At 46.8% G+C, this 288358-nt stretch overlaps 1 protein-coding gene across 1 annotated transcript; it reads left to right on the forward strand.

Annotated features, from left to right (window-relative positions):
- The first annotated feature begins 1302 nt into the window (after window positions 1-1302).
- Window positions 1303-240799, forward strand: LOC134911248 (pinopsin-like). The gene is made up of 2 exons (XM_063919546.1): window positions 1303-1528; window positions 238701-240799. Exons 1-2 carry the CDS (start codon window positions 1349-1351, stop codon window positions 238986-238988), a joined length of 468 nt encoding a protein of 155 aa, XP_063775616.1. The 5' UTR covers window positions 1303-1348; the 3' UTR covers window positions 238989-240799.
- The last annotated feature ends 47559 nt before the right edge of the window (window positions 240800-288358 follow it).

The following is a 288358-nucleotide window of genomic DNA, read 5'->3' on the forward strand; positions in this document are numbered from 1 at the left end:
GACTGAAATAGTTTACTTCTGCATATCTAGCAGGTGCTATCATTAACTTACACACAAAAGCTAGCAGTACATGTTAAGAAGTACTGTAATAGCTTTTATATATTTGGACACAAGGGCGTAGTTACTATAGGTACAGGTAGTGCAGTTGCTAAGGGGCCCAGAGCTGAGAGGAGCCCATCTTCCCGGTCAAGGTTACGTGTTCTATACATTTTTCACCATTTGGTGGTACATAGGGGTCCCTACAAACAGAGGTGTCACTGTCAGTGGTGACACCAGGAGCCGGGGGTGGGAAAAGGGAATGTGCCGGTGAAAACGGGGCATGGCCTTGTAAACAGGGGGCATGTCCACGCAGGCCGGGGGCATGGCCTCACACCCTGAACCCCGTTTCATCACTCTAGGGTCCCCGAAATGCGGGCTGCACCCAGAGACCAGTGTGTCTACGGTGCTGGATCCCACAGTCGCAGAAGCTGGGTGCTTCATTTAATGTCACAGAGCAGCACCCTGTTCCTGTCACTTAAGAGTAGACGGTACTTATATGTCACCCCTTCACAGGTGACACTGGGTACAGGCCATAACCCTCGCACACCCATTGTGACGTTACTGCTTACAAACTTTCCTTGTGGTCTACAATATATCTAGTTACGCCCCTGGACCTACTCATTGTAATGTGGTGTAAAATTAACTGAAGGGCATTATAATGTTACATAATATGAAATGGAGGTATTGTATGTCATAATGTGAGCTGGGGGTACTGTATTGTATAATGTGTACTGGCAACCCTACAATGTGACATTACATGAAGTAGGGCACTACTAGGGTTCATAAAATAAACTAGGACCTTATTATGGGGCAAAAAATTAACAACTTGCGGAGAGGTGTGTCTCTCGAAGCATTGGGACAGAGGCCCCTGCAAAATGTCGCTACAGTATGAGGCTCCCAAAGTTCTGGCTACACCCCTGTTCTGACATATTGAGCACCAGTGGTGATAAATGAATGAAGTTCGCCCTTGTACAAGGGGGCAGAGTTGGCAAAGCTGCAACATTCTTGCTAGAGTGATTTCTGGACTCCTGGAACCATGAACTCATGGGAATTTTTCTGGGGGTTTTGTCCCTATGTTCTTTGTGTTGTAAGCACTGACAATGCTGTGAAAAGTAACAACATAAAAAAAAAATCAGGATTATATATTGTTGCTACTGTAGTAGGACTGTTTATCAAGCAGGGATGTGCCATGAATGGACAACCATTAAATACTGTTAAGTATGAGGAACTTAGACTGTTGCTTTGTGTCCTACAGATCAGTGGTGTCACTACAGTAACAGCCCGTTCACGGGAGCAGAAGGTCCTTATCATGGTCATTGTGATGGTTATCTGCTTTCTTCTCTGCTGGTTGCCGTATGGGATAATGGCACTGATTGCTACATTTGGGCCGCCTGGTTTCATCACCCCTGCCGCTAGCATCATACCTTCTGTACTTGCAAAGAGCAGCACCGTGTACAACCCCATTATCTACATCTTCCTGAACAAGCAGGTATGTACGTACAATTTAACCTTCCCTTGCCATATACAGTAATGAAACAAACTAGGACATACAGTACAGCATACAGTAAGTGAATATATGATAAAGTAACACATTCACCCAGTGTTGCCTAAACCTTTATGTGTACAGTATACTGTAGTCACACTATTATGCATTTACATATGTATAGACTAATACATAAAGATTACTATATGGACATGTAACTACCGCAGTACATTGCATACAATTGAATCCTCTCCAATGACTTTTCCCCTAAACCAACCAATGACAAAGTATTCAGTAACATTCCGGGTGTGGATACAATGCTCTGTAGTAGAAAAGGTGTGAGTTCTATTACAAATAATAATGTGGGCAATATATGAACATTTCAAATTGGGTACTATCAGAATGGTCATTCCTGAGTCCTAATAGTCTGCCTAAAGCTGCTTGTTGTGGCAGTAATATACATGGACATGGAAGTTACATCTATTATCTAAGTGTGTCACACTGGGGATGTGTAACCCTAAGTGTCACACTGGTGCTGAGCATTGACCCTTGGTACAATAGCAAACTGGTGTTGTATTTTTTTGTCACTGCCCGCAGTGCAGCTGCAACCTAGAGCTCCATATAGGCAGTGCCATTTGTACCAGCGGGCGAGCCATACAATTGCACAGGGCACATTCCCCTGGCCCGAATGCTCCCTGTCCTCCATGTTAAGAGATTCGCGGAATGACACATTTGCATCATAACGTCACAATGCAACACGTTATTTTACGAAACTCCACCCCCAGAGTGAGGTACTATTGACAGGGAGGACAGTGAGAGGGGGCAGCGCAAGAGGGAGGAAGACACAGCCGCAGGGAAGCTGGCGGGAGCATGCTGGGGCTAGCTGGCTAGCTGGCTGGGGCTGGCAGGCTGGCTGTACATACCCCTGACAAAGCGCATTCCCCCTGGCAACTAGCAATACACATCTCTGGCAACGAGTATTACCCCTGGCAACAAGTAGGACACCCGTCCCAAAGCATGAAACCCCTGGCAACGAGCATAGATCCCAGACCATGAAACCCCTGACAATGAGCAAGTCACCCATCCCATGAATCCTCTGGTAATGAGCATGACACCCAGCGCATGAAAACTCTGGCAATGAACATGTCACCCAGCAAGTGAAACCCTTGGCAATGAGCAGGTAATTTAAAAGTAATTAGAAGCTTTACTGTAGGGCATAATGTTTCATGGACACTGCGGTGTGTGGCATAGTATGGTGCAAGGGGCATTACTGTTGGGGGTTTCAATATGGTGGAATTTATTTTTTCCCTGTGGTGGCCGAGGTCTGTTGGTGCAGGGTCAAAAACGGGGGTGTAAGGTCTTTCCCTGCAAGACCACACCCATTTTAGTAAGACCATGCCCATTTTAGTGAGGCCAGGCCCCCTCATTGGGAGCGCAAATTTGTATTTTTTATATGTATGGGGGGACGCATTTTTAAATCTCACACTGGGAGCCAGATGATCTACAAACAGTGCTGCATATACATAGTAACATAGTTGTTAAGGTTGAAAAAAGACTATTGTCCATCGAGTTCAACTTATAGTGCTATTCCACCGAGTTATCTTTATTTACAGATGATATGCTTGGATGCTATTTTCGGCTAAAAATGTATCTAAACCTTTTTGGAACATCTCGATAGATTCAGACATTACCACTTTCTCCGGCAGTGTGTTCCATAATCTTACCGCACATACGGTAAAAAAAATCTTCCTTCGTTTGGTGTTGAACTCCCTCTCTGCCAACTTTAAAGGATGACCTTGTGTCCTGTGCACAGATCTCTTGATAAGTAAATTTCCCGAAAGATCCCTATAAGGTCCCTTCATGTACTTGAAGATATTGATCATATTCCCTCTCAGATGCCTTTTCTCTAGTGTAAACATTCACAACTTAACTAACCTTTCCTCATATTCCAAGGACTCTAAACCTTTAATTAATTTAGTAGCTCTTCTCTGCACCTTTCCTAGTTCTACTATGTCTTTTTTATAATGAGGAGCCCAGAATTGTACACAGTATTCCAGATGGGACTGTACCAATGATTTATACAATGGCAGGATCCTGTTCGTTTCTTATCCCGAAATGCATTACTTTGCACTTCTTTATATTAAACCTCATACTCCACTTGGCTGCCCAAACACCCAGTTTAGTTAAGTCACTTTGAAGAGAGACAATATCCTGATCTGATCTAATTATCCTACAGAGCTTAGTATCATCTGCAAAAAATGATACGTTACTCTCGATACCATTTACTATGTCATTTATAAATATGTTAAACAGTAAAGGTCCCAACACAGATCCTTGTGGTACACCATTTAATACCTCAGTCCAACCTGAAAATGTTCCATTGACTACCACTCGCTGTCCCCTATTAGCCAACCAATTTTTGATCCAAGTACAAATATTATCACCATGCCCAAGTTCCCTTAATGTAAGATACAACCTCATGTGAGGAACTGTGATGAAGGCTTTCACAAAATGTAGAAAGACCACATCCACCGCATTACCCATGTCTAAGTTTGCACTTACTTCCTCGTAGAAACTAATTAAGTTAGTTTGACATTACCTATTTTTTACAAAGCCATGCTGGTTCTTACACATTATGTTTGAGCATCTCAGATACTCCTGAATGCTATCCCTTAATATACCTTCCAATATTTTACCTACTACAGAAGTCAGGCTTACCGGTCTATAATTTCCAGGATTAGACATCATTCCATTTTTAAATAGTGTACAACAGCTGCAATGCACCAGTCCCTGGGAACTATGCCAGTTGCAATTGAAGCATTAAAGATTAAATATAATGGCCTAGCTAACTCTGAACTTAGCTCCATAAGAACCCTTGGGTGCAATCCATCCGGTCCGGGAGATTTATTAATCTTAATATTTTGTAATCGCTTTATGATTTCTGCTTCACTTAAACACATTAAATAATCTTGGTAATTATACTTTGCGCTAACTTGTTCAATTTCCTCCATATTTACTTCTCTACTGAAACTGACAAGAAAGTTGTGTTCAATATCTCTGCTTTTTCATTGTCACTAGTTAACAAGACTCCTAGGTCATTTTTAAGTGGTCCTATGGTGTCTTTTTTATCCTTTTACCATTGATATACAGGTTGAGTATCCCTTATCCAAAATGCTTGGGACCAGAGGTATTTTGGATAACGGATTTTTCTGTATTTTGGAATAATTAGATACCATAATGAGATATCATGGTGATGGGACCTAAATCTAAGCACAGAATGCATTTATGTTTCATATACACCTTATACACACAGCCTGAAGGTAATTTTTGCCAATATTTTTTATAACTTTGTGCATTAAACAAAGTGTGTATACATACACACAATTCATTTATGTTTCATATACACCTTGTATACACAGCCTGAAGGTCATTTAATACAATATTATTAATAACTTTGTGTATTAAACAAAGTTTGTGTAAACTGAGCCATCAAAAAACAAAGATTTCACTATCTCACTCTCACTCAAAAAAGTCCGTATTTCGGAATATTCCGTATTTCGGAATATATGGATATGGGATACTCAACCTGTACTTGAAAAAAAAATTGGGGTTAGTCTTACTTTCCTTCGCAATTAGTTTTTCATTTTCTATTTTAGCTGCTCTAATTTCATTTTTGCACAATTTATTTCATTCTTTGTAGCGGCGGAAGCTCTCCTTACTCCCACCAGATTTAAAAGCTTTAAATGCTTGCCTTTTACTGTCAATTAATAACTTGACCTTGTTATTTAGCCACATCGGTTTAAACTTGCTCCTCTTGGTTTTGCTGGCCAAGGGAATGTACTCGTGCATGAGCTTGTGCAGCAATATTTTAAAGGAATCCCACATTTCTGCAGTGTTCTTACCATTAAAGATTTGATCCCAATCTACACCCTTTATAGATTACCTGAGCATAATAAAATTTGCTTTCCTAAAATTAAGAACCCCATATAACGCTGTTTATGGTAACATAGTTCGAATGTGACCATATTATGATCACTATTTGTCAACGGCTCCCTTACTTTAATGTTAGATATTGCCTCCACATTATTTGTTATCACCAGGTCCAGTGTGTTGTTATTCCTAGTAGGTTCCTTTATCATTTGGGACAGATAATTATCTTTCAGTATGTTTAAAAACCTATTACCCCTGGCTGTACCACATGACTCCAATGACCAATTTATGTTAGGATACTTAATTCCCCCATAACCAACATATCACCATTTGCTGCTGCCTTTACAATTTGCTGGGGGAGTTGCGTTTCCACATCCACACTTATATCTGGCGGTTTATAGCATGCCCCTATTAGTAGTTTCTTTGTAGTTTCTTTGTATGTTTACCCCCAAGTTTTATTTCCACCCTTAATGACTCAATGTGATCTTTACTACCCTCGCAATCAATTTCCCTTTGATATGGTTTAAGGATGGAGTTAACATAAACACAGACTCCTCCTCCCCTTTTGTTTTCCCTTTCTTTTCTAAAAAGTGTGTAGCATTCCAAATTTACTGCCCAATCATGGGACTCATCCCACCATGTTTCCGTGATACCTATGATTTGCTTAAGATTACAACCTAATTCCCTATAATCTTTTCTAAAGACATCCCATCTACCACTGACTTTGTCTTTCCCAGCCCCTCCCAATAATCTGCTACCCGGTCCTCGATGTGTCGTACCCGAGCACCCGGAAGACAACATACTTTACGACGGTCGCGGTCCTGGTAACAGATTGCCCTATCTGTTTTTCTAATAATTGAGTCACCTACCACCACAATCTGACTAGGTACCTCGCTAACAGTTTTCCCCTCCTTGCCGGGGGGATTGTTCCTCTGGTTGCTAGAGGAAACAGCCACTGACTGGTCATCCAAATCTGCACTGCACTGTTGTAATTAACACCCACCCAAACAAATAAAGCACTTCAGCCACAAAAGTGGCAGTCCCTGTCACTAAAGTGCTTGGTTGGTTAAATTGTGCTAATTTAAAAAAAAAAAAGACTTTTGCAGCAACTGAGGAGAGAAAATGCCATAACAGAACACCAGGATAATTGATTGATTGAATGATTGATTGATTGATTAAAATTAACATGTGTGAGGCCTAAAAGAATTTCGGTACAGTCCACAATGCCTTTTGATTTTAATTTTCGGACTCAAAGAATTACATCAATTTACAAATCGCTCCTTCCTTCTGATCTATTTATTGATGAATGAAAACACTCTTGGTTACTTTATATTAGTGATGAGTGGGTTCGGTTCCTCGGAATCCAAACCCCCCCGAACTTCACCCATTTTACACGGTTCCGAGGCAGCCTCAGATCTTCCCACCTTGCTCGGTTAACCTGAGCGCGCCTGAACGTCATCATCCCGCTGTCGTATTCTTGCGAGATTCATATTCTATATAAGGAGCCATGCGTCGCCGCCATTTTCACTGTGCTGAAAATATCTGTGCTCAGTGTGCTTGCAAATATCTGTACTCAGTGTGCTTAAAATATCTATGTTCTCTGCCTGAAAAACGCTCCATATCTGTGCTGCATTGTAGTATATAGTAGGAGGACATTACAGAATTTTGCTGTGACCACCAGTATATATATATATATATATATATATATAGCAGTACGGTACAGTAGTCCACTGCTTTACTTCTGTGTCATCAAGTATACTATGCATCCATACCTGTGCTGCATTTTAGTTGTGCGCAGTATATAGTAGGAGGACAGTGCAGAATTTTGCTGACCACCAGTATATATATATAGCAGTACGGTACAGTAGTCCACTGCTCTACCTCTGTGTCGTCAAGCATACTATGCATCCATACCTGTGCTGCATTTTAGTTGTGCGCAGTATATAGTAGGAGGACAGTGCAGAATTTTGCTGACCACCAGTATATATATAGCAGTACGGTATAGTAGTCCACTGCTCTACCTCTGTGTCGTCAAGTATACTATCCATCCATACCTGTGCTGCATTTTAGTTGTGCGCAGTATATAGTAGGAGGACAGTGCAGAATTTTGCTGACCACCAGTATATATATATAGCAGTACGGTACAGGAGTCCACTGCTCTACCTCTGTGTCATCAAGTATACTGCAAAAGTTCAGTAAAATGACCCAAAAATCAAAATTAAAAGCGTCTGATGAGAAGCGTAAACTTGCCAATATGCCATTTACGACACGGAGTGGCAAGGAACGGCTGAGGCCCTGGCCTATGTTCATTGCTAGTGGTTCAGATTCACACGAGGATGAAAGCACTCATCCTCTCGCTAGAAAACTGCATTGCCACTCATAGATGGGCCAGGTGTTTGTGTCGGCTACTTGGGTCGCTTAGCTTAGCCATCCAGCGACCTTGGTGCACCTCTTTTTTTCTTTGCATCATGTGCTGTTTGGGTACTATTTTTTAAATCTGCCATCCTGTCTGACACTGCAGTGCCACTCCTAGATGGGCCAGGTGTTTGTGTCGACCACTTGGGTCGCTTAGCTTAGCCATCCAGCGACCTTGGTGCACCTCTTTTTTTCTTTGCATCATGTGCTGTTTGGGGACTATTTTTTTAAAATCTGCCATCCTGTCTGACACTGCAGTGCCACTCCTAGATGGGCCAGGTGTTTGTGTCGGCCACTTGGGTCGCTTAGCTTAGTCACACAGTTACCTCATTGCACCTCTTTTTTTCTTTGCATCATGTGCTGTTTGGGGACTATTTTTTAAATCTGCCATCCTGTCTGACACTGCAGTGCCACTCCTAGATGGGCCAGGTGTTTGTGTCGGCCACTTGGGTCGCTTAGCTTAGCCATCCAGTGACCTTGATGCACCTCTTTTTTTCTTTGCATCATGTGCTGTTTGCGGACTATTTTTTAAAAATCTGCCATCCTGTCTGACACTGCAGTGCCACTCCTAGATGGGCCAGGTGTTTGTGTCGGCCACTTGGGTCGCTTAGCTTAGCCATCCAGCGACCTTGGTGCACCTCTTTTTTCTTTGCATCATGTGCTGTTTGGGGACTATTTTTTAAATATGCCATCCTGTCTGACACTGCAGTGCCACTACTAGATGGGCCAGGTGTTTGTGTCGGCCACTTGGGTCGCTTAGCTTAGTCACACAGCTACCACATTGCACCTCTTTTTTCTTTGCATCGTGTGCTGTTTGGGGACTATTTTTTAAATCTGCCATCCTGTCTGACACTGCAGTGCCACTCCTAGATGGGCAAGGTGTTTGTGTCGGCCACTTGGGTCGCTTAGCTTAGCCATCCAGCGACCTTGGTGCACCTCTTTTTTTCTTTGCATCGTGTGCTGTTTGGGGACTATTTTTTAAATCTGCCATCCTGTCTGACACTGCAGTGCCACTCCTAGATGGGCCAGGTGTTTGTGTCGGCCACTTGGGTCGCTTAGCTTAGCCTTCCAGCGACCTCGGTGCAAATTTTAGGACTAAAAATAATATTGTGAGGTGTGAGGTGTTCAGAATAGACTGGAAATGAGTGGAAATTATAGTTATTAAGGTTAATAATACTATGGGATCAAAATGACCCCCAAATTCTATGATTTAAGCTGTTTTTGAGGGTTTTTTGTAAAAAAAACAAACACCCGAATCTAAAACACACCCGAATTCGACAAAAAAATTTCAGGGAGGTTTTGCCAAAACGCGTCCGAATCCAAAACACGGGCGCGGAACAGAATCCAAAACCAAAACACAAAACCTGAAAAATTTCCTGTGCACATCACTACTTTTTATGTGGTTGTATAGTTTATTAAACTGCCATACTATCTGCCACTGCTGTGCTGTCGCTTAGCTTAGTCAAACAGCTAGCTCGGTGCAACCTTTTGGCCTAAACTGGATGAAAACAATATTGTGAGCTGTGAAGTGGTCAAAATTGACTGGAAATGACTGGAAAATAATGTTTATGTGGTTAATAATTCTGTAGGAACAAAAAAAGGCTCCCACTATGTGATTTTAGCTTATTTTTTTAGCAATTTTTGCAAAAAATGCAGATCCATAAACAGTGAGGGCGTTTTTGGCAAAACCAAATCCTGACAACAAATTAGAACCAAATTCAAAACACAGGGGCCAGTATTTACTAAAAATCCGAGTTTTGCCGATTTGTGTTTTTTTTTCTAAGTCCCAATCCGGGAATTCACTAAGCAGAAAACTCGGCAGTGTCTGGTCTATTTGTAATGGTTTGATTGGCAAAGTTCAGAAATACGAATGAATAGACCATTGGTCAAACGCGGCTGTTATTTCATACAATATGGGCATTCACTATTCATTCGTATTTGGGTGTTAGTCTCTGAGTGCTCAAGTGCGGGTCTGTTTTTTTTCGATTCGTTAAAAAAAGCAGCAAAAAAATAGACCTGCTTTTTTCAGTCGAGTTTGGATAACCATGCACGGATCAGTGAGATCCGTGCATGGTTATCTATGGAAAAGGGTCTGTTTAGTGTAAAAACAGAAAAAAAATTGCATGGGGTCCCCCCTCCTAAGCATAACCAGCCTCGGGCTCTTTGAGCCAGTCCTGGTTGAAAAAATATGGGGGGAAAAATGACAGGGGTTCCTCCATATTTAATCAACCAGCACCGGGCTCTGCGCCTGGTCCTGGTCCTGGTTCCAAAAATACGGGGGGCAAAAAGCGAAGGGGTCCCCCGTATTTTTTAAACCAGCACCGGGCTCCACTAGCCAGGTACATAATGCCACAGCCGGGGGACACTTTTATACTGGTCCCTGCGGCCCTGGCATTACATACCCAACTAGTCACCCCTGGCCGGGGTACCCTGGAGGAGTGGGAACCCCTTAAATCAAGGGGTCCCCCCCTCCAGCCACCCAAGGGCCAGGGGTGAAGCCCGAGGCTGTCCCCCCCATCCAAGGGCGGCGGATGGGGGGCTGATAGCCATGTGTAAAAAATGTGAATATTGTTTTTAGTAGCAGTACTACAAGTCCCAGCAAGCCTCCCCCGCAAGCTGGTACTTGGAGAACCACAAGTACCAGCATGCGGTGGAAAACCTGGCCCGCTGGTACCTGTAGTAGTAGTACTACTACTAAAAAAAATACCCCCAAAAAAACAGGACACACACACCGTGAAAGTATAAGTTTATTATATACATATACACATCCATACATACATACTTACCTATGTTCCCACGAAGCTCGGCCCTCTTCTCCATGTAGAATCCTTGGGGGACCTGTGAAAAAAATTATACTCACATAATCCAGTGTAGATTGTGTCCAATGTATAATCCACTTGGCAAAACAAAAAAACAGAAACCCGACCACGCACTGAAAGGGGTCCCATGTTTACACATGGGACCCCTTTCCCCGACTGCCAGGAAACCCCCTGACTCCTGTCAAAGAGGGTCCCTTCAGCCAATCAGGGAGCGCCACGTCGTGGCACTCTCCTGATTGGCTGTGTGCTCTTGTAGTGTCTGTGAGGCAGCACACGGCAGAGATACAATGTAGCGCCTATGCGCTCCATTGTAGCCAATGGTGGGAACTTTGCGGTCAGCGGTTGACTGAAAGTAACCTCACAGCTGACCGCAAAGTTCCCACCATTGGCTACAATGGAGCGCATAGGCGCTACATTGTATCTCTGCCGTGTGCTGCCTCACAGACACTACAGGAGCACACAGCCAATCAGGAGAATGCCACGACGTGGCGCTCCCTGATTGGCTGAAGGGACCCTCCTTGACAGGAGTCAGGGGGGGTCCTGTCAGTCGGGGAAAGGGGTCCCATGTGTAAACATGGGACCCCTTTCAGTGCGTGGTCGGGTTTCCGTTTTTTTGTTTTGCCAAATACGTGGATTATACATTGGACACAATCTACACTGGATTATGTGAGTATAATTTTTTTCACAGGTCCCCCAAGGATTCTACATGGAGAAGAGGACCGAGCCTCGTGGGAACATAGGTAAGTATGTATGTATGGAGGTGTGCATGTATGTAATAAACTTATACTTTCACGGTGTGTGTGTCCTGTTTTTTGGGGGGTATTTTTTTAGTAGTAGTACTACAGGTACCAGTGGGCCAGGTTTTCCACCGCATGCTGGTACTTGTGGTTCTCCAAGTACCAGCTTGCGGGGGAGGCTTGCTGGGACTTGTAGCACTGCTACTAAAAACAATATTCACATTTCTCTAACGTCCTAAGTTGATGCTGGGGACTCCGTAAGGACCATGGGGAATAGCGGCTCCGCAGGAGACTGGGCACAAAAGTAAAGCTTTAGAACTACCTGGTGTGCACTGGCTCCTCCCCCTATGACCCTCCTCCAAGCCTCAGTTAGATTTTTGTGCCCGAACGAGAAGGGTGCACACTAGGTGGCTCTCCTGAGCTGCTTAGTGAAAAGTTTAGTTTTAGGTTTTTTATGTTCAGTGAGACCTGCTGGCAACAGGCTCACTGCATCGAGGGACTAAGGGGAGAAGAAGCGAACTCACCTGCGTGCAGAGTGGATTGGGCTTCTTAGGCTACTGGACATTAGCTCCAGAGGGACCGATCACAGGCCCAGCCATGGATAGGTCCCAGAGCCGCGCCGCTGGCCCCCTTACAGAGCCAGAAGACAGAAGAGGTCCGGAAAATCGGCGGCAGAAGACGTCCTGTCTTCAACAAGGTAGCGCACAGCACTGCAGCTGTGCGCCATTGCTCTCAGCACACTTCACACTCCGGTCACTGAGGGTGCAGGGCGCTGGGGGGGGGCGCCCTGAGACGCAATAAAAACACCTTGGATGGCAAAAAAAATGCATCACATATAGCTCCTGGGCTATATGGATGAATTTAACCCCTGCCAGAATACACAGAAAAACGAGAGATAAGGCCGCCGAGAAGGGGGCGGAGCCTATCTCCTCAGCACACTGGCGCCATTTTCCCTCACAGCTCCGTTGGAGGGAAGCTCCCTGGCTCTCCCCTGCAGTCACTACACTACAGAAAGGGTTAAAAAAGAGAGGGGGGGGCACTAATTACGCGCAGTATTAAAAATACAGCAGCTATAAGGGGAAAAACACTTATATAAGGTTATCCCTGTATATATATAGCGCTCTGGTGTGTGCTGGCAAACTCTCCCTCTGTCTCCCCAAAGGGCTAGTGGGGTCCTGTCCTCTATCAGAGCATTCCCTGTGTGTGTGCTGTGTGTCGGTACGTTTGTGTTGACATGTATGAGGAGAAAAATGATGTGGAGACGGAGCAGATTGCCTGTAATAGTGATGTCACCCCCTAGGGGGTCGACACCTGAGTGGATGAACTGTTGGAAGGCATTACGTAACAGTGTCAGCTCTGTATAAAAGACAGTGGTTGACATGAGACAGCCGGCTACTCAGCTTGTGCCTGTCCAGACGTCTCATAGGCCGTCAGGGGCTCTAAAGCGCCCGTTACCTCAGATGGCAGATATAGACGCCGACACGGATACTGACTCCAGTGTCGACGGTGAAGAGACAAATGTGACTTCCAGTAGGGCCACACGTTACATGATTGAGGCAATGAAAAATGTTTTACACATTTCTGATAATACGAGTACCACCAAAAAGGGGTATTATGTTCGGTGAGGAAAAAACTACCTGTAGTTTTCCTGAATCTGAGAAATTAAATGAGGTGTGTGATGATGCGTGGGTTTCCCCCGATAACAACTGATAATTTCTAAAATGTTATTAGCATTATATCCTTTCCCGCCAGAGGTTAGGGTGCGTTGGGAAACACCCCCTAGGGTGGATAAAGCGCTCACACGCTTGTAAGAACAAGGGCTCTACCCTCTCCTGAGATGGCCGCCCTTAAGGATCCTGCTGATAGAAAGCAGGAGGGTATCCTAAAATGTATTTACACACATACTGGTGTTATACTGCGACCAGCAATCGCCTCAGCCTGGATGTGCAGTGCTGGGTTGGCGTGGTCGGATTCCCTGACTAAAAATATTGATACCCTAGATAGGGACAGTATATTATTGCCTATAGAGCATTTAAAAGATGCATTTCTATATAGGCGTGATGCACAGCGGAATATTTGCCGACTGGCATCAAGTCTAAGTGCGTTGTCCATTTCTGCCAGTAGAGGGTTATGGACACGACAGTGGTCAGGTGATGCGGATTCCAAACGGCATTTGGAAGTATTGCCTTATTAAGGGGAGGAGTTATTTGGGGTCGGTCTTTCAGACCTGGTGGCCACGGCAACAGCTGGGAAATCCACGTTTGTACCCCAGGTCGCCTCTCAACATAAGAAGACGCCGTATTATCAGGCGCAGTCTTTTCGTGGGCAAGCGGGCAAAAGGTTCCTCATTTCTGCCCCGTGACAGAGGGAGAGGAAAAAGGCTGCAGAAATCAGCCAGTTCCCAGGAACAGAAACCCTCTCCCGCCTCTGCCAAGCCCTCAGTGTGACGCTGGGGCTTTACAAGCAGAATCAGGCACGGTGGGGGCCCGTCTCAATGAATTTCAGCGCGCAGTGGGCTCACTCGCAAGTAGACCCCTGGATCCTTCAGGTGATATCTCAGGGGTACAAATTGGAATTCGAGACGTCTCCCCCTCGCCGTTTCCTAAAGTCGGCTTTAACGATGTCTCCTTCTGACAGGGAGGCAGTTTTGGAAGCCATTCACAAGCTGTATTCCCAGCAGGTGATAATCAAGGTACCCCTCCTGCAACAGGGAACGGGGTATTATTCCACACTGTTGTGGTACCGAAGCCGGACGGTTCGGTGAGACCGATTCTAAATCTAAACTCTTGAACACTTACATATGGAGGTTCAAATTCAAGATTGAGTCACTCAGAGCAGTGATTGCGAACCTGGAAGAAGGGGACTACATGATGTCTCGGGACATCAAGGATGCTTACCTTCATGTCCCAATTTACCCTTCTCACCAAGGGTACCTCAGGTTTATGGTACAGAACTGTCACTATCAGTTTCAGACGCTGCCGTATGGATGGTCCACGGCACCCCGGGTCTTTACCAAGGTAATGGCCGAAATGATGATACTCCTTCGAAGGAAGGGAATTTTAGTTATCCCTTACTTGGACGATTCCCTGATAAGGGTAAGATCCAGGGAACAGTTGGAGGTCGGTGTAGCACTATCTCAGGTAGTGTTGCGGCAGCACGATTGGATTCTCAATATTCCAAAATCGCAGCTGATTCCGACGACTCGTCTTCTGTTCTTAGGGATGATCCTGGACACAGTCCAGAAAAAGGTGTTTCTCCCGGAGGAGAAAGTCAGGGAGTTATCCGAGCTAGTCGGGAACCTCCTATAACCGAGCCAAGTCTCAGTACATCAATGAAATGGTTCTGGGAAAAATGGTGGCTTCCTACGAAGCAATCCCATTCGGCAGATTCCACGCAAGAACTTTCCAGTGGGACCTGCTGGACAAATGGTCCGGGTCGCATCTTAAGATGCATCAGCGGATAACCCTGTCACCAAGCACAAGGGTGTCTCTCCTGTGGTGGTTGCAGAGTACTCATCTTCTAGAGGGCCGCACATTCAGGACTGGGTCCTGGTGACCACGGATGCCAGCCTGCGAGGCTGGGGAGCAGTCACACAGGGAAGGAATTTCCAGAGCTTATGGTCAAGCCTGGAGACATCACTTCACATAAATATCCTGAAGCTAAGGGCCATTTACAATGCTCTAAGCTCAGCAAGACCTCTGCTTCAAGGTCACCCGGAGTTGATCCATTCGGACAACATCACGGCAGTCACCCACGTAAACAGACAGGGTGACACAAGAAGCAGGAGGGCAATGGCAGAAGCTGCAAGGATTCTTCGCTGGGCGGAAAATCATGTGATAGCACTGTCAGCAGTATTCATTCCGGGAGTGGACAACTGGGAAGCAGACTTCCTCAGCAGACACGACCTCCACCCGGGAGAGTGGGGACTTCACCCAGAAGTCTTCCACATGTTTATAAAACTCGACAAGTATTGCGCCAGGTCAAGGGACCCTCAGGCAATAGCTGTAGACGCTCTGGTAACACAGTGGGTGTACCAGTCAGTGTATGTGTTTTCTCCTCTGCCTCTCATACCCAAGGTACTGAGAATTATAAGATGGAGAGGAGTAAGCACTATATTCGTGGCTCCGGATTGGCCAAGAAGGACTTGGTAACCGGAACTTCAAGAGATGCTCACGGAGGATCCGTGGCCTCTACCTCTAAGAAGGGACCTGCTCCAGCAAGGACCCTGTCTGTTCCAAGACTTACCGCGGCTGCGTTTGACGGCATGGCGGTTGAACGCCGGATCCTGAAGGAGAAAGGCATTCCGAATGAAGTCATTCCTATCCTGATCAAAGCCAGGAAAGATATAACCGCAAACATTATCACCGCATTTGGCGAAAATATGTTGCGTGGTGCGAGGCCAGTAAGGCCCCGACGGAGGAATTTTCAACTAGGTCGATTCCTACATTTCCTGCAAACAGGAGTGTCTATGGGCCTGAAATGGGGGTCCATTAAGGTTCAAATTTCGGCCCTGTCAATTTTCTTCCAAAAAGAACTAGCTTCAGTCCCTGAAGTTCAGACGTTTGTGAAAGGGGTACTGTATATACAGCCTCCTTTTGTGCCTCCAGTGGCACCTTGGGATCTAAATGTAGTTTTTGGGTTCCAAAAGTCACATTGGTTTGAACCACTTAAATATGTGGAGTTAAAATATCTCACATGGAAAGTGGTCATGCTGTTGGCCCTGGCCTGGGCCAGGTGCGTGTCAGAATTGGCGGCTTTATCCTGTAAAAGCCCTCATCTGATTTTCCATTCGGACAGGGCGGAATTGAGGACTTGTCCTCAGTTTCTCCCTAAGGTGGTTTTCAGCGTTTCACCTGAATCAACCTATTGTGGTGCCTGCGGCTACTAGGGACTTGGAGGACTCAAAGTTGCTAGACGTTGTCAGAGCCCTGGAAATATATGTTTCCAGGACGGCTGGAGTCAGAAAATCTGACTCGTTGTTTATTCTGTATGCACCCAACAAGCTGGGTGCTCCTGCTTCTAAGCAGACTATTGCTCGTTGGATTTGTAGTACAATTCATCTTGCACATTCTGTGGCAGGCCTGCCACAGCCAAAATCTGTAAAAGCCCATTCCACAAGGAAGGTGGGCTCATCTTGGGCGGCTGCCGGAGGGGTCTCGGCTTTACAACTTTGCCGAGCAGCTACTTGGTCAGGAGCAAATACGTTTGTAAAATTCTACAAATTTGATACCCTGGCTGAGGAGGACCTGGAGTTCTCTCATTTGGTGCTGCAGAGTCATCCGCACTCTCCCGCCCGTTTGGGAGCTTTGGTATAATCCCCATGGTCCTTACGGAGTCCCCAGCATCCACTTAGGACGTTAGAGAAAATAAGAATTTACTTACCGATAATTCTATTTCTCGTAGTCCGTAGTGGATGCTGGGCGCCCATCCCAAGTGCGGATTGTCTGCAATACTGGTACATAGTTATTGTTACCAAAAAATTGGGTTATTGCTGTAGTGAGCCATCTTTTCTAGAAGCTCCTCTGTTATCATGCTGTTAACTGGGTTTAGATCACAAGTTATATTGTGTGATTGGTGTGGCTGGTATGAGTCTTACCCGGGATTCAAAATCCTTCCTTATTGTGTACGCTCGTCCGGGCACAGTATCCTAACTGAGGCTTGGAGGAGGGTCATAGGGGGAGGAGCCAGTGCACACCAGGTAGTTCTAAAGCTTTACTTTTGTGCCCAGTCTCCTGCGGAGCCGCTATTCCCCATGGTCCTTACGGAGTCCCCAGCATCCACTACGGACTACGAGAAATAGAATTATCGGTAAGTAAATTCTTATTTTTTTACACATGGCTATCAGACCCCCATCCGCCGCCCTTGGATGGGGGGGACAGCCTTGAGCTTCACCCCTGGCCCTTGGGTGGCTGGAGGGGGGGACCCCTTGATTTAAGGGGTTCCCACTCCTCCAGGGTACCCCGGCCAGGGGTGACTAGTTGGGTATGTAATGCCAGGGCCGCAGGGACCAGTATAAAAGTGTCCCCCGGCTGTGGCATTATGTACCTGGCTAGTGGAGCCCGGTGCTCATTTCAAAAATATGGGGGACCCCTACGCTTTTTGTCCCCCGTATTTTTGGAACCAGGACCAGGCATAGAGCCCGGTGCTGGTTGATGAAATATGGGGGAACCCTGTCATTTTTTTCCCCATATTTTGTCAACCAGGACCGGCTCAAAGAGCCCGAGGCTAGTTGTGCTTAGGAGGTGATTGCTGAAACCTGTTACAGATACATTCACACTGCATATTGGGGGTCATTCCGAGTTGATCGCTAGCTGCCGTTGTTCAGCGATCAGACTAAAAATCGGCATCTCTGCGCATGCATATGCACCGCAATGCGCACACACGTCGTACAGGTACAAAGCCCGTTGTGGTTGTGCACAGGTTCTAGCGAAGTTTTCAGTCACACTGATGGCCGCAAGAAGATTGACAGGAAGGGGGCGTTTCTGGGTGTCAACTGACCGTTTTCAGGGAGGGTTTGCAAAAACGCAGGCGAGTCTGAAAAAAAAGCAGGCGGGGCTGGGTGTTCCCTGGGCGGGTGTATGACGTCAAATCCGGACACGAATAGGCTGAAATGATCGCAAGCGCTGAGTAGGTTCAGAGCTACTCTGAAACTGCACAAACTGTTTTTGCAGAGCTCGGCTGCACATGCGTTCATGTTTCTGCTAAGCTAAAATACACTCCCCAGTGGGTGTCGGCATAGCGTTTGCATGGCTGCTAACACTAACTAGCGAGCAATCAACTCTGAATGACCCCCATTGCCAAGACCTATTTGTAGCACATAGAACTGTACTGTTGTTCTTCTCAGGCTTATTCCTCAAATACTCAGTTGAACTCTCATTGCGATTCTAAACATTATACTCCTGCGCTAGGATTTTTTCCCATCAGGAATGACATTTGGGCTTCCCCAAAAGAAGATTCCACTACTTTCCTTTTCAGTCTCAGATGAGATATCTAGTACACCCTCTAACTATCTGTGTTTACTGCAAAACTGCACACACAGGAGCAGAACAGTAGAAGCTGAATGATCTACTCTAGCCATGTATACTATAAATGCTTACAACCATTTCTAAATTGCTCCACTAATTTGATGCATCATATTGTTTTTTTATCCATTTACCTGCAAATGAATGGGATAATTGATACATGGTATATCGATTTATATTGCCTTGGTATTGCATTCTCTGTTGGGGTTGCCCATAGCAAGAACTGGGGCTAGGGAGCACAATATGCACTTGGGTTAGAAATTGGTAACGGAGCAGCGAGTTGTGGTAAATGGAACTTTCTCTTACATCCTAGAGGATACTATGGTCCACATTAGTACCATGGGTATAGACGGGTCCACTAGGAGCCTTGGGCATGTTGTGAAATCAATAGTGTGCACTGGCTCTTCCCAGTTTAGAAAATGTGCCCGGAGGAGCCGGTCACGTTTGCGAAGCTCCTGAAGAGTTTTCTGCACTTATTTTCTATTTTTTGTTTTTAGGCAGGTCTGGTTGGCACCAGACTGCCTGCTTCGTGGAACTTAGGGAAGGGAACAGCCCAACCTCCTTAGGGTTAATGGTCCTATTCCCCGCTGACAGGACACTGAGCTCCTGAGGGTCCTATTCGTAAGCCTCACCGCGGCGAGCGTACAGACCCGCAGCACGCCGCCTCCCCTTACAGAGCCAGAAGTAAGAAGAGTGGTGAGTAGGTGGTTGGCGTCCTGGTTAGCGGGTCGCCGATTGTAATGGCATCACAAGGGTAGGAGCGCAACGCTGACAAGCAGGCTGCGGCTCCAGGCTTCAGAAACATGCAGGGTGCTGCGTGGTCCGCTGTGAGGGGCAAGCTGAAGCCATAACTATTAATACCCACACTGGCAGTACATCTTACAGGGGTTTTAACCCACTGTAGAGCAGAAATATTACCTCAGCCAGTATAAAAAACCGGGAAGACCGCGCGCCATTAAGGGGGTGGGGTTTCACCATGAGCGGATCCAGCAGCTCACCAGCGCCATTTTCCCTCTGCAGCTATACACAGACGGGCTGGCAGGAAAGCGCTGCTCCTCCTCAAAGACTCCAGATCACCTCAGCGGTACCAGGGGGTCATAGCAAGGGGGGTGGGAAATAATAGTATACTACGCCCCTATTAAGGGTGCTTAGTTTGCGACCCAGCTAAACTTGGAAATTAGCTATAGGGGCGTGGTGTGGTTGGCTCCATCATACTCTGTGTCTCCATAGGGGGCGCTGTGTGGGTTAACTGTGCTTTTAACCTATTGTCTTGTGTGTGGGTTTATTTTCACAGGAGTGTGTCTCATGCACGGCAGAGTGTTTTTCTCACTCAGGGGGATCACTGCAGCGTACTCAGGATAGTACACATTCTCAGGCTAGTGGATCTGAACCTGTGTGGTTAGATTCATTGAAAGGTATGATCTCGAATATTTCCCTTAAATTATCCCAAAATGAGAAGGAGATGCAATACTTAAGATTGTCGGTAGATGACCTGATGAATAGAGATTCAGTGGCCATTCTGGCATCTCAGACCCCTACCATTTGTCCACAAAAGCATACACTGGCCCAAATCCTGCAGACTGATACTAATGATGATGTATCAGATGTTGAGGAGGATGAGGTGGACTCGGGAGGGGGGGATGCAGCTTTGTCACAGGGAATACAGGCCCTGATAGAAGCTAATAGAGATGTCCTGCACATTCCTGACAAAGCGACAGAGGATGAGGAGGACTCTTATTTTAATGTAAAAAATAAATCCTCTGCTACTTTCCCTGCATCTAAGGAATTAAATTCCCTATTTGAAGAAACTTGGGTTAATCCTGACAAGAAGTTTCAGATCCCTAAAAGGTTACTGACATCCTTCCCTTTTCCTTAGGATGATAGGAAAAAATGGGAAAAGTTAAACCCACCGATTGTTGACGCATCGGTATCCATCGGTATCCAGATTGTCCCGTAAGATAGTCTTATCGGTCCTGGGGGCAGCCTCCTTAAAGGATGCGGCTGACCGCAAGATTGAGACCACTCTCAAGTCTGTATACACAGCTGTGGTGGTGGCCCAGAGACCCACTATAGGTTGTGCTTGGATGACTAGGGCCATTGCAAAATGGTCAGGTAACCTAATTGAGGGGTTAGATTCCTTACCAAGAGGTGAGATACTTTTACTCCCACACTATATACAGGTGGAAGACATAAAAGAAAATGGATTGCTCAATGCACGCACTACGGCCATAGCAGTGTCTGCACGCAAGGGGCCCATGGCTACGTCAGTGGATAACGGATGCGGATTCCGGAAAGGGGGTGGAAAGCCTACCTTTCAGAGGCAAGGTAATGTTTGGCGACAAACTGGTTACGTGGATATCCAAGGCTATGGCAGGTAAGTCTACATATCTTCCTTACGCAGCCCCCCCAGCTAGGAAGGCCTATTCTTGGGGGTCATTCCGTGTTGATCGCTAGCTGCCGTTGTTCACAGCGCAGCGATCAGACTAAAAATCGGCATCTCTGCGCATGCATATGCACCGCAATAAAGCCAAGGGTTTTTCTACAGCCTTCAAAGGCAATAGAGGTAACCCAGAAAACAAGCAACTGCAGGTTCACAGGAACAGAACTCCGGTTCTGCTTCCTCAAAGCCTTCAGCATGACGGTGGACCTCTTTGCCTGGAAGACGGGAAGGCGGGAGCCCAGTTAAAAGATTTCAGTTATGTATGGGCGACATCATGCCAGGATCCCTGGGTCAAAGAGCTCATCATCCAGGGATACAGACTGGAGTTTCAGGACCTCCCACCTCACAGATTCTTCAAGTCAGGCTTACTAGCTTCTCAGGAGGCAAGTATAAATTTACAGGATGCAATTCAAAAACTGATACGGACTCAGGTCATTGTTCCAGTTCCACCTCAGCTACGGAACAGAGGGTATTATTCCAACCTGGTTGTGGTACCGAAACCGGATGGTTAGGTGAGACCCATTTTAAACCTCAAGTCGTTGAACCCGTATTTACGGGTGTTCAAATTCAAGATGGAGTCTCTGAGAGCAGTGATCTTGAGTCTGGAGGAAGGGGAATCCTTGGTGTCTCTGGATATCAAGAATGCATACCTTCATATCCCGATCTGGCCGCCTCATCAGGCTTATCTCAGGTGAGCCTTACAGGACTGTCACCACCAGTTCCAGGCTCCACGGCTCCGAGGGTGTTCACCAAGGTAATGGTGGGGATGATGTTCCTCCTCCGCAAATGGGGAGTGAACATAATTCCATACCTGGATGATCTGCTGATAAAGGCACCATCCAGGGAGCGATTATTGGACAGCATTGCCCTCTCAACTCAGCTTCTCCGGGTGGATTCTGAATCTACCGAAATCTCACCTGGAACCAATACGGAGGCTTCCGTTCCTGGGGATGATACTGGATACGCAAGTACAGAAGGTATTCCTTCCATTGGAGAAGGCAGTGGTGATCCAGTCGATGGTGCGGGATGTTCTCAAGCCAACCCGGATATCAGTGCATATCTGCATTCACCTTCTGGGAAAGATGGTAGTCGCTTACGAGGCACTGCAGTACAGAAGGTTTCACACCAGACCCTTCGAGCTGGACCTGTTGGACAAATGGTCCAGATTGCATCTCAACATGCACCAGAGAATTCGCCTGTCGCCAAAAGCCAGGATTTCTCTGCTGTGGTGGCTCCAGATTTCTCACCTAACCGAGGGCTGGAGGTTCGGGATTAAAAATTGGATTCTGTTAACCATAGACGCAATCCTCAGAGGTTGGGGAGCAATCACCCAGGGGGAACACTTCCAAGGAAAATGGTCTAGTCAGGAAACCATTCTTCCAATCAACATTCTGGAACTAAGAGATATATACAAAGCACTTCAACAGGCAGCACATCTTCTTCAAGATCAGGCGATCCAGGTTCAGTTGGACAATGTGATGGCAGTAACGTACATAAACCAACAGGGCGGAACAAAGAGCAGAACAGCAATGTCAGAGGTAACACGGATTCTCCTCTGGGCAAAAAGACATGCTGTGGCATTGTCTGCGATCTTCATTCTGGGAGTACACAACTGGGAAGCAGATTTTCTCAGCAGACACGACCTCCACCCAGGAGCGTGGGGCCTTCACCTGGAGGTGTTCGGGTGCGTGACACGTCAGTGGGGAACTCCACAAATCAACATGATGGCCTCTCGTCTCAACAAGAAATTCAGGCGGTATTGTTCCAGACCGAGAGACCCTCAGGCAGTGGCGGTGAACGCTCTGGTGGCTCCATGGGCCTACCAGATGGTGTATGTGTTTCCGCCACTGATCCCAAGGATTCTCAAAAGAATAAAAAGGGAAAAGGTTCAGGCAATTCTCCTTTCTCTGGATTGGCCAAGAAGGGCTTGGTACGCGGATATACTGGACATGCTTCTGGAGGATCCGTGGCCTCTACCTCTCCGAGAGGATCTTATGCAACAGGGGCCATTCGTCTATCAAGACTTACCGCGGCTACGTTTTACAGCATGGAGGTTGAGCATCAAATTTTAGCCCAGAAAGGAATTCCGGAAAGGGTAATTCCTACCCTGATCCAAGCCAGGAAAGGGGTAACTTCTAAAGATTACCACCGGATTTGGAGAAAATCTGTGTCTTGGTGTGAAAACAGGAATATTCCTGCGGTGGAATTTCAAACTGGGTTGGTTTCTGCTTTTTCTGCAGTCTGGTGTGGATGTGGGCCTACGCCTGGGCTCCATAAAAGTCCAGATTTCGGCCTTGTCCATTTTCTTCCATAAACAGTTGACTTCCCTCCATGAAGTTCAGACATTCTTGAAAGGTGTTCTGCACATCCAGCCGACCTTTTTTTGCCTCCCATGACACCTTGGGATCTCAATGTGGTGTTGCAGTTTCTACAGTCTGAATGGTTTGAGCCTTTACAGGAGGTTGATGCAAAGTTTCTTACGTGGAAGACCATCACATTGCTGGCCTTTACTTCAGCAAGACATGTGTCGGAATTGGGGGCGTGGTCTCACAAGAGCCCCTATTTGATTTTTCATGAAGATAGAGCTGAACTCAGAACTCGTCAGCAATTTCTTCCAAAGGTGGTGTCTGCGTTTCACATCAACCAGCCTATTGTGGTTCTGGTGCTTACTGACACCTCTTCCCCTTCAAAGTCCCTGGATGTTGTGCGGGCTTTGAAAATTTATGTCAAACGGACAGCTCATCACAGAAAATTGGACTCGCTGTTTGTACTCTATGATCCCAATAAAATTGGGTGTCCTGCTTCAAAGCAGTCTATTGCTCGCTGGATCAAGCTTACTAACCAGCATGCTTACTCTACAGCAAGTTTGCCGGTTCCTAGAGCAGTACATGCCCACTCTACTAGGTAGGTGGGTTCTTCCTGGGCAGCTACCTGGGGTGTCTCGGCCTTACAGATCTGCCTAGCAGCTACTTGGTCTGGTTCGAACACATTTGCTAAGTTCTACAAGTTCAATACTTTGGCATCTGAGGACCTTCAGTTTGGTCATTCGGTTCTGCAGGGACCTCAGCATTCTCCCACCCGGTTTGGGAGCTTTGGTACATCCCCATGGTACTAATGTGGACCCCAGTATCCTCTAGGACGTAAGAGAAAATAGGATTTTAATTACCTACCAGTAAATCCTTTTCTCGTAGTCCATAGAGGATACCGGGTGCCTGCCCAGTGCTTCGTTCTTCCTGCACTGTTACTTGGTTAAGTAATGTTGGTTTGGCCGTTGCTGTTCCTGTTTCAAGTTTGGTTAGCTTGGCTTTCCTCTTGTTGTGTGTGCTGGTTCGGAATCTCACCACTATTCTTAACTAACCTTCTCTCAAGGTATGTCCGTCTCCTCGGGCAGAGTTTCTAGACTGAGTCTGGTAGGAGGGGCATAGAGGGCGGAGCCAGTGAACACTATTTATTTCTTAAAGTGCCCAAGGCTCCTAGTGGACCCGTCTATACCCATGGTACTAATGTGGACCCCAGTATCCTCTACGGACTACGAGAAAAAGATTTACCGGTAGGTAATTAAAATCATATTTTTTCAAATTGGACTGAAGTACTTAGTGGTGTGCCACAAGGGTCTGTACTTGGACCACTATTGTTCAACATTTTCAGAAATGAACTAGCAGAAGGTCTAGAGAGCATGGTGTCAATTTTTGCAGACGATACCAAACTGTGTAAGGTTATAAATTCAGTGGGGGATGCTGAGTCTCTTCAGAACAATTTATTTAAACTGGAAGCATGGGCAGCAAAATGCAGAATGAGCTTCAATACAGACAAATGTAAGGTAATGCACTTTGGTAGCAAGGAGAAAAATACCACCTACATACTAAATGGGGAAAAAGTAGGCAATTCTGTAATGGAAAAAGACTTAGGTGTTCACATACTGTAGATAACAAACTTAGCAGCAGTACCCAAAGTAGGATTGCAGCTAAAATGGCAAACAAGGTATTAGCATGCATAAAGCGGGGAATTGATGCAAGGGATGAGAGTTTATACTCCAATAATATAAATCACTAGTGAGGCCACATATTGAATACTGTGCACCATAATACAAAAAGGATGTCCTGGAACTAGAAAAGGTACAGAGGCGGGCGACCAAACTGATTAAGGGGGTGGAGACACTGGAATACGAGGAAGGGCTTGCTAGGCTAGGCATGTTCACACTGGAAAAGAGGAGATTAAGAGGGGACATGATTAACATTTACAAATATATAAAGGGACAATATACAGAGCTTGTGGAGGATCGGTTTTTGTTAAGATCGACACAGAGGACATGTGGACACCTGCTTACTTTAGAGGAGAGGCGACTTCGCACACAGAGGCGGAAAGGTTTCTTCACAGTAAGGACAATACGTGTTTGGAATTGCCTGCCTGAGAGAGTAGTAATGGCAGACTCGGTCAATACTTTTAAGAATGGGCTAGATACATTCCTAATGGATAAGGATATACAGGGTTATGGTGGGTAGATCACGCATTATAGTTAACAATAGAGGAATAAACACAACGGCCGACATTTACAACAGATAAAACTAGTCCTAAAAATAAAACAGCACAGGAGACCACAAATACAGTAGGTTGAACTCGATGGACAAATTGTCTTTTTTCAACTTCAGAAACTATGTTACTAAATGCAGCCCCACTTTGGTTTGAATTCTAACAAGATATGCTGTTTTTACCGACTACAATATTATCTGCAGTTGCCCATGACAACCAGCAACTAAATGTGTTTGAGAAATAGGTGTTGGAGAATAGAGCACTCAGTGATCTGTCCCCGTCCCAGCACTAGAGGCAGCTTCCCTGCTCTAGTATTTTCCCTTCTAGTGTTAGCTCATGCGGGAGGAGGTGCCTGATGATACTGTCTGGGCGGGACTGCACACTTCTTCCGAGTTCTTCCTGGGAGAGTCTGACTGCATGGACATGCAGCTTATAGTCTCCTACGTAGTGAGACCTTGTCAGACCGCAGCCGCACCCTACATATGTATAGCCGCTGTTTCACCGCTGTTTCACCCTGTCACCTTGATGTAAGATCCTGCTGCTGCAGAACCTCCTATGTGTATAACGGACTGTTATCTTCTGTTCTCTGAATAAACCAACAATCTGGTTAAGTGCTGTTGTGTGGACTAACATCCCTATCCAACACCACAACACTCTGCCAACAATAGGCACTAATTCTCATATGCTGGGCTTCTCTGCAGATAATATGTGATGGTGGATCCTTCGCTTGCATACAAATATGTCAACTAAGATATTCTACGATCTTTGTTAATTAATCTGTGTGAATTGGTATTTGCACAATTAACATAACACACGGGAAGGAATGTAATATGGTGCAAGAATCAGGAAGTGAGAGATTTTGTGAGAGTTCTGTTTTTTTTAAATAGGCAATCATTTACATGGCAAAATTGGGTGTACTACGATAAACCAGCACTCGGGATCCCGGCGCCTGCATACCGCCGGGATCCCGACCGCCAAAATGCCGGCAACGGGGTAATTGCAAAAGAGCCCCTTGTAGGCTCACTGCGCTCTCCACATTGCGGCCACAGTAGCACGCTACGTGCGCCATGCTATTTATTCTCCCACCAGGGGTGTTGTGGATAGCACAAGAGGGAGAATAGTTGTCGGTATCCTGGCAGTCAGGATCCCAGCGCCGGTATGCAGAGCGCCGGGATCTCGACAGCCGGGATATCAAGTACCTCACGTCAAAATCAACCTGGTTTTGCCATGTAAATGATTGCCACTTCAAAAAAAACAGGAGAATTCTCACAAAATCTCTCACTTCCTGATTCTCACACCCTATTACATTCCCCCCACAGGTTTTCTTTCAACAATGTGACACTTCGGGAGGCAGTGATGTCAAGAGGGGGGGTGCGGGGGGTGCGGCCCGCACCCGGGTGTCACCCTTTAAAGGCTAAACAATACTATAAAAAAGCATTTCTACAACCTGTCATGAAATAAAATACATGTCACTCTTTTTTAAGGTATGAAAAAAGATCTTTTTATTGATTTCACAGATTCTAAATTCGGTGCAATATCTCTTTCATACCCTGTCTTGTCATTGTTATGATTCTCTGCAGTATTCATTCCCCGCCACCAGGGGTCACCTGGCCTCTTGTGAAATATGAGCTGCAGTTCTGGAAGCTTCCAGAGGTGCTGATTTTATGAGTCTGTTCTGTGGATAGATGTCAGGTAATTGCCTAATCATTACCCTCACGGATTACACCTGACACCTGGCTATTTAAATCTGCCTAATCCAGCATTCATTACTGGGTCATCGCATCTGTATTTCTTGTGTCTACCGGCGGAGAATCTATTAACTGCCCATTAGATTACCTTGCTTATGCAATTGTTACCACTCTAAAAGTTGATTTTATTCATGATTTATTATTCATGTTTCCAGGACTTAATTTCCCTCTCCCATTGTGGCCACTCTAAATTCTGAATTAATTCATGCAGTTATCGGCATGTGTTTTTTTTAATATTCTGGACAGTATTTCACTTGTGTGTATATATATATATATATATATATATATATATATTTATACATGTGCATTCTGCTACTACTACAAGAATACTGTGTAAACCTGTATTGACAATCTCAAGAGCATTCCGCTATTAGTCTCTAGACACCAGTTTATACCTGCATTGCCATTTGCAAGTACATTCTGCTGTTACTAAATCCTTCTTGAACCTGCATTGCCTCATTATATTACCTACCTATTACCTGTTCGCAATCTAATTATACCATCATCTGAAAGTATATCCTGCATTACAAATGTACACCTGCATCTCAAAGTGTACTTGAATTCCTCTTCACTGTTTCTTCCCTTAATAACAGCCATCTACTTGTGATGGTGTTAGTGGTGGTGAGATTGACGGTCATTTTGGATATGAATTGGGAAAAAGTTCTTCTGTGTTCTATGAAACTAGTCTGAGCTTTTGATTCCCTGCTATAGATGATGAGCAGGCATACTCAAAAGGTGGAACATAAGTGCAATGCAGTATCCTTAGCCTCTTCTTGTACAGAGGTGCAATAGTTCAAATGTTTCAGTATGACAAAGGGTAGAGCAGCAGTATCTGGTACAGATGCCGGCTCAAAACAAAGGTATAATTGCACTGTAGCTTACATTGGTACACTTTGCACATTCTACTCATTTATATTCTTGTTATCATATTGTTTTTGTTATTAATCTATACTGTTTACTTCATTATTTCCATTTTTAATTATTTATCCATTATTCCGATCTATTTCATGTACATTCCTATTTGTTAGTCGCTAAATATTTTGATTTTAAGTTGTAGAAATGTGATTGGAGTGTACTGGATGGAGAAAAATAAATGATCCCAACAGATCAAGTAGATGTGTTTAATTTTAATAAAGAAATAGAGAACAGGCACAATTTGTAGAAAAGTGTCTAACATTAGAGTATTTAAGGCTGCTATTTACTGCATCAGAGCAAAGTCATGCTCGATCAGGAACACCGGTTCCCAGCTATGCGTTCTGAGAATAACAAGCTGCTCCAAAGGCTTACAGGAAACATACTTTATTCCATAATTCATACTGTGGGATTTAACACACTATAGGATTCTAATATAGTATTCCATTCAACAGTTAGAATTTTATTTCTCAGCCACTATATTGAATAACTTAATTTTTATTCATATTGTAGTCACATTCATTAATATTTATTTACCACCGCTAATTCCATGTGACATTTCGTAATTAAAGCTTTGTAGCTTGTCATCGCTGTAAGTTTGTGTCCTTCCACTCTAATTCCAATTCTTTGTTTTCCCTAACTTGTTACACCCTACTGAATGTTAATTTATTATTATTTATTTATTTATTAACAGTTTCTTATATAGCACAGCAAATTCCGTTGTGCTTTACAATTGGAAATAACAATGATATAACAAAACTGGGTAATAACAAACAGTCATAGAGGTAGGAAGGCCCTGCTCGCAAGCTTACAATCTATAGGGAAATAGGCATGGATACACAAGGATAGATTGCATAGTTGTCCACCAGATTGCAAAGGTTCTTGGTGGGCTGTATGATATGGTCACACAGCAATGATGAACCGGGGACTAAAGGAAGGGTGAGAAGACATGTGTGGACTGTGCAGAGTGGATGCAATTTGATAGGAAAGTTTATGAAAGTTATGTGGGTGGTTCTGGAATTTGATACACTTGCCTGAAGAGCTGAGTTTTCAGGGACCACTTGAAAGTTTGTAGACTAGAGGAGAGTCTTATGGTGCGTGGCAGGGCATTCCACAGAGTGGGTGCAGCCCAATGAAAGTCCTACAATCGTGAGTGGGAGCGAGTAATGAGTGTGGATGAGAGATGCAGATCTTGTGAAGAGCGAAGAGGTCAGGTTGGGAGATATTTTGAGATAAGCGAGTGATGTACTTTGATGTAGTTTGGTTAATGGCCTTGTGTGTAAGTAAAAGTATTTTATACTGAATACAATAGAATACAGGTAACCAATGGAGGGACTGACAGAGTGGATCTGCAGACGATGAATATCTAGCGAGGAAGATTAGCCTCGCAGCTGCATTCAAAATGGATTGTAATGGTGAGAGTCTCATTTTGGGAAGACCAGTTAGGAGACTATTGCAATAATCAATGCGGGAGATGATGAGAGCGTGGATTAGAGTTTTAGCAGTGTCTTGTGTAAGGTATGGTCATATTTTGGATATGTTTTTTAGATGCATGTAACATGATTTTGAGACAGATTGAATGTGGGGAACAAAGGACAGATCAAAGTCAAGGATGACACCTAGGCAGCGAGCTTATGGGGTAGGGTAGATTGTTGAGTTTTCAACAGTGATAGAGATATCAGGTTGGTACCTACTATTGGCCCATGGAAATATAATTAACTCTGGTTATGAAATATTAAGTTTGAGGTGGTGAAATGTCATCCAAGATGAAATGGCAGAAAGGCATTCAGTGACACCGCATAGTACAGATAGGGACAAATCAGGGGAGGATAAGTAGATTTGAGTATCATCTGCGTACAGATGATACTGAAATCCAAAAGAGTTGATTAGTTTACTAAGAGATTAGGTATAGATAGAGAAAAGCAGAGGTCCCAAGACTGAGCCTTGCAGTACTCCAACTGAAAGAGGTAGCGAAGAGGAGGTAGATTCAGAGAAGCGAACACTGAAGGAGTGATTAGATAAGTAGGATAGGAACCAAGAAAGGGCTGTGTCTTTAAGACCTAGGGATTGTAGTGTTTGTATGAGAAGAGGGTGGTCCTCAGTGTCAAAGGCAGCAGATAGATCTAGAAGAATAAGTAGTGAAAAATGGCCTTTAGACTTCGTAGTGACCAAATCATTAACCACTTTAGTCAGTGCTGTCTCTGTGGAGTGTTGGGAACGGAAGCCTGACTGAAGTGGGTCCAATAAATTGTGAGTTAAGAAAGTATGTGAGTCGAGTGTAGGCAAGTCTCTCAAGTAGCTTAGAGAGACAAGGGAGCTGAGAGATAGGGCGGTAGTTTGAGAGAGAGTTAGGGTCATCATTTTGTTTTTTCAAAATGGGAGTAATCACTGCATGCTTGAACAGTGAAGGAAAAATACCAGTAGGGAGAGAGAGATTACAGATGTCTTGTTAATTTACAGTGCCATGGTTGACATCTAGGCCTACGTGGAATGTGATGGGTAGCTGGAGCAACTTCATCAAGGGCTAGTTCTAAAGTCTCGTTCAGGTGTGATACAGCTATCTCAGGAGAGGTGAATGCAGAAATAGGTGAAAGCAGTTGTTGGAGTGAGGTGAAAAGTTTTTGAAGATTAATTGTGTTAATATTTCTGCTGGTTTGAGGAGGATTGGAGGACATGAGCAACATAGAGTTTGAATTAATGGAGGAGAGCATGCAGGAGATAAGGTTGTGATCTGAGAGGGGGAAAGGAGTGTTAGTGAGTTCAGAAACAGAGCATAGTCTGATGAACACTAGATCAAGGCAGTGGCCCTCCTGATGAGTAGAGGAGTCCATCCATTGGGAGAGGCCAGAGAGGAGGTTAGAGAGAGTAGTTTGGAGGCGTGAGCAGCAGCTTTTGGACAATCAATAGCAATATTGAAATCACCCATGATAATGGTGGAGTTGTCAGAGGATAGGAGATGAGGGAGCCAGGCAGAAAAATCTTCCATAAATTGTTTGGGATGCCCAGGTGGGTGATAAATAGATGCAACATTCAGAGAGAAAGGAGAGTAAACCCTGATGGAATGTACTTCAAATTATGTAAATGTGAGTGATGGAACCTGTGGTAGAACAGTGTATGCGAAAGATTGGGAAATTAATAGTCCAACTCCACCTCCATTATGGTTACCAGGCCTGGAGGTGTGTGTAAAGTGGAGACCACCATGTGACAGTGCCGCAGGGGAGGCTGTGTCTGATTGTGTGAGCCAGGTTTCTGTTATAGCCAGCAGACTGATGTTTTTGGATATTAAGAGGTCATGGATGGATGTTAATTTGTTACAAACAGAGTGCATTCCATAAGGCACATTTTAGTGATCTGGAGGGTGATGAAAGACGTGATGTTCATGAGGTTAGCTGGATTTCTATGTTGCTGTGAATCACGTGAATGTGAGTGATGCAAGTGGTTGGGTCCTGGATTTTTAATCTATCATCTCTTTTAGTTTCACAATATATATGTTATGAGCCACGGCAGTGGCTCATTCCTGTTTTGCATTTTGGTTATGTATTTTATGTTTTACTTCTGTTTCTGTTCCCTTGGCTTTTGTGGGGTGTCCGGTGTCCACCCTTAAGGAGAGGGTACTGTTATGAACCACAAGCAGTGGTTCATTCCTGTTCACTTTCTGTTCATGTATTTTATGTTATAGTTCTCTCGCAGGCCAGGATTTCCTTTGCTCTGGTTTAAAAGACTCTTGTTGGCCGCCGGTGGTGAGTCTGTGTAATTGCAGCCTGTTTCCATATGTTTAGCCTCGCCTGTCTGTTAATTGCACCTGTCAGTTTGGAGTCATGCTGCAAGACATAATTAATTAGGGTCCTTGCTGTGATTGGAGGAATTCCTTGTTATATTCTCCCTCACTGCCTGACACAGACGCCGGTGATAGCTTCTGTCTAGCTGCTTCCTGCCTTGAAGCATTCTTGTCCAGGAGTCCTGTGGCTTTGCCTGTGTCTGATCCAGTATCCTGCCTTGAAGCATTCCTGTCCAGGAGTCCTGTGGCTTTGCCTGTGTCTGATCCAGTATCCTGCCTTGAAGCATTCCTGTCCAGGAGTCCTGTGGCTTTGCCTGTGCCTGATCCAGTATCCTGCTTCTTGGTGTCCACTGGTCTGTCGTTTGGAATTCTGCCTGTCCTCCGGTTCTGAGAGCCTGTGTCAGCTACTTTAGGGGTTCCTGTCCTTTTTGCCGGTATTCGTACCGGTTTCGTGAGTAGCGGCTTTGCCGCGTCCCTTGGCCTAGGCCATAGCTACCTGTTGCTTTTGCTTTGGATTTTCTGCAGAGGGTTCTGCGTGTGCTGTCCTCACCAGAACACAGCGGTGTTGTGTCGGCGTATGGACAGTACTGCCTTTGTTCTAGTTGTTGTCTTGGCGGCTGTGCCGCACATGCTTTATTTAAGTTCTGTAGCACCCCTAACTGGGTACTTCCTTCTCTAGTTAGAGGTTCCCCTTGTCATCGCCCAGTCTCAGTCTACGCCTTGTCTCCAACTAAGACCGGGGGGCATCGGAGTTAGGCAGATATAATCCGCCCTTCAAACGCGGCTGCCGTGGGCCCAAGAAACCATAGCCACGCAGGAGTAGGCTGACAACGAGGGTGAGACAATGGAGTTAGGGATCCTTGCGGGTGCTGCCGAGCTCCATATCTATTGCAGCATTACGTTCCTGTGCTTGGGGCTCATCCGCCCAGTTCCAGGAGTACCAAGTACAGTGAACGTAACAATATCTTTGCATCATTCTTGTTGCTTTGTTATCCTCCTTTTCCTAACGAATGGCAGTACATAATATCTTGTTTCTCTACTAATTCATTTTATTTGCCATGCATTTATTAATTGTTATTATGTACTAATTAATTTTTATCACTCCCATATTTACTGTACCCACAAGCAACCCTAAACCCTGGACATCCATTCCTAGGCATGTGATACAATACACCCTCTACTCTATGGCAAGAAACAGGTAGTTATAGCTAATTTTGTAGTCTGACTAGGTAGAGTATACAGGGTTTGTAACTTCCAACACTTTCACACTGGCTAAGGGGGTGTGGAATGTCTTTAGAGTGGGGAAGAGGCTCTGGAGCCATCCACTTAATCAAGAACTAGCCTGTTATAAACATGAGCATTTAGATATCTTATTACAAAGAATAAATGTGTATGCCATAAAAAACTAGCATTTGTGCCATGGGGACACTTTTTTGCTGTTTTATATATGACCCTAAAGATGGAATCTCCACACCTTATTACTTATCAAGAGTCTAGGTAGCAGTGGGGTACACTTGGGCAAAAAGAGCTTTACATGAGTGTGTATAATCAGCTGACATGCACTTATGTGACAACCTCTCTGGTTAACCTTACCCAGACTACCAGACAAGTGTATTAAACAATGACATTCATCCAATTGTATCAATCTGCTTTGATGTGTCTATTACTATTACAAATCACAAATCCAGAGGGACCTAATGCTGTTCATTACCCAAATCATTTGTGCACAAAATGTGGCCCACTATGCAATTACAGTAGGTCCAGGCAGTTGCTTCTTTCCTCTCCACATCTTGTATGTGTATGCAAAATAATTACATCTAGCCATTCCAAACGACTCTGTGGTAAGGGTTATTACTCCAGATGAGCTGGTTCAGTTCCCTGAGAACCAAACCATACTGAACTTTGCGATCCGAGCCAGGATCCGAAACTGGCTCGGGTTTTCCAGCCCACCTTGATGACATCATCAATGCAAAATGTAATCAATCCGCTGTCGGATTCTCGCAGGTTTTGGATTCTATATAAGTCCCCGGTGATTGGCGCCATCTTCCTCTGGCATTGGAGAGTGTACTGGACAGACATGTCTGTCTCAGTACTGTGTCTGCCTTGCGTGAGGCGGGTGTTCTGTCTGCTGTATCTAAAAGGGTTACTCTCTCTGCTGTATTTGAAAGGGGTGCTCTGCAATATCAATCCAGGAGTGCCCTGTCTGCCATATCAGTCCAGGGGTGCCATGTCTGCCGTATAAGTCCAGGGGTACCCTGTCTGCTGTGGGGTGCCCTGTCTGCCATATCAGTCCTGGAGTGCCCTGTCTGCCATATCAGTCCAGGGATACCCTGTCTTCTGTATAAGTCCAGGGGTGCCCTGTGCCATATCAGTTAAGGAGTGCCATGTCTGCCATATCAGTCCAGGGGTGCACTGTCTGCCATATCAGTCCAGGGGAGCCCTGTCTGCCATATCAGTCCAGGGGTGCCCAGTCTGCCATATCAGTTCAGGGGTGCCCTATCTGCCATATCAGTCCATGGGTGCTGCTAAGTCTGCTGTATCAGTCCCAGGGTGCCCTGTCTGCTGTATCTGAATGGGGGGATCTGTCCATCCATCCAGGGGCTCTCCCCCAGTGTAAAATTAAAATAATAAAAGCTAAAAACAAAAAGCCTAAAATAATAATGATTTTTTTTTTTTTTTTGGTGCTCTACCCCAGTGTACTATACAATTTTTATTTTATATTCATAAATACTGTGACACTGCCGGTCAGACTGTAGTATAATATTTCCTACTCATACACGTATTTTGTGATGCTGTCGGTGAATTCAACCGCAGTGTGTAATTATTATTATTAAATACATTTCTGACTCATTTGTGCAACCCTGTCGGTGAAGTCAACAGCAGTGTGTAATTATTTTTAATTTCTGACTCATTTTTGCTACACTGTCGAATTCAACCGCATTGTGTAATTATTTATTATATATATTTATGACTCATTTGTGCAATGCTGTCTGTGAAGGTCAACACCACTTTGTGTTGATAATGGAGGCTACTACCAGTGCTGAAGCTGCTGCCACTAGTCATGACGTTGACAATGCAAGTCCGTCAATCTCATCTGCTAAGGCAAATGCTCAGGGGCATAGAGGGCTTTGTTAACTGTGCATGTCCTGTTTAAAGTATACAGCATAAGGGTGGGAAGGAGGTCCCAAGGACAATTCCACCTTGCAGTTTATTTCTTTGCTTTATGTGCTCTTTGAAGCATTTTTTGGGCATAGTTTATAACACTGCCATCCTGTCTGCCACTGCAGTGCCACTCCTAGATGTGCCAGGTGTTTGTGTCACCCACTTCTGTCGCTTAGCTTAGTCATCCAGCTACCTCGGTGCAACCTTTTGGCCTAAACTGGATAAAGACAATATTGTGAGCTGTGAGGTGTTCAAAATAGACTGGAAATAAGTGGAAATGAATGTTGTTGAGGTTAATAATACTGTAGGAACAAAAAAAGGCCCACATTCTGTGATTTTACCTGTTTTTTGCGATTTAAAAAAAATTAGAACCAAAACCGAAACACACAAGGGTGGTTTCAGTAAAACCAATCCAAAACAAAACACGAAAGAAAGAAAAACCAAACCAAAACACAAAAAATGGCCAGGTGCACATCTCTATTTATTACCAACTATGGTTTCTATGACAAACTCTGTCCTGCCATTTTGCTGCACAAGAGTACTGGAAGCTAGTGTGTGAGAGAGAGTTGCAGAGACCAGTGGCTGAGGGGCTCATACTCTGAGGGGCAGTTGTTAAAGTGCATGTACCCATTGAAGTGATTTCTAGCCCCCTCGTTCCTGGGCACTGGGCCCTGAGTGTCAGATAATGATGACCTGAATGGCAGAGATTTTTTTCCTTTTATTCCTTCACCCCAAGAGACAAAGGCCACTACTACTCGATAATTGCCACACACATTTTTTTTTTTAATTATATATATTTCTGACTCATTTGTGCTATGCTGTCGGTGAAGGTCAACACCACTTTTTTTGATAATGGAGGCTACTACCAGTGCTGAAGCTTCTGCCACTAGTCATGATGTTGACAATGCAAGTCCGTCAATGTCATCTGCTAAGGCAAATGCCCAGGGGCATAGAGGGCTTAGGCAAGGGTATGTAAAATGATTTAATTATAGAGTGGTAAAGAAAAAAAAACTAAATGAAAGTGAGCTGCAGAAGCAGTAAGCCAAACTGCGCATTCAGAATCAGAACCATCAGACAGTCTTGAGGAACATTTAGGGATGTCCACGTCAGCTGACATTTCATACATTGTCCTCATACAGAAAGCCTGTTTCACCTCCTTCCATTTCTGAACCATCTGAACATGTGGGGAGCAGTACAAGTAAAGATGGTGATGAATCTGATGAGGAGGGTGATGAATCTGATGAGGAGGACATTATACAAATTGAGGATTTGTGTGTGGAAGTGGGACAGGATGAGTGGAATATGTGTGTACTATCTGACAGAGAGGATGTTGATGATGATGTTGTTTGTCAACAGTGGCTGCAGTTGTTGACCGTGATTAAAAAAAGCCATTGCGATGCCTGGACATAAGACAAAAAAAGCCACGTCTTGGGTGTGGGATTATTTTTACCCCAATCCTGACAATGTTTATGAAATCATCTGCTCCATTTGTGAGGCCAATTTTAGTAGAAGTAGGAACATTAGACATCTAGGTACCTCCTCCATGTTATGTCATTTGCGGTGAAGACATTAAATTTATTGTACAAGATTATAATGTAATTAACACCTCATCATCACATCCTCAGAATAATTACTTAATGGAGGAAGTTCTCCTAAAAAATTGATTTGTGGGGCCCAAACAAACCAATCATTTCAGCCACAAGTGACGGTCCCTGTCGCTGAAATGATTGGTTTGTCAAACTGTGCATGTCCTGTTTAAAATATACAACATAAGGGTGGGAAGGAGGGCCCAAGGACAATTCCACCTTGCAGCTTATTTCTTTGCTTTATGTGCTCTTTGAAGCCTTTTTTGGGCATAGTTTATAACACTGCTGTTACGTTCCTGGTGCTCAGAACAAGAGAGATGTTGCTTAGTGAGCCCAGAGCACCAGAACGTGACGCTGAAATAAGGTGTGGTATGGAAATAGCCCCTAGCAACCTACCTCCATTGTTTCACCCGTGTGGTCAGTTCACGCCTGCGTGACTATGGTTTCTTGGGCCCACGGCAGCCGCGTTTGAAGGGCGGATTAGGTCTGCCCAACTCCGATGCCCCCAGGTCTTAGAGTGAGACAAGGCGTGAACCGAGACAGGATAATAACAAGGGGACCTCTAACTAAAGCAAACAGAAGGCTAGGGGCTACTAACAACCCTAAAACTAAATACATGTGCGGCACGCCGCCAAAGGAAAAGAACAACAAAGGAAATGCTGTCCACACGTCGACACTATACTGTTGTGTACCGGCGGTGACAGCATATGCAGAACCCTCTGCAAAACACCAGTAACAGATATAACCAAGGAATACAGAGTCCTAGGCCGACAGACGCGGCAAAGCCGCTACTCACAGAACCGGTACAAATACTGGCAAACGGACAGGAACCCCCAATGTAGCCGACACAGGCTCATAGAACTGGAGGACAGGCAGAATACCAAACGACAGACCGGTGGACACCAAGAAGCCAGATACTCGACCAGGAACAGACAAAGCCACAGGACTTCTGGACAGGAACGCTTCACGGCAGGACATGGGATCAGACACTGGATCAGACACTGGAACCGACACTGGAACCGACACTGGAACCGACACTCAGGAACTGGCAGGAACTAGCTCAGAACTCAAGAACTATCACCGGCGTCTGTGTATTGCACTGAGACAGAATATAACAGAGAGCCCTAATTAATTATGTCGTGCAGCTGCCCTGTTGCATGACTCCAAACTGACAAGATGCAATAGCAGACAGGTGAGGCCAAACACATGGAAACAGGCTGCAATTACACAGACTCACCACCGGCAGCAAACAAGAATCTTCTAAACCAGAGAAAAGGGAAATCCTGGCCTGCAAGAGAACTATAAACATAAAATAGGAATGAACCACTACCTGTGGTTCATAATAGTACCCTCTCCTTAAGGGTGGGCTCCGAACACCCCATGACACCCACGGGAACAGAAACAGAAGTATAACATAAAATGCATAACCAAAATGCAAAACAGGAAGGAGCCACAGCCGTGGCTCATAACAGTACCCCCCCCCCCCTTGAGGAGGGGTCAACGGACCCCAAAATTCAGACTTTCCAAAACAAGGGATACAAAAGAAAAACCTGACACACTGGTCTAACAGGCAAGAAAACAGAAACAAGCTGTGGCAACAGCTTGTAACAGTGCCCCCCCCCCCTTCCCCTTGACGGTGGCCACTGGACACAAGACAAGGAGACATTTTTTTATTTTATTTTTATAACAAGGCAAGAGTCAATAATTATTTCTTTTTCTTCTTATTATTATTTTTACCAAGTTCTTGAGGTCTGACCAAGGTAATTCCCCAAACATTGTCTGAACTGATGGTACCTCCCAGCAAGGCTGGGTTCAAAACAGAGATTGGTTTCTTAACCTTGGGAGCTGAACTTTCAGGCAGAGTACTACTATTAGAAGAAGACAGAAAAGCACATCCTGCAGTCAAAACAACGGGCTGAGACTCTTGTGCCGAGTTTACAGTATACGGTGGACTCTCAGCAGATAAGACGGGTGACCTAGAGGAACCTGAACCAATTTCTTTGGAACCATATCTCTTAATAACTGCATCACTGAATGCTGGGGGATCCTGAAGAATGGGATCTTCAGTTTTCATTAAATTGGATGCCCACTCAAAAGGCTCCCCTCTAAAGGAATATATCAGATAGAGCACAAGGTTCTCTGAAGTGATGCCCAGAAATGGTCTAGACAACATAATGATGTAATAGTGTTTGTAAAGCGCCAGAAATTGGACTAAGTCCCCATCAAAGATTCTAGATGTTGAGATATCAACAGAGTCAGGATCTGCTTCTTTCCCATCTGACTGACTAGAGTGCTTTGCTAGGACCTGGTCACTACTGACCTTACTCAAGGCTGAGACTTTCTGAACCCCACCTGGGGCAGTGACTTTCTGAACCCCACCCGGGGCAGTGGCCCTCGGAACCCCACCCGGGGTATTGACTTTCTGAACCCTACCCGGGGCAGTGGCCCTCAGAACCCCCTCTGGGGCAGTGGCCTTCGGGAACCCCGCTGGGGCAGTAGCCTTCGGGAACCCTGCTGGGGCAGTGGCCTTCGGGAACCCCGCTGGGGGCAGCACCTCGGATTCTTTTACTGGGACCAGGCCGTCAGCCTCCCTCTCTGGGACTGGGCCATCAGCCTCCCTCTCTGGGACCGGGCCGTCAGCCTCCCTCTCTGGGACCGGGCCGTCAGCCTCCCTCTCTGGGACCGGGCCGTCAGCCTCCCTCTCTGGGACCGGGCCGTCAGCTTCCCTCTCTGGGACCGGGCTGTCAGCCTCCCTCTCTGGGACCGGGCCGTCAGCCTCCCTCTCTGAGTCGATAATTATCGAAACTTCTCCCGGGACTATGACTTCCGGGACTTTTGCTGAAGCTATAACCTTCAGAACCTCCACTAACGCTATGCCTCTTGAGTCCTTTCCTGGGGAAGCGACTTCTAGACCCTTCTCTGGGGCTGTGTCTCTCGAGACCCCACTTGGGGATATTACTTCAAAGATCCCTTCTGGGGTTTTGCTTCTCGAGTTCCCTTCTAGAACCATGGTTTTAGACACCTTCTCTGGAGTTGCGCTTTTCAAGTCCCTACCTGGGGTAACAGCTTCTGAGACCCCTTCTGGTATTGACACCTGAGCTATAATATTCGATGTCCCTCTATGACCCAGGGCATCGGGTACCGCTCCAGGACTCTGGGCATCGGGTACCGCTCCAGGACTCTGGGCATCGGGTACTGCTCCAGGACTCTGGGCATCGGGTACTGCTCCAGGACTCTGGGCATCGGGCACCACTCCAGGACCCTGGGCATCGGGCACCTCTCCAGGACCCTGGGCATCGGGCACCGCTCCAGGGGTTTGCAACTCTGCTTCAACAGGAAAATCAAGAGAGGAGAGAAACATTCTCCTTTGGTTCCTGAATCTATAATGGGGCTCCCTAGCCCAAGGACCCCAATTATAGGACAGAGTGCTTTTTAGTGTGGGTTGTGTGACAAGTACCTCTGCCACAGTAGAGACAGGAGTAGGTCTTGTATCCTGACTCAACTTGGCCAGAGGGCAGGACTTGTCGCCACACTTTGGCTTATGCAACTCACAGGTCTGCAGATAGTGGCCTAAACCCCCACAATATAGGCATAAATTTAAGTTTCTGCGACGCAGACGCTCCTCTTCTGAGAGCCTGGGCCGCAGAAAACTTTTAAACTTTTTCTCTCCAACTGAACCTGAGGATTCTCTTGTCACCATATTGTGAGCAAGAGTCTCTTTAGAGGTAGATGAACTCTCAACGACTTCTGGCAAGATAAGCAAAATTTTAGTCAGAAGGTTTTGCAGTTGCTTTAAGGATTGCTGCAAAACTTCCAGTCGCTCAGGTTTCAAAGCACTGAAAGCAGAGTTCAGGGCTGAGAGAGACGCCTGCAGGGCTTGCATAGTTGGCATAGGATGATTTTAAACTAGACAAGACAAGACTAAACTAGACTAGAAAAGACAAGACAGGACTGGATCCTAAACACCGGACTGGATTCTGCACACTGAATTCTAGACACCGGACTGGATTCTGCACACTGAGTTCTAGACAGGACTGGATTCTAGACAAGACACTGGACCAAAAAAGAAAAAACTGCTATTTAGCTTTATTTCTTTTTTGTTGTATGGCCGGTGATAATGTTACGTTCCTGGTGCTCAGAACAAGAGAGATGTTGCATAGTGAGCCCAGAGCACCAGAACGTGACACTGAAATAAGGTGTGGTATGGAAATAGCCCCTAGCAGCCTACCTCCATTGTTTCACCCATGTGGTCAGTTCACGCCTGCGTGACTATGGTTTCTTGGGCCCACGGCAGCCGCGTTTGAAGGGCGGATTAGGTCTGCCCAACTCCGATGCCCCCAGGTCTTAGAGTGAGACAAGGCGTGAACCGAGACAGGATAATAACAAGGGGACCTCTAACTAAAGCAAACAGAAGGCTAGGGGCAACTAACAACCCTAAAACTAAATACATGTGCGGCACGCCGCCAAAGGAAAAGAACAACAAAGGAAATGCTGTACACACGTCGACACTATACTGTTGTGTACCGGCGGTGACAGCATATGCAGAACCCTCTGCAAAACACCAGTAACAGATATAACCAAGGAATACAGAGTCCTAGGCCGACAGACGCGGCAAAGCCGCTACTCACGGAACCGGTACAAATACTGGCAAACGGACAGGAACCCCCAATGTAGCCGACACAGGCTCATAGAACTGGAGGACAGGCAGAATACCAAACGACAGACCGGTGGACACCAAGAAGCCAGATACTCGACCAGGAACAGACAAAGCCACAGGACTTCTGGACAGGAACGCTTCACGGCAGGACATGGGATCAGACACTGGATCAGACACTGGAACAGACACTGGAACCGACACTGGAACCGACACTCAGGAACTGGCAGGAACTAGCTCAGAACTCAAGAACTATCACCGGCGTCTGTGTATTGCACTGAGACAGAATATAACAGAGAGCCCTAATTAATTATGTCGTGCAGCTGCCCTGTTGCATGACTCCAAACTGACAAGATGCAATAGCAGACAGGTGAGGCCAAACACATGGAAACAGGCTGCAATTACACAGACTCACCACCGGCAGCAAACAAGAATCTTCTAAGCCAGAGAAAAGGGAAATCCTGGCCTGCAAGAGTACTAAAAACATAAAATAGGAATGAACCACTACCTGTGGTTCATAACAACTGCCATCCTGTCTGCCACTGTTGGCAATATTGTGAGCTATGAGGTGTTCAAAATAGACTGGAAATTAGTGGAAATGAATGTTATTGAGGTTAATAATACTGTAGGAACAAACACAGGCCCACATTCTGTGATTTTACCTGTTTTTAAGATTTAAAAAAAAAATATTAGAACCAAAACCGTAACACACAAGGGCGGTTTTGGTAAAACCAATCCAAAACCAAAACACGAAAGATAGAAAAACCAAACCAAAACACAAGAAATGGCAAGGTGCACATCTCTATTTATTACCAACTGTGGTTTCTATGACAAACTCTGTCTTGCCATTTTGCTGCACAAGAGTACTGGAAGCTAGTGTATGAGAGTTGCAGAGTCCAGTGGCTGAGGGGCTCATCCTCTGAGGGGTAGTTGGTAAATGCATGTACCCATTGAAGTGATTTCTAGCCTCCTCGTTCCTGGGCACTGGGCCCCGAGTGTCAGATAATGATGACATGAATGGCCGAGCTTTTTTTCCCTTTTATTCCTTCACCCCGAGAGACAAAGGCTACTACTACTCGATAATTGCCACACACAGCACTAACCAGGGATAACAGCAGTGATACATGACTCTGGGTATTCATTAATTACTTCACATTTTACTTTACATTGACAAATCTGTTTGAAGTATTTTATGTTCCCCTTTTTACTTCTTGAGACTGATGAGTAGTTTTCTAAAAATGTCAGACATAGCATGTTGTATTTTACTTTTTATAATCATAATAATGCGCACATGGTCGTAAGTAAAAAATATTGTACGTGTGGCCCAGGACAATTAGCTAAAACGTATTTAGTAATCTTCCTTATATTTTAGTCATGGTTATAGTTTTTAGAGCTGATGGTTTTAGAGAAACAGAGTCACTCATATATTTTAAATACTATAAGTCATTATTTTGATGAAGTAATATTATACAGATTGATGGTAATTATCTTTAATTTTCATAATTAGCTTTAACAGACTGGCAGGATGGTCACAGGTGAATTTGTGCTGGTTGGCTTGTCTGAAATGGAACTTACTTTGAAGAATTTTTTTTCCTCCCTATAGGGAATTATTTCTTCTTTATGAAATCTCTATTCTTGTTTTGGAGAAACATTGGAGAAGAGAAACAAAAGCTGCATTATAATTTAATTAGTGATTAATTTATACAAAACTTCTCTCATAATTAGTAGAGCTTTGCGCCTAGCCATTTTTTTGTGTTTTGTTTTTTACTTTTTGTTTTGGTTTTGGATTGGTTTTGCCAAAACCGCCCTTGTGTATTTTGGTTATAACTAAAAAAAAAACACATAAAAACAGGTAAATATCACAGTATTTGGGGGTGTTTTTGTTCCTACAGTATTATGAACCTCAATAACATTAATTTTCACTCATTTCCAGTCTATTTTGAACACCTCACAGCTCACATTATTGTCTTTATCCAGTTTAGGCCAAAAGGTTGCACCAAGGTAGCTGGATGACTAAGTTAAGCGACAGAAGTGGTTGGCGCAAACATCTGGCACATCTAGGAGTGGCACTGCAGTGACAGACAGGATGGCAGTTTTATAAACTATGACAAAAAAAATTATCCAAAGAGCACATAACGCAAAGAAATAAGGTGCAGATGGAATTGTCCTTGGGCCCTCCTTCCCACCCTTATGTTTTATATATTAAACAGGACATGCACAATTTAACAAACCATTCATTTCAGCGACAAGGACCGTTGCTTGTGGCTGAAATGAATGGTTTGTTTGGACCCCACAAATCAATTTTTTAAGAGGACTTCCTTTGTTAAGTAATTACTCTGAGGATGTGATGATGAGGTGTTAATTACATTATAATCTTGTACAATAAATTTCATGTCTTCGACGAAAATGACGTAACATGGAGGAGGTACCTATATGGCTAACGTTCCTACCTCTACTAAATTTGGCCTCACAAATGGAGCAGATGATTTCATAAACATTGTCAGGATTGGGGTAAAAATAATCCCACACCCAAGAGGTGGCTTTTTTGGTCTTATGCCCAGGTATCGCAATGGCTTTCTTTTTATCACGGTCAACAACTGCAGCCATCGGTAGCTGACTTACAACAACAACAACAACAACAACAACAACATCATCATCATCATCCACATTCTCACTGTCAGATAGTACACACATATCCCCCTCATCCTGTCCCACTTCCACACACAAATCCTCAATTTGCATTATGTTCTCCTCATCAAATTCATCACCCTCCTCATCAGATTCATCACCATCTTTACTTGTACTGCTCCCCACATGTGCAGATGGTTTAGAAATGGTGAAAGGAGGTAAAAGAGACTTTTATATGAGGACAGTATGAGAAATGTCAGCTGACGTGGACACTCCTAAATGTTCCTCAAGAATGTCTGATGGTTCTGATTCTGAATGCGCAGTTTGGCTCACTGCTTCTGCAGCTCACTTTCCTTTTGGGTTTTTTTCTTTACCACTCTATAATTAAATGATTTCACATACCCTTGCCTAAGCCCTCTATGTCCCTGGGCATCTGCCTTAGCAGATGACGGTGATAGACTTGCATTGTCAATGTCATGACTAGTGGCAGAAGCTTCAGCACTGGTTGTAGCCTCCATTTCTATCAACACAAAGTGGTGTTATATACTAATGAATTAAATTTATCAATTTTAGTTCCATCAAAAACCTCTATATGGTCTATCCCTACTATTTCCTAGGATTCGAACAGAATTAATTATAAAGTATATACGATATAATACCAGTATAATAGTGCCAATTGTGTGTTTCTTTGTCACGTTTCTACTACACCTGTTTGCAGTTTGGCTATCAGTCTCATATAAATACTCTTAATTCATATATGTTTCCTATGTTAATTTTGCATTGCAGTTATTTCTAACTGAGTTATTTTTTATTCTTTATTATTTTCTATTTTTATATATAAAAATTTATTTTCTTATTATTAATTCTTATAAGTCTAAGGATTTAACTCTGTGCATATCTTATGGAGAACTGACCTTTTTTCGTCTATGTACTTATTGTGTATTAGTTTCACCTGATCTGATTTACTCTTATGCTATAAATACGGTTACATTTTGTAGAGGAGGCATTCCTTTGAAAAAGTCACGTGATTCGTGACGAAACGCGTTAGGCTCCTCCCCTAACTCTGATTACCGATCATTGAACTCTATCCATTGGTATCGATCATACGAGGACACGTCCCGTTACTCTACAGAAGATCCCTCTCCACTTTCAAGAGGCTGCTCCGGCTAACGTTATCACCCAGCACTTCAATTTATATTTCCAGCAGCTGCCTTCTCCCTGCTGAAATCCCTGCAACAAACGGCGGCTTCGGCCAGCGCCATTGCACGGCGCCTACAGCCAGCAGAGGTTTCTCCCTGCAATTAAGGACGACCACGGCCAGAGCTATGTTACGGTGCTCACAGCTACCAGAGGTCTCTCCGTGCAAGTAGCCAACTTACGGCGTCCCTGGCCACAGCTATTGCACGGCGTATCCAGCTAGTCAGTAGCATCTCTGACTACCAATACTGGTCATTTCATCTAAGTGGGCACTAAAGGATTTCCCCTAGTCCTTGGGAGACTACTTGAAGATTCTGGATAAATCATTTCAAAGACGCCGGTAAATATACAGCAGCCCTTGCTAGAGCAATTTTGCTCATTTTTTTTCTTTGGTCAAATAATTCAGTGGGCCTTAGTGGACTACACCGAGGACGCTCGGTGTATATAGCCCCAGGACCGATCAAATATACATTATTATTAATGGTTATCATTTTTCTGTTGGGATCTCTATGTTTTTACTAGCTAGAGTGTGCATGTTGCCTCTGCACCTGTAGCTAGATTTGCTATTAAGTTATTTCTCTCAAGCGATACAATTTTAATAAGCATGTAACATTAATGATACAATTTATAAACAGTGTTACAAATTTATATCTACACTGAGTTAACATTCAATACATCGCTTTAACCATTTTAATCTGTGGATATCGTTCATTAGACATATTTACGGTTTTTCAGAGTATATACAAACTTACAAGTTTTTTTATATTTGTGTAATAGTCTTTCATTGGTGTGTTACTATTATTATTATTTTAATAAATATATCTTTTTTATATATTTTGGTTGTCAGCTCTCCATAATTTTGGTATACTAACAACACTGTAGGCGCAGCCAATCTTTTTTCTTTCTTTTTTGCATAAAATACCAGAGGCACATACACAGTGCCTTTTTGGCTGCGCCCCACTGTTGTTTGAACCACTTATCAATATTTTTAGGCGCTTTAAGCAGATTTGTTTCTGACAAAGTGGTGTTGACCTTCACCAACAGTATCACACAAATGAGTCAGAAATATATATAATAAATAATTACACACTGCGGTTGACTTCACCGACAGCGTTGCACAAATGAGTCAGAAATGTATATAATAATTACATACTGCGGTTGACTTCACCGACAGGATTGCACAAATGAGTCAGAAATGTATATTATAATAATTACACACTTGCGGTTGACTTCACCGACAGCGTTGCACAATACGTGTATGAGTGGGAAAATATATACTGCAGGTCTGACTGGCAGTGTCACAGTACTAATGGATATAAAATAAAAATTGTATAGTACACTGGGGTAGAACACAAACAATTTTACACTGGGGCAGATCTCCTGGATGGACAGACAGATCACCCCTTTCAGATACAGCAGACCGAACACCCGCTTTTCAGATACAGCTGAGAGAGAGAGAGAGAGAGACACAGCACCCCTTTCAGATACAGCTGACAAAGAGAGCACCCCTTTTTCAGATACAGCTGACAGAGAGAGCACCCCTTTTTCAGATACAGTTGACAGAGAGAGCACCTCTTTTTCAGATACAGCTGACAGAGAGAGCACCCCTTTCAAATACAGCAGACACTAGAGAGCACCCCTTTTTCAGATACAGCTGACAAAGAGAGAGCACCCCTTTCAAATACAGCAGACAGAGCACCCCTTTTTCAGATACAGCACACAGGGCACCCTCACCCGCCGCACGCCATGACACGCAGTACTGAGACGGACACGTTCGTCCAGTACACTCTACAATGTCGGAGTGAAGACATCGCTGATGCACGGATACTTATATAGAATCCAAAACCCGCAAAAATCTGACAGCGGGATGATGTTTTGCCTCGATGATATAATCAAGGCGGGTGGGAAAACCTCAGCCGGGCTCGGATGGCAAAGTTTGGGGGGGTTGGGTTCCCGGGGAACCGAACCCGCTCATCTCTAATAATTAGTGAGACATGTCGGTTCCCTGTATAAATATAATAACCAGTTTAAATGTATAATTGTTATTTATATGCATCTCATAAGGAATTTCTTTTAAAATATATATTTCTATATACATTTAAAAAATGATGTCACTGTGAAATGCATTTCATTTTTCTTTCTGGTATAATAGGGCCCATAAATCAAACGGGCAATTCCTTCCTCAATTCCCCCATCCGATACACTGATTCACGATCACTGCTCCTCCAACATGCTAGAAATCTCTGACTTACCTATTCCAATTGCTTTTGGGTTGCAATCAGTGAGTAGAAGTTTTCCAACATTTTGGATTTTGCTGATCATCTGATACAAACATCGGCATAACAATGGATTGGTCATATGTGGACCTCTTCAGTTTTGTTGATTTGTCTAACACATTTCCCATAAGTTGCTGTGAACTGTGCAACCTGTTAAAGTTATCTTGCTGAAATATAATGTTCTTCAAATAGGATATCTACTTACTGTATGGAAAAAAAAATAGCTTTCTTATTCTAAATCCATCAAATATTCTTTCCATTAGCATTCTGGACTAGAGATGTGCGGTTCAGTTTTCCTGAAATCTGAAAACACCAGGATTTAGGGGTTCTGAGTCGAATCGAGCTCCAGTTCAGAATCACTTTTAGGTTCTGAGTGGAACATAGTCTCAGGTCTGTTGTCAGTTTGAAACTTGGATTTAAAAACTAAACTCAGGTCTTGGATTGCAAGTAAACAGGTCAAGATTATATCATTTTATCTGTTTCTATTGATTTTAAAGAAACCCAAAACCAAACCACACTTGAGAGTGGTTTTGCCAAAACCAAAAGCAAAACATGATGATGAATCGCACATCTCTTTTCTAGAATATGCAGGAGGGTTTTAACAAACCTGAGTTTTGGACCTGAGACTGTTATTTTCGTTGCACACTGTTTTTGGTAGCCTCTCATACCGACCCAGAAAGCTTATTTGGAGTTTTTCATTTCATGCTTATAACATGGACATCAGACAAAACAAGAAGGCTAGTAGATAAGACAGTAACTTAGCATGTTGTTTATCTTGCTGTCAAAGTTACATTTGTGTGATGATGAGAAGAGTAACTATAATGAACAGTTCTATCCATATATATGCCCTCTCCCTGACCATCTGTCTTGGCTGGTCACCCTATAACAAGGAACAGCTCAAGCTGGGGTCCACCTGTTATAGTGTTACATAGATGTAGACTTTTCAGCACAGGAACAAATTCAGAAGGGGATTAGGGTTTGCTAACAAAATTAGGATTTCTCTGTTATAAAGTGACCATCCCAGCCTGTCTTCATCTGGTGCTGGTTTTCAGTTTTTGTAGGAGGTAACAAGTTGCCCACGTGTATTAGTGGTATCCAGCCCAAGCTAGGAGCTTTTCTACTTGGTTCACTTTGGGTGGAATGTGATGCATATTTGAACACTGCAAAGGTACATCATGATGATGATGATGATGATGATGATGATGATGATGATCATCAGCAGCAGCAGGAATATATGCCCCAGGGATTGAGCCCTGCAAGAGATACTGTATTGCTCCTGAGTATGTGTTGCAATTATGGGAACACGTCCTCAGGGGTGAAGCTAGGCTTTCTGTCACCTGGGGCAAAGACTGAGTTGGGGCCCCTCCACCTCCAACATACAGTATGGGCAAGTTAACAGATTCAGAATCGCTAAAGGGGATGAGGAGACAAGCAGTTGGAGGACAGGCAATATCAATATTGCTAGTGGGAGAACAAGGAGGAAATTAGCCCCATCTGACCTTCCATACAGTACTAAAAGGAAGGGATAAATAGTTGGAGAATGTATTGGAAGAGAGAGAGAAAGACAGAGACTGGCTGCGAATGCTGCACACGTGCCCGCCAGTGACTCCCTTTTTCACGGCATACAATGTGCCACTGCATAAGCAGAGATTTACAAGGACACATCTGTACCTCAGCATAGAAATACTGCTATGGATGTGACACCCCGTCCCCCTTATTATTATATTACTGTTTTCATTATAAGGGAGATACAGTGCTAACCAGCTGTGGTTTCATGTGAGCTAATTAGAAAGTGTTATTCAGTGACAGGTGTTGTTAATAGAATTGCATGTGAGGGTTATTTATGAATGTGACAAACTTTTTTTTAATTCATTAAGAACTACAGTATCTGAAGCTAATACATATTCAGTAGCTTTGTCACTTGAGCCTGTTCTCTGGGATTCTGGACAAAAAGTAGTAATTGCAATGAATGGAAGAACTTATCTCACCAGAGTTAAGCATACATTTTAATACTGCTGGCAAATTACATTATTTATTACCCTGTATACGTTATAGCACATACATATTACACAGCCTTTACAGAGAATGTCTAATCACACCAGTCCTCCATGGAGCTTGCAGTCTAATTCTCTACCACAAAAACACTAACATTAACCTACCAACACAATACATATAACTCAGCGGGAGACGCCAGACACAAGTGAGCTGACAGATCCTGTGCAACTCCACTAGTGTCAGGCATCTTTTTTGCTGAAAATACCAGGAAGCTGTGCTGATTAATTTGATATGTAACACTTGTATATCAGTGTGTGACTGAGGGGGACATTTACTAAGCAGTGATAAGAGCGGAGAAGAGAGTCAGTGGAGAAGTTGCCCCATCAACCAATCAGCACTGAAGTAACATCTATAATTTGCATACTATAAAATGATACAGAGCTGCTGATTGGTTGATGGGGAAATATCTCCACTGGCTCATTTCTCCGCTCTTATCACTGCTTAGTAAATGTACCCCTGAGTCTGTAACCATAGAACAGCGGAACTTGGTATGGAAAAACCATGGCTGATGCATCGCAGCACTTCGTATGCATATTCAAAGCCTCAAAGACGCATTTTCAGCAAAAAAGGCACCAAAAAAGTCACATGCTAGCAGAGTCACACATGACCTGGCAAGCCAAGAGGGGCTATGTGGTGCGACTGCACCAAAGATGTATGAGGACACATCTGCGGGGCTGTAGAGAGCTGGGCCCAGGTACAGGTTCTGGGCTATGGCTTAATCACAGGGAGGCGTGGTCATGCCCCTTTATGCAAATGATGGGTGGGATCTTTTTGTAGAGCTGCAGCAGATTTGGGGGGCGCTATTGTGCCCCTCAGTCAAATCCAGATGGGGGTGTATGATCACTCCCCCCTGCTCCCCCCTTCTCCCGCACAGAAGAGACTGCTGCTGTTAAGTAGCCACAGCCTCCCTGCACCCACCTCAGCTCAGCCGGTACATAGAAGCAGCAGCATGTGCTGGCTGGGGAACAAAGATGCTGCTACTGCTGCTGACAGGTAAGGGGGTGGGGGGCTTCAGTGGTGGACCCGGGCTCTCCTTCGAGTCCCCCATCAGGCCCGGGTAATTATTACCCACTCACCCCTCTCGGCTGCAGTGCGCAACTGTATGCAGATGGGGCAGATTTAAAATGTGCAGAGAGATTTAGATTTGAGAAAGCGTGCCCAAATTAAATCTGAATTGCTGTATAAAAATAAAGCTGCTCAGTATTTGTGGGCTACAAAAAATAAAATGTACCTGGACCCCTTGCAGTGTGACAGGATATGTCCAGGTGTACAGTTACCCGCTCTATTTTTACTTAACTTACACCTCAGAAACAGGGGGGAAATTCAGACCTGATCACTAAGTTGCGTTTTCACACAGCCTGCGGTCAGATCAGAACTGCGCATGCATATGCACCGCAATGCGCCGGCGTGTCGGACGACTGCATTGAGATGGTGTGAAAAAAGAGATCGCACGGGCGATTGCAAGGAGATTGACAGGAAGAGGCCATTTGTGGGTGGCAACTGACCGTTTTGTATGAGTGTCCTGGAAAACGCAGGCGGGACCAGGCATCAGGGCCGGATTAACAATGGGGCAGATGGAGCTGCAGCTCCAGGCCCCCCATTGACAATAGGCCCACAGGAATCCTTGCAGCTCAGAGAGTGTTGACAGAAAGAACATTTTCTCCTGTCATCACCAATAGCACTGTTCCATTCGAGTCCAGCCAGCCAAAGTTCCGCCTATCCCAAGCTGCCAGCAGCTGCGCACAATCGCCATCCATGCTGTCAGCCAAAGCTTCAAGCTAGTACCCAGGTTTGAAATAAGCTCCACCTGAAGATCATGATAAGCCTCACCCCCTGGTCCGCCTGCAGTTGTGTCTCCGATTGCCAAAAGTTCCTCTCATTTGCCAGCGCCACCCGAATCTGTGTCTCTAAACCATTATAAGGTCTGCTCCTTCCACTGCAGTGCTGAGCACCTATCGCCCAAAGCTCCACCCCCAGCCATGCTAAGCTCCGCCCACTGGACAGTGTGCCGTCATGGTCGTGTCCTCCCCCCTTCCCGGGTCATATGAAGTCTTGCTGATTCAGCCGCTAAATAGTGGCATGAAGGCCCTCATTCCGAGTTGTTCGCTCGTTATTTTTCATCGCATCGCAGCGATTTTCCGCAAACTGCGCATGCGCAATGTTCGCACTTCGGCTGCACCAAGTAAATTTGCTAAGAAGTTTGGTATTTTACTCACGGCATTACGAGGTTTTTTCTTCGTTCTGGTGATCGGAGTGTGATTGACAGGAAGTGGGTGTTTCTGGGCGGAAACTGGCCGTTTTCTGGGAGTGTGTGAAAAAACGCTGCCGTTTCTGGGAAAAACGCGGGAGTGGCTGGAGAAACGGGGGAGTGTCTGGGCGAACGCTGGGTGTGATTGTGACGTCAAACCAGGAACAAAACTGAGTGAACTGATCGCAGTGGCAGAGTAAGTGTCGAGCTACTCAGAAACTGCTAAGAAATGTCTATTCGCAATTTTGAGAATCTTTCGTTCGCAATTCTGCTATGCTAAGATACACTCCCAGAGGGCGGCGGCTTAGCGTGTGCAATGCTGCTAAAAGCAGCTAGCGAGCGAACAACTCGGAATGAGGGCCGAAGTGTCCTGCTGCTGATGTTTCCAGGTACAAAGGAGCACTACGTTGTATAATTGTAACAAAGGCGCCGAGCCCGTGATGGCGCCGGAGAGGGGTAAGGGGGAGGGGCGGCAGGTGGCCCGCGGGCCAGCGGCACGATGGAAAGGAGGGGCGGGCAGGTGTGCCCGTCCCCTCTTTCACACCTACAGGCGCTGGTAGCCTGTAGGAGGCGAGGGGGCCGGCAGGATAGCGGGCGGGTTAAATAGGAAGGCGGGGGGGAGGAGGCGGCCACTGAGAAAGGTGAGCACAGAGAGTTGGGCACGCCCCCAGGAAATCAGGAGGGGTCAGGGACCCATGGGCGCCTTGCCCACCACTTCTATCCGTGCCCCGCAACCTTGTAAGGTAACATGTAAGGTAATGGAAATAAACTGTGGCCGGTAATTCGATCCAAAGGAAATGTGTCAGACTCTTTATTTCAAGGGGAGCTTATTAGCTTATGTGAGCGGTAACAAAGGGGGCCGCCGTAGGTCGACCTCTCCCCCTTATGAGGGGTAAAGAGCCAGCAGTGCAGCTAGGCATGTTTTCCTATGCCCAGGAAGCAATTGTAGAAGCCTATGTATGTAGTGAAGTGTGGGCAGTAGATCTGCTGTTACTGTGCACGGCTTGGATTGTGTGCCTTTGCCACGGAAGATCCTGTGTGTACTCAGGTTACTTCCAATGGTTATAAAGGAGCCTGATGATTTACAGTATCTTCATTCCAGTCTCCCGTCATTACGGAGCCTCTTCCAGGGGTCAGAACCTGCTGCACCCTAGCTGAGATATTAAAGTGCAGGAATTAGTCCTGCCCGACTTAAAGAAAAATGCTTCTCCAGGACAAAGAATCAGGTATCACCATTCAGTGCATGTGGTGGTAATATACTACAGTAGTCTCTCCAATGTGGAAGTTCCACAGAATGAAAGAATAGGTAATGTACTATACACAGAATCCACTGTAATGGTGCTGTGACTGCCTGCAATGATTATGGCTACAGTACTGTGACTGATCGAACTGCAGCCCTGTTTAGTTTTATTTCTACAGTAATTCACCAGTCAGACCAGACAGAGTAAAACCATCTCAGTGTGTTACAATTTGTCATTTACCCATTTAGCTATTTTTAATGGGTGCTGTAAAGTCTTACTGTAGTTAGAAGGGGAAAGGGGTTTTAGCAGGTAAACAAAATGCCTAATACAAGAACAATCAGTACATGTATTTGCATCACATATTGGTAACTACAAAATCAGAGTATATACTGAGGGGATGCGGTCAAGATCCCGCCGGACGGAATCCCGGTGGTCGGAATACCGACACCCGACCGGCACAATCCCGACATATGTCCATGACACCTATAGAGGGAGAATAAATTATGCCCGCAGCGTGGTGAGCGCAGCGAGCCCGCAAGGATTTGCGTTGCGTTCGCCCCCCTGTCAGGATTGTGCCGGTCGGGATCCCGGTGTCGGTATTCCGACCGCTGGGATTCCGTCCAGTGGTATTGTGGTATTGCGTACTGATTTCTTACTGAAGTAGATGCATGAAACTGTACCCTAACATTCCTTATGTGCACTTTGCACTTTACCGCATTATCGCGGTGTTTAGAACTCACCCTTCTCCCTAATGTATGATTGGTGCTCTGACCCCTTTAAGAATTCGTTGTGGCCAGGGGTGGCGATGCAGTCACACCCTTCTCTTCGGTGTTCGTCGTGGACTTGCACATGCGCAGTGTGCTCACTTCCCAGTGTCCACCGTGCCTGTCACCCTGCACATGCGTGAATCCTTTGTAAGGACTCCAGGGACCTGAGGCGAGCGTGGCAGCGCGCATGCGCCTTCTCCCCAGCGAGCCGTGCTGTGTGACCCGGCGCATGCGCGGAAGAGCCCTCAGACACTGTGGCCAGACAATAAAGTTATATTTAAAAAAAAAAAAACACAACAAAGAACTAGTGTGGCAGCGCCAGCCCCGACCTGCCGAACTCACAGAGGGGGAGTAATGAGCGACAAGGCGCGGCCACCCACATCATACATCAGGTTTCCGCCGCCAACACACAGCACAGCGCACCAGACGAAGCGGCCCCATGGGCATTGCATTTGCCTTAAACTCCCGCTGTGAGCCGCATCATACATAACTGTGATGCGGTAACAGCGAGAGTTACCGTGCGCTATATGCAAAAAGCAAATAGCACATGTTCTTACATCTACCCCACTATGTGGTTGTCTATTCTGCGTATTAGAAATCTGCCCCCTGCATTAAGCCCTTAGCAGTGACATGGGTGGCAGAGATACTGCATGATTTCACTAGATAGCTCCTTTGTTTAGCCACTACTGCCAATACAAGTCTCAGGTAAGCTCTCTCAGCATGCACAGGCAGGTTACTTTCCATAACATGGCCAAAGACGCCAAACGGAATGGTATTGGTATCCTGGCGCTTGGGATGCCAGCAGTCAGAAGACTGACAGTGGAATCCCAACGCACAGAATCCCAACACCTGCTAGTTAAGTATTCTAACCATCCTCTTTTACCCCCCTAACCCCCCTCCCTGCAGCATAACCCTCCCCCCTTAATGCTTAATCCTAACTCTGCCTGTTTTGTGCTTAACCATAACCATCCCTCCCGCAGATTAACCCTATACTCCCCCCCCCCCCCCCCACTCCCCCTGCAGCCTAACCCTAACTCTCCCTCTAGTGCTTAAACCTAACCAGCACTGGCATACTTACGTTTGGGATGCCAACAGTCGGGATTCCAGAGCCAGTATTGTAATTGGTCAAGCTCTGAACATCGGTTTTCTAACCAGTGTTGGGATTTTGGCATCAGAGTCCTCATACCTGCTAGCTCACAATCGTACCGATTGCTGTTGTAACCAGACGTCTCTATCTATACTAGTGATGAGCGGGTTCGGTTTCTCGGAAACCGAACCCCCGCGAACTTCACCCATTTTACACGGGTCCAAGGCATACTCGGATTCTCCCGTATGGCTCGGGCAACCCGAGCGCGCCTGAACGTCATCATCCCGCTGTCGGATTCTCGCGAGATTCGGATTCTATATAAGCAGCCGCGCGTCGCCGCCATTTTCACTCGTGCATTGGAAATGTTAGGGAGAGGACGTGGCTGGCGTCCTCTCCGTTATTGTTGAACTTGATTGTGCTGTGCACTATTGCTTAATTGTGGGGAGGGCTAGGGAGCAGCTGTATATAGGAGGAGTACAGTGCAGAGTTTTGCTGATCAGTGACCACTAGTTATCCGTTCTCTGCCTGAAAAAAACGCTCCATATCTGTGCTCACAGTGTGCTGCATATATCTGTGCTCACACTGCTTAATTGTGGGGACTGGGGAACAGCTGTATTATATAGCAGGAGTACAGTGCAGAGTTTTGCTGACAGTGACCACCAATATACGTTGTCTGCCTGAAAAACACTAAATATCTGTGCTCAGTGTGCTGCTTTATTGTGGGGACTGGGGATCACCAGTATAATATTATATAGGAGGAGTACAGTGCAGAGTTTTGCTGACCAGTGACCACCAGTATATAATATATAGCATTACGGTACAGTAGGCCACTGCTGTACCTACCTCTGTGTCGTCATTCATTAAGTATACTATCCATCTACATTCTATACCTGTGGTGCATTTTAGTTTTGCAGTTTGCTGACACAGTGACCACCAGTATACTATATATAGCAGTACGGAAGGCCACTGCTGTACCTACCTCTGTGTCGTCATTCATTAAGTAAACTATCCATCTACATTCTATACCTGTGGTGCATTTTAGTTTTGCAGTTTGCTGACACAGTGACCACCAGTATACTATATATAGCAGTACGGTACGGAAGGCCACTGCTGTACCTACCTCTGTGTCGTCATTCATTAAGTATACTATCCATCTACATTCTATACCTGTGGTGCATTTTAGTTTTGCAGTTTGCTGACACAGTGACCACCAGTATACTATATATAGCAGTACGGTACGGAAGGCCACTGCTGTACCTACCTCTGTGTCGTCATTCATTAAGTATACTATCCATCTACATTCTATACCTGTGGTGCATTTTAGTTTTGCAGTTTGCTGACACAGTGACCACCAGTATACTATATATAGCAGTACGGAAGGCCACTGCTGTACCTACCTCTGTGTCGTCATTCATTAAGTATACTATCCATCTACATTCTATACCTGTGGTGCATTTTAGTTTTGCAGTTTGCTGACACAGTGACCACCAGTATACTATTTATAGCAGTACGGTAGGCCACTGCTGTACCTACCTCTGTGTCATCATTTATTAAGTATACTATCCATCTACATTCTATACCTGTGGTGCATTTTAGTTTTGCAGTTTGCTGACACAGTGACCACCAGTATACTATATATAGCAGTACGGAAGGCCACTGCTGTACCTACCTCTGTGTCGTCATTCATTAAGTATACTATCCATCTACATTCTATACCTGTGGTGCATTTTAGTTTTGCAGTTTGCTGACCAGTGACCACCAGTATATAATATATAGCATTACGGTACAGTAGGCCACTGCTGTACCTACCTCTGTGTCGTCATTAAGTATACTATCCATCTACATTCTATACCTGTGGTGCATTTTAGTTTTGCAGTTTGCTGACACTGTGACCACCAGTATACTATATATAGCAGTACGGAAGGCCACTGCTGTACCTACCTCTGTGTCGTCATTCATTAAGTATACTATCCATCTACATTCTATACCTGTGGTGCATTTTAGTTTTGCAGTTTGCTGACACAGTGACCACCAGTATACTATATGTAGCAGTACGGAAGGCCACTGCTGTACCTACCTCTGTGTCGTCATTCATTAAGTATACTATCCATCTACATTCTATACCTGTGGTGCATTTTAGTTTTGCAGTTTGCTGACACAGTGACCACCAGTATACTATATATAGCAGTACGGAAGGCCACTGCTGTACCTACCTCTGTGTCGTCAAGTATACTATCCATCCATACCTGTGGTGCATTTCAGTTGTGCGCAGTAAATATAGTAGTAGGCCATTGCTATTGATACTAGTGATGTGCACCGGAAATTTTTCGGGTTTTGTGTTTTGGTTTTGGGTTCGGTTCCGCGGCCGTGTTTTGGGTTCGAACGCGTTTTGGCAAAACCTCACCGAATTTTTTTTGTCGGATTCGGGTGTGTTTTGGATTCGGGTGTTTTTTTCAAAAAACAGCTTAAATCATTGAATTTGGGGGTCATTTTGATCCCATAGTATTATTAACCTCAATAACCATAATTTACACTCATTTCCAGTCTATTCTGAACACCTCACACCTGACAATATTATTTTTAGTCCTAAAATTTGCACCGAGGTCGCTGGATGGCTAAGCTAAGCGACACAAGTGGCCGACACAAACACCTGGCCCATCTAGGAGTGGCACTGCAGTGTCAGGCAGGATGGCCCTTCCAAAAAATACTCCCCAAACAGCACATGACGCAAAGAAAAAAAGAGGCGCAATGAGGTAGCTGTGTGACTAAGCTAAGTGACCCTAGTGGCCGGCAAAAACACCTGGCCCATCTCACGCAGGATGGCCCTTCCAAAAAATACTCCCCAAACAGCACATGACGTAAAGAAAAAAAGAGGCGCAAGCTCTTCCCGTCCAGTGTTGGGAAGGTCAGGCATCGCAACCGACACAATTGGACTCTCCTTTGGGATTTGTGATTTCGAAGAACGCACAGTTCTTTGCTGTGCTTTTGCCGCAAGTCTTTTCTTTTTTCTAGCGAGAGGATGAGTGCTTCCATCCTCATGTGAAGCTGAACCACTGGCCATGAACATAGGCCAGGGCCTCAGCCGTTCCTTGCCACTCCGTGTCGTAAATGGCATATTGGCAAGTTTACGCTTCTCCTCAGACGCTTTGAATTTTGATTTTTGGGTCATTTTTTTACTGATCTTTTGTGTTTTGGATTTTACATGCTCTGTACTATGACATTGGGCATCGGCCTTGGCAGACGACGTTGATGGCATTTCATCGTCTCGGCCATGACTAGTGGCAGCAGCTTCAGCACGAGGTGGAAGTGGATCTTGATCTTTCCCTATTTTTTTAACCTCCACATTTTTGTTCTCCATTTTTTAATGTGTGGAATTATATGCCAGTATCAATTAGTGATGAGCGGGTTCGGATCCTCGGAATCCGACCCGCCCGAACTTCACCTTTTGCGCCATTGCTCCCACATTAAACCCACATACTCCGGTCACGGTAGGGTGCAGGGGGGGGGACGCCCTGGGGGGCTCCCTGGGCAGCAATTAGAGACCTCTTGGCAAAAGTTGGGCATATATACAGTTGGGCACTGTATATATGCATGAGCCCCCACCATAATTTTACACAGAAACGCGGGACAGAAGCCCGCCGCTGAGGGGGCGGGGCTTCTTCCTCAGCACTCACCAGCGCCATTTTCTCTCCACAGCTCCGCTGAGAGGAAGCTCCCCAGGCTCTCCCCTGCAGAAACACAGTAGAAGAGGGTAAAAAGAGAGGGGGGGCACATAAATTAGGCGCAAAAACATTATATACAGCAGCTACTGGGTTAACACTAAGTTACTGTGTGATTCCTGGGACATATAGCGCTGGGGTGTGTGCTGGCATACTCTCTCTCTGTCTCTCCAAAAGGCCTTGTGGGGGAACTGTCTTTAAAAAGAGCATCCCCTGTGTGTGTGTGGTGGGTCGGTACGCTTGTGTCGACATGTTTGACGAGGAAGGCTATGTGGAAGCAGAGCGGGAGCAAATGAATGTGGGGTCGCCGCCGACGGCGCCGACACCTGATTGGATGGATATGTGGAAGGTTTTAAATGATAATGTTAATTCCTTGCATAAAAGGTTGGATAAAGCTGAAACCTTAGGACAGTCGGGGTCTCAGCCCATGCCTGATCCTATGTCGCAGAGGCCATCAGGGTCTCAGAAGCGCCCACTATCCCAAATTGTTGACACAGATATCGACACGGATTCTGACTCCAGTGTCGATGGCGATGATGCAAAGTTACAGCCTAAATTGGCTAAAGCCATCCGTTATATGATTATAGCAATAAAGGATGTGTTGCACATCACAGAGGAAACCCCAGTCCCTGACAAGAGGGTTCATATGTATGGGGAAAAAAGGCAGGTGGTGACCTTTCCCCCTTCACATGAGCTAAATGAGTTATGTGAAAAGGCTTGGGAATCTCCAGATAAAAAACTGCAGATTTCCAAACGGATGCTTATGGCGTATCCTTTCCCGCCAACGGACAGGTTACGCTGGGAATCCTCCCCTAGGGTGGACAAAGCTCTCACACGCTTATCCAAAAGGGTAGCCCTGCCGTCACAGGATACGGCCACCCTAAAAGATGCTGAGGATAGAAAGCAAGAGGGTACCCTGAAGTCCATTTATATACATTCAGGTACCTTACTAAGGCCGGCAATTGCGTCGGCATGGGTGTGTAGTGCTGTAGCAGCATGGACGGATACCTTATCTGAGGAACTTGATACCTTGGACAAGAATACTATATTAATGACCCTGGGGCATATAAAAGACGCTGTACTATATATATGAGAGATGCTCAAAGAGACATTAGCCTTCTGGGCTCTAGAATAAATGCAATGTCGATTTCTGCCAGAAGGGTCCTGTGGACTCTGCAATGGACAGGCGATGCCGACTCAAAAAGGCTTGTCTTCACATCAACATCCTGGAACTAAGGGCAATATACAACGCCCTACGTCAAGCGGAGACCCTGCTTCGCGACCGACCGGTACTGATTCAGTCAGACAACATCACCGCAGTGGCTCATGTAAACCGCCAAGGCGGCACAAGGAGCAGGGTGGCGATGGCGGAAGCCACCAGAATTCTTCGCTGGGCGGAGAATCACGTAAGTGCACTGTCAGCAGTGTTCATTCCGGGAGTGGACAACTGGGAAGCAGACTTCCTCAGCAGGCACGACCTCCACCCGGGAGAATGGGGACTTCATCAAGAAGTCTTCACGCAGATTGCAAGTCGGTGGGAACTGCCACAAGTAGACATGATGGCATCCCGCCTCAACAAAAAGCTACAGAGGTATTGCGCAAGGTCAAGAGACCCTCAGGCGATAGCTGTAGACGCTCTAGTGACACCGTGGGTGTTTCAGTCGGTCTATGTATTTCCTCCTCTTCCTCTCATACCCAAGGTACTGAGAATCATAAGAAGAAGAGGAGTGAGAACAATACTCATTGTTCCGGATTGGCCAAGAAGGACTTGGTATCCGGATCTGCAAGAAATGCTCACAGAGGACCCATGGCCTCTGCCTCTAAGACAGGATTTGTTGCAACAGGGGCCCTGTCTGTTCCAAGACTTACCGCGGCTGCGTTTGACGGCATGGCGGTTGAACGCCGGATCCTAGCAGAAAAAGGCATTCCGGATGAGGTTATTCCTACGCTGATAAAGGCTAGGAAGGACGTGACGGCTAAACATTATCACCGTATATGGCGAAAATATGTTGCTTGGTGTGAGGCCAGGAATGCCCCTATGGAGGAATTCCAGCTGGGCCGTTTCCTTCACTTCCTACAGTCGGGAGTGACTTTGGGCCTGAAATTGGGTTCCATTAAGGTCCAGATTTCGGCTCTATCCATTTTCTTTCAAAAAGAACGGGCTTCTCTTCCTGAAGTCCAGACGTTTGTAAAGGGAGTGCTGCATATTCATCCCCCTTTTGTGCCTCCAGTGGCACCTTGGGATCTTACCGTGGTGTTGAGTTTCCTGAAGTCACACTGGTTTGAGCCACTCAAAACCGTGGAGTTAAAATTTCTCACGTGGAAGGTGGTCATGCTATTGGCCTTGGCTTCAGCTAGGCGTGTGTCAGAATTAGCGGCTTTGTCACATAAAAGCCCCTATCTGGTTTTCCATATGGACAGGGCAGAATTGCGGACCCGTCCACAATTTCTGCCAAAAGTGGTGTCATCCTTTCATATGAACCAACCTATTGTGGTGCCTGTGGCTACTCGTGACTTGGAGGATTCCGAGTTACTAGATGTGATCAGGGCTTTGAAGGTTTATGTAGCCAGAACGGCTAAAGTCAGGAAAACTGAGTCGCTGTTTATCCTGTATGCATCCAACAAGCTGGGTGCTCCTGCTTCAAAGCAAAGGAGAGCGAAATGACTGCATGGGAATGGAGAGAGTTAAACATCCTGTGAGGGGTGGACCTAGCTGTGAGGAAAGTACAGCCCATGGAAAAAGGGGAGGGTTAATATATATAGGGAATGCTAGGCCAGCTCGGTCTCTCTTGCTGCTGAATTGCCTTGGTGAGTGCTGCATAGCAGAGTCTCCCCATTGTTTGGCCTTTGTAATACTTTAGCTCATTTAATTACAAGCCACTTCCCTTCATTATTTTCAATTGTTTTGTGATGGCTGCATCTCGCCCTCGCCGTGCCGCCGGGACCCCAGCCCGTTACCGCTCATCAGGCGGTGGGTCTGGGCCCGAGGACGGGCTGGCTGGCCCTGTGGACGGCTTCCCGTCCTCTGGGGCCTACGCGGGCGCTGGTGTGGACGGGGCGCGGCGGACCCGGTCATCCTGGCCGCTTGGTTCCGGGCCGGTCTTGCCGGCCGGGCGCGGGCGGCGGGGAGGGCTGGGGGTGCAGGCAGGACGCCCGGAGGTGGACGGGCATCGGCCCTCACCTCCGGGTGCAGCTTTGGAAGCCTCAGTGCCGCGTTTGGGCGCCCGCGCGCCGCGGTGGGCGGCCGTCGGTGGATGCAGGGTCGTCCCCAGTCTTCTCCCCATCGTCGCGGCCGCGAGGCGGTGCCAGGCGAGGGGGGCTGAGCGGATGGGAGGCGACGGCAAGTCGGACGAGGCCCGTCGCGGGGTCTCGTCCGTCAGCTCCACAGGAAGGCGCGGACGAAGGCTCAGTGGCGGGAAGAGGCGGGCCACGCGCACGGGGTGCGCGCACGCCCGTGCTCTCCACAGGTGGCGCCGTTCGCGCACGTGTGCGCGCAGCGGCGCCGCTGGTCTCCTTGTCTCCCCGGCTCACTCCCTTGCAGCCGGAGTCCGGCGGGGAGCGGCGGAGGGGGGAAAACAGTGTGAGGGGCAGAAGCAGCAGTAATGAGCAGGGCAGCGGGGAGTCACGGCCTGCGGGGGGAGGGTGCGCGCGGGGGATCTGACAGAGCGGCAGCGCTGGCACCATAAGGCAGACACTAGGGGGGAGCAGTGACTGGTGGGGGACCGGGCCGCTGGTGGTCAGGGGCGCTGCCGGTTCCCCACCGGGCCAGTCTGGGCTCCGGGCGCCGGGCCCCCTGTTGGCACCTGTCGGGCGTCGGGCAGGGAGGCGCGCGCCGGCATCTGCGGGGGAGCCCGCGGGGGACGGCGATGAGTTTTGGGGTGGTCAGGACCCCTCCGGAGAGCTGGCGTCGGCCCTGTCAACGGTGGTGGCGGCATTGGGTCCGCTGGCCGCTGCCGCATCCCCGGGGGTGGCAAGGCGTTCCAGCATGCATGCAGTAGCAAGCGGGTCCGGTACGCGGGCGGTGTCGGCGGCGCAGAAAGTTACTCGCGCTTGCCGCGAGCTGGGGGCGGCCGCGGCGCAGCTGGGTCTTCGTTCTGTGCGGGACGAGCAGGGGCGCTAAGCAGGGACGCCTGCGCCCCGGGGTGCTAGGCATGCGCCGCGATTGTTTTCTGGGTCCTTTGCTCCGTCTTCTTCTTCAGGTGATCGCGGAGAAGTTGAGATGGTGGGGAGCGAGGATGAGGATGTCGCATTTGCCACACCGGAGGATTCCCTGTCCGAGCAGTCGACGGCATCAGGTGAGGTTGAGCAGTCGGGGTAGGGCTCCAGCACGCGCTCTAGTTCTCGCAGCTCTTCCTCTTCTTCTTCTCTGTCGTCACCGGCGTCCGAAGTCAGTAGCACGACTAGGGCAAAAAAGCGCGCGACGAAATACGCCAAGAGGGCGCCGGGTCAGCAGGAGAGGCGGAAGAGGCGGAAGCGGCTTAGCGAGGACGCTCGCAGGGCCAAGAAGCGCCGCGATTTGCCTGGGGTAGTCCACTGCGAATACACTGCCGTGATGCAGGGACTGAGGGATAGCTGCCGTAGAAAAATCTGCAGGGGGGATTACGTTGATATGTTCGTCTTGACGAAGGACGCAAAGAAGGACTATAAGTCGGCGCCAGCAAAGAAGGGCATCGGGGCCGAGGCTTTCCGTACCTTCGACAACTGGCTGGTCGGTTTTTGTGTCTTCGGGGCTTGTTACCTAGAAGATAGGCCTGACGAACATATGAACGTCATTAGATACCTGCATTTAATACACGATATGCAGCGCACATCGTCGGGCATCGAATGGCGGATGTATGACGAGAAATTCCGGGAAGAACAGGACTGCTTGCAGGTGATTGACTTTGGTTGCAAGGACGTGGAAGTCTGGCTCCAAGTCACCCGGGCTCCTCAAAAGGCTAGGGAGCCCCGGAATCCGGGGGCGGACGGGCACCGCGCAAGGTCGTCCGCGCCGGTCCCTTGGGCGGATGGCGGATCGGGCAAGACAGGTAGGTTGGCCGTCCGTGGGGGGGGGGGGGGGGGGGCAGGCCGCCCCAAAAGGGAAGTGCTTCGCGTTTATGATAAGAACCATAAAGGATCCTGTCTGGAGGAAGAGGAGAAAATCATAAGAACACTAAAGATACCTTTATGCAAGGGGTACATCACGTCTCTCACGTGAGTACGGTACGCAACCAGCAGTTGCTACTTTTTTTAAGATCTCCCTAAAAGACACCCTTACTAGTTTAAGACGTCATTTTCAACACGCTTACTACACTATCAGCGGCTATCTCTGTCTCTCTGTCTCCAACTGTTGAGGATAAGAACCATCCTGGTACCCTGGTCGGAAGTACAGGAGAAAATCCGGAGAACGAATACCAAAGATACCTTTATAGGAGAAATACACCACGGTCCAACGACACAAATCTATTCAAGATCCGACTCGGAGATGTGGAAATAAAGACACATAAAGATATCGTCACAAGAGAGGCCTAACACGTATCAACGACATCACGGGACATATTAAGCCAACAAACATAATTTAAGAACTTTCCATCCATCAGAGACTGTGCATCATTCTGCGGCTGGTTTGCCGCTTCCAAAATCAGTAAAAGCCAACTCCACAAGGAAGGTGGGCTCTTCTTGGGCGGCTGCCCGAGGGGTCTCGGCATTACAGCTCTGCCGAGCAGCTACTTGGTCAGGGTCGAACACTTTTGCAAAGTTTTACAAGTTTGATACCCTGGCTGAGGAGGACCTTGTGTTTGCTCATTCGGTGCTGCAGAGTCATCCGCACTCTCCCGCCCGTTTGGGAGCTTTGGTATAATCCCCATGGTCCTTACGGAGTCCCCAGCATCCACTAGGACGTTAGAGAAAATAAGATTTTACTTACCGGTAAATCTATTTCTCGTAGTCCGTAGTGGATGCTGGGCGCCCGTCCCAAGTGCGGACTTCTTCTGCAATACTTGTATATAGTTATTGCTTAAATAAGGGTTATGTTTTGTTGCATCAGGGTTGATCTGATGCTCCGTTGTTGTTCATACTGTTAACTGGGTAGGTTTATCACGAGTTACACGGTGTGATTGGTGTGACTGGTAAGAGCAGAGCCGGATTAAGGCTATGGGGGGCCCGGGGCGCTTCAAACAAGGGGGCCCCTAACAGAGGCAGGGAGATCAAATAAATATATATATATATATATATATATATATATATATATATATAATATGGGATGTAGTTATGTGACCGGCGATCAGGAGACCGTCGGTTTCAAAACCGACGGCTACATTTCACTCCCTTCACAATTCCTAGAGTCGGTATGTCGACTAGAAGGGACTATTCCCACTCGTGGGTGTCCACGACACCCATAGAGTGGGAATAGAACCTGTGGCGAGCGCAGAGCAGCTTGCCACTTAGCCTGCCGGGCATCTAAATGCTGAGATCCCACCTTCGGTATGGTGACCGGCGGTCTCCAAACCGCTGGTCACATAATACCAACATATATATATATATATATATATATATATATATATATATATATATCAAAGGCATGATGTCTGGCTTTCCCCCTGCATGAACAATGCTGCAGCGGTTGCCCACCGGGTGTTGCGCTGGGTGGCCTCACAAATAAATCCACAATTGTCCCAATGGTGCAGCACTCCTTGCGTCTAAGTAATACCACTGTTTTAGGCATAAGTTTGGCAACGTTTCAGTGCCCTTTATTAGTGTGGCACTTTCATCAATAGTGGTATTACTTGGACGCCAGGAGTGCTGCACCATTGGGTCACTGAGGGGTAAATTTACTAAGATTCGTGTTTTCCCGTTTGAGGTCAAAGTTCAATCACGAATGACATCGAAAGTGTAAATATGCAACTTTTTGAATTGATTACGACTAATTTACTAAGCTGCCGTATTCTGCATTTTCGGGTTTTCCGATGTCGATGTCATTCGTTTTTTTAGGCAGTGTTTTACGTGAGTGACTTGTAAAACACTGCCGACTTTAATACAATGAATCTCGGCAGGATCTGAGAGATCCGTGCTGGGCTTCATTGTGCACTTTGTTAAACAAAAAAAAGAAAGTTTAAATGTAAAAAAAAAATTGCGTGGGGTCCCCCCTAAGGCAAACCAGCCTCGGGCTCTTTGAGCCGATCCTGGTTGCAGAAATATGGGAAAAAAATGGACAGGGGTTCCCCCATATTTAAGCAACCAGCATCAGGCTCTGCGCCTGGTCCTGGTTCCAAAAATACGGGGGACAAAAAGAGTAGGGGTCCCCCGTATTTTTGAAACCAGCACCGGGCTCCAATAGCTGGACAGATAATGCCACAGCCGGGGGTCACTTTTATACAGTGCCTTGCGGCCGTGGCATCAAATATCCAACTAGTCACCCCTGGCCGGGGTACCCTGGGGGAGTGGGGACCCCTTCAATCAAGGGGTCCCCCCCCCAGCCACCCAAGGGCCAGGGGTGAAGCCCGAGGCTGTCCCCCCCATCCAATAGGCTGCAGATGGGGGGCTGATAGCCTTTGTGAAAAGTGATTGATATTGTTTTTAGTAGCAGTACTACAAGGCCCAGCAAGCCTCCCCCGCAAGCTGGTACTTGGAGAACCACAAGTACCAGCATGCGGCGGAAAAACGGGCCCGCTGGTACCTGTAGTACTACTACTAAAAAAATACCCCAATAAAGACAACACACACACACCTTGAAAGTATAACTTTAATACATCCATCCACACCTCCATATACACATACTTACCTTATGTTCCCACGCAGGTCGGTCCTCTTCTCCAGTAGAATCCATGGTGTACCTGTAGAAAAAAATTATACTCACATAATCCAGTGTTTTCGGCTCCTCGGTAAATCCTTTTGTAATCCACGTACTTGAAAAAATAAAAAAACGGATACCCGACCACGAACTGAAAGGGGACCCATGTTTTCACATGGGCCCCCCTTTCCCCGAATGCCAGAAACCCACTCTGACTGATGTCTAAGTGGGTTTCTTCAGCCAATCAGGGAGCGCCACGTTGTAGCACCCTCCTGATCGGCTGTGTGCTCCTGTACTGTCTGACAGGCGGCACACGGCAGTGTTACAATGTAGCGCCTATGCGCTTCATTGTAACCAATGGTGGGAACTTTCAGGTCAGCGGTGAGGTCACTTTCGGTCAACCGCTTACCTGAAAGTTCCCACCATTGGTTACAATGGAGCGCATAGGCGCTACATTGTAACACTGCCGTGTGCCGCCTGTCAGACAGTACAGGAGCACACAGCCGATCAGGAGGGTGCTACAACGTGGCGCTCCCTGATTGGCTGAAGAAACCCACTTAGACATCAGTCAGAGTGGGTTTCTGGCATTCGGGGAAAGGGGGGCCCATGTGAAAACATGGGTCCCCTTTCAGTTCGTGGTCGGGTATCCGTTTTTTTATTTTTTCAAGTACGTGGATTACAAAAGGATTTACCGAGGAGCCGAAAACACTGGATTATGTGAGTATAATTTTTTCTACAGGTACACCATGGATTCTACTGGAGAAGAGGACCGACCTGCGTGGGAACATAAGGTAAGTATGTGTATATGGAGGTGTGGATGGATGTATTAAAGTTATACTTTCAAGGTGTGTGTGTGTTGTCTTTATTGGGGTATTTTTTTAGTAGTAGTACTACAGGTACCAGCGGGCCCGTTTTTCTGCCGCATGCTGGTACTTGTGGTTCTCCAAGTACCAGCTTGCGGGGGAGGCTTGCTGGGCCTTGTAGTACTGCTACTAAAAACAATATCAATCACTTTTCACAAAGGCTACCAGCCCCCCATCCGCAGCCTATTGGATGGGGGGGACAGCCTCGGGCTTCACCCCTGGCCCTTGGGTGGCTGGGGGGGGGACCCCTTGATTGAAGGGGTCCCCACTCCCCCAGGGTACCCCGGCCAGGGGTGACTAGTTGGATATTTGATGCCACGGCCGCAAGGCACTGTATAAAAGTGACCCCCGGCTGTGGCATTATCTGTCCAGCTAGTGGAGCCCGGTGCTGGTTTAAAAAATACGGGGGACCCCTACGCTTTTTGTCCCCCGTATTTTTGGAACCAGGACCAGGCACAGAGCCCGATACTGGTTGCTTAAATATGGGGGAACCCCTGTCCATTTTTTCCCCATATTTCTGCAACCAGGATCGGCTTAAAGAGCCCGAGGCTGGTTTGCCTTAGGAGGGGGGACCCCACGCAATTTTTTTTCTGAAAATTTAGAACATTTCCCCCCCCCTTCCCACTGAAAAACATGCACGGATCTCATGGATCCGTGCATGCCTATACAAACACGGGATAAAAAAGCAGGTCTGGTTTTTTTTAGCACTTTTTCACGATTTGTATTTTATCACGGCAGTGTTTGGCTATTGTCGGCAGTGTTTGTGTTTTGCACTTTTTAGTAAATTCCCGATTTCTAGCAAATTGCAGGCGTATTTGACCGATGGTGTATTGATTCGTGATTTTTTCCTAGGACTTCCAAAATATTACGAATGCCCTCATCACTGCCGTGATTTTTGCTTAGTAAATTACCGAGATGACACTTTGAAGAAAAAACGGCATCTCGGTCCAAATCGGGATCTTAGTAAATTTACCCCTATGTACATACATACACCTGCATATACAGTATATGTTTACACATGCACATTATGTATATATATATATACATACACACACACATATATACATATATATATATATATATATATATATATATATATATATATACATATATACACCTATATACACACACACACACACACACACAATTACACACACACACACACACACACACACACACACACACACACAACACAACACAAAGCAAAAAATTACAATTAAACACAGCAGCAGGTAAATGAAAAAATAAACAACAAACAATACACCCAGCTTACTTTTTGATCTGCTGCTGGTGAGACAGGAGAGCAGCTACTGCTCGCTCCCCCACGCAACCCCTCTGGCTCCACACATCTTCCGTGCAGCCTGCGCGCCCAGCCAGTGACTGAGCCGCAGGCTGCTACTACTTCACCCATTGGACAGCTGAGCCGTCGCTCAGCTGTCCCTTGCTTCATGAAGCGCCAGCGCTGTTAGGTTGCCAGGGCAACCGACAGGGAGACGCGCGGGGTCCGGGAGGCCAGTGCTGCAGGTCGGATCGCTAACAGAGATCCGATCTGTGGCTGGCGGCGGGGGGGGCCTTTTAGAAAGGGGAGCCCGGGGTACATATCCCCTGGGACCCCCCCTTAATCCGGCTCTGGGTATGAGTCTTGCCCTGGATTCCAAAATCCTTTCCTTGTACTGTCAGCTCTTCCGGGCACAGTTTCTCTAACTGAGGTCTGGAGGAGGGGCATAGAGGGAGGAGCCAGAGCACACCAGTATTCAAATTCTTTCTTAAAGTGCCCTGTCTCCTGCGGAGCCCGTCTATTCCCCATGGTCCTTACGGAGTCCCCAGCATCCACTACGGACTACGAGAAATAGATTTACCGGTAAGTAAAATCTTATTATTACATGTGTAAGCGGCACTGGTACAGGGGGTGTTACGTGTCTAAGCATCACTGGTACAGGGGGCGTTATGTGTGTAAGTGGCACTGCTACAGGAGGCGTTACGTGTGTAAGCGGCACTGGTACAGGGGGCGTTACGTGTGTAAGCGTTACTGCTATGGTGGGCGTTACTTGTGTAAGCGGCACTGGTACAGGGGTTGTTACATATGTAAAACGGCACTGGTACAGGGGGCCGTTACATGTGTAAGTGTCACTGGTACAGGGGGTGTTACGTATCTAAGCATCACTCGTACAGGGGGCGTTACGTGTGTAAGCGTCACTGGTACAGGGGGTGTTACGTGTCTAAGCATCACTGGTACAGGAGGGTTACGTGTGTAAGCAGCACTGCTACAGGAGGCATTACGTGTGTAAGCGTCACTGGTACAGGGGGGCATTACGTGTGTAAGCGTTACTGCTATAGTGGGTGTTACTTATGTAAACGGCACTGGTACAGGGGGCGTTACATGTGTAAGCGTCACTGGTACAGGGGGTGTTATGTATCTAAGCATCACTCATACAGGGGGCGTTACATGTGTAAGCGTCACTGGTACAGGGGGTGTTACGTATCTAAACATCACTCGTACAGGGGGCGTTACGTGTGTAAGCGTCACTGGTACAGGGTGCGTTATGTGTGTAAGCGGCACTGGTACAAGGGGCATTGGTACAGGGGGGCGTTACATGTCAAAGCATCACTGGTACAGGGGGCATTACACGTGTAAGCGGCACTGGTACAGGGGGCATTACACGTGTAAGCAGCACTGGTACAGGGGGCATTATATGTGAAAGCGTTTCTGCTACAGGGGGCATTACGTGTGTAAGCATCACTGGTACAGGGGGTGTTACGTGTGTAAGCGTCACTGGTACAGGGGTTATTACATGTGTAAGCGGCACTGGTACAGGGGTTATTACATGTGTAAGCGGCACTGCTACAGGGGGCGTTACATGTGTAAGCGTCACTGGTACAGGGGGTGTTACGTGTCTAAGCATCACTGGTACAGGAGGCATTACGTGTGTAAGCGGCACTGGTACAGGGGGGCATTACGTGTGTAAGCGTTACTGCTATAGTGGGTGTTACTTATGTAAACGGCACTGGTACAGGGGGCGTTACATGTGTAAGCGTCACTGGTACAGGGGGTGTTATGTATCTAAGCATCACTCATACAGGGGGCGTTACATGTGTAAGCGTCACTGGTACAGGGTGCGTTATGTGTGTAAGCGGCACTGGTACAAGGGGCATTACGTGTGTAAGCGGCACTGGTACAGGGAGTGTTACGTGTCTAAGCATCCCTGGTACAGGGGGCGTTACGTGTGTAAGAATCACTGATACAGGGGGCGTTATGTGTGTAAGCGTTACTGCTACAGGGGGCATTACGTGTGTAAGCATCACTGGTACAGGGTGTGTTACGTGTCTAAGCGTCACTGGTACAGGGGTTATTACATGTGTAAGCGGCACTGGTACAGGGGGTGTTACATGTCTAAGCATCACTGGTACAGGAGGCGTTACGTGTATAAGCGTCACTGGCACAGGGGGCGTTATGTGTGTAAGCGGCACTGCTACAGGAGGCATTACGTGTGTAAGCGGCACTGGTACAGGGGGGTGTTACGTGTGTAAGCGTTACTGCTATGGTGGGCGTTACTTGTGTAAGCGGCACTTGTACAGGGGTTGTTAAATATGTGAACGGCACTGGTACAGGGGGCGTTACATGTGTAAGCGTCACTGGTACAGGGGGGCATTACGTGTGTAAGCGTTACTGCTATAGTGGGTGTTACTTATGTAAACGGCACTGGTACAGGGGGCGTTACATGTGTAAGCGTCACTGGTACAGGGGGTGTTACGTATCTAAACATCACTCGTACAGGGGGCGTTACGTGTGTAAGCGTCACTGGTACAGGGTGCGTTATGTGTGTAAGCGGCACTGGTACAAGGGGCATTGGTACAGGGGGGCGTTACATGTCAAAGCATCACTGGTACAGGGGGCATTACACGTGTAAGCGGCACTGGTACAGGGGGCATTACACGTGTAAGCAGCACTGGTACAGGGGGCATTATATGTGAAAGCGTTTCTGCTACAGGGGGCATTACGTGTGTAAGCATCACTGGTACAGGGGGTGTTACGTGTGTAAGCGTCACTGGTACAGGGGTTATTACATGTGTAAGCGGCACTGCTACAGGGGGCGTTACATGTGTAAGCGTCACTGGTACAGGGGGTGTTACGTGTCTAAGCATCACTGGTACAGGAGGCATTACGTGTGTAAGCGGCACTGGTACAGGGGGGCATTACGTGTGTAAGCGTTACTGCTATAGTGGGTGTTACTTATGTAAACGGCACTGGTACAGGGGGCGTTACATGTGTAAGCGTCACTGGTACAGGGGGTGTTATGTATCTAAGCATCACTCATACAGGGGGCGTTACATGTGTAAGCGTCACTGGTACAGGGTGCGTTATGTGTGTAAGCGGCACTGGTACAAGGGGCATTACGTGTGTAAGCGGCACTGGTACAGGGAGTGTTACGTGTCTAAGCATCCCTGGTACAGGGGGCGTTACGTGTGTAAGAATCACTGATACAGGGGGCGTTATGTGTGTAAGCGTTACTGCTACAGGGGGCATTACGTGTGTAAGCATCACTGGTACAGGGTGTGTTACGTGTCTAAGCGTCACTGGTACAGGGGTTATTACATGTGTAAGCGGCACTGGTACAGGGGGTGTTACATGTCTAAGCATCACTGGTACAGGAGGCGTTACGTGTATAAGCGTCACTGGCACAGGGGGCGTTATGTGTGTAAGCGGCACTGCTACAGGAGGCATTACGTGTGTAAGCGGCACTGGTACAGGGGGGTGTTACGTGTGTAAGCGTTACTGCTATGGTGGGCGTTACTTGTGTAAGCGGCACTTGTACAGGGGTTGTTAAATATGTGAACGGCACTGGTACAGGGGGCGTTACATGTGTAAGCGTCACTGGTACAGGGGGGCATTACGTGTGTAAGCGTTACTGCTATAGTGGGTGTTACTTATGTAAACGGCACTGGTACAGGGGGCGTTACATGTGTAAGCGTCACTGGTACAGGGGGTGTTACGTATCTAAACATCACTCGTACAGGGGGCGTTACGTGTGTAAGCGTCACTGGTACAGGGTGCGTTATGTGTGTAAGCGGCACTGGTACAAGGGGCATTGGTACAGGGGGGCGTTACATGTCAAAGCATCACTGGTACAGGGGGCATTACACGTGTAAGCGGCACTGGTACAGGGGGCATTACACGTGTAAGCAGCACTGGTACAGGGGGCATTATATGTGAAAGCGTTTCTGCTACAGGGGGCATTACGTGTGTAAGCATCACTGGTACAGGGGGTGTTACGTGTGTAAGCGTCACTGGTACAGGGGTTATTACATGTGTAAGCGGCACTGGTACAGGGGGCATTACGTGTGTAAGCATCACTGGTACAGGGGTTATTACATGTGTAAGCGGCACTGGTACAGGGGTTATTACATGTGTAAGCGGCACTGCTACAGGGGGCGTTACATGTGTAAGCGTCACTGGTACAGGGGGTGTTACGTGTCTAAGCATCACTGGTACAGGAGGCATTACGTGTGTAAGCGGCACTGGTACAGGGGGGCATTACGTGTGTAAGCGTTACTGCTATAGTGGGTGTTACTTATGTAAACGGCACTGGTACAGGGGGCGTTACATGTGTAAGCGTCACTGGTACAGGGGGTGTTATGTATCTAAGCATCACTCATACAGGGGGCGTTACATGTGTAAGCGTCACTGGTACAGGGTGCGTTATGTGTGTAAGCGGCACTGGTACAAGGGGCATTACGTGTGTAAGCGGCACTGGTACAGGGAGTGTTACGTGTCTAAGCATCCCTGGTACAGGGGGCGTTACGTGTGTAAGAATCACTGATACAGGGGGCGTTATGTGTGTAAGCGTTACTGCTACAGGGGGCATTACGTGTGTAAGCATCACTGGTACAGGGTGTGTTACGTGTCTAAGCGTCACTGGTACAGGGGTTATTACATGTGTAAGCGGCACTGGTACAGGGGGTGTTACATGTCTAAGCATCACTGGTACAGGAGGCGTTACGTGTATAAGCGTCACTGGCACAGGGGGCGTTATGTGTGTAAGCGGCACTGCTACAGGAGGCATTACGTGTGTAAGCGGCACTGGTACAGGGGGGTGTTACGTGTGTAAGCGTTACTGCTATGGTGGGCGTTACTTGTGTAAGCGGCACTTGTACAGGGGTTGTTAAATATGTGAACGGCACTGGTACAGGGGGCGTTACATGTGTAAGCGTCACTGGTACAGGGGGGCATTACGTGTGTAAGCGTTACTGCTATAGTGGGTGTTACTTATGTAAACGGCACTGGTACAGGGGGCGTTACATGTGTAAGTGTCACTGGTACAGGGGGTGTTATGTATCTAAGCATCACTCATACAGGGGGCGTTACATGTGTAAGCGTCACTGGTACAGGGTGCGTTATGTGTGTAAGCGGCACTGGTACAGGGGGCATTATGTGTGTAAGCGGCACTGGTACAGGGAGTGTTACGTGTCTAAGCATCCCTGGTACAGGGGGCGTTACGTGTGTAAGCGTTACTGCTATGGTGGGCGTTACTTGTGTAAGCGGCACTGGTACAGGGGTTGTTACATATGTAAAACGGCACTGGTACAGGGGGGCGTTACATGTGTAAGCGGCACTGCTACAGGAGGCATTACGTGTGTAAGCGGCACTGGTACAGGGGGGTGTTACGTGTGTAAGCGTTACTGCTATGGTGGGCGTTACTTGTGTAAGCGGCACTTGTACAGGGGTTGTTAAATATGTGAACGGCACTGGTACAGGGGGCGTTACATGTGTAAGCGTCACTGGTACAGGGGGGCATTACGTGTGTAAGCGTTACTGCTATAGTGGGTGTTACTTATGTAAACGGCACTGGTACAGGGGGCGTTACATGTGTAAGTGTCACTGGTACAGGGGGTGTTATGTATCTAAGCATCACTCATACAGGGGGCGTTACATGTGTAAGCGTCACTGGTACAGGGTGCGTTATGTGTGTAAGCGGCACTGGTACAGGGGGCATTATGTGTGTAAGCGGCACTGGTACAGGGAGTGTTACGTGTCTAAGCATCCCTGGTACAGGGGGCGTTACGTGTGTAAGCGTTACTGCTATGGTGGGCGTTACTTGTGTAAGCGGCACTGGTACAGGGGTTGTTACATATGTAAAACGGCACTGGTACAGGGGGGCGTTACATGTGTAAGTGGCACTGCTACAGGAGGCATTACGTGTGTAAGCGGCACTGGTACAGGGGGGCATTACGTGTGTAAGCGTTACTGCTATAGTGGGCGTTACTTATGTAAGCGGCACTGGTACAGGGGGCGTTATGTGTGTAAGCGGCACTGGTACAAGGGGCATTGGTACAGGGGGGCGTTACATGTCAAAGCATCACTGGTACAGGGGGCATTACACGTGTAAGCGGCACTGGTACAGGGGGCATTACACGTGTAAGCAGCACTGGTACAGGGGGCATTATATGTGAAAGCGTTTCTGCTACAGGGGGCATTACGTGTGTAAGCATCACTGGTACAGGGGGTGTTACGTGTGTAAGCGTCACTGGTACAGGGGTTATTACATGTGTAAGCGGCACTGCTACAGGGGGCGTTACATGTGTAAGCGTCACTGGTACAGGGGGTGTTACGTGTCTAAGCATCACTGGTACAGGAGGCATTACGTGTGTAAGCGGCACTGGTACAGGGGGGCATTACGTGTGTAAGCGTTACTGCTATAGTGGGTGTTACTTATGTAAACGGCACTGGTACAGGGGGCGTTACATGTGTAAGCGTCACTGGTACAGGGGGTGTTATGTATCTAAGCATCACTCATACAGGGGGCGTTACATGTGTAAGCGTCACTGGTACAGGGTGCGTTGTGTGTGTAAGCGGCACTGGTACAAGGGGCATTACGTGTGTAAGCGGCACTGGTACAGGGAGTGTTACGTGTCTAAGCATCCCTGGTACAGGGGGCGTTACGTGTGTAAGAATCACTGATACAGGGGGCGTTATGTGTGTAAGCGTTACTGCTACAGGGGGCATTACGTGTGTAAGCATCACTGGTACAGGGTGTGTTACGTGTCTAAGCGTCACTGGTACAGGGGTTATTACATGTGTAAGCGGCACTGGTACAGGGGGTGTTACATGTCTAAGCATCACTGGTACAGGAGGCGTTACGTGTATAAGCGTCACTGGCACAGGGGGCGTTATGTGTGTAAGCGGCACTGCTACAGGAGGCATTACGTGTGTAAGCGGCACTGGTACAGGGGGGTGTTACGTGTGTAAGCGTTACTGCTATGGTGGGCGTTACTTGTGTAAGCGGCACTTGTACAGGGGTTGTTAAATATGTGAACGGCACTGGTACAGGGGGCGTTACATGTGTAAGCGTCACTGGTACAGGGGGGCATTACGTGTGTAAGCGTTACTGCTATAGTGGGTGTTACTTATGTAAACGGCACTGGTACAGGGGGCGTTACATGTGTAAGCGTCACTGGTACAGGGGGTGTTACGTATCTAAACATCACTCGTACAGGGGGCGTTACGTGTGTAAGCGTCACTGGTACAGGGTGCGTTATGTGTGTAAGCGGCACTGGTACAAGGGGCATTGGTACAGGGGGGCGTTACATGTCAAAGCATCACTGGTACAGGGGGCATTACACGTGTAAGCGGCACTGGTACAGGGGGCATTACACGTGTAAGCAGCACTGGTACAGGGGGCATTATATGTGAAAGCGTTTCTGCTACAGGGGGCATTACGTGTGTAAGCATCACTGGTACAGGGGGTGTTACGTGTGTAAGCGTCACTGGTACAGGGGTTATTACATGTGTAAGCGGCACTGCTACAGGGGGCGTTACATGTGTAAGCGTCACTGGTACAGGGGGTGTTACGTGTCTAAGCATCACTGGTACAGGAGGCATTACGTGTGTAAGCGGCACTGGTACAGGGGGGCATTACGTGTGTAAGCGTTACTGCTATAGTGGGTGTTACTTATGTAAACGGCACTGGTACAGGGGGCGTTACATGTGTAAGCGTCACTGGTACAGGGGGTGTTATGTATCTAAGCATCACTCATACAGGGGGCGTTACATGTGTAAGCGTCACTGGTACAGGGTGCGTTATGTGTGTAAGCGGCACTGGTACAAGGGGCATTACGTGTGTAAGCGGCACTGGTACAGGGAGTGTTACGTGTCTAAGCATCCCTGGTACAGGGGGCGTTACGTGTGTAAGAATCACTGATACAGGGGGCGTTATGTGTGTAAGCGTTACTGCTACAGGGGGCATTACGTGTGTAAGCATCACTGGTACAGGGTGTGTTACGTGTCTAAGCGTCACTGGTACAGGGGTTATTACATGTGTAAGCGGCACTGGTACAGGGGGTGTTACATGTCTAAGCATCACTGGTACAGGAGGCGTTACGTGTATAAGCGTCACTGGCACAGGGGGCGTTATGTGTGTAAGCGGCACTGCTACAGGAGGCATTACGTGTGTAAGCGGCACTGGTACAGGGGGGTGTTACGTGTGTAAGCGTTACTGCTATGGTGGGCGTTACTTGTGTAAGCGGCACTTGTACAGGGGTTGTTAAATATGTGAACGGCACTGGTACAGGGGGCGTTACATGTGTAAGCGTCACTGGTACAGGGGGGCATTACGTGTGTAAGCGTTACTGCTATAGTGGGTGTTACTTATGTAAACGGCACTGGTACAGGGGGCGTTACATGTGTAAGTGTCACTGGTACAGGGGGTGTTATGTATCTAAGCATCACTCATACAGGGGGCGTTACATGTGTAAGCGTCACTGGTACAGGGTGCGTTATGTGTGTAAGCGGCACTGGTACAGGGGGCATTATGTGTGTAAGCGGCACTGGTACAGGGAGTGTTACGTGTCTAAGCATCCCTGGTACAGGGGGCGTTACGTGTGTAAGCGTTACTGCTATGGTGGGCGTTACTTGTGTAAGCGGCACTGGTACAGGGGTTGTTACATATGTAAAACGGCACTGGTACAGGGGGGCGTTACATGTGTAAGTGGCACTGCTACAGGAGGCATTACGTGTGTAAGCGGCACTGGTACAGGGGGGCATTACGTGTGTAAGCGTTACTGCTATAGTGGGCGTTACTTATGTAAGCGGCACTGGTACAGGGGGCGTTATGTGTGTAAGCGGCACTGGTACAAGGGGCATTGGTACAGGGGGGCGTTACATGTCAAAGCATCACTGGTACAGGGGGCATTACACGTGTAAGCGGCACTGGTACAGGGGGCATTACACGTGTAAGCAGCACTGGTACAGGGGGCATTATATGTGAAAGCGTTTCTGCTACAGGGGGCATTACGTGTGTAAGCATCACTGGTACAGGGGGTGTTACGTGTGTAAGCGTCACTGGTACAGGGGTTATTACATGTGTAAGCGGCACTGCTACAGGGGGCGTTACATGTGTAAGCGTCACTGGTACAGGGGGTGTTACGTGTCTAAGCATCACTGGTACAGGAGGCATTACGTGTGTAAGCGGCACTGGTACAGGGGGGCATTACGTGTGTAAGCGTTACTGCTATAGTGGGTGTTACTTATGTAAACGGCACTGGTACAGGGGGCGTTACATGTGTAAGCGTCACTGGTACAGGGGGTGTTATGTATCTAAGCATCACTCATACAGGGGGCGTTACATGTGTAAGCGTCACTGGTACAGGGTGCGTTATGTGTGTAAGCGGCACTGGTACAAGGGGCATTACGTGTGTAAGCGGCACTGGTACAGGGAGTGTTACGTGTCTAAGCATCCCTGGTACAGGGGGCGTTACGTGTGTAAGAATCACTGATACAGGGGGCGTTATGTGTGTAAGCGTTACTGCTACAGGGGGCATTACGTGTGTAAGCATCACTGGTACAGGGTGTGTTACGTGTCTAAGCGTCACTGGTACAGGGGTTATTACATGTGTAAGCGGCACTGGTACAGGGGGTGTTACATGTCTAAGCATCACTGGTACAGGAGGCGTTACGTGTATAAGCGTCACTGGCACAGGGGGCGTTATGTGTGTAAGCGGCACTGCTACAGGAGGCATTACGTGTGTAAGCGGCACTGGTACAGGGGGGTGTTACGTGTGTAAGCGTTACTGCTATGGTGGGCGTTACTTGTGTAAGCGGCACTTGTACAGGGGTTGTTAAATATGTGAACGGCACTGGTACAGGGGGCGTTACATGTGTAAGCGTCACTGGTACAGGGGGGCATTACGTGTGTAAGCGTTACTGCTATAGTGGGTGTTACTTATGTAAACGGCACTGGTACAGGGGGCGTTACATGTGTAAGCGTCACTGGTACAGGGGGTGTTACGTATCTAAACATCACTCGTACAGGGGGCGTTACGTGTGTAAGCGTCACTGGTACAGGGTGCGTTATGTGTGTAAGCGGCACTGGTACAAGGGGCATTGGTACAGGGGGGCGTTACATGTCAAAGCATCACTGGTACAGGGGGCATTACACGTGTAAGCGGCACTGGTACAGGGGGCATTACACGTGTAAGCAGCACTGGTACAGGGGGCATTATATGTGAAAGCGTTTCTGCTACAGGGGGCATTACGTGTGTAAGCATCACTGGTACAGGGGGTGTTACGTGTGTAAGCGTCACTGGTACAGGGGTTATTACATGTGTAAGCGGCACTGCTACAGGGGGCGTTACATGTGTAAGCGTCACTGGTACAGGGGGTGTTACGTGTCTAAGCATCACTGGTACAGGAGGCATTACGTGTGTAAGCGGCACTGGTACAGGGGGGCATTACGTGTGTAAGCGTTACTGCTATAGTGGGTGTTACTTATGTAAACGGCACTGGTACAGGGGGGCATTACGTGTGTAAGCGTTACTGCTATAGTGGGTGTTACTTATGTAAACGGCACTGGTACAGGGGGCGTTACATGTGTAAGTGTCACTGGTACAGGGGGTGTTATGTATCTAAGCATCACTCATACAGGGGGCGTTACATGTGTAAGCGTCACTGGTACAGGGTGCGTTATGTGTGTAAGCGGCACTGGTACAAGGGGCATTACGTGTGTAAGCGGCACTGGTACAGGGAGTGTTACGTGTCTAAGCATCCCTGGTACAGGGGGCGTTACGTGTGTAAGAATCACTGATACAGGGGGCGTTATGTGTGTAAGCGTTACTGCTACAGGGGGCATTACGTGTGTAAGCATCACTGGTACAGGGTGTGTTACGTGTCTAAGCGTCACTGGTACAGGGGTTATTACATGTGTAAGCGGCACTGGTACAGGGGGTGTTACATGTCTAAGCATCACTGGTACAGGAGGCGTTACGTGTATAAGCGTCACTGGCACAGGGGGCGTTATGTGTGTAAGCGGCACTGCTACAGGAGGCATTACGTGTGTAAGCGGCACTGGTACAGGGGGGTGTTACGTGTGTAAGCGTTACTGCTATGGTGGGCGTTACTTGTGTAAGCGGCACTTGTACAGGGGTTGTTAAATATGTGAACGGCACTGGTACAGGGGGCGTTACATGTGTAAGCGTCACTGGTACAGGGGGGCATTACGTGTGTAAGCGTTACTGCTATAGTGGGTGTTACTTATGTAAACGGCACTGGTACAGGGGGCGTTACATGTGTAAGTGTCACTGGTACAGGGGGTGTTATGTATCTAAGCATCACTCATACAGGGGGCGTTACATGTGTAAGCGTCACTGGTACAGGGTGCGTTATGTGTGTAAGCGGCACTGGTACAAGGGGCATTACGTGTGTAAGCGGCACTGGTACAGGGGGCATTACGTGTGTAAGCGGCACTGGTACAGGGAGTGTTACGTGTCTAAGCATCCCTGGTACAGGGGGCGTTACGTGTGTAAGCGTTACTGCTATGGTGGGCGTTACTTGTGTAAGCGGCACTGGTACAGGGGTTGTTACATATGTAAAACGGCACTGGTACAGGGGGGCGTTACATGTGTAAGTGGCACTGCTACAGGAGGCATTACGTGTGTAAGCGGCACTGGTACAGGGGGGCATTACGTGTGTAAGCGTTACTGCTATAGTGGGCGTTACTTATGTAAGCGGCACTGGTACAGGGGGCGTTATGTGTGTAAGCGGCACTGGTACAAGGGGCATTGGTACAGGGGGGCGTTACATGTCAAAGCATCACTGGTACAGGGGGCATTACACGTGTAAGCGGCACTGGTACAGGGGGCATTACACGTGTAAGCAGCACTGGTACAGGGGGCATTATATGTGAAAGCGTTTCTGCTACAGGGGGCATTACGTGTGTAAGCATCACTGGTACAGGGGGTGTTACGTGTGTAAGCGTCACTGGTACAGGGTGTGTTACGTGTCTAAGCGTCACTGGTACAGGGGTTATTACATGTGTAAGCGGCACTGGTACAGGGGGTGTTACATGTCTAAGCATCACTGGTACAGGAGGCGTTACGTGTATAAGCGTCACTGGCACAGGGGGCGTTATGTGTGTAAGCGGCACTGGCACAGGGGGCGTTACGTGTGTAAGCGGCACTGGCACAGGGGGCGTTACGTGTGTAAGCGTTATGCTATGGTGGGCGTTACTTGTGTAAGCGGCACTGGTACAGGGGTTGTTACATATGTAAGCGTCACTGGTACAGGGGGTGTTACGTATCTAAACATCACTCGTACAGGGGGCGTTACGTGTGTAAGCGTCACTGGTACAGGGGGCGTTATGTGTGTAAGCGGCACTGGTACAAGGAGCATTACGTGTGTAAGCGGCACTGGTACAGGGCGCGTTACGTGTGTAAGCGTTACTGCTACAGGGGGCGTTACATGTGTAAGCGTCACTGGTACAGGGGGCGTTACATGTCAAAGCATCACTGTTACAGGGGGCATTACGTGTGTAAGCGTCACAGGTACAGGGGGCATTAAGCGTGTAAGCAGCACTGGTACAGGGGGCATTATATGTGAAAGTGTTACTGCTACAGGGGGCATTACGTGTGTAAGCATCACTGGTACAGGGTGTGTTACGTGTGTAAGCGTCACTGGTACAGGGGTTATTACATGTGTAAGCGGCACTGCTACAGGGGGCATTACATGTGTAAGCGTCACTGGTACAGGGGGTGTTACGTGTCTAAGCATCACTGGTACACCAGGCGTTACGTGTGTAAGCGGCACTGGTACAGGGGGGCGTTACGTGTGTAAGCGTTACTGCTATAGTGGGTGTTACTTATGTAAATGGCACTGGTACAGGGGGCGTTACATGTGTAAGCGTCACTGGTTCAGGGGGTGTTACGTATCTAAGCATCACTCGTACAGGGGTTATTACATGTGTAAGCGGCACTGGTAGAGGGGGCGTTACATGTGTAAGCGTCACTGGTACAGGGAGTGTTACGTGTCTAAGCATCACTGGTACAGGGGGCGTTACGTGTGTAAGAATCACTGGTACAGGGGGCATTATGTGTGTAAGCGCACTGCCACAGGGGGCATTACGTGTGTAAGCAGCACTGGTAAAGGGGGCGTTACGTGTGTAAGCGTTACTGCTACAGGGGGCGTTACGTGTGTAAGCGTTACTGCTACAGGGGGCGTTACTTGTGTAAGTGGCACTGGTGCGTTACATGTGTAAGCGTCACTGGTACAGGGGGTGTTATGTGTCTAAGCGGCACTGGTAAAGGGGGCGTTACGTGTCTAAGCGACACTGGTACAGGGGGGCATTACGTGTCTAAGTGGCACTGGTACAGGGGGCGTTATGTGTGTAAGCGGCACTGGTACAGGGGGCGTTACGTGTGTAAGCTTCACTTCTACAGGGGGCATTATGTGTGTAAGCGTCACTGCTACAGGGGGCATTACGTGTGTAAGCGTCACTGGTACAGTGAGCGTTACGTGTGTAAGCGTCACTGGTACAGGGGGTGTTACGCGTGTAAGAGTCACTGGTACAGGGGGTGTTACGCGTGTAAGAGTCACTGGTACAGGGGGCGTTACGTGTGTAAGCGTCACTGGTACAGGGGGTGTTACGCGTGTAAGAGTCACTGGTACAGGGGGCGTTACGTGTGTATGCGGCACTGCTACAGTGGGCGTTACATGTCTAAGTGGCACTGGTATAGGGAGCGTTACATGTGTAAGCTGCACTGGTACAGGGGGCATTACGTGTGTAAGCGTCACTGATACAGGGGGCGTTACGTGTGTATGTTGCACTGCTACAGTAGGCGTTACATGTGTAAGCGTCACTGCTATAGGGGGTGTTACGTGTGTAAGCGTCACTGGTACAGGGGGCGTTATGTGTGTAAGCGTCACTGCTACAGGGGGCGTTACATGTGTAAGCGCCACCGGTACAGGGGGCGTTACGTGTGTAAGCGTCACTGGTACAGGGGGCGTTATGTGTGTGAGCGTCACTGGTACAGGGGGCGTTACGTGTGTAAGCGTCACTGGTACAGGGGGTGTTACATGCAGAGGTTAAAGTGAGCCAGAACGGGGTGGAACTGCATTCCGTCAGTTCCATTTGGAGACGGAACCAGTACCGCCTCCTCCGGCTCACCTAACCCACGATGTCAGCCAGCAGCGCAGGGAGATGCTGGGCGCTTGCTGAGATTTTATTACCAGTGGGCGCCCAGCTTCCTCTTCACAATGGCAGCCGGAGCTCACTCCTGAGCTCCGGCTTGTGCAGTGTGCACTATGGAACATCTCTTCCATAGTTCCGAGGAGGAGCGGGCTGCAAGGAATAAGGATGTCAGCAGTCAGACGCAGGAGCAGTGCATAAGGTGAGTATATTGTGGTTTTTTTTTTTTGTGTGTAAGCGGCTCTACTAAAGGGGGCATATCTACAGGAGGCAAAAGTGACGGGGGCATATCTGCAGGGGGCAAAAATAACGAGGGCTATTGTGCGGCGTAATTTGAATTGGGGATACTACTTTATGACCACGCCCCTTTCTTTTAGAAACCAAGCCACATCTTGTCGTGCCAGCTGCAGGCGCACGGGCGATGGGGGGCAGGTGAGTTCCACCACCTCCCTAGGACCACTTTACGCACTGGTTACATGTGTAAGCGTCACTGGTACAGGGGACGTTACATTTGTAAGTGTTACTACTACAGGGGGTATTATGTATGCTGTCCCTTTGTAAAGTATGGGAGGGCGCAAATTTATAGTTTGCAGGGGGGTGCCTTCAGGCTGTGTGTATAAGGTGTATAAGAATCATAAATGCATTCTGTGCTTAGACTTGGGTCCCATCACCATGATATCCCATTATGATTTGCAATTATTCCAAAATACGGAAAAATCCAATATCCAAAATACTTCTGGTCCCAAGCATTTTGGATAGGGTATACTCAACCTGTACTAGCAAGACATAGGTTGTTCGCCAACTCATTAATACTCATAGATATTTATACTTACATTGAACGCAGTACATATATGTAAAAAGTAGAGATGAGCGGGGTTGGTTCTCTGAGAACCGAACCCCCCCCCCCCCCCCAACTTCACCACCCGTGCCCGAATCCGAGCCCGACTCTGGTTTTCCCGCCTGACTCGGAAACCAGAACGAGGCAAAACGTCATTATCCCGCTGTCTGATTCTCACAGGGTTTGGATTCAATATAAGGAGCCGCATGTCGCCGCCATTTTCACTCCGGCATTGGAGAGTGTAGTGAGAGGACGTGTCTCCGTCCTCAGTGTCCTGCACCAGTACAGTGGTAGTGTCTTGTGCTGCATCAGTCCAGTCACAGCGGTGGTGTTCTCTGCTGCCGTATGTCCTGTGCTGCTGTATAAGTCCATTCCAGTTGTGCTGTCTTGTGCTGCATCAGTCCAGTGGTGCTGTCTTGTGCTGCATCAGTCCAGTCACAGCGGTGATGTACTCTGCTGTCATATGTCCTGTGCTGCTGTATAAGTCCAGTCCAGTGGTGCTGTCTTGTGCTGCATCAGTCCAGTCACAGTGGTGGTGTTCTCTGCTGCCATATGTCCTGTGCTGCGGTATAAGTCCAGTCCAGTGGTGCTGTCTTGTGCTGCATTAGTCCAGTGGTGCTGTCTTGTGCTGCATCAGTCCAGTCACAGTGGTGGTGTCCTCTGCTGTCGTATGTCCAGTATTGCTGTATATGTCCAGTCCATTGCAGTGGTGCTGTGTTGTCCTGCATCAATACAGTGGTAGTGCCTTTTGCTGCATCAGTCCAAACACAGTGGTGGTGTCCTCTGCTGCCATATGTCCAGTGCTGCTGTATAACTCCAGTCCATTGCAGTGGTGCTGTGTTATCCTGCATCAGTCCAGTGGTGGTGTCCCTGTGCTGCAGTATATGTCCAGTGGTACTGCCATATATGTCCAGTGATACTGCCGTATATGTCCAGTGATACTGCCGTATATGTCCAGCGGTACTGCCGTATAAATCCAGTGATACTGCCATATTTTTCCAGTGATACTGCCATATTAATCCAGTGGTACTGCCGTATAAATCCAGTCCAGTGATACTTCTGTATATGTCCAGTAGTACTGCCATATAATTCCAGTGATACTGCCGTATATGGCTAGTGGTCATGCCATATTAATCCAGTGGTACTGGCGTATAAATCCAGTCCAGTGATACTGCCTTATATGTCCAGTGGTACTGCCATATAAATCCAGTGAAACTGCTGTATATGTCCAGTGGTCATGCCGTATAAATCCAGTGGTACTGGCATATAAATCCAGTCCAGTGATACTGCCGTATATATTCAGTGGTACTGCCGTATAAGTCCAGTGGTACTGCCGTATAATTCCAGTGGTACTGCCGTATAATTCCAGTGATACTGCCGTATAATTCCATTGATACTGAAGTATAATTCCAGTGGTACTGGCGTATAACTCCAGTGATACTGCCGTATAAAATCCAGTCCAGTGGTACTGCCATATAATTCTAGTGATACTGCCATATAATTCCAGTGATACTGCCGAAAAATTCCAGTGATACTGCCGTATAATTCCAGTGGTACTGTCATATAAGTCCAGTGGTACTGACCTGTGCTGTATATTATTTACTCCATTTAAAGGGGTTATTAATATTTAATCCAAATAATTTTTACAGGGTTTGACCTGTGTGGTGTAGGGATACGCTGTCCTGGGCCGCATATTGTGTTATATAACTCCAGAAAAATAATGAGAAAAAATTTGGAGGATAAAATAGGGAAAAATCAAGAACCACTTCCTCCTAGTGCTGAATCTGCTGCCACTAGTCATGACATAGATGATGAAATGCCATCAACGTCGTCTGCCAAGGCCGATGCCCAATGTGATAGTAGAGGGCATGTAAAATCCAAAAAGCCAAAGTTCAGTAAAAAGACCCCCAAAAAATAAATTAAAATGGTCTGAGGAGAAACGTAAACTTGCCAATATGCCACGGAGTGGCAAGGAATGGCTAAGGCCCTGGGCTATGTTCATGACAAGTGGTTGAGCTTCACATGACGATGGAAGCCTTCATCCTCCCACTAGAAAAATTATAAGAGTTAAGCTGGCAAAAGCACCACAAAGAACTGTGCGTTCTAAGATGGTATCACAAATCCACAAGAAGAGTCCAAGTGTGTTGGCGGTTTCGATGCCTGACCTTTCCAACACTGGACGGGAAGAGGTGGCTCCTTCCACCATTTACACGTCCTCTGCAAGTGCTGGAAATAGCACCCACAGTCCAGTTTCTGATATTCAAAGTGAAGATGTGACTGTTGAAGTACACCAGGATGAGGATATGGGTGTTACCGGCGCTGAAAAGGAAGTTGACGATGAGGATTCTAATGGTGATGTGGTTTAAATCAGGCACCGGGGGGGGTTTATTTTCAGGGAGCTCTGCTGGCAACAGACTCCCTGCATCGTGGGACAGAGGGGAGATAAGCAGCCCTACTCTCTGAAGCTAGGTCCTGCTTCTCAGGCTACTGGACACCATTAGCTCCAGAGGGATCGTACGCAGGATCTCACCCTCGCCGTCCGATCCCAGAGCCGCGCCACCGTCCCCCTCGCAGAGCCGGAAGACAGAAGCCGGGTGAATATGAGAAGCAAGAAGACTTCAAATCGGCGGCAGAATGCTCCGTTCTTCACTGAGGTAACGCACAGCACTGCAGCTGTGCGCCATTGCTCCCACACACCTCACATACTCCGGTCACTGTAAGGGTGCAGGGCGCAGGGGGGGGTGGGCGCCCTGGGCAGCATTTGGACCTCTTTTTGGCAAAAGTAAACATATATACAGTTGGGCACTGTATATATGTATGAGCCCCCGCCAAGAAAATGTATATTTAAGCGGGACAGAAGCCCACCGTCGAGGGGGCGGGGCTTCTTCCTCAGCACTCACCAGCGCCATTTTTTCTCCACAGCTCCGCTGAGAGGAAGCTCCCCAGGCTCTCCCCTGCAGATACACGGTAGAAGAGGGTAAAAAGAGAAGGGGGGCACATAATTAGGCGCAAATATCAATATAAACAGCAGCTACTGGGTTAACATTAAGTTACTGTGTGATTCCTGGGACATATAGCGCTGGGGTGTGTGCTGGCATACTCTCTCTCTGTCTCTCCAAAAGGCCTTGTGGGGGAACTGTCTTCAAAAAGAGCATCCCCTGTGTGTGTGTGGTGTGTCGGTACGCTTGTGTCGACATGTTTGACGAGGAAGGCTATGTGGAAGCAGAGCAGGAGCAAATGAATGTGGTGTCTTCGCCGATGGCGCCGACAACTGATTGGATGGATATGTGGAAGGTTTTAAATGATAATGTTAATTCCTTGCATAAAAGGTTAGAAAAGGCTGAAGCCTCAGGACAGTCAGGGTCTCAACCCGTGCCTGATCCTATGTCGCTGAGGCCGTCAGGGTCTCAGAAGCGCCCACTATCCCAAATTGTTGACACAGATACCGACATGGATTCTGTCTCCAGTGTCGATTACGATGATGCAAAGTTACAGCCTAAATTGGCTAAATCCATCCGTTACATGATTATAGCAATGAAGGATGTGTTGCACATCACAGAGGAACCCCCAGTCCCTGACAAGAGGGTTCATATGTATGGGGAAAAGAAGCCGGAGGTAACCTTTCCCCCCTCACACGAACTAAATGAGGTTATGTGAAAAGGCTTGGGAATCTCCAGATAAAAAACTGCAGATCTCCAAAAGGATTCTTATGGCGTATCCTTTCCCGCCAACGGACAGGTTACGCTGGGAATCCTCCCCTAAGGTGGACAAAGCTTTAACACGCTTATCCAAGAAGGTAGCCCTGCCGTCACATGATACGGCTGCCCTAAAAGATGCTGCGGATCGCAAACAGGAGGTTACCCTGAAGTCCATTTATACGCATTTGGGTACCTTGCTGAGGCCGGCGATCGCGTCGGCCTGGGTGTGTAGTGCTGTAGCAGCATGGACGGATACCTTATCTGAGGAATATGATACCTCAGATAAGGTATCCGTCCATACCTATGAGACAAGGATACTTTATTGTTGACCTTGGGGCATATTAAAGACGCTGTCCTATATATGAGAGATGCTCAAAGAGACATTAGTCTGCTGGGTTCTAGAATAAATGCTATGTCAATTTCTGTCAGAAGGGTCCTGTGGACTCGGCAATGGACAGGTGATGCCGACTCAAAAAGGCATATGGAGGTTTTACCTTACAAGGGTGAGGAATTGTTTGGGGAGGGTCTCTCGGACCTGGTCTCCACAGCTACTGCTGGAAAGTCAAATTTTTTGCCATATGTTTCCTCACAGCCTAAGAGAGCACCGTATTATCAAATGCAGTCCTTTCAATCACAGAAAAACAAGAAAGTCCGAGGTGCGTCCTTTCTTGCCAGAGGCAGGGGCAGAGGAAAGAAGTTGCACAACACAGCTAGTTCCCAGGAACAGAAGTCCTCCCCGGCTTCCACAAAATCCACCGCATGATGCTGGGGCTCCACAGGCGGAGCTAGGCCCGGTGGGGGCACGTCTTCGAAATTTCAGCCACAAGTGGGTTCACTCCCAGTTGGATCCCTGGGCAATAGATATTGTGTCTCAGGGATACAAGCTGGAATTCGAAGAGATGCCCCTCACCGATACCTCAAATCGGCCCTGCCAGCTTCCCCCCACGAGAGGGAAATAGTGTTAACTGCAATTCACAAATTGTATCTTCAACAGGTGGTGGTCAAGGTTCCCCTCCTTCAACAAGGAAGGGGTTATCATTCGACCATGTTTGTAGTCCCGAAACCGGACGGTTCGGTCAGACCCATATTGATTTTAAAATCCCTGAACATGTACATGAAAAGGTTCAAGTTCAAGATGGAATCGCTGAGAGCGGTCATCGCAAGCCTGGAAGGGGGGGATTTTATGGTGTCTCTGGACATAAAGGATGCATACCTTCATGTCCCTATTTATCCACCTCATCAGGCGTACCTCAGATTTGTGGTACAGGATTGTCATTACCAATTTCAGACGTTGCCGTTTGGTCTCTCCACGGCTCCGAGAATATTTACCAAGGTAATGGCGGAAATGATGGTGCTCCTGCGGGAGCAAGGGGTCACAATTATCCCATACTTGGACGATCTCCTCATAAAAGCGAGATCAAGAGAGCAGTTGCTGATCAGCGTAGCATTTTCTCTGGAAGTGTTACGGCAACACGGCTGGATTCTAAATATTCCAAAGTCGCAGTTGGTTCCTACGACTCGTCTGCCTTTCCTAGGCATGATTCTAGACACAGACCAGAAAAGGGTTTATCTCCCGATAGAGAAAGCTCAGGAACTCATGACACTGATCAGGAACCTATTAAAACCAAAACAGGTGTCAGTGCATCACTGCACTCGAGTCCTGGGAAAGATGGTGGCATCATACGAGGCCATTCCCTTCGGCAGGTTCCATGCGAGGACCTTTCAATGGGACTTACTGGACAAGTGGTCCGGATCACATCTTCAGATGCATCAGTTAATCACCCTATCCCCCAAGGCCAGGGTGTCTCTCCTGTGGTGGCTGCAGAGTGCTCACCTTCTCGAGGGCCGCAGATTCGGCATTCAGGACTGGGTCCTGGTAACCATGGGTGCAAGCCTCCGAGGGTGGGGAGCAGTCACACAGGGAAGAAATTTCCAAGGTCTGTGGTCAAGTCAGGAGACTTGCCTTTACATCAACATCCTGGAACTAAGGGCCATATACAACGCCCTACGTCAAGCGGAGACCCTGCTTTGCGACCAACCGGTTCTGATTCAGTCAGACAACATCACCGCAGTGGCTCATGTAAACTGACAAGGCGGCACAAGGAGCAGGGTGGCGATGGCGGAAGCCACCAGAATTCTTCGCTGGGCGGAAAATCACGTAAGCGCACTGTCAGCAGTGTTCATCCCGGCAGTGGACAACTGGGAAGCAGACTTCCTCAGCAGACACGACCTCCACCCGGGAGAGTGGGGACTTCATCAGGAAGTCTTCGCACAGATTGCAAGTCGGTGGGAACTGCCACAGGTGGACATGATGGCATCCCGCCTCAACAAAAAACTACAGAGGTATTGCGCCAAGTCAAGAGACCCTCAGGCGATAGCTGTAGACGCCCTGGTGACACCGTGGGTGTTCCAGTCGGTCTATGTATTTCCTCCTCTTCCTCTCATACCCAAGGTGCTGAGAATAATAAGAAAAAGAGGAGTGAGAACAATACTCATTGTTCCAGATTGGCCACGAAGGACTTGGTATCCAGATCTGCAAGAAATGCTCACCAAGGACCCGTGGCCTCTTCCTCTAAGACAGGATTTGTTGCAACAGGGGCCCTGCCTGTTCCAAGACTTACCACGGCTGCGTTTGACGGCATGGCGGTTGAACGCCGGATCCTAGCAGAGAAAGGCTTTCGGAATGAGGTCATTCCTACGCTGATAAAGGCTAGGAAGGACGTGACAGCTCAACATTATCACAGTGTATGGCGAAAATATGTTGCTTGGTGTGAGGCCAGGAATGCCCCTACGGAGGAATTCCAGCTGGGCCGTTTCCTTCACTTCCTACAGTCAGGAGTGAATTTGGGCCTAAAATTGGGTTCCATTAAGGTCCAGATTTCGGCCCTATCCATTTTCTTTCAAAAGCAGTTGACTTCTCTACCTGAAGTTCAGACGTTTATAAAGGGAGTGCTGCATATTCAGCCCCCCTTTTGTGCCTCCAGTGGCACCTTGGGATCTTAACGTGGTGTTGAGTTTCCTGAAATTCCACTGGTTTGAACCACTCAAAACGGTGGAATTGAAATATCTCACGTGGAAAGTGGTCATGCTATTAGCCTTGGCTTCGGCTAGGCGTGTGTCAGAGTTGGCGGCTTTGTCACATAAAAGCCCCTATCTGGTTTTCCATGCGGATAGAGCAGAATTGCGGACCCGTCCACAATTTCTGCCGAAAGTGGTTTCATCCTTTCATATAAACCAACCTATTGTGGTGCCTGTGGCTACTACTGACTTGGAGGATTCAGAGTTACTTGATGTGGTCAGGGCTTTGAAGGTTTATGTAGCCAGAACGGCTAGGGTCAGGAAAACAGAATCTTTGTTTATCCTGTATGCTTCCAACAAGCTTGGTGCTCCTGCTTCAAAGCAAACTATTGCTCGCTGGATCTGTAACACGATTCAGCAGGCTCATTCTGCGGCTGGATTGCCGCTGCCTAAATCAGTTAAGGCCCATTCCACGAGGAAGGTGGGCTCTTCTTGGGCGGCTGCCCGAGGGGTCTCGGCATTACAGCTTTGCCGAGCGGCTACTTGGTCAGGTTCAAACACTTTTGCAAAGTTCTACAAGTTTGATACCCTGGCTGAGGAGGACCTTGTGTTTGCTCAATCGGTGCTGCAGAGTCATCCGCACTCTCCCGCCCGTTTGGGAGCTTTGGTATAATCCCCATGGTCCTTACGGAGTCCCCAGCATCCACTAGGACGTTAGAGAAAATAAGATTTTACTTACCAGTAAATCTATTTCTCGTAGTCCGTAGTGGATGCTGGGCGCCCGTCCCAAGTGCGGAATTCTGCTGCAATACTTGTATATAGTTATTGCTTCAATAAGGGTTATGTTATGGTTGCATCAGGGTTGACCTGATGCTCTGTTGTTGTTCATACTGTTAACTGGGTAAGTTTATCACAAGTTATACGGTGTGATTGGTGTGGCTGGTATGAATCTTGCCCTGGATTACCAAAATCCTTTCCTTGTACTGTCAGCTCTTCTGGGCACAGTTTCTCTAACTGAGGTCTAGAGGAGGGGCATAGAGGGAGGAGCCAGAGCACACCAGAACCTAAATTCTTTCTTAAAGTGCCCATGTCTCCTGCAGAGCCCGTCTATCCCCATGGTCCTTACAGAGTCCCCAGCATCCACTACGGACTACGAGAAATAGATTTACCGGTAAGTAAAATCTTATTTATTATCCAAATAATTTTTACAGGGTTTGCCCTGTGAGGTGTAGGGGTACGCTCGCCTGTGCTGCATATATATTATAATAGCTCCAAATAAAAGGGTTACTATTATCAAAATTAATTTTACAGGCTTTGCCGTGTGTGTGTGTGTGGTTTAGGGGTATGCTCTCCTGTGCCACTAATATTGTGCGTGTATTACATCTGAGCAAATTCCAGCACATCCCATGTTGTTTGTGCTGCACACTTGTGTCGCTTAGCTTAGTCATCTAGCTACCTCATTGCACCTCTTTTTCTTCTTTGCATTATGTGCTGTTTGGGGCCTAGTTTTTTTAAGTGCCATCCTGTCTGCCATTGCAATGCCACTCCTAGAGGGGCCAGGTGTTTGTTCCGCATACTTGTGTCGCTTAGCTTAGTCATCCAGTTACCTCATTGCACCTCTTTTTCTTCTTTGCATGATGTGCTGTTTGGTGCCTAGTTTTTTTAAGTGCCATCCTGTCTGCCATTGCAGTGCCACTCCTAGATGGGCCAGGTGTTTGTGTTGCCCACTTGTGTTGCTTAGTTTAGTCATCCAGCCACCTCAGTGCAACCTTTTGGCCTAAAAACAATATTGTGAGGTGTGAGGTGTTCAGAATAGACTGGAAATGAGTGGAAATGAATGTTATTGAGGTTAATAATACCATAGGATCAAAATTACCCCCAAATTCTGTGGCTTAAGCTGTTTTTATGTTTTTTTCAAAAATCATCTAGATCCAAAACCAAAACACGAAAGGGTGGTTTTGGCAAAACCAATACAGATCCAAAACACGTGCATGGAACCAGAACCAAAACCAAAACACGAAAAGTGCCCATCGCACATCTCTAATAAAAAGGTGACTATTAAATAGACTTTTATCTGTAGCAAAAAAATAAACAACTGGCGTGAAATGTAATAGTCTGCGAGAAGCAGGTGTCAGCGCGATTCCGGGAAGTCAGACTGTTTTTTAAAGCAGCAATAATTTAAAAGGCAAAACCAATATGGTATACATTTTTAATTATTGCCGCTTTATAGAACCCAGACAGACTCAACAGAATCATGCATGCTTCTAACAGACTATTACATTTCCCCAGGGTATTCAGCAGTAGTAGGCCTATATATGTTTATTCAGATATCTGTTAAGTGCATAGTTGACAGATCCAAAATAATTACACTCTTTCCCATTCTATTGTTTATCTTCATTTTATCTTCCTCTCGCTCCAGCTGCTTTTCCTTTTTCCTGTCGTCTCACTTTTCCATCACTTTTCTATTTTTGACAAACTATCTAATCCCCTTTCTGCTTAATCTAACCCTTCTGCAGTTCTCCTGAGCTCCCTCATTCCACCATCCCATCGTGACTCTGGTAGCAGGCCATGGAATTTCAGACCAACCACATTTTATCAACTGATTGAATATTTCCATGGACAGAGCTGAATTTGGCTCCTGACTGTTTGTGACATGCATTTTCTGTATTGTAGCCGGGGACCGTGTCTCCTTTCTCAGTAAGTGGAGCATATAATCCCTGTATTCTGCCTATGACAGATCCTCTTATTGGTCACCCATGAACTATCTGCCAGTATGCAGATCCTCCTGCATACATAAGATTGCAGGTGATCAGTTACATCCTGGCCACGACTTGCTCAAATTGCTACCATCAGGCAGGCAATATAGGGCGCTACCTGTAAAGTCACCTAGAATCTTAAAAAGTTTTTTCCTGCAAGCAATCCACCTGTTGAACAACAGCTAGGATGCTCTAACTAAATTTCCTTCTAATGTAATATTGCACTGTGTGGCTGTTGGGGATCAGTACGTAATCCCGCTGGACGGGATCCCGGCGGTCGAAAAACCGACGCCGGAATCCCGACCACACAATCCCGACAGGGGTGGCGAGCGGAACGCAGCCCCTTGCGGGCTCGCTTCGCTCAACACGCTGTGGGCATGGTGCCTCGCTACGCTCGGCACAGTATTATATTCTCCCTCTATGGGTGTCGTGGACACCCACGGAGGGAGAATATGTCGGGATTGTGGCGGTCGGGATTCCGGCGTCGGTATTTTGACCGCCGGGATCCCGTCCAGCGGGATGTTGACCGCCTCCCGGCTGTTGGATGGCAGACACTTCCATTTCATGGTATTGTAGTCTTTCGTGATTGATATTGTACTGTATTTACAGTATTACTGTATTTTACTGCACTGTGTACTACATGTATGTTGTATGTGTTTACCCTTTCGATGTGAATACCTGTCTGATGCTTTGGAAACAAATTCCTAGTATACGCTTGTATAACTGGCCAATAAGGTTGATTCTGATTGTCGTACATGATATATCTGTCTACAGCACATATTACTTTATATTATCAGAGATATAGAGTTCATACAACAATTATACAGTATTACATCTACTGAGTAAATGCTATGAGAAAGAATGGTCTGAGTACCGTAACAGCGATTGTATATTCTGTGAATTGATATACTGTGAGCAAATGGTAACGTAGAACACGGACAGGGTTCTTTACAGTGATGTGCACCGGAAATTTTTCGGGTTTTGTGTTTTGGTTTTGGGTTCGGTTCCGCGGCCGTGTTTTGGATTCGGACGCGTTTTGGCAAAACCTCACCGAAAATTTTTTGTCGGATTCGGGTGTGTTTTGGATTCGGGTGTTTTTTTAAAAAAAACCTCAAAAACAGCTTAAATCATAGAATTTGGGGGTCATTTTGATCCCAAAGTATTATTAACCTCAATAACCATAATTTCCACTCATTTTCAGTCTATTCTGAACGCCTCACATCTCACAATATTATTTTTAGTCCTAAAATTTGCACCGAGGTCGCTGGATGGCTAAGCTAAGCGACCCAAGTGGCCGACACAAACACCTGGCCCATCTAGGAGTGGCACTGCAGTGTCAGACAGGATGGCACTTCAAAAAAATACTCCCCAAACAGCACATGATGCAAAGAAAAAAAGAGGCGCACCAAGGTCGCTGTGTGACTAAGCTAAGCAACACAAGTGGCCGACACAAACACCTGGCCCATCTAGGAGTGGCACTGCAGTGTCACGCAGGATGGCCCTTCAAAAAAATACTCCCCAAACAGCACATGATGCAAAGAAAAAAAGAGGCGCAATGAGGTAGCTGTGTGACTAAGATAAGCGACCCAAGTGGCCGACACAAACATCTGGCCCATCTAGGAGTGGCACTGCAGTGTCACGCAGGATGGCCCTTCAAAAAAATACTCCCCAAGCAGCACATGATGCAAAGAAAAATGAAAGAAAAAAGAGGTGCAAGATGGAATTGTCCTTGGGCCCTCCCACCCACCCTTATGTTGTATAAACAGGACATGCACACTTTAACGAACCCATCATTTCAGTGACAGGGTCTGCCACACGACTGTGACTGAAATGACTGGTTGGTTTGGGCCCCCACCAAAAAAGAAGCAATCAATCTCTCCTTGCACAAACTGGCTCTACAGAGGCAAGATGTCCACCTCCTCCTCATCCTCCGATTCATCACCCCTTTCACTGTGTACATTCCCCTCCTCACAGATTATTAATTCGTCCCCACTGGAATCCACCATCTCAGGTCCCCGTGTACTTTCTGGAGGCAATTGCTGCTGGTGAATGTCTCCACGGAGGAATTGATTATAATTCATTTTAATGAACATCATCTTCTCCACATTTTCTGGAAGTAACCTCGTACGCCGATTGCTGACAAGGTGAGCGGCTGCACTAAACACTCTTTCGGAGTACACACTGGAGGGAGGGCAACTTAGGTAGAATAAAGCCAGTTTCTGCAAGGGCCTCCAAATTGCCTCTTTTTCCTGCCAGTATACGTACGGACTGTCTGACGTGCCTACTTGGATGCGGTCACTCATATAATCCTCCACCATTCTTTCAATGGTGAGAGAATCATATGCAGTGACAGTAGATGACATGTCAGTAATCGTTGCCAGGTCCTTCAGTCCGGACCAGATGTCAGCACTCGCTCCAGACTGCCCTGCATGACGGGTCACGTTCCGCTTGACTTGACAATTTTCTCACCAGCAGGTCTTTGAACCCCTGCAGACTTGTGTCTGCTGGAAAGAGAGATACAACGTAGGTTTTAAATCTAGGATCGAGCACGGTGGCCAAAATGTAGTGCTCTGATTTCAACAGATTGACCACCCGTGAATCCTTGTTAAGCGAATTAAGGGCTCCATCCACAAGTCCCACATGCCTAGCGGAATCGCTCCCTTTTAGCTCCTCCTTCAATGCCTCCAGCTTCTTCTGCAAAAGCCTGATGAGGGGAATGAACTGACTTCACGTGTGGCAAGTTCAAAGGGTTGCAGAACCTTGCACAACGTTGAAATCATTCTCCACTGCGCTTGAGACAGGTGCATTCCACCTCCTTTGCCTATATCGTGGCCAGATGTATAGGCTTGAATGGCATTTTGCTGCTCCTCCATCCTCTGAAGCATATAGAGGGTTGAATTCCACCTCGTTACCACCTCTTGCTTCAGATGATGGCAGGGCAGGTTCAGGTATTTTTGGTGGTGCTCCAGTCTTCTGTACGCGGTTCCTGAACGCCGAAAGTGGCCCGCAATTCTTCGGGCCACCGACAGCATCTCTTGCACGCCCCTGACGTTTTTTAAATCATTCTGCACAACCAAATTCAAGGTATGTGCAAAACATGGGACGTGCTGGAATTTGCCCAGATGTAATGCACGCACAATATTGCTGATGTCACAAATCCCCAGGAGAGTCCAATTGGGGTAAGCCATTCTGCGATGATCTTCCTCAGTTGCCGTAAGAGGTTTTCAGCTGTGTGCGTATTCTGGAAAATGGTGATACAAAGCGTAGCCTGCCTAGGAACGAGTTGGCGTTTGCGAGATGCTGCTACTGGTGCCGCCGCTGCTGTTCTTGCAGCGGGAGGCAATACATCTACCCAGTGGGCTGTCACAGTCATATAGTCCTGAGTCTGCCCTGCTCCACTTGTCCACATGTCCGTGGTTAAGTGGACATTGGGTACAACTGCATTTTTTAGGACACTGGTGAGTCTTTTTCTGAGGTCTGTGTACATTTTCGGTATCGCCTGCCTAGAGAAATGGAACCTAGATGGTATTTGGTACCGGGGACACAGTACCTCAATCAAGTCTATAGTTGGCTCTGAATTAACGATGGATACCGGAACCACGTTTCTCACCGCCCAGGCTGCCAAGGCCTCAGTTATCCGCTTTGCAGCAGGATGACTGCTGTGATATTTCATCTTCCTCGCAAAGGACTGTTGTACAGTCAATTGCTTACTGGAAGTAGTACAAGTGGTCTTCCGACTTCCCCTCTGGGATGACGATCGACTCCCAGCAGCAACAACAGCAGCGCCAGCAGCAGTAGGCGTTACACTCAAGGATGCATCGGAGGAATCCCAGGCAGGAGAGGACTCGTCAGACTTGCCAGTGACATGGCCTGCAGGACTATTGGCTTTCCTGGGTAAGGAGGAAATTGACACTGAGGGAGTTGGTGGTGTGGTTTGCAGGAGCTTGGTTACAAGAGGAAGGGATTTACTGGTCAGTGGACTGCTTCCGCTGTCGCCCAAAGTTTTTGAACTTGTCACTGACTTATGATGAATGCGCTGCAGGTGACGTATAAGGGAGGATGTTCCGAGGTGGTTAACGTCCTTACCCCTACTTATTACAGCTTGACAAAGGCAACACACGGCTTGACACCTGTTGTCCGCATTTGTGTTGAAATAATTCCACACCGAAGAGCTGATTTTTTTTGTATTTTGACCAGGCATGTCAATGGCCATATTCCTCCCACGGACAACAGGCGTCTCCCCGGGTGCCTGACTTAAACAAACCACCTCACCATCAGAATCCTCCTTGTCAATTTCCTCCCCAGCGCCAGCAACACCCATATCCTCATCCTGGTGTACTTCAACACTGACATCTTCAATTTGACTATCAGGAACTGGACTGCAGGTGCTCCTTCCAGCACTTGCAGTGGGCGTGCAAATGGTGGAAGGCGCAAGCTCTTCCCGTCCAGTGTTGGGAAGGTCAGGCATCGCAACCGACACATTTGGACTCTCCTTGGGGATTTGGGATTTCGAAGAACGCACAGTTCTTTGCTGTGCTTTTGCCAGCTTAAGTCTTTTCTTTTTTCTAGCGAGAGGATGAGTGCTTCCATCCTCATGTGAAGCTGAACCACTAGCCATGAACATAGGCCAGGGCCTCAGCCGTTCCTTGCCACTCCGTGTCGTAAATGGCATATTGGCAAGTTTACGCTTCTCCTCAGACGCTTTTAATTTTGATTTTTGGGTCATTTTACTGATCTTTTGTGTTTTGGAATTTACATGCTCTGTACTATGACATTGGGCATCGGCCTTGGCAGACGACGTTGATGGCATTTCATCGTCTCGGCCATGACTAGTGGCAGCAGCTTCAGCACGAGGTGGAAGTGGATCTTGATCTTTCCCTATTTTTTTAACCTCCACATTTTTGTTCTCCATATTTTAATGCGCACATCTAAAAGGCACCACAGGTATACAATGTAGATGGATGGATAGTATACTTATGGACGACGAGTGACGACACAGAGGTAGGTACAGCAGTGGCCTACCGTACTGCTATATACAGTATAATGGACCTGGTGGACACTGTCAGCAGACTGCTAAACTACTACTACTAGTATAAAGAAAAAAAGGCACCACAGGTATACAATGTAGATGGATGGATAGTATACTTATGGACGACGAGTGACGACACAGAGGTAGGTACAGCAGTGGCCTACCGTACTGCTATATACAATATAATGGACCTGGTGGACACTGTCAGCAGACTGCTAAACTAGTACTACTAGTATAAAAAAAAAGCCACCACAGGTATACAATGTAGATGGATGGATAGTATACTTATGGAAGACGAGTGACGACACAGAGGTAGGTACAGCAGTGGCCTACCGTACTGCTATATACAGTATAATAAATGGACCTGGTGGACACTGTCAGCAAACTGCTAAACTAGTATAAAGAAAAAAAGCCACCACAGGTATACAATGTAGATGGATAGTATACTTATTATTATTAATGGATGACGAGTGACTGACGACACAGAGGTAGGTACAGCAGTGGCCTACCGTACTGCTATATACAGTATAATGGACCTGGTGGACACTGTCAGCAGACTGCTAAACTAGTATAAAAAAAAGCCACCACAGGAGTGTTTTTCAGGCAGACAAACGTATACTGGTGGTCACTGTCAGCAAAAATGTGCACTGTACTCCTGCTATAGCTGCTCCCCAGTCCCCACAATTAAGCAGTGTGAGCACTCAGCACAGATATACCATGCAGCACACTGAGCACAGATATGGTATGGAGCGTTTTTTTCAGGCAGAGAACGGATAAAAAAAACCTGGTGGTCACTATCAGCAAAACTCTGCACTCTACTCCGAGTCCTAACAGCTGCTCCCCAATCCTCCCCACAATTAGTAATAAAACAAGCAATCAACTGTCTCTTCTACAATTATAAACGGAGAGGACGCCAGCCACGTCCTCTCCCTATCAATCTCAATGCACGTGTGAAAATGGCGGCGACGCGCGGCTGCTTATATAGAATCCGAATCTCGCGAGAATCCGACAGCGGGATGATGACGTTCGGGCGCGCTCGGGTTAACCGAGCCATACGGGAGAATCCGAGTATGGCTCGGACCCGTGTAAAAAGGGTGAAGTTCGGGGGGGTTCGGTTTCTCGGAAACCGAACCAGCTCATCACTAGTTCTTTATAATATAATCATAAGAATTAAAATTCCAACACTCTCTGGAGTTCTGTACAAATGTTATACTTCAGTTCAGGATGTTATGGCAAAATGGCCGCTGCGCATGCACAGTTTGAATTTTGTCTCCGAACATGGCGGGCACCATGTTTCCGGAGACCTATGCATGCACAGTAGGCTTCGGCACAATGTTGGAGCCTACGGTGCCATGGAGAGGAGGGGGCCCACCCGGAGTCTGCACATGGGCCCGCTCCTCACTTAAGACGCCCCTGCACCCACACCATCATTCCTGCCGCCAAGCCCGATCTCAAACCAAATACTAAGTGCAATCTCCAAAATGCATTACTGAATGCCAGGTTGCAACTTAAAACTACTACTGCTACTACTACTACTACTACTACTACTACTACTACTACTACTACTACTACTCAAATTTAAAGTATTTTTTTTTCTTCCTTCTTTGAGCTTGTTAGTGCTGTAAGTCTGTCAGACTTCAGCACTACAGCGCAGAAACTCCCAATGCCAACATGGGTACTTGCAGCAGGGGCCGCTCGATGCATCTAGCACTTCTCACTAACATATCGCTTTTACCAAGGGTAATAAGGAAATTCAAACAAGTAGGCGGAAATCTCATTCTGATAGCCCCAACGTGGCCCAGATGGCATTGGTTCCCTCACCTACAGAACCTCTCAGTAGGGCAACCCCTTCAACTTCCTTAGCAACGGGAACTTCTATTTCAAGGGCCATGTCTACATCTGGATGTTAACCATCTTTCTTTGACGGCGTGGCTCTTGAATCTTCCATTTTAAGAGCAAATGGATTTTCAACCGCTGTAATTCAAACAATGCTTAAGATACGCAAGTCTGCTTTAGCACGGAGTATGGCATACCTTTTTCACATGGGGCGCTTCTAAGCGCTACAATGGAACTAATTTTAAAGTATCAAGAATACATGCTTTTCTTCAAAGAGGTTTGAAAAAGGATTACGACTTACTTCTTTGAAAGTACATATTTTTGCTTTATCAGTATGGTTTCAGCGAAAAATTGCTGCACTACCTTTTTTTCAAGGTGTCTTACGTGTACAACCTCCATATGCTCCACTGGTAGCTACATTGGATCTTTTTGTAGTATTTGATGCCTTTCAAGAGACTCCTTTAGAACCTTTATAATCAGTGGACCTCAAATGGTTGACGGCTAAGACATTATTTTTGTTAGCTATTGCCTCTGCCAGGAGGGTGTCGGACTTAGGAGCTCTCTCCTGTCATCCACCTTTCCTGAATTTTCATCATGACAGGGCAGTTCTACGGATTAGGCCTGGTTACATTCCTAATGTGGTCTCCAGGTTCCACCTAAATCAAGAAATTGTAGTCCCATCTTTTATCTCACGAGATCTTTCAGCAAAAGAACGGTCTTTGGATGTAGCACCTGCCTCTCGTATCTACGTAAACTGAACCAGTTCTGTCAGAAGATCCGACTCTCTATTAATACCTTATGGATTTCACAAGTGTGGCTGGCCAACTAACAAACAGGCGCTGGCCAGTTGGAATAGAATGGTTGTTGCACAAGCATACAATAAAGTTGATTTGCCTGTCCCAACATCAATTTCTGCCCATTCTACTAGATCTGTAGGACCCTCAGGGGCGGTACGCTGTGGGGTGTCTCCTAAGCAATTATGTATGGGCCACTACATGGTCTTCCATTCACACGTTTCTAAAATTCTACTCATTTGATACCTTTGCATCCCAGGATGCTTCCTATGGACGCAGTATTCTGCTATCCTCTCAGGCACGTCCCCTCCTGTAAAAATACTGCTTTAGGACATTCCCGATGTTCTCCCTGTGGAACCCTATGAAACCAAAGAAGAAAACGAGAGTTTTGGTAGACTTACCTTTGTTAACACTCTTTCTTTGAGATTCAAAGGGTCAACAGGGCGCACGCCCTGACGCACCTGGCCTCTCTGGGTTTTTGTGGCATCAGTCACTGGTTTCTTTCTCCTGTATGCAAGAATGTGTTCGTATGTGTACAATATCTGTCTTCTCTCTGCTTCCTGCTTTGGGCTTGTTAACTGACCCGCCTGAGCATGGAGGCGGGGTTATAGGGGAGAGGAGCCGGGTATTCTGGGAAGCCTGAAAGCTTAACTGTTTGGTGCCCGAACTCTCATCCACCACTTACAACCCTGATGTTCTCCCTGTGGACCCTATGAACCTCGGGGAAAAACAGTTAACAAAGGTAAGACTACCATAACTCTCGTTTATAGAAAAAGTGTTTCCTTAGAACACATCAAGCCTATAGTGCTTTCAGATTAATTATTTCTGTCTTTATAAAGTTTAGTACCATGTTCAAATTCGACAATACAAGAATTCTTTTTCATCAAGAAAGTTTGTTGAATCCTGCAGAAACCTGCTGGAGATTTGAGATAAGAAGTTTCATTATAAAGAGGCTTCAGGGGACTAATCACAATATGTCATATTCCAGTAAGAAGCTTTCCTTTTCTCCCACTGGATGAGCGCTGTAATAGTCCTCTAATACACCCAGCAGGTGCTGCTAATACTTACTGTATGCCTTAACATTAGAATCACACTTTAGAGAATTACTAACTCAAGAAAAAAAACTTAATTGATTTTGATATATACATTTTCTTATGCAGGTCAGGTTTTTAAAGACATATGACTAGGGCCTGAGCAACTTTCTGTGTTCTGTCTTCATTTCATGCTTGGGCCTGTTTATTAGACAATTAGAGTGTTGTAATGCTTGGCGCTCTTAGAGGCAGTGACCAGTCAACTTCTATAATTATGTTAATGAGGATAGGATAGCAATTGACAAACTGATATTGGGAGAGGAATGGAGGCAAGCAGGAAGCACCAGCTTTAATGTTAGATAGGTGATAGAGCAGGTTTCCGTCAAAAGTATTAACATGAGTCTACTGTCAGTAATTGCGATTATGGTATCAACACACTTAAGTACAAAGTATACTCCAACTTCAGGGGCAAACGCATGATTTGGTGAGAGGGGTTTCCGTGTGTGTGTGTGTGTATGAATGTATGTATGTATATGTATGTATGTGTGCATGTACGTGTGTGTGTGTGTGTGTGTGTGTGTGTGTGTGTGTGTGTGTGTGTGTATATATGTGTATATATATATATATATATATATATATATATATATATATATAGAAAAAATTCCAAGGATAACCACCAAAGCGATTAAACCCAGAAGAACCAGCACACGGCTTGAATGCAAAAAGGTGTTTTACTTGTTCAGAAATTTCTTTAAAAAAGGCAGCAAGCATATAGCACACATGATGGTAGCAGCATGAAAAGATCAATGAATACTTAACATTCCATATATATATAAAGAAAACAATAGATACAGCGCTGGTTATTTAGCATGGAACACAAGATTTTTATATCTGGATATGTAAGTGGAATCACAAGTCACTATATAAGTGTTCAAAGCACTAGATCCACCTTGGATAATTCAGGATCGCTGCTCCCCTTAATCAATCCGAACTCCCACGAAGATAGATATCTGTCAATAAAACATATAGAGGGGGCGCTTCATAGTGCATAAACTTTTTTTATTTTAAAAACAAACACGAAGGTGCTTAAAACAAATGTAGCTATTACACTCGTACCGGAAGGCAACCAGGGTGGGCTGGTTACCACATGATTCCACAGAAAATCACCAAACATAACTGGAACAAAGATTGGACCAAATCGTAAAGGAATCCTCCACCCGCCGGCGGCGATTTCCCCTGAGGCTTACGGGCAGGATTACACACGTCCGTGACCACTCGCTCAGTCAACTGCAGGGATTTCGATACGTCACTCGACTCCGCCTTAACGCGTTTCGTCATCGACTTCGTCAGAAGGCTGGAGTCTGTGACGCTAGGATCAGTATTTATCAATCCTCATCAAGCTTGCATCAATCCTTAAATGAATACACCTCTACGGCTATTTGAAAATTCATGCCTGAAAATGCTCTATCGCAAACAGACAACGAGGATGTATATGACAAAGTTAGACATGGTTACAAAGATATATTTTAAAAAACAATTAATCTTATACCGTCGCTGCAAACCACAAATAGCCGTACAGTTTACAAACTCATAAATGCTTTGCATAAAATGCGTGTATACACTTTTTAACACGCATACAACAAATATAATGGACATGATAATCACATACATAAATAATTAAGACAGAAAAATAATGAAGACACAAAAAAAGAACAATTGACACATAAAAATCTGCAGATAAAAATGTAGATAAAAATGTAATAGACATTTTCACTCCTAAAAGAGCTGGCAATAATAGGCATAGTTGAAGCATGCTGATGGATTTTAAAGGTAACAACACTATTTCAAAAAAGGTGTAACTTCAAACCCTTCATTTAAACCATCTGGTCTTAAAGTTTTGAGGGTCAGTATCCAGAAGGTTTCCCTTCTTTCCAATTCACTGTCCCTATCACCACCTCTCTTATTCAGAACCACATGTTCTATACCTTTAAATCTTAACTTAGTAGGATCACTGCAATGATATTCCTTAAAATGACGTGGGACACTGTGATTAAGTATTTGGTTTTTAATGTTTCTTGTGTGTTCTAAGATGCGGATCTTCAACATTCTTTTGGTTTTCCCTATGTACCTATATCCACAGGGACATAGGAGCATATATACTACATAGGTAGAATTACAGTTAATAAAACTGTTGATCTTATATTTTCTCGTATCATTTTTACCCCCAAAGTCAGTTTTCTCCTTATCTAACAATTTGCAGACTTTACAACTTCCACAAACAAAGCAACCTTTAATATCATCCAGAAAATGCTTATCCTTTTCATCCCTAATTGGTTCCAACCTACTACGTGACACCATAGATTTAATGTTCCTTGATTTTCTAAAGAATACCTCGGGGTGCTTCGGTAGATGTTCTGCTAACACTGGATCTAGTTGTAATATATGCCAGTTCCTCTTAAGTATAGCTTTAATGGCTCCAGCCTCATTATTATAATCCGTAACGAGTGTGCATATTCCCTTATTCTTTTCATGTTGGTGAGTGATCTTATCTTTATAAACCAATAAATCCTTCCTTTCCCTATCCCTAGCTCGCATTTTTGACTGTTCAATAAGACCAACAGGGTAGCCTCGTTCTATGAACCTATCAGTGTATATAGTGGCTTGTTCATCAAATCTATCCATACTTGCACAATTGCGCCTCAGCCTTGTAAACTGAGAAAAAGGAATATTCCCTTTCCAGCTGGGTAAGTGACAGCTGGAGAAGTCAAGGTAACTATTACAATCAACCTTCTTAAAGAAGGTATATGTGTTGATTTTTCCTATTTCTCCCGCTTCTGAACTATCAAGAACAAGGTCCAGGTATTCTATTCTCTGTTTATCCACAATATGTGAAAAGTTTTCACATATTGTGGATAAACAGAGAATAGAATACCTGGACCTTGTTCTTGATAGTTCAGAAGCGGGAGAAATAGGAAAAATCAACACATATACCTTCTTTAAGAAGGTTGATTGTAATAGTTACCTTGACTTCTCCAGCTGTCACTTACCCAGCTGGAAAGGGAATATTCCTTTTTCTCAGTTTACAAGGCTGAGGCGCAATTGTGCAAGTATGGATAGATTTGATGAACAAGCCACTATATACACTGATAGGTTCATAGAACGAGGCTACCCTGTTGGTCTTATTGAACAGTCAAAAATGCGAGCTAGGGATAGGGAAAGGAAGGATTTATTGGTTTATAAAGATAAGATCACTCACCAACATGAAAAGAATAAGGGAATATGCCCACTCGTTACGGATTATAATAATGAGGCTGGAGCCATTAAAGCTATACTTAAGAGGAACTGGCATATATTACAACTAGATCCAGTGTTAGCAGAACATCTACCGAAGCACCCCGAGGTATTCTTTAGAAATGCAAGGAACATTAAATCTATGGTGTCACGTAGTAGGTTGGAACCAATTAGGGATAAAAAGGATAAGCATTTTCCGGATGATATTAAAGGTTGCTTTGCTTGTGGAAGTTGTAAAGTCTGCAAATTGTTAGATAAGGAGAAAACTGACTTTGGGGGGAAAAAATGATACGAGAAAATATAAGATCAACAGTTTTATTAACTGTAATTCTACCTATGTAGTATATATGCTCCTATGTCCCTGTGGATATAGGTACATAGGAAAAACCAAAAGAATGTTGAAGATTCGCATCTTAGAACACACAAGAAACATTAAAAACCAAATACTTAATCACAGTGTCCCACGTCATTTTAAGGAATATCATTGCAGTGATCCTACTAAGTTAAGATTTAAAGGTATAGAACATATGGTTCTGAATAAGAGAGCTGGTGATAGGGACAGTGAATTGGAAAGAAGGGAAACCTTCTGGATACTGACCCTCAAAACTTTAAGACCAGATGGTTTAAATGAAGGGTTTGAAGTTACACCTTTTTTGAAATAGTGTTATTACCTTTAAAATCCATCAGCATGCTTCAACTATGCCTATTATTGCCAGCTCTTTTAGGAGTGAAAATGTCTATTACATTTTTATCTACATTTTTATCTGCAGATTTTTATGTGTCAATTGTTCTTTTTTTCTGTCTTAATTATTTTTCTGTCTTAATTATTTATGTATGTGATTATCATGTCCATTATATTTGTTGTATGCGTGTTAAAAAGTGTATACACGCATTTTATGCAAAGCATTTATGAGTTTGTAAACTGTACGGCTATTTGTGGTTTGCAGCCACGGTATAATAATAAGATTAATTGTTTTTTAAAATATATCTTTGTAACCATGTCTAACTTTGTCATATACATCCTCGTTGTCTGTTTGCGATAGAGCATTTTCAGGCATGAATTTTCAAATAGCCGTAGAGGTGTATTCATTTAAGGATTGATGCAAGCTTGATGAGGATTGATAAATACTGATCCTAGCGTCACAGACTCTAACCTTCTGACGAAGTCGATGACGAAACGCGTTAAGGCGGAGTCGAGTGACGTATCGAAATCCCTGCAATTGACTGAGCGAGTGGTCACGGACGTGTGTAATCCTGCCCGTAAGCCTCAGGGGAAATCGCCGCCGGCGGGTGGAGGATTCCTTCACGATTTGGTCCAATCTTTGTTCCAGTTCTGTTTGGTGATTTTCTGTGGAATCATGTGGTAACCAGCCCACCCTGGTTGCCTTCCGGTACGAGCGTAATAGCTACATTTGTTTTAAGCACCTTCGTGTTTGTTTTTAAAATAAAAAAAGTTTATGCACTATGGAGCGCCCCCTCTATATGTTTTATTGACAGATATATATATATATATATATATACATATATATATATATATTGGAATGGGGGGGATGAGGGATAATTAGCGACCACCGGTGTCAAAGTAAAAATTGCCAATAATATATGTATAAAAGAATATTTATTTAGTATAAAAAATAAACAATAAAAGACATATATATAAAATGGGACAACAACACATTCACAACTGATCTAAAACACTTAAAATGAATATAAAAGTACAATGAATCAAGTAAGCAGATTTTTCCTTATCTGTGGTATGAGGTAAGTACAGGTCTTCCAACGCGTTTCGTCACTTGGACTTCATCACAGGAGTCCATTGCCACCCCTGTTTATTTTGAGGGACAAAGCTGACACCCCGTCTATAACATAGGGGAGTGTCACAAATACATTGCCATTTTCTAAAACATATCTGATTCATATCACATGTGGCGCAGTATTAATCCTTGTTTCTACATACATATATATATATATATATATATATATATATATATATACACACACACACACACACACACACACACACACACACACATACTACAGAAAGTAGGCACTCACTGTTGATGTTGCTCAATACCGAGGTGCCCTCCTTATAGGTAATAGGTGCAATGGTTCCCTGGGTGGAGACTGGCATGACCCCCCTCCGTGCAGTAGGAACCAGGCGGCACTTAGTAGTCTTTGTGAGTAAATTAATATATTAAAGTACAAAAGCCATAGTGTACCGATGCTTCAACCTTTTTTTTCAAGCCTACAGTAAAGCACCTTGAAAAAAACGCCCTGCACGGCATTGAAACGTCGGCACACTATGCCTTTTGTACTTTAATACATTAATTTATTCACAAAGACTACTAAGTGCTGCCTGGTTTCTACTGCACGGAGGGGGGGCATGCCAGTCTCCACCCAGGGAACCGTTGCACCATATACACACAGACACACACATATACACAAACACATACATACACAAGCACATACACACACAATCACATGCACACATACATAAATTACTACAAATACAAACACACGCACAGTTAAAGTATGTGCATACTGTTCCACCAGGCACTAGCAGCAGATGGGGAGCAGTGTGAGGGCGGAGGGAGCTGCTGTGGCTGAAGCATGCGCAGCCAGCAGCTCCCCCAACCCCCCTCCAGACAGTCTATAGTAGAGAGATATGGTAGCTCTCTGTTGCTGCAGCAGTGCAGCGGCTCCGTGGTCGCGATTGCGGCTTTTAACTGAGACAGAAACAGCAGTGTCTCCGTCTCAAGAACAGCAGATTCAGCTCATCAGGGGGGGTTTCCAGATACTTGGAAACACCTCCTGTGTGCGCCACTAGAACACTTTCTTCTTCTCTAGATTATTCGTATGAATGTCAATTTTATGTCATGACACTAGGGGTTTGTGGATTCGGTTGTGGCCCCTTGTGCTTCTGGTATGGGCTGGACTGTGATGAAGCATTGAGGCAAAATAATGCTGTCCCTCAGGCAGGTTACTACTAGCAGCATTAAACTGATGCTGTAGCAGGATGTAGGATATTTAGTAGCAGACTGCTATACACTGGAACTGGGTTCTGGGAACACAACTGAGGCTCGCCATGCTGACGGTATTCTGGCGGCCGGGATCCCGCTGTTGGTATATTGACACCCAGCATCCCATCCGCCGGTAAAACATACTGAATCCGATGTAACTGCAGTGAGATTTTGATTTGGTTTGGTTATATTGTTTCTGTGCAGGGTAAATACTGGCTGCTTAATATTAACACTGCAATTTAGATTTCAGTTTGAACACACCCCACCCAAATCTAAGGGCTTAATTCAGATCTGATCGCAGCAGCAAATTTATTAGCAGCTGAGCAAAACCATGTGCACTGCAGGGGGGTGCAGATAATATATCATGTGCAGAGAGAGTTAGATTTGGGTGGGGTGTGTTCAATCTGCAATCTAATTTGCAGTATAAAAATAAAGCAGCTAGTATTTACCCTGCACAGAAACAATATAACCCACCCAAATCTAACTCTCTCTGCAAATGTTATATCATACTTGCCTACCCTCCCGGAAAGGCCGGGAGACTCCCGAAACTCAGGTGGCTCTCCCAGCCCCCCTGGAAAGGTGGGCAAGTGTCCCGCTTTTGCTGGCAGCCCCCGCACTCCCCCTCGGCCGCCCACAGCAGAGTTCAAGTGGGCAGTCCTTGGTTGGATACAATGACGCAATTTGCGTCATCGTAACTCCGCCCTCCGCTGAACAGTGCCTGTTTTCTTGGCACTGTCTAGCGGGGGCGGCGCTACGATGACGCAACTATGGTGCAACGACCCTGGACCGCTCACTTTCCAAGTCGACCATGCCCCGGACCGCCCACATTGCTGCCAGACATGCCCCCATTAGCCTACCACTTTGCAGCCTCCCGGAGCATAGTGCAACAAGGTAAGCAACTATGTGTTATATCTGCCCCACCTGCAGTGCACATGGTTTTGCTCAACTGCTAACAAATTTGCTGCTGCGATCAACTCTGAATTACCCCCATGGTTTTGCCCAACTGCTAACAAATTTGCTGCTGCGATCAGATCTGAATAACCCCCTAAATCTGTCTGCACTTGGTACATCTGCCCCACCTGCAATGCAACATGGTTTTGCCCAATTGCTAACAAACCTGAATAAAGCCTATAGGCATTAGTGTTTTTTCTATTAAGGGTTGCCTTTAACTATGTAGTTAAAAAAAAATAAGATTTTACTTACCGGTAAATCTATTTCTCGTAGTCCGTAGTGGATGCTGGGGACTCCGTAAGGACCATGGGAATAGACGGGCTCCGCAGGAGACAGGGCACTTTAAGAAAGAATTTGGATACTGGTGTGCTCTGGCTACTCCCTCTATGTCCCTCCTCCAGACCTCAGTTAAAGAAACTGTGCCCGGAAGAGCTGACAGTACAAGGAAAGGATTTTAGAATCCAGGGCAAGACTCATACCAGCCACACCAATCACACCGTATAACTCGTGATAAACTTACCCAGTTAACAGTATCAACAACAATAGAGCATCAGATCAACCCTGATGCAACTATAACATAACCCTTATGTAAGCAATAACTAAATACAAGCATTGCAGAAATAGTCCGCACTTGGGACGGGCGCCCAGCATCCACTACGGACTACGAGAAATAGATTTACCGGTAAGTAAAATCTTATTTTCTCTAACGACCTAGTGGATGCTGGGGACTCCGTAAGGACCATGGGGATTATACCAAAGCTCCCAAACGGGCGGGAGAGTGCGGATGACTCTGCAGCACCGAATGAGCAAACACAAGGTCCTCCTCAGCCAGGGTATCAAACTTGTAGAACTTTGCAAAAGTGTTTGAACCTGACCAAGTAGCTGCTCGGCAAAGCTGTAATGCCGAGACCCCTCGGGCAGCCGCCCAAGAAGAGCCCACCTTCCTTGTGGAATGGGCTTTTACTGATTTTGGCAGCGGCAATCCCGCCGCAGAATGAGCCTGCTGAATCGTGTTACAGATCCAGCGAGCAATAGTTTGCTTTGAAGCAGGAGCACCCAGCTTGTTGGGTGCATACAGGATAAACAGTGACTCAGTTTTCCTGACTCTAGCCGTTCTGGCTACATAAACCTTCAAAGCCCTGACCACATCCAGTAACTCGGAATCCTCCAAGTCACGAGTAGCCACAGGCACCACAATAGGTTGGTTCACATGAAAAGATGACACCACTTTTGGCAGAAATTGCGGACGGGTCCGCAATTCCGCCCTGTCCATATGGAAAACCAGATAGGAGCTTTTATGTGACAAAGCCGCTAATTCTGACACACGCCTGGCTGAAGCCAAGGCTAATAGCATGACCACCTTCCACGTGAGAAATTTTAACTCTACGGTTTTAAGTGGCTCAAACCAGTGTGACTTCAGGAAACTCAACACCATGTTAAGATCCCAAGGTGCCACTGGAGGCACAAAAGGGGGCTGAATATGCAGCACTCCCTTTACAAACGTCTGAACTTCAGGAAGAGAAGCCAGTTCTTTTTGAAAGATATGGATAGGGCCGAAATCTGGACCTTAATTGAACCCAATTTTAGGCCCAAAGTCACTCCCGACTGTAGGAAGTGAAGGTAACAGCCCAGCTGGAATTCCTCTGTAGGGGCATTCCTGGCCTCACACCAAGCAACATATTTTCGCCATATACGGTGATAATGTTTAGCCGTCACGTCCTTCCTAGCCTTTATCAGCGTAGGAATAACCTCATCCGGAATGCCTTTCTCTGCTAGGATCCGTCGTTCAACCGCCATGCCGTCAAACGCAGCCGCGGTAAGTCTTGGAACAGACAGGGCCCCTGTTGCAACAAGTCCTGTCTTAGAGGCAGAGGCCATGGGTCCTCTGTGAGCATTTCTTGCAGCTCTGGATACCAAGTCCTTCTTGGCCAATCCGGAACAATGAGTATTGTTCTCACTCCTCTTCTTCTTATGATTCTCAGTACCTTGGGTATGAGAGGAAGAGGAGGAAATACATAGACCGACTGGAACACCCACGGTGTCACTAGAGCGTCTACAGCTATCGCCTGAGGGTCTCTTGACCTGGCGCAATACCTCTGTAGCTTTTTGTTGAGGCGGGATGCCATCATGTCTACTTGTGGCAGTTCCCACCGACTTGCAATCTGCGTGAAGACTTCTTGATGAAGTCCCCATTCTCCCGGGTGGAGGTCGTGCCTGCTGAGGAAGTCTGCTTCCCAGTTGTCCACTCTCGGAATGAACACTGCTGACAGTGCACTTACGTGATTCTCCGCCCAGCGAAGAATTCTGGTGGCTTCCGCCATCGCCACCCTGCTCCTTGTGCCGCCTTGGTGGTTTACATGAGCCACTGCGGTGATGTTGTCTGACTGAATCAGCACCGGTCGGTCGCGAAGCAGGGTCTCCGCTTGACGTAGGGCGTTGTATATTGCCCTTAGTTCCAGGATGTTGATGTGAAGACAAGTCTCCTGACTTGACCACAGACCTTGGAAATTTCTTCCCTGTGTGACTGCTCCCCACTCTCGGAGGCTTGCGTCCGTGGTCACCAGGACCCAGTCCTGAATGCCGAAACTGCGGCCCTTGAGAAGGTGAGCACTCTGCAGCCACCACAGGAGAGACACCCTGGCCCTGGGGGACAGGGTGATCAGCCGATGCATCTGTAGATGTGATCCGGACCACTTGTCCAACAGATCCCATTGGAAGGTCCTCGCATGGAACCTGCCGAAGGGAATGGCCTCGTATGATGCCACCATCTTTCCCAGGACTCGCGTGCAGTGATGCACCGACACCTGTTTTGGTTTTAATAGGTCTCTGACCAGTGTCATGAGCTCCTGAGCCTTCTCCATCGGGAGATAAACCCTCTTCTGGTCTGTGTCCAGAATCATGCCCAGGAAGGGCAGACGAGTCGTAGGAATCAACTGCGACTTCGGAATATTTAGAATCCAGCCGTGCTGTTGTAACACTTCCCAAGAGCGTGCTACGCTGATCAGCAACTGCTCTCTGGACCTCGCCTTTATGAGGAGATCGTCCAAGTATGGGATAATTGTGACCCCTTGCTTTCGCAGAAGCACCATCATTTCCGCCATTACCTTGGTAAATATTCTCGGTGCCGTAGAGAGACCAAACGGCAACGTCTGGAATTGGTAATGACAATCCTGTACCACAAATCTGAGGTACGCCTGATGAGGTGGATAAATGGGGACATGGAGGTAAGCATCCTTTATGTCCAGAGACACCATAAAGTCCCCCCCTTCCAGGCTTGCGATGACCGCTCTCAGCGATTCCATCTTGAACTTGAACCTTTTCAGGTATATGTTCAGGGATTTTAAATTCAATATGGGTCTGACCGAACCATCCGGTTTCGGTACCACAAACATGGTCGAATAGTAACCCCTTCCCTGTTGAAGGAGGGGAACCTTTACCACCACCTGCTGAAGATACAATTTGTGAATTGCAGCTAACACTATTTCTCTCTCTAAGGGGGAAGCTGGCATGGCCGATTTGAGGTAACGGTGAGGGGGCATCTCTTCGAATTCCAGCTTGTATCCCTGAGAAACAATCTCTATAGCCCAGGGATCCACCTGGGAGTGAACCCACTTGTGGCTGAAATTTCGGAGACGCGCCCCCACCGGGCCTAGCTCCGCCTGTGGAGCCCCAGCGTCATGCGGTGGATTTAGTGGAAGCCGGGGAGGACTTCTGTTCCTGGGAACTAGCTGTATTGTGCAGCTTCTTTCCTCTACCCCTGCCTCTGGCAAGAAAGGACGCATCTCGGACTTTCTTGCCTTTTTGTGATCGAAAGGACTGCATTTGGTAATACGGTGCTTTCTTAGGTTGTGAGGGAACATATGGCAAAAATGTTTACTTTCCAGCCATAGCTGTGGAGACCAGGTCCGAGAGACCATCTCCAAACAATTCCTCACCCTTGTAAGGTAAAACCTCCATGTGCCTTTTTGAGTCGGCATCGCCTGTCCATTGCCGAGTCCACAGGACCCTTCTGGCAGAAATCGACATTGCATTTATTCTAGAGCCCAGTAGGCTAATGTCTCTTTGAGCATCTCTCATATATAGGACAGCGTCTTTATATGCCCCAGGGTCAGTATTATAGTATCCTTGTCCAAGGTATCAAGTTCCTCAGATAAGGTATCTGTCCAAGCTGCTACAGCACTACACATCCAGGCCGACGCAATCGCCGGCCTTAGTAGGGTACCTGAATGTGTATAAATGGACTTCAGGATACCCTCCTGCTTTCTATCCGCAGCATCTTTTAGGGTGGCCGTATCCTGTTACGGTAGGGCTACCCTCCTGGATAAGCGTGTTAAAGCTTTGTCTACCCTCGGGGAGGATTCCCAGCGTAACCTGTCCGTTGGCGGGAAAGGATACGCCATGAGCATCCGTTTGGAAATCTGCAGTTTTCTATCTGGAGATTCCCAAGACTTTTCACATAACTCATTTAACTCATGTGAAGGGGGAAAGGTCGCCTCTTGCCTTTTTTCCCCATACATATAAACCCTCTTGTCAGGGACTGGGGTTTCCTCTGTGATGTGCAACACATCTTTCATTGCTATAATCATGTAACGGATTGCTTTAGCCATTTTAGGCTGTAATTTTGCATCATCGCCATCGACACTGGAGTCAGAATCCGTGTCGACATCTGTGTCAACAATTTGGGATAGTGGGCGCTTCTGAGACCCTGACGGCCTCTGCGACATAGGATCAGGCATGGGCTGAGACTAGAGATGAGCGCCTGAAATTTTTCGGGTTTTGTGTTTTGGTTTTGGGTTCGGTTCCGCGGCCGTGTTTTGGGTTCGAACGCGTTTTGGCAAAACCTCACCGAATTTTTTTTGTCGGATTCGGGTGTGTTTTGGATTCGGGTGTTTTTTTCAAAAAACCCTAAAAAACAGCTTAAATCATAGAATTTGGGGGTAATTTTGATCCCAAAGTATTATTAACCTCAAAAAACATAATTTACACTCATTTTCAGCCTATTCTGAACACATCACACCTCACAATATTATTTTTAGTCCTAAAATTTGCACCGAGGTCGCTGTGTGAGTAAGATAAGCGACCCTAGTGGCCGACACAAACACCGGGCCCATCTAGGAGTGGCACTGCAGTGTCACGCAGGATGTCCCTTCCAAAAAACCCTCCCCAAACAGCACATGACGCAAAGAAAAAAAGAGGCGCAATGAGGTAGCTGACTGTGTGAGAAAGATAAGCGACCCTAGTGGCCGACACAAACACCGGGCCCATCTAGGAGTGGCACTGCAGTGTCACGCAGGATGTCCCTTCCAAAAAACCCTCCCCAAACAGCACATGACGCAAAGAAAAAAAGAGGCGCAATGAGGTAGCTGTGTGAGAAAGATAAGCGACCCTAGTGGCCGACACAAACACCGGGCCCATCTAGGAGTGGCACTGCAGTGTCACGCAGGATGTCCCTTCCAAAAAACCCTCCCCAAACAGCACATGACGCAAAGAAAAAAAGAGGCGCAATGAGGTAGCTGTGTGAGTAAGATTAGCGACCCTAGTGGCCGACACAAACACCGGGCCCATCTAGGAGTGGCACTGCAGTGTCACGCAGGATGGCCCTTCCAAAAAACCCTCCCCAAACAGCACATGACGCAAAGAAAAAAAGAGGCGCAATGAGGTAGCTGACTGTGTGAGTAAGATTAGCGACCCTAGTGGCCGACACAAACACCGGGCACATCTAGGAGTGGCACTGCAGTGTCACGCAGGATGTCCCTTCCAAAAAACCCTCCCCAAACAGCACATGACGCAAAGAAAAAAAGAGGCGCAATGAGGTAGCTGACTGTGTGAGAAAGATAAGCGACCCTAGTGGCCGACACAAACACCGGGCCCATCTAGGAGTGGCACTGCAGTGTCACGCAGGATGTCCCTTCCAAAAAACCCTCCCCAATCAGCACATGATGCAAAGAAAAAGAAAAGAAAAAAGAGGTGCAAGATGGAATTATCCTTGGGCCCTCCCACCCACCCTTATGTTGTATAAACAAAACAGGACATGCACACTTTAACCAACCCATCATTTCAGTGACAGGGTCTGCCACACGACTGTGACTGATATGACGGGTTGGTTTGGACCCCCCCCAAAAAAGAAGCAATTAATCTCTCCTTGCACAAACTGGCTCTACAGAGGCAAGATGTCCACCTCATCTTCACCCTCCGATATATCACCGTGTACATCCCCCTCCTCACAGATTATCAATTCGTCCCCACTGGAATCCACCATCTCAGCTCCCTGTGTACTTTGTGGAGGCAATTGCTGCTGGTCAATGTCTCCGCGGAGGAATTGATTATAATTCATTTTAATGAACATCATCTTCTCCACATTTTCTGGATGTAACCTCGTACGCCGATTGCTGACAAGGTGAGCGGCGGCACTAAACACTCTTTCGGAGTACACACTTGTGGGAGGGCAACTTAGGTAGAATAAAGCCAGTTTGTGCAAGGGCCTCCAAATTGCCTCTTTTTCCTGCCAGTATAAGTACGGACTGTGTGACATGCCTACTTGGATGCGGTCACTCATATAATCCTCCACCATTCTATCAATGTTGAGAGAATCATATGCAGTGACAGTAGACGACATGTCCGTAATCGTTGTCAGGTCCTTCAGTCCGGACCAGATGTCAGCATCAGCAGTCGCTCCAGACTGCCCTGCATCACCGCCAGCGGGTGGGCTCGGAATTCTGAGCCTTTTCCTCGCACCCCCAGTTGCGGGAGAATGTGAAGGAGGAGATGTTGACAGGTCGCGTTCCGCTTGACTTGACAATTTTGTCACCAGCAGGTCTTTCAACCCCAGCAGACCTGTGTCTGCCGGAAAGAGAGATCCAAGGTAGGCTTTAAATCTAGGATCGAGCACGGTGGCCAAAATGTAGTGCTCTGATTTCAACAGATTGACCACCCGTGAATCCTTGTTAAGCGAATTAAGGGCTGCATCCACAAGTCCCACATGCCTAGCGGAATCGCTCCGTGTTAGCTCCTTCTTCAATGCCTCCAGCTTCTTCTGCAAAAGCCTGATGAGGGGAATGACCTGACTCAGGCTGGCAGTGTCTGAACTGACTTCACGTGTGGCAAGTTCAAAGGGCATCAGAACCTTGCACAACGTTGAAATCATTCTCCACTGCACTTGAGACAGGTGCATTCCATCTCCTATATCGTGCTCAATTGTATAGGCTTGAATGGCCTTTTGCTGCTCCTCCAACCTCTGAAGCATATAGAGGGTTGAATTCCACCTCGTTACCACTTCTTGCTTCAGATGATGGCAGGGCAGGTTCAGTAGTTTTTGGTGGTGCTCCAGTCTTCTGTACGTGGTGCCTGTACGCCGAAAGTGTCCCGCAATTTTTCTGGCCACCGACAGCATCTCTTGCACGCCCCTGTCGTTTTTTAAAAAATTCTGCACCACCAAATTCAAGGTATGTGCAAAACATGGGACGTGCTGGAATTTGCCCATATTTAATGCACACACAATATTGCTGGCGTTGTCCGATGCCACAAATCCACAGGAGAGTCCAATTGGGGTAAGCCATTCCGCGATGATCTTCCTCAGTTGCCGTAAGAGGTTTTCAGCTGTGTGCGTATTCTGGAAAGCGGTGATACAAAGCGTAGCCTGCCTAGGAAAGAGTTGGCGTTTGCGAGATGCTGCTACTGGTGCCGCCGCTGCTGTTCTTGCGGCGGGAGTCCATACATCTACCCAGTGGGCTGTCACAGTCATATAGTCCTGACCCTGCCCTGCTCCACTTGTCCACATGTCCGTGGTTAAGTGGACATTGGGTACAACTGCATTTTTTAGGACACTGGTGAGTCTTTTTCTGACGTCCGTGTACATTCTCGGTATCGCCTGCCTAGAGAAGTGGAACCTAGATGGTATTTGGTAACGGGGGCACACTGCCTCAATAAATTGTCTAGTTCCCTGTGAACTAACGGCGGATACCGGACGCACGTCTAACACCAACATAGTTGTCAAGGACTCAGTTATCCGCTTTGCAGTAGGATGACTGCTGTGATATTTCATCTTCCTCGCAAAGGACTGTTGAACAGTCAATTGCTTACTGGAAGTAGTACAAGTGGGCTTACGACTTCCCCTCTGGGATGACCATCGACTCCCAGCGGCAACAACAGCAGCGCCAGCAGCAGTAGGCGTTACACGCAAGGATGCATCGGAGGAATCCCAGGCAGGAGAGGACTCGTCAGACTTGCCAGTGACATGGCCTGCAGGACTATTGGCATTCCTGGGGAAGGAGGAAATTGACACTGAGGGAGTTGGTGGGGTGGTTTGCGTGAGCTTGGTTACAAGAGGAAGGGATTTACTGGTCAGTGGACTGCTTCCGCTGTCACCCAAAGTTTTTGAACTTGTCACTGACTTATTATGAATGCGCTGCAGGTGACGTATAAGGGAGGATGTTCCGAGGTGGTTAACGTCCTTACCCCTACTTATTACAGCTTGACAAAGGGAACACACGGCTTGACACCTGTTGTCCGCATTTCTGGTGAAATACCTCCACACCGAAGAGCTGATTTTTTTGGTATTTTCACCTGGCATGTCAACGGCCATATTCCTCCCACGGACAACAGGTGTCTCCCCGGGTGCCTGACTTAAACAAACCACCTCACCATCAGAATCCTCCTGGTCAATTTCCTCCCCAGCGCCAGCAACACCCATATCCTCCTCATCCTGGTGTACTTCAACACTGACATCTTCAATCTGACTATCAGGAACTGGACTGCGGGTGCTCCTTCCAGCACTTGCAGGGGGCATGCAAATAGTGGAAGGCGCATGCTCTTCACGTCCAGTGTTGGGAAGGTCAGGCATCGCAAACGACACAATTGGACTCTCCTTGTGGATTTGGGATTTCAAAGAACGCACAGTTCTTTGCGGTGCTTTTGCCAGCTTGAGTCTTTTCAGTTTTCTAGCGAGAGGCTGAGTGCTTCCATCCTCATGTGAAGCTGAACCACTAGCCATGAACATAGGCCAGGGCCTCAGCCGTTCCTTGCCACTCCGTGTGGTAAATGGCATATTGGCAAGTTTACGCTTCTCCTCCGACAATTTTATTTTAGATTTTGGAGTCCTTTTTTTTCTGATATTTGGTGTTTTGGATTTGACATGCTCTGTACTATGACATTGGGCATCGGCCTTGGCAGACGACGTTGCTGGCATTTCATCGTCTCGGCCATGACTAGTGGCAGCAGCTTCAGCACGAGGTGGAAGTGGATCTTGATCTTTCCCTAATTTTGGAACCTCAACTTTTTTGTTCTCCATATTTTATAGGCAGAACTAAAAGGCACCTCAGGTAAACAATGGAGATGGATGGATTGGATACTAGTATACAATTATGGACGGACTGCCACGGTTAGGTGGTATAAAAAAACCACGGTTAGGTGGTATATATTATAATAATAATACAATTATGGATGGACGGACTGCCTGCCGACTGCCGACACAGAGGTAGCCACAGCCGTGAACTACCGCACTGTACACTGGTTGATAAAGAGATAGTAGTATACTCGTAACAACTAGTATGACACTATGACGACTGTATAAAGAAAGAAAAAAAAATACCACAGTTAGGTGGTATATATTATAATAATAATACAATTATGGATGGACGGACTGCCTGCCGACTGCCGACACAGAGGTAGCCACAGCCGTGAACTACCGCACTGTACACTGGTTGATAAAGAGATAGTAGTATACTCGTAACAACTAGTATGACACTATGACGACGGTATAAAGAATGAAAAAAAAAACACGGTTAGGTGGTATATATTATAATAATAATACAATTATGGATGGACGGACTGCCTGCCGACTGCCGACACAGAGGTAGCCACAGCCGTGAACTACCGCACTGTACACTGGTTGATAAAGAGATAGTAGTATACTCGTAACAACTAGTATGACACTATGACGGTATAAAGAATGAAAAAAAAACCACGGTTAGGTGGTATATATTATAATAATAATACAATTATGGATGGACGGACTGCCTGCCGACTGCCGACACAGAGGTAGCCACAGCCGTGAACTACCGCACTGTACACTGGTTGATAAAGAGATAGTAGTATACTCGTAACAACTAGTATGACACTATGACGACGGTATAAAGAAAGAAAAAAAAATACCACAGTTAGGTGGTATATATTATAATAATAATACAATTATGGATGGACGGACTGCCTGCCGACTGCCGACACAGAGGTAGCCACAGCCGTGAACTACCGCACTGTACACTGGTTGATAAAGAGATAGTAGTATACTCGTAACAACTAGTATGACACTATGACGACGGTATAAAGAAAGAAAAAAAAATACCACAGTTAGGTGGTATATATTATAATAATAATACAATTATGGATGGACGGACTGCCTGCCGACTGCCGACACAGAGGTAGCCACAGCCGTGAACTACCGCACTGTACACTGGTTGATAAAGAGATAGTAGTATACTCGTAACAACTAGTATGACACTATGACGACGGTATAAAGAAAGAAAAAAAAATACCACAGTTAGGTGGTATATATTATAATAATAATACAATTATGGATGGACGGACTGCCTGCCGACTGCCGACACAGAGGTAGCCACAGCCGTGAACTACCGCACTGTACACTGGTTGATAAAGAGATAGTAGTATACTCGTAACAACTAGTATGACACTATGACGACGGTATAAAGAATGAAAAAAAAACCACGGTTAGGTGGTATATATTATAATAATAATACAATTATGGATGGACGGACTGCCTGCCGACTGCCGACACAGAGGTAGCCACAGCCGTGAACTACCGCACTGTACACTGGTTGATAAAGAGATAGTAGTATACTCGTAACAACTAGTATGACACTATGACGACGGTATAAAGAAAGAAAAAAAAATACCACGGTTAGGTGGTATATATTGTAATACAATTATGGATGGACGGACTGCCTGCCGAGTTCCGACTGCCGACACAGAGGTAGCCACAGCCGTGAACTACCGCACTGTACTGTGTCTGCTGCTAATATAGACTGGTTGATAAAGAGATAGTATACAATACATACAACAATATACTACTATACTGGTGGTCAGGCACTGGTCACCACTAGTCACACTGGCAGTGGCACTCCTGCAGCAAAAGTGTGCACTGTTTAATTTTAAATTAATATAATATTATGTACTCCGTCTCCTGGGGGCTCCTGCTATAACAACCTGCAGTGCTCCCCAGTCTCCCCCACAATTATTATAAGCTTTGCCTTTTATACATTGATGTGCAGCACACTGGGCTGAGCTGAGTGCACACAGACTGAGTCACACTGTGTGACTGGCTGCTGCTGTGTATCGTTTTTTTTCAGGCAGAGAACGGATATAGCAGAGAACGGATATATTATATTAAAATAAATAAAAGTTAACTAACAACAACTGCACTGGTCACTGTGGTAAACTCTGTCTGACTCTGCACAATCTCTCTCTCTCTTCTAATCTAATTTCTAATGGAGAGGACGCCAGCCACGTCCTCTCCCTATCAATCTCAATGCACGTGTGAAAATGGCGGCGACGCGCGGCTCCTTATATAGAATCCGAGTCTCGCGAGAATCCGACAGCGTCATGATGACGTTCGGGCGCGCTCGGGTTAACCGAGCAAGGCGGGAGGATCCGAGTCTGCTCGGACCCGTAAAAAAAACATGAAGTTCGTGCGGGTTCGGTTTCAGAGAAACCGAACCCGCTCATCTCTAGCTGAGACCCCGGCTGTTCCAAGGCTTCAGCTTTATCCAACCTTTTATGCAAGGAAGTAACATTATCATTTAAAACCTTCCACATATCCATCCAATTGGGTGTCGGCGCCGTCGGCGGCGACCCCACATTAATTTCCCCCCGCTCTGTTTCCACATAGCCTTCCTCGTCAAACATGCCGACACAAGCGTACCGACACACCACACACACAGGGGATGCTCTATTTGAAGACAGTTCCCCCACAAGGCCTTTTGGAGAGACAGAGAGAGAGTATGCCAGCACACACCCCAGCGCTATATGTCCCAGGAATCACACAGTAACTTAGTGTTAACCCAGTAGCTGCTGTATATACTGTTTTTGCGCCTAATTTATGTGCCCCCCCCCCTCTCTTTTTACCCTCTTCTACCGTGACTCTGCAGGGGAGAGCCTGGGGAGCTTCCTCTCAGCGGAGCTGTGGAGAGAAAATGGCGCTGGTGAGTGCTGAGGAAGAAGCCCCGCCCCCTCAGCGGCGGGCTTCTGTCCCGCGTTTCTGTGTAAAAATATGGCGGGGGCCCTTGCATATATACAGTGCCCAACTGTATATATGCTACTTTTGCCAAGAGGTCTCTAATTGCTGCCCAGGGCGCCCCCCCCCCTGCGCCCTGCACCCTACAGTGACCGGAGTATGTGGGTTTAGTGTGGGAGCAATGGCGCACAGCTGCAGTGCTGTGCGCTACCTCATATGAAGACTGGAGTCTTCTGCCACCGATTTGAAAGTCTTCTTGCTTCTGAAGCCGGCTTCTGTCTTCTGGCTCTGCGAGGGGGACGGCGGCGCGGCTCCGGGATCGGACGACCAAGGGTGCGATCCTGTGTATGATCCCTCTGGAGCTAATGGTGTCCAGTAGCCTAAGAAGCAGGACCTATCTTCAGTGAGTAGGGCTGCTTCTCTCCCCTCAGTTCCACGTAGCAGAGAGCCTGTTGCCAGCAGATATCTCTGAAAATAAAAAAAACTAACAAAATACTTTCTTTCTAGCAAGCTCAGGAGAGCTCACTAAGTAGCACCCAGCTCGTCCGGGCACAGATTCAAACTGAGGTCTGGAGGAGGGACATAGAGCATAGTTTCCTACCCTCCCGCATTCTGCGGAAGACTCCCGGTTCGGTAAGGAGTCTCCCGTTGCCACGGAAACATACTTAAATCTCCCGGATTCTTTAATGCCCAGTTGAGAATACGGACTGAGCCTGCATAATTGGATGTGATGGGAGCGGGGCCAGAATAGCAACCACGGAAGGAGGGTGTCCCAGGAAGACGTCATGTGGCTGAATCCCCAGGTAGTGGCAGTGATCTCTGGCTCAGCTGAGTGCCGGAGTCAGGGTGGGTAGGGTCACGGTGCATGCATCTCCTGCTGCTGGTCACTGGTGTGAAAGGTGATGGGAACCGAGGCAGCCACTGTAGTTGCAGTATGCACAGCCACAGAGATGGATCCACCCACAGCAGTGTCTGCAGTGCAGGTACAGGTTGCAGCCACATGAAGATGACACTATGGTAGTGGGCTTTCAATTCCCCCACTGTCTGTCTGTCTCTCCCCCAGCTATTCCCCTGCCTTACAGAGAGGGAGAGAGACAGCAGCATTTAGATCAGACGTCAGCACGGAGGCAGTGCAACAATGTATAATAACACAGCAGCACTGACACGCCCCCTCCCAGTCCAGACACGCCCCTCAGCTTTGTTTCTCTGACTAAACTAAGCATGTAGTGAGGAGAGAAACTGATAATTCCAGTGCAAGACCAAGGTAATGTCTTCCCAGATAAACCCTCTCCATGTCCCTCCCTACCCTCAGTAACAGGTCCCTACCTCTACATAATAATATCCACATACCTGGTCCATAGTCCACATCTTGAGTGAGAACCTCAGTTTAATGTACAGTCTCCCGCTCCCCCTGGAAAGATTATAAAGAAAAAAATCCCTGACTCTCCACTCCCCCGTCAGGAATCCGGACTGCACATGGGTAAGTCTGGATTTAATGGGTCAGGGTGTGGATGAGAGGACATCATGCAGACGTCAAGTGCTCTGTGCGCCACTGCTGCTGCTGGTGTAGTACCCACATGTGGAGGAGGGGGATTGTAGCACACACAAGATCCTCCTCCACCTTGAATCAGATAGCATTCTATAGGAACGTTATGTAAGGAGTAAACAGGTGCCTGGGAGCCCTAAAAAAGCATTTCCTGGGCCCATCACCCGAACTTATCACTCTCCAAGGCTTGATAAATCTTGTGACTTTAGATTTCACCTACCGCTATGGGACACACCCCTGAGTGGCAAAAGATATGCCAATAGGTGTAGCTAGACACGCCCATTGGGTGGAGCCAGACACGCCCCTCAATGCGCGGAACATTCTACTGCTGCCTATATTCTCCCTGAAACCGGTTTTCAAAAGTAGGCAAGTATGACATAGAGAGAGGAGCCAGAGCACACCAGAATCTAAATTCTTTCTTAAAGTGCCCTGTCTCCTGCGGAGCCCGTCTATTCCCATGGTCCTTACGGAGTCCCCAGCATCCACTAGGACGTTAGAGAAAAATACAGAAGAAAAGCATTGGCAGCTTTATTATGACAGTTGAATCTCATATTAGTTTGGGATTTGAGTATTTTCTTAATGTTCCTTGCAAAAACAGATATACGTGCGTTGAAACATTACCCTGAATAAGTTTTCCAACAGTTTTTTTCCATGATATAGGAGTTAGTGGTTTTTATTTTACTGGTGGCCTTTAATTGGTTACAAAAAATAATACAGAAGAAAATTGTTGGCAGCTTTATTATGACAGACGTAACTCATATTAGTTTGGGAGTTGGATAACATTAATATTTCTTCAGGTACAAAAGTCTGTAGAGGGATCAAGGTGAAGCTGTACAGATTGATAAAGGTAAAGAAAACATACTAATGATCCAACAAGAGACACAGCAAGCACATTAGACATGCTGCAAGTGCTGACGGGGGCAGAGAATGTGTGAGGAGAATGTGTAACGTTAGTGATGTCTGTACGAACTCTAATGATGATTTCTGCAGATTCTGAAATCCACTTTTATCATATTATTTACCTTAATGATTCTCTTTATTCTATACTGTACTGTCATTTACAAACTTACTGAAGGCACTTTCGCAGTTAGAGTATAAACCATTTCTTGCTCTCGTATATCTATACAGCAGGGGTGGCCAACCAGAGGCAAAGAGATGAAAAATATCTGTAGTCAAGCCAAAGAATCAGTATCATGCGTCCACCGAAGGGGCGTGCGCCCAAAAATGGGGTGTGGCCTAACTAGCACAAGGCCACGCCGCATTTTTGGACGCCCGCCTTCAGTATGACGTTCGTAGTAGCATGACCATGTGTCACACCCCCATTTTTTGTTACACTGGGGGCGAGAAACACTGAAACATTTTACACATTACAAGACAGGAAAAGGTTACCAATGGTGTCTGGGGCGCTAGATTCACTGGTCGTGCCTAGCAGGATTGTAAGCTGAACACGCGATTCTTAAAGAAAATAAAAGGTGGAGGTATTGGGCGGTGACTGGAACGACTTACCTGCTTGTTTGATGACGATTCCTGGGGACGCCTGGCCATCTTCTGTTAAACTTGCCTTTGAAACATCTTTTGTATGGTGAGAGTCCATTACCAGCCCTTTTTTATGGTTTTATTTGTGTTTTAAATAAACGGTGTTACACTATTTGGAGCCCTCTTTTTTCCCCCATATATTTTCGTGGAACTTATTGCGGAGAAACCTGATCCTTAGGATGATGAGGATTTTAGGCCATTGAAGGTGTCCATTATTCCACATTCAAGAGACCCCCTTTGTGCCTTAAAACTTCCACTGGATGGTAAGAGTCTCCATAACATCCATTCCATTTGATATATTTGTGTTGCGTTATCACACTATATGGAGCTTCTTTTTCCACATATACATCCATTTTGAGATACCGGGGAGGTTCCGGACTATCTGGGTGAAGTGTGAACAACAAATGGGGGATCGGTTATCACAGTGATTGACTTCATATCAAAAGCACTATTTATTCATCTTTTGGTACGGGTCCAATTTGATTGTGTCAATAACAATAGAAATCTGTTATACAGTATTGTGCTATGTATACTTTTTATTTTCTTTAAGAATCGCGTGTTCAGCTTACAATCCTGCTAGGCACGACCAGTGAATCTAGCGCCCCAGACACCATTGGTAACCTTTTCCTGTCTTGTATGTGCAAAAGTGTGGGTGACACTCTTTTACCTTGGGGACAAGGGCAGCTATAGGCGCACGCTATTAATCACCAGCTTCTTTTTCATTTTACACATTACGGCAGGCAGAGTCCCCATTTTACACATTACGGCAGGCAGAATCCACATTTACACATTACGGCAGGCAAGAGTCCCCATTTTACACATTACGGCAGGCAAGAGTCTTCATTTTACACACAGCGGCAGGCAAGAGTACCCATTTTACACATTACGGCAGGAAAGAGTCCCTTTTTTACACATTATAGCAGGCAGAGTCCACTTCTACAAAGAGAGAGAAAGAGTGTGTTATACTTACGATTACAGCAGCTTCCACCGGCCAGCTGTCCTCTTCCATCCCGCTTCGCTTCCCGCCCTACGCTGCGTTATCTCTCCCAGTCAGAAGCGGAGAAGGGGGAGCAGGGAGGCTGCCCTGCTCACGGATGGCTGCAGCGGCCATCCTCTGTAGGTGCAGAGACGGAGATAATATCTCCATCAGGGGGGTACTGCTGCCACGCGACCAGTGTCAGGGAGCGGGTGGCAGGAGCCGCAGCTCAATAAGGAAAGAGCCACATGCGGCTCGAGAGCTGCAGGTTGGCCACTGCTGCTATACAGCATACTTGCCTACTCTCCCAGGTCAGTGGGAGGCTCACAAAAATCGGGTGTCCCCCAGAATGGTAGGCAAGTCTCCCGACATCTCTGAACAACTCTGAACCAGCCGCCCACTTTGCGAGAAAAGTTGGTGGTCCAGGCTGCCGATAAAGCGATTCTTGCTGAATCGCGTCATCCTAGCCATGCCCCTGGCTGTATGATGCTATTAATCGTGGCATTATATAGCAGGGACATGGCTACTATGACGTGTCCCGGCCACCACGCCCCCGTACCGCCTCCTGTGACTCATCACCCCCGCATGGCCCTTCCCTGGCTGAACTGTCCTGGCTGCACACAGTAATCCTGCAATGTGCAACTTTGTATGGAAGTGCATACAGTAGGTGAGCATGGTTAAGATGTCACTATCTGCTGGATGAGATATTTTAAATTTAATTCAAGTAAATGTGCTGCCAAATGTAGGTCCATGCCGGGTCTACAGCCAAATGCAAAAACAAGATTTAGTTAACTGGAATAAGATAGACTAATGTAAGTCAATTGGGGGAGACTGCTCATTTAGGGCCACATTCACAGCTATACAATGCTGAAATTCGCTAAAATGGTCAATGTTTTTTAACTGTGCGTGCACCTAAGTTTCTATAAAGTTGCACAGGTCAAGTGTCCCATGGTGTGCACAGAGGCGCAGTGTGATTGATACTCTCCTTATCTACGGTGCCTTGGAAATGTGCTGGGTGGTGACTGGGTGGTGGTGGCTATTCAGGCACACAAAGGTGGTCTGTGTTATGGGCACAATATAGGAGTGTCACTGAACTGGGTGCAAACTCACATTGGAGGTCATACTCTGACAAAGATTATTGCCTTTTACAATTGGGCTGGTAAATAACAGACAAACAGAAAGATAAGAGGGTCCTGCTCTCAAGTTTATGATCTTTAGGGAATAGACATTTAATATACAGTGATAAGTGCTACATGTTGCATATTGCAGCCAGCTTGCAGAAGTTGTTGGTGGGCTGTATGATCCAGGCACACATTTAGTTTACTTCAACTTCTTTCAACCTCCATCTCTCCCACTCTTGCTACCTGCCCTCAGCTCCCTTGCATCTTCCATTTGCCCCCCCCCCCCCCATCCTTTAGAATGTAAGCTCCTATGAGCAGGGCCCTCCTCCCTCCTGTCTCATCATCTCTATTCTTGCTCAGTGGCTACACTCATCACTTCCTCCTTCGGTTCTCTGACCTGAGACTGGCACCCCTTCTTTGTCTTAATTTTGCACTGCTTTTAGTGGCTGTTACCCTTTTAGTTGAACTTGCACCCCAGCCTATGGGGACAGGTTTCAGCTTACAATGAATATTTTTCCTTCCATCACTTTACTTAAGTAGCTTTGTTGAGAGTTGTAGTATTATTTGTTAATTGTATACTGTATTGTACTGTGTTACAATTTACTGTCTTGTACATCAATGCACACACACTATAAATAAAGTTCAGTAATAAGAATAACCAGGCAGAACAGGTTTACTGGATGTGCACCCATGTAGCAGTATAGCGGTCGTGGTGCAGTGGAACTAATAGGGTCACTTGTCTCGGGAAAGCCATCTTGCTGGAGACTCTAGTGTCCTTCTAGCATGGAGGATGGTCGCATGGCCACATCCAGTCATTGTGGTCCCCTGTGCTGTAGGCGACCTCTCCTGCTCTACGGGTCCAGGATCATAGGACATACTCCAGCATAATGAAAATTGATGGTGTGACTCACGGGTATATAATTTCCTGGGAGGTCACTCACTGTAGCAAGGCCACACCTCTTTTTGGTGGCATGCCTTTGGTGGGTGCAAAAGTCCAGATCTCTATTTGTAGAATATTGGGAGCCTTACAGGGAGCTCGGAAAGTCCCTCTGCAGTGATTGTGTGCTAAGCAAGTTTCCCCGCAATGAATGTCTGCTGAGTAATATAACAACAATTTGTTACATACTTATCTACATTAAGTGTTGAAAGTGTTGTCCCTATCTGGACTCACACGGTTGCAGTGGAGATCTACAGCCAGAGACATCGCTCACAGCAGAGGGACTTTCCGAACTCCCTGTATAATTTGTAGCGCACAGCAAGTAAATTATCTTTCACAGTGGCGCTTGCGGAGACCACATCCATTTTAACTAATGGATCTCACTTTATTGGCGTGTATATGGAGATGTTCCCTTCTGGCTGTGCACCTTGGTGCTGGATAATAATACCCCTTTTGGCACCTTAAGGCTACTGTCTTTGCTGAGCATTTAACCTGCTTATATGGGGCTGGATGACTACACCCTGTATGACATTTTGGGATATTTTAGTTGCCAGGGCTCGATTGGGCACAAGGGTACATGGCTAAACACCCGGTCCCACCCCCTTTTAGGGATCTACATATGTTAACTTATACTGCACAGGATTCTAGTGTCTTATACTGCACAGGATTCTAGTGTATTTCTACAGTGCATTATTGTTATTAATCTGGCACAGTGTATGCACTAACAGTATTTACTATAAATATTTATCAAGGGGCCCAGACCATGCACTTTATAATGATTAGCCAAACCTCTGTGGCAGATGGCCACACCCCTCTGAAGACCGGCCATGCCCCTAAACATGGGCTCCTACCACTGCATTCCCCCGGTGGGCCCTTCATGCCGCAGTCCGACACTGAGGTGGCAAAGCCTGTTATATTATCTAACTATATATCGATATGCCTACCCAGTTGTCCCTCACCACCATTTTCTCTTAATGTTATCAATAAATTGATTACCAATTTTAATGCCATATACAGTTGCTGTGTCCTTTTTTATCAGAGTTTAGTTAGGTTGTTATTAAGCTTAATAAAAAAAAAAATAGGATTTTAATACCTACTGGTAAATCCTTTTCTCTTAGGCCGTACAGGATGCTGGGGACTCCGTAAGGACCATGGGGTAAAGACGGGATCCGCAGGAGACATGGGCACACTATAAGACTTTGAATGGGTGTGAACCGGCTCCTCCCTCTATGCCCCTTCCCCAGACCTCAGCTAGAAAACTGTGCCCAGGGAGACTGACATTTTGAGGAAATAATTTATTGTTTAAACACGGTGAGTGTCGTACCAGCTCACACCACGAACATACCGCAGAACGCGGCATTCAATAGAATACCAGGCAACGGTATGAACAATACACAGCCACATGCTGAGAGAAAATGTAACACGACCTGATTGTCAATACAACCAATAATAAGACACCGCATGCCATGGGCATGAACAATGTCAGCAACAGCCTGACAGAAAAGAACCACCACAAGAGTGTAACCATAACCAATAACTGCAGACACAGTACGCACTGGGATGGGCGCCCAGCATCCTCAACGGACTAAGAGAAAAGGATTTACCAGTAGGTATTAAAATCCTATTTTCTCATACGTCCTAGAGGATGCTGGGGACTCCGTAAGGACCATGGGGTTTATACCAAAGCTCCAGAATGGGCGGGAGAGTGCGGACGACTCTGCAGCACCGATTGAGCAAACAAAAGGTCCCCATCAGCCAGGGTATCCAGAGCATAGCAAAAGTGTTTGAACCCGACCAAGTAGCCGCTCAGCAAAGTTGAACCGCCGAGACTCCTCGGGCATCCGCCCAAGAAGAGCCCATCTTCCTAGTATAATGGGTCTCCACCGACTTCGGCAACGGCAATCCAGCCGTAGAACATGCACACCGAATCGTATCACAGATCAGCGTGTAACAGACTGCATAGACGCAGGCGCCCCAATCATGCTGGGAGCATACCGGACAAACACATCCTCTGTTTGCCCAATCTGAGCCAATTAGCGACCTAAATATTCAAAGCCCCGACTACATCGAGAGACTTTGAGTCAGTTAATGTCTACGTAACCACTGGCATCAAAATAGACTGATTTCTGCGAAACCCAGAAACCACTTTTAGCAGAACTAGTATCCGAGTTCTCAATTCCTCTCTATCCACATGGAAGATCAAACAGGGCTCTTGTGAGACAAAGCCGCTACCTCCGACACCCGCCTTGCGGACGCCAAAGCCAATAGCATGACCACTTTCCAAGAGAGAAATTTTAACACAACCTTTCACAAAGGTTCCAATCAGTGCGACACAAGAAAACGCAACACCACGTCAAGGTCCCATGGTGCCAACGGGGCACAAATGGAGGTAGGATGTGCAGTACTCCTTTCACGAAGGTCCGAACTTCCGGAAAGGTTGCCAATTCTTTCTTGAAAGAAAATTTATAAGTCCAAAAGCGCACTTAATGGAACCTAACTTTAGGCATGCACCCACACCTGCTTGCAAAGAATGGAGAAGAACGATCCAACTTAAAGTCTTCCGTAGTAGCCTTCTTGGATTCACACCAAGACACATATTGTCTCCAAACACAGTGGTAAGGCTTTGGCGTTACTTCTATACTAGCCTGAAGAAGTCTGGAAATGATTTCACTGGGAATACCCTTTCCGGCTAGGATATGGCGTTCAACCGCCACGCCGTCAAACGCAGCCGCAGTAAGTCTTGAAACACGCCCGGATCTTGCTGTAACAGTTCCTCACGCAGCGGAGGAGGCCATGGATCTTTTATGAGTAAATCTTGAAGAACTGGATACCAAGCTCTCCTTGGTTAGACCGGAACAATGAGGATCGCCTGAACCTTTGATCTTCTTACGTTTAACACCTACCGAAGAGTGAAAACAGAGGAGACACATAGACCGACTGAAAACACCCAAGGCGTCCCGAGGACGTCCACTGCTATAGCTTGAGAGTCCCCTGACCCAGAAGAATATCCCTGCGATCTCTCGTTGAGGTGAGACGCCAACATGCCCTCTTGAGGCACTCTTCAAAGACTTGTCACTTCAGTGAAACTTCTCGACGACGACTGTATTTCTCCCGGATGGAGAACGCGTCTGCAGAGGAATCTATTTCTCCGTCGTTCACATCCGGAACGAAGACTGCTAATATAGCGTTTACCAGTCTTTTCACCCAGCGGAAAACCTTTTAAGGCTTCTGCCATTGCCACTTTGCTCCTTGTTCTGCCCTAGCGGCTTACTTGCACCACTGCTGTCAAGTCGTCCGACAGAATTAACACGGGCAGATCACGAAGCATATGTTCATTGAAAATAGCTCTTAATTCAAGAAAGCTTATTGCAGACAAGCTTCCCAGCTTGACCTTTTCTCTGGAAATACTTCCCTTGCAAGGACTGCTTCCCAGTCTCGGAAATCTGCATGCATGGACACCAGGATCTCATCCTGGATTCGAACCTTCGTCCCTCTAGGAGGTGAGAACTGAGCAGACACCACAGGAGCGATATCCTGGCCATTAGGATTATATTCCGGTGGATGTGCAGGTGAGACCCGGACCACATTTCCAATTGGCCCCGTGAAAACCACTCTGGCATTTGACCAGCTCACCGAAAAAAAGCCTCTTAGGCCGCACCCATCTTCTTCATCAACGGAACATATTGATGGATTGTCACTACAAATCTGATCCGACTCGGGATCCTCAGACCTCTTTCCACAGGAACACACAGAAATTAAACCGTTCCGTATCTACTCTGATACCCACCTCCGACATCAGCGTTGTTGGGAATAACAGCCTTCCCCTGTGTTGAAGAACAGTCAGAAAACAACGATTTGCACCACTTGTGTCTTGATCTTGCCTTAATCAGGAGAGTGTCCCAGTACAGAAAAACAATGGCTCATACTATTGAAAGAATACCATCCTACTGCCATCTCTCCGGTGAAATGGCAAAGACAATCCTGGATATCCACCCAGGTAAGCTGAATGCGGAGAACAACGCATTTAAACCCCTTTCTACCTTTACGTGTTGGAGCTCTCTGGTCTGAGAGAATCCATCCTGTAGTTCAACTACGTAAAGAGAAATCTTTGTTTTTTTTTGTTGTTTTTTTTTCCACATGGACAGCAGGACAACGCCCTGAACCTGACGCAACTCTGGTATGGTGTCGCGTACTACCTCCCCTTCCAGAGGGAAAATGGCAAGATCTATTTGAAAAATCAGTGAGGGGAAACATCTGTAAACGCCAGAATGTCCCCCTTTGGAATCTATACTTAACTCACAGGTCCTAGTCCATTCCCGGACTGACTGAAAAGTAGTAGACGAGTTCCCACCGGAGTGGGCTCCAGCCAGATAGACCCAGCGACATGCGGTGGATGTGGTATAAACAGAAAACGACATCCACTTCTGCAGCCTTGTTAGGTTCGCAGAAGTGGATGTCGTTTTTTGTTTCTTACCTTTTCACCTTCCACTATCTGCACCGAAAGGGAAAAAAGAATGGTATTAAAATGATTGTAGCCCACAAAAGAATGCTTCACCAACCATTGTGAAGGAGCCTAACTCACGAAGTTAGATTTACCAGTAGTATCCGCCGAGATTGATTGAACTGAGGCATATCTCTAGGAGTCAGCCTCAGCATTCCCCCGGCCACACCTCCTGCATTCGCACGGTAGCCTGCCGCAATGTTATAGAGAAGAATCAACATAAGAAACATCCCCTCTCTCTTTAGGGTAATACTATCGAATGTTTTTCCGAATATAAACACTCCCCCATGTGCATGTAATGCAAATAACTCCAAAGCATAGAAATAAAATATCACTTAGCTTCCTGTGTACGATCCTTTGTGACAGGGCCCCGTGTCGACCAGGAGTTGACTTTCACAGTATTCTATTCTAATAGAATAAACATTCGGACTCCTTGTGAGGATCTGAGACCTACTCATCACGGCCGACATAGAGCTTTATCAACAGAGCGACCAGCACATGAGAAGGAATACTTTTACTTCAGCATTCATTATAAATCATAATATGAATATACATAGTGTAATACACAAATACACACATATCCTATATATATATATATATATATACACACACACACACACACATATACATATATATATATATATATATATATATAACGTACATATAAGCGGATTGTCCGGAACGTCAGGTCCCTAGTGACATTAATGTGTTCTGAATGTGTATGACCATGTACTGAATGCCCCAGTTGTGGATCTAACAAGAAACCTTATGGTCGACAGAAAACCTAGTATTCTTCGACAGCAGGGAGTAGTAACCAGGCAAAATACAGTAACATTCTTGCGACTCCGAGGGGTCCGAGGGAAGTATACATATATAATTTTAATAACACTCCCCCACACATACTACCATGTCTGTGCTCGAGCTACAGGGCCATGGAACCGTACCATACATATACATATAAATATATATACAGGTATAAGGCAGTTACAGCATGTTAATTTACACCCAGTAATAACAGTTGGTGCCGACAGGGTCACCCACATACTACTGTGTCTCCCATACAGTGTTTACTTTTGACAAGCATACAACTACCGACTTGCTGACACTGCATCTACTGAATCAGTAATCAACAGGCGTCGGCGGTGCCGACAGTGATCCCCATAACTGTTTGTGACAGAGCACTCACGCATGTCGACATATGTCGACTAAAACGCTATAGTGGGTATATCTGACAGGGAACACACAGAGATATATGCACAACACACAGATTACATGCCCATTTATCTAAAATAGTGCTATATTGTCCTCTATATAGCACTAAAACACTGTGCCCCCCACGTTTGCACTGCTTTGGCGGGGACATGGAGAAAATAACGCTGAATCGTGTTGTGAGGGCTAAGCCCCACCCCTTCTCGGCGTGCTTCAGCCCGCTATTAATATAGCTTATTTATGCCGGCGGGAGTCCCTATACGGTGTCTAGTCTACACACAGTATACATGTGTTGCCACCCTCAAAAGAGGTATATATTGCTGCCCAGGGCGCCCCCCCCCCCCCCCACGCCCTGCACCCTTGCAAAGCCGTTGGCGTGTGGGAGCAAGGGCGCGCAGCACGACCGCTGCTTTATACTGGCGGGGGTATCGTACACGGTGCCCGGGCACCGAATATGTCTCTCATGCCAGCGGTAAGACCCTCAGTAACTTGCTGCCCAGGGCGCTCCCCCCCCCCCCAGCGCCCTGCACCCTGTGAGTGCCGTTGGTGTGTGGGAGCATGGAGCGCAGCGCGACCGCTGCGCTGTACCTCCGTTACTGAAGTCTTCTGCCGTCACTGAAGTCTTCTTGCCTTCCAATACTCACCCGGCTTCTTTCTTCTGGCTTCTGTGAGGGGGTTGACGGTGCGGCTCCGGGAACAAGCAGCTAGGCGCACCAAGTGATCGCACCCTCTGGAGCTAATGGTGTCCAGTAGCCTAAGAAGCAGAGCCTTTAACTCAGAAGAAGTAGGTCTGACTTCTCTCCCCTCAGTCCCACAAAGCAAAGAGCCTGTAGCCAGCAGGTCTCCCTGAAAATAAAAAACCTAACAAAAGTCTTTCCAGAGAAACTCAGTAGAGCTCCCCTAGTGTGTGTCCAGTCTCTCCTGGGTACAGAGTCTAACTGAGGTCTGGGGGAGGGGCATAGAGGGAGGAGCCAGTTCACACCCATTCAAAGTCTTATAGTGTGCCCATGTCTCCTGCGGATCCCGTCTATACCCCATGGTCCTTACGGAATCCCCAGCATCCTCTAGGACGTATGAGAAAAAGTATTTTTTAGTTTCAAGCCGGTTTCTGTCATAAGTACAGTAGTTTATTTCTTTTATGGCATTAGACAGCTCACATCATAGAGATTTGTCAGACAAACGTTATTCTACCCAAGCCACACAGAAAACCTTTGTCTAATATTCAGGGTGTGCTCAGTCTCAGAGGGAGTTGGATGTGACAGATTTTATATTGTGAGAAGACATTAATTTCACCGAGAACTAACGTTTTCTTATAGATCCAGTGTTCATGTCCCATTTATCTTAAATTACTCTAGTTAATGACAGCAAAACACAATAAAAGCAAAACAACTAAATTGCAGCTCATCATCCCTCTTTATTTGTTATGAAAAGTGGCTGGAGAGTGTAGCAGCAGGGGCCCAGCTGGGTGTGGGATACATAAGGGCAGACACCTGGGGCGAGAGTCTTCCATCCACTCACCTTTTCCATACATCTTCCTTTTAATACTCTCTGCAACTATTCATACAAGAGCTATAATCAATACATCCTCATCACCATTCATACTGGTATTGTGATTCAGTCATGTTTTATCTCAGTGGGAAGAAAACTGCTATGTATCCATTAATCCATAGGCTCCACTGTGTATGCTGTCCACAATGCATTACTGTACGGGCATGGACAGAAAAGTCAGAAAACGGTGCAGGTAGACTTATAAGTAATCACTGTGTGGATCGCCCTAAACAAAAAATACAATCATAATCAGCCCCAGATTCCAAAAGCACTATCTGTTTTTGTAGGATTAGGGGTCTATTTATCTGGGATGTATTTATGTGGTGGCGGCCAGGAGACCGCCGGTCACAATACCTACACCTCCATCGCACCCCCTAAACATCCCAACAGTCGGCATGCAGACTAACAGGGTTTATTCCCACTTGTGCGTGTCCACGACACCCATAGAGTGGGAATAGGACCTGTGGCGAGCATAGCAGCATGCCGAGCCCGCAACATGGCGAGTGCAGCGAGCACGCAAGGGGCTTCATTGCACTCAGCCCCCAACGGCATTCTGCGGCTGGGATCCCGGCGTCGGGGTGCTGGCCACCAGGATCCCACCCACCTGTGAAACAGCCTCAACACCTTTATCTAATAGTCCCAAAAAGACAGATTTTTATGATGAGAGAAAATATTTGGTGGGGGGGGGGGGGGGGGGGGGGGTTTATGGGGCTATTTAATACTGTGTGCAAAACACACTCCGCACACACCTAGTTATGAGGGTATTTATGATTATACTGAGGTGGCTGAGGCAGGGATAGGATATCTATACGTTTGAGAGGGAGGTGGCTGAGGCAGGAGCATATATGGGGCAGGGTTAGGGTATGTGTGTGTGAGAGGTAGGTAGCTGGGGTATAAATGTGTATGTGAGTGAGGTGGAGCTGCCATGAGGGTATTCATGTACTATACTAAGGTGGCTGAGGCAGGGCTAGGGTATCATATAATTTATAGAACAGATTGACATGTTATAATAACATACCTTTCAATATGACCCTCTCCACGAGGGACGAAATGCACTGCTTCTGGACTGTTCTCCTAATTTTTGATTGGCATCAACTGTGCTGAAACACCTTTCTTATTCAATAACCTTAAATATGATAGAATTAGCGAATTACTGCGCCCTCAGCGACAGCAGTCGGGGTCCACTCTGGGTGTCACTCCACACCCAAAATCAAGATAGTGGGAAAAAGGCTGAGTGTTACCCATCTGCGCACTGCCTGATGGTCTAATTAAATGTGGGGGAGTGAACAATGATAGTCTCAAATTGCAGAAAAGTCAATATACTCACAACACCAGTGTGTAGAAAGTCTTTTTCAGTCTCTCGCAATATTCTTCTGATCAAGTCCTATTTGGAGTCCAACATCCCTCAAACAACAAATAGTGGAACAACAATATTGCGTGATATGTCTCTACTCTTGTTTTGCTTCAATGTGTTCTTTAGAGAGTATGAAGATAATTTGTACCGTACATATGTCTTAGCGTGTGACTCTCTTCATATAAAGGCATCTTTATAGCACGGATCTTCCAACCAGGATAAACGATCACAAGCAGTACCTCTTGTTTCATAGAATTTGGTCGGTAGTTGTGTGTCAGAATCCTAGGACTTGGGCAGGCTGTGCTTTGGGAGCAGCAGGAGGTGGAGATGTAGAAAGTGCTTGGATTGTTCTTTATGAGCGGTTCCATGGGCAACTTCTCCACTGGCTCACTTCTCCACTTTTATCACTGCTTAGTACAAGTCCCCCTTTGTCCCTCCTGGAGAGGGTCATGTTGGGAGATACAGTATGTAATAACATCCACCCCTGCAGTCCAAACACAGGGGTAAATGTATGAAGTAGTCCTAAGAGTGGAGAAGTGAGCCAGTGGAGATGTTGCCCATGGCAACCAATCACCTGCTCTGTATAATGTTATAGCATGCAAATTATAAATGTTACTCAATGCTGATTGGTTGCCATTGCAAACTTCTTCACCAGCTCACTTCTCCACTCTTCTCACTGCTTCATACATTTACCCTATAGGACTTAATTCAGAGCTGATCGTAGATGTGCAAGAAAATACACATCTACTATTGAAATCTCTGACATGCGGGGGGACGTCCAAAACAGGGATAGTCTGTTCCGCATGCCAGGCACTATTCCACCTACCCCCCTCCCAGCACCCCTCATCTGAGCGTTATGTGTGAAAACAACTTTCATTTCTGTTCAGAGCTTAAGCTAAATCCTGTAAGTATGTTTCAAAGTCATGTCTCCTGCAAATGTTTCATAGCAATAGAGGACATATGGCATCTGTTAAAATAACTCTATAGTATTATGTATCCCACAGGCTTAGCAGCTGACAGCCAAGTATGAACTTCCAACCCGTTATGTTTCTCTTGGTCATCATTGTTCAACAGTTGTAGTTTTATAAACATTAAGATTTATAATTAGAGGTGAACTTGAGAACAGGAGTGAAAGGAGAGGACAATGATCTGTAATTTTTAGTGTAGGTCATATAATCATGGATTTAGAGGTATAATCCACGATTTTTGTATATTGCAGTTGATAAAACCCTTTTCCTACATACAGCAGTAACAAGACGTTGGGCTCTGGCAGGGTTGCTGAGACTCCTGGTGGGCATGGTTGCTGTGGGGGGATTGGCCACTTGAGGAAGTTTGGCCACACCCCTTAATCTCTTAAATTTAAATGTTGATTGCTACCAGATTGGGCGTGGTCATGACATAGTTATGCCTCCCTGCATCGCATGCCCATACAGTGGCCCAGGTAGTCATTAACCGGTTCCCACTCTCCTTCTATGGGGACCCTGGGCTCAGGATCTGCGAGTTAGGTAAGATACACATTTTCTATAGTTGTGAACAGAAAGCATAGCAATAGCAACGTGACAGTATGCAGATTTTGGTACACCTTACACTTATGATTCCTTTATCTTAGTGAAGGTGAAGTGTGTGCAATGAAGGTTGGGTGAGGTATGAGTGTTCTTGTAGGTCTGAACGCAGACACAGGACTGGTGCACCAAATGACAATAGCAATCCGCAGCATAAACCAGCAGATGCTGGTAGTAACTAAATCACCAGTGTAATTGTTGTTTTATATGAATTCACAGTCTACTAATGGATACTTTTCATATGGACTGCTGTAGGAAAGAAACTGCTTGTTGATAATATGGTGAAGGATGATTCATCTGACATTTCATCACTGCTCGACAGTCCATTGTCACTGCTCTCTCACCATTGATGTTACAAGCATGGATCTGCATGGTGTGATGAGTGGTTTATGGACTGCAATACGATGTTCTGTACTGTGGAGATCTCAATGACATTTGCCATATTTTGAAATTTGCAGCCAATTCAGAATGAATATCATGTTTGTGGAGTTTGAACTTTTGTCCACTGGGTTTCATGCTGAGATCACCTTTGACCATTTTTCCCAATCTCGTTCCTCAAAGAACACTAACAGTCCTGGTTTTAATGATAGCCACACTTGAGAACAGGTGACTTAATTAGTACAGCAGTCATTTTGATTTAACCATCTGTGCTCAAGCATGGATATCCTTAAAACCTGGACTGTGTGTCTTGAGGACCGAGGATGGGAAACAGTGCCTTTAGACACAATTGCTCATGGAAGTTTAAAAAGTTTGAGACATCGTGATCACCGAAGCTATGGCCAGATTACTGTAAAGCATTCCAGGCGAGAGTATACAGCTCTGAGGGTCATGATGACCGGTCCAACTCTTCGTCTGACATGTTCTGAGTGAAAGAGTCAGAGGAGTGCAACAAATGCAGAGCAGTTTCAAATTCAGGGAGAGGGGTCACATGTCCCCCCCGTTGCTATTAAAATAAGATTTTAAACCTACCGGTAAATCTTTTTCTCCTAGTCCGTAGAGGATGCTAGGGACTCCGTAAGGGAATAGACGGGCTCCACTGGAGACATGGGCACTAAAAAGAACTTTAGGTATGGGTGTGCACTGGCTCCTCCCTCTATGCCCCTCCTCCAGACCTCAGTTAGAGAAACTGTGCCCAGAGGAGACGGACAGTACGAGGAAAGGATTTTGTAAATCCAAGGGCAAGATTCATACCAGCCACACTATTCACACCGTATAACATGGAATATACGAACCAGTTAACAGTATGAAACCAAACAGTATCAGTCAGAGACTGATCAAAACTGTAACATAACCCTTATGTAAGCAATAACTATATACAAGTCTTGCAGAATGTAGTCCGCACTGGGACGGGCGCCCAGCATCCTCTAGGGACTAGGAGAAAAAGATTTACTGGTAGGTTTAAAATCTTATTTTCTCTTACGTCCTTGAGGATGCTGGGGACTCCGTAAGGACCATGGGGATTATATCAAAGCTCCAAAACGGGCGGGACAGTGCGGATGACTCTGCAGCACCGAATGAGCAAACGTGAGGTCCTCCTCAGCCAGGGTATCAAACTTGTAGAATTTAGCAAAAGTGTTTGAACCCGACCAAGTCGCTGCTCGGCAAAGTTGTAACGCCGAGACGCCTCGGGCAGCCGCCCAGGAAGAGCCCACCTTCCTAGTGGAATGGGCCTTTACCGAAGTCGGTAACGGCAATCCTGCCGTTGAATAGGCCTGCTGAATCGTGGTACAGATCCAGCGAGCAATAGTCTGTTTAGACACAGGAGTGCCAACCTTGTTGGCTGCATATAGGATAAACAGGGCCTCTGTTTTCCTATCCCGAGTCGTTCTGACCACATAAATTTTCAATGCACTGACCACATCCAGGGACTCGGAATCCTCCACGTCCCTTGTAGCCACAGGCACCACAATAGGTTGGTTCATATGAAAAGAAGAAACCACCTTAGGCAAAAATTGAGGACGAGCCTGCAACACAGCTCTATCCACATGGAAAATCAGATAAGGGCTTTTGTGAGACAAAGCCGCCAACTCCGACAAACGCCGTGCCGAAGCCAAGGCCAATAACATGACCACTTTCCAAGTGAGATACTTTAATTCAACTGTCTGAAGAGGCTCAAACCAGTGAGACTTAAGGAACCATAACACCACGTTAAGGTCCCATGGTGCCACCGGAGGCACAAAAGGAGGCTGGATATACAGCACCCCTTTCACGAAAGTCTGGACTTCTGGAAGAGAAGCCAATTGCTTTTGAAAGAAAAGGGATAGGGCCGAAATCTGAACCTTAATGGAGCCTAATTTTAGGCCCAAATTCACTCCAATTTGTAGGAAGTGGAGAAAACGGCCCAGATGGAATTCTGCCGGAGGAGCAGTCCTGGCTTCGCACCAAGACACATACCTTCCTCCAGATACGGTGATAATGTTTCGATGTCACCTCCTTCCTAGCCTCTATCAGAGTAGAAATGACCTCATCCGGAATGCACTTCTCCGCTAGGATCCTGCGTTCAACTGCCATGCCGTCAAACACAGTCGCGGTAAGTCCTGGAACAGACAGGGCCCTTGTTGTAACAGGTCCTCCCTGAGAGGAAGAGGCCATGGATCTTCGGTGAGCATTTCCTGCAGATCCGGATACCAGGCCCTTAGAGGCCAATCTGGAACAATGAGAATTGCCTGAATTCCTCTTTGTCTTATGATTCTCAGTATCTTTGAGATGAGAGGAAGAGGAGGGAACACATAGACCGACTGAAACACCCACGGTGTCACCAGTGCGTCCACTGCAAACGCCTGAGGGTCCCTTGACCTGGCGCAATTTCTCAGAAGTTTTTTTGTTGAGACGTGAAGCCATCATGTCTATTTGAGGCAGTCCCCAATGACTTGCAATCTCTGCGAAGACTTCTTGATGAAGTTCCCACTCTCCTGGATGCAGATCGTGTCTGCTTAGGAAGTCTGCTCCCCAGTTGTCCACTCCCGGAATGAAGACTGCTGTCAGAGCGCTTACATGACTCTCCGCCCAACGAAGAATCCTTGAGACTTCTGCCATTGCCATTCTGCTCCTTGTGCCGCCTTGGCAGTTTACATGAGCCACTGCTGTGATGTCTGACTGAATCAGAACCGGTAAACCTTGAAGCAAGGTCTGCGCCTGACGAAGGCCGTTGTATATGGCCCTTAATTCCAGAATGTTGATATGAAGACAAGCCTCCTGGCTTGACCACAGACCTTGGAAATTTCTTCCCTGTGTGACTGCTCCCCATCCTCGGAGGCTCGCGTCCGGCGTCACCAGCACCCAGTCCTGGATGCCGAACCTGCGACCCTCTAGAAGGTGAGCACTCTGCAGCCACCACAGGAGAGACACCCAGGCCCTGGGGGACAGGCGGATCACCTGATGAATCTGTAGATGTGAACCGGACCACTTGTCCAGAAGGTCCCACTGAAAGGTCCTGGCATGGAACCTGCCGAATGGAATGGCCTCGTAAGACGCCACCATTTTTCCCAGCACTCGAGTGCAGTGATGTACCGTCACCCTGTCTGGCTTCAACAGGTCCCTCTGAAGTTCCTGGGCCTTTTCTGTTGGGAGAAAGACCCTCTCTTGTTCCGTGTCCAGAATCATGCCTAAGAAAGGCAATCTGGTCGTTGGAATTAACTGTGATTTCGGTAGATTGAGAATCCAACTGTGTTGTTGCAACACCCTCAGGGAGATTGATACGCTGTCCAGCAACTGTTCTCTCGATCTCGCTTTTATCAGGAGATCGTCCAAGTATGGGATAATTGTGACACCCTGCTTGCGCAGGAGCACCATTATCTCCGCCATTAATTTGGTAAAAATTCTCGGGCCCGTGAAAAGCCCAAACGGCCACGTCTGAAATTGGTAGTGACAATCCTGCACCACAAATCTCAGGAACGCCTGATGAGGTTGATAAATGGGGACATGAAGGTATGCATCCTTTATGTCTAGGGACACCATATAATCTCCCTCTTCCAGACTTGCAATGACCGCCCTGAGCGATTCCATCTTGAACTTGAATCTCCTTAAGTATAGGTTTAAGGATTTTTAATTCAGAATGGGTCTGACCGAACCGTCCGGTTTCGGAACCACAAACAGGGTTGAGTAATAGCCCATCCCCTTTGACCACCAATTGTTGAAGGTACAACTTTTGAATTGCTGCCAAAACCACCTCCCTCTCTGGGGAAGAAGTCGGCAGTGCCGATTTGAAAAACCGGCGAGGAGGCACCTCTTCGAATTCCAGCTTGTACCCCTGGGAAACAATGTCTATTGCCCAGGGGTCCACCTGAGAATGAACCAAGACCTGGCTGAAAAGACGAAGACGTGCCCCCACAGGAGCGGACTCCACCCGCGGAGCCCCAGCGTCATGCAGTGGATTTAGTAGAGGCCGGGGAGTACTTTTGTTCCTGGGAACTGGCTGTAGTTGGCAGCTTTTTCCCCTTGCCCTTACCTCTGGCAAGAAAGGAAGATCCCCGAGCTCTCTTGGATTTATGCGGCCGAAAGGACTGCATCTGATAATGTGGCGCTTTCTTAGTCTGTGAGGAAACATAAGGTAAAAAAGTTGATTTATCTGCAGTAGCTGTGGAAACTAGGTCCACAAGACCTTCCCCAAACAACTCCTCACCCTTGTAAGGCAACACCTCCATATGCCGTTTTGAGTCAGCATCACCCGACCACTGTCGGGTCCACAGTGCTCGCCTGGCAGAAATCGCCATAGCGTTTGCTCTGGATCCCAGTAAGCCTATATCCCTCTGAGCCTCTCTCATATAAAGGACCGTATCCTTAATATAGCCCAGGGTCAATAAAATAGTTTCCTTATCCATGGTATCCATATCAGCTGATAAGGTATCGGTCTACGCTATTACAGCGCTACAAACCCAAGCCGACGCTATTGCCGGTCTGAGTAACGTACCGGTATGTGTGTAAATTGACTTTAAGGTAGTTTCCTGCTTGCAGTCAGCAGAATCCCTGAGGGCAGCGGTATCCTGAGACGTTAGCACCACCTTTTTGGAAAGGCATGTCAAGGCCTTGTCCACCCTTGGGGAGGATTCCCACCGTATCCTGTCCTTGATTGGGAAAGGATACGCCATAAGAATCCTCTTGGGAATCTGCAGTTTCCTGTCTGGAGTTTCCCAAGCACTTTCAAATAACTCATTTAATTCAAAAGAAGGTGGAAAAGTAGCCTCAGGCTTCTTTTCTTTAAACATGTGGATTTTTGGATTGGGCACCGCGGGGTCATCTGTAATATGCAGCACATCCGCAATAATCATATAATGAATACTCTTTGCCATTTTGGCTGCAACCTCGCATCATCATAATCGACACTGGAATCAGAATCTGTGTCGGTAACTGTGCCAACTACCGGAGAAAGTGGGCGTTTTTGAGACCCAGAAGGCCCCTGTGACATAGGGAAAGGCAGGGTATGACCCTCTGTACTGTACCTGGACTCTGCTTTGTCCAAACGTTTGTGCAATAAATTCTCATTTGCATTTAAAATATTCCACATATCCATCCAGTCATGTGTCGGCGTTGCCGACGGAGACACCACACTCATGCGCTCCACCTCATCCCTAGGAGAGCCTTCAGCTTCAGACATGCCAACACGCACGTACTGACACACCACACACTCAGGCTAAACTCTATCTGGAGACAGTTTCCCCACCAGGCCCTTTGGAGCGACAGAGAGAGAGTATGCCAGCACACACCCAGCGCCAATAACCCTGGAAACAGAAAAAAATTACCCAGATACAGCGCTATTCACTGCGCCAAATTATGTGCCCCCCCTTCTTTAAAACCCTCTGTCACCGGAGATCAGCAGGGGAGAGTCCGGGGAGCCAGCTTCTCAGCGTGTGCTTGTGGAGAAAATGGCGCTGGTGAGTGCTGAGGGAGAAGCCCCACCCCCTCAGTGGCGGGCTTCGGTCTTGCTCTTTGAACAAACTGGCAGGGAGACTCAAAAACACACAAATAAATGTATATTTCCTTCAGTGGCGGTTCTTGCCACGGGCAAGCAGTACTTTTGCCCGGGGCGCCGGCGCCATCCGGATGGCGCCGCACCAGGGCAAGATCCGCCACTGTGCCCCCCGCAGTGCCCTGCTGTGCCCCCCCCCCCGCTTTGAAGGGAACCAGACGCGTAGCGTCTAGTTTCCCTTCATTGAGATGACCTTAGTTGTGCGGTGCGCAATGACGTCATCGCGCACCGCACAGCAAAGGTCCTCTCCATGAAGGGAAACTAGACGCTACGGTCTAGTTTCCCTTCGTGTAGAGGACCTTTGCTGTGCGATGCGCGATGACGTCATCGCGCACCGCACAGCATAGTGGCACAGACACTAGGGGTCATAATTGACCTCTAGTGTCTATGATGTTCTATGGGAGAGACGTAATAACGTCTCTCCCATAGATAGAAGAGAGGAGAGGAGAAGAGCGGCGCCGCTGGCGGAGGGGGTCTGGATCAGGAACGGGGATGGTAAGTATACTTTTTATTTTATTTTTATTTTTTCTTTCAGCGCGTTGACCACGCCCCCAATTGAAGCCACGCCCCCCATATTTTGCCCGGGGCGCCACAAGTCATAGAACCGGCCCTGATTTCCTTACAGCCAGTCCTAGAGGTATACATTGCTGCCCAGGGCGCCCCCCCCCCCCCCCCCCCGCCGCCCTGCACCCAACAGTGTGCGCTGTGTGTGTTCTGTGTGGGAGTTATGGCGCGTTACCTCAGTGAAGCTCCGAAGTCTACTGCCGCCTTTGAAGTCTTCTGCCTTCCTATACTCATACAGCTTCTATCTTCCGGCTCTGCGAGGAGGACGGCGGCGCGGGTCCGGGACGAACCGCTAGGGGAGACCTGCGTTCTGACTCCCTCTGGAGCTAATGGTGTCCAGTAGCCTAAGAAGCAGAGCCTAGCAGTTAAGTAGGTCTGCTTCTCTCTCTTCAGTCCCACGATGCAGGGAGCCTGTTGCCAGCAGGTCTCCCTGAAAATAAAAAACCTGACAAAATACTTTCTTATCAGGAAGCTCAGGAGAGCTCCCTGTAGTGCACCCAGTCTCCTCTGGGCACAGTATTAAACTGAGGTCTGGAGGAGGGGCATAGAGGGAGGAGCCAGTGCACACCCATACCTAAAGTTCTTTTTAGTGCCCATGTCTCCAGTGGAGCCCGTCTATTCCCCATGGTCCTTACGGAGTCCCCAGCATCCTCTAGGACGTAAGAGAAAGAGTTTTTTATGTACCATCAACTACTGGAGGCTGGGGATTTAGAATTTTGTGCTATTAGGGTAGCTTTTATAAATGTCATAGTATATTAGTGATGAGCGGGTTCGGTTTCCGAGAAACCGAACCCCCCCGAACTTCACCCTTTTTAGACGGGTCCGAGCCATACTCGGATTCTCCCGTATGGCTCGGTTAACCCGAGCGCGCCCGAACGTCATCATCCCGCTGTCGGATTCTCGCGAGATTCGGATTCTATATAAGCAGCCGCGCGTCGCCGCCATTTTCACACGTGCATTGAGATTGATAGAGAGAGGACGTGGCTGGCGTCCTCTCCGTTTATATAGTTATATACTACACAGTTGATCTGATTGCAAAGCTTATTGTGGGGAGGATTGGGGAGCAGCTGTTAGGAGGAGTACAGTGCAGAGTTTTGCTAATAGTGACCACCAGTTTTTTATCCGTTCTCTGCCTGAAAAAAACGCTCCATACCATATCTGTGCTCAGTGTGCTGCATGATATATCTGTGCTGAGTGCTCACACTGCTTAATTGTGGGGACTGGGGAGCAGCTATAGCAGGAGTAGAGTGCACAGTTTTGCTGACAGTGACCACCAGTATACGTTTGTCTGCCTGAAAAACACTCCTGTGGTGTCTTTTTTTTTTATACTATAAACGCAGTCTGCTGACAGTGTCCACCAGGTCCATTATACTGTATATAGCAGTACGGTAGGCCACTGCTGTACCTACCTCTGTGTCGTCACTCGTCGTCCATAAGTATACTATCCATCCATCTACATTGTATACCTGTGGTGTCTTTTTTTTTATACTATAAACGCAGTCTGCTGACAGTGTCCACCAGGTCCATTATACTGTATATAGCAGTACGGTAGGCCACTGCTGTACCTACCTCTGTGTCGTCACTCGTCGTCCATAAGTATACTATCCATCCATCTACATTGTATACCTTGTGGTGTCTTTTTTTTATACTATAAACGCAGTCTGCTGACAGTGTCCACCAGGTCCATTATACAGTATATAGCAGTACGGTAGGCCACTGCTATACCTACCTCTGTGTCGTCACTCGTCGTCCATAAGTATACTATCCATCCATCTACATTGTATACCTGTGGTGCCTTTTAGTTGTGCGCATTAAAATATGGAGAACAAAAATGTGGAGGTTAAAAAAATAGGGAAAGATCAAGATCCACTTCCACCTCGTGCTGAAGCTGCTGCCACTAGTCATGGCCAAGACGATGAAATGCCATCAACGTCGTCTGCCAAGGCCGATGCCCAATGTCATAGTACAGAGCATGTAAAATCCAAAACACAAAAGATCAGTAAAATTACCCAAAATCAAAATTCAAAGCGTCTGAGGAGAAGCGTAAACTTGCCAATATGCCATTTACGACACGGAGTGGCAAGGAACGGCTGAGGCCCTGGCCTATGTTCATGGCTAGTGGTTCAGCTTCACATGAGGATGGAAGCACTCATCCTCTCGCTAGAAAAAAGAAAAGACTTAAGCTGGCAAAAGCACAGCAAAGAACTGTACGTTCTTCGAAATCACAAATCCCCAAGGAGAGTCCAATTGTGTCGGTTGCGATGCCTGACCTTCCCAACACTGGACGGGAAGAGCTTGCGCCTTCCACCATTTGCACGCCCCCTGCAAGTGCTGGAAGGAGCACCCGCAGTCCAGTTCCTGATAGTCAAATTGAAGATGTCAGTGTTGAAGTACACCAGGATGAGGATATGGGTGTTGCTGGCGCTGGGGAGGAACTTGACAAGGAGGATTCTGATGGTGAGGTGGTTTGTTTAAGTCAGGCACCCGGGGAGACACCTGTTGTCCGTGGGACGAATATGGCCATTGACATGCCTGGTTAAAATACAAAAAAAAATCAGCTCTTCGGTGTGGAATTATTTCAACACAAATGCGGACAACAGGTGTCAAGACGTGTGTTGCCTTTGTCAAGCTGTAATAAGTAGGGGTAAGGACGTTAACCACCTCGGAACATCCTCACTTATACGTCACCTGCAGCGCATTCATCATAAGTCAGTGACAAGTTCAAAAACTTTGGGCGACAGCGGAAGCAGTCCACTGACCACTAAATCCCTTCCTCTTGTAACCAAGCTCCCGCAAACCACACCACCAACTCCCTCAGTGTCAATTTCCTCCTTACCCAGGAAAGCCAATAGTCCTGCAGGCCATCTCACTGGCAAGTCTGACGAGTCCTCTCCTGCCTGGGATTCCTCCGATGCATCCTTGAGTGTAACGCCTACTGCTGCTGGCGCTGCTGTTGTTGCTGCTGGGAGTCGATCGGCATCCCAGAGGGGAAGTCGGAAGACCACTTGTACTACTTCCAGTAAGCAATTGACTGTCCAACAGTCCTTTGCGAGGAAGATGAAATATCACAGCAGTCATCCTGCTGCAAAGCGGATAACTGAGGCCTTGGCAGCCTGGGCGGTGAGAAACGTGGTTCCGGTATCCATCGTTACTGCAGAGCCAACTATAGACTTGATTGAGGTACTGTGTCCCTGGTACCAAATACCATCTAGGTTCCTTTTCTCTAGGCAGGCGATACCGAAAATGTACACAGACCTCAGAAAGAGAGTCACCAGTGTCCTAAAAAATGCAGTTGTGCCCAATGTCCACTTAACCACGGACATGTGGACAAGTGAAGCAGGGCAGACTCAGGACTATATGACTGTGACAGCCCACTGGGTAGATGTATTGCCTCCCGCTGCAAGAACAGCAGCGGCGGCACCAGTAGCAGCATCTCGCAAACGCCAACTCGTTCCTAGGCAGGCTACGCTTTGTATCACCGCTTTCCAGAATACGCACACAGCTGAAAACCTCTTACGGCAACTGAGGAAGATCATCGCAGAATGGCTTACCCCAATTGGACTCTCCTGGGGATTTGTGACATCGGACAACGCCAGCAATATTGTGCGTGCATTACATCTGGGCAAATTCCAGCACGTCCCATGTTTTGCACATACCTTGAATTTGGTGGTGCAGAATTATTTAAAAAACGACAAGGGCGTGCAAGAGATGCTGTCGGTGGCCCGAAGAATTGCGGGCCACTTTCGGCGTTCAGGCACCGCGTACAGAAGACTGGAGCACCACCAAACACACCTGAACCTGCCCTGCCATCATCTGAAGCAGGAGGTGGTAACGAGGTGGAATTCAACCCTCTATATGCTTCAGAGGATGGAGGAGCAGCAAAAGGCCATTCAAGCCTATACATCTGGCCACGATATAGGCAAAGGAGGTGGAATGCACCTGTCTCAAGCGCAGTGGAGAATGATTTCAACGTTGTGCAAGGTTCTGCAACCCTTTGAACTTGCCACACCTGAAGTCAGTTCAGACACTGCCAGCCTGAGTCAGGTCATTCCCCTCATCAGGATTTTGCAGAAGAAGCTGGAGACATTGAAGGAGGAGCTAAAACAGAGCGATTCCGCTAGGCATGTGGGACTTGTGGATGGAGCCCTTCATTCGCTTAACCAGGATTCACGGGTGGTCAATCTGTTGAAATCAGAGTACTACATTTTGGCCACCGTGCTCGATCCTAGATTTAAAACCTACGTTGTATCTCTCTTTCCGGCAGACACAAGTCTGCAGGGGTTCAAAGACCTGCTGGTGAGAAAATTGTCAAGTCAAGCGGAACGTGACCCGTCAACAGCTCCTCCTTCACATTCTCCCGCAACTGGGGGTGCGAGGAAAAGGCTAAGAATTCCGAGTCCACCCGCTGGTGGTGATGCAGGGCAGTCTGGAGCGAGTGCTGACATCTGGTCCGGACTGAAGGACCTGCCAACGATTACTGACATGTCATCTACTGTCACTGCATATGATTCTCTCACCATTGAAAGAATGGTGGAGGATTATATGAGTGACCGCATCCAAGTAGGCACGTCAGACACGTATACGTATACTGTACGTATACTGGCAGGAAAAAGAGGCAATTTGGAGGCCCTTGCAGAAACTGGCTTTATTCTACCTAAGTTGCCCTCCCTCCAGTGTGTACTCCGAAAGAGTGTTTAGTGCCGCCGCTCACCAATCGGCGTACGAGGTTACTTCCAGAAAATGTGGAGAAGATGATGTTCATTAAAATGAATTATAATCAATTCCTCCGTGGAGACATTCACCAGCAGCAATTGCCTCCAGAAAGTGCACGGGGACCTGAGATGGTGGATTTCAGTGGGGATGAATTAATAATCTGTGAAGAGGGGGATGTACACAGTGAAAGGGGTGATGAATCGGATGATGAGGATGAGGTGGACATCTTGCCTCTGTAGAGCCAGTTTGTGCAAGGAGAGATTGATTGCTTCTTTTTTGGTGGGGGCCCAAACCAACCAGTCATTTCAGTCACAGTCGTGTGGCAGACCCTGTCGCTGAAATGATGGGTTCGTTAAAGTGTGCATGTCCTGTTTACACAACATAAGGGTGGGTGGGAGGGCCCAAGGACAATTCCATCTTGCACCTCTTTTTTCTTTCATTTTTCTTTGCATCATGTGCTGTTTGGGGACAATTTTTTTGAAGTGCTATCCTGTCTGACACTGCAGTGCCACTCCTAGATGGGCCAGGTGTTTGTGTCGGCCACTTGGGTCGCTTATCTTAGTCACACAGCTACCTCATTGCGCCTCTTTTTTTCTTTGCGTCATGTGCGTCATGTGCTGTTTGGGGAGTATTTTTTTGAAGGGCCATCCTGCGTGACACTGCAGTGCCACTCCTAGATGGGCCAGGTGTTTGTGTCGGCCACTAGGGTCGCTTAGCTTAGTCACACAGCTACCTCATTGCGCCTCTTTTTTTCTTTGCATCATGTGCTGTTTGGGGAGTATTTTTTTTGAAGGGCCATCCTGCGTGACACTGCAGTGCCACTCCTAGATGGGCCAGGTGTTTGTGTCGGCCACTAGGGTCGCTTAGCTTAGTCACACAGCTACCTCATCTCGCCTCTTTTTTTCTTTGCATCATGTGCTGTTTGGGGAGTATTTTTTTTGAAGGGCCATCCTGCGTGACACTGCAGTGCCACTCCTAGATGGGCCAGGTGTTTGTGTCGGCCACTTGTGTCGCTTAGCTTAGCTATCCAGCGACCTCGGTGCAAATTTTAGGACTAAAAATAATATTGTGAGGTGTGAGGTGTTCAGAATAGACTGGAAATGAGTGGAAATTATGGTTATTGAGGTTAATAATACTATGGGATCAAAATGACCCCCAAATTCTATGATTTAAGCTGTTTTTTAGGGTTTTTTGAAAAAAACACCCGAATCCAAAACACACCCGAATCCGACAAAAAATTTTCGGTGAGGTTTTGCCAAAACGCGTCCGAATCCAAAACACGGCCGCGGAACCGAACCCAAAACCAAAACCCGAAAAATTTCCGGTGCACATCACTATAGTATATGCAATCATTTGCTTATATTACAGAAGATGAAAGCAACGCTGCATACTACACACATTGCATGTTTATTAATGCAATTTCCATCTATGTTTTCTGCTGTAAATCTTGTTCATCTTTGTAGGCCCTAATTAGTTAGTATTAATTGAGGTATCCCAACCCATGAAATAGTTCTACCAACTTGTTATGGTGCCCATACACTAGGGCGATTGGCTACGATGCGATATTGAGCTGCAATTTCCCCGGCAGGCAAGGCTGGTATAAATAAATTGCATTTGTAGTGGGGGGTTTTGCATTCAATGTGTATGCGATCATGCGACCTGATATTGGGTGATGGCATTGCATGCTTCCCAAAGCACACCAGATTTATCTGTCAGATCTCTTTTAAATTAACATAGAGGGCTGGGCGCTCTGGGGGGTATACAAAGTGGCAGCCATTTAAATTCTGGTGGGCAGTGGGCCAGCATAAAAATACATTGGTGGGCAGTGTGGGGCCATAATAACACATTGATGGACAGTAGGCCAGCATAATATTGCATTGGTGAGCAGTGGTGTAGCCTGCATACCTTGTTTTTATCACAGAGCAGAGCAGCGTGCTTCCTCACTCTGCTTCCTGTATCCTCAGCGCAATAGGTGGGGGGGAGTGTCCAGGAATAGAGCTCAAAACAACACAGATCGCACAGCGTAGTGCGATAAAACGCGTGTGCTTGCGATCGCGCATGCGATGCAATAAAGTTTAAGTGCAGCACATAATATCTTGAAATGTGAGTTTCGACCAGCGTGCCAGCGCATCGCGTTGGGGAACATATGCGTCTGACATGCGATCCATGCAATATATATTGCACCAATGCAGTCGTAATTGCATTATAGAACCCGATATCGCTCTAGTGTATGGGCACCATTAGTTAACTACATGCCCTTTGCTTACTTGGAGGGAATGCTTCATTATATTGTGAGGCATAATCAACAGGGATAAAGTCAGTGTCGGACTGGGGCATGAAGGGCCCACCCGGGGAATGCAGTGCTAGGGGCCCATGTTTAGGGGTTAGTTTGCCTAACCACTAGAGAGTGCATGAGCTGGGCACCTTGATAAATTATAAGTAGTACAAAAAATATATCTTGTTCAATTGTTTGCACTACTTCTGTGTGTTCGTTGGTATGGATAACGATCAGTTGAGAGAAAAGCAGGAGCTGCCAGTGCCACCAGTCATTACGATACTGGTCCTTCAACGGCATCTACTAAATCCGATGCCCAAAGGTTTATGTCGGGGCATCTGATATCAAGAAAACAATATTTTACAGAGGTAAAGAAAAGAACATCTCTATTAAAGGGAAATTTTAGTGCAATCAGTCATTTTTTTGGTTCTTCTTTTATTGTATTTTTGCTGCTAATTCTCACCTCAAAAGAATATGGACTATACAGTTGCCTACCACAATCAATCAATCAATCAATCTTTTTTTCTATTCTTCTGTCATTGTCTTTTTGCTGCTAGGCCTCACTTCACTGTCACTGTCAGCTACTATAGCTTGGTGCAACCTTTTGGCCTGAACCGGATGAAAACAATATTGTGAGCTGTGAGGTGGTCAAAATTGAGTGGAAATGACTGGAAATTAATGTTATTTAGGGTAATAATGCTGTAAGAACATAAAAAGGCCCAAATTATGTGATTTTAGCCATTTTTATAGTTTGTTGAAAAAAATACAGATCCAAAACAAAAAACTGAAACACATGAGCGTGATTTTGTCAAAACCAAAATACGAAGCTAATACAGATCCAAAACCAAAACACGGCTGTCGGCGCACATCTCTAATTTTGACGTTGCTGGGGTTTGCTAAATAGGAAGATGCGCCATCTATAACAAAAACAGTTTTTGACGGATTTATGGGGTTTTTAAACTATCATAAATAGACCCTTATTGCCCAGTTCCCTTTGGACCATCTATACCTCACTGGAGAATGAATTTGTATAGAGCTCAGGCATTAACCACTCTAAGGGTGGGTATACACTGGTAGATATATCTGCCGATCAATTGATCGGCAGATATATCTATGGACGGATCGGGCAGTGTGTTGAGCATACACACTGCCCAATCCGTTGGGGACTGACATCATGAACTGGGCGGGCATGTGCGCAGTTCATGACGTGTACAGACCTTGAAAAACGGAACTGTCCCGGCAAAATCGGGACAGTTCAGAGGTATGATATCACACACTCTACTATAGAGCTCACTGGCTATAATCACATAACTGCCATAAAGGTCACTTGTTATATCACATCGCTCTGTAATAGAGGTCACTGGCTATATCACATCACTCTGACATAGAGGTCACTTGTTATATCACATCACTCTGCCATAGAAGCCCCTGGCTATATCAAATCGCTCTGCTGTAGAGGTCCCTAGCTATATCACATTGCTCTGCCATAGAGATCACTAGCTATATCACACCGCTCTGCCATAGAGGTCCGTGGCTATATCACATCATTCTGCTGCTCTACTATAGAGGTCACTGGCTACAATCACATAACTCTGCAATAGAGGTCACTTGCGATATCACATCACTCTGACATAGAGATCTCTGGTTGTATCATGTCTCTCTGCAATGGAGGTCCCTGGCTATATCACATTGCTCTGTCATCGAGATCACTGGTTATATTACATTGCTCTGCTGTAGAAATCACTGGCTTTAGCACATCGCTCTGCAATAGAGGTCACTGGGTATATCACATCGCTCTGCCATCGAGATCACTGGCTATATCACATCGCTCTGCTGTAGAGATCACTGGCTATATCACATTGCTCTGTCATCGAGATCACTGGTTATATTACATTGCTCTGCTGTAGAAATCACTGGCTTTAGCACATCGCTCTGCAATAGAGGTCACTGGGTATATCACATCGCTCTGCCATCGAGATCACTGGCTATATCACATCGCTCTGCTGTAGAGATCACTGGCTATATCACATCGCTCTGCCATCGAGATCACTGGCTATATCACATCGCTCTGCCATAGAGGTCCGTGGCTATATCACATCACTCTGCCATCGATATCACTGGCTATATCACATCGCTCTGCCATCGATATCACTGGCTATATCACATCGCTCTGCCATCGATATCACTGGCTATATCACATCGCTCTGCCATAGAGATCACTGGCTATATCACATCACTCTGCCATCGATATCACTGGCTATATCACATCGCTCTGCCATCGATATCACTGGCTATATCACATCGCTCTGCCATCGATATCACTGGCTATATCACATCGCTCTGCCATAGAGATCACTGGCTATATCACATCACTCTGCCATAGAGATCACTGGCTATATCACATCGCTCTGCCATCGATATCACTGGCTATATCACATCGCTCTGCCATAGAGATCACTGGCTATATCACATCGCTCTGCCATCGATATCACTGGCTATATCACATCGCTCTGCCATCGATATCACTGGCTATATCACATCGCTCTGCCATAGAGGTCCCTGGCTATATCACATCACTCTGCCATAGAGATCACTGGCTATATCACATCACTCTGCCATAGAGATCACTGGCTATATCACATCGCTCTGCCATCGATATCACTGGCTATATCACATCGCTCTGCCATAGAGATCACTGGCTATATCACATCACTCTGCCATCGATATCACTGGCTATATCACATCGCTCTGCCATAGAGATCACTGGCTATATCACATCACTCTGCCATAGAGATCACTGGTTATATTACATCGCTCTGCCATCGATATCACTGGCTATATCACATCGCTTTGCCATTGATATCACTGGCTATATCACATCGCTCTGCCATCGATATCACTGGCTATATCACAGCTCTCTGCAATAGAGGTCACTCCCCACTGGCTATATCACATCACTCTGCCGTAGAGATCACTGGCTATATCACATCGCTCTGCCATCGATATCACTGGCTATATCACATCGCTTTGCCATTGATATCACTGGCTATATCACATCGCTCTGCCTTCGATATCACTGGCTATATCACAGCTCTCTGCAATAGAGGTCACTCCCCACTGGCTATATCACATCACTCTGCCGTAGAGATCACTGGCTATATCACATCGCTCTGCCATCGATATCACTGGCTATATCACATCGCTCTGCCATCGATATCACTGGCTATATCACATCGCTCTGCCATCGATATCACTGGCTATATCACAGCTCTCTGCAATAGAGGTCACTCCCCACTAGCTTTATCACATTGCTCTGCCATAGAGATCACTGGCTATATCACATCGCTCTGCCATAGAAGGGGTATCGGTCGTTGGGTCAACACAACTTAGATCGACAGTCATTAGCTCGACCACTATTGGTCAACATGCATTAGGTCGACAGGGTCACTAGGTCGACATGATCATTAGGTCGACATGTACTAGGTCAACAGGTCAAAAGGTCAACATGAGTTTTTTTTTTCACTTTTATTGGTGTCAATTTCTTCGTAAAGTGACGGGGAACCCCAATTAGTGCACCGTGTCCCCTTGCAAGGCTCGCTTAGCTTGCCATGATTCGGGCAAGGTGACTCGCTGCGCTCAGCACAGGTTACCGTTCCCAATTGTAGGCCACGTGGATCGTAAAGTATGACAAAGTAAAAAAAAAATGTGAAAAAGTCATGTCAACCTTTTGTACGTTAACAGGGAAAGGGAAAGGGATACTACTGCACTAGCATATTATAGAAAAGTTCCAAATTAGAACAAAGGAAACCCCTAGTTATATTCTATATCAGATATATGAATTATGTAGGTGGTGCTGCCACTGAATATATTGTTGCCAATATATAGTTATGCACAAAAAGAAACAGAGAAGGATTGGACTTGAAGTGGCGCACTTAAACATTAAATTGATACATAAATTATAACTTTTATTAGAGTATATTTGTTAAAAAGACCTGTAGCTGTGAAATATTAAAACCAAAAACATATAAATTGACAAAACAAAGTGTGATATGTGTGAATAAAAACACACACTGTGCTAACTGTGTAGTGCTACACATATATAATATGTTATAGGTACTATGACCCTTGAATCAAATTATATGTGTTAGGCTGAGTGCCCAATGGCGCTTTGAAGTCACTGATCAGTTGTACTAGATAGGCTTACTGAGGGTACTGTAAAGTGCAATATTCCAATAGAAAGCTCCCCCTCAGTTTGGGCGCTGTGACCCCTCACTTATGTGCAATCATATGCTTGTACAGCTATGAGTCAGTGTTTATCCTCACTAGTGATCTCAATGTAATTAGCTGTTCTCAATCAATTTACAGCAGGTAATATCTGACGTCAGTATCACTTTAAGTGAATAATCTGTTTGGGCGCTATGACCCCTCACTTATATGCATTCATATGCTTATACAGCTATGAATCCGTGTTTCTTCTCACTAGTGATCTCAATGTAATTGGCTGTTCATTAATCAATTTACAGCAGGTAATATCTGAAGTCAGTGTCACTTTAAGTGAATGATAATTGATGTTCACTTATATGCTTATACAGCTATAGATCAGTGCTTCTCCCCACTAGTGATCTCAATATAATTAGCTGTTCTCAGTCGATTTACAGCAGGTAATTAATAAAGTCAATATCACTTTAAGTGAGTGATCACAATGTTCATTAGTGATATTGTTAATGAGAGACACTGTAATGTCCAAGAATGCATATAAACTGACAGTTTTCCACAATATTCCCGGTCACATGACTGGGCCATCCAATCACGTCGCGTCTCCTGTTAATGGGGTTTGGACAGTCCAAATCCCATTAACAGGAGACGCGACGTAATTGGCTGGCCCAGTCATGTGACCGGGAATCTGCCCCGCGATTGGTGTATCTGTACTGTTAAATTAGGGCTATTGGAGGCATTCTGGTTAGCCCTGAAAAAACGTAACAGTGAAACACGTGTCGGCGAGTCACACTGTGCTGCTGTGTATAATAACAATGTGCTAAATGTATTGTGTTGTTAGGAATAGAGCGAGATCTATACTAAAGCTGAGCTGGCTATTGTGAAGCCTCATGATACTGATGGAGCTCACAAGCTTTCCTGCACTGAGAGGATTATTTAACCACGTGTGACTCAGCAAGCTGCATGTACTAGCAACATTGTAGCAAGACTAAGATACACTGCTTAATGCAGCAGCTGAGACATCTCTACAGCACTGCTTGTTACTTTACAAGTATAGAACAACTATCTAGCAGTGTTTATGTGCTACTCAGGTTAAATGCTGTTTATTTGATATATAGGTTTCCATCACACAGCTGATAATTACAAAACAGCTAGTTAGGATATACTGCTATTAACAGCTGATGGAGTGTTCCAGTGTACGGCATTAGTGCAATACTCAAACAGCTCACTAAACCCTGTGCCTCACAGCTATGATCTATATTCCACCATAATAGTAGTGAATATTGTGGAAAACTGTCAGTTTATATGCATTCTTGGACATTACAGTGTCTCTCATTAACATAGAGATGAGCGCCTGAAATTTTTCGGGTTTTGTGTTTTGGTTTTGGGTTCGGTTCCGCGGCCGTGTTTTGGGTTCGACCGCGTTTTGGCAAAACCTCACCGAATTTTTTTTGTCGGATTCGGGTGTGTTTTGGATTCGGGTGGTTTTTTCAAAAAACCCTAAAAAACATCTTAAAACATTGAATTTGGGGGTCATTTTGATCCCATAGTATTATTAACCTCAATAACCATAATTAACACTCATTTTCAGTCTATTCTGAACACCTTACACCTCACAATATTATTTTTAGTCCTAAAATTTGCACCGAGGTCGCTGGATGACTAAGCTCAGCGACCCTAGTGGCCGACACAAACACCGGGCCCATCTAGGAGTGGCACTGCAGTGTCACGCAGGATGTCCCTTCCAAAAAACCCTCCCCAAACAGCACATGACGCAAAGAAAAAAAGAGGCGCAATGAGGTAGCTGACTGTGTGAGAAAGATAAGCGACCCTAGTGGCCGACACAAACACCGGGCCCATCTAGGAGTGGCACTGCAGTGTCACGCAGGATGTCCCTTCCAAAAAACCCTCCCCAAACAGCACATGACGCAAAGAAAAAAAGAGGCGCAATGAGGTAGCTGACTGTGTGAGAAAGATAAGCGACCCTAGTGGCCGACACAAACACCGGGCCCATCTAGGAGTGGCACTGCAGTGTCACGCAGGATGTCCCTTCCAAAAAACCCTCCCCAAACAGCACATGACGCAAAGAAAAATAAAAGAAAAAAGAGGTGCAAGATGGAATTGTCCTTGGGCCCTTCCCACCCACCCTTATGTTGTATAAACAAAACAGGACATGCACACTTTAACCAACCCATCATTTCAGTGACAGGGTCTGCCACACGACTGTGACTGAAATGACGGGTTGGTTTGGACCCCCCCAAAAAAAGAAGCAATTAATCTCTCCTTGCACAAACTGGCTCTACAGAGGCAAGATGTCCACCTCATCATCATCCTCCGATATATCACCGTGTACATCCCCCTCCTCACAGATTATCAATTCGTCCCCACTGGAATCCACCATGTCAGCTCCCTGTGTACTTTGTGGAGGCAATTGCTGCTGGTCAATGTCTCCGCGGAGGAATTGATTATAATTCATTTTAATGAACATCATCTTCTCCACATTTTCTGGATGTAACCTCGTACGCCGATTGCTGACAAGGTGAGCGGCGGCACTAAACACTCTTTCGGAGTACACACTTGTGGGAGGGCAACTTAGGTAGAATAAAGCCAGTTTGTGCAAGGGCCTCCAAATTGCCTCTTTTTCCTGCCAGTATAAGTACGGACTGTGTGACGTGCCTACTTGGATGCGGTCACTCATATAATCCTCCACCATTCTATCAATGGTGAGAGAATCATATGCAGTGACAGTAGACGACATGTCCGTAATGGTTGTCAGGTCCTTCAGTCCGGACCAGATGTCAGCATCAGCAGTCGCTCCAGACTGCCCTGCATCACCGCCAGCGGGTGGGCTCGGAATTCGGATTTGGGATTTCGAAGAATGCACAGTTCTTTGCTGTGCTGCTTTTGCCAGCTTGAGTCTTTTCATTTTTCTAGCGAGAGGCTGAGTGCTTCCATCCTCATGTGAAGCTGAACCACTAGCCATGAACATAGGCCAGGGCCTCAGCCGTTCCTTGCCACTCCGTGTGGTAAATGGCATATTGGCAAGTTTACGCTTCTCCTCCGACAATTTTATTTTAGGTTTTGGAGTCCTTTTTTTTCTGATATTTGGTGTTTTGGATTTGACATGCTCTGTACTATGACATTGGGCATCGGCCTTGGCAGACGACGTTGCTGGCATTTCATCGTCTCGGCCATGACTAGTGGCAGCAGCTTCAGCACGAGGTGGAAGTGGATCTTGATCTTTCCCTAATTTTGGAACCTCAACTTTTTTGTTCTCCATATTTTATAGGCAGAACTAAAAGGCACCTCAGGTAAACAATGGAGATGGATGGATTGGATACTAGTATACAATTATGGACGGACTGCCACGGTTAGGTGGTATAAAAAAACCACGGTTAGGTGGTATATAATACAATTATGGATGGACGGACTGCCTGCCGAGTTCCGACACAGAGGTAGCCACAGCCGTGAACTACCGCACTGTACACTGGTTGATAAAGAGATAGTAGTATACTCGTAACAACTAGTATGACACTATGACGACGGTATAAAGAATGAAAAAAAAACCACGGTTAGGTGGTATATATTATAATAATAATACAATTATGGATGGACGGACTGCCTGCCGACACAGAGGTAGCCACAGCCGTGAACTACCGCACTGTACACTGGTTGATAAAGAGATAGTAGTATACTCGTAACAACTAGTATGACACTATGACGACGGTATAAAGAATGAAAAAAAAACCACGGTTAGGTGGTATATATTATAATAATAATACAATTATGGATGGACGGACTGCCTGCCGACTGCCGACACAGAGGTAGCCACAGCCGTGAACTACCGCACTGTACACTGGTTGATAAAGAGATAGTAGTATACTCGTAACAACTAGTATGACACTATGACGACGGTATAAAGAATGAAAAAAAAACCACGGTTAGGTGGTATATATTATAATAATAATACAATTATGGATGGACGGACTGCCTGCCGACTGCCGACACAGAGGTAGCCACAGCCGTGAACTACCGCACTGTACACTGGTTGATAAAGAGATAGTAGTATACTCGTAACAACTAGTATGACACTATGACGACGGTATAAAGAATGAAAAAAAAAACACGGTTAGGTGGTATATATTATAATAATAATACAATTATGGATGGACGGACTGCCTGCCGACTGCCGACACAGAGGTAGCCACAGCCGTGAACTACCGCACTGTACACTGGTTGATAAAGAGATAGTAGTATACTCGTAACAACTAGTATGACACTATGACGACGGTATAAAGAATGAAAAAAAAACCACGGTTAGGTGGTATATATTATAATAATAATACAATTATGGATGGACGGACTGCCTGCCGACTGCCGACACAGAGGTAGCCACAGCCGTGAACTACCGCACTGTACACTGGTTGATAAAGAGATAGTAGTATACTCGTAACAACTAGTATGACACTATGACGACGGTATAAAGAATGAAAAAAAAACCACGGTTAGGTGGTATATATTATAATAATAATACAATTATGGATGGACGGACTGCCTGCCGACTGCCGACACAGAGGTAGCCACAGCCGTGAACTACCGCACTGTACACTGGTTGATAAAGAGATAGTAGTATACTCGTAACAACTAGTATGACACTATGACGACGGTATAAAGAAAGAAAAAAAAATACCACGGTTAGGTGGTATATATTATAATAATAATACAATTATGGATGGACGGACTGCCTGCCGACTGCCGACACAGAGGTAGCCACAGCCGTGAACTACCGCACTGTACACTGGTTGATAAAGAGATAGTAGTATACTCGTAACAACTAGTATGACACTATGACGGTATAAAGAATGAAAAAAAAACCACGGTTAGGTGGTATATATTATAATAATAATACAATTATGGATGGACGGACTGCCTGCCGACTGCCGACACAGAGGTAGCCACAGCCGTGAACTACCGCACTGTACACTGGTTGATAAAGAGATAGTAGTATACTCGTAACAACTAGTATGACACTATGACGACGGTATAAAGAAAGAAAAAAAAATACCACGGTTAGGTGGTATATATTGTAATACAATTATGGATGGACGGACTGCCTGCCGAGTTCCGACTGCCGACACAGAGGTAGCCACAGCCGTGAACTACCGCACTGTACTGTGTCTGCTGCTAATATAGACTGGTTGATAAAGAGATAGTATACAATACATACAACAATATACTACTATACTGGTGGTCAGGCACTGGTCACCACTAGTCACACTGGCAGTGGCACTCCTGCAGCAAAAGTGTGCACTGTTTAATTTTAAATTAATATAATATTATGTACTCCTGGGGGCTCCTGCTATAACAACCTGCAGTGCTCCCCAGTCTCCCCCACAATTATTATAAGCTTTGCCTTTTATACATTGATGTGCAGCACACTGGGCTGAGCTGAGTGCACACAGACTGAGTCACACTGTGTGACTGGCTGCTGCTGTGTATCGTTTTTTTTCAGGCAGAGAACGGATATAGCAGAGAACGGATATATTATATTAAAATAAATAAAAGTTAACTAACAACAACTGCACTGGTCACTGTGGTAAACTCTGTCTGACTCTGCACAATCTCTCTCTCTCTTCTAATCTAATTTCTAATGGAGAGGACGCCAGCCACGTCCTCTCCCTATCAATCTCAATGCACGTGTGAAAATGGCGGCGACGCGCGGCTCCTTATATAGAATCCGAGTCTCGCGAGAATCCGACAGCGTCATGATGACGTTCGGGCGCGCTCGGGTTAACCGAGCAAGGCGGGAGGATCCGAGTCTGCTCGGACCCGTGAAAAAAACATGAAGTTCGTGCGGGTTCGGTTTCAGAGAAACCGAACCCGCTCATCTCTAATTAACAATATCACTAATGAACATTGTGATCACTCACTTAAAGTGGTATTGACTTTATTAATTACCTGCTGTAAATCGACTGAGAACAGCTAATTATATTGAGATCACTAGTGGGGAGAAGCACTGATCTATAGCTGTATAAGCATATAAGTGAACATCAATTATCATTCACTTAAAGTGACACTGACTTCAGGTATTACCTGCTGTAAATTGATTAATGAACAGCCAATTACATTGAGATCACTAGTGAGGAGAAACACGGATTCATAGCTGTATAACCATATGAATGCATATAAGTGATGGGTCATAGCGCCCAAATAGATTATTCACTTAAAGTGATACTGACTTCAGATATTACCTGCTGTAAATTGATTGAGAACAGCTAATTACATTGAGATCACTAGTGAGGATGAACACTGACTCATAGCTGTACAAGCATATGATTGCACATAAGTAAGGGGTCACAGCGTCCAAACTGAAGGGGAGCTTTCTATTGGAATATTGCACTTTACAGTACCCTCAGTAAGCCTATCTAGTACAACTGATCAGGGACTTCAAAGCGCCATTGGGCACTCAGCCTAACAACACATATAATTTGATTCAAGGGTCATAGTACCTATAATATATTATATATGTGTAGCACTACACAGTTAGCACAGTGTGTGTTTTTATTCACACATATCACACTTTGTTTTGTCAATTTATATGTTTTTGGTTTTAATATTTCACAGCTACAGGTCTTTTTAACAAATATACTCTAATAAAAGTTATAATTTATGTATCAATTTAATGTTTAAGTGCGCCACTTCAAGTCCAATCCTTCTCTGTTTCTTTTTATGTCAACCTTTTGAACTGTCGACCTAGTTTCCCTGTCAACCTAGTTCATGTTGACCAATAGTGGTCGACCTAATGACTGTCGACTTAAGTGGTGTCGACCTATTGACCGTATCCCCATAGAGGTCCCTGTCTATATCATGTCTCTCTGCTGTGGAGGTCCCCGGCTATATCACATCACTGTGCCATACAGGTCCCTGTCTATATCATGTCTCTCTGCCGTGGAGGTCCCTGGCTTTATCACATCACTCTGCCATAGAGGTCCCCGGCTATATCATGTCTCTCTGCCGTGGAGGTCCCCGGCTATATCACATCACTCTGCCATAGAGGTCCCTGGCTATATCATGTCTCTCTGCCGTGGAGGTCCCTGGCTATATCACATCACTCTGCCATAGAGGTCCCTGGCTATATCATGTCTCTCTGCCATAGAGGTCCCTGGCTATATCACATCACTCTGCCATAGAGGTCCCTGGCTATATCATGTCTCTCTGCTGTGGAGGTCCCTGGCTTTATCACATCACTCTACCATAGAGGTTCCTGGCTATATCATGTCTCTCTGCCTTGGAGGTCCCTGGCTATATCACATCACTCTGCTATAGAGGTCCCTGGCTATATCATGTCTCTCTGCTGTGGAGGTCCCTGGCTTTATCACATCACTCTGCCATAGAGGTCCCTGGCTATATCACATCACTCTGCCATAGAGGTCCCTGGCTATATCATGTCTCTCTGCCGTGGAGGTCCCTGGATATATCACATCACTCTGCAATAGAGGTCCCTGGCTATATCATGTCTCTCTGCCGTGGAGGTCCCTGGATATATCACATCACTCTGCCATAGAGGTCCCTGGCTATATCATGTCTCTCTGCCGTGGAGGTCCCCGGCTATATCACATCACTCTGCCATAGAGGTCCCCGGCTATATCACATCACTCTGCCATAGAGGTCCCAGTCTATATCATGTCTCTCTGTCGTGGAGGTCCCTGGCTTTATCACATCACTCTGCCTTAGCGGTCCCTGGCTATATCATGTCACTCTGCCATAGAGGTCTCTGTCTATATCATGTCTCTCTGTCGTGGAGGTCCCTGGCTTTATCACATCACTCTGCCATAGCGGTCCCTAGCTATATCATGTCTCTCTGCCGTGGTGGTCCCTGGCTATATCACATTGCTGTCTTAGAAAAGAAGCATGATGTAAGTGGGGAAAAAAGGAAAAGTCTGGGAAAAACATATAGCTTAAAAAACTACAGTACTTGATATTGTTTTCATCCCCCATTCGCCAGTATTTCCTGTAGTGTCTAGTACAATTTAATGGATCAGTATAATGCTGGTGCACTGCTAGCTCTTCACAGTACAGTGTGTTCTTATTCATGTAGTACCCCACACCAAAAGCAATTTATCACAGCTTGAGTCACAATAGAATCACGTTCTGTTATTGGAAACCCATCCCTGCGGCTTTGCTGTAGAGTAATAATGTGGTGGCTAGCACAATGGGACATAAAATTAAGATTAGGTGGAATCTTGACCATAATATGACATCTACAGCAAAACTGCTGAAATTACAGGCTAGCTTTATTTTCCGGGAGTGTTTTCTGTTAGGGGTTAACAGGCATATTTATCAACATGGGGGGTAATTCCAAGTTGATCGCAGCAGGAATTCTGTTAGCAATTGGGCAAAACCATGTGCACTGCAGGGGAGGCAGATGTAACATGTGCAGAGAGAGTTAGATTTGGGTGTGGTGTATTCAATCTGCAATCTAATTTGCAGTGTAAAAATTAAGCAGCCAGTATTTACCCTGCACAGAAATAAAATAACCCACCCAAATCTAAGGGGACCTACACATATCACGATGCGCCGCCGAGGTGCCCGACGGCCGATGAGCGACGCGGGGGGGGGGGGGGGGGGCAGTGACGGGGGGAGTGAAGTTTCTTCACTCCCCCCGTCACGCGGCTGCATTGAAGTGCAGGCAAATATGGACGAGATCGTCCATATTGGCCTGCATGCACAGCCGACGGGAGACCAGCGATGAACGAGCGCGGGGACGCGCATCGTTCATCGCTGGAGTCTCCACACTGAAAGATATGAACGAGTTCTCGTTCATTTATGAACAAGATCGTTCATATCTTTCAGAAAATCGGCCAGTGTGTAGGGCCTATAACTCTCGCTGCACATGTTATATCTGCCTCCACTGCAGTGCACATGGTTTTGCCCAGCTGTTAAAAAATTTCCTGCTGCGATCAACTTGGAATTACCCCCATGATTTTTAATAAAATAATGTGAAAAAGGATGTCTCTCTAACATCCTTGAGGATGCTGGGACTCCGTAAGGACCATGGGGAATAGACGGGCTCCGCGGGAGATAGGGCACTTTAAGAAAGCTTTGGATTCTGGGTGTGCACTGGCTCCTCCCTCTATGCCCCTCCTCCAGACCTCAGTTTTACACTGTGCCCAGAGCAGGATAGGTGCACTGCAGAGAGTTCTCCTGAGTTCTCTGCCTAGAAGCATTTTTGTTTGGATTTTTTCTCTACTTTTTACTACTTTTTCACAGGGAGCACTGCTGGCAACAGGCTCCCTGCATCGAGGGACTGAGGAGAGAGGGGCAGACCTTCTTGTCTAAGATAGGCTCTGCTTCCTCGGCTACTGGACACCATTAGCTCCAGAGGGGGTGAACGCAGGTTCTTACTGGGCGTCCACCCCCGGAGCCGCGCCGCCGTTCTGCTCACAGAGCTAGAAGAACAGAAGTCAGAAGTCGTCAGGAGGCAGAAGCCTTCAGCTTCACTGAGGTAACGCACAGCACTGCAGCTGTGCGTCATTGCTCCCATACACCTCACATACTCCGGTCACTGTATGGGTGCAGGGCGCAGGGGGGGGGCGCCCTGGGCAGCAATATAAACCTCTGGTATGGCAAAAGACAATATACATGTACAGGTGGGCTCTGTACATGTATATAAAAGAGCCCCCGCCATATTTTTGTAAATTTGAGCGGGACAGAAGCCCGCTGCCGAGGGGGCGGGGCTTCTCCCTCCGCACTCACCAGCGCCATTTTCTCTCCACAGCACTGCTGAGAGGAAGCTCCCCGGACTCTCCCCTGCTTTCACACGGTGAAGAGGGTGTTTAAAAGAGAGGGGGGGGGCACATAATTGGCGGTTTACATATTAACAGCGCTGCTGGGGAAAAACATTTTGTGTTGGTCTCCAGGGTCATTGCGCTGGGGTGTGTGCTGGCATACTCTCTCTCTGTCTCTCCAAAGGGCCTTGAAGGGGATACTGTCTTCAGAAAAGGGGTTCCCTGTGTGTGTGAAGTGTGTCGATACGCGTGTGTCGACATGTTTGACGAGGAAGGCTCGCTTACTGTGGAGGAGGAGTGTTTGACTGTCAGGTCGCCGTCGGCAATGCCGACACCGGAATGGGTGGATATGCTGAATGTCTTGAATGCAAATGTCAATCTATTGCATAAAAGGTTAGACAAGGCAGAAGCTAGGGATCAGTCAGGTATGTGGCGCCAGGCCCTTCGGGGTCTCAGAAGCGCACCATATCCCAGATCAATGACACAGAGACCGACATAGATACTGACTCTAGTGTCGACTTTGAAGATGCAAAATTACAGCCGAGGGTGGCAAAAGGTATTCGGTACATGATTATTGCCATTAAAGAGGTTTTGCATATTACTGAGGAACCCCCTGTCCCTGACACGAGGGTACACATGTATAAAGAGAAAAAGCCTGAAGTCACTTTTCCATCCTCATTTGAATTAAGTGAATTGTGCGAAAAGGCTTGGGAATCTCCGGATAGGAGACCACAAGTTCCCAAAAGGATTCTTATGGCGTATCCTTTTCCACAAACAGGATACGCTGGGAATCTTCGCCTAAAGTGGACAAGGCGCTGACACGCTTGTCCAAAAAGGTGGCACTGCCTTCTCAGGATACGGCTTCCCTCAAGGAACCTGCTGATCGCAGGCAGGAAATTACCTTGAAGCACATTTACACTCATTCAGGTACTATTGCTAGACCGGCTATGGCGTCAGCCTGGGTTTGTAGTGCGGTTGTGGCATGGGCAGATTCCTTATCTGCGAAGATTGACACCTTAGATAGGGATGCCATTCAAATGACCATAGAGCATATCAGAGATGCTGCCTTGTATATGAGAGATGCTCAGAGAGACATTTGTTTATTAATCTCCAGAATAAATGCTATGTCTATTTCTGCTAGGCGGCTCTTGTGGACCCGGCAGTGGACGGGAGATGCCGATTCAAAGCGGCATATGGAGTCCTTGCCTTACAAAGGGGAGGAGTTGTTTGGAGACGGCCTCTCGGACCATGTCTCTACGGCTACGGCTGGTAAGTCGAATTTCTAACCTTATGTCCCCACGCAGCATACAAAGAAGGCACCTCATTATCAAATGCAGTCCTTTCGTTCCAATAAAAACAAGAAGGTGCGGGGGTCGTCCTTTGTTACCAGAGGGAAAGGCAGGGGAAAGAAGCTGCACACAGCTAGTTCCCAAGAGCAGAAGTCCTCCCCTGCGTCTGCAAAGTCCACCGCATGACGCTGGGGCTTCCCGGGGGGAGGCAGATCTGGTGGGGGCTCGTCTTCGGTTTTTCAGCCACGTCTGGGTTCACTCGCAGGTGGATCCCTGGGCATTAGAGATTGTTTCTCAGGGATACAGGCTGGAATTCGAAGACTTGCCTCCTCGCCGGTTTTTCAAATCGGCTCTGCCGGCTTCCCCGTCAGAGAGGGAGTTAGTGTTGGCAGCAATCCAAAAATTGTATATTCAACAGGTGATTGTCACAGTTCCTCATCTCCAGCAGGGAGAGGGATATTACTCAACCCTGTTTGTGGTCCCGAAACCGGACGGTTCGGTCAGACCCATTTTAAACCTAAAATCTCTGAACTTGTACTTGAAGAGGTTCAAGTTCAAAATGGAATCACTCAGGGCGGTCATCGCCAGCCTGGAGGGGGGGATTGGATGGTGTCCCTGGACATAAAGGATGCTTACCTTCATGTTCCGATATTCCCCCCTCATCAGGCGTTCCTGGGATTTGCAGTCCAGGACTGTCACTACCAATTTCAGACGTTGCCGTTTGGGCTTTCCACGGGCCCGAGGGTTTTCACCTAGGTAATGGCGGAAATGATGGTGCTCCTGCGCAGGCAGGGGGTCACAATTATCCCATACTTGGACGATCTCCTCATAAAGGCGAGATCTCGGGAGAAGTTGCTGGACAGCGTGTCTCTGTCCATGAAGACGTTGCAGATACACGGCTGGATTCTCAATATACCGAAGTCCCAGCTAGTTTCTACAACGCGTCTGACCTTTTTGGGCCTGATTCTAGACACAGACCAGAAAAAGGTTTTTCTTCCGATCGAAAAGGTTCAGGAACTCATGGCCATGGTCAGGAACCTATTGAAACCAAGGAAGGTTTCAGTGCATCAGTGCACGCGGGTCCTGGGGAAGATGGTGGCTTCATACGAGGCCATCCCTTTCGGCAGATTCCATGCGAGGACTTTTCAATGGGACCTCTTGGACAAGTGGTCCGGGTCCCATTTACAAATGCATCAAAGGATCACCCTGTCTCCCAGGACCAGGGTATCTCTCCTGTGGTGGCTGAACAGTGCTCACCTACTAGAGGGTCGCAGGTTCGGCATTCAGGACTGGGTCCTGGTGACCACGGACGCAAGCCTCCGAGGCTGGGGTGTAGTAACACTGGGAAGAAATTTCCAAGGTCTCTAGTCAAACCTGGAGACTTGTCTCCACATCAACGTCCTGGAGTTGAGGGCCATATACAACGCCCTGCGTCAAGCGAAGAACTTACTTCGGAGAAAACCGGTTCTGATTCAGTCAGACAATGTCACGGCAGTGGCTCATATAAACCGCCAAGGCGGAACAAGGAGCAGAGTGGCCATGGCAGAAGCGACCAGGAATCTACGCTGGGCGGAAGGCCATGTAAGCGCGCTATCAGCAGTGTTCATCCTGGGGGTGGACAACTGGGAGGCGGACTTCCTCAGCAGGCACGACCTGCATCCGGGAGAGTGGGGACTTCATCCAGAAGTCTTTGCACAGATCACGGATCGGTGGGGACTGCCTCAAATAGACATGATGGCGTCCCGTCTCAACAAAAAGCTAAAGCGGTGTTGCGCCAGGTCAAGGGACCCTCAGGCGGTAGCGGTAGACGCTCTGGTGACACCTTGGGTGTTCAGATCGGTCTATGTGTTTCCTCCTCTTCCTCTCATACCCAAGGTGTTGAGAATAATACGAAGAAGCAGGGTCAGAACAATCCTCATTGTTCCAGATTGGCCACGGAGGACTTGGTATCCGGAGCTGCAAGTGTTGCTCGCTGGGGATCCGTGGCCTCTTCCTCTAAGGCAGGACCTGCTGCGGCAGGGGCCCTGTCTGTTCCAAGACTTACCGCGCCTGCGTTTGATGGCATGGCGGTTGAACGCCGGATCCTAGCGGAAAAAGGAATTCCGGAGGACGTCATTCCTACCCTGATCAAGGCTAGGAAAGACGTGACGTTAAAACATTATCACCGTATATGGCGGAAATATGTTTCTTGGTGTGAGGCCAGAGCTGCTCCTACGGAGAAGTTCCATTTGGGCCATCTACTTCACTTCCTTCAAACAGGAGTGACTTTGGGCCTAAAATTAGGGTCCATAAAAGGTCCAGATTTCGGCCTTATCCATTTTCTTTCAAAGAGAATTATCCTCTATTCCTGAGGTACAGACTTTTGTGAAGGGGGTGCTGCATATTCAGCCTCCCTTTGTGCCTCCGGTGGCGCCTTGGGATCTTAACGTGGTGTTACGTTTCCTCAAGTCACCTTGGTTTGAACCACTCAAAACTGTGGAGTTGAAATACCTCACGTGGAAAGTGGTCATGTTGTTGGCATTAGCTTCGGCAAGACGTTTTTCCAAATTGGCGGCTTTATCACATAAAAGCCCATACTTGGTTTTTCACGTGGATAGGGCAGAGTTGAGGACTCGTCCTCATTTTCTGCCAAAAGTGGTCTCATCTTTTCATGTGAACCAACCTATTGTCGTGCCTGTGGCTACACGGGACTTGGAGGATTCAGAGTCCCTGGGTGTAGTCAGGGCTTTGAAGATTTATGTGACCAGAACGGCTCGGATCAGGAAGACTGAAGCTTTGTTTGTTCTGTATGCGGCCAACAAGGTTGGCGCTCCTGCTTCAAAGCAGACTATTGCTCGCTGGATCTGTAACACGATTCAGCAGGCGCATTCTACGGCAGGATTGCCGTTACCGAAATCGGTTAAGGCCCACTCCACTAGGAAAGTGGGCTCTTCTTGGGCGGCTGCCCGAGGGGTCTCGGCATTACAGTTGTGCCGAGCAGCTACTTAGTCGGGGTCAAACACCTTTGCAAAGTTCTATAAGTTTGATACCCTGGCTGAGGAGGACCTCCTGTTTGCTCAATCGGTGCTGCAGAGTCATCCGCACTCTCCCGCCCATTTGGGAGCTTTGGTATAATCCCCAAGGTCCTTACGGAGTCCCAGAATCCTCAAGGACGTTAGAGAAAATAATATTTTACTTACCGGTAAATCTATTTCTCGTAGTCCGTAGAGGATGCTGGGCGCCCGTCCCAAGTGCGGACTTCTTCTGCAAAACTTGTATATAGTTATTGCTTACATAAGGGTTATGTTATAGTTATCGGTTGAACCGTGGCTATGTTGTTGGTCATACTGTTAACTGGGTAGTTTATCACAAGTTGTACGGTGTGATTGGTGTGGCTGGTATGGATCTTGCCCTTAGATTTACAAAAATCCTTCCTCGTACTGTCCATCTCCTCTGGGCACAGTTTGCGTAACTGAGGTCTGGAGGAGGGGCATAGAGGGAGGAGCCAGTGCACACCCAGAATCCAAAGCTTTCTTAAAGTGCCCTATCTCCTGCGGAGCCCGTCTATTCCCCATGGTCCTTACGGAGTCCCAGCATCCTCTACAGACTACGAGAAATAGATTTACCGGTAAGTAAAATCTTATTTTTCACATTTCACATTATTTTGGTATCACCTGAATGTATTAAAGGGCTTTTGAAGCAGTTTTCAATGAAAAACTACTCCAAGCCCTTTAATTAAGTAATTAAATCACATTTCCATTCTTGTAATGGGAATTGTGATATGGCTGAATTTACTAATGGGGAGCCCTCCAATAACAACGCTATCTGGAGATGGCATTAAGCAGGGTCTTCCTGTTTCCCCTACTCTGACAGGCAGAGCAGAACTAGAAGACGGCCCCTGTGATCAGTTTGCCTGCACCCATAGGTCCGCTGAATGGGGAGTTTTTCCTTTGGATAGCTGGTCGCTGGTCTCCTGCTCTGTGCCCCCGGGCGGTATCTGCTCTTTAGGGCAACAGCGCTTAGGTAAACACTCATTAGGTCAACCACTATTGGTCGACACGCATTAGGTTGACATGGTTATTAGGTCGACATGGCAAAGGTCGACACATGAAAAGGTTGACATGAGTTTTCTTACTTTTTTCATTTTTTTTTTTTACTTTTTCATACTTTACGATCCATGTGGACTACGATTGGGAATAGTAACCTGTCCTAAGCGCAGCCGTAGCAGAGCGAGGCACCTTGCCCGAAGCATGGCGAGTGAAGCGAGCCATGCGAGGAGACACGGTGCTCTAATTGGGGTTCCTGGTCACTTTTCAAAGAAAACTTCACCAAAAAAATATTAAAAACTCGTGTCAACCTTTTTCCATGTTGACGTAATGACTAGAGATGAGCGGGTTCGGTTTCTCTGAATCCGAACCCGCCAGAACTTCATGTTTTTTTTCACGGGTCCGAGCGACTCGGATCTTCCCGCCTTGCTCGGTTAACCCGAGCGCGCCCGAACGTCATCATGACGCTGTCGGATTCTCGCGAGGCTCGGATTCTATCGCGAGACTCGGATTCTATATAAGGAGCCGCGCGTCGCCGCCATTTTCACACGTGCATTGAGATTGATAGGGAGAGGACGTGGCTGGCGTCCTCTCCGTTTAGAATTAGAATAGATTAGAGAGACACTTGATTTACTAATTTTGGGGAGCATTAGGAGTACTCAGTAGTGTACAGTGCAGAGTTTTGCTGATAGTGACCAGTGACCACCACTTTTATTTATAATCCGTTCTCTGCCTGAAAAAAGCGATACACAGCACACAGTGACTCAGTCACATACCATATCTGTGTGCACTGCTCAGGCTCAGGCCAGTGTGCTGCATCATCTATTATCTATATATAATATTATATATATCTGTCTGACTGCTCAGCTCACACAGCTTATAATTGTGGGGGAGACTGGGGAGCACTACTGCAGTGCCAGTTATAGGTTATAGCAGGAGCCAGGAGTACATAATATAATCCGTTCTCTGCCTGAAAAAAGCGATACACACAGTGACTCAGTCAGTCACATACCATATCTGTGTGCACTGCTCAGGCTCATGCCAGTGTGCTGCATCATCTATATATATTATATATCTGTCTGACTGCTCAGCTCACACAGCTTATAATTGTGGGGGAGACTGGGGAGCACTACTGCAGTGCCAGTTATAGGTTATAGCAGGAGCCAGGAGTACATAATATTATATTAAAATTAAACAGTGCACACTTTTGCTGCAGGAGTGCCACTGCCAGTGTGACTAGTGACCAGTGACCTGACCACCAGTATATAATATTAGTAGTATACTATCTCTTTATCAACCAGTCTATATATTAGCAGCAGACACAGTACAGTGCGGTAGTTCACGGCTGTGGCTACCTCTGTGTCGGCACTCGGCAGCCCGTCCATAATTGTATATACCACCTAACCGTGGTTTTTTTTTCTTTCTTTATACATACATACTAGTTACGAGTATACTATCTCTTTATCAACCAGTCTATATATTAGCAGCAGACACAGTACAGTGCGGTAGTTCACGGCTGTGGCTACCTCTGTGTCGGCACTCGGCAGCCCGTCCATAATTGTATATACCACCTAACCGTGGTTTTTTTTTCTTTCTTTATACATACATACTAGTTACGAGTATACTATCTCTTTATCAACCAGTCTATATTAGCAGCAGACACAGTACAGTGCGGTAGTTCACGGCTGTTGCTACCTCTGTGTCGGCACTCGGCAGCCCGTCCATAATTGTATATACCACCTAACCGTGTTTTTTTTTTCTTTCTTTATACATACATACTAGTTACGAGTATACTATCTCTTTATCAACCAGTCTATATATTAGCAGCAGACACAGTACAGTGCGGTAGTTCACGGCTGTGGCTACCTCTGTGTCGGCACTCGGCAGCCCGTCCATAATTGTATATACCACCTAACCGTGGTTTTTTTTTCTTTCTTTATACATACATACTAGTTACGAGTATACTATCTCTTTATCAACCAGTCTATATATTAGCAGCAGACACAGTACAGTGCGGTAGTTCACGGCTGTGGCTACCTCTGTGTCGGCACTCGGCAGCCCGTCCATAATTGTATATACCACCTAACCGTGGTTTTTTTTTCTCTCTTTATACATACATACTAGTTACGAGTATACTATCTCTTTATCAACCAGTCTATATATTAGCAGCAGACACAGTACAGTGCGGTAGTTCACGGCTGTGGCTACCTCTGTGTCGGCACTCGGCAGCCCGTCCATAATTGTATATACCACCTAACCGTGGTTTTTTTTTCTTTCTTTATACATACATACTAGTTACGAGTATACTATCTCTTTATCAACCAGTCTATATATTAGCAGCAGACACAGTACAGTGCGGTAGTTCACGGCTGTGGCTACCTCTGTGTCGGCACTCGGCAGCCCGTCCATAATTGTATATACCACCTAACCGTGGTTTTTTTTTCTTTCTTTATACATACATACTAGTTACGAGTATACTATCTCTTTATCAACCAGTCTATATATTAGCAGCAGACACAGTACAGTGCGGTAGTTCACGGCTGTGGCTACCTCTGTGTCGGCACTCGGCAGCCCGTCCATAATTGTATATACCACCTAACCGTGGTTTTTTTTTCTTTCTTTATACATACATACTAGTTACGAGTATACTATCTCTTTATCAACCAGTCTATATATTAGCAGCAGACACAGTACAGTGCGGTAGTTCACGGCTGTGGCTACCTCTGTGTCGGCACTCGGCAGCCCGTCCATAATTGTATACTAGTATCCAATCCATCCATCTCCATTGTTTTCCTGAGGTGCCTTTTAGTTGTGCCTATTAAAATATGGAGAACAAAAATGTTGAGGTTCCAAAATTAGGGAAAGATCAAGATCCACTTCCACCTCGTGCTGAAGCTGCTGCCACTAGTCATGGCCGAGACGATGAAATGCCAGCAACGTCGTCTGCCAAGGCCGATGCCCAATGGCATAGTACAGAGCATGTCAAAACCAAAACACCAAATATCAGTAAAAAAAGGACTCCAAAACCTAAAATAAAATTGTCGGAGGAGAAGCGTAAACTTGCCAATATGCCATTTACCACACGGAGTGGCAAGGAACGGCTGAGGCCCTGGCCTATGTTCATGGCTAGTGGTTCAGCTTCACATGAGGATGGAAGCACTCAGCCTCTCGCTAGAAAACTGAAAAGACTCAAGCTGGCAAAAGCACCGCAAAGAACTGTGCGTTCTTTGAAATCCCAAATCCACAAGGAGAGTCCAATTGTGTCGGTTGCGATGCCTGACCTTCCCAACACTGGACGTGAAGAGCATGCGCCTTCCACCATTTGCACGCCCCCTGCAAGTGCTGGAAGGAGCACCCGCAGTCCAGTTCCTGATAGTCAGATTGAAGATGTCAGTGTTGAAGTACACCAGGATGAGGAGGATATGGGTGTTGCTGGCGCTGGGGAGGAAATTGACCAGGAGGATTCTGATGGTGAGGTGGTTTGTTTAAGTCAGGCACCCGGGGAGACACCTGTTGTCCGTGGGAGGAATATGGCCGTTGACATGCCAGGTGAAAATACCAAAAAAATCAGCTCTTCGGTGTGGAGGTATTTCACCAGAAATGTGGACAACAGGTGTCAAGCCGTGTGTTCCCTTTGTCAAGCTGTAATAAGTAGGGGTAAGGACGTTAACCACCTCGGAACATCCTCCCTTATACGTCACCTGCAGCGCATTCATAATAAGTCAGTGACAAGTTCAAAAACTTTGGGTGACAGCGGAAGCAGTCCACTGACCAGTAAATCCCTTCCTCTTGTAACCAAGCTCACGCAAACCACCCCACCAACTCCCTCAGTGTCAATTTCCTCCTTCCCCAGGAATGCCAATAGTCCTGCAGGCCATGTCACTGGCAATTCTGACGAGTCCTCTCCTGCCTGGGATTCCTCCGATGCATCCTTGCGTGTAACGCCTACTGCTGCTGGCGCTGCTGTTGTTGCCGCTGTGAGTCGATGGTCATCCCAGAGGGGAAGTCGTAAGCCCACTTGTACTACTTCCAGTAAGCAATTGACTGTTCAACAGTCCTTTGCGAGGAAGATGAAATATCACAGCAGTCATCCTACTGCAAAGCGGATAACTGAGGCCTTGACAACTATGTTGGTGTTAGACGTGCGTCCGGTATCCGCCGTTAGTTCACAGGGAACTAGACAATTTATTGAGGCAGTGTGCCCCCGTTACCAAATACCATCTAGGTTCCACTTCTCTAGGCAGGCGATACCGAGAATGTACACGGACGTCAGAAAAAGACTCACCAGTCTCCTAAAAAATGCAGTTGTACCCAATGTCCACTTAACCACGGACATGTGGACAAGTGGAGCAGGGCAGGGTCAGGACTATATGACTGTGACAGCCCACTGGGTAGATGTATGGACTCCCGCCGCAAGAACAGCAGCGGCGGCGGCACCAGTAGCAGCATCTCGCAAACGCCAACTCTTTCCTAGGCAGGCTACGCTTTGTATCACCGCTTTCCAGAATACGCACACAGCTGAAAACCTCTTACGGCAACTGAGGAAGATCATCGCGGAATGGCTTACCCCAATTGGACTCTCCTGTGGATTTGTGGCATCGGACAACGCCAGCAATATTGTGTGTGCATTAAATCTGGGCCAATTCCAGCACGTCCCATGTTTTGCACATACCTTGAATTTGGTGGTGCAGAATTTTTTAAAAAACGACAGGGGCGTGCAAGAGATGCTGTCGGTGGCCAGAAGAATTGCGGGACACTTTCGGCGTACAGGCACCACGTACAGAAAACTGGAGCACCACCAAAAACTACTGAACCTGCCCTGCCATCATCTGAAGCAAGAAGTGGTAACGAGGTGGAATTCAACCCTCTATATGCTTCAGAGGTTGGAGGAGCAGCAAAAGGCCATTCAAGCCTATACAATTGAGCACGATATAGTAGGTGGAATGCACCTGTCTCAAGTGCAGTGGAGAATGATTTCAACGTTGTGCAAGGTTCTGATGCCCTTTGAACTTGCCACACGTGAAGTCAGTTCAGACACTGCCAGCCTGAGTCAGGTCATTCCCCTCATCAGGCTTTTGCAGAAGAAGCTGGAGGCATTGAAGAAGGAGCTAAAAGGGAGCGATTCCGCTAGGCATGTGGGACTTGTGGATGCAGCCCTTAATTCGCTTAACAAGGATTCACGGGTGGTCAATCTGTTGAAATCAGAGCACTACATTTTTGCCACCGTGCTCGATCCTAGATTTAAAGCCTACCTTGGATCTCTCTTTCCGGCAGACACAGGTCTGCTGGGGTTGAAAGACCTGCTGGTGACAAAATTGTCAAGTCAAGCGGAACGCGACCTGTCAACATCTCCTCCTTCACATTCTCCCGCAACTGGGGGTGCGAGGAAAAGGCTCAGAATTCCGAGCCCACCCGCTGGCGGTGATGCAGGGCAGTCTGGAGCGACTGCTGATGCTGACATCTGGTCCGGACTGAAGGACCTGACAACGATTACGGACATGTCGTCTACTGTCACTGCATATGATTCTCTCAACATTGATAGAATGGTGGAGGATTATATGAGTGACCGCATCCAAGTAGGCACGTCACACAGTCCGTACTTATACTGGCAGGAAAAAGAGGCAATTTGGAGGCCCTTGCACAAACTGGCTTTATTCTACCTAAGTTGCCCTCCCACAAGTGTGTACTCCGAAAGAGTGTTTAGTGCCGCCGCTCACCTTGTCAGCAATCGGCGTACGAGGTTACATCCAGAAAATGTGGAGAAGATGATGTTCATTAAAATGAATTATAATCAATTCCTCCGCGGAGACATTGACCAGCAGCAATTGCCTCCACAAAGTACACAGGGAGCTGAGATGGTGGATTCCAGCGGGGACGAATTGATAATCTGTGAGGAGGGGGATGTACACGGTGATATATCGGAGGGTGAAGATGAGGTGGACATCTTGCCTCTGTAGAGCCAGTTTGTGCAAGGAGAGATTAATTGCTTCTTTTTTGGGGGGGGTCCAAACCAACCCGTCATATCAGTCACAGTCGTGTGGCAGACCCTGTCACTGAAATGATGGGTTGGTTAAAGTGTGCATGTCCTGTTTTGTTTATACAACATAAGGGTGGGTGGGAGGGCCCAAGGACAATTCCATCTTGCACCTCTTTTTTCTTTTCTTTTTCTTTGCATCATGTGCTGATTGGGGAGGGTTTTTTTGGAAGGGACATCCTGCGTGACACTGCAGTGCCACTCCTAGATGGGCCCGGTGTTTGTGTCGGCCACTAGGGTCGCTAATCTTACTCACACAGCTACCTCATTGCGCCTCTTTTTTTCTTTGCGTCATGTGCTGTTTGGGGAGGGTTTTTTGGAAGGGCCATCCTGCGTGACACTGCAGTGCCACTCCTAGATGGGCCCGGTGTTTGTGTCGGCCACTAGGGTCGCTAATCTTACTCACACAGCTACCTCATTGCGCCTCTTTTTTTCTTTGCGTCATGTGCTGTTTGGGGAGGGTTTTTTGGAAGGGCCATCCTGCGTGACACTGCAGTGCCACTCCTAGATGGGCCCGGTGTTTGTGTCGGCCACTAGGGTCGCTAATCTTACTCACACAGCTACCTCATTGCGCCTCTTTTTTTCTTTGCGTCATGTGCTGTTTGGGGAGGGTTTTTTGGAAGGGCCATCCTGCGTGACACTGCAGTGCCACTCCTAGATGGGCCCGGTGTTTGTGTCGGCCACTAGGGTCGCTAATCTTACTCACACAGCTACCTCATTGCGCCTCTTTTTTTCTTTGCGTCATGTGCTGTTTGGGGAGGGTTTTTTGGAAGGGACATCCTGCGTGACACTGCAGTGCCACTCCTAGATGGGCCCGGTGTTTGTGTCGGCCACTAGGGTCGCTTATCTTACTCACACAGCGACCTCGGTGCAAATTTTAGGACTAAAAATAATATTGTGAGGTGTGAGGTATTCAGAATAGACTGAAAATGAGTGTAAATTATGGTTTTTGAGGTTAATAATACTTTGGGATCAAAATGACCCCCAAATTCTATGATTTAAGCTGTTTTTTAGTGTTTTTTGAAAAAAACACCCGAATCCAAAACACACCCGAATCCGACAAAAAAAATTCGGTGAGGTTTTGCCAAAACGCGTTCGAACCCAAAACACTGCCGCGGAACCGAACCCAAAACCAAAACCCGAAAAATTTCAGGCGCTCATCTCTAGTAATGACTGTCGACCTAGTCACTGTTGACCAATTGTGGTCGACCTAATGACTGTCGACCTAGTTATTGTTGACCCTATGATCCACCCTCCACCCCTGGCAGCAGTGTTGTAAATCTTTTAACTCACTTTACAGCAGGAGCTCGGCGACCAGCTGACCAACGAAGATAAAACTCCCATCAGAGTAGTTTTCTCGCAAACTCTGTCCCTGCATGCAATAATTGATACATACTGTACCTGTGAATGTATTCAATTATCCAATTGTTGATTGGGGCAATTTTATCACATCACAACCGCATCCGAGATGCGGATTGCGATAAACATGCCCCTAAGTGAGTAAAGCACACCTTGTAGGACTCATGTAGAATGCAAGTTTTCCCCCGCAACTTACATTGGCCCTCATTCCGAGTCGTTCGCTCGGTATTTTTCATCGCATCGCAATGAAAATCCGCTTAGTACGCATGCGCAATATTCGCACTGCGACTGTGCCAAGTAATTTAACAATGAAGATAGTATTTTTACTCACGGCTTTTTCATCGCTCCGGCGATCGTAATGTGATTGACAGGAAATGGGTGTTACTGGGCGGAAACACGGCGTTTTATGGGCGTGTGGATGAAAACGCTACCGTTTCCGGAAAAAACGCAGGAGTGGCTGGAGAAACGGGGGAGTGTCTGAGCGAACGCTGGGTGTGTTTGTGACGTCAAACCAGGAACGACAAGCACTGAACTGATCGCACAGGCAGAGTAAGGTTGAAGTTACTCAGAAACTGCAAAGTAGTTTGTAATCGCAATATTGCGAATACATCGGTCGCAATTTTAAGAAGCTAAGATACACTCCCAGTAGGCGTAGGCTTAGCGTGTGTAACTCTGCTAAATTCGCCTTGCGACCGATCAACTCGGAATGAGGGCCATTGTTTCTAACTGCACATGTGCACCACAAATTCTTGAATATATATTCCCATGCAGACTTGGAAGCTTTTTAACCCTTGAGCTTAGGGAGGCTGAACGGGGTTTGTATGTGTGGCCAAAGCACAGTATAGCTGCACAAAAAGCATCCCGTGCATTCCACAAGAAAGATGCTCTGCGCCTAGGAGGCAGATTATTCTCGGGAGTTCAACCCCGGATGCAAAATGCACACTGATGATGCGGATCAGAGACTGCTTGTGATTGAGTGGGTCTGAATCCCTTATACTGTTACTGTAGTGGTGTAATTGCTGAGTTCTGTACTTATTAAATGATGTTAAAATTAGAGATGAGCGGGTTCGGTTTCTTTGAATCCGAACCCGCACGAACTTCACTTTTTTTTTCACGGGTCCGAGCGACTCGGATCTTCCCGCCTTGCTCGGTTAACCCGAGCGCGCCCGAACGTCATCATGACGCTGTCGGATTCTCGCGAGACTCGGATTCTATATAAGGAGCCGCGCGTCGCCGCCATTTTCACACGTGCATTGAGATTGATAGGGAGAGGACGTGGCTGGCGTCCTCTCCATTAGAATAGATTAGAAGAGAGAGAGAGAGAGATTGTGCAGACAGAGTTTACCACAGTGACCAGTGCAGTTGTTGTTAAGTTAACTTTTATTTAATATATCCGTTCTCTGCTATATCCGTTCTCTGCCTGAAAAAAACGATACACAGCAGTCACACAGTGTGACTCAGTCTGTGTGCACTCAGCTCAGCCCAGTGTGCTGCACATCAATGTATAAAAGCTTATAATAATTGTGGGGGAGACTGGGGAGCACTGCAGGTTGTTATAGCAGGAGCCAGGAGTACATAATATTATATTAATTTAAAATTAAACAGTGCACACTTTTGCTGCAGGAGTGCCACTGCCAGTGTGACTAGTGGTGACCAGTGCCTGACCACCAGTATAGTAGTATATTGTTGTATACTATCTCTTTATCAACCAGTCTATATTAGCAGCAGACACAGTACAGTGCGGTAGTTCACGGCTGTGGCTACCTCTGTGTCGGCAGTCGGCACTCGGCAGGCAGTCCGTCCATCCATAATTGTATAATTATATACCACCTAACCGTGGTATTTTTTTTTCTTTCTTTATACCGTCGTCATAGTCATACTAGTTGTTACGAGTATACTACTATCTCTTTATCAACCAGTGTACAGTGCGGTAGTTCACGGCTGTGGCTACCTCTGTGTCGGCAGTCGGCAGGCAGTCCGTCCATCCATAATTGTATTATTATAATATATACCACCTAACCGTGGTTTTTTTTCCATTCTTTATACCGTCATAGTGTCATACTAGTTGTTACGAGTATACTACTATCTCTTTATCAACCAGTGTACAGTGCGGTAGTTCACGGCTGTGGCTACCTCTGTGTCGGCAGTCGGCAGGCAGTCCGTCCATCCATAATTGTATTATAATATATACCACCTAACCGTGGTTTTTTTTTCATTCTTTATACCGTCATAGTGTCATACTAGTTGTTACGAGTATACTACTATCTCTTTATCAACCAGTGTACAGTGCGGTAGTTCACGGCTGTGGCTACCTCTGTGTCGGCAGTCGGCAGGCAGTCCGTCCATCCATAATTGTATTATAATATATACCACCTAACCGTGGTTTTTTTTTCATTCTTTATACCGTCATAGTCAGTCATACTAGTTGTTACGAGTATACTACTATCTCTTTATCAACCAGTGTACAGTGCGGTAGTTCACGGCTGTGGCTACCTCTGTGTCGGCACTCGGCAGGCAGTCCGTCCATCCATAATTGTATTATAATATATACCACCTAACCGTGGTTTTTTTTTCATTCTTTATACCGTCATAGTGTCATACTAGTTGTTACGAGTATACTACTATCTCTTTATCAACCAGTGTACAGTGCGGTAGTTCACGGCTGTGGCTACCTCTGTGTCGGCAGTCGGCAGGCAGTCCGTCCATCCATAATTGTATTATAATATATACCACCTAACCGTGGTTTTTTTTTCATTCTTTATACCGTCATAGTGTCATACTAGTTGTTACGAGTATACTACTATCTCTTTATCAACCAGTGTACAGTGCGGTAGTTCACGGCTGTGGCTACCTCTGTGTCGGAACTCGGCAGGCAGTCCGTCCATCCATAATTGTATTACAATATATACCACCTAACCGTGGTTTTTTTTTTTCATTCTTTATACCGTCATAGTCAGTCATACTAGTTGTTACGAGTATACTACTATCTCTTTATCAACCAGTGTACAGTGCGGTAGTTCACGGCTGTGGCTACCTCTGTGTCGGCACTCGGCAGGCAGTCCGTCCATCCATAATTGTATTACAATATATACCACCTAACCGTGGTTTTTTTATACCACCTAACCGTGGCAGTCCGTCCATAATTGTATACTAGTATCCAATCCATCCATCTCCATTGTTTACCTGAGGTGCCTTTTAGTTCTGCCTATAAAATATGGAGAACAAAAAAGTTGAGGTTCCAAAATTAGGGAAAGATCAAGATCCACTTCCACCTCGTGCTGAAGCTGCTGCCACTAGTCATGGCCGAGACGATGAAATGCCAGCAACGTCGTCTGCCAAGGCCGATGCCCAATGTCATAGTACAGAGCATGTCAAATCCAAAACACCAAATATCAGAAAAAAAAGGACTCCAAAACCTAAAATAAAATTGTCGGAGGAGAAGCGTAAACTTGCCAATATGCCATTTACCACACGGAGTGGCAAGGAACGGCTGAGGCCCTGGCCTATGTTCATGGCTAGTGGTTCAGCTTCACATGAGGATGGAAGCACTCAGCCTCTCGCTAGAAAACTGAAAAGACTCAAGCTGGCAAAAGCACCGCAAAGAACTGTGCGTTCTTTGAAATCCCAAATCCACAAGGAGAGTCCAATTGTGTCGGTTGCGATGCCTGACCTTCCCAACACTGGACGTGAAGAGCATGCGCCTTCCACTATTTGCATGCCCCCTGCAAGTGCTGGAAGGAGCACCCGCAGTCCAGTTCCTGATAGTCAGATTGAAGATGTCAGTGTTGAAGTACACCAGGATGAGGAGGATATGGGTGTTGCTGGCGCTGGGGAGGAAATTGACCAGAAGGATTCTGATGGTGAGGTGGTTTGTTTAAGTCAGGCACCCGGGGAGACACCTGTTGTCCGTGGGAGGAATATGGCCGTTGACATGCCAGGTGAAAATACCAAAAAAATCAGCTCTTCGGTGTGGAGGTATTTCACCAGAAATGCGGACAACAGGTGTCAAGCCGTGTGTTCCCTTTGTCAAGCTGTAATAAGTAGGGGTAAGGACGTTAACCACCTCGGAACATCCTCCCTTATACGTCACCTGCAGCGCATTCATAATAAGTCAGTGACAAGTTCAAAAACTTTGGGTGACAGCGGAAGCAGTCCACTGACCAGTAAATCCCTTCCTCTTGTAACCAAGCTCACGCAAACCACCCCACCAACTCCCTCAGTGTCAATTTCCTCCTTCCCCAGGAATGCCAATAGTCCTGCAGGCCATGTCACTGGCAAGTCTGACGAGTCCTCTCCTGCCTGGGATTCCTCCGATGCATCCTTGCGTGTAACGCCTACTGCTGCTGGCGCTGCTGTTGTTGCCGCTGGGAGTCGATGGTCATCCCAGAGGGGAAGTCGTAAGCCCACTTGTACTACTTCCAGTAAGCAATTGACTGTTCAACAGTCCTTTGCGAGGAAGATGAAATATCACAGCAGTCATCCTACTGCAAAGCGGATAACTGAGTCCTTGACAACTATGTTGGTGTTAGACGTGCGTCCGGTATCCGCCGTTAGTTCACAGGGAACTAGACAATTTATTGAGGCAGTGTGCCCCCGTTACCAAATACCATCTAGGTTCCACTTCTCTAGGCAGGCGATACCGAGAATGTACACGGACGTCAGAAAAAGACTCACCAGTGTCCTAAAAAATGCAGTTGTACCCAATGTCCACTTAACCACGGACATGTGGACAAGTGGAGCAGGGCAGGGTCAGGACTATATGACTGACAGCACACTGGGTAGATGTATGGACTCCCGCCGCAAGAACAGCAGCGGCGGCACCAGTAGCAGCATCTCGCAAACGCCAACTCTTTCCTAGGCAGGCTACGCTTTGTATCACCGCTTTCCAGAATACGCACACAGCTGAAAACCTCTTACGGCAACTGAGGAAGATCATCGCGGAATGGCTTACCCCAATTGGACTCTCCTGTGGATTTGTGGCATCGGACAACGCCAGCAATATTGTGTGTGCATTAAATATGGGCAAATTCCAGCACGTCCCATGTTTTGCACATACCTTGAATTTGGTGGTGCAGAATTTTTTAAAAAACGACAGGGGCGTGCAAGAGATGCTGTCGGTGGCCAGAAAAATTGCGGGACACTTTCGGCGTACAGGCACCACGTACAGAAGACTGGAGCACCACCAAAAACTACTGAACCTGCCCTGCCATCATCTGAAGCAAGAAGTGGTAACGAGGTGGAATTCAACCCTCTATATGCTTCAGAGGTTGGAGGAGCAGCAAAAGGCCATTCAAGCCTATACAATTGAGCACGATATAGGAGATGGAATGCACCTGTCTCAAGTGCAGTGGAGAATGATTTCAACGTTGTGCAAGGTTCTGATGCCCTTTGAACTTGCCACACGTGAAGTCAGTTCAGACACTGCCAGCCTGAGTCAGGTCATTCCCCTCATCAGGCTTTTGCAGAAGAAGCTGGAGGCATTGAAGAAGGAGCTAACACGGAGCGATTCCGCTAGGCATGTGGGACTTGTGGATGCAGCCCTTAATTCGCTTAACAAGGATTCACGGGTGGTCAATCTGTTGAAATCAGAGCACTACATTTTGGCCACCGTGCTCGATCCTAGATTTAAAGCCTACCTTGGATCTCTCTTTCCGGCAGACACAGGTCTGCTGGGGTTGAAAGACCTGCTGGTGACAAAATTGTCAAGTCAAGCGGAACGCGACCTGTCAACATCTCCTCCTTCACATTCTCCCGCAACTGGGGGTGCGAGGAAAAGGCTCAGAATTCCGAGCCCACCCGCTGGCGGTGATGCAGGGCAGTCTGGAGCGACTGCTGATGCTGACATCTGGTCCGGACTGAAGGACCTGACAACGATTACGGACATGTCGTCTGTCACTGCATATGATTCTCTCAACATTGATAGAATGGTGGAGGATTATATGAGTGACCGCATCCAAGTAGGCACGTCACACAGTCCGTACTTACACTGGCAGGAAAAAGAGGCAATTTGGAGGCCCTTGCACAAACTGGCTTTATTCTACCTAAGTTGCCCTCCCACAAGTGTGTACTCCGAAAGAGTGTTTAGTGCCGCCGCTCACCTTGTCAGCAATCGGCGTACGAGGTTACATCCAGAAAATGTGGAGAAGATGATGTTCATTAAAATGAATTATAATCAATTCCTCCGCGGAGACATTGACCAGCAGCAATTGCCTCCACAAAGTACACAGGGAGCTGAGATGGTGGATTCCAGTGGGGACGAATTGATAATCTGTGAGGAGGGGGATGTACACGGTGATATATCGGAGGGTGAAGATGAGGTGGACATCTTGCCTCTGTAGAGCCAGTTTGTGCAAGGAGAGATTAATTGCTTCTTTTTTGGGGGGGGTCCAAACCAACCCGTCATATCAGTCACAGTCGTGTGGCAGACCCTGTCACTGAAATGATGGGTTGGTTAAAGTGTGCATGTCCTGTTTTGTTTATACAACATAAGGGTGGGTGGGAGGGCCCAAGGATAATTCCATCTTGCACCTCTTTTTTCTTTTCTTTTTCTTTGCATCATGTGCTGATTGGGGAGGGTTTTTTGGAAGGGACATCCTGCGTGACACTGCAGTGCCACTCCTAGATGGGCCCGGTGTTTGTGTCGGCCACTAGGGTCGCTAATCTTACTCACACAGCTACCTCATTGCGCCTCTTTTTTTCTTTGCGTCATGTGCTGTTTGGGGAGGGTTTTTTGGAAGGGACATCCTGCGTGACACTGCAGTGCCACTCCTAGATGTGCCCGGTGTTTGTGTCGGCCACTAGGGTCGCTAATCTTACTCACACAGTCAGCTACCTCATTGCGCCTCTTTTTTTCTTTGCGTCATGTGCTGTTTGGGGAGGGTTTTTTGGAAGGGCCATCCTGCGTGACACTGCAGTGCCACTCCTAGATGGGCCCGGTGTTTGTGTCGGCCACTAGGGTCGCTAATCTTACTCACACAGCTACCTCATTGCGCCTCTTTTTTTCTTTGCGTCATGTGCTGTTTGGGGAGGGTTTTTTGGAAGGGACATCCTGCGTGACACTGCAGTGCCACTCCTAGATGGGCCCGGTGTTTGTGTCGGCCACTAGGGTCGCTTATCTTACTCACACAGCGACCTCGGTGCAAATTTTAGGACTAAAAATAATATTGTGAGGTGTGAGGTATTCAGAATAGACTGAAAATGAGTGTAAATTATGGTTTTTGAGGTTAATAATACTTTGGGATCAAAATGACCCCCAAATTCTATGATTTAAGCTGTTTTTTAGTGTTTTTGGAAAAAACACCCGAATCCAAAACACACCCGAATCCGACAAAAATAATTCGGTGAGGTTTTGCCAAAACGCGTTCGAACCCAAAACACGGCCGCGGAACCGAACCCAAAACCAAAACACAAAACCCGAAAAATTTCAGGCGCTCATCTCTAGTTAAAATGTTTCCTATTTGATGTTTTAAAGGTAAAAGCACCAGACAGGAGTGGTTTAGCTTAGGAAAGGTGTAGGGATCTGTATAGTCTCCTCTCTCAGGGGTATGGGTCGTTGGTAGACACAACTTAGGTCGACAGTCATTAGTTTGACCATGGAAGGTTGACAGGGACAATAGGTCGACATGGTCATTAGGCCGACATGTACTAGGTTGACAGGTCAAAAGGTTGACATGGTTTTTTTAAACTTTTTTTGGTGTAGTTTTCTTCGTAAAGTGATAGGGAACCCCAATTAGTGCACCGTGTCCCCCCGCTCGCTTCACTCGCCATGCTTCGGGCAAGGTGCTTCGCTCCGCTACCGCTTTGCTCGGCACAGATTACCATTCCAATCATAGTCCACGTGGATTGTTAAGTATGAAAAAATCCAAAAAATTAAGAAAAAAAAGTGAAAAACTCATGTTGACCCTTTGACCTGTCGACCTAGTACATGTCGACCTAATGACCATGTCGACTTATTGACCATGTTGACCTAATGCATGTCGGCCTTCAGTGGTCAAATAATGACTGTCGACCTAAGCTGTGTCGACCTAGCGATCGTATCCCTCTCTCGGCGTGCCAGACTGCACTGCACCATGTTCCCGGTGACTTTTCTACTGCGCATGTGCAAATGTTCAGGAAAATGGCCCCAACACCATTTTCCCATTCATTTCTGCAACGCAGCTGACGTGGAACTCCGAGGTAAGTATAATACATAGATACAGGGTGTGTATTGTGCCCCCCCCCCCCCCCCCCGGATACTCTGCACCTATTACAGATACATTGATGTTAACTTACATTTAAATTGTACTTTAATTTTGTCTATGTACCATGTTCTAATTTCCTTTCACATGATAAATGCCCTTGTTAGTTATTCTCAGTTGCGGATTCAGGGGTAGGCAATTGGGGCAAAGCCCCCCACGTAGCACTGTGTGGCAATGATCAATCAGTCCCCTGCTGTTTGTAATCTCTGCTTTGCAGGGATCAAAGAGCTAAGATTAATTATGCTGTATGTCACTGTCTGAATGTATCGAGTGCCGACCTGCTCATAAGAGTTCCTGCTGCCTGCACTCTGCTAAGACCCCAGGGCAGCGGGTGCCGTATATCTCATCTCACTGTTTGCATGTTGACCTGTTCCTACTTTATAATAAGAGAGGTAAAAGCTAATGCAGCCTGTTTAAAGAATCGTTAGCATGCTAACACGGACGGTTCGCTAATGTACAGTATAGGGTGACTGATAACACTGGAATTAAGGTATGCATGGATAGTTCATTATTTTCTAAACACACTGGCTATTGTTGTAATATATAAGGCTGTTCAAAAGGTGTTATAACAAAGCCACAAGTCTTTGGAACAAGATGGCTAATTGCAACTACACACCAGCCTGTGTTCCCTTACAATTATAGCCAGGGCCGGCAACAGAAATCATGGGGCCCCGTACATTGATATCTTTGTGGGCCCCCTCAACTCTCCCCCCTCCCCCCCTCCTCGATCCCAATATCAGTACACAACCTGTAAGCACCTTGTGCCCATTATACACACACAGAAACCTATACACACACACACACACATATATTATATATATATATATATATATATATATATATATATATATATATATATATATATATATATATATATATATATACATATACATACATACATACATACACACACACACACACACACACTGTATACATACATACACGTGTCCAGACACAGACTGTTACAATGGTTAGGGAGGGTGCCAGGCAGTGCTTAAAGTGGTCCATCAGAGGTGGTGGAACTCACCCTCCACCCCACGGCGCCCAAGTAACAAAGGAATTGCGCGCGCCGTAGGTGCGCTGCAAAAATGGGAGTGGTCTCAAAAAGAAAGGGGCGTGGTCACAGAATAGTAATAATGCCCACAGTGGTAGCACCCCGTAATACACATAATGCCCACTGCAGTAGCGCTTCTTATACAATGCCCACAGTAGTAGTGCTCCTTATGCAATGTCCACTGTACTGCTAGTGCCCACAGTGGTAGTACCCCTTATATACCCCTGCAGTTATGATCCCAGTAGTTTACCCCCCCCCCCCTTTAGTTTAGCCTCCCAGTGGTAATGCCCCCAGTAGTTTGCCTGCTTGTAGTTTAGCCGCCAGCAATAATGCCCCCCTGTAGTTTAACCCCTGTAGTTATGCCCCCAAGTAGTAATGCCCCTGTAGTTACGACCCCAGTAGTAATGCCCCTGTAGTTATGACCCAGTAGTAATGCCCTCCTGTAGTTATGCCCCCAGTAGGAATGCCCTCCTGTAGTTTTCCCCCGTAGTAATGCCCTCCTGTAGTTTGCCCCAGTAGTTAGCCATTTTGTAGTTTGCCCCCAGAAGCTTGCCCCCTTGTAGTTTGCCTTCAGTAGCTTGCCCCCTTGTAGTTAGCCCCCAGTAATAATGTCCCCCAGTAGATGCCCCCCAGTAGTAATGCCCTCCTGTAGTTTTTCCCCAGTAGTTAGCCCCCAGAAGCTTGCCCCCTTGTAGTTGGCCTCCAGTAATAACGTCCCCCAGTAAATGATCCCCCAGTAGTAATGCCCTCCTGTAGTTTGCCCCCAGTAGTAATGCCCTCCTGTAGTTTGCCCCCAGAAGCTTGCCCCCAGTAGTAATGCCCCCTTGTTGTTGGCCCCCAGTAATAATGTCCCCCAGTAGATGCCCCCCCAGTAGTAATGACCTCCTGTAGTTTGCCCACAGAAGCTTGCCCCCTTGTAGTTTGCCCCCAGTAGCTTGCCCACTTGTAGCTTGCCCCCTTGTAGTTGGCCCCCAGTAGATGCCCCCCAGTAGTTTGCCACCAGTAGTTCCCCCAGTAGTAATGTCCCCTATAGATGCCCCCCCCAGTAGTAATGCCCCCAATAGATGCCCCCTGTAGATGCGCCGCTACACTAAGGAAGGAAACAGTCACAATACTTACCGAGCCCCGCTCCCGCTTCCAGACCGCTGCAGTCCTCTCTCACTGCCCGCTCCTCGGCACTATGAGAGAGACATCATGACGTCTCTCCCATAGCCCGTAGCGCACAGTGACAGCGCCGGAAGCCGGAGCTCAGTACTGAGCTCCAGTCTCCGGCTGCCGCCGGGCGCTCGCTGGTAATGCAATCTCAGCGGGCGCCCGGCATCGCACTGCACACAGCGGGTTAGGTGAGCCGGGGGAGGCGGAACTGCATTCCGTCTCCAAGTGGAACTGACGGAACACAGTTCCACCCCGTTCCGGCTCACTTTAACCCCTGGTGCCAGGACCCAGGAGGAACTCACCGTCACTACAGCTCTCTTGTCTGTAGGCAGCACAGCTGTGGGGCTACGGGTGGCTGCTGCAGTCTGTAAATGACACCATCACACGCTTGTATCCAGCGCCAGCAAGAAGCTGGGATGCTCCTCATGGCAAGAGACAGGGAAGGGCTGGCGCAGCGTCATCATCATGAGGTTGCGACACCAGGACACGCCACTGGGCAGACTAGACCAAGTGACAGGCATGGGGAAGGGGGAAGGTTGGTGCGGCCAAAGGCTTTTAATTCGCTTTTTTACTAAATTGGCAGCGGACAGGAGAGCAGTTTAAAAAGTAGTTCTAGGAGCTGCAGTTCCGTATTATGTGTCCCTGATCCAGGGCCGGCCCTAGCCTAATTTTTTAGGTATGCAAATATATATTTTGGTGCCCATTAGTAAAATATATACACCTCACAGTAGAGCCCAATATATATGCTACACCACAGAAAGCCCATTATACATGCTACGCCACACCACAGAGGAGCCGCTTATACACGTTACACCACAGAGGAGCCGCTTATACACGTTACACCACAGAGGAGCCGCTTATACACGTTACACCACAGAGGAGCCGCTTATACACGTTACACCACAGAGGAGCCGATTATACACGTTACCCCACAGAGGAGCCGCTTATACACGTTACACCACAGAGGAGCCGCTTATACACGTTACACCACAGAGGAGCCGATTATACACGTTACCCCACAGAGGAGACGCTTATACACGTTACACCACAGAGGGGCCGCTTATACACGTTACACCACAGAGGAGCCGATTATACACGTTACCCCACAGAGGAGACGCTTATACACGTTACACCACAGAGGGGCCGCTTATACACGTTACACCACAGAGGAGCCGCTTATACACGTTACACCACAGAGGAACCGCTTATACACGTTACACCACAGAGGAACCGCTTATACATGTTACACCACAGAGGAGCCGCTTATACACGTTACACCACAGAGGAGACGCTTATACACGTTACCCCACAGAGGAGCCGCTTATACACGTTACCCCACAGAGGAGCCGCTTATACACGTTACCCCACAGAGGAGCCGCTTATACACGTTACACCACAGAGGAGCCGCTTATACACGTTACACCACAGAGGAGACGCTTATACACGTTACACCACAGAGGAGCCGCTTATACACGTTACATCACAGAGGAGCTGCTTATTCACGTTACCCCACAGAGATGCTTATACACGTTACCCCACATAGGAAACACTTATACACGTTACTCCACAGAGGAGACACTTATACACGTTACATAGATTGTATAGGGGGCACACTGACACACATATGGTGCAGGTCCCAAGGGATCACTGACACCCACACATAGACCAGGAGCACACTGAAACAAAAACAGATTGTATATGAGCACATTGACACACACATATACGGTGTAGGGACCAGATGCACACTGACACACACACAGGGACCAGGGGCACACAGATTGTATATGGGCACACTGACACACACACACACACACACACACACACACAATTGTACAGGGGTTGCTGTCTGCCAGGCAGAGAAACATACCTCCTAAAGCTCCTCTCTCTGTCACAGGGCAGTTGTAGCTCCCCCTCGTTTAAATGCTGCTGCACTTGCACTGTGTGTCCCAGTCCCTCCCCCTGTTCCCAAGCATGGGGGAAGGACTGTTTGATCAGGGCTGCTGGAGACAGCTTCATCATGCGGCACCCCCACCCTTGGCTCGCTAATGTGTCTGCTCCCGCGCCGGCCCGGCACCATGCGGCAGCGGCATCCATCTCAACCACCCGCCCCATACTAGTTTGTGCATATGTAATGAGCGGTGTGACGTCACTCCGCTCCGCCGCTCATTACATAAGCAGAGGAGGGGGGCACAGGTCCTCAGGACTGATTATTACCATCTGTCAATGACAGACATTGAAGTCAGTGAAAATCGCGATACTGTGCCACGTATGGGGCCCCTCTGACCCTCGGGGCTCCATAGGGTGCCCCCTTTGTCCCTCCCTGTCGCCGGGCCTGATTATAGCACATCAACCTTTTCTACCATAAAAAGTAAGACTACCCTGCCAGCTGTGTCCCCATAACTGTTACATACCAGCTTTGTACCATAATGTCATTATTACACATTCATATTTTTTATAGCCAACATCTGAAGTAACTTGTATCTTAAAACATTAATTTGTGTGATTTCAATAAATAAAGGATATTATTATTATTATTATTATTATTAATACTGTATATAAAAGGCAAAAAAGGATATTGACTCATTGATTTAATCCTCACTAAATATCTTAAACCACATGGCCTACAATCTTGAAACTTGGCAGGTAGCTTCTCCTTAGGTCCCAAGTGCTTGTTAAGAACCGTTTTTACAAATGTCCCTGTCCATCCATGGAAATATCCAAAAATTGATGTATGTATGTATGTATGTATGTATGTATGTATGCATGCATGTGTTGTATATTATGTTCCAGCATAACTCCGGAATGCCTGCAGCAATTTACACTAAACTTGGTACATATATGACTTACAATCTGGGAACAAACACTGTGGGGGTAACACACCCCTAGCACCCCTAGGGGGGACAGCAGCACAGAGTATATCAGGAGACAGCATAACTCTGGAATGCCTGGACCAATTTTTACCAAACTTGGTACATATATGACCTACAATCTGGGAACAAACACTGTGGGAGTAAGACACCCCTAGCACCTCTAGGGGTGGAACAGCAGCACAGAATATATCAGGAAACAGCGTAACTCCGGAATGCCTGGACCAATTTACACCACACTTGGTACACATATAACTTACAAATCTGGTAACAAACACTGTGGGGGTAAGTCGCCCCTAGCACCCCAAGGGGTGGGGGCAGCAGCACAGAGTATTTCAGTAGACCGCATAAATCTGGAATGCCTGGACCAATTTACACCAAACTTGGTACACATATGATTTTCATTCTGGGAACAAACACTGTGGGGGTAAGACACTCCTAGCACCCCTAGGGGTGGAACAGCAGCACAGAGTATTTCAGGAAACATAACTCCGGAATGCCTGGACCAATTTACACCAAACTTGATACACGTATGATTTACAATCTGGGAACAAACACTAGCACCCCTAGGGTCTGTGCTGCTGGCCCACCCCTAGGGTAAGACACCCCTAGCACCCCTAGGGGTGGGCCAGCAACGCAGACTATATCAGGACATGCATGATATGTCAGTGACGACAGGGCTGCATGTGACAGTGGTAGTGACATAATGTGAGGAGGGTAATGAAGGTAGCATGAAGCCACATGCTGAGAATTATATAGTCGGAAGAGCAGGGTCCCCAGCAGCACAGGGTATATTAGGAGATGTATGATATGTCAGGCAGGACAGGGCTGCATGTGACAGGGGCAGTGACATGATGTGAGGAGGGGAATGAAGGTAGCACGAACCCACACTCTGAGTGTTATATAGTGGAAGTAGCAGGGTCCCCCAGCAGCACAGAGTATATCAGGAGATGCATAATGTGCTGCGCTATACAAGAAACTGTAAAGAAATCGATCATTTCACAGGGGCACTGACATGATGTGAGGAGGGGAATGGAGGCAGCAAGAAGCCACAGACAGAGTTGTATAGTGGGAAAAGTAGGGTCAGGGAAGCAGGATATGCCTATATACTAGATCTTCAACCAAGGTAAATTAATGAACAACTATAATTCTAATTTACCATCCCCATCCCGTAGCGAAGCACGGGTATTCAGCTAGTTAATAATAATAATAATAATAATAATACTAGTGCAGGGCTCACAGGAGTTGGGATTAGAAAGGGGAGAAGTCAAGGTTAATAGTTAAACGCCCCCCCCCCCCCTCTCAAATAATAACACTGTCATCATGTACTACATGTATTGTGTACTGTAATGCTAGAATTTGCTACTACTGTATTTTTTATGAAGCCACACATCCTAGTGTACCCGAAGCAAATGTCCTAATGTTCACTCCAGAAGCTAAGCAGGGGCATATGCCACCTTTGCCGAGCTGGACGCACATTGTGATACAGACAGAGTTACAAGTCATTTAAAATAATAATAATAATAGTAATAATTTTTTGAAAGATTTAGCCAAATTTCCATATAACTTAGATTAGTCTATTTTGAAAATATAACACATATCTCATCAGTAAACGTTTTTTCTCTGACGTCCTAGTGGATGCTGGGTACTCCGTAAGGACCATGGGGAATAGACGGGCTCCGCAGGAGACTGGGCACTTCTTTAAAGAAAAGATTAGGTACTACATCTGGTGTGCACTGGCTCCTCCCTCTATGCCCCTCCTCCAGACCTCAGTTAGAATCTGTGCCCGGCCTGAGCTGAATGCACTTAGTGGGCTCTCCTGAGTTCACTATAAAGAAAAGTATTTGTTAGGTTTTTTATTTTCAGTGAGATCTGCTGGCAACAGACTCACTGCTACGTGAAACTTAGGGGAGAGAAGCAAACCTACCTGCTTGCAGCTAGCTTGTGCTTCTAGGCTACTGGACACCATTAGCTCCAGAGAGATCGAACACAGGGCCCGACCTCGATCGTCCGTTCCAAGAGCCGCGCCGCCGTCCCCCTTGCAGAGCCAGAAGACGGAAGAAACCGGAGAAAATCGGCGGCTGAAGTCTTCAATAAGGTAGCGCACAGCACTGCAGCTGTGCGCCATTGCTCCCACAGCACACCACACGCTCCGGTCACTGGTGGGTGCAGGGCGCTGGGGGGGGGGGGCGCCCTGGGCTGCAATATGTATACCTTAGTTGGCAAAATGCACATAATACAGTTTTAAACTGTATATGTGCCTAATCCCCCGCCATAAATATTAAAAAAACGGGAGAAGCCCGCCGCTGAAGGGGCGGGGCTATCTTCCTCAGCACAGCCAGCGCCATTTTCTCTTCACAGCTCCGCTGGAAGGGCGCTCCCCAGGCTCTCCCCTGCAGTATACACTACAGAAAGGGTAAAAAAGAGAGGGGGGGCACATTAATTTAGGCGCAAAATTGTGATATAAGCAGCTATAGGGGGAAAATTCACTTTGTGTATAGTGTATATCCCTCTGTTATATAGCGCTCTGGTGTGTGCTGGCATACTCTCTCTCTGTCTCCCCAAAGGACTTTGTGGGGTCCTGTCCTCAGTCAGAGCATTCCCTGTGTGTGTGCGCTGTGTCGGTACGGCTGTGTCGACATGTTTGATGAGGATGCTTACGTGGAGGCGGAGCAGGTGCCGATAAGTGTGATGTCGCCCCCTGCGGGGCCGACACCTGAGTGGATGGATATGTGGAAGGTATTAACCGACAGTGTCAACTCCTTGCATAAATGGTTCGATGACGCAGCTTTGGGACAGCCGGCATCTCAGCCCGCGCCTGCCCAGGCATCTCAGAGGCCGTCAGGGGCTCAAAAACGCCCGCTACCTCAGATGGCAGACACAGATGTCGACACGGAGTCTGACTCCAGTGTCGACGAGGATGAGACAAATGTACAATCCACTAGGGCCAATCGATGCATGATTACGGCAATGAAAAATGTGTTGCACATTTCTGACATTAACCCGGTTACCACAAAAAAGGGTATTATGTTTCGGGAGAAAAAGCAGCCAGTGACTTTTCCCCCATCTGATGAGTTAAATGAATTGTGTGAAGAAGCGTGGGGTTCCCCAGATAAGAAAAAATTCTAAGCGGTTACTAATGGCGTACCCTTTCCCGCCAACGGATAGGTTACGCTGGGAGACATCCCCTAAGGTGGACAAGGCGCTCACACGCTTATCAAAAAAGGTGGCACTGCCTTCTCAGGATACGGCCGCCTTAACGGAGCCTGCAGATAGAAAGCAGGAGGCTATCCTGAAATCTGTGTATACACACTCAGGTACTATACTGAGACCTGCTATTGCTTCAGCATGGATGTGTAGTGCTGCAGCAGCGTGGTCTGATTCCCTGTCTGATAACATTGATTCCCTTGACAGGGACACTATATTGCTAACCATAGAGCATATTAAAGATGTAGTCTTATATATGAGAGATGCACAGAGGGACATTTGCCGGCTGGCATCTAGAATTAATGCAATGTCCATTTCTGCCCGGAGAGTATTATGGACTCGGCAGTGGACAGGTGATGCTGATTCTAAAAGGCACATGGAAATTTTGCCTTATAAGGGTGAGGAATTGTTTGGGGACAGTCTTTCGGACCTCGTATCCACAGCAACAGCTGGGAAGTCGACTTTTTTACTTCAGGTTCCCTCACAGCCTAAGAAAGCACCGTATTATCAAGTACAGTCCTTTCGGACTCAGAAAGGCAAGCGGGTTAGAGGCGCGTCCTTTCTGCCCAGAGGCAGGGGTAGAGGGAAAAAGCTGCACCATACAGCCAGTTCCCAAGAACAAAAATCCTCCCCTGCTTCCACTAAGTCCACCGCATGACGCTGGGGCTCCACAGGTGGAGCCAGGTGCGGTGGGGGCCCATCTCCGGAACTTCAGCGACCAGTGGGTTCGCTCACAGGTGGATCTCTGGGTTCTACAAGTGTTATCTCAGGGATACAAGCTGGAGTTCGAGACGTCTCCCCCTCGCCGTTACCTCAAATCAGCCTTGCCAGCTACTCCCCAGGACAGGAAGGTAGTACTGGCGGCAATTCACAAGCTGTACCTCCAGCAGGTGATAATCAAAGTTCCCCTCCTTCAACAGGGACGGGGTTACTATTCCACAATGTTTGTGGTACCGAAACCAGACGGTTCGGTGAGACCCATTCTAAATTTGAAATCCTTGAACACTTATATAAGGAAGTTCAGGTTCAAAATGGAATCGCTCAGGGCAGTTATTGCAAGCCTGGAAGAGGGGGATTACATGGTATCACTGGACATCAAGGATGCTTACCTACATGTCCCCATTTACCCACCTCACCAGGCGTACCTCCGTTTTGTGGTACAGGACTGCCATTACCAATTCCAGATGTTGCCGTTTGGTCTGTCCACGGCACCGAGGGTATTTACCAAAGTAATGGCCGAAATTATGATACTCCTTCGAAAGAAGGGTGTTATAATTATCCCGTACTTGGACGATCTCCTTATAAAGGCGAGGTCCATGGAGCAGTTGTTGGTCGGAGTAGCACTATCTCAGGAAGTGCTACAACAGCACGGCTGGATTCTGAATATCCCAAAGTCGCAGCTGGTTCCTACGACGCGTCTGCTGTTCCTGGGTATGATTCTGGACACAGAACAGAAGAAGGTGTTTCTCCCGGAGGAGAAGGCCAAGGAGTTGTCATCTCTGGTCAGAGACCTCCTGAAACCAAAACAGGTGTCGGTGCATCACTGCACGCGAGTCCTGGGAAAGATGGTAGCTTCTTAGGAAGCAATTCCTTTCGGCAGGTTCCATGCAAGGATCTTTCAGTGGGATCTGTTAGACAAGTGGTCCGGATCGCATCTTCAGATGCATCAGCTGATCACCCTGTCCCCGAGAGCCAGGGTGTCTCTGCTGTGGTGGCTGCAGAGTGCTCATCTTCTCGAGGGCCGCAGATTCGGCATTCAGGACTGGGTCCTAGTGACCACGGATGCAAGCCTCCGAGGTTGGGGGGCAGTCACTCAGGGAAGAAACTTCCAAGGACAATGGTCGAGTCAGGAGGCTTCCCTACACATAAATATTCTGGAACTAAGGGCCATTTCAATGCCCTAAGTCAGGCAAAACCCCTGCTTCAAAACCAGCCGGTGCTGATTCAGTCAGACAACATCACGGCGGTCGCCCATGTAAACCGACAGGGCCGCACAAGAAGCAGGATGGCGATGGCAGAAGCCACAAGGATTCTCCGATGGGCGGAAAATCACGTGATAGCACTGTCTGCAGTGTTCATTCCGGGAGTGGACAACTGGGAAGCAGACTTCCTCAGCAGGCACGACCTCCACCCAGGAGAGTAGGGACTTCATCCAGAAGTCTTCCAGCTGATTGTAAATCGTTGGGAAAGGCCACAGGTGGACATGATGGCGTCCCGCCTCAACAAAAAGCTAAAAAGATATTGCGCCAGGTCAAGGGACCCTCAGGCGATAGCTGTGGACGCTCTAGTGACACCGTGGGTGTACCAGTCGGTTTATGTGTTCCCTCCTCTTCCTCTCATACCAAAGGTACTGAGGATAATAAGAAAGAGAGGAGTAAGAACTATACTCATCGTTCCGGATTGGCCAAGAAGGACTTGGTACCCGGAACTACAAGAAATGATCTCAGAGGACCCTTGGCCTCTGCCGCTCCAACAGGACCTGCTACAGCAGGGGTCCTGTCTGTTCCAAGACTTACCGCGGCTGCGTTTGACGGCATGGCGGTTGAACGCCGGATCCTGATGGTAACGGGCATTCCGGTTGAAATTATTCCTACGCTGATAAAAGCTAGGAAGGATGTGACAGCAAAACATTATCACCGCATATGGCGAAAATATGTTGCTTGGTGTGAGGCTATGAAGGCCCCAACAGAAGAGTTTCAGCTGGGTCGATTTCTGCACTTCCTACAGTCAGGAGTGACTATGGGCCTAAAATTGGGATCCATTAAAGTCCAGATTTCGGCCCTGTCGATTTTCTTTCAAAAAGAACTGGCTTCACTGCCTGAAGTTCAGACGTTTGTTAAGGGAGTGCTGCATATTCAGCCCCCTTTTGTGCCTCCAGTGGCACCTTGGGATCTCAACGTTGTGTTGGATTTCCTAAAATCACATTGGTTTGAGCCACTTCAGACCGTGGAGTTGAAATATCTCACGTGGAAAGTGGTCATGCTTTTGGCCTTGGCTTCGGCTAGGCGTGTGTCAGAATTGGCGGCTTTGTCATGTAAAAGCCCCTATCTGATCTTCCATATGGACAGGGCAGAATTGAGGACTCGTCCCCAATTTCTCCCTAAGGTGGTATCAGCGTTTCATTTGAACCACCCTATTGTGGTGCCTGTGGCTACTCGGGACTTGGAGGCTTCCAAGTTGCTGGATGTAGTCCGAGCCCTGAAAATCTATGTTTCCAGGACGGCTAGAGTCAGAAAAACTGACTCGCTGTTTATCCTGCATGCACCCAACAAGCTGGGTGCTCCTGCTTCTAAGCAGACTATTGCTCGCTGGATCTGTAGCACGATTCAACTTGCACATTCTGCGGCTGGACTGCCGCATCCTAAGTCAGTCAAAGCCCATTCCACGAGGAAGGTGGGCTCTTCTTGGGCGGCTGCCCGAGGGGTCTCGGCTTTACAACTTTGCCGAGCTGCTACCTGGTCGGGATCAAACACGTTTGCAAAATTCTACAAGTTTGATACCCTGGCTGAGGAGGACCTTGAGTTTGCTCATTCGGTGCTGCAGAGTCATCCGCACTCTCCCGCCCGTTTGGGAGCTTTGGTATAATCCCCATGGTCCTTACGGAGTACCCAGCATCCACTAGGACGTCAGAGAAAATAAGATTTTACTCACCGGTAAATCTATTTCTCGTAGTCCGTAGTGGATGCTGGGAGCCCGTCCCTAGTGCGGAATTCTGCAATACTTGTATATAGTTATTGCTTAACTATAGGGTTTTTTGTTCTGAGCCATCAGTTTAATGAGGTTCAGTTGTTGTTCATACTGTTAACTGGATATAGTTATCACGAGTTGTACGGTGTGATTGGTGTGGCTGGTATGAGTCTTACCCTGGATTCCAAATCCTTTCCTTGTAATGTCAGCTCTTCCGGGCACAGTTTCCCTAACTGAGGTCTGGAGGAGGGGCATAGAGGGAGGAGCCAGTGCACACCAGATGTAGTACCTAATCTTTTCTTTAAAGAAGTGCCCAGTCTCCTGCGGAGCCAGTCTATTCCCCATGGTCCTTACGGAGTACCCAGCATCCACTACGGACTACGAGAAATAGATTTACCGGTGAGTAAAATCTTATTTTATATCCACTCTATTTCATGGTGTTGTTGTGGTGACGCAGTAAATTTTAATTTAATAGCTTGAAAATTGTGCACGTGTGAGCTAAAGTGTGTGATGGTGTATGCATTTGGGAATGACATTGCTACTATTTCAGATGGCTTCTGCGATCTATGGGTGGGTCAGTGGGGAGACTGAGTGGTGACCTATAGTCTTCGCAAAAAGAAGAGGTGTCATGGGCGCAGTCACAATGGCCATATCCTAACAAAGTTATAAGGGAGACAGCGCCAAGCAGGGGATGCTCAAGAATCAATGTTGTGACCGATGACGAGTTGATGAGGGAGTGATCGGATCCCCAGCACACTTGAATATTGCTCAGTTATGCAAAGTGGGCGTCACTGGGCTTGCAAAGACCGTTGCACAGTAGTTCACAGGGGGAATGCTTAACTATTAGTGAGTGTGGCAATATAAGAGGCTCTAGACAGGAATACATGCTTTGTTTTTTTTCCATTACCAAATATATTCATTTTTTTTCTATTTTTTTAAATAATTTTTTAAATATTTATTTCACAAATTTAAAATCAGAAGACCAAGTCTGTGATTCCCGTTTCTGCATGTATTTTTTGAATCGGCAAAGTCTAGTTATGCTTACTGTACATGGAGGGGGTCGAGGACTGATCAGCCAGTATCTGCATTAAGCTGAGTGTCCACCAGCCACCTTTATGAACTTTTATTGGTACACTGCAGCAATAAAAGGTTACAATCTTTAATATCACTGGATTTTGATAGACCCCATAAAGTATAACAGAAATAAGTCCTTGAGCAAAAAGGAGTTAGCCTTTACACATGGTTGTCAACACAAGGTACATATGAGTTCTGTACTTGTTGTAAAACTTGGACTAAAGAAAAACAATGGCAAGACAAGACAGATGTATGAAAATAACCAAATTATAAAACAGAGTTGATCGCAGCAGCAAATTTGTTAGCAGTTGTGCAAAACCATGGGGGTCATTCCGAGTTGATCGCTCACTAGTTGTTTTTAGCAGCTGTGTGAACGCATAGTCGCCGCCCACCAGGGAGTGTATATTTGCTGTGCAAGGGTGTGATCGCTTTTGCAGCCGTGAGATGCAAACACAATTTGTGCAGTTTCTGAGTAGCTCAGAACTTACTCAGCCGCTACTATCACTTCTGCCTGTTCAGTCCCGGAACTGACGTCAGACACCCGCCCTCGCCTGGACACACTTGTGTTTCTCCAACCACTCCCGGAAAACGGTCAGTTGACACCCAGAAATGCCTCCTTCCTGTCTATCTCCTTGCGAACGCCCGTGCAAACGGATCCATCGTAGAATCCATCGCTATGCGCCGATCCGCTTTGCACTCATACGATGCGCCTGCCATTGCAGTGCATACGCATTCGCTGTTTGGACCTGATCGCTGCGCTGCGAAAATCCGCAGCATGCGATCAGGTCCGAATGACCCCCTATGTGCACTGCAGGTATGGCAGATGCAACATGTACAGAGAGAGTTAGATTTGGGTGGGTTATTTTGTTTCTGTGCAGGGTAAATACTGGCTGCTTTATTTTTACACTGCAATTTAGATTTCAGTTTGAACACACCCCACCCAAATCTTACTCTCTCTGCACGTGTTATATCTGACCCCCCTACTGTGCACAGCGGGGGTCATTCCGACCCGTTCGCATGCTGCATTCTTTCGCAGCCGTTGCTGCCTGGCGACGGTCATCGCCGGGCAGCGACGAGGTTGAGGAAGAAAGAGTTTGCAGCAGCAGATTGACAGGAAGAGGCCAGCTGGGGGTGGCAACTCACCGTTTCCAGGGAGTGCCGAAGAAAACGCAGGCGTGTCCGGCCGAATGCAGTGAGGGATCCGGACGTCATCTCCAGTAAGGATCGTTGCAGCGGGTGAGTAAGTCTTGAGCTGTGAAGAGACTGCACAAACTTTTTGCTTGTGCATTCTCTGCACAGCGGATCACAGCCCTGCAAAGCCCTAAACCCCTGTAGACGGTGACTACATGATCGCAGCAGTGCTAAAAGTAGCCTGCTAGCGATCAGGTCGGAATGACCTCAATGGTTTTGCCCAACTGCTAACAAATTTGCTGCTGTGATCAACTCTGAATTAGGCCCATAGTCTATCTGCTACTGTGTCTGGTGTTGTAGGAAGTCTGGCACCAAAGGATTAAGGTGTTGCACATGCCCCATCAAAGCAGAAGATAATGTCCAAGAGAAGTTGGTAGAAGATGTGAAGATCAATCTCATACAAACTGTTTATTTATTATACAGTGTAGTTTATTGACTATATAAAGATCGTACATATACAGGTTGAGTCTTCCTTATCCAAAATGCTTGGGACCAGAGGTATTTTGGATATCGGATTTTTCCGTATTTTGGAATAATTGCATACCATAATGAGATATCATGGTGATGGGACCTAAATCTAAGCACAGAATGCATTTATGTTACATATACACCTTATACACACAGCCTGAAGGTAATTTTAGCCAATATTTTTTACAACATTGTGCATTAAACAAAGTGTGTCTACATTCACACAATTCATTTATGTTTCATATACACCTTATACACACAGCCTGAAGGTAATTTAATACAATATTATTAATAACTTTGTGTATTAAACAAAGTTTGTGTTCATTGAGTCATCAATAAACAAAGGTTTCACTATCTCACTCTCACTCAAAAAAGTCCGTATTTCGGAATATTCCGTATTTCGGAATATTTGGATATGGGATACTCAACCTGTACCTGTTTTGTTCATACGTTTGTAAATCCAGTCATCAGGACACAGAGACATGCGAGTTCACTGCTGTGCTTTTCTCTAACGTCCTTGAGGATGCTGGGACTCCGTAAGGACCATGGGGAATAGACGGGCTCCGCAGGAGATAGGGCACTTTAAGAAAGCTGTGGACTCTGGGTGTGCACTGGTTCCTCCCTCTATGCCCCTCCTCCATACCTCAGTTTTACACTGTGCCCAGAGCGAGATGGGTGCACTGCAGGGAGCTCCCCTGAGTTCTCTGCCTAGAAAGCATTTTTTTTGGATTTTTTCTACATTTTTACAGGGAGCACTGCTGGCAACAGGCTCCCTGCATCGAGGGACTGAGGAGAGAGGGGCAGACCTTCTTCATTAAGATAGGCTCTGCTTCCTCGGCTACTGGACACCATTAGCTCCAGAGGGGGTGAACACAGGTTCTTACTGGGCGTCCACCCCCAGAGCCGCACCGCCGTTCTCCTCACAGAGCCAGAAGACACAAAGTCAGAAGACGTCTCAGACGGCAGAAGCCTTCAGAGCTTCACTGAGGTAACGCACAGCACTGCAGCTGTGCGTCATTGCTCCCATACACCTCACATACTCCGGTCACTGTAAGGGTGCAGGGGGGGGGCACCCTGGGCAGCAATATAACACCTCTCTTATGGCAAAAGACAATATACATGTACAGGTGGGCACTGTACATGTATATAAAAGAGCCCCCGCCATTTTTTAATAACTTTTAACGGGACAGAATCCCGCCGTCGAGGGGGCGGGGCTTCTCCCTCAGCACTCACCAGCGCCATTTTCTCTCCACAGCACCGCTGAGAGGAAGCTCCCCGGACTCTCCTCTGCTTACACAAGGGGAAGGGGTGTTTAAAAAAGAGGGGAGGGGGCACATAATTGGCGGATAACATATTATACAGCGCGGCTGGGGAAAAACATTTTGTGTTGGTCTCCAGGGTCATTGCGCTGGGGTGTGTGCTGGCATACTCTCTATCTGTCTCTCCAAAGGGCCTTAAAGGGGATACTGTCTTCAGAAAGAGTTTCCCTGTGTGTGTGTGAAGTGTGTCGATACGCGTGTGTCGACATGTTTGACGAGGAAGGCTCGCTTAATGTGGAGGGGGAGTGCTTGAATGTCATATCGCCGTTGGCAGCGCCGACACAGGAATGGATGGATATGCTGAATGTCTTAAATGCAAATGTCAATCTATTGCATAAAAGGTTAGACAAGTCTGAAGCTAGGGATCAGTCAGGTAGCCAGACCATGCCTATCCCTGTGGCGCCAGGACCTTCGGGGCTTCAGAAGCGCACCATATCCCAGATCAATTACACAGATACCGACACGGATACTGACTCTAGTGTCGACTATGAAGATGCAAAATTACAAACGAAGGTGGCAAAGGGTATTCGGTACATGATTATTGCCATTAAAGAGGTTTTGCATATTACTGAGGTACCCCTTGTCCCTGACACGAGGGTACACATGTATAAAGGGAAAAAGCCTGAGGTCACCTTTCCGTCCTCATTTGAGCTGAGCGAATTGTGCGAAAAGGCTTGGGAATCTCCAGATAGGAGACCACAAGTTCCCAAAAGGATTCTTATGGCGTATCCTTTTCCACAAACAGATAGGATACAATGGGAATCTTCGCCTAAAGTAGAAAAGGCGCTGACACGCTTATCCAAAAAGGTGGCACTACCTTCTCAGGATACGACTTCCCTCAAGAATCCTGCTGATCGCAGGCAGGAAATTACCATGAAGCACATTTACACTCATTCCGGTATTATTGGTAGACCGGCTATGGCGTCGGCCTGGGTTTGTAGTGCTGTTGTGGCATGGGCAGATTCCTTATCTACGGAGATTGACACCTTAGATAGGGATGCCATTTTAATGACCATAGAGCATATCCGAGATGCTGCCTTGTATATGAGAGATGCTCAAAGAGACATTTGTTTATTAAGCTCCAGAATAAATGCTATGTCTATTTCTGCTAGGCGGCTCTTGTGGACCCGACAGTGGACGGGAGACGCCGATTCAAAGCGGCATATGGAGTCCTTGCCTTACAAAGGGGAGGAGTTGTTTGGAGACGGCCTCTCGGACCTTGTCTCTACTGCTACGGCGGGTAAGTCGAATTTCTTACCTTATGTCCCCCCGCAGCATACAAAAAAGGCACCTCATTATCAAATGCAGTCCTTTCGTTCCAGTAAGAGCAAGAAGGTCCGGGGATCGTCCTTTGTTGCCAGAGGAAAAGGCAAGGGAAAAAGGCTGCACACAGCTAGTTCCCAGGAGCAGAAGTCCTCCCCTGCATCTGCAAAGTCCACCGCATGACGCTGGGGCTTCCCGGGGGGAGGCAGATCTAGTGGGGGCTCGTCTTCGGTTTTTCAGCCACGTCTGGGTTCGCTCGCAGGTGGATCCCTGGGCATTAGAGATTGTTTCTCAGGGATACAGACTGGAATTCGAAGACTTGCCTCCTCGCCGGTTTTTCAAATCGGCTCTGCCGGCTTCCCCGTCAGAGTGGGAGCTAGTGTTGGCAGCAATCCAAAAATTGTATATTCAACAGGTGATTGTCACAGTTCCTCATCTCCAGCAAGGAGAGGGATATTACTCAACCCTGTTTGTGGTCCCGAAACCAGACGGTTCGGTCAGACCCATTTTAAATCTAAAATCCCTGAACCTGTACTTGAAGAGGTTCAAGTTCAAAATGGAATCACTCATGGCGGTCATCGCCAGCCTGGAGGGGGGGGATTGGATGGTGTCCCTGGACATAAAAGGACGCTTACCTTCATGTTCCGATATTCCCCCCTCACCAGGCGTTCCTGAGATTTGCAGTACAGGACTGTCACTACCAATTTCAGACGTTGCCGTTTGGGCTTTCCACGGCCCCGAGAATTTTCACCAAGGTAATGGCGGAAATGATGGTGCGCCTGCGCAGGCAGGGTGTCACACTCATCCCATACTTGGATGATCTCCTCATAAAGGCGAGATCTCGGGAGAAGTTGCTGGACAGCGTGTCCCTGTCCATGAAGACGTTGCAGTTACACAGCTGGATTCTCAATATACCGAAGTACCAGCTAGTCCCTACAACGCGTCTGACCTTTTTGGGCCTGATTCTAGACACAGACCAGAAAAAGGTTTTTCTTCCGATCGAAAAGGTTCAGGAGCTCATAGCCCTGGTCAGGAACCTATTAAAGCCAAAAAAGGTTTCAGTGCATCATCGCACACGGGTTCTGGGGAAGATGGTAGCTTCATATGAGGCCATCCCCTTTGGCAGGTTCCATGCGAGGACTTTTCAATGGGACCTCTTGGACAAGTGGTCCGGGTCCCATTTACAAATGCGTCAATGGATCACCCTGTCTCCCAGGGCCAGGGTATCTCTCCTGTGGTGGCTGCACAGTGCTCACCTACTAGAGGGTCGCAGGTTCGGCATTCAGGACTGGGTCCTGGTGACCACGGACGCAAGCCTCCGAGGCTGGGGAGCAGTCACACTGGGAAGAAATTTCCAAGGTCTCTGGTCAAATCTAGAGACTTGTCTCCACATCAACGTCCTGGAGTTGAGGGCCATATACAACGCCCTGCGTCAAGCGGAGGAATTGCTTCGGGACAAACCGGTTCTGATTCAGTCAGACAATGTCACGGCAGTGGCTCATGTAAACCGCCAAGGCGGAACGCGGAGCAGAGTGGCCATGGCAGAAGCGACCAGGATTCTACGCTGGGCGGAGGGCCATGTAAGCGCACTATCAGCAGTGTTCATCCCGGGGGTGGACAACTGGGAGGCGGACTTCCTCAGCAGGCACGACCTGCATCCGGGAGAGTGGGGGCTTCATCAAGAAGTCTTCGCACAGATCACGGGTCGGTGGGGACTGCCTCAAATAGACATGATGGCGTCCCGTCTCAACAGAAAGCTACAGCGGTATTGCGCCAGGTCAAGGGACCCTCAGGCGGTAGCGGTAGACGCTCTGGTGACACCTTGGGTGTTCAGATCGGTCTATGTGTTTCCTCCTCTTCCTCTCATACCCAAGGTGTTGAGAATAATAAGAATAAGCAGGGTCAGAACAATCCTCATTGTTCCAGATTGGCCATGGAGGACTTGGTATATGGAGCTGCAAGAGTTGCTCACAGAAGATCCGTGGCCTCTTCCTCTACGGCAGGACCTGCTGCAGCAGGGGCCTTGTCTGTTCCAAGACTTACCGCGGCTGCATTTGAAGGCATGGCGGTTGAACGCCGGATCCTAGCGGAAAAAGGGATTCCGGAGGAGGTCATTCCTACCCTGATCAAGGCTAGGAAAGACGTGACGTTGAAACATTATCACCGTATATGGCGAAAATATGTGTCTTGGTGTGAGGCCAGAGCTGCTCCTACAGAGGAGTACCATTTGGGTCGTCTACTTCACTTCCTTCAAACAGGAGTGAGTTTGGGCCTAAAATTAGGGTCCATAAAGGTTCAAATTTCGCCTTATCCATTTTCTTTCAAAAAGAATTGGCCTCTCTTCCTGAAGTACAGACTTTTGTGAAGGGAGTACTGCATATTCAGCCTCCCTTTGTACCTCCGGTGGTGCCTTGGGATCTTAACGTGGTGTTACGTTTCCTCAAGTCGCCTTGGTTTGAACCACTCAAAACAGTGGAATTGAAATACCTCACGTGGAAAGTGGTCATGTTGTTGGCGTTAGCTTCGGCAAGGCGTGTTTCAGAATTGGCGGCTTTATCACATAAAAGCCCATACTTGGTTTTTCACGTGGATAGGGCAGAGTTGAGGACTCGTCCTCAATTTCTGCCAAAAGTGGTCTCATCTTTTCATATGAACCAACCTATTGTCGTGCCTGTGGCTACACGGGACTTGGAGGATTCAGAGTACCTGGATGTGGTCAGGGCTTTGAAGATTTACGTGACCAGAACGGCTAGGATCAGGAAGACTGAAGCTCTGTTTGTTCTGTATGCGGCCAACAAGGTTGGCGCTACTGCTTCAAAGTAGACTATTGCTCGCTGGATCTGTAACACGATTCAGCAGGCGCATTCTACGGCAGGATTACCATTGCCTAAATCGCTTAAGGCCCATTCCACTAGGAAGGTGGGCTCTTCTTGGGCGACTGCCCAAGGGGTCTCGGCATTACAGTTGTGCCGAGCAGCTACTTGGTCGGGGTCAAACACCTTTGCAAAGTTCTATAAGTTTGATACCCTGGCTGAGGAGGACCTCCTGTTTGCTCAATCGGTGCTGCAGAGTCATCCGCACTCTCCCGCCCGTTTGGGAGCTTTGGTATAATCCCCATGGTCCTTACGGAGTCCCAGCATCCTCAAGGACGTTAGAGAAAATAAGATTTTACTTACCGGTAAATCTATTTCTCGTAGTCCGTAGAGGATGCTGGGCGCCCGTCCCAAGTGCGGACTTCTTCTGCAAGACTTGTATATAGTTATTGCTTACATAAGGGTTATGTTATAGTTTATCGGTTGAACCGAGGCTATGTTGTTGTTCATACTGTTGACTGGGTAGTGTATCACAAGTTATACGGTGTGATTGGTGTGGCTGGTATGGATCTCGCCCTTAGATTTACAAAAATCCTTCCTCGTACTGTCCATCTCCTCTGGGCACAGTTTCCCTAACAGGTCTGGAGGAGGGGCATAGAGGGAGGAGCCAGTGCACACCCAGAATCCAAAGCTTTCTTAAAGTGCCCTATCTCCTGCGGAGCCCGTCTATTCCCCATGGTCCTTACGGAGTCCCAGCATCCTCTACGGACTACGAGAAATAGATTTACCGGTAAGTAAAATCTTATTTTTATTCCCTCACCAACTCCACACTGGACCACCCACTTCCCAGCATCCCCCTGGTCCTAGGGACCATCACTGAAGATTCAGGCTTACACATGTTAGTAAGGGAGTGTCTACAAATATTAAGCATTCTAATACACTAACATCACATCCTCTTTTCTTTAAAGATAAGCCCTATACGCTTCAATGCAACAATTAACAACGTCATATTAAGAACATCATCTAACACGTTTAAATGAGTCTCTCAGGTCTGCGTATTTCCCTTTTGGGTCTTTCATACACAGTCTGTGTTTCATCGACCATGTTGGACCTTTCTAGAATCGTGGTTTGTTCACCATTATCAGGATCATCATACATGTCAGATGACGGGTATTCTTCAGTCATGTTGTCTTCATTATGGTTAGGTTGAGATCTTAAATCCACCCGATTTCTTCTTACTTCCGTTCCACGCTCTGTACGTATAGTATAAGGTCTTGGTGCTACTTGTGCTTGCACAATACCTTTCTGCACCCAAATACCTTTCTCGTGATCTCTGAGACCGACTTGGTCGCCCGATTTTAGATCAGATAAGCTTTTTGCTCGCCTGTCATGGAACAGTTTCTGTTTCGCCTGTTGACGTTCCTTACTCAGTCTGACCAACGCTGAGTTATGTGTATTAAGCAGTTCATTATGTATCGGGAGATTTGCTCTAATCCTCCTTCCCATCAGCATTTGTGCAGGAGAAAGTCCATTCTGTAAAGGTGTACTGCGGTAGATTAAAAGACTTTTGTAGAAATCTTCTTTACCTTCTTGAGCTTTTTTCATGAGACTCTTTACAGTTTTTACTGAACTTTCCACCAACCCATTTGAGCGTGGATAGTGGGGACTTGACGTAGTATGGACAAATACCCACTCATCAGCAAATTGTCTAAATTCAGCACTGGAAAACTGAGGACCATTGTCAGTGAACACTTCCATAGGAACACCATGCCTTGCAAAGATTGACTTCATGCAATTGATTACGGCTATACTAGTAGTTGTCTTCACCTCAGGGTAGTTAGAGTAATAATCAGTCATGACAATGGCCCTCATTCCGAGTTGTTCGCTCGGTAAATTTCATCGCATCGCAGCGATTTTCCGCTTAGTGCGCATGCGCAATGTTCGCACTGCGACTGCGCCAAGTAAATCTGCTATGCACTTAGTAATTTTACTCACGGCTTTTTCATCGTTCTGGCTATCGTAATGTGATTGACAGGAAATGGGTGTTACTGGGCGGAAACAGGCCGTTTTATGGGCGTGTGGGAAAAAACGCTACCGTTTCCGGAAAAAACGCAGGAGTGGCCGGAGAAACGGGGGAGTGTCTGGGCGAACGCTGGGAGTGTTTGTGACGTCAAACCAGGAACGACAAGCACTGAACTGATCGCAGATGCCGAGTAAGTCTGAAGCTACTCAGAAACTGCTACGAGGTGTGTAATCGCAATATTGCGAATACTTCGTTCGCAATTTTAAGAAGCTAAGATTCACTCCCAGTAGGCGGCGGCTTAGCGTAAGCAACTCTGCTAAAATCGCCTTGCGAGCGATCAACTCGGAATGAGGGCCAATGTACGTTTTCACATTACAATCAAACAAATCTGCGCCAACTTTCTGGTACGGTCTCTCTGGCACTGCGTGAGGACTCAGTGGCTCGACTTGTTGTTTTGGTCTATACGTAAGACATAATTCACATGTAGCTGTAGTCTGTGCTATGTCTTGGTTCATTCTTGGCCAATACATAACTTCACGCGCTCTCCGCTTACATTTTTCTTCTCCTAAGTGGCCTTCATGTATCTTGCACAGCATAGTTTTTCTTAGTTGTGCAGGTATGACAAACCTATTGCCTTTGTAAATAATACCATCGACAACTGTAAGATCACTGCGGTACATCCAATAATCATGGATAGACAGCGGGCACGCATGTTTTTCTGCTGGCCAACCATTCAGAATGATATCTTTCAACACTTTCATTGTGTCATCTGTCTCAGTTTCTTTCCTAATCTGTTCTTGTCTTGCAAGAGACACTGGTAGAGAAGCTACGATCAAATTAACATAGGCTTCTATCTCTTCATCCATCAGACTTTTGGAACCTTCACTTTTGTCCACAGCACGAGAAAGTGTATCAGCAATGTACATGTATTTGCCGGGACAGTACAGCAAGTGTACATCATATTTCTGTAGTCTGATAAGCATTCGTTGAATTCTCATGGGATAGTCATGTAATGATTTAGTCATGATAGCTATCAATGGCTTGTGGTCAGTTTCCACTGTAAATGTTTGACCATACACAAACTGATGAAATCGCTCACATGCATATGTGATCGCTAGAAGTTCTTTTTCTATCTGAGCATACCTTGTTTCAGCACTTGTCAGTGCTCTTGATGCATAGATTACTGGTTGCCATGTATCCTCATGTTCTTGAAACAGCACTGAGCCTAGGCCAAATTGTGAAGCATCTGCTGAAATTCTTATTCTTTTCGCAGGATCAAAAAATTTTAGCACTGGTTGCTCTGTAATGATCTGTTTCAAGTTTTGCCAACATTCTTCTTGTTCATGTGACCACATCCTCTCGTTATCTTTGTCCAACAACCATCTAAGAGAGGCGGTTCGTTCAGAGAGTTGAGAAATAAACTTTCCTAAGTAAGTAATCATTCCTAGGAATCTTCTGATGTCGTCTTTGTTGTTAGGACGTTCCATGTTCACTATGGCTGATATTTTCCTTGGGTCTGGTTTTACACCGGGATCCGAGACCACGTTGCCCATAAAGGTAAGTGTATTCACGCCAAATTCACATTTGTCCTTGTTTAGCTTTAGATTCACTTTCTTGACAAGTTCCATTACTTGTCTCAATCTAGAATCATGTTCTTCCTTTGTGGATCCCCAGACAATAATGTCATCCATCATTGTTTCAACACCTGGAATATGTTCAAAAATCATGTGTATCTTTTTGTGATATACTTCTGGAGCTGACAATATTCCATATGGTAGTCGAAGAAAACTATCGACCTTCTGGTGTATTAAATGTACAAACCTTTGAGTTGGCCTCATCTAGCTTCATTTGCCAGAATCCTGAAGATGCGTCCAATTTACTGAACCATTTTGCTCCCGCAAATTGCGACATGATTTCATCTCTGGTTGGTAGTTTGAAATGTTCTCGTTTAATAGCTTTGTTTAAATCTCTGGGGTCTAGACATATTCTGAGTTGTCCATTTTTCTTTTCAACAATTACTAAGGAGCTTACCCATTCAGTAAGCTCATCAACTTTATGTATCACACCCAAGGCTTCCATGCGATTTAACTCGTTTCAGTTTTTCTCTCAGCGCAAACGGCACTTTTCTACAGGGGTGTATCACTGAAGAAACTTGCGTGTCTATATTTATTTTATGCTCTCCAGGCAAACAACCTAGACCTTCAAACAAGTCTCTGTATTCTGTAAACATCGATTTGCAGTCATCTTCTACTTGTGATGTCACCATAAAAACTTTCTTTAGCAAGCTTAGTTTCTCACAGGAACTTAATCCTAGAATCGGTTGCACATTTTTATCCACAATCAGTAGAGCTGTTTTAAACTGTTGTCCCTTATATTTCAGTGTCACTAAGCATGTACCTTTCACAGGAATTTCCTCCCCAGTGTACCCTGTAACTTTCACTTTGGCTGGGTGAATTTTAGGTTTTACTCTAAAAGTCTTATAGTCTTGAAATGATATTAAATTCACCTGCGCACCAGTATCAAGCTTAAAGGGAATGACAATCTCGTTCACAGTTAAAGGGACAATCCATTCTTTCTTATCTGCACTGCAAAATTCAATGCAATCCACAAAGACTTCATCTGTTTGTTTAACAGCATGCACTTTGGTTGTTTTACTTTTAATTTTACAGCATTTGGCAAAGTGATTAAGTCTACCACATTTCATGCAGGCTTTACCATAAGCAGGGCACATTTTAGGATTGTGAGCATTTCCACATCTACTACACATTTCCATATTAGACTTTGGCTTAGACTGCTTCATTCTTGAGAATGGAGGTTTGCATGGCTCATTTTCTGCACTACATGCACATCAGCTTCCTTGTGTAACTTTTTGGCTTGAAATCTAGTTATTTCTGCAGATCTACACATATTCACTGCCTTTTCTAGTGTTAGGTCTTGCTCTCTCAGCAATCTCTCTCTGAGTCCATTATCAGGTATTCCTCAGACAATACGATCTCTAATCAGTGAATCCTTTAAATCACCAAACTCACAGGTTTTACTGAGTGATTACAGCTCTGTAACATACTGATCAAATCCATCTACAGACTTCTGATCACACGTGAAAAACATATCTTTCATATGTCACATTTTCCTTGGCACAGAGTAATCTTCAAACTTTTGCATTATAGAAGATAGCACCATATTCTGCCCCTCAGCAAACTGAAAACTATTATAAATGTCCAGCACATCCTCTCCTATCACATGGAGGAAAGGAAAATGGATGCCTTCGTTTTGTCAGCCTCTGAATCAGCTCCACATGCAGTAAGATATATATTAAACCTTTGCTTAAATCTTTTCCAGTTTTCAGACAAGTTACCAGACATCAGCATGCCGGTTGGAGGAGCTAGTTTATCCATGGTTACTCACTGTTTGAAGATAGGAGCACACGGCAGGTTTTGCAGACAGAGTATCACAGCCACAGACTTCTGCAAGATTCTTTCACACTCTGAGAGCACTAGCAGTCCAAGTTAAACTTCTTCTGACACCATGTTTTGTTCATACGTTTGTAAATCCAGTCATCAGGACACAGAGACATGTGAGTTCACTGCCGTGCTTTTTATTCCCTCACCAACTCCAGGCACACTGCACACTGGACCACCCACTTCCCAGCATCCCCCTGGTCCTAGGGACCATCACTAAAGTGTCAGGCTTACACATGTTAGTAAGGGAGTGTCTACAAATATTAAGCATTCTAATACACAAACATCACAATACCCAGTGTCGTACTGGAGCATGAAGGGCCGATTGGGGGTATGCAGTGGTAGGGGCCCATGATTAGAGGTGTGGCCAGCCACTACAGAGGTTTTGCTAACCATTATAGAGTACCTGGTCTGGACTGCTTTATAATTTATATAGTAATTAATGCTAGTGCATGCATGATAATGTGCCAGATTAATTACAGCAATGTACTGTAGAGAATACATAATCCTGTGCAGTATAAGGTAACGTATGTATAATATATAATTCAAGTGCACAGTCTAGAACCTGATCCCTAGAGGAGGAGGGGCCCCAAGGCAGTTGGGCCTACCGGTGGTTTCCCCTGTACCCCTATGGGCCAGTCCAAGCCTGCATATACCACCATATTAGTGTGTATGGTCTGAATCTTTTTTTTTATTTTAAAGTACTGTTTATTAAACAGATGATGTAAAATACATCAAGCAAATAGCAAAAACATATGGGTAACAAATTGTAAGTTCACATATATACATCAGCTATAAACATATAATTACTGAAGAGTGATCCAATTTTGTGAGGAAAATTTAAAAAACATGAGCATCTTCTCAAAAGATTAACCATCTGAGAGAGAGATGAAAACAAAAAAAGATAGAAAAGTAAATAGTGTAAAGGAGAAGCGCGTAAGGCAGTTGGAAAGATTTATTGTCATAAGGGATGGCAACATTGAATTGGTGCGAGAGGAGGGTGATTACTTCTTGCCATATTGACGAGATCCGTGGGTAAAGTCCACCATATCTGTAAGAAGATACCATCTTCTGAGCATCCTCTCCAACATCTATCTGAGGTGTCAGGGAACATGGCCTTCAACAGAGAAGGAACATAATATATAGGTTACGGTAAAAACTTACTGTTGATAGCGGTATTTCTCCTAAATCCACAGGATAACAGTGGGAAAGGATGGAGCGTCAGCGGATTGGCACCTATCGATCAAAGCTTTCTGGCCTCCCAGGATGCAACGGGCCCGTCCATATAACCCCACCCACTGGCTCAGGCAAATTAGTTGTATTCCAAAGCACAAGGCAGGAGCATCATGTAGAGCACTATACAGGCAAGAAGAACACACATTCACACCCTTCCGTACAAGACGGAAGAGGTTAGTGAGTAGAAGGATCCTCAAATCAGGTGCGTCAGGGTGGGATCCCTGTGGATCCTGTAGACTTAGGAGAAACACCGTTATCAACGGTAAGTTCTTACCATATCGTATATTTCTCTGGCAGGGTCCACAGGTTATCCACAGGATAACAATGGGATTTCACAAAGCAATTTAGTAGTGGGTACGCTCCTGATTGGACAGGAGAATCCTTCGCCGAATTCAGCGTCATGAGGCAAAGGTATCCAAGGCATAATGTCTAATGAATGTGTTAATGGAAGACCATGTGGCTGCCTTACATATCTGTTCTGCTGAAGCACCACGCTGTGGTGCCCATGAAGGACCTATCTTTACGAGAAGAGTGAGCAGAGACATTAGACGGAACAGGGAGATCAGCTTGAGAATATGCTTCTGAAATCGTCATTCGAAGCCATCTTGCCAGCTTCTGTTTACTAGCAGGCCATCCTCTCTTGTGAAATCCATAGAGAATGAAGAGAGAATCTGTTTTTCTGATGGCACTGGTACGAACCACGTAGATCCTTAATGCACGGACTACGTCCAGCGATGTATCTCCTGCAGAAAGTCCTGGTACCTGAAAAGCCGGAACTACAATTTCTTCATTAAAGTGGTATTTAGACACCACCTTAGGAAGATACCCAGATCTAGTTCTGAGAACTGCTCTATCTGGATAAAAAATCAGAAATGGAGAATGACATGACAGCGCCCCTAAATCTTATACTCTTCTAGCTGATGCCATGGTCAGTAGAAAGAGCACTTTAGCTGTCAACCATTTAAGATGCACTGTATTAAGTGGTTCAAATGGGGCAACTTGAAGGGCCTTCAGGACTACACATAAGTCCCACGGCACTGAAGGCGGAACAAACTGAGGTTGAATGTGCAGCATTCCCTGGAAAAAAGTACGCACATCCTGTAAATTGGCAACTTTCTTTTGAAACCATACAGTCAATGCCGATACTTGCACTCTCAAGGAAGCCACCTTCAAAACCTTATCCATTCCTGCCTGAAGGAATGCTAAGACTCTGGAAACTGTGAAAGACTTAGGATCCACCTTTCTTTCACTGCACCAATGAATATAGGTTTGCCATATTAGATGATAAATACGAGCTGAGGAAGGTTTCCTTGCTCTGAGCATAGTTTGAATTACCTGTTGAGAGAATCCTCTTGAATTCAGGATAGAGGTTTCAATAGCCACGCCATCAAAGACAGTCGATCCATATGTCTGTGATAACAAGGACCCTGCGCCAATAGGTCTGGACGTTGAGGGAGCAGAAATGGAGCATCCATCGACATTCTCTGCAGATCCATATACCAATGCCTTCTGGGCCAAGCCGGAGCTATTAGTATCACCGCACCCCTTCCTTGCTTTATTTTTCTCACCACCCTAGGTAACAGGGTGATCGGAGGAAACACATAAGCTAGATGAAAGTCCCATCTTACCGACAAGGCATCCACAACGATTGCTCTGGGATCCTTTGTTCTTGATCCGTATGCGGCCACTTTGTTGTTTAGACGGGATGCCATGAGATCTATCTCTGATGACTCCTCCTTTGCCTCATGTGTAGCCTGTGAAGCTGAAAATGTACTTACCCTCAGTTTATCAGCCTGCTTTTGAGCAGGTGCTGGTGGAAATGATATACCATAGGTAGGGAGCTGCATGTAAGGGTTAATAGTGTAACCTATTCCTGGTACAGATGGTGTAGGAATTATCCGTTCAGCTATACAGGATAATGTCTGTGCAAACAAAGCCCAAGGTGGATCTCTCTGTATGTGACATTGTACAGGGGTCTGCCTTGTATTTTGCTGAAAACTAAAACAATTTGCACACAAACCATCCTGAACCAGATCCTTAGAGGATAATACAGTTTTGCAAGACAAACATAAAATGAGTGTTGGTGTTGCTGTGAGTGTACCTTCCTCACCTTTGCCGCTCTTAGACATGATAAATTATCAGCACTTTAACAGTGTACTACACAATTAGAAACTGTAAGCACTTTAAAGTTTTTAAAGTGACATACAATCTGACCCTACCCATGCACCAGCATTGAGGATCACAAAGGACAATTGACAGACATATAATAAAGTCAGCAATCACACTAGCAATCAGTCACATGTTATACATAAGTATAATTAACAATATGAGCACATCAACTACAAACATATCTTTAAGTATGTAGGAGAACATATTACTGATCCTGTTTAAAACCGATCTAACGTATTCAGACGCAATGCGAGAGAAACAGTAAATGTATACAGACTCATGCAATAGGCACTTATCTAACCATTTTTACTCAAAAGGTAGATAGAGATTTAGTGCTGTATAGCCCGTACTCAGTAGAATTTGACACAGGGAGACTCGCTTCGCTTCCAAGATCGATCAATATCAGAATCAGAATCAGCTTTATTGGCCAGGTGTACTCACGTACACTAGGAATTCTTTGGGGTACAATGCATCGCCAAGCAGCAACATGGAGGAAAAACGTAGCATACATTACAAACATTACACATATGAGTTCATACTGCACATATGCAACTGTACAGTAGACATATTATACATTTAAGACTAAAAACTAAGGCTGCTTGGCAGAGCAGCACAGAGGCAGCCATCCGCGGCGCCAACTAGAACTCACACAATGCACATAATACAGAAGATTTAAGTTTCTCTAACGTCCTAGTGGATGCTGGGAACTCCGTAAGGACCATGGGGAATAGCGGGCTCCGAAGGAGGCTGGGCACTCTAGAAAGATTTATGACTACCTGGTGTGCACTGGCTCCTCCCACTATGACCCTCCTCCAAGCCTCAGTTAGATTTCGTGCCCGGCCGAGGTTGGATGCACACTAGGGGCTCTCCTGAGCCCTTAGAAAGAAAGTATAGTTTTAGGTTTTTTATTTTCAGTGAGACCTGCTGGCAACAGGCTCACTGCAGCGAGGGACTAAGGGGAGAAGAAGCGAACTCGCCTGCTTGCAGCCGGATTGGGCTTCTTAGGCTACTGGACACCATTAGCTCCAGAGGGATCGACCGCAGGCCCAGTCCTTGGTGTTCGGTCCCGGAGCCGCGCCGCCGTCCCCCTTACAGAGCCAGAAGCAAGAAGAGGTCCGGAAAAACGGCGGCAGAAGACATCAGTCTTCACCAAGGTAGCGCACAGCACTGCAGCTGTGCGCCATTGCTCCTCATGCACACTTCACACTCCGGTCACTGAGGGTGCAGGGCGCTTGGGGGGGGGGGGCGCCCTGAGCTGCAATAAAAACACCTTGGCTGGCAAAAATACCACAATATATAGCCCCAGAGGCTATATATGTGGTAAATACCCCTGCCAGAATCCAGAAAAAAGCGGGAGAATAGGCCGCGGAAAAGGGGCGGAGCTATCTCCCTCAGACACACTGGCGCCATTTCTCCTTCACAGATCCGCTGGAAGGAAGCTCCCTGGCTCTCCCCTGCAGTCTACACTACAGAACAGGGTAAAAACAGAGAGGGGGGGCACTAAATTTGGGCGCAATATATATATATAATATAAAAAGCAGCTATAGTGGACATAACTCAGTTAGTCCCTGCATTATATAGCGCTCTGGTGTGTGCTGGCATACTCTCACTCTGTCCCCCCAAAGGGCTTTTGTGGGTCCTGTCCTCATTCGGAGCATTCCTTGTGTGTGTGCGCGGTGTGTCGGTACGGCTGTGTTGACATGTTTGATGAGGATAATGATGTGGAGGCAGAGCAGATGCCTTTAGAAGGGATGTCACCCCCTGCGGGGCAGACACCTGAGTGGATGGGCTTATGGAAAGTAATGAGTGCACGTATAGACTCCTTATATAAAAAAATCGACGACATGCCAAATGTGGGACAGCCGACTTCTCAGCTCGTGCCTGCCCAGGCGTCGCATGGGTCGTCAGGGGCTCTAAAATGCCCGCTAACTCAAGCAGACCCAGATGTCGACACTGATACTGACACCAGTGTCGACGACGATGAGTCAAACCTGATGCCCACTAAGGCCATTCACTGCATGATTGAGGCAATGAAAGAGGTGTTAAACATTTCTGATATAACTACAGGTACCACTAAAAAGGGTATTATGTTTGGAGAGAAAAAACTACCCGTAGTTTTTCCCCCATCAGATGAATTAAATGAAGTGTGTGAAGAAGCGTGGGCTTTCCCTGATAAAAAATTGGTAATTCCTAAGAAGGTACTAATGGCGTTCCCTTTCCCTCCAGAGGATAGGTCACGTTGGGAAACACCCCCTAGGGTGGATAAAGCGCTCACACGTTTGTCTAAAAAGGTGGCACTACCGTCTCCGGATACGGCCGCCCTCAAGGAACCTGCTGATAGAAAGCAGGAGGCGATCCTGAAGTCTGTATATACACACACACAGGCATTATACTTAGGCCAGCTATTGCGTCAGCTTGGATGTGCAGTGCTGCCGCTGCATGGTCAGATAAACTGTCAGAAAATATTGACACATTAGACAGAGACACGATCCTGTTAACCATAGACCATATAAAAGACTCAGTCTTATATATGAGAGATGCACAGAGGGAAATCTGCCGACTGGCATCTAAAGTAAGTGCATTGTCCATTTCTGCTAGGAGAGGCTTATGGACTCGCCAGTGGACAGGAGATGCAGATTCAAAAAAGCACATGGAAGTGTTACCATATAAGGGTGAGGAATTATTTGGGGATGGCCTCTCGGACCTAGTTTCCACAGCAACGTCTGGGAAGTCAGCATTTTTACCCCATGTCCCCTCACAGCCTAAGAAGGCGCCGTTTTATCAGGTTCAGTCCTTTCGGACCCAGAAAAACAGGCGTGGAAAAGGCGGGTCTTTTCTGTCCAGAGGCAGAGGTAGGGGAAAAAGGCTGCAACAAACAGCAGGTTCCCAGGAGCAAAAGTCCTCCCCCGCTTCTTCTTTCAAGTCCGCCGCATGACGGTGGGGCTCCACAGGCGGAGCCAGGTACGGTGGGGGGTCGCCTCAAAAATTTCAGCGATCAGTGGGTTCGCTCACAGGTGGATCCCTGGATTCTGCAAATAGTATCTCAGGGGTACAAGCTGGAATTCGAGGCGTCCCCACCCCACCGGTTCCTAAAATCTGCCTTGCCGATTGCTCCCTCAGACAGGGAGGCGGTGCTAGCGGCAATTCACAAGCTGTATTCCCAGCAGGTGATAATCAAGGTACCCCTACTTCAACAAGGCCGGGGTTATTATTCCACACTATTTGTGGTACCGAAACCGGATGGTTCGGTGAGACCCATTCTAAATTTGAAATCCTTGAACACATACATAAAGAAATTCAAGTTCAAGATGGAATCGCTCAGGGCGGTTATTGCAAGCCTGGACGAGGGGGATTACATGGTATCCCTGGACATCAAGGATGCTTACTTGCATGTCCCCATTTACCATCCTCACCAGGAGTACCTCAGATTTGTGGTACAGGATTGCCATTACCAATTCCAGACGCTGCCGTTTGGACTGTCCACGGCACCGAGGGTATTTACCAAGGTTATGGCGGAAATGATGATACTCCTTCGAAGAAAGGGAGTTTTAATTATCCCGTACTTGGACGATCTCCTAATAAAAGCGAGGTCCAAGGAACAGTTGTTGGTGGGAGTAGCACTATCTCAGGAAGTGCTGCACCAGCACGGCTGGATTCTGAATATCCCAAAGTCACAGCTGGTTCCGACGACACGGCTACTGTTCCTGGGTATGATTCTGGATACAGTCCAGAGGAAAGTGTTTCTCCCGGAGGAGAAAGCCAGGGAGTTGTCCTCTCTAGTCAGATACCTCCTGAAACCAAAACAGGTATTAGTGCATCGCTGCACGCGGGACCTGGGAAAGATGGTGGCTTCTTACGAAGCAATTCCCTTCGGCAGGTTCCATGCCAGAATCTTTCAGTGGGACCTGTTGGACCAGTGGTCCGGATCGCATCTTCAGATGCATCGCTTAATAACCCTGTCTCCAAGAACCAGGGTGTCTCTACTGTGGTGGCTGCAGAGTGCCCATCTTCTAGAGGGCCGCAGTTTCGGCATACAGGACTGGGTCCTGGTGACCACGGATGCCAGCCTTCGAGGCTGGGGGGCAGTCACACAGGGAAGAAACTTCCAAGGACTATGGTCGAGCCAGGAGACTTCCCTTCACATAAATATTCTGGAACTAAGGGCCATCTACAATGCCCTAAATCAAGCAAAATCCCTGCTCCTACACCAGCCGGTGCTGATCCAGTCAGACAACATCACGGCAGTCGCCCATGTAAATCGACAGGGCGGCACAAGAAGCAGGATGGCGATGGCAGAAGCCACAAGGATTCTCCGATGGGCGGAGAATCATGTACTAGCACTGTCAGCAGTGTTCATTCCGGGAGTGGACAACTGGGAAGCAGACTTCCTCAGCAGACACGACCTCCACCCGGGAGAGTGGGGACTTCATCCAGAAGTCTTCCAGATGCTGGTAAACCGTTGGGAAAAACCACAGGTGGACATGATGGCGTCCCGCCTCAACAAAAAGTTAAGATATTGCGCCAGGTCAAGGGACCCTCAGGCGATAGCTGTGGACGCTCTAGTGACACCGTGGGTGTACCAGTCGGTTTATGTGTTCCCTCCTCTGCCTCTCATATCAAAGGTATTGAGAATAATAAGAAAGCGAGGAGTCAACACAATTCTCGTGGTTCCGGATTGGCCAAGGCGAGCGTGGTACCCGGAACTTCAAGAGATGCTCTCAGAGGACCCGTGGCCTCTACCGCTCAGACAGGACCTGCTGCAGCAGGGGCCCTGTCTGTTCCAAGACTTACCGCGGCTGCGTTTGACGGCATGGCGGTTGAACACCGGATCCTGAAGGAAAAGGGTATTCCGGAAGAAGTCATTCCTACGCTTATTAAGGCCAGGAAAGATGTTACGGCAACGCATTATTACCGTATATGGCGAAAATATGTTGCATGGTGCGAGGCCAATAAGGCCCCAACAGAGGAATTTCAACTAGGTCGATTTCTGCATTTCCTGCAAGCAGGAGTGGATATGGGCCTAAAACTAGGCTCCATTAAAGTACAGACCTCGGCTCTGTCGATTTTTTTTCAAAAAGAACTAGCTTCAGTACCTGAAGTTCAGACTTTTGTAAAAGGAGTGCTGCATATTCAGCCCCCGTTTGTGCCTCCAGTGGCACCTTGGGATCTCAACGTGATGTTGAGTTTCTTAAAATCACATTGGTTTGAGCCACTTAAATCCGTGGATTTGAAATATCTCACGTGGAAAGTGGTCATGTTATTAGCCTTGGCTTCAGCCAGGCGAGTGTCAGAATTGGCGGCTTTATCATGTAAAAGCCCTTATCTGATTTTCCATATGGATAGGGCAGAGTTGAGGACTCGTCCCCAATTTCTCCCTAAGGTGGTGTCAGCGTTTCACCTGAACCAGCCTATTGTGGTGCCGGCAGCTACTAGTGAATTGGAGGACTCCAAGTTGCTAGACGTTGTCAGGGCCCTGAAAATATATGTTTCCAGGACGGCTGGAGTCAGGAAATCTGACTCGCTGTTTATCCTGTATGCACCCAACAAGCTGGGTGCTCCTGCTTCTAAGCAGTCTATTGCTCGCTGGATTTGTAGTACAATTCAGCTTGCACATTCTGTGGCAGGCATACCACAGCCAAAATCTGTAAAGGCCCATTCCACAAGGAAGGTGGGCTCATCTTGGGCGCTGCCCGAGGGGTCTCGGCTTTACAACTTTGCCGAGCAGCTACTTGGTCAGGGGCAAATACGTTTGCAAAATTCTACAAATTTGATACCCTGGCTGAGGAGGACCTGGAGTTCTCTCATTCGGTGCTGCAGAGTCATCCGCACTCTCCCGCCCGTTTGGGAGCTTTGGTATAATCCCCATGGTCCTTACGGAGTTCCCAGCATCCACTAGGACGTTAGAGAAAATAAGAATTTACTCACCGGTAATTCTATTTCTCGTAGTCCGTAGTGGATGCTGGGCGCCCATCCCAAGTGCGGATTGTCTGCAATACTTGTAAATAGTTATTGTTAACTAAAGGGTTATTGTTGAGCCATCTGTTGAGAGGCTCAGTTGTTTTCATACTGTCAAACTGGATATAGTATCACGAGTTGTACGGTGTGATTGGTGTGGCTGGTAAGAGTCTTACCCGGGATTCTAAATCCTTCCTTATTATGTCTGCTCGTCCGGGCACGGTGTCCTAACTGAGGTTTGGAGGAGGGTCATAGTGGGAGGAGCCAGTGCACACCAGGTAGTCATAAATCTTTCTAGAGTGCCCAGCCTCCTTCGGAGCCCGCTATTCCCCATGGTCCTTACGGAGTTCCCAGCATCCACTACGGACTACGAGAAATAGAATTACCGGTGAGTAAATTCTTATTATTACATCAAAAGATAAACCACACAGACAAAGACACAGAAAGAATAATGCATGATTGGTGTAGGCATTTTGAGTAATAACCTCCAGGGGTTGTGTATTCCACCATCACAAGGCACCAGGTGCGGCAGCCATCTTAGGCGCACTGCGTAGGATTACCCAGGGTGGAATAGTCCACCCCTAGAAGAGAACACAAAATGGGGAGATTGCAGAGTCCTTAAGTTCAGAGTAGGGTTCCAATAAAAACATCAGGTCCACGCATTTTTCATCCCATCCACAAGCGCACCAGATAAGGCAGCCATGTTGGGCGCACTACAAGGTTACACAGTGGGAGATGAGCCATACAGGGGCCAAATGCATGTATGGGAGAACTGACACGTGTGTAGGAGTATGCTATACCCTGCATGGAAAGATCCAAATGAAGCACACCCCGCCCACAGAGGAACCATCCGAGGCAGCCATGTGGGGCGCACTGCATAGGTTACTGCTGGCAGGGTGTGCAACCAATGGAGGTACACATTACGGGAATAGCACACAGTGGGGTGGAAGTACCGTGTAAGAAGAAAGAGAAGAGAAAGACACATTTGCTGGAAAACTGTACTAACATTATTTTGTGAAAAAGATAAATGTCCTGGTCTCATGAGAGCAGTGCGGGTGGGTGTGAGAATGTGGGGTGCACACTAATGTCCAATGGAACTGACCCAGCAAAGTCTGGTCCTGATGCGCACGTCCCTCAGTTCCCTGCTGAGCTTGAGGGGTAGTCCCGGGGGCAGTCATGATGTTCTTGGACACAGAAGTAGTAGGCATTGGTCCTGGTGTTCTCATGGCAGAGGTGAGGAGAGGCCACATAATGTTCCAGAGTTCTTTCTTGATGCTGTTCAATGTTTGTTCAACTGTTTTTTTAACTGTTCATTTTCAAAACGCTTAGAGAAGGAATGCTTTGAGTATTGGAACGCACAGCTGACATGCACAGCTGTGCATGGTTGAAGTTACAGATTGTCAAAGTCAGAAAAATATCCCTATACACGCTGCCATATTTGCACCTCATGCTGGTCCGTGCTGCGCATGCGTGCGCTTTCCCGTGATAGCGCATACCCGCTGATGCGTGCACCCGCTCGCATCGGTATGCGTATTTACGGTAAAGAGTATGTAGTCGTAGCGTGCGACCCAATCGTTACATATTTTCACAATTAATGTAGTTTGTAGATCATGGTCCCTTTGATAGTTTCTGAAAGTTTAGTTAATATAGAATGTCCCTGAGCTGAGGAATCCCTCTTTGTATTGTGGGAAGGGTCTAACAAGAGTCATGCAGCAGTGTTTGGTACCCATCGGAAGAGTATTTAATTAGCAATATTCCGGTGTTGGTTTGGAGCGTATTAATCGCTCGTGCGAATAGTTATGGACATAAGAAGTTTATGTCCATTTCTATTATTTACTCATACTCAGGTATGCGGCGGGAAACCTAGTTTCCCACCCACCTGAGCTGTTTGAAATCGTCACAGCCCACCTGTATGAATCAACCTATGACCTTTTGTTATGATACAGGGCCGAATTCCGACGTCCAATGGACAATGGGATTGTAGGGACTATGAGATTGCATTGTGTGTGGGGCATAAATAGGCAGGCCGACCATATCCAACTTCACTCTCTCATCAACGGTTTTCTGCTGATAACCGGGAGCTGGATATCGAGGCGCATGCGATCATACCCTTTGTGCGTAAGTTTCTCTCCGTAATCATTGTCTTACTGTGAGCCAATTTCTCTCATCTCTCTCCATTTCTCTCTCTCTCTCCTTTCTCTTTTCTCTCACATCTCCCCTAGACTAGTATTGAATTGTATTAGATAGTATTGTATTTTGGTTAGGAAGTCTCTGTTATATTGTAGTGTATCATTTGTACTGTTATCCCCTTTTACAAGTATATTAGATATAATACAGTTAATAGGCTTTGGACCCTAAACCAGTATCTGTGTATTTCCTATAGTGTTAAGTGTTCACTTGAGCGTCGGTGACGCTCAAGCAGCTTTGTAGTTAGTCAGGTTACACAAGGTTGCACTTACACCCTGTATTCACATTAAGGTATTCTGTGTATTTCATTGGTATAAGGTTTAGACATAAAGGTATAGCGTTGTGAGCGTCAGCGCCGCTGGTGATCTCCTCGTGATCTCGAGCGTCCGCTACGCCATAGCGAATCATTACTCTAGTCATAGCCCTTAACGTACTGTCCTGTGATCGCTGGGCCGTGAGCGAACGTGACGCTTGAGCGTCTCGCCTACGGCGGAGCGATCGTTACGCAACCAGCGTACCCGTACGGTACTTCTTAAGTAAACAGCGTACAGTGTTCTTAGACTTCATAAAGGGTTGTTTATACGACAAAGGAATTTAGCATTGTCAATTGGGGGACTCGTCCTGTCCTTCTCATATCTGCACTAGGTAGATCAGCAGACATTATCCCCCAGCAAAGGGTGGGAGGTTGTCTCGCAGTGCTGACGGGATAAGCGTCTGCTTCGCTTAGACAAAGAGTGCTGAAGGAATCCGGGAACCGGAAGTAAGAACAAAACGCTTGTGTCTTTTAAAACTGTTTATTTCTCTTCTGTCTTGCGTATACACGCACGCATATATATATATCTGCATTTCTTTTTTTCAAATTTCGTATATCACTATTCCTGTTTGCCAATTTTTATAGTTGATAGAAAGTGCTAAAAGAGATTTGCTGTTATTTCATAGTAGAGGTAATAGTTAAAGTATAGACCAACACACGGCTTGTCTGGGAGACAAGGCAGTCAGTGTGGTGTGCGGTAGATGATCAGGGATCATCTACATTGATAAAAATAGAAATTGTGTTACGGTGGATCTTTGTTTTGCGTACACGTGTCCCTAACAAAAGACTTGCGTACGCAATCCAAAGGCAGACGCACGCAGCGTACGTTACGCAACGTAGCGTCCGGTTACGCCCACGTAGCTCAAGTCACGAAAAGTTGAATTAGCGCAAAGCGATAATTAGCGCAAAGGCGATAAGTAACGCACAGCGGTAAATAACGCGACGCGGTAAATAACGCAAATCTATTTTTGGAAAAATCTGAAATTTAGTTTAACAGATCCTGCTCCAAATTGGTAACACTGCTGGGCTGAAGAAAAATTTCTGCACAGAAATAGATATAGAAACAAAGTGTACATGTGTTGAGTGAGTGTGTTTTTATCACATAAGTTTATATAACTTAGAGGTTGAACCAAAAGGAAAGTCGGGTACTCGTCAAAGGACATACGTGTAAGTGACATATACGGTGGCTAGGGAGGCATCCCTGGTTAAATAATATTTGAGCATTAGAGTATAGCGGACCATAAGGTAACAGACCAGGAGGTCATTAACAGACGGTAACAGACCAGGAGGTCATAAGGTAACAGGTAAAATAGACAAAGAGGTCCGCTATAAAAGGTACAAGAGGCACAACGCCTGGGGTGTTGGTGCAGAACCCATATAGGCCATACAAGCTCTTGCTGAAGGAATCGCGGACGGAAACATCGATTCCATTGATCTTTCAGTACATGACAAGTAGTGCTTATGTACTGAACGATTGGACCGCACGTAATTGTGTGCAGTAGTTAGTAATCTGACCTAATACCATTAGAGTAAAGTGGTCACAAACGCTATTTGTACATTCTGACGTGATTTGTGTAATTTTTTATTTTTGGAAGGGAAGTTCGCTGGTCACTCAGGAACTATCTAACAACCCCACCTTTACTGGAAAGAGTAAGTGTCCTGCGGGTAACCCTCATATGTTCCAGTAAACAGAAGGTTCCATAGGGGCCCTGTATCGAGTACGCCAGCACCATATCGGTGTGATCAGGTCGTATTGGTCGAGGTGGGCGAGTGAGTGGGGTACTCGGTAAACCGCCACCGCCGGCCTATTTTTGGACAATTTGGTTTGCTGTAAGGGTTCGCTGAAGACCGTGATATAAAGATCACAGGAGTAGTAAGCAACACCTGCAGATTATGGGGGCCAATTGTTCAGGTAGGGGGCGATCAACCTTGGTTCGGGTTGATTCAGAGAACCGACCCGTCGGGTCGGCAAGGTACATCATGTGTGAAAAATACGGAAGTCACACAGAATCTTTATGTGATGAATGGGAGAGAATGACTGTACAAGACAGGGACAAATTCCCAAGAATAGGTAGCTTCAGTCCAGAAGTGTTACAAAATTTAAGGAGGAGGATATGTCTCCTAAAATCAACAAAGAGACGAATTCAGCATCATGATTATTTACAGTTATGGCACCAGGAAGGTGAGATACAGAGAGGTTTGGCTCTGGCGGCAGGATCTGGGGCAGTCAGGAAGCTGATAGCCACAGCCCCTCCTCCACCATACATTGCTGGAGAGAAGTTGATTGCGGAGAGAAACGCACTGGGTTGTAAAACACAAACTCTTAGTAACCCTGTAAATGTTAATGATGTTAACCAAGTAACTCATGCAATTATTAACCCGTGCAAGTTGTACCCTGTTTTGAACTTTCCTCAGGAGTGTGATCAAGAAGACGATTCAGCAACAATTTCAGCTCTCTCTCTTGCGGCCACCATAGCAGAGACCACAGTAGGCACAACAACACCCACGAGATTAGCGAAAGCCCCTAGCGGAGGGATAGGTGAGGTCGTGTCAACGGGTAAGTACGGCACCATGCACTACACTGAAACAATTTCACCACAAGTTGTAGAATCTACACAGAATGAGGTTGTTAGACTTGCTCCTGTAAGGGTAATAGCAGTTCCCAATGGAAAAACAGATGTGTCTGGAGCCACTCCCATAAGGAACATTGCCATGTACACTCCATTTTCCCGAATGGAATTAAGAACAATAGTGTCCGAATTTCCTGACCCCAGGAAGGACTTAGTTGCTAGCCAAAAATACATCAGGGATCTAGGCAACACTGTAGAACCCAACAACAAGGATTGGCAGATACTGCTAAGAGCTTGTTTACCTTCCAATGTCGACGCAACTCAATTTTTAGCTGACTGTGCATTGGATAAAGATGTACCGCTTACAGACGTGTACAACAAGGATAATGTAAAAAGGATAAATTTACAGCTAAAGGAGTATTTCCCAGCCGTTGTTAAATGGAACAAGATATTCTCCATTAGACAAAAAGAGTCCGAGACGGCATCAGAATATTTTCACCGGGCACTATTAGAAATGGCAAAGTACACTGGAATAGAAGACATTAAGACCAACCCAAACCATCAAGACGTAGCAGTATCTGTACTGATGGATGGTTTAAAGGAAACATTAAAGACTAGGGTACAGACCACGCAACCATGCTGGCAAGGTCTGTCAGTGTCCACATTGAGAGAGGCTGCTATTGATCACGACAGAAACATCACTAGGCACAGGGAGTCGCAAAGTGATAAGTTGATGTCAGTAAGTATACAGGCGCTGACCACAAGGCAGCCTGCGTATGTACCACCGAATCCTGTGGGTAAGGCAAGTGTAATAACATGTTTTTCTTGTAACAGACCGGGACACTATGCACGAGAATGTAGAACAAAGAGTGTACAAAGATCTTTTCAACCCCCTAGACAACGACACGACACACGACATTGGGAGCAGGGTCCACAGAGGCGGAGTTTCGAGCCACATACAGGGGAAACAAAAAGATATCCCCCGAACAGAGATTGGCATACCTCTGGTAGTTCCCAGCTAACCCCCTCACAAGTAGTCGAAACTTTCTTGTAGACACAGGGGCGGCCAAGTCAGTGATAAATTCGACAGTGGGCATGAGAACCACTGGTAGGACAATTCCAGCCATGGGAGTAACAGGAGTAGTCCAGCACTACCCTGTTAGCAAACCAGCCGAGATTACAATAGGGCCTTTGCATACCAAGCATTCCTTTTTGCTGGCTGCATCGGCACCAACTAATCTCCTGGGTAGAGACTTACTATGTAAAATGGGTTGCGTCATTTACTGTACTCCTGAAGGTATATTCTTGGACATTCCTGAGAATCACGCTCAGGAGGTACGAGACATGTTAGACTCCCCATCAAAATTAATGTCACATTCCATTATGACAAATAGGAATCCATCCCAAGTAGAAGAGATGACATCTCAGATACCAGAGTCACTTTGGACAAAAGATGGACAGGACACTGGATTAATGGCAAACGTAGCTCCAGTAGTTGTACAAGTAAAAGATGGTAGGATAGCTCCAAAAATCCCACAGTATCCTCTGAAGCCAGAGGTGGAGTTAGGAGTTTTCCCAGTAATAGAACGCTTGCTGCAACAGGGCATTCTAGTAAGAACGTCCAGCACAGCAAATAGTCCCATCTTCCCTGTTAAAAAGAGTGGGGGGAGGGGTTACAGGCTAGTGCAGGATCTAAGGGGGATTAACAAAATAGTTGAGAGTCAGTTCCCCGTAGTGCCTAATCCAGCTGTCATCCTAATGCAAATTCCTCCCACTGCCAAATTTTTCACTGTTATTGACCTCTGCTCCGCATTCTTTTCGGTACCTCTGCACCCTGACAGCCAATATTTGTTTGCATTCACATACAGAGGAGTCCAATACACGTGGACTCGGTTACCCCAAGGTTTCATAGATAGTCCAAGTATATTTTCTCAGGCTTTGCATGATTGTTTACAGTCTTTCCAACCGGAGAGTGGATCAGTATTGATACAGTACGTGGACGATTTACTGCTGTGTTCAGATTCACTGGAAGCCTCTCTGAAGGATACGAAACAGCTCCTGTTTCATCTTTCAGACACAGGTCACAAGGTTTCCAAAGACAAGTTACAATTATGCCAGACTAAGGTAAAATATTTGGGACACTGTCTAACACAAGGACTGAGACACCCGACCGCTGATAGAATCCAAGCCATTAGAGACATGACACTGCCACACACCCAGCAACAGATCAGGACGTTTTTAGGAATGTGTGGGTATTGCCGTAATTGGATCCCAGGGTTTTCCATATTGGCGCTACCTTTGCAGGAAATGGTCTCTTCAAACAAACCTGATCGGATTTCGCATACAGACGAATCCGAAGCAGCATTTGAGGGACTTAAGCAATGCCTAACGCAGGCACCAGCACTAGGTATGCCAGACTATGGGAAACCCTTTGAACTATACGGAACAGAAAGTGCTGGGTGCGCAGCAGGTGTACTAACCCAAAAACACGGTGACGCCAGCAGGCCAGTCGCATACTACAGCGCCCAGCTAGACACGGTAGCGCGATCTCTCCCCACATGCTTGCGTAGCGTTGCGGCGATAGCATTGCTAGTGACAAAAAGCGAAGATGTCGTGCTAGGCCACAACCTCACAATCCATACACCACATGCGGTATCTGCCTTATTGAATTCTGCCCAAACCAGACACGTCTCATCAGCAAGGTTTACAAGATGGGAATTGGCATTAATGGCCCCAGTAAACATCACCATAAGGAGATGCAGCGCATTAAATCCTGCAACATTTCTACCAGGTGTGCCTGGTCAGACACAAAGGGTGGAAGGTGAGAGTGATGGGGAAGGAGGATTTAATGCAAAGGAAGATACACATGATTGTATGGAATATTTGACCCAAAATTTTACCGCAAGGCCTGACATCAGTGACAATCCACTGGAAGATGCAGAACTCACGTTCTACACTGACGGTAGTTGTCATAGACAGTCAGACTCGGGAGACTTGTGTACTGGATACGCAGTCGTAGATGACCAAGACACCATAGAAGCGGAACCGCTAGGCCCACCTCACTCAGCCCAGGTTGCTGAACTGGTCGCCCTAACCAGAGCATGTGAATTGGCTAAGGGCAAGTCAGCCAATATCTACACCGATTCTAGATACACCTTCGGGGTAGTACATGATTTCGGAGCCCTATGGCGCCTCAGAAATTTCAAGACGGCAGCTGGTACACCGATAGCGCATGCAGCTCACATAAAAAGGCTTCTAACAGCGATACAGGAACCCGACAGAGTGGCTGTTATCAAATGTAAAGCACATACATATAGTCAAGACCCAGTGTCACTTGGTAACAGCCGAGCAGACGAAGTCGCAAAGCTTGCAGCTGCTACCCCCATACAGACAGACACCACACAACTGATGGTATTTCATACCATCAACACACAAAAGTTGTGTGAGATGCAGAATTTGTGTTCCACACAGGAAAGAGCAATCTGGAAGGCAAAGGGATATGGCCAGGAGTCCTCAGGGCTCTGGACGGATGGACATGGTAAACCAGTGGCCCCCAGAGCATATCTTCCATGTCTGGCTGAAGCAGCTCACGGACTGACTCATCTAGGCAAGGAGGGAATGTGCAAATTGGTAAGAGCATACTGGTGCGCCCCAGGATTCTCCTCTCATGCGAGTAAAAGAGCAATGTCATGCCTTACCTGTCTGAGAAAGAATATTGGAAAAGCAATACCTACAGAACCATCCCATATCCCACCTACCGGCGGCCCTTTCCAGGTAATACAAATTGACTTCATTCAATTACCCCCATGTCGAAATTTGAAATATGTACTTGTTTGTATAGATGTTTTCTCGAATTGGGTCGAAGCATTTCCAGCAGCTACAAATACCGCTATGTTTACAGCTAAGAAAATTGTGCAGGAATTTGTATGTAGATATGGTATCCCTAGAATCATTGAAAGTGATAGGGGTACCCATTTTACAGGTGATGTCTTTCAAGGAATGTGTAAATTAATGGGTATTGATAGCAAGCTGCACACTCCGTACCGTCCACAGGCGAGTGCGAAGGTCGAAAGAGTGAACAGCACTATTAAAAATAAATTGAGTAAAGTAATGGCAGAGACAGGATTGACGTGGCCAGAAGCTTTACCCATTGTTTTGTATAGCATCAGAACCACTCCCAGGTCCCCTCTTAATCTGTCTCCTTTTGAAATCTTGTTTGGTCGACAACCGCATGTCATGATTAACCCTCAGGATGATTTGAAATGTAACAATGAAGTAACTGTAAAGTACTTGATTAACATGAGTAAACAGTTAAGGAATCAAAATGATAATCTGAAGTTGGCGATTCCTGATTTACCAGATAGTAATTGTCATGACATTGAACCTGGGGATTATGTAATGATACGAAATTTTCTACGCTCAGGTTGTCTTATTGATAGATGGGAAGGACCATACCAGGTCTTATTGACTAGCACCACAGCATTGAAGGTTGCTGAGAGAGAGACTTGGGTCCATTCATCCCACTGCAAAAAGGTTACTGATCCAGAGAAGTCCCGTGATAAGGAACAGACGGTAGAGGTTGTATCACTGGAGTGTCTGTTCCAGGAGGACTGAGGCGGCACCTGAGCCTTGAAGACCGAAAGCAGTTGTCGACTCCCCTCTCCCTTTTATTGTTTTTCTCCACTTCCCATCCCCTCTTCCTTGAAATTTCTTTTTCCCCCTTCTCATTCTTCTCTATTTCCTCCTCAAAGATGGACTTGCCCCAAGAGACTGTGATCCGGATTTTGATGTTAACCGTGATGTTGACCAGAGCAGTCTGTTCCGGCGAGAGTACCATAGAGGTCGAGAGAGGTTCTGGAATGGGTTTCGATTATGATGATGGAGGCGTAGTTTTCCAAGATCAACCAAACCAACAAGCAAAGGCGAGTATCAGAAAACGATCCGATAGCATTGATCATAGAAGAAATTGTGACGGATTGTTAGCTGAAGAAAACTGTATCTGTAGGCTCTGTGATAATCTGGTTGAAGATGGATGCATAAAGAAATGCCAATCCAGTTTTAATATCCATATGGACCGGCATCCATTGAGTGACTATCACTCTTTAGTGGGTAACGTGTTAAACCAAACAGATTGTTGGGTATGCTCTCAAGTACCTCAGGGTCATAGCAAATCAGGGCTAGCACCATTTCCTTTAACGTTAGGGGAGGTACTTGAGCTAAGTGGTGGGAGACCGGTGGACCGGAGGTTTAATATCTCCAGCCCTCCTAGTTTGAAGCTCCACCAATACCATGTGGATAGGTCCCTCTTATGTTTCAACATCTCCAATCCCCGTAAGCCGGGAAATTGGGAAGTGTCATGGAGCAACCTTACCATGACCTTTTCACACAGAGCAGATAGAATGCCTACAGATACAGAGCTTGTACGCCACATAGCCAGTAGAGGAAAATCTTTCCGGTATCGATATACCTTAGGAAATAGGATTACTAGAGTTGGAGAGGTATCACCAGGATACTGTGCACATATCGTACAAACTGATACGTGCATTAAGCAGATGGAAGAATTAGGGTCAGGAGATTTCACCTAGAAGGTTTGTAACATGGTAATGTCCTTCTCCGTCCCATATGTTCTCCCCGATGATGCATATTTCATATGCGGGAGAAAGGCGTACAAGTGGCTTGCCCCAAACTCTGAAGGATTGTGTTATATTGGAAAAGTATTGCCTGAAGTGATGACTGTTACACATGACAAAATAAAGGACATACACCGTGGTGCCCAAGCTCCTTATACTCACACTCATTACGAGCACCGAGTTAAAAGACAACTGTCAGAAAGGTTAGAGCATCCGGCCTCTGATCTTATCCATGAATCCACCGGGATTCAGGTTCTGGTAGCGTTAGATTTCACTCGCACCGCTCGAGGAGTGATGAATTATAGATACATTTCCGCACTCGCCAATTTGTTAGATAATATCACTGAAATGTATGATGACACGTTTAGATACACTGGAAGAGAACTTCAAGCTTATAAAACAGAACTAGTTCAGCATAGGATGGTTCTTAATTATCTTACAGCAGTAACAGGCGGATATTGTGTTACATTGGCAACACAGTACGGCATAAAGTGTTGCACGTATATCACAAATAGCACCGAGGATCCGGTAGAGGTCATAGACCAAAAGATGGACGATATTCTCCAATTGAAGTGGGAATTTCGTCGAAAACACAATCTCACCCTTGCTGCTGTAGGTAATGAGCTGACTGGTTGGGTGTCATGGTTGAACCCGCGAAATTGGTTCTCCGGTTTGGGAGACTGGGCCCAAGGAGTCATAATGGATGTTGGAAAGTTTCTACTATGTATCTTGGGTGTCGTTATATCGATTGGATTGATATTTAGATGCGGGCAGGCTTTAATGAGATGCAAACAAAGTACAAAAGTGATGAGCTTGAGGAGTGAGGAAACTGTAATTAACCTGGATTTGATTTATGACCCAATGATAGAAACCAGAATGTGATGAAAATGCGATTATACGGTCCGTTTCTTTCACCTGTTTTTCTGCTTTTCTCCAAGATACAAAGACCCCCTTGGACGAGGAAGTTGACGAGACGCTATACAGACAACAGACAAGCACCCAAGATGAAGTTTTGACAACCTATGATATGGACACTTGATGAACTTTGCCATGGATCCCCAGTTTCCCTAGTATTTTTAAACTCACGCTAGCCCAACATTTTTTGTAAATCTGATGGCACTGACAAAGCTATTTGCTCTTGCCCAAGGAGCAATACAGCGCAAAGAAGACGACTCTCAACAGATACCGAACACAACTTCAACGACAGATGTACATTTCCCTGACATAGAATATCATTGCATTTTCCATAAGTGTTCTTTATCTTCATCTCTACAACCCTCAGGTAATGACACACATAGACGATAGGGAATACAGGCACAGATATCAGCAACCACATACCTCCCCCATTCATGTATCATCAACTAAAATGTGCATCCCCATTTTGTTACAACTGAAAGCCGAAATGAGCTCGGTAAAGTTTGACAGCCCATCCACAGACCCGTACCACGGGATAAGAAGGAATTCAAATGTATACTTCGCAATACCTCGAAGCTTGATTCACAACACGTACGGCACGATGATACATGACCCTCCAAACATGGACTCATACACACATGCTTCTGCTATCACACTAGGTCATACCCTCTTCACACCTACTCCTCTCTCCTCCCTCACCCAACCATGGAAATGAATTAACCCCTGACATATATTTTTCTCCTTTTGAAATGTTTTAGAAGGTGGCAGTTATTATTGACTGCCAAAGGGTGGACTGTCAAAGTCAGAAAAATATCCCTATACACGCTGCCATATTTGCACCTCATGCTGGTCCGTGCTGCGCATGCGTGCGCTTTCCCGTGATAGCGCATACCCGCTGATGCGTGCACCCGCTCGCATCGGTATGCGTATTTACGGTAAAGAGTATGTAGTCGTAGCGTGCGACCCAATCGTTACATATTTTCACAATTAATGTAGTTTGTAGATCATGGTCCCTTTGATAGTTTCTGAAAGTTTAGTTAATATAGAATGTCCCTGAGCTGAGGAATCCCTCTTTGTATTGTGGGAAGGGTCTAACAAGAGTCATGCAGCAGTGTTTGGTACCCATCGGAAGAGTATTTAATTAGCAATATTCCGGTGTTGGTTTGGAGCGTATTAATCGCTCGTGCGAATAGTTATGGACATAAGAAGTTTATGTCCATTTCTATTATTTACTCATACTCAGGTATGCGGCGGGAAACCTAGTTTCCCACCCACCTGAGCTGTTTGAAATCGTCACAGCCCACCTGTATGAATCAACCTATGACCTTTTGTTACGATACAGGGCCGAATTCCGACGTCCAATGGACAATGGGATTGTAGGGACTATGAGATTGCATTGTGTGTGGGGCATAAATAGGCAGGCCGACCATATCCAACTTCACTCTCTCATCAACGGTTTTCTGCTGATAACCGGGAGCTGGATATCGAGGCGCATGCGATCATACCCTTTGTGCGTAAGTTTCTCTCCGTAATCATTGTCTTACTGTGAGCCAATTTCTCTCATCTCTCTCCATTTCTCTCTCTCTCTCCTTTCTCTTTTCTCTCACATCTCCCCTAGACTAGTATTGAATTGTATTAGATAGTATTGTATTTTGGTTAGGAAGTCTCTGTTATATTGTAGTGTATCATTTGTACTGTTATCCCCTTTTACAAGTATATTAGATATAATACAGTTAATAGGCTTTGGACCCTAAACCAGTATCTGTGTATTTCCTATAGTGTTAAGTGTTCACTTGAGCGTCGGTGACGCTCAAGCAGCTTTGTAGTTAGTCAGGTTACACAAGGTTGCACTTACACCCTGTATTCACATTAAGGTATTCTGTGTATTTCATTGGTATAAGGTTTAGACATAAAGGTATAGGGTTGTGAGCGTCAGCGCCGCTGGTGATCTCCTCGTGATCTCGAGCGTCCGCTACGCCATAGCGAATCATTACTCTAGTCATAGCCCTTAACGTACTGTCCTGTGATCGCTGGGCCGTGAGCGAACGTGACGCTTGAGCGTCTCGCCTACGGCGGAGCGATCGTTACGCAACCAGCGTACCCGTACGGTACTTCTTAAGTAAACAGCGTACAGTGTTCTTAGACTTCATAAAGGGTTGTTTATACGACAAAGGAATTTAGCATTGTCAAGATATACTATGGGAAATTGACCCAACTACAGCTGAGGCAAATGTCCCACTAATCAAAGGTGTTACATTACACAGTGTTTGACTAAACAAACACCAGCCCAGTCAGCCTTAATTAAATATGCGGCACTGACCAAGCTTTGAAACGCAGGTATTTTAAATTACAAACAAAAGCATAAATCACAAAACTGTCTAATAAATGATTTGAACATACATTTGGAATATAGATGATTTGCATAGGTGCAGATAGCAATAGGCAGATTACATGGGGAGATTTGAACATACATTTGGAATATAGATGATTTGCATAGGTGCAGATAGCAATAGGCAGATTACATGGGGAGATTTGAACATACATTTGGAATATAGATGATTTGCATAGGTGCAGATAGCAATAGGCAGATAACATGGGGAGATTTGAACATACCACTTTGCAGATGCTGGCTGCATGTTGATGCGGTTCTCCCGGCTCTCCACGCTGCTTCTCTCGTCGTGTCCGCCGCACGCTGCTACGCTCCACCCCGCGCTCTCCACCCCGCGAACGCTGAGTGGATCCAGATGCTACTAGTGTACACTGCCGCTCCATGAATCTATAGTGAACACACGCTCATTGAACACAGACGCACCAGTCACACAGCCTCAGTAGAGATGCTGTGACCGGGTCCCCTCGTGGCAGCGTCTGAGACGGAAGCGAGGAAACAGTTCATGGCGGGAGACTCCTCGGAAACTGGTCATGAATCAGGGGGAGGGGTGACCACGAGAGCGTCCGACTCCCCCTGCTGACACCAACCTTAGGGATCACGGCCTCATGCTATTCCTGGAACCTATGATCCCTAAGGCCTAGCGCTGGTGCAACCGCGGTGGCAGCCGCGTCACCTACTGTTTGGTAGTCTCCTCCCAAAATAGTGTGGCTGTTTCCGTATTCCGTGTAGCTAAGTGGAACCAATGCCTTACCTTCTCCCCATGCTCCGGCTACAGCCTGGTAATGTCTGATGGACTTGCTAGTATATCCGATACAGACACCCGCCGAAACAGCACTGTACTCGTGGGTAAGCGTTGTCGCGACCCGGCAGAGAGTTGTTGGAGTGACTAAGGTGCGTATAAGACGCTGTTTAGAGAGATCACGCAAAAATTAGTAAGACTATAGAAAAATAAAATAAGAAAGCATAGGGCTGCTAAAAAACCGCAGCCCTCTGACCATGGTCCGGCTCCTGCCGCACCAAACAAAAAACTGATTTGCCTGAGCCAGTGGGCGGGTATATATGGACTGACCCATTGCATCCTGGGAGGCCAGAAAGCTTTGATCGATTGGTTCCAATCCGCTGACGCTCCATCATATCCCATTGTTATCCTGTGGATAACCTGTGGACCCTGCCAGAGAAACCATCCGTATAAAAGTTTCTATATATTTTCTTAGATTTTGACACAAATGTAGCTAGATACAGCATTGTCCCAAATTTCCGACCACTATTCAGAGTTAAAATCATATCCCAAATCTAAATTAAACCGCCTATTTGTAAAATCCCAGACGGCTAATGAGTGGGAGACTATAGGATGGAAAATTACATTCCAGGGGGAAACGAGTCCTGCAGAGCCAAAAAGGGAGGAGAGTGTTGATAAACTCCTCATATTCAAAATCAACCCAGACCTTCCCTGCATGAGAGGCACACCATTGTAAGCAGTGGAACAGCTGTGGCGCATAAAAGTATTTTCGAAAATTAGGGATTCCCAGTCCGCCACCACGAGAGGGATGCTGAAGTAATTTCATTTTAATTTGGGGGCGTTTTTTAGCCCAGACGAATTGGCTAGATTGGAATTTAAAATTTTAAAACATATGGAGGAATATATATCGGCACGGTTAGGAATAAATATAAAAGCCAAGGAAGTACATTTATCATTAATGAGTTTATTCTACATATCCAGGATATGCAGTGTTCAGGCCACGCATGAAGGTCCGATTTAATTTGGTCCAGAATGAGGGGATAGTTGGCTTGGAATGATTGATGGTGCCGATGGGTTAAATAAATGCCTAAGGGCCTAATTCAGAGCCGATCACTGCAACGGCAGCGATCGCATTCTGAAGCCTTTTGGGGAGTGCGCTTGCGCAGCGGGTACACTGTGGGTGCGCACCCAGTGAGATGCGAAAACATCTTACTAATGCGATCACCTCTGCCTGATTGACAGGCAGAGTCGGTCGCGGGGCGGGAGGGGCATGCCAACGGTGTTAGAATGCCTTTGGGGGGGGAGTGGTCCGGACAACACAGGCGTGTTCGGATCATTGCTGTGGCGGCTGCATGGCATCACACGCAGCCGCTGTGACCCATAACATGGCAAGTAGCACATCTACGATCAGCTTTGAATCACCCCCTAAGTATTTAATATTCTGTTTATGCCATGTAAAGGGGAATGAAGCTTCCAGATTTTGTTTTGCTGAGGCAGGGATATAAAAATCAAGGACATCCGTTTTATTAGTATTGATTTTATAACCAGAGTATTGGGAGTAAAGGTCTATCTCGGAGAGGAGAGGCTATAGAGACTGGGTAGAGTTAGAGAGAGATCAAAAAAGTTGTGCCTAGTCACAGACGAAACCACGACTAGTTGGCTCCATCTGTAGATATTTTGCATCATGAGGGACCCATTTTTACACCCAATATATTGGTATTGCAAAGGATCCTCACTGCCAGGGGCTCCATAACTAACATGAATATCAAGACAACCTTGTCTGGTGCTGCTGGCGATCCCAAATCAAGTGGAAGTGACGTTGTTAACAGAGACAGTTGCCATTGGGGAGTGATAGAGTGCTGAAACTCCATCATAGAATTTGCCAGAGCAATCAATTTTGTGGAGGACTTCAATTATAAAAGGACAAGCGATGCGGTTGAACACTTTCTCTGCGGCTAGCACTAAGATTAAAGAATGGAGCTTCTGTTAATGAGTGGATAAGGTCTACAGCTCTTCTGGTATTATCAGAGGCCTAGAACCCTGGGATGAATCCAACTTGGTCAGGGTGAATTAATATTGGCGTAAAAAGTCAACGTTCAGTAACAAAATTGATCTGTAATTAAGGCACTGAGTTGGGTCTCTGTTAGGATTGAGAATCACCTCTACTGTATGTCAGTTAGGATTGAGGCAAGAGCAGAAGATGCACCATCTAGACTGTCATTAAAAAGGGAGATAAAATGTGGTGCTAACTCCTTTGCAAATAATTTTTAATACTGGGCTGAAAAACTGTTGGGACCCAGGGTGGCGGAATATCGCATTGACTAAATGGCGGCAGTAGTCTCCTCTACCAAGATAGTCTCAAGTGCAGAAAACTGGGATTCCAATATGCATGGCAAGGGAGTGGAAAATAAATAAGAGCGTACTGCTTCTGGGGCAGGTGGGGAAGTCAGGGGAGATTATAAAGGTAGCTGTAAAAATTCCTAAAATCCTCACTTATTTCTTCAGGGTCATAGGTGAGGGTACTAAGTTTATGAGAAAATAGTTTGTCCACCATGCCCTTTGCATCTAAGTTTGTTTGCCAACAGTGAATAAATTTTATCAGTTTTGTCATAAAAACATTGGCAAAGTTTCTGCAAAACAAGCACAGCACGGCGAGACAAGAGTGTATTCAGTTGAGATACAAGACATACAGTAGGACAGTCGGAATAGCTTGTTTTAGCCATGATGAAACCCCGAATGGTGGCCTTATGAGCCTCCCAAAGTATATTTGAGGACATTTCAGGGGAGGTATTTTTGTGAAAGTATTGGGTCTATGGCAGAGGTTCTCATACGCAGTCCTCAAGGCACCCCAACAGTCTATGTTTTAAATGTATCCATGCTTTGCCACAGTTAACTTAATTAGTGCATCAGTCATTTCGATTTAACCATCTGTGCTGAGCCATGGATATACCTAAAACCTGGACTGTTGGGGTGCCTTGAGGATAGTGTTTGAGAACCTCTGGTCTATGGTCTTTGAATTTTATGAAAATCTAAATTATGTGATGTGACATACTGTATGGTGACAATTATCCTCCATTGATTTTTTCTGTTCTTCTAGATATTTTGCTTGTTATTACTAGCTTGCCTTTACTTGCTCTTGCTATGTATGCATAAAGTTACATGCTGTGCAGTCATGAATAATGATTTTATTTTTTCCCCTCAGTTCTACAGATGCTTCATTGCCCTTCTCCACTGCAGTAGTGTGCCCCAATCCTCCAGCTTTAAAGGCTCCTCTAAATCCACCAAGATCTGCTTGGCAACACGAAAGCCACCAGATAACAGCACTTTTAAAGGTGCTTCCCCCAAACTTGCAAATTCAGGAGAGGATAAAGAATCCAGCACCAATGTTGACACCAATTCAGTCACTGTTTGCCAAAAGGAGACCAATAATCAAATTTGTAAACTTCAACAAAAACTGGTTGTAACTCTAGTGGCTCATTATACACCCTGATACTCTGCTATATTATGGCCGGTAGGTGACTGCTGGGCAGAGGAAACTCACCATAGCAAGGCTTCCACTCAGAAGAGCCTTACATCTGATTGGATATGTGTTCATTTGTACATTCTTACTTTCTGCTCATGCGGTTACTGACTCAGGACATGTACTATCTCCAAGAAACCTACTGCAACTTGTAGAGAGATTTTAATTTAAGAGGATGGCAAGTGGATGTAGCCAGGTAAAGTGTATGAATATGCCTCTTGTGAAACTTTCACACAAGTACGCCAAAGCCTATAGCAGTCAGTAACTCATTAGTAATACAATACCCTGCATTTGCTATATTCTCTCCGACTACAGGGTTTTCATTTAGCATTCGACTCGGTAGACTAAACATCATTCACAATGGCTTATTCGTATGTTACAGAGAACATGTTTCGTCATATCAAAGCTAATGTGGTCAACGTTTGAGGAATGCACCAATATTTATGTAGAGAACAGGAGATAGCATGGATCTTGCAAAATGTGTCATAGTTGCCATCAATTTAAAATTGCCTCCCATGGCGATCTCTCAGGGAGGCACATTATGGGGTTGTCAAGAGGCTGGGGAATTGTGTCCCCTCTGCACACTTCTCAGTGGGATGCTGCAGGGGGTATATATATACAGAGTTGTATTTGTTTCATTGTGTGCACAGTTGTATACACTAAGGAATATTTCTGAAAACAGGAACAGAGGAGATAAGTGGTGTTGGTGTTTTAGAGTCTTACCTTAACATATTGGTAAGAACACCATTCTTCCTTTTTCACACAGTAAATATCCCCGATTGTATACAGGAAATGTTGGGAAGTGACTTGTGAAATACTGACTAGTATTAGCAAGCAAAATATTTGCACAGATTTTACAGTATTGTCATATTTGCTACAAAATGTGTATGTGTACACTCCTGTCTATTTGTAATGTACAACGTTCAAACTTGTGCCATTCAGCATATTTGTTAAGCATACTGTATGTACCGTGGATGTGTTTAGAGGTGATATATAAAATAGTTGTTTGTCTGCCTGTGTAAATATAAAATGTATATATGTCTGTGAGATATAGCCAGGGCCGGATTGGCCATTGCCTTTACCGGGGAATACGCTGGCGGGCCGATCGGGGTCCGGGGCCGCCTGTCATGAGTGGAACCATCCCCCTCCACGTCACCTGCAACTTGTGAGTGCCGCGGCCGCTGTCAGGAGAGACAGCCGGCCCGTCATCCACATGCTTATTAGTGAGCCGGGCAGCGGCCGCTGTCAGGAGAGCCGGCCATACCCCCTCCTCCCTGTCACCTGCTTACTGGTGACCGCTGCGGCCAGCGGCCGCTATCTAGAGAGCTGGGTCCACCGTATTGCAGGCGCAGCCGCTTCTCCAAGACTCCTGTTCACAGGAGCTGTACTGCGGGGAGGATCACCCGGGGGAGGCTTCCTGATTGCTGCGTCCGCGCTGCTCTGGCGGTAAGTCCCATCATGTGGGTGCATGACTGTGAGAGGCCTCCTGCCCCCCTTGCCAGCACCAGTGTGCCCCATATCCTCCCTTCCAGCATCAGTGTGCCCCCATCCCCCCTGACAGTGCCAGTGTGACCCCCTATCTCCCCCTGCCAGTACCAGCTTGCCCCCCCCCTATCTCCCCCTGACAGCATTGGAGTGTCCCCATCTCCCCTCCTGTCAGCAGCATTGTGTCCCCTCATCCCCCCCCTGGCCAACAGTGTGCCCCCTCATCCCCTCCCACTGGCCAGCAGTGTGCCCCCTCATCCCTCCCCCCGGTATCAGTGTGCCCCCTCATCTCTCCCCCTGGCCATCAGTGTGCTCCCTCATCCCTCCCCCTGGCATTAGTGTGCCCCCTCATCCCTCCCCCTGGCCAGCAGTGTGCCCCCTCATCTCTCCCCCTGGCCAACAGTGTGCCCCCTCATCCCTCCACCTGGCCAACAGTGTGCCCCCTCAACCCTCCCCCCGGCATCAGTGTGCCCCCTCGTCTCTGCCCCCGGCATCAGTGTGCCCCCTCATCCCTCCCCCCGGCAGCAGTGTGTCCCCTCATCCCTCCCCCCGGCATCAGTGTGCCCCCTCATCCCTCCCCCGGCAGCAGTGTGCCCCCTCACCCCTCCAACAGTGTGCCCCCTCACCCCTCCCCCCGGCAACAGTGTGCCCCCTCATCCCTCCCCCTGGCCCTGGGTGGTTGATACCTTTTACCTGGCTGGTTGGCACCCATTCCCTTTCTGCCCCAGGTGGATGGTTCTAGTCTGTCTTTGTTCTACTATAGACCAAATCACATCGAGCTTAGTACTGCAAATAACAGGTCTTTATGTGTGTAATGACGCTGACTACATATTTTTTTGGGGGGTTGTTTAATGTATGTCTATGTGCTCTACCTGGTGCAATGTGTGTAACGTGCTCTACCTGGTGCAATGTGTATAACGTGCTTTACCTGGCGCAAAGTGTGTAACGTGCTCTACCTGGTGCAATGTGTATAACGTGCTTTACCTGGTGCAAAGTGTATAACGTGCTCTACCTGGTGCAATGTGTATAACGTGCTTTACCTGGCGCAAAGTGTATAACGTGCTCTACCTGGAGCAATGTGTATAATGTGCTGTACAAGGTGCAATGTGTATAATGTGCTCTGCCCGGCACAAAGTGTATAACGTGCTCTATCTGGCGCAGTGTGTATAGGAGGTTCTACCTGGTGCAATGTGTATAAGTGGCACTACTGTGTGGTGTAATGTTAATTGGCACTATTATGTGGTCACGCCCCTTCACCACAAAGCCACTCCCCTAAATTTTTGCTGCGCGCCTTCGCGCGCACTGTCCCTTCTTTTGAGTATAGCAGGTGGAGCACCAATTCTGTTTCTGCCAAAGGGCGCCAAAATGTCTAGTTACAGCTCTGGTGCAGGGTGTCCTGTATGCTACACAGCCCAGCAGCACTGTCACCCCCCTCCCCTTTGCAACACTTTTGTACTGTCCAAATCAACTCTGTGTTTTTATATTTGAATCATTAATAAGAACCTTCATTCCGATGGGACCCAGAATAGGACAGGTAGGACCCCAATTTTTAAAAGTGAGGGGTTCCTGGGACCCACTTTTTTTTCGGCTCAGCGTGATCACTGGGTTATGAGGTGTAATATTAATTTGAAGTATTAATCCCGCCTTCTTTGGTATTGGTTCCGCCTACAGTTGGTTTGCTGCCACCCACGAGGCCACTTTTAGAAATTTTTCCAGGGCCACTTTTATTTCCCAATCCGCCCCTGGATAAAGCTCAGAGTTCCTGAAGCAAAACCAGATCGGATTGCATTAAATATGTTGTCTGTTGTATATTAATGAAACCTAAAGATCTGTACAGTGCCTGGTGTCTACGTAACCAAACTATCAGACACCAGGGGGTAATTGTAATAGGGTCCGAGTTGCCGGAGGTCCCGTACCTCTGGCAGCTCAGACCCTATTACATTTACCCCTAGTTATATGTACATGGACCTCCACACTGGAAGTGAGATTTTATTATGTCATAATATATATCTAAATATAATATAGTTTTATAATTTTAAATATTTATATAATTGTATTATAAAATATCAGTTTAAATGTATAGATCTACTAAACTGTAAAGTGAGATCATGTATAGACTTGAGCTGAGCCCGGAGCAAACATCTGGATGGAGACTGACTGACAACTAAGCAGCCTCAAGCATTGAGGTTGCTGTATCTTATTGGTCAGTGTGATCAAACATACTAGGTTGTGCATTGGCACAGACCCATGGGGAAAAACAACATGGAGTCCCCATAAGCTACCTGTCCTGGGGATCACACAAACTTTTATCTGGCCCTGTAAGAGACAAAAATAGTGGCGGTAACGCTAAAAAGCTAGGTATACACTATACAATTATCTGCCAGATCTGCCAGATCTGGCTGGTTGGAATGAAAATCTTGTAAAGAATAAGAGCAAATAAAAATTTGCCATTTGCTCCCTAACACTGGAAAATGGACAAAACCTGTCATTCAGAAAATTGGTTAAATACATTTTTTACCCAATTTGTACGAACGTCAATTTTTGTACTTTTTCCAGTGTTTGGGAACAAATGGTTGATTGACATTTGCTCTCATCCATTACCAGGTTTTTATTCCAACCAGCCAGGTCTGGCAGATAATTGTATAGTGTATGCCCAGCTTTAGGGATATATTCTGTTGCAAAGAAAAATGCATATTTAATCAAGCTCATCCACTATAATTAAGTTTGCATTTAGCTAAAACATTTTATTTTTTTATCTTAGTGCCCATGTGACTATAGCATCCAAATAGTAATTCACTTTGTATGTATAGTGAAAATGATATGATAAAATAAAGTGTATTTGTTGTGTTTTATGCAAATGTGATCATATCAAAAGGTATAATTAATCCCTTTGGCCTGGGACAGGCTGCAGCAACATCGGTCCGCAGTTGCTTTAAAACAGGGTTGGATTACGTTATGGATAGCTCAATTGTAACATATACCACCCAACTTTTGATTAGATTGTCACTTTTGCGCTAAGCCTCTCAGAAATTGCTGTGCATGTGAGTCACGACCCTACCATTTTTGTCATGCAGGGGGCGTGCCCAGCACTCCTGGAGTTGCTGGTCATGCCCCCAGTCCCTTTGCACTGAATAAATGCCGCCATTTCTCAATATGATGGGCTGGCAGAAGGACCCATTATTGGGCTAATGGGTGGCAGAAGGTGCCCATGGTCATCCCAGTTTTTTGCAAATATCCAGGCAGGTGACTTTAATGCAGTAATTGTCTTTTCTTTCTTTGCCACCTTACATTTAATAAACAATGAATTCATTAAATAAAAGCTGAACTTTTAACCCCGCCAAAACTTGTCTGGTCTTGTTATTTTTAGATAAGATGTTTTAATATGTTAAATTGCCTGCTGCTGATGGGTTGATGGGGGCTGTTATCATCCAATAGGGAATTTAATGCAATACTAGTAAATCAGCCCTAGAATTGTGGAGCCAGTTGAGGGAGAGACGCATCAGCACTAGGCTCATGCGTTGGGTGCTCCAGTGGGAATCACCAGAGGGGGAGTTCACGCTCCCACGCTTCAGCAGACAAGATGTTAATACTCCTTGTTGCAGCATTGGTACAGAGGTGATGCAGGAAGTGTTATAACTGCACGATATGTGCTTGTATAGTACATCTAACCCAGTTTCCACAAATGAACAGAACCTGCAAGAAGATCAACTCCATTTCCAGCTGGATCTCCAGTCAGTACTCGGTAGCAGAATGCCGTAGATTGTGTTTTTGGCAAGTTTACTATGCTGGTCAGGGACGGAGCACTATGTAAGAGAGGAGCTCCTAGACAGAGCTCCCATCAGTATTTTGAGCTAGTGATGCAGATGTTCTATAGACCAGAAGCAAGAGCCAAAGAGGAGTCACAGGAGCAACCACTGAGGATATAATACAGCTGGGCATCTATTGTGTTTGATGTAGAAATAGGAACGGAGTAGTCGGTAGTTGAGTAACCACAGTGGTGAGATGGGAACCCCTATCAGGACATCAGTGAGAAGAACTGCATCAGCAGTTGAATACAGGGCAAGAAAGCCTGACTTCTCCTCCACCGTTGTCTGCCAGTTGGATAGAGAGACAGTAACACAACCACAGTGTATCATGCGTGACCTGTTTATCTTGCAAGACAGAATCCCTCTGTGTCTAAACACTGCTGCGGTCCGTATGGGTGCTCTGCATGAACGCCCTGAGGCCTATAAAATCTAAGCACAAGTGTAATTTTCTGGGAATCAGCAGCAGTGTCCATGATTGTTGCAACACTGAACAACAGAAAACATAAAGCATAATCCCGGTGGTAAAATAAACTATTGCAACACAATGGGCCACTTTCAACAAGGTACCCAATGCTTCTTCAGACAGTAATGTGGGCTGGAGCCAACAGGTCCCAGAAACCGGTGCTCTTTTCCCAATAAGGTGGCAATTGATCCCACTAATGGTCCTCCCAAAGATTTCCGATTACCTGCTTGACATGTTTCAGACGGGTGTAGTATGGTATGGCGGCGGCCGGGCTCCCGGCGACCAGCATACCGGCACAAGGAGCCAGACCGCCGGCATACCGATAGCGTGGTGAGCGCAAATTAGCCCCTTGCGGGCTCGCGCTCGTTGGTATGCCGGGTGTCAGAATTCCGGCGCCGGTATACTGTGTGCCGGGATCCCGACATTCGGCAACCTGAAGACCACCCGTAAGAACAACTAAAACTAATGTAACCAAAACATAGAAAAATCAACAAAATCAGGTAGGGATCGCAGAGTCCCACAGATGGATTTCGAGAAAGGAATTGTATGGTGAGTACAAAATTTCCTCTTGCATCCAACATGAAGGATACTGCAGCAATGGGTTGTGGGATTTACAAAGCCAGCTTAACAGGGGTGCCCTGCAGCAAAGCTGCATCTAAAACTAGAGCCACTGATATCAAGTGTATGGAACTGGTAACATTTGGTAAAGGTATTTCTCTATCGTCCTAGTGGATGCTGGGGTTCCTGAAAGGACCATGGGGAATAGCGGCTCCGCAGGAGACAGGGCACAAAAGTAAAGCTTTCCGATCAGGTGGTGTGCACTGGCTCCTCCCCCCATGACCCTCCTCCAAGCCAGTTAGATTTTTGTGCCCGGCCGAGAAGGGTGCAATCTAGGTGGCTCTCCTAAAGAGCTGCTTAGAAAAGTTTAGCTTAGGTTTTTTATTTTACAGTGAGTCCTGCTGGCAACAGGATCACTGCAACGAGGGACTTAGGGGAGAAGAAGTGAACTCACCTGCGTGCAGGATGGATTGGCTTCTTGGCTACTGGACATCAGCTCCAGAGGGACGATCACAGGTACAGCCTGGATGGTCACCGGAGCCTTGCCGCCGGCCCCCTTGCAGATGCTGAAGTAAGAAGAGGTCCAGAATCGGCGGCAGAAGACTCCTCAGTCTTCTAAAGGTAGCGCACAGCACTGCAGCTGTGCGCCATTTTCCTCTCAGCACACTTCACACGGCAGTCACTGAGGGTGCAGGGCGCTGGGAGGGGGGCGCCCTGGGAGGCAAATGAATACCTATTTTGGCTAAAAATACCTCACATATAGCCTCCGGAGGCTATATGGAGATATTTAACCCCTGCCAGAATCCGTTAAGAGCGGGAGACGAGGCCGCCGAAAAAGGGGCGGGGCCTATCTCCTCAGCACACAGCGCCATTTTCCCTCACAGAAAGGCTGGAGGGAAGGCTCCCAGGCTCTCCCCTGCACTGCACTACAGAAACAGGGTTAAAACAGAGAGGGGGGGCACTAATTTGGCGTTAGAAATATATAAAAAAGATGCTATAAGGGAAAACACTTATATAAGGTTGTCCCTATATAATTATAGCGTTTTTGGTGTGTGCTGGTAAACTCTCCCTCTGTCTCTCCAAAGGGCTAGTGGGTCCTGTCCTCTATCAGAGCATTCCCTGTGTGTGTGCTGTGTGTCGGTACGTGTGTGTCGACATGTATGAGGACGATGTTGGTGAGGAGGCGGAGCAATTTGCCTGTAATGGTGATGTCACTCTCTAGGGAGTCGACACCGGAATGGATGGCTTATTTAGGGAATTACGTGATAATGTCAACACGCTGCAAGGTCGGTTGACGACATGAGACGGCCGACAAACAATTAGTACCGGTCCAGACGTCTCAAAAACACCGTCAGGGGTTTTAAAACGCCCGTTTACTTTAGTCGGTCGACACAGACACAGACAGGGACACTGAATCCAGTGTCGACGGTGAATAAACAAACGTATTCCTTATTAGGGCCACACGTTAAAGGCAATGAAGGAGGTGTTACATATTTCTGATACTACAAGTACCACAAAAGAGGGTATTATGTGGGATGTGAAAAAACTACCGTAGTTTTTCCTGAATCAGATAAATTAAATAAAGTGTGTGATGATGCGTGGGTTCCCCCCCGATAGAAAATTATGGGCGGTATACCCTTTCCCGCCAGAAGTTAGGGCGCGTTGGGAAACACCCCTTAGGGTGGATAAGGCGCTCACACGCTTATCAAAACAAGTGGCGGTACCGTCTATAGATAGGGCCGTCCTCAAGGACCAGCTGACAGGAGGCTGGAAAATATCATAAAAAGTATATACACACATACTGGTGTTATACTGCGACCAGCGATCACCTCAGCCTGGATGTGCAGAGCTGGGGTGGCTTGGTCGGATTCCCTGACTAAAAATATTGATACCCTTGACAGGGACAGTATTTTATTGACTATAGAGCATTTAAAGGATGCATTTCTATATATGCGAGATGCACAGAGGGATATTTGCACTCTGGCATCAAGAGTAAATGCGATGTCCATATCTGCCAGAAGATGTTATGGACACGACAGTGGTCAGGTGATGCAGATTCCAAACGGCACAAAGGTGTATTGCCGTATAAAGGAAGAGGAGTTATTTGGGGTCGGTCCATCGGACCTGGTGGCCACGGCAACTGCTGGAAAATCCGCCGTTTTTACCCTAAGTCACATCTCTGCAGAAAAAGACACCGTCTTTTCAGCCTCAGTCCTTTCGTCCCTATAAGATCATATCTGCCCAGGGATAGAGGAAAGGGAAGAAGACTGCAGCAGGCAGCCCATTCCCAGGAACAGAAGCGTTCCACCGCTTCTGACAAGTTCTCAGCATGGCGCTGAGACCGTACAGGACCCCTGGATACTACAAGTAGTATCCCAGGGGTACAGATTGGAATGTCGAGACGTTTCCCCTTCGCAGGCTCCTGAAGTCTGTTTTACCAAGGTCTCCCTCCGACAAGGAGGCAGTATGGGAAAAAATTCACAAGCTGTATTCCCAGCAGGTGATAATTAAATTACCCCTCCTACTACAAGAAAAGGGGTATTATTCCACACTATATTGTGGTACTGAAGCCAGAAGGCTAGGTGAGACTTATTCTAAAAAAAATTTTGAACACTTACAAAGGTTCAAATCAAGATGGAGTCACTCAGAGCAGTGATAACGAACCAGGAAGAAGGGGACTATATAGTGTCCCGGGACATCAGGGATGCTTACCTCTATGTCCCAAATTTGCCCTTCTCACTAAGGGTACCTCAGGTTCGTGGTGCAGAACTGTCACTATCAGTTTCAGACGCTGCCGTTTGGATTGTCCACGGCACCCCGGGTCTTTACCAAGGTAATGGCCGAAATGATGATTCTTCTTCGAAGAAAAGGCGTCTTAATTATCCCTTACTTGGACGATCTCCTGATAAGGGCATAGTCCAGGGAACAGTTGGAGGTCGGAGTAGCACTATCTCGGATACTGCTACAACAGCACGGGTGGATTCTAAATATTCCAAAATCGCAGCTGATCCCGACGACACGTCTGCTGTGCCTAGGGATGATTCTGGACACAGTCCAGAAAAAGGTGTTTCTCCCGGAAGAGAAAGCCAGGGAGTTATCCGAGCTAGTCAGGAACCTCCTAAAAACAGTGCATCATTGCACAAGGGTCCTGGTAAAAATGGTGGCTTCCTACGAAGCAATTCCATTCGGCAGATTTCACGCAAGAACTTTTCAGTGGGATCTGCTGGACAAATGGTCCGGATCGCATCTTCAGATGCATCAGCGGATAACCCTATATCCAAGGACAAGGGTGTCTCTCCTGTGGTGGTTATAGAGTGCTCATCTTCTAGAGGGCCGCAGATTCGGCATTCAGGATTGGATGCTGGTGACCACGGAGCCCAGCCCGAGAGGCTGGGGAGCAGTCACACAAGGAAAAAATTTCCAGGGAGTGTGATCAAGTCTGGAGACTTTTCTCCACATAAATATACTGGAGCTAAGGGTAAATTTATAATGCTCTAAGCTTAGCAAGACCTCTGCTTCAAGGTCAGCCGGTATTGATCCAGTGGGAAAAACATCACGGCAGTCGCCCACGTAAACAGACAGGGCGACACAAGAAGCAGGAGGGCAATGGCAAAAACTGCAAGGACTTTTCGCTGGGCGGAAAATCATGTGATAGCACTGTCAGCAGTGTTTCATCCCGGGAATGGAAACTGGGAAGCAGACTTCCTCAGCAGGCACGACCTCCACCCGGGAGAGTGGAAACTTCATCGGGAAGTTTTTTCCACATGATTGTAAACCGTTGGGAAATACCAAAGGTGGACATGATGGCGTCCCGTCTGAACAAAAAACGGGACAGGTATTGCGCCAGGTCAAGAGACCCTCAGGCAATAGCTGTGGACGTTCTGGTAACACCGTGGGTGTACCAGTCGGTGTATGTGTTCCCTCCTCTGCTTCTCATACCTAAGGTGCTGAGAATTATAAGACGTAGAGGAGTAAGAACTATACTCATGGCTCCGGATTGGCCAAGAAGGACTTGGTACCCGGAACTTCAAGAGATGCTTACAGAGGTCTTATGGCCTCTGCCGCTAAGAAGGGACTTGCTTCAGCAAGTACCATGTCTGTTCCAAGACTTACCGCAGCTGCGTTTGTCGGCATGGCGGTGGAAAGCCGGATCCTAAGGGAAAAAGGCATTCCGGAAGAGGTCATTCCTACCCTGGTCAAAGCCAGAAAGGAGGTGACCGCACAACATTATCACCACATGTGGCGAAAATATGTTGCGTGGTGTGAGGCCAGGAAGGCCCCACAAAGAAATTTCAACTCGGTCGTTTCCTGCATTTCCTGCAAACAGGAGTGTCTATGGGCCTCAAATTGGGGTCCATTAAGGTTCAAATTTCGGCCCTGTCGATTTTCTTCCAGAAAGAATTGGCTTCAGTTCCTGAAGTCCAGAAGTTTGTCAAGGGAGTATTGCATATACAACCCCCTTTTGTGCCTCCAGTGGCACTGTGGGATCTCAACGTAGTTCTGGGATTCCTCAAATCACATTGGTTTAAAACCAGTCAAATCTGTGGATTTGAAGCATCTCACATGAAAAGTGACCATGCTCTTGGCCCTGGCCTGGACCAGGCGAGTGTCAAATTGGTGTTTTTTTCTCAAAAAAGCCCATATCTGTTTGTCCATTCGGACAGGGCAGAGCTGCGGACTCGTCCCCAGTTCTCTCCCTAAGGTGGTGTCAGTGTTTCACCTGAACCAGCTTATTGTGGTGCCTTGCACCTACTAGGGACTTGGAGGACTCCAAGTTGCTAGATGTTGTCAGGGCCCTGAAAATATGTTCCAGGACGGCTGGAGTCAGGAAAACTGACTTGCTGTTATCCTGTATGCACCCAACAAACTGGGTGCTCTTTCTTCTAAGCAGACTATTGCTAGTTGGATGTGTAATACAATTCAGCTTGCACATTCTGTGGCAGGCCTGCCACAGCCAAAATATGTAAATGCCCATTCCACAAGGAAGGTGGGCTCATCTTGGGCGGCTGCCCGAGGGGTCTCGGCTTTACAACCTTGCCGAGCAGCTATTTGGTCAGGGGCAAACACGTTTGCTAAATTCTACAAATTTGATACCCTGGCTAAGGAGGACCTGGAGTTCTCTCATTCGGTGCTGCAGAGTCATCCGCACTCTCCCGCCCGTTTGGGAGCTTTGGTATAATCCCCATGGTCCTTTCAGGAACCCCAGCATCCACTAGGACGATAGAGAAAATAAGAATTTACTTACCGATAATTCTATTTCTCGGAGTCCGTAGTGGATGCTGGGCGCCCATCCCAAGTGCGGATTATCTGCAATACTTGTACATAGTTACAAAAATCGGGTTATTATTGTTGTGAGCCATCTTTTCAGAGGCTCCGCTGTTATCATACTGTTAACTGGGTTTAGATCACAAGTTGTACGGTGTGATTGGTGTGGCTGGTATGAGTCCTACCCGGGATTCAAAATTCCTCCCTTATTGTGTACGCTCGTCCGGGCACAGTACCTAACTGGCTTGGAGGAGGGTCATGGGGGGAGGAGCCAGTGCACACCACCTGATCGGAAAGCTTTACTTTTGTGCCCTGTCTCCTGCGGAGCCGCTATTCCCCATGGTCCTTTCAGGAACCCCAGCATCCACTACGGACTCCGAGAAATAGAATTATCGGTAAGTAAATTCTTATTTTATTATTTATTTATTTATTAACAGTTTCTTATATAGCGCAGCATATTCCATTGCGCTTTAAAGGTATGTACAGGGGACCAGCTCACTGCTCTGCACAACAGCTCAATCGAGGCTCCATGGTGAACAACCCAAGAGGCCCTAAACATTAGTAGTTTGAGCCCCAACAGAAGCGAGAAAAGGCTTATCTGAAGACAGGTAAGCCTCGTGGATGGTAGAGGTAATTCATCTTGCAAAGGAACACTTGGATGCTGGCCAACCTTTCTTTGGGGCATCCGTCAAGACCCAAAGGGAATCTGTACATCAAATTGAAGATGGGCAGTCACTATAAATCTATAATGAATTTTTTTATTTATTATTTATTATTACCAGTTATTTATATAGCGCAAACATATTACACAGCGCTTTACAGAGAATATTTGGCCATTCAGATCAGTCCCTGCCCAAGTGGAGTTTACAATCTATATTCCCTACCACATGTATATGCACACACATTAACGCTAGGGTTAATTTTGTTGGGATCCAATTAACCTACCAGTATATTTTTGGATTGTGAGAGGAAATTGGAGTACCCGGAGGAAACCCACACAAGCACGGGGAGAATATACAAACTCCCCCCAGTTAGGGCCATGGATGGAGAACAACTAAATTCATAAGGACGCGGAAGTAAAGGGCAAGGCTGCCCCAAAAAAGGAAAGCCTATTCCAAAAAACAACCACCAAAATTAAAAATGATAAAGGGAGTCCTAGAAGATAAGGCAGCCAACTCTGAGACGCATCTGGCAGATAAGTTACTGTAACTCATGGTCTCAAGTTGCTCAAAAGGTGGCCCCTGAAGAGCCCCAAAAACTAACTTTAAACCCCACAGTGGTATGCTTGGAGGATGAATTAAAAGTACACACTAAAGAATGGTTTGTACTTCCACAATGGTGCCCCAACATCTTTGAAAAAGAACTGACAGAGCCAAGATCTGACCTTTGAGAAAGGCGCATCACCTTTGTCAGACCATCCGGAAGAATGGACAAAGGACATGGTAGTCTAAAGACAGCAGCTGAGAGACCCAGATAATCACACCATGAAATGTAAAGCTTCTAGATACACTGGTAAATTATGAAAGGGACTGGCTTATGAGCCCAAATCATGCCAGGATGACAAGCCTGGAAAACCCACGAGCCTTCAAGATCTGGGGCTCAACAGCCACGCCATTAAAGCATCACAATACAAAGATTGATTTAGACATAAGCCTTGAAGCAGCAGGTCTTGTTGGAGAGGAAGCCAGTAAGGAACTTTGGCCAGCATGCATTGAAGGAGAGTGCACCACTGCCAAATAGGCCAATCTGGGGCTACAAGAATTGTGTGTAGACCTGCCCGTTGAACACTTTGAAGTATCTGGGCCAGCATGGACAGTGGTGGAACCATGTATCCTGGCTGGAAGAACTCATATGCTGTCATAGTGTCCACAAAGTCTGCCCGGGGACCCCTTGAGCGAGCTCCATACACATGAAGCTTTCTATTTAACCGGGAGACACTGAGAGCTATGTTGAAAATCCCCCACCGATGCAAAATCAGTTAAAATACCTTCTCGTGTACAGTAGTTTTCCATTACCCGGTGTGGCAAATGAGGAAGTCTGCCTGTTTGTTTGTGTAAGTCACAGCCATGGCATTGTCCACTGTATACCAGCAAGCCTTCTCATAAGTTCTACTGAGCTTGAACCAGGCGTTCCTGACCATCCCCAAATCTAAGACGTTAATGACAGAATGACAGCTCCCCAACATGACAGACTGGCATCTGTTGTGAACAGAACCCAATCTCAAACCAAGAATGAGGACCCCTCATAGGTTTGGGGTATGGAGCTATTTCATAAGTGACTGGTGTGCATGAGGAGCTGCCTGTCCAGCAGGGATCCTGTCCTGGACCAGTGGTGTGAGATCTGCCTGTCAAATTTCACCGTTATGGGTACTTCTATCTCAGGATACAGAAACTATTCACATTGCATTATTTTACATCTTTGCAAATGTAGTACATATGAATAAAGGCATTTACCATAAATGTAAGTACTACTTCACAAAGCAGCTAAGAATTATTTGAACAAAGCACTTGCAACAAAGAGCATAACCTTAGCAATGGTGTAGTAGCAAAACTCCCAGAGACATTGGAGGCACTGGCTGCCAAGCTCTAGCTGTCAAATGGGCACCAAGAAAGAAAGACAAAGGGGGCTGCTGAACTAGGACAGAGCTTTCTCCCATTAAGTCATAGTGATTTGCTACAGTCACTGCTGACTGCTGTCCTAGGGCCTAATTCAGAAATGGTCACACGCAGGCTATTTTTTGCACTGCTGCGACCAGGTAATCGCCGCCTATAGGGGAGGGGGTTAGGGCTTTGCAGGGATGCGTTCAGCTGTGCAGTGAGCTGCACAAACAAAAGTATGTGCAGTTTCTGCACAGCCTAGGACTTACTCATCTGCTGCGATGATCCTTGAAGAAGCTGACGCCAGGAACCCTCCCAGAAAACGGCCGGACACGCCTGCGTTTCTTCTGACACTCCCAGAAAACGGCGAGTTGCCGCCCAGGAACACCTTCTGCCTGTCAATCTTTTTGCAATCGCTTTCTTCGTAGAAATCGTCGCTCTCCGGCGCTCCCCTTCGCTGGGCAACAATGCGCCTGCGCATTGCGGGTCACACACATGCACAGTTCAGACCCATTCACACGACTGCAAGAAAATGCAGCGTGCGAACGGGTCTGAATGAGGCCCTACGTTTACAAACTCCCTTTGCAGCCCCCTTCAGCTGAAGAGTCTTGGAATGTGTGTGATAACAGATCAAAGTATACTGTATATAGGGCCTAATTCAGTCCTGATCGCTAGCAGGCAATTTTTGCACTGCTGCGATCAGATAGTCGCCGCCTACAGGGGGAGTTTATTTTAGCTGTGCAAGTGTGCGAACGCATGTGTAGCAGAGCTGTACAAACAGATTTTGTGCAATGTCTGCACAGCCCAGGACATACTCAGCCACTGCGATCGCTTCTGCCTGTTCAGGACCGGAATTCACGTCAGACACACGCCCTGCAAACGCCTGGAGATGCATGTGTTTTTCCAAACACTCCCAGAAAATGGTCAGTTGCCACCCACAACCGCCTTCTCCCTGTTAATCCCCTTGCGAACGCCCGGTGATCCGCTTTGTACCCATGCGATGCACCTGCACATTGCGGTGCATTTGCATGCGCAATTTAGACCTAATCGCCCACAGCGATCAAGTCTGAATTACCCCCATAGTGAGCTACAGCTCTGCTGTTCTGTCTTGTACGAAGTGGGAAAGGAGAGTAAAAGTTGTTTTATGAAATGCATTCATTATAATAATAAAACTTTGAGGGGGGGGGGTTATCAAAGCTTGTAGAGATAAACAGTGAGAGATGCTTTACCAACCAATCCACTCCTGTCATTTTTCAAGCACAGCCTGTAAATTGTAAGGCAGAAGTTGATTGGCTGGTACTTTACCTCTCACTATTTTTATCTCTCTCTCTGAGCTTTGTTTAGAATAGTCCCTCATGGCTATTACCATTTGTAGCCAGCACCCAAAATAAAGTTTTCTTATTGCCACAATTAGCGGCAATAAGGAATCTTTATTCTCCCAGATGTAGCATTGACAAGCCGCTGTGACGTAGTCAGAGCCACTGATGTGGAGAGGGGGGGGGGGTCACCACTTTCTATTTTTTCTCCGGGCGCCTGGTTTGAACTTACACTCCTGCAATGGTGCACAATTGTCTTTTCATAAAAACAGAACAATAGATATGGCATACACCTTATTTGTAATTGCATGTACATTGTTAAATCCAGTGCAATATTAGTGATAAAACAACACAGTCTTCTGCAGATGCATGGTTTGTGTTAATGATAAGCAATTCAATGAGTCAGTTTAGTATTACATTAGTGATGAAGCAGAACAGACTCTTTGTAAATGCATGCATTCGATACCCATTAAGCACATCAGCACAATATTGGTGAAAAAGCCAAGTCACTTATAATGGTCTGAGGTCAGCTTTCCAAAAAAGGAACTCCCGACATCCCCCACATTTACCTCACTCCTAGACCGTGTGACAGTGGTTGCCACTTCTCCTGAATGCAACCTGCCTCTGGCTGAAGAAGCATTCACTGGAAACACGGGCAAGTGCTACTCCTCTGTGGATATATTATTACTGATCCAGTCTGCTTACATCTCCAGCATTCCCTCGCTGACCCTGCAGGTACCGACAGCCTTCCAATCTGTCTGATGTCCCTGTGCACTGCAGACCTGTAGCTTCAATGATTGCTCTCTGTACAGTGCCTGCTGCTCCGACGTTTATTCACCCAGTAAAGTTCTGGCCCCATTGGGAGACTCTCCTATTTGACTGGATCCTCTCAACTCAGGGTACAAGCTTGATCCTACTGGGCTAAAGGACCTCTGACCTCAGAGGGTGGAGCAGGGTCGGTGGTATAGCACTTTCACTATCCATGTCAACAACTATTCCCTTTAGTAACCTGAGGCAAAATTTACTAAAGTTTGATTTTGGTGATTCAAGAGATTTGGCATTCTGTTTCAATTCGATTTGCATTTGATTTGGGTTGAAAAGATGTACTAAAGCCCAAATCAAGTGTCAGATCGATTCTAAAAGCAGATTCAAAATCATATCCCAATAGAGATCAAATTTCTGAAAAACATTGATGTTTTCCCATAGGACAACATGAAATCCTCAATTTTACTAAAGCTCAATTTGAAATCGACCTCAAAATCAAACCTCAAATCGAACCTCAAATTTCCAAATGTTTAGAATGATGTTAGATATTAAATTTTGGCTTCTAAACCCATTTTAAAGATAGGAAAATGACAGTGATGACTTTTTAAGTACCCAAAAACACATAAGGCAGTGTGGAAGTAGCAAAAATGGATGCCCAAGGCAATGGTATGTTGTGCACCTACCTACATAATGCAAAACACCACCTAACTGAGAAAACCATGATGGATCAATCTGAGCACCATCATCAGCTTCATGAGTTGAATAGAGCACATATTTATACTTATACACATAAAAAAAATATTATGCAATAGATTGCACCAGAGCACAATATTGGTCAATTTTGATGAAAAATACATTGGAATTTAATAACATGAGTGAAGTAACTGCCTATCCTGATTCATCCCATGATGCCTACATCCTCAGCAATTCATTCCTGTCTGTCAAAAATCTTGTTGGACAAATGCCAGAGGGATGGTTGTTGTTTAAGATACCGGTATGGGTCAATAAAACAACTAATAAAGAGGCACATGTAGCCACCCAATCCATGACAGAATGCATCTTTTTTTAATAAAACAGTTTTTAAAATGCATATTTTTATATCATTTTGCAAAAAAGTTCAACATTGCGCTCTGCTGCCGTCAATTGCATGATCGCACAAACAAAACACATCAATTATGTTTTCATGTTTAAAACAGAGTAAAAAGAAAGCTTCCCCTGTAATACTGTATGTGTGTATGTGATACATTTGGACCAATAGGAAAAAATTAGGGTGTTTTCTTCGATTTTACATTCAAGTTTGCTGGGGATTTCAATGGGGATTTGAGGTCCGATTTAGGAAAGGATTTCAAAAATTCAATTCTAAATCTCTTCCAAACATGAATCCACATCAAATTCGATTTAAAAATTTAATGCAAAATCGATTTTTCATAAATAAGGCAAATTTCAAAAAGTTTAGAAACACCAAAAGGTATCGATTTCAATTGACTTTGAAGATTCATAACTTCCTTCCCAAAATCGAATTTTAGTAAATATACCCTCGGAGATGAAAGAAGTGGAGCAGAGCAAGCCATCAAGCCTGAAGCTCGGCTGTTGCAATGTTCTCCACCAGCTCGTCCACTGGGGGCATAGGGTAGGAATCAAACTGAGAAACTTTATTTAACTTACAAAAATCATTACATAATCTTAAAGCACCCAAAGGCTCAGGAACTAAAACAATGAGATTATTCCATCCATTCACTGTTTGATTCCTCTATGACACCTAGGTGCAGCATCTTCTCTACTTCTTATTTTACATGCTGCCCATTTTGCCTCGGGTATACGGTATGGCCTCTGTTTTATTACCACCCTGGGAGGAGTAACAATCTCATGCTGGATGATTTGTCTTTTCCCTGTAATGGCAGAGAATACATCCTGGTACCTTGCCACTAAGTTTACCACCTCCTGTTTCTGGCTAGGATTAAGGGTAACATCAATGGGTACCTGACATTCTGGGGTTTTCTTGGCCACCAAAGAGTGCTGACCAGCGCTCTCTTTCCAAGTCTTTAACAGGTTTACATGGTAGATTTGTACCTCCTTCCCTCTACGCTCCTGTCAAACCCTATAATTAACAGGTCCCACTGCCTCTATGACTTTATAAGGATCTCGTCTTTGAGCATGCAATTTACTTTCACTGGGGGCACAAGAACCAGAACCTTGTCTCCTGGTTTAAAATATCGGTTGACTGTGTCAAGTCATAAGTACATTTTTGAAACTGTTGGGCCCTATCCATGTGTTTGTTCAGGAGTGGTGCAATCTGCCTTAAACGGTCATACAATTTGGATACAAACTGAACAATGTTAGGTACTTGGCATGACTGGGTTTCCCACCCTTATTTTAACAGATCTAAAACCCTCTAGGTTGCCTCCCATAGATGAGTTCGAAAGGACTAAACCCCATAGAGGATTGGGGCAACTCTCATACTGCAAACATTAAATAGTCTCCGTCTCGCTTTTCTTCAGGCACTGCCCTTTTTATCATCTGTTTAAGGGTCTGATTAAAGTTTTCTACCAGGCCATCTGTCTGCGGGGGGTAAACTGAGGTAGTAATCCTATCCACCTTTAGCAGTCGGCACAAATCCTTCACTAGTTTAGAGATAAAAGAGGTACCTTGGTCCATTAAGACCTCTTTTGGTATTCCCATGAGGGTGTACAATGTCAGTAATTCTCGGGCAATGGTTCTAGATTTTTTGTTCCGTAGTGGTATGGTCTCCGGGTATCTGGTGGCATAGTCCACTATCACTAGTATGTACTGAAGTCCTCAAGCAGATTTCTCCACTGGCCCTATCAAATCCATGCAAATTCTCTCAAAAGGCACAGAAATGACAGGAAGGGGAACCAGAGGCGCCTTAAACCCTGGCCGGGACCCTGTCTTCTGACACATTGAGTTTCCTGACAATAACTTTTTACTGTGCCATGACTGCCAGGCCAAAATAATCTTAACTATATGCATTGGAGAGTTTTCTCTTCCCCTAAATGGCCACCCCATAGATGCGTGTGTGCCACTCCCAATACCAACTGCTCGTCTTTCCAAGGAGCTAATTACTGGTCTACCTTTTTACCCTGCAGAGAGCTTACACAGTACAACAAATCATCTTTCAAAATAAAATATGATACATCTTCTGGTGGCAAAGCAGCGACCATTTTACCGTTAACTACTACCACATTTTCAAAAGCATTAATCAGATTTCTATCGTCCTGTTGGGCTCGGCCAAAGTCCTTTAAAGTCACTAGCTCACTAACAGGGAACCACTGGGCCTCAGTCTCTGTTTCTTCCTGTGATTCACCAGCCAAAGAAGCTTTCACGATCTGAACCAAAGCGGCTACCACTTTCAATGGACGGCCTCTTATTATTAGTGAAAGAAGCACACATGGGCCCTCCTCGACATACCAATGTATACACAATACTTTGACAGGGGGTAAACCCTGGTCAGTCCCCGGAGGTATCTGGTTAGCAGAGACAATGTTAAGTGCACTGCCAATGTCAACTAATGCCCAGATCTCCAGTCCATCCAGCTGTACCATCATACGGAGGGTGGTTTCTGTCGGGGAAATGGTTTCAGCAGCCAAGCTGAGCACAGGTCGAGTTGCTTTCCCTGCACTGCAATCCAGCCATTTACCCTGCTTCGGGCAGTCCCAAAGCACATGACTGGGCTCGCCGAAGTCAATGCACACTGTAGGAGGTGAGGGGTTTTCCTTAGCAATGAGAACATGGATTCTGGGCTTTGGTACTGGCTGCCACCCTTCCTTAGTATTGGTTAATTTTCCACGGAGTAAGGTACAGCTCAGTCACCACTTCTAACTTCTCAAAATATCTGGGTATCAGCCTGCAGGGCCCAGTGTTGTACCCCACAGTCTAATACCCATATAGCATGGTCCAAAGCAACAATCTCTATTATATGTGGAGCCGTATGCCTCTCTGGATGTAGCCATTCTTTACTCTAGCTAGCTTGCAGAGCTGAACTCTTGGAGGCTTAGACGGGTTCAGATGCCAATCATGGAATTCCTGGGCTTTACTGGGGCCTGTCACACCAACCTTGCCGAGTATGGCCTCCTTTACACGAGGGTATGAGCTATCTTCAGCTACCGTCGGGTTAGTATAAACTTGCTGTGATTTCATAGTAAGATAGGGAGCTAACCATTCCTCCTCTGGCCACTTTAACTTTGCAGAAGTACATTCAAAAGTGCACAAAAATGCCTCAATATCATCTGATGCTGTGAGTTTTTGTAACACCTCACGATCCTTCCCACTTTTTCTCTTTTCCTGCAGCTCATCATGCGGTAGCTGGATCTGTGTTTATTGACCAGAAACCAGATTTTGCTGGCCTGTAGCCAATTCAGCAAACAACCTCTAAACTTCCTTCATATTTCCCTGCTTCTGATACACAAATTTAGCAGGCCTAATTAACTGACTAGGGTAAGCCAGCTACCCAACACACTATCTCATTTGGTTGTCCTTAACCCTGCATACCATTCCCTAGCCCCATATACAATAATTAGTAACCACTTTATAGTGTGCACAGCTTGGGGAAAACTTATAAACGTATACACTGCTGTTTAAAGATACACACTCACCAAGTTACTGTTCAGTGGGTAGCATCCTGCAATGCGTCTCACTGCCACTGTGGGTGGATCCATGTAGGATTTTCTGCGGATACCGTCCAGCAATTTTTGGTCCCTGTTTGGGCGCCACATGTGACAGAAGTCACATAGGGCAAAATCCAAAGCATTTTTATTTCCACCTCAGGCAGGATACAGCTTCATATGCAGGATTTGCAGGTCAAGTTTACAGGCTGTTCTTACAACAGCAGATAACAGTCCAAATACTGGTAGTCACAAATAGTGCATGTTCCAAATGGCTCCTACCTATCGCCTGGGCACTACCTGCCATCAGGAGAAATGTTTCTGTTCACTGAACACATACTTAAAGGAAGATTACAGGTGCTATTAATTAATTAACCTAGCTTCTGGCTGACAACTGATTGAGGCAAAACCTGGACTGGACCCTTCAGTCCTGCTGCTGATGCTCTGCTAAACCTGGCAAATCCTGACGCCCCACATGACTCCATATGGAACTATGCTGTCCGTGCCGCAATATTTAACTACTGAGGGCTCAGATCCACATACACAGCAAACTTGATAAACTAAGCTGCTACCACTGGGCATGTGCAGCAGCTTCACTCTGTTCCTTAAATTAAACTGCATGTTGTGGCAGAAGCTCTAGTAATTGTATTATATTCTATTGCTATGTGTTTGCCTATGAAAATAATGTGAAAAAGGGTATTTTCACACCCATTGCACGTTATTTTAGTATCACCTAAATATATTATAAGGTTTTTGGAGCAATTTTCATAAACCTGCTCCAAACCCTTTAAGTCTAATTTTTTTGGTAACCAGATCGCATTTCCCAATCTGGCTGAATTTATAAAAAAAAAAAAATTAAAAAATTCCACAGTGAGCCCTATGATAATTACACCAGCTTCAGCTGCCCTAGGTAGAGAAAGCTGTGCAGGGAGCCGGCAGTGTTATCAGCTATGAGTGTCCGATGGACACACATACTTTAGCTGCGTAGCGGCATTGCAGGGATAGAGCTTTCTCGCAAGCTCTGTCCCTGTATGCGATTATTGATACATCCTTGCAGTGTAATCAGTAAGCGCATTGTGAATTGGGTCGATTTTATCAAATCACATCTGCATTCTCAGATGCGGATGGTGATAAATCAGCCCCTAAGTGCACATAATTAAAACATCCCTTTATTTTTGTCTAGATACACTTTACTATATTTGCTCATACCTTTATGAATAAACAGATTATGGGATTGCACCTAGAGATGAGCGCCGGAAATTTTTCGGGTTTTGTGTTTTGGTTTTGGGTTCGGTTCCGCGGCCGTGTTTTGGGTTCGACCGCGTTTTGGCAAAACCTCACCGAATTTTTTTTGTCGGATTCGGGTGTGTTTTGGATTCGGGTGTTTTTTTCCAAAAAACCTAAAAAACAGCTTAAATCATAGAATTTGGCGGTCATTTTGATCCCAAAGTATTATTAACCTCAAAAACCATAATTTCCACTCATTTTCAGTCTATTCTGAATACCTCACACCTCACAATATTATTTTTAGTCCTAAAATTTGCACCGAGGTCGCTGTGTGAGTAAGATAAGCGACCCTAGTGGCCGACACAAACACCGGGCCCATCTAGGAGTGGCACTGCAGTGTCACGCAGGATGTCCCTTCCAAAAAACCCTCCCCAAACAGCACATGACGCAAAGAAAAAAAGAGGCGCAATGAGGTAGCTGTGTGAGTAAGATTAGCGACCCTAGTGGCCGACACAAACACCGGGCCCATCTAGGAGTGGCACTGCAGTGTCACGCAGGATGTCCCTTCCAAAAAACCCTCCCCAAACAGCACATGACGCAAAGAAAAAAAGAGGCGCAATGAGGTAGCTGTGTGAGTAAGATAAGCGACCCTAGTGGCCGACACAAACACCGGGCCCATCTAGGAGTGTCACTGCAGTGTCACGCAGGATGTCCCTTCCAAAAAACCCTCCCCAAACAGCACATGACGCAAAGAAAAAAAGAGGCGCAATGAGGTAGCTGTGTGAGTAAGATAAGCGACCCTAGTGGCCGACACAAACACCAGGCCCATCTAGGAGTGGCACTGCAGTGTCACGCAGGATGTCCCTTCCAAAAAACCCTCCCCAAACAGCACATGACGCAAAGAAAAAGAAAAGAAAAAAGAGGTGCAAGATGGAATTGTCCTTGGGCCCTCCCACCCACCCTTATGTTGTATAAACAAAACAGGACATGCACACTTTAACCAACCCATCATTTCAGTGACAGGGTCTGCCACACGACTGTGACTGATATGACGGGTTGGTTTGGACCCCCCCCCAAAAAAGAAGCAATTAATCTCTCCTTGCACAAACTGGCTCTACAGAGGCAAGATGTCCACCTCATCATCACCCTCCGATATATCACCGTGTACATCCCCCTCCTCACAGATTATTAATTCGTCCCCACTGGAATCCACCATCTCAGGTCCCCGTGTACTTTCTGGAGGCAATTGCTGCTGGTGAATGTCTTCATGGAGGAATTGATTATAATTCATTTTAATGAACATCATCTTCTCCACATTTTCTGGAAGTAACCTCGTACGCCGATTGCTGACAAGGTGAGCGGCGGCACTAAACACTCTTTCGGAGTACACACTGGAGGGAGGGCAACTTAGGTAGAATAAAGCCAGTTTGTGCAAGGGCCTCCAAATTGCCTCTTTTTCCTGCCAGTATACGTACGGACTGTGTGACGTGCCTACTTGGATGCGGTCACTCATATAATTCTCCACCATTCTTTCAATGGTGAGAGAATCATATGCAGTGACAGTAGACGACATGTCAGTAATCGTTGGCAGGTCCTTCAGTCCGGACCAGATGTCAGCATCAGCAGTCGCTCCAGACTGCCCTGCATCACCGCCAGCGGGTGGGCTCGGAATTCTGATCCTTTTCCTCGCACCCCCAGTTGCGGGAGAATGTGAAGGAGGAGATGTTGACGGGTCGCGTTCCGCTTGACTTGACAATTTTCTCACCAGCAGTTCTTTGAACCTCTGCAGACTTGTGTCTGCCGGAAAGAGAGATCCAACGTAGGTTTTAAATCTAGGATCGAGCACGGTGGCCAAAATGTAGTGCTCTGATTTCAACAGATTGACCACCCGTGAATCCTGGTTAAGCGAATGAAGGGCTCCATCCACAAGACCCACATGCCTAGCGGAATCGCTCTGTTTTAGCTCCTCCTTCAATGCCTCCAGCTTCTTCTGCAAAAGCCTGATGAGGGGAATGACCTGACTCAGGCTGGCAGTGTCTGAACTGACTTCACGTGTGGCAAGTTCAAAAGGTTGCAGAACCTTGCACAACGTTGAAATCATTCTCCACTGCGCTTGAGACAGGTGCATTCCACCTCCTTTGCCTATATCGTGGCCAGATGTATAGGCTTAAATGGCCTTTTGCTGCTCCTCCATCCTCTGAAGCATATAGAGGGTTGAATTCCACCTCGTTACCACCTCTTGCTTCAGATGATGGCAGGGCAGGTTCAGGTGTTTTTGGTGGTGCTCCAGTCTTCTGTACGCAGTGCCTGTACGCCGAAAGTGGCCCGCAATTCTTCTGGCCACCGACAGCATCTCTTGCACGCCCCTGTCGTTTTTTAAATAATTCTGCACCACCAAATTCAAGGTATGTGCAAAACATGGGACGTGCTGGAATTTGTCCGATGCCACAAATCCCCAGGAGAGTCCAATTGGGGTAAGCCATTCTGCGATGATCTTCCTCAGTTGCCATAAGAGGTTTTCAGCTGTGTGCGTATTCTGGAAAGCGGTGATACAAAGCGTAGCCTGCCTAGGAACGATTTGGCGTTTGCGAGATGCTGCTACTGGTGCCGCCGCTGCTGTTCTTGCAGTGGGAGGCAATACATCTACCCAGTGGGCTGTCACAGTCATGTAGTCCTGAGTCTGCCCTGCTCCACTTGTCCACATGTCCGTGGTTAAGTGGACATTGGGTACAACTGCATTTTTTAGGACACTGGTGAGTCTTTTCTGACGTCCGTGTACATTTCGGTATCGCCTGCCTAGAGAAGTGGAACCTAGATGGTATTTGGTAATGGGGGCACACTACCTCAAGCAATTGTCTAGTTCCCCGTGAACTAACGGCGGATACTGGACGCACGTCTAACACCAACATAGTTGTCAAGGCCTCAGTTATCCGCTTTGCAACAGGATGACTGCTGTGATATTTCATCTTCCTCGCAAAGGACTGCTGGACAGTCAATTGCTTACTGGAAGTAGTACAAGTGGTCTTCCGACTTCCCCTCTGGGATGACGATCGACTCCCAGCAGCAACAACAGCAGCGCCAGCAGCAGTAGGCGTTACACTCAAGAATGCATCGGAGGAATCCCAGGCAGGAGAGGACTCGTCAGACTTGCCAGTGACATGGCCTGCAGGACTATTGGCTTTCCTGGGTAAGGAGGAAATTGACACTGAGGGAGTTGGTGGGGTGGTTTGCGCGAGCTTGGTTACAAGAGGAAGGGATTTACTGGTCAGTGGACTGCTTCCGCTGTCGCCCAAAGTTTTTGAACTTGTCACTGACTTATTATGAATGCGCTGCAGGTGATGTATAAGGGAGGATGTTCCGAGGTGGTTAACGTCCTTACCCCTACTTATTACAGCTTGACAAAGGCAACACACGGCTTGACACCAGTTGTCCGCATTTCTGTTGAAATAATTCCACACTGAAGAGATGATTTTTTTTTGTATTTTGACCAGGCATGTCAATGGCCATATTCCTCCCACGGACAACAGTTGTCTCCCCGGGTGCCTGACTTAAACAAACCTCCTCACTATCAGAATCCTCCTTGTCAATTTCCTCCCCAGCGCCAGCAACACCCATATCCTCATCCTGGTGTACTTCAACACTGACATCTTCAATTTCACTATCAGGAACTGGACTGCGGGTGCTCCTTTCAACACTTGCATGGGGCGTGCAAATGGTGGAAGGCGCAAGCTCTTCCCGTCCAGTGTTGGAAAGGTCAGGCATCGCAACCGACACAGATTGGACTCTCCTTGGGGATTTGTGATTTCGAAGAACGCACAGTTCTTTGCTGTGCTTTTGCCAGCTTAAGTCTTTTCTTTTTTCTAGCGAGAGGATGAGTGCTTCCATCCTCATGTGAAGCTGAACCACTAGCCATGAACATAGGCCAGGGCCTCAGCCGTTCCTTGCCACTCCGTGTCGTAAATGGCATATTGGCAAGTTTACGCTTCTCATCAGACGCTTTTAATTTTGATTTTTGGGTCAGTTTTTTACTGATCTTTTGTGTTTTGGATTTTACATGCTCTGTACTATGACATTGGGCATCGGCCTTGGCAGACGACGTTGATGGCATTTCATCGTCTCGGCCATGACTAGTGGCAGCAGCTTCAGCACGAGGTGGAAGTGGATCTTGATCTTTCCCTATTTTTTTAACCTCCACATTTTTGTTCTCCATATTTTGCGCACAACTAAAAGCCACCACAGGTATACAATGTAGATGGGTGGATAGTATACTATTATTACTTATACTTATGGACGACGAGTGACGACACAGAGGTAGGTACAGCCGTGGCCTACCGTACTGCTGCTTATATATATAATATACTGTATAACGGACCTGGTGGACACTGTCAGCAGACTGCTAAACTAGTATGAAGAAGAAGAAAAAAACACCACAGGTATACAATGTAGATGGATGGATAGTATAGTATTATATTACTTATGGACGACGAGTGCACTGACGACACAGAGGTAGGTACAGCCGTGGCCTACCGTACTGCTGCTTATATATATAATATACTGTATAACGGACCTGGTGGACACTGTCAGCAGACTGCTAAACTAGTATGAAGAAAAAAAAAAAAACACCACAGGTATACAATGTAGATGGATGGATAGTATAGTATTATATTACTTATGGACGACGAGTGCACTGACGACACAGAGGTAGGTACAGCCATGGCCTACCGTACTGCTGCTTATATATATAATATACTGTATAACGGACCTGGTGGACACTGTCAGCAGACTGCTAAACTAGTATGAAGAAAAAAAAAAAAAAACACCACAGGTATACAATGTAGATGGATGGATAGTATAGTATTATATTACTTATGGACGACGAGTGCACTGACGACACAGAGGTAGGTACAGCCATGGCCTACCGTACTGCTGCTTATATATATAATATACTGTATAACGGACCTGGTGGACTCTGTCAGCAGATTGCTAAACTAGTATGAAGAAAAGAAAAAAAAACACAGGAGTGTTTTTCAGGCAGACAAACGTATACTGGACTGGTGGTCACTGTCAGCAAAACTGTGCACTGTACTCCTGCTATAACTGCTCCCCAGTCCCCACAATTAGGCAGTGTGAGCAGAGCAGTGCACTCAGCACAGATATATCATGCAGCAGTGCAGCACACTGAGTGAGCACAGATATGGTGGAGCGTTTTTTTCAGGCAGAGAAACAAAGGATTAAACTCATTGGTGTGGTATAATCAAAACCCTGCACTGTACTCCAACAGCTGCTCCCCGTCCCCAATCCTCCCCACAATTATAACTAACTAAGTCACTCTGTGTTCTACTATAACGGAGAGGACGCCAGCCACGTCCTCTCCCTATCAATCTCAATGCACGTGTGAAAATGGCGGCGACGCGCGGCTCCTTATATAGAATCCGAGTCTCGCGAGAATCCGACAGCGGGATAATGACGTTCGGGCGCGCTCGGGTTAACCGAGCAAGGCGGGAGGATCCGAGTCGCTCGGACCCGTGTAAAAAAAAGGTGAAGTTCGGGCGGGTCGGATCCCGAGGATCCGAACCCGCTCATCACTAGTAATAATGAGATTTTTACCTGATAAGTTAAATATCTCTAACTGAGCATTAGTCTGCTAAAAATGTTAAGGACGATGGGGGTAATTCAGACCTGATCGTAGCACCAAATTTGTTAGCAGTTGGGCAAAACCCAGGGGGTCATTCAGATCTGATTGCCTACTAGCTGGTTTTTGCAGTCCTGCGTTCGCATAGTCGCCGCCCACTGGGGAGTGCACTTTAGCTGTGCAAGTGTGCGATCGCATGTGCAGCCGAGCGGTGCAAAAAAAACTATGTGCAGTTTCTGAGTTGCCCAGAAATTACTCAGCCACTGCGACCAGTTCAGCCTGTCCGGGGCCGGAATTGACGTCAGACACCTGCCATGCAAACGCTTGGACGCGCCTGCGTTTTTCCAACCACTCCCTGAAAATGGTCAGTCGCCATCCACAAATGCCTTCTTCCTGTCAATCTCCTTGCGATCGGCCGTGCGAATGCATTCTTCATAAAACCAATCGCACAGCAACGAGTGACGCGTGACGCGCCGGCACATTGCGGTGCATGCGCAGTTCTGATCTGATTGCAGCGCTGCAAAAAACGCTAGCGAGCAATCAGGTCTGAAAGACCCCCCATGTGCACTGCAGGTGTGGCAGATATAACGTTTGCAGAGAGAGTTAGATTTGGGTGGGTTATATTGTTTCTGTGCAGGGTAAAACGAGATTTATGGTAAGAACTTACCGTTGTTAAATCTCTTTCTGCGAGGTACACTGGGCTCCACAAGGATTAACATCGGGGTGTAGAGTAGGATCTTGATCCGAGGCACCAACAGGCTCAAAGCTTTGACTTTTCGCAAGATGCATAGCGCCGCCTCCTCTATAACCCCGGCTCTGTGCACAGGAGCTCAGTTTTCGTTAACCAGTCCAATGCAGTAGCAGGTAACAGAGACGACAATCGTTAGAAGCCACACACACCACACACTCATGACAGGAGAGGGTGTCAGCGGCTAATTCCATACCAACCCAAAGAAGCAAAGTGCGTCAGGGTGGGCGCCTTGTGGAGCCCAGTGTACCTCTCAGAAAGATATTTAACAATGGTAACTTCTTACTATAAATCTCGTTTTCTGCTGTGGGCAACACTGGGCTCCACGAGGATTAACATCGGGGATGTCCTAAAGCAGTTCCTTATAATAGGAGAGGCACAGTAGCGGGCACAAGAACTCGGCGTCCAAAGGAAGCATCCTGGGAGGCGGAAGTATCGAAGGCATAGAACCTTATGAATGTGTTCACTGAGGACCACGTAGCCGCCTTGCACAACTGTTCAAGGGTCGCACCATGGTGGGCCGCCCAAGAAGATCCAACAGACCGAGTAGAATGGGCTTTGATGGTAGCAGGAGCTGGTAGACCAGCCTGTACATAAGCATGTGCAATCACCATTCTAATCCATCTGGCCACGGTCTGCTTGTTAGCAGGCCAACCACGTTTGTGAAATCCAAACAGCACAAAGAGAGAATCAGACTTCCTAATGGAGGCAGTTCTCTTTACGTAGATACGAAGAGCCTGTACCACATCCAAAGACCGCTCTTTGGAGGACAACTCTGGAGAACTAAAGGCCGGAACAACAATCTCCTGGTTAAGGTGGAAGGAAGACACCACCTTAGGCAAATAACCAGGGCGCATTCTAAGAACAGCCCGGTCATGGTGAAAAATCAGATAGGGGGACTTACAGGATAAGGCACCTAAGTCCGAGACCCTTCTAGCAGAGGCAATAGCCAGCAAAAACAGCACCTTAAGGGAAAGCCACTTATGGTCTGCAGATGCAAGAGGTTCAAAAGGATACTCCTGCAAGGCCTTCAGAACCACTGATAAATCCCAAGGGACCACTGGTGGTACATAAGGAGGTTGAATCCGTAACACCCCCTGAGTGAAAGTATGAACATCAGGAAGGGTAGCAATCTTTCTCTGAAACCATACCGATAAGGCAGAAATGTGAACCTTGAGGGATGCCAGACTAAGGCCTAAGTCCAGGCCCTGTTGTAGGAAGGCCAAAAGTTTGGCCGTACTAAACTTGTAAGCGTCATGATTGTTAGATGCGCACCAAGCAAAGTAAGAATTCCAGACCCTATGGTAAATCCGAGCAGAAGCTGGCTTACAGGCCTTCAACATAGTATGAATGACCGCCTCAGAAAAACCCTTGGCCCTTAAGGCGGAAGCTTCAAGAGCCACGCCGTCAAAGCCAGTCGGGCCAAATCCTGATACACACAAGGGCCCTGAATGAGGAGGTCTGGTCGATGTGGAAGTAGAAGGGGACACTCTATCGAGAGACCCTGCAGATCTGAGAACCAGTGCCGTCTGAGCCACGCCGGAGCGATCAGAAGCAGGGTTCCTCCTTCTTGTTTGAACTTCCTTAGTACTCTGGGCAGGAGTGACAACAGAGGGAACACATATGGTAGCTGAAAGCTCCATGGGATTGCCAGTGCGTCTACGAATGCCGCTCGAGGATCCCATGTCCTTACTCCGAAGACCGGAACCTTTGTGTCTAGACGCCATCAAGTCCACATCTGGAAGGCCGCACTTGTCCACGAGGAGTTGAAATACTTCAGGATAGAGGCTCCACTCTCCGGTGTGTACGTTCTGACGACTGAGAAAGTCCGCTTCCCAGTTGGGGACCCCAGGAATGAACACTGCCGATATGGCTGGCAGATGGCGTTCCGCCCATTGAAGAATTCTAGATACTTCCCTCATTGCCATGCGGCTTCGAATGCCGCCCTGATGATTTATGTACGCCACCATGGTGACATTGTCTGATTGTACTTGAACAGGTCTCTTCTGTATCAAATGCTGGGCCAGGTTCAGTGCATTGAACGCCGCCCGCAGTTCCAGAATGTTTATTGGGAGGAGAGACTCCTCCTTGGTCCACCGACCCTGAATGGAGTGTTGCTCCAACACCGTGCCCCAACCCCTCAGACTGGTATCCATCGTCAGAAGGCCCCAGTTGGAGATCCAGAAGGGACGACCCCCGCTCAATCGGTGGTCCTGAAGCCACCAGCACAGTGACAGACGGACCTCCGGAGACAAGGAGATCATTTGAGACCTGATCCGGTGAAGAAGGCCGTCCCACTTGGCCAGAATCAACTCCTGTAGAGGGCGGGAATGGAATTGAGCTTACTCCACCATGTCAAAGGCCGACACCATGAGACCCAGTAATTGCATTGCCGAATGTATTGACACTTGCGGACGACATAGGAAGCATCGAATCTTGTCCTGAAGTTTCAGGATCTTCTCCTGAGACAAGAACAACCACTGGTTGTGAGTGTCCAACAATGCCCCCAGGTGTACCATGCTCTGAGCAGGGACCAGGGAAGATTTCTTCCAGTTTATGAGCCACCCGTGAGTTTTCATAAACTGGATTGTCACATCCAAATGACATAGGAGAATTTCTGGGGAGTTTGCCAGGATCAGCAAGTCGTCTAGATACAGGAGGATCCTGATCCCCTGACGGCGTAGCACAGCCGTCATTACCGCCATGACTTTGGTGAATACCCGCGGAACCGTGGCAACCCCAAAAGGTAACGCCCAAAACTGGTCATGAAGGTTGCCAACCACAAACCTCAGGTACTGCTGATGTGACATTGCAATAAGAATATGCAGGTAGGCATCCTGTATGTCCAGGGAGACCATATAATCCCCAGGCTCCAAGGCCAGAACAGTAGAGCGTAGAGTTACCATACGAAACTTGCAGACCCTCACATATTTGTTCAAAGACTTGAGATTGAGAATGGGCCACGAGGACCCCTTCGGTTTCGGGACTGGAAACAGCGGTGAATAGTACCCCTTGCCTCTCTGAGCCAGAGGCACCTGTACTACCATTCCTGTGTCCAGATGGGACTGTACCACCGAATGAAGAGTTTTTGCCTTCACCGGATCCGAAGGGACATCTGTCAGGCAAAATTGATGAGGGGGACGATTCTTGAAGGATACGGCATAACCTCGAGTGACGACTTCCCATACCCAGGCATCGGAAGTGGTCATCAACCATTCCTGGGTAAATCCTAGAAGTCGGCCCCCCACCCTGGGATCCCCCAGAGGGAGGCCCGCCCCGTCATGCGGCAGGCTTGTCCATTTTGGAAACAGGCTGACGGGCAGCCCATGCCCGCTTGGGTCTGGGCTTAGCAGGTTTGGATGTACGAGCTTGTTTCGGGTACGCCTGACCTTTTGCCTTTCCTGGAGGATGAAAGGAGCGAGAGAAGGTACTTTTAGCCTTTGGCGCCGAAGGTGCCTTACTCGGAAGGCAAGCCGTTTTAGCTTACCTTGGCCGCCAGCACCCCGGCTTCGGAAGCCGCCTCCTTACGATAATGAGAAGCTGTGGTAACATATGAGAGACATTGTCTAGCATGATCAGAAGCGTTGGAAGGTAGATCCGCCTCCAGCTCCTGTGCCCATGCTTCAACAGCTTCAGCAGCCCATGTAGCTGCAATGGTTGGCCTATGCACAGCCCCTGTCAGGGTGTAAATCGCCTTTAAACAACCCTCCACACGTCTGTTTGTCGGTTCCTTCAGAGAGGTGATGGTAGTCACTGGCAGAGCAGAGGAAACTACCATCCGTGCCACATGAGAATCTACAGGCGTAGGAGTTTCCCAATATTTACATAGCTCCGCAGAGAGAGGGTAGCGAGCCAACATTTTCTTGTGCGTTGTGAACTTTGTTCCTGGAATTTCCCAGGATTCCTGACGTATGTCAGCCAGGTGTTGAGAATGAGGCAAAACTTGTTTAACCACTTTCTTACGTTTAAATCTGTCCGGATTTTTAGACACAGGCTCAGGTTCCGGTTCATCAGAAATTTAAAGAATCAGCCTGATAGCCTCAATCAAATCAGGGACATCCACCTGTGACCATCACTTCCCACCTGAAGCATCAGAGTCAGTGTCTGTGGGGTCAGTGTATGCGCCATCCTCATCAGAGGAAGTGTCTGGAACGGTGGTGGATTGTGAGGAAGTAGCGGCCCGTTTAGAAGACGCCTTAGTCTTTGGCGGGCGAGAGTTAGACTTTTTTTTAGTCAGTGATTGGTTTAATTGCTGTAACTGTGATGAGATCTGATCTGCCCATGGCGGATTAATGCAGGGACCATAAACTGCTGTACTGGCACAGGCGGTCCCACAGGGGGCGTAAGTTTAGTTACCAGCGTGTTTAATAACGTGGAGAAGGTAGCCCAGGGCGGGTCATTGTGGACCCCCTTTGCTACAAACCCACTGGGGGGCAAAGAACTCCCAGAACCTGAACTCTCTGCTGCCATGTTTTCCTTAAATGAGACTGCAGCGGCAGCACCACTCATTGTGGGATCAGCCCCAGTTCCGTTGCCCCTTGCAGCTGACATAATGAGAAGCTCAATATCAGGCAACCTAGTACAATATTAGCAGCACTATATCTAGCAAGAACTCCCAGTGTAGTGTTATCAGCACAAACCGGGAACCCAAGAGATATATGGTGACCAGAAATCACAGAGAAAAATACACAGTAAGTATATCCTGTGAAACACCTATATAGTCTAGTAAACCTGACGCACTTAGCTCCCTCAGGTTACAGAATATAGGGGTAGCAGACTGAGCTAAATACACGAGATGGCAGCCACTCAGCAGCTACATGCACACACACAGAAAGTCACAATGTACAATGCAGAAAATATAACATACAATAAGACTGCACTGGACTAGCAATACAAAGTAATACTCAGTATAGCTATATATATAAACAGTAGATATAGCAAAACACAGAAAATACTGGATGTATATCACAGGGTGTTTGTACCACACAACCCTGACGTGTTTGTACCACACAACCCTGACTGTATGCACTCTTTCTTGACTAACACTGTCCACTGACAGGTAGAATACTTAAGTGTCCTGTAAAATGCACAGTACTGACGTGCAGGTGGCTTTACAGAGGAGGATTTGCCCAAGCAGTCCCAGGAACAGCGCAGCTCCGTGTAATGGCGGCCGACAGGGAGTGAGGGAGAGAAATGCAGCTCCAGGGTGGGAACATTTGCCTAAATGGCGCCCTGGGGCTGGGGGGAGGGGCTACAGGTCAGGCCTTATCCCCCGTGCTGGCATCCCCACCAGGCACTGCGGGCTGTCAAACAAACGGTTTTATGAAGAAAACCGACCTGTGCCCAGTGCCCTGGTGGCTAGTGGAGCACCTGCCCCTTACAGTGTCCACTCCAGTGCGCGTGTGCCCCGACTCCCGCCATCTCGCGGTTACAGCGGGCCAAAGAGACCCCTTACCTCCCCCTTTGTGCAGCCACACGATCCGGGAGGACAGCGGCGAGTGTGTGACTGACTAGAAGAACATCGGAGCCTCCGCTGTAATTACACGGCAACCAGGGTGCGGGAGTATACAGCGCCGTTGTGGGAGTGATGGAGCTGCAGCAGGGGATGTCTGACTGACATCCAGACACAGCTACAGCCCTTGAAGTCTTCAAATTTCTTTCTCCTTGAAATAGCTTTTCTTTAGGGCTGCAGGAGCAGTCCCCCTGTTGACTGCCTGCTTACTGCAAGGCACCAACTACAAAACTGAGCTCCTGAGCACGGAGGTGTGGTTATATAGGAGGCGGAGCTTTGCATCTTGGGAACAGTCAAAGCTTTGAGCCTATTGGTGCCTTGGATCAAGATTCTACTCTACACCCCAATGTTAATCCTTGTGGAGCCCAGTGTACCCTGCAGCAGAAATACTGGCTGCTTTATTTTTATACTGCAATTGATATTTTAGTTTGAACACACCACATCCAAATGTAACTCTCTCGGCACATGTTATGTCTGCCCCCCCTTACCCCCTGGAGTGCACATGGGGGGGTCATTCCGAGTTGATCGCTCGCTAGCTAGTTTTAGCAGCCGTGCAAACGCTATGCCGCCGCCCACTGGGGAGTGTATTTTAGCTTAGCTGAAGTGCGAACGATTGTGCAGCCGAGCTCTGCAGTTTCAGAGTAGCTCTGAACCTACTCAGTCCTTGCGATCACTTCAGCCTATTCGTGTCCGGATTTGATGTCATACACCCGCCCAGTGAACCCCTGCGTTTTTTCAGACAAGCCTGCGTTTTTGCAAACACTCCCTGAAAACGGTCAGCTGACACCCAGAAACGCCCCCTTCCTGTCAATCTTCTTGCGGCCGTCAGTGTGAAGAAAAACTTTGCTAGAACTTGAGCATAACCACAAAGGGCTTTGTACCCATACGTCGCGCGTGCACATTGCGGGGCATACGCATAAATGCCGTTTTTTTCACCTGATCGCTGCACTGTAAAAATCGGCAGCAAATGATCAAGGCCTGAATTAGCCCCGAAATTCTTTTCTCTTTCTATAGTTCTCTTTTTCCTACACTCGGGAACCTGACTGCATCTAATATATATATATATATATATATATAACATATATATATATATATATATATATACATATATATATATATACATACAGTGGGGCAAAAAAGTATTTGGACAGCCACCGATTGTGCAAGTTGACCCACTTAAAACGATGAGAGAGGTCTGTAATTCTGTAATTTCCATCATAGGTACACTTCAACTGTGAGAGACAGAATCTGAAAAAAAAAAAAACTAGGAAATCACATTGTATGATTTTTAAACAATTTATTTATATATTCTTGCGGAAAATAAATATTTGGACAATCAAAAAGTTTTGCTCAATACTTTGTAATATAACCTCGGTTAGCAATTACCAGAGGTCAAACGTTTCCTGTAGTTCTTGACCAGGTTTGCACACACTGTAGCAGGTATTTTGGCCCAATCTTCCATGCAGGTCTTCTCTAGATCTGTCATGTTTTGGGGCTGTCACCGGGCAACATGAACTTTCAACTTCCTCCACGGATTTTCTATTGGGCTGAGGCCTGGAGACTGGCTAGGCCACTCCAGGACCTTGAAATGCTTCTTAAGGTGCCACTCCTTAGTTGCCCGGGCAGTGTGTTTGGGGTCATTGTCATGCTGGAAGACCCAGCCACGTTCCATCTTCAATGCTCTTATTGAGGGAAGGAGGTTTTTGCCCAAAATCTCACGATACATGGCCCCATTCATCCTCTCCTTAATACGGATCAGTCATCCTGTCCCCTTTGCATAAAAGCAGCCCCAAGGCATGATGTTTCCACCCCCATGCTTCACAGTGGGTATGGTGTTCTTGGGATACCATTCATCATTCTTCTCCCTCCAAACACGGCGAGTGGAGTTTATACCAAAAAGTTTGATTTTACTCTCATCTGACCACATTACATTCTCCCAATCCTCCTCTGGATCCTCCAGATGGTCACTGGCAAACTTTAGACGGCCCTGGACATGTGCTGGCTTAAGCAGGGGGACCTTTCGGGTGCTGCAGGATTTCAATCCATGACGACGTAGTGTGTTACTAATGGTAACCTTTTTGACTGTGGTCCCAGCTCTCTTGAGGTCATTGACCAGGTCCCCCATGTAGTTCTGGGCTGATTCCTCACCGTTCTGAAGATCATTGATACCCCACGAGGTGAGATCTTGCATGAAGCTTCAGGTCGAGGGAGATTGTATACTTTTTTACCCCACTGTATATATATATATATATATATACTTTTATACCCACCAACATTATAGACATTAAAACCGGTACAAATTAGGAAAGGGAAATCTGTCCGGAAACCTGGGAAAGACTGTTTTGCCAAGCGATTTCTGGGGAATAATGGCAGGAATGGTGCCTTGTACAGCACTGAGAGACATTGATAAAATAAGGACTGAATATAGCCGGACCCAAATAGTTTAAGACACATCGAGGGAATATGTTTAATGTATTTGGGACATTATGGGGTATATGCAATTCTGGCCGAATTGCGTCTTTTTTTCGTCCGTTTTAGGATTCGACTGTACTTTATAGGGCTTTTGTGAACCTGCAGAGTGGAGTGGAGGAGCTGCAGAGCTAGCAAATTGGTGTTGTTTGCTGTGGATTCCGTTTGGACACCCAGCAGGCTTTAATCCAGGACGGACAGGAGGATACCTGTTACCCCGGAGGAGAGTCGTTTTTGGAGCGATTTCTACATTTCTAGGTAAGTACCACATGTGGTCTGGCGTTGCATGTATGTGTTTGTGTAGTGTGTGGGGGGGGGGGGTGCCATGAGGTGTACATGTGGCTTTGCTTTGGGGTGTTTGGGGTATGTATATGTGTGCAGGTATGTGTATATAGCTCCTGCTTGTATTGCTGCATGTTTTTTTGGGAGTTGTTTGTTTGTTGGTAGTTTTTCACGTTTTTTTTTTTTTTTTTTTTTTTTCATAAAGTGTTTTTTGGGTCATGCTTTTGCATTGGTGTACCTCCAGCGTGTGCAGGGATGTTTTTTGGCTTGTTTGGGCCGGGTGACTTTGACCGTGTCGGTATCTGCCATGTGGCCGACATCAGTGGCGTGCGGTGAGGTCAGTGGCTGGTGAGGCACTACAGCCATAATATCCGCCGAATCCTTCCTATGATCCCTACCGCTGCCGAGCCAATGCCCGCTACTGCCTATGAGCCGATGCCCGCTGCCACCACTAATGGCTTACAAACTCGCCCACCATCAACTGACCCAGCCCTCCGCCACTAATTTGCATCTCAGTCCGATGCCGCCAATGCCCGCTGCCTGCCTGCTCATCATACTTGGGATATATTGTACATTTTTATAGAAAAATAAATAAAAATTAGTGTTTGGGAAGGGAGTGGGAGGAGGACATGAATGCAATTTTGTTGTCCAGGGCTTCCATTAACTTAATGGAGAAGGGTCTGAATGGGTTAAAAAAAAATGCGTGGGGTCCCCCCTCCTAAGTATAACCAACCTCGGGCTCTTTGAGCCGGTCCTGGTTGTTTAAATACTGGGAAAAAATTGGACAGGGGTTCCCCGTATTTAGACAACCAGCACCGGGCTCTTAGTCCGGTCCTGGTTCCAAAAATACAGGGGACAAAAGATGTAGGGGTCCCCCGTATTTTTAAAACCAGCACCGGGCTCCACTAGCCAGGGACATAATGCCACAGCCGGGGGACACATTTATGGAGGTCCCTGCGGCCGTGGCATTACCCCTCCAACTAGTCATCCCTGGCCGGGGTTCCCTGGAGGAGTGGGGACTCCTTAAATTAAGGGGTCACCCCCCCTCCAGACACCCAAGGACCAGGGGTGAAGCCCGAGGCTGTCCCCCCCATCCGTGGGTGGTGGATGGGAAGCTGATAGCCATGTGTGTAAAGAAAAGAATATTGTTTTTTGTTGTGGAACTACAAGGCCCAGCAAGCCTCCCCCGCTTGCTGGTACTTGGAGAACCTCAAGTACCAGCATGCGGGGAAATAACGGGCCCGCTGGTACCTGTAGTTCTACAACAACAAAAAATACCCAAATAAAAACACAACTCACACACCGTTACAGTAAAAATTTATTAAAACACACTTACACACTCACACATACTTACCTACATCCCACGCCGGTCACGTCCACTTGTCCAGTAGAATCCAATAGGGGTACCTGTAAAAATGAGAGACTGATTACTTACCTACATCCCACGCCGGTCACATCCACTTGTCCAGTAGAATCCAATAGGGTAGGGGGACCTGTAAAAATGAAAATTATACTTACAAACATCAATCCACAGGAGGAGAGAGAGAGGGAGAGAGAGAGAGAGAGGGAGGGGAGGAGGGGGAGGGGAGGGGAGGGAGGGGGGGGAGAGAGAGGGAGACTAACCTGCTGCTAGGGAGAGCAGCACACACTGCAGGGCCACGCCGGGAGGACGGAGCCGGCGGAGGAGGAGGGAGAGCCACACGGGGGAGGGAGCCAGCGGAGGAGGGGGAGAGCCACACGGGGAGGGAGCAAGCGGAGGAGGGGGAGAGCCGCAAGGGGAGGGAGCCAGCGGAGGAAGGGGAGAGCCACATGGGGAGGGAGCCAGCGGAGGAAGGGCAGAGCCGCATGGGGGAGGGAGCCGGCGGAGGAGGGGGGAGAGCCGCACGGGGAGGGAGCCAGCGGAGGAGGGGGAGAGCCGCAAGGGGAGGGAGCCAGCGGAGGAAGGGGAGAGCAGCATGGGGAGGGAGCCAGCGGAGGAAGGGGAGAGCCGCACGGGGGGAGGGAGCCGGCGGAGGAAGCGGGAGAGCCGCATGGGGGAGGGAGCCGGCGGAGGAAGCGGGAGAACCGCACGGGGGAGGGAGCCAGCGGAGGAGGTGGCAGACCCGCAGGGGGAGGGAGCCAGCGCGGAGGAAGGGGAGAGCCGCACGGGGGAGGGAGCCGGCGGAGGAGGGGGGAGAGACGCACGGGGGAGGGAGCCGGCAGAGGAGGGGGGAGAGCTGCACAGGGGAGGGAGCCAGCAGAGGAGGAAGGGGAGAGCCGCACGGGGGAGGGAGCCGGCGGAGGAGGGGGAGAGTCGCACATGGGAGGGAGCCAGCGGAGGAATGGGAGAGCTGCACGGGGAGGGAGCCAGCGGAGGAAGGGGAGAGCCGCATGGGGAGGGAGCCGCCTGAGGAAGGGGAGAGCCGCACGGGGGAGGGAGCCGCCTGAAGAAGGGGAGAGCCGCACGGGGAGGTAGCCGCCTGAGGAAGGGGAGAGCCGCACGGGGGAGGGAGCCAGTGGAGGAAAGGGAGAGCCGCACGGGGAAGGGAGCCAGCAGATGAAGGGGAAAGCCGCACGGGGGAGGGAGCCGGCAGATGAAGGGGAGAGCTGCACGGGGAGGGAGCCGGCTGAGGAAGGGGAGATCCGCAGAACGCTGCTCTTGTCAGCGGCTGAGGAGGACGGGGGTAAATGCTGCACACACTGCAGACGCCTCCCGCCGGGACTCGCCGCCTCCAGCGCCGCGTGTGGGGGTGATTGGACAAGTGGATCCAGCCCTTGATCCGCTGTCCAATCACAGGTGCCTCGCTGACATGGGGGTGGTGTACCTGTCAGCGAGGCACTTGTATAAGTGCCGCTTCCCCATCTGTTTTGAATGGGCTTTTACAGCCCAGTGCTTGGCCCCGCCCCCCGCTCAGTCCCGTTTCAATTCTGTATGAGAGGCACCTGCTGTCAGTGCCTCCCAAGCACATTAAACCGCAAAAATTATTAGAATTAATTAAAGAAGATACTTATGACACAGAATATGTGTCATAAGTATCTTCTTTATATTATTTTAATAATTAATCACAGGGGAGGCACTGCCTCCCCTGCCTCCCCTAACTGCACGTCCCTGGCCGACATGTTGTGTAGATTGTTTCCAAAACATGTTTTTTTGCTCATATTTTAGCACTGGTGCATGCCTGCACATGCTGGAGGTACTTTTTGGCTTGTTTGGGCTGACTTTGACCGTGTCGGTATCTGCCATGTGGCCGACATGTTGTGTAGATTGTTTCCAAAACATGTTTTTTGCTCCTTTTGTAGCACTAGTTGACCACCAGCATATGCAGGGATGCTTGTACGGGGGTTTTAACTAGAGATGAGCGGGTTCGGTTCCTCGGAATCCGAACCCGCCCGAACTTCAGGGTTTTTTACACGGGGCCGAGCAGGCTCGGATCCTCCCGCCTTGCTCGGTTAACCCGAGCGCGCCCGAACGTCATCATCACGCTGTCGGATTCTCGCGAGGCTCGGATTCTATATAAGGAGCCGCGCGTCGCCGCCATTTTTCACACGTGCATTGAGATTCATAGGGAGAGGACGTGGCTGGCGTCCTCTCCGTTTATATATAGAGATTCGAGAAGAGAGTGAGACAGTCTCACTAGAGAGAGACACAGTAGTAATTTTGGGGAGCATTAGGAGGAGTACTACTACTACTAGTACTTGCTGAAGTGAAGTGATAGATAGTGTGACTGTATTGTATTATCTGACTTGTGGGGGAGACACTGACAGTGGGGAGCAGTTAGAGTCTGAGAGCAGGACTCAGGACTACATAGTACATATAACGTACAGTGCACACTTTTGCTGCCAGAGTGCCACACCAGTATAATATATATTGTGATTGTATGCTTAGGAGTACTACTTGCAAGTTGCTGATAGTGTGACCAGTGACCTGACCACCAGTTTAATAATCACCACCAGTTTAATTAATATATATATATAATTGTATATAATTAATATATATATAATATTATAATTGTATACCACCTACCCGTGTTTTTTTTTTTTCTTTCTTCTTTATACATACTACTATAGTAGCTTACTGTAGCAGTCTGCGGTGCTGCTGAGCTGACAGTGTCCAGCAGGTCCGTCATCAGTCATTACATAATAAATATATATACCTGTCCGGCTGCAGTACTAGTGATATTATATATACATATATATATTGATTTCATATCATTATCATCCAGTCTATATTAGCAGCAGACACAGTACGTTAGTCCACGGCTGTAGCTACCTCTGTGTCGGCACTCGGCAGTCCATCCATAATTGTATACCACCTACCCGTGGTTTTTTTTTTATCTTTCTTCTTGATACATACTACTATAGTAGCTTACTGTAGCAGTCTGCGGTGCTGCTGAGCTGACAGTGTCCAGCAGGTCCGTCATCAGTCATCATTACCTAATAAATATATATCTACCTGTCCGGCTGCAGTACTAGTGATACTATATATACATATATATATTGATTTCATATCATTATCATCCAGTCTATATTAGCAGCAGACACAGTACGTTAGTCCACGGCTGTAGCTACCTCTGTGCCGGCACTCGGCAGTCCATCCATAATTGTATACCACCTACCCGTGGTTTTTTTTTTTCTTTCTTCTTGATACATACTACTATAGTAGCTTACTGTAGCAGTCTGCGGTGCTGCTGAGCTGACAGTGTCCAGCAGGTCCGTCATCAGTCATCATTACCTAATAAATATATATCTACCTGTCCGGCTGCAGTACTAGTGATATTATATATACATATATATATTGATTTCATATCATTATCATCCAGTCTATATTAGCAGCAGACACAGTACGTTAGTCCACGGCTGTAGCTACCTCTGTGTCGGCACTCGGCAGTCCATCCATAATTGTATACCACCTACCCGTTGTTTTTTTTTTTCTTTCTTCTTGATACATACTACTATAGTAGCTTACTGTAGCAGTCTGCGGTGCTGCTGAGCTGACAGTGTCCAGCAGGTCCGTCATCAGTCATCATTACCTAATAAATATATATCTACCTGTCCGGCTGCGGTACTAGTGATATTATATATACATATATATATTGATTTCATATCATTATCATCCAGTCTATATTAGCAGCAGACACAGTACGTTAGTCCACGGCTGTAGCTACCTCTGTGTCGGCACTCGGCAGTCCATCCATAATTGTATACCACCTACCCGTGGTTGTTTTTTTTTCTTTCTTCTTGATACATACTACTATAGTAGCTTACTGTAGCAGTCTGCGGTGCTGCTGAGCTGACAGTGTCCAGCAGGTCCGTCATCAGTCATCATTACCTAATAAATATATATCTACCTGTCCGGCTGCAGTACTAGTGATATTATATATACATATATATATTGATTTCATATCATTATCATCCAGTCTATATTAGCAGCAGACACAGTACGTTAGTCCACGGCTGTAGCTACCTCTGTGTCGGCACTCGGCAGTCCATCCATAATTGTATACCACCTACCCGTGGTTTTTTTTTTCTTTCTTCTTGATACATACTACTATAGTAGCTTACTGTAGCAGTCTGCGGTGCTGCTGAGCTGACAGTGTCCAGCAGGTCCGTCATCAGTCATCAGTACCTAATAAATATATATCTACCTGTCCGGCTGCAGTACTAGTGATATTATATATACATATATATATTGATTTCATATCATTATCATCCAGTCTATATTAGCAGCAGACACAGTACGGTAGTCCACGGCTGTAGCTACCTCTGTGTCGGCACTCGGCAGTCCATCCATAAGTATACTAGTATCCATCCATCTCCATTGTTTACCTGAGGTGCCTTTTAGTTGTGCCTATTAAAATATGGAGAACAAAAATGTTGAGGTTCCAAAATTAGGGAAAGATCAAGATCCACTTCCACCTCGTGCTGAAGCTGCTGCCACTAGTCATGGCCGAGACGATGAAATGCCAGCAACGTCGTCTGCCAAGGCCGATGCCCAATGTCATAGTACAGAGCATGTCAAATCCAAAACACCAAATATCAGTAAAAAAAGGACTCCAAAACCTAAAATAAAATTGTCGGAGGAGAAGCGTAAACTTGCCAATATGCCATTTACCACACGGAGTGGCAAGGAACGGCTGAGGCCCTGGCCTATGTTCATGGCTAGTGGTTCAGCTTCACATGAGGATGGAAGCACTCAGCCTCTCGCTAGAAAAATGAAAAGACTCAAGCTGGCAAAAGCACCGCAAAGAACTGTGCGTTCTTCGAAATCCCAAATCCACAAGGAGAGTCCAATTGTGTCGGTTGCGATGCCTGACCTTCCCAACACTGGACGTGAAGAGCATGCGCCTTCCACCATTTGCACGCCCCCTGCAAGTGCTGGAAGGAGCACCCGCAGTCCAGTTCCTGATAGTCAGATTGAAGATGTCAGTGTTGAAGTACACCAGGATGAGGAGGATATGGGTGTTGCTGGCGCTGGGGAGGAAATTGACCAGGAGGATTCTGATGGTGAGGTGGTTTGTTTAAGTCAGGCACCCGGGGAGACACCTGTTGTCCGTGGGAGGAATAGGGCCGTTGACATGCCTGGTGAAAATACCAAAAAAATCAGCTCTTCGGTGTGGAAGTATTTCACCAGAAATGCGGACAACATTTGTCAAGCCGTGTGTTGCCTTTGTCAAGCTGTAATAAGTAGGGGTAAGGACGTTAACCACCTCGGAACATCCTCCCTTATACGTCACCTGCAGCGCATTCATAATAAGTCAGTGACAAGTTCAAAAACTTTGGGCGACAGCGGAAGCAGTCCACTGACCAGTAAATCCCTTCCTCTTGTAACCAAGCTCACGCAAACCTCCCCACCAACTCCCTCAGTGTCAATTTCCTCCTTCCCCAGGAATGCCAATAGTCTTGCAGGCCATGTCACTGGCAATTCTGACGAGTCCTCTCCTGCCTGGGATTCCTCCGATGCATCCTTGAGTGTAATGCCTACTGCTGCTGGCGCTGCTGTTGTTGCTGCTGGGAGTCGATCGTCATCCCAGAGGGGAAGTCGTAAGCCCACTTGTACTACTTCCAGTAAGCAATTGACTGTCCAACAGTCCTTTGCGAGGAAGATGAAATATCACAGCAGTCATCCTGCTGCAAAGCGGATAACTGAGGCCTTGACAACTATGTTGGTGTTAGACGTGCGTCCGGTATCCGCCGTTAGTTCACAGGGAACTAGACAATTTATTGAGGCAGTGTGCCCCCGTTACCAAATACCATCTAGGTTCCACTTCTCTAGGCAGGCGATACCGAGAATGTACACGGACGTCAGAAAAAGACTCACCAGTGTCCTAAAACATGCAGTTGTACCCAATGTCCACTTAACCACGGACATGTGGACAAGTGGAGCAGGGCAGAGTCAGGACTATATGACTGTGACAGCCCACTGGGTAGATGTATGGACTCCCGCCGCAAGAACAGCAGCGGCGGCACCAGTAGCAGCATCTCGCAAACGCCAACTCTTTCCTAGGCAGGCTACGCTTTGTATCACCGCTTTCCAGAATACGCACACAGCTGAAAACCTCTTACGGCAACTGAGGAAGATCATCGCGGAATGGCTTACCCCAATTGGACTCTCCTGTGGATTTGTGGCATCGGACAACGCCAGCAATATTGTGTGTGCATTAAATATGGGCAAATTCCAGCACGTCCCATGTTTTGCACATACCTTGAATTTGGTGGTGCAGAATTTTTTTAAAAACGACAGGGGCGTGCAAGAGATGCTGTCGGTGGCCAGAAGAATTGCGGGACACTTTCGGCGTACAGGCACCACGTACAGAAGACTGGAGCACCACCAAAAACAACTGAACCTGCCCTGCCATCATCTGAAGCAAGAAGTGGTAACGAGGTGGAATTCAACCCTCTATATGCTTCAGAGGTTGGAGGAGCAGCAAAAGGCCATTCAAGCCTATACAATTGAGCACGATATAGGAGGTGGAATGCACCTGTCTCAAGCGCAGTGGAGAATGATTTCAACGTTGTGCAAGGTTCTGCTGCCCTTTGAACTTGCCACACGTGAAGTCAGTTCAGACACTGCCAGCCTGAGTCAGGTCATTCCCCTCATCAGGCTTTTGCAGAAGAAGCTGGAGACATTGAAGGAGGAGCTAACACGGAGCGATTCCGCTAGGCATGTAGGACTTGTGGATGGAGCCCTTAATTCGCTTAACAAGGATTCACGGGTGGTCAATCTGTTGAAATCAGAGCACTACATTTTGGCCACCGTGCTCGATCCTAGATTTAAAGCCTACCTTGGATCTCTCTTTCCGGCAGACACAAGTCTGCTGGGGTTGAAAGACCTGCTGGTGAGAAAATTGTCAAGTCAAGCGGAACGCGACCTGTCAACATCTCCTCCTTCACATTCTCCCGCAACTGGGGGTGCGAGGAAAAGGCTCAGAATTCCGAGCCCACCCGCTGGCGGTGATGCAGGGCAGTCTGGAGCGACTGCTGATGCTGACATCTGGTCCGGACTGAAGGACCTGACAACGATTACGGACATGTCGTCTACTGTCACTGCATATGATTCTCTCCCCATTGAAAGAATGGTGGAGGATTATATGAGTGACCGCATCCAAGTAGGCACGTCACACAGTCCGTACTTATACTGGCAGGAAAAAGAGGCAATTTGGAGGCCCTTGCACAAACTGGCTTTATTCTACCTAAGTTGCCCTCCCACAAGTGTGTACTCCGAAAGAGTGTTTAGTGCCGCCGCTCACCTTGTCAGCAATCGGCGTACGAGGTTACATCCAGAAAATGTGGAGAAGATGATGTTCATTAAAATGAATTATAATCAATTCCTCCGTGGAGACATTGACCAGCAGCAATTGCCTCCACAAAGTACACAGGGAGCTGAGATGGTGGATTCCAGTGGGGACGAATTGATAATCTGTGAGGAGGGGGATGTACACGGTGATATATCGGAGGATGATGATGAGGTGGACATCTTGCCTCTGTAGAGCCAGTTTGTGCAAGGAGAGATTAATTGCTTCTTTTTTGGTGGGGGTCCAAACCATCCCGTCATTTCAGTCACAGTCGTGTGGCAGACCCTGTCACTGAAATGATGGGTTGGTTAAAGTGTGCATGTCCTGTTTATACAACATAAGGGTGGGTGGGAGGGCCCAAGGACAATTCCATCTTGCACCTCTTTTTTCTTTAATTTTTCTTTGCGTCATGTGCTGTTTGGGGAGTGTTTTTTGGAAGGGCCATCCTGCGTGACACTGCAGTGCCACTCCTAGATGGGCCCGGTGTTTGTGTCGGCCACTAGGGTCGCTTATCTTACTCACACAGCTACCTCATTGCGCCTCTTTTTTTCTTTGCGTCATGTGCTGTTTGGGGAGTGTTTTTTGGAAGGGCCATCCTGCGTGACACTGCAGTGCCACTCCTAGATGGGCCCGGTGTTTGTGTCGGCCACTAGGGTCGCTTATCTTACTCACACAGCTACCTCATTGCGCCTCTTTTTTTCTTTGCGTCATGTGCTGTTTGGGGAGTCTTTTTTGGAAGGGCCATCTTTTTTTGCAGTGCCACTCCTAGATGGGCCAGGTGTTTGTGTCGGCCACTAGGGTCGCTTAGCTTAGTCATCCAGCGACCTCGGTGCAAATTTTAGGACTAAAAATAATATTGTGAGGTATTCAGAATAGACTGAAAATGAGTGGAAATTATGGTTTTTGAGGTTAATAATACTTTGGGATCAAAATGACCCCCAAATTCTATGATTTAAGCTGTTTTTTAGTTTTTTTTGAAAAAAACACCCGAATCCAAAACACACCCGAATCCGACAAAAAAAATTCGGTGAGGTTTTGCCAAAACGCGGTCGAACCCAAAACACGGCCGCGGAACCGAACCCAAAACCAAAACACAAAACCCGAAAAATTTCCGGCGCTCATCTCTAGTTTTAACTTGTTTGGCTGTGGTTTTTTTCAAATTTTAAATTTTTGTTGTTGTTTGGTCCTGCTTGAGCTAGTGATGTGCACCGGAAATTTTTCGGGTTTTGTGTTTTTGTTTTGGATTCGGTTCCGCGGGCGTGTTTTGGATTCGGACGCATTTTGGCAAAACCTCCCTGAAATTTTTTTGTCGGATTCGGGATTGTTTTGGATTCAGGTGTTTTTTTTTACAAAAAACCCTCAAAAACAGCTTAAATCATAGAATTTGGGGGTCATTTTGATCCCATAGTATTATTAACCTCAATAACCATAATTTCTACTCATTTTCAGTCTATTCTGAACACCTCACACCTCACAATATTATTTTTAGTCCTAAAATTTGCACCGAGGTCGCTGGATGACTAAGCTAAGCGACCCAAGTGGCCAACACAAACACGTGGCCCATCTAGGAGTGGCACTGCAGTGTCAGACATGATGGCACTTCAAAAAAATAGTCCCCAAACAGCACATGATGCAAAGAAAAAAAGAGGTGCACCAAGGTCGCTGGATGGCTAAGCTAAGCGACACAAGCGGCCGACACAAACACCTGGCCCATCTAGGAGTGGCACTGCAGTTTTCTAGCGAGAGGATGAGTGCTTCCATCCTCATGTGAAGCTGAACCACTAGCCATGAACATAGGCCAGGGCCTCAGCCGTTCCTTGCCACTCCGTGTCGTAAATGGCATATTGGCAAGTTTACGCTTCTCCTCAGACGCTTTTAATTTTGATTTTTGGATCATTTTACTGAACTTTTGTGTTTTGGATTTTACATGCTCTCTACTATGACATTGGGCATCGGCCTTGGCAGACGACGTTGATGGCATTTCATCGTCTCGGCCATGACTAGTGGCAGCAGCTTCACCACAAGGTGGAAGTGGATCTTGATCTTTCCCTATTTTACCCTCCACATTTTTGTTCTCCATTTTTTAATGTGTGGAATTATATGCCAGTATCAATAGCAATGGCCTACTACTATATATACTGCGCACAACTGAAATGCACCACAGGTATGGATGGATAGTATACTTGACGACACAGAGGTAGGTAGAGCAGTGGCCTACTGTACCGTACTGCTATATATTATATACTGGTGGTCAGCAAACTGTGCAAAACTGAAATAAACCACAGGTATGGATGGATAGTATACTTGACGACACAGAGGTAGGTAGAGCAGTGGCCTACTGTACCGTAATGCTATATATTGTATACTGGTGGTCAGCAAACTGTGCAAAACTTAAATGCACCACAGGTATGGATGGATAGTATACTTGACGACACAGAGGTAGGTAGAGCAGTGGCCTACTGTACCGTACTGCTATATATTATATACTAGTGGTCAGCAAACTGTGCAAAACTTAAATGCACCACAGGTATGGATGGATAGTATACTTGACGACACTGATGTAGGTAGAGCAGTGGCCTACTGTACCGTACTGCTATATATTATATACTGGTGGTCAGCAAACTGTGCAAAACTGAAATGCACCACAGGTATGGATGGATAGAATACTTGACGACACAGAGGTAGGTAGAGCAGTGGCCTTCTGTACCGTACTCCTATATATTATATACTGGTGGTCAGCAAAATTATGCACTGTATTCCTACTATATACTACAATGCAGCACAGATATGGAGCGTTTTTCAGGCAGAGAACGTATAATACTGGTGGTCACTGGTCAGCAAAACTCTGCACTGTACTCCTCCTATATAATATACTGGTGGTCCCCAGTACCCACAATAAAGCAGTGTGAGCACAGATATATGCAGCACACTGAGCACAGATATGGAGCGTTTTTCAGGCAGACAACGTATAATACTGGTGGTCACTGGTCAGCAAAACTCTGCACTGTACTCCTCCTATATAATATACTGGTGGTCCCCAGTCCCCACAATAAAGCAGTGTGAGCACAGATATATGCAGCACACTGAGCACAGATATGGAGCGTTTTTCAGGCAGACAACGTATAATACTGGTGGTCACTGGTCAGCAAAACTCTGCACTGTACTCCTACTATAATACTGCTGGTCCCCAGAATAAAGATATGCAGCCCCCTGAAACAAAGTGAGAGGACGCCAGCCACGTCCTCTCACTATCATTTCCAATGCACGAGTGAAAAATGGCGGCGGCGACGCGCGGCTCCTTATATAGAATCCGAATCTCGCGAGAATCCGACAGCGGGATGATGACGTTCGGGCGCGCTCGGGTTAACCGAGCCATACGGGAGAATCCGAGTATGCCTCGGACCAGTGTAAAATGGGTGAAGTTTGGGGGGGGTTCGGTTTCCGAGGAACCGAACCCGCTCATCTCTAGCTTGAGCACTGGGGTCCCAGCAGCAATGACGTGTGGTTGCATGTAATTATGTAATGTGTGTTAAATTTGTAAAAAAAATTTTTTTTATCATTTTACAACAGAGATGTCCAGGCACAAGCGGCCCCGATCCCCCCCTTCCCCCCACCCCTCAGAAGAACTTTCCCTGCACAGCAATGAGGAGTGGGAGCCGACCCAGGAGGACGATACGACCGAACAGGCATCCAGTGACCAGCTGTGCTCGTCAAGGGACCAAAGACAGAAGCAAAAGAAAAAGAAAAGGCCTAGACAGGAAAATACTGACAACACCTGCAGACACAATAGCATCCAACTTGACATACCCTAGTTTGCGCACTGCC

Source organism: Pseudophryne corroboree, chromosome 4, assembly GCF_028390025.1.
Source record: "Pseudophryne corroboree isolate aPseCor3 chromosome 4, aPseCor3.hap2, whole genome shotgun sequence".
NCBI lineage: Eukaryota > Metazoa > Chordata > Amphibia > Anura > Myobatrachidae > Pseudophryne > Pseudophryne corroboree.

Bases quoted from the DNA above. Each gene is read 5' to 3' on its own strand.
- LOC134911248 (XM_063919546.1), top strand. From the start codon at position 1,349: ATGGTCATTGTGATGGTTATCTGCTTTCTTCTCTGCTGGTTGCCGTAT. The intron at 1,529-238,700 runs GTATGTACGTAC...TTTTCCCCTCAG, and splicing joins ACATCTTCCTGAACAAGCAG to TTCTACAGATGCTTCATTGC.